This window comes from Primulina tabacum, chromosome 7 (assembly GCF_025594145.1).
Source record: "Primulina tabacum isolate GXHZ01 chromosome 7, ASM2559414v2, whole genome shotgun sequence".
Classification (NCBI taxonomy): Eukaryota; Viridiplantae; Streptophyta; class Magnoliopsida; order Lamiales; family Gesneriaceae; genus Primulina; species Primulina tabacum.
In genome coordinates, this window is record NC_134556.1 from 41,568,481 (window position 1) to 41,828,202 (window position 259,722).

Here is a 259,722-nt window from a genome sequence, read left to right on the forward strand (position 1 = left end):
AAAATTGGGAGGAAGTTGTATAATATTAATTATAAATCCAACTTCTTTTCTTCAATAAAATTTCTTGACAACAGCATTTGAAAATGCCATTTTGGTCATTAATACTCAAAGGGCCTCTCATCATTTAAGGCAGTTGTTGATTTTTCTCCACAATTCTCACCTTTTTGTCAGATCTAAGCATGTTTGCCTGTAAATCCAAACACAGAAAAGAAAGTATAAGTTTATGGAAATACCAAGAGAAGTGATATAACAGCATAATTATGTAAGGGCCAACCCCAAAAGTTAAGACTCGACATACTACATATATCAGAATTTCTTCTTTCGTTTTTTTCATTTTGTAACTAATGCTTTTCTCAGCTTCGCTCCTGATTCTATACACGAACCTGATCATCCGTAATTTCGACGGCGAAGCCATCGACGATGACCAAAGAGAAGGTTTTGTTATAGGTTCCGGGCTGGAAGTTCTTGGCCAAAACCTCGTCATGTTTTCTACTCAAGTACAGATCAAGTTCATTACCTCCTCTCTTTGCTCTGACAATTTTACACAGTTATAACCAAAACCAACAAAGTTGTATCTGACAAATTAATATTGTATGATAGGATGAAAAAAAAGAGACACACACAGAGAATCACACAGTGAAGGTGAGAAAGAATTTACTTGCTAGATCGAAGCCTTTCATACTCTGGATCATAGTTCAAGAAAACAAAATGAAGCTCACATTTTGTGTCATCCATTATCACAATTCTTAGGCAAAAAAAATCCCTTATCTGCCTCAGAATGTAATAAATTTGACTCCCTACAGAGGAATGGTGGCAGTGGTAGTAGGTGCCTATTTATACATGTTAAGTAGGTCTTGGGAACGAATACAATATGAGCTACTGGATTTTATGAATTTGGAGCAAATATAAATTTATTTGTCAAATGAGGAGAAGATTAAATTAAGATAGCTAGCCGAGGACAAACAAATACTTATTGTTTCGTCTTTTTATGAAAAAATTACAGCCACCCTTTTATAATTGGACGTAACTATTAGAAATTAGTTTTTTTTTTCAAAGATGAATTAGAATAGTCACCTAAAACATTGATCTTGAATTTATCTAAAAGTTACATTTCTTTATCTTTGAAACTCTTTTAAAAACTACTTCAAGATTAAGTTGTAATATAGAATTCACACATACAGTTGCCCCATAGCTTGGATGCTTCTTAAAAATGATATTTTACTTGCACGTATGTGATGAGACTCATATATATAAGTAATTATATATGTAGCTATAGGTTCAAAGTATATAATTAACCCTGATTTCCGACGAGTAATTAATAATATTATTGAAGATAAAAAATTGTGTGAGACGGTCTCACAAAATCGTATTTTGTGAGACGGATATCTTATTTGGGTTATTCATGAAAAATATTATTTTTTATACTAAAAGTATTATTTTTATTGTTAATATCGATAGGGTTAACCTGTCTCACAGATAAAGATTCGTGAGACTGTCTCAAAAGATACCTACTAATTATTAAATACTGGATGGATGGATCGCATCATGTATCCAACCATGATTCTGACTCCAGCTTTCACAACGCTTGGGTTTGTAAAGTCAACATTAAATAGAATTAATAGACTTGGTAAACTAATTAACTATGACACTTTAAGTCCACAATATGTGTCATTTCATGCCTAGCTTGTGGCGATTTAGGATGCTCAAATTGACAATCAGCACACCAAATCTTCGCGTTGACAATTGCTCAAATTGAGAGTTTTTGTATGTTAATATTTTTGAGTTTTTTTTTAGTAATTTTATTCATTTTTCCTCGTGACGTATTTGGCGCCACATCAGCATTCTCGCGAAAAAATTATTAAAATTACCAAAATTCGAAATGATCAATAATAAATAAATTTTGTTAATATAGATTACGAAAATTATAAAGAGACAAATATATATAAGATCAAATTGTAATTTTTTCATATTCTTTGCTTGTATAATATAATATACATATACATTATCTTAAAGATGACATTATAATTTGAATGGTATCCAAAAATATAGATATGTTGGGCCGATTTTTATTTTTAAAAAAGAAAAAAACAATTTCGGCCCAATTAATCATTTATTCATAATTATATATTTAGTTTTAACTTAACAAAGTCTAAAAAACCAACACCTTTGAAAATGTCAATATTCAATAGAGCTAGCATCTCTAGATCTTACGGTGTTGTGTGTAAATTTCTTCAAAAGCTCAATGATACATTCTCAAGGACAGCCATTGAATTACTCCATTATATATATATAATAATATATATATGCCATATATATAATCATTTCTTTACAACCCATGTTAATGAAACTATTTATATAATAGTATATTTATAAACTATTCGATGTTTAAAAAAAAAATTCGTCATAATCATAAAATACTTTTAAAAAGCATATTTATGATTAATTAAAAACTTAAAACGATGCAAATCACATTTTATTTTATATTCATGAAAGTAAGATTTAGTTAAACATCAATTATATTATTATCTTGTCAAATAATTTTACGCCTATATTTAACCTAGAGTTAGTCTCTTTCACCCCTAAAGTAGCATTAGATCATGCAGGATTCTCGAATAGTTGGCAACTTGAGAACTCTTTGGTTTCGTCGTACGTACGTCAGATCGTGATTCCACGTATCAAACCAGCAACCCATGAAAATGGGGGACAGATGATCACCTGTCATTCAGTAATTGCTCCAATGTACACAACTACGGGGAATTCTATTTCTTACTAATTTCTTGTCCAACGACGTACAAATTATCTTTAATTCATATTTATTTTCCTTATGTAACAAAAAATTAATGAAAATAAATTAGATAGGTAATTCATAAGTTTAGAATTTATCAAGCATGAGCCCTCGCGAGAAAAAAAAAATGTATATTAATTTAAACCTCCAAAATAAATTTAGCAAAAGCTTGTGTGAGATGATCTCACGGGTCGTATTTTGTGAGACAGATCTCTTAATTGGGTCATCTATGAAAAATTATTATTATTTATGCTAAGAGTATTACTTTTTATTGTGAATATCGGTAGGATTGACATGTCTCACAGATAAAAATTCGTGAGACCGTCTTACAAGAGACCTATTCAATAAATTTTACATTGAAACAACGTACGGTCATATATAATTTGGAGACCTCGTGTAATGTTTGAGATGAGGGTACACATACATATTCTTGATTATTTGTACACAGTATCACTAAAAATTCTACATTTCTAGGCAAGAAAGGATATGTTGTATGATAGGCATTTGCACTCGCCTCACTATTTGTACATCGCAAGGCGGTTTCGTAAACCTTGCTCGCTTGCTTTAGTTCTCTTCCCTCCACGTAGAACTCAAACAAGCTTAATAATTATTTTTCGGCTTCAATGAAGCCTTCAAGTATATCCATCAACACTACCCCGAAGTTATGTATGTCGCGCTCATGCGACCTGTGTATACTTGCTCCGGTTGGGGTGACAGAGGCGCCATCTTCCCCGGGTCGTGATGTCCATGACGTTTAATTTCTCGGTCAGTTGGACGGAACCGTAGTTCGAAAGATACACTCATAATGAAACAGGTTCAGCGGACAAAAAACACTGAATACTTTTACAAATTATTCCACACTGTATTAATTTTTATCCAATAATTGTACATATATGCAGTGACCAGCAGGTTTAGAAAGAAAAACTAAATTAAATGTAATTTAAATTTACTTGGTTATCTTAACCATCTTGATGTGTTGAACGTGTTTTATTTGATTTGAATAAGAAATGTCACCCACCAATAAAATATTTTTTATTTTCAATGTTATCGCAAAAAAGGAAACTCGAGACTTTTCCTTCACACGACTTTTCCATATTATTTAACTCAAATAACTAATTTAGAAAATAAATAAATAATTCAGTGAAAGATACGAACGAGGCATAAACGTGTGATCATTGCCACTAGTCACGGTACGAGGAAATTTCATTAAATACGGTTGTGCTTGACTGAAAACCATGATTTCAAAATTCGTTTATTTGAAATAACCATAATTTCCCTCATGGTTTTAATCAAAAGATTGAACAAATTTCACAAACTCTCAGAAAGAAGACGAGCAAGCACCGAGCTGCTGACTACTGGTCAATTCAGAACATGGCCAAGGGCTCACTTGAACCGCAGCTCCACTCACATCAGAGCACAGCCATGGAAGATTTCTCGAACCCGGGGATCCACCAAGATTGATATTCGAAAGACAGATCCCGGTAAATGGTGCATTCTTCAGCCCGTGAATCAAACCGGGTTGTAGAACCTTCTCGCCCCACACGTTCTTGATCATGATGTCTTTCAAAGTTGGCAGAGCATTCGGATTATAGTTGTCGTCAGGGTGGTCTCCAACATCGCCCGAGATCTTGATCCCCTTTCGTGCATTCTCTATGAAAATGTTAGAGAAAGTGATGTTTCGTATAGTTCCTCCTCGGCCTACATTGGTTTTCAAATGGATTCCAACTCCCATATTAAATAGATTTACATGCTCAGCTAAAACGTCCTGAACTCCACCGGAGGTTTCACTTCCAACAGCAATTCCGGCAAATGGTGATGAACCAGTTACTCGTCTAATTGTTATACCTTGACTAGGGCGATTATAAGCGATTCCATATTCATCCCACCCACTCTTCACTGCTACGAGGTCATCTCCTGTCGATATGTAGGAGTCCTCGATGCATACGTGGGTGCTCGAGTCTATATCAGGAAATAGCCAAAAAAGGTAAAATAGAATATCAGTCATATTTCATGCGTGGTAAATAAACCATGAAAGAAATACTCCCCTAGTAAAAAACGTGAGTTCCATTACATTTCTTGACACAGCTTACCGGGATCGATTCCATCAGTGTTGGGAGAGTCCGAAGGAGCCAGGATGGTAACGTATTGAACGACAACATTGCTGACAACAGCAAAAGAAATAACTTAAAAGAGATGCTCTCTGTTTTACCGTTTCAAGTTTCCACGTTTAAACCCAAATAAAAGGCAAGGGATATCAAAATTAACTTGGCACGACAATACATAAGCTTTAGGACAGCCGTCTCGATATGCTTCTGTGTGATGAAACTAAATCACATACTCACTAGTCAATAGCTTACTAAATTATTTATCTAACATTAATTTATTATGATCCAAGTATGACCCAGAATTTTGGTTTTTAAAAACCAAAAAATGCAAAAGGCCCAGGGACAAATACATTTATGCTGTTACCTGCAGTACACCGGGTGTATGTTCCAAAAGGGTGAGTTCTTGAAAATAACATTGGAAATTATTATACTTCTGGAGTTCATCAATTCGACGAGGTTAGGCCTAGTAAACTGAAGAGTTCTTTGCCTCCACATATTCCACCCCAAACTTCACCTTGACCGTCAATCGTCCCATTTTCACCTAAAAAAGTAAATAAACGAACGACGGTTGAACAAAAACGAAAATTGTCCCTTTACAAAGTACAAAATAGAAAGGGACCGCATTTTGTTTATTTAATCCTTGAGATGAGATGATTCCACTCATACCGACCTGTGATTATCACATCATGTAGCCCATCGCCATGGATGAAGCTCATATACCTTCCTCCGGGCAGTTCTCTTCCTCTTCCATAAGAAGGCAGCGGATTTATCAATGGCCATTGATCAGTATCCTAAAGCATTGGGTATGAAAAAAAATGAAAGCTTCACCCCAAATGTGTTAAGCATAATAAAGGATGAGGACAAGAAATGATAACATTGTTTTAGACATACGAACATAATAAAGTTCACAGGTCTCATTATCGTAAACAAGCAATGTTATACTATTTTATAATAGACTCAAAAACTATAACTAAGAATGAAACAGATGAAGGAATCTAACACAGGCATGCAGTATCACCCTTGTACCTTTACGACCATGCATTCAATATATGCATGAATAGTTTTGCACTCTTTCAGCAGAAGCTATGCTGATACAACATCATTGTTTAGTTTTTCCAAACGTAAGAATAAAGACGTGACCTTTCATAACAAAGGTGACAAACCATGTTGTCTTACCCAAGGACAGAGGGAGAGAAAGTGAGCAGAAACAGTCAAATCTCTCCCTGTCACATTTTACCATATGAAATTATGAACGTATATTTTCCTGTGATATATACAACATAATATGATATTTCACTCTCTATATTCATTTTCTAGCTCCTCCAATAGTCTTGTCTGTACAGTTCAGATATTTACTATTTTTTCCGAAAGATGTTGTCAAGTTGTTCTCTGGGATAGCTGGCAGGCCATGCTGCATTGAAGCTGGTCAATAATTGACAATAATATGCTCAAGTCAGCTCCTCGGCCCACACACCCCTTTGATGTGCACCGTAACATATTATTGCTTGCCATTCAATCCCGAAATAATATAATAGACTCTCACATCAACTCAACATCACTCCATTAAAATCTCAGCAATCACCGTACATAAGGGCCCAGTCAAGTTTTCCATCAGAACTTTTAATCACATAGTCCTCGTATGTTAATTTTCATGAACACTAACTCATCTAACAAATTGATCAAATCATCTAACAAATTGATCAAAAGTATCGACGCGTCTAACTTACTTAGATTAGATAAGTGGCGGAGCCAGAAACCTAATGAATAGGCAAAACCGAAGATTAAAAACATTTAAAAAACACGATGGGAAAAAAAATTTGCTTCTTTCTTACAGAAAAAAATCCAAAAGGAAGGGTGTAAACGGTTCCAGCTTGTTTCCCTCTCCCTTCACCACTATCTTATAACTTACCAACATAACCACTCACACAGCAATGAATTTCACTTAGGGTGGGAGAATGCAAAATACTTATAGTTTGCGACATCGTTTCTACATGGTATGGGATCACAAGTTCCAAATCCTAACGTACATAACTCTAAATATTTCTTAAGCTGGTCTGCCATGCTTAATGTTACGCATTTGTTGCCTGATGTCCGACCAATTAGCGTGTGTCACTTGGGGGAAAATGTTAAGGCACAGTACTATCGTTTGAGCCTCCTCCCAGTAGCAGAGACTTTCGGAGAAAATGGCTCCAACCTCAGACACATTCAAATCGTAAGGGAACTTAATGACAGAGCGGCTTTTTTCCCACAGAACAAAATCCATAACAATCCCAGAAACTCAAATTAAATAGTTATTCGTGCCTCAGAATTTTAAATATTAAGATAAGACGAGATAGAGACTGGGACTATTCCAAAGAGATAATGAAAGGAGAACATTTGTATACCGTTGTAGCTTTGATAACAGCATTTCTAGCCAAGAACAGAGTCATGTGGCTAGTGAGATTAAAGGGTCCTGTTAAAAACTCTCCAGCAGGAACATAAAGTAAAGAGCCACCCGGCCTCCTCAACTGCTGGATTTGGTATATTGCCTCCTGAAACGCCTTCGTGTTCAAAGTCACTCCATCGCCAACAGCACCAAAATTCTCTAGCGATATGATATCGCTTCGGTACCTGATTGGTACAATTCCCGAGCATGTAACCCACTCGGCATTGGCCAATCTAGAGCAATTTATCAACAGAGATATAACCCCAAAGGACAGCAAAATCGAAACAACAACTGGGTGCTGGTGCATTTTGAACGGGTTCTTGATTATGTTTCCCGAGTTCTTTGCGACTCTGGTGGGGGTTGAAACTTGTAAGTGGATTTAGTGAAGAAAGGACAAGAGGGTTCAAAGAAAAAATATTTCTTAATCAAAGTGGAGTAGACTGAGCTCAGGCGAAGCGGCGGAAAGGAATTATTTATGAATAATGCGTCACAAAAGTTCAGAATTTTTTAATTATTTTGTAATCAAGCCAAACGGTAAAGATACAAAAGAAAAATTCAGCAATTTTCCGCTTCAACAATGGCAACACAGCGGAAAAGTCTGAAAAACTGCATGCTCCATCAAATATCAAATACTAAAAAAACGAGAACTGGAAATGATACAAAGAGAAAACTCCAAACAAAGATCTACCAAAATGATTAGACCAAATCTGCGATTAAAAAAATGAAAACAATAAGCACAACTCCAATCATAAAGAATGATGGCTACAAAAAAGTAGAAACTTGGTACTAAACTAGAAGATACGGAAGAAAACACAGGAAAGTGAACAAAAAATGCAGAAAGTCATACAAACACAGACAAACCCATCACTCTGTGTGTGCCTGCGCCTGAAAAGGTTACCCGCGGAGCTCCTCTTTGTCATGCAGTAGCCGAGTTTCAAAGGGATAAAGAAAGTGGTCAACACCGACCGAGAGAGGAGAAAGAGGACCTTTATTATTATTTATTACATTAATAAATATTTTATCATAGATCAGAAGAAAAAGTGGAGATGCTGCATAAACAATCAAGATACTGACTCCGCGGCGCTTTAGCCACGGTCGAGGTTCCCTTCGAGAAAAATTATCTATATATTTTTGGTGTTAAATAAATATTAACAAGATCGGATTTTAATTTTATATATTTGAATTATTAGCATTTTTATTTGCACACGTATGTTATACAAGCTTGAGCTTGTTAAATCATTTGTTTTTTTCTAATCTTATTTACATAAAATTTGCATAAATTGTGTGGAAATAGTTGTTTGAGGTTCACATATCATAATAATAATAGCATGTGGCGAGAGGCCCTTGCTAGCCTGATTTATGGAACATATGCACATGCATGCCAAATGCCAGGTCAGAGAGTTAAAATTAAAATTGTTTCATGGTAAATCACTTTTTTATATACATATATATTTATTTATTTTAAAGAAATGTTAATTATATTGTTGAATTATGTTAGTAGAATGGAATGAAGAAAATGATTGGTATAAAGCTGTTTATGTTATTTATCTAGGATAATGATGTTGATATAAATTGTTTATAATATTTTTTCACTGATATTTATTTTGCTAATTTTTTAATTTAATCTTTTTTCTCAGTATTCTTTTAAAAATTTGGTAAATATGCATAGCTCCATGATTTAAATTTGAAAAATATAAATATATGTATTAATATGATATTTGTGTAGGTATAAATATTTGATCATCTGGACGGATACGAGGATGAAGATAAAAATTGAATATCCGATACAGATGGAGTTTGGGATGGACGTGAATATAATAGATGAGTATGTAAACGGATGGTATAAAATTATACATGAATCCAACTCATTATCATCCATAATTTGAATTGATATTAATAAATTATTACAGAATATTTAAAATAAATGATAATAGAGCTGTAAATGGTCCGACGGTTCATTGACGGGCCAAATCCCATATCGGGCTCATCAAAACCAAACTCAGTTAAAAAGCCCAACCTTATCGACCAAAAGATTACATCGGTTCATATTAACCCGGATCATATCGAGGCCCGGTAGGCTCATTGTTATATACATACATATTTGTCTGGTTTTGATCAATTTTTTTTTATTGTTAATTCATATTTGAAAAAACAAACTACTAATTTTTTTAAAAAAGGTGATAAAACCCATTCCTTTCGCGTCAAAATATTTCTTGCAACATGTAAATTATAAACTATATAATTTTATAGAAGAAAATACTCGAAAATAGAATTATCAAGCTTTACATATTTTTATGTGTATAAAACTAAATATTCAGTTAAGTTGATCAATTAATTAACGTAAAATTTTGGGGCAAAAACTTGTGTGAGATGGTCTCACATGTCATATTTTGTGAGACGGATCTCTTATTTGGATCATGCATAAAAAAGTATTACTTTTTATGTTAAGATTATTACTTTTTATTGTGAATATCGATAGGGTTGACCTGTTTCAAAGATAAAGATTCGTGATACCATCTCACGAGAGACCTACTCAAATTTTGAATCCAATCCTCCTTTTATTAAATTACTTCAATGTCTATATTTCTTGTTTTATCTTTCCGTGTGAATCAAAAGACCTTTTTTAACGGTTTACCTTTTTCAAAGAAGAAACGAACTGGGAAGCACATTTAGGCGGGAAGCTCAAGTCGGTGGCCCGACCCGAATCAATGGAAGCCGATTGCGCATATTGAACTTACACTTGGATCTCGTTATTCACCTTAACCTTGAAAGCGCCAAACAACAGCAGCAGCAGCACATGGCTCCATTTTCATCTTCCCTTCGTAAAGAACATGGAAACCCTGTAATTTATGTTTTGAGTTCAATAATATCATCGACACTTGAAATATACATGACAGCATTTATTAGTATCTGCCCATCTTTCTGTACCATTTCCTCCCTCATCTCTTTATATAATATGTCTTTATCCCTTTCCTTTCTCTCAATCCCCGCCTTTCTTCCTTCTATACTTCTTTTCGAGTGTAGCACTTCGCTCGTTGTTGAGTTTATATCAAGTTTTAGCTGGTGAAACTGGAACAGCAGAGGTTTATATATGTCTGTGCAGCCCATTTGAGTTTAAATTTTTTTTCCACGTTGTTGTTACAAGTTTTGATTGGAAAAATCTTCAGGGCTCTGTTTTTCAATGGCTCCTCTGTTTTTGGTGCTTTGGGCTCTCCTTCCTCGGGCATTGGCTGGCCATGACTACGGCCAAGCTCTTAGCAAGAGTATTCTTTTCTTTGAAGCTCAGAGATCTGGTTACTTGCCCAGTAACCAAAGAGTGAAATGGAGGGGTCATTCTGGGCTCAACGATGGAAAAATCAGTGGCGTGAGTTTCCCTTCATTTTCCATACCAAATCTCGTATGTCCAATTCTGGTTTGTCAATTGTCATTTTCGTTTGGGATCGCTGAACTATTGCAGGTGGATCTGGTGGGAGGATACTACGACGCAGGGGACAACGTTAAATTCGGTTTGCCGATGGCATTCACCATTACGATGATGTCTTGGAGCGTAATAGAATATGGAAGGCAAATGGGTGGTAGTGGGGAACTTGGGCACGCCATTGATGCCATCAAATGGGGCACTGATTACTTCATTAAAGCTCATCCCCATCCATATATTCTCTACGGAGAGGTAAACCACTTTTCCCAAGTCATTTTTAGAGACTGAAAATTTTAAAAAAGAAAAATGACATCTTTTATATATGAAATTCTAGTATAAATGCAATATAATCTATTTTATTCAGCGTGTCACTCTATTTCCAATTAGATGATGATCGTTAACACTTAACATCCAGGTTACAAATATGTTCTTCATGATCATCATTACATTAACTCAAACGAACCCTTGGCCGACAATGCAGTATCTTTGATAACTATTAATCAGGAAAAAAAATGTTTCAATGTCATTTTTGGTTAAGTGAAGGTGGGAGATGGAAACACAGACCACAACTGCTGGCAGAGGCCAGAGGACATGACCACATCAAGAGCTGCTTACAAGATCGACCCCAGCCACCCAGGTTCCGACCTCGCAGGAGAGACAGCTGCCGCCATGGCCGCTGCCTCCATGGTCTTCCGCCGCTACAATCCTTCCTACTCGGTGGAGCTCCTCAAACATGCGTACCAGGTAATTTATTCTAGTCGTCAACAAAATTTGAAGTTGGATCCCCTGTTCCAGGATGACAATAATTAGGTAGTTAATCGAAGGTGGTTGGTCTCGGTGCACTGTAGCAGTGGATGACACATTTATTGCAAAAATCTTCAGGGATCTGATCTCTTGTAAGTATCAGTCGGTGGGCTCATGGACAAGAAGCTTGATATTTTAAGCAAGATTTAGGACCTTCATAAATAAGATATAACGGTACATAAAAAAAATAATGGGTCGTACGAATAAGAGATTCGTACACATAAAATTGATGGTGTGACGATTTAATAAGTTTTTGTGTAGTAAATATGTTACCTGTGGAATAAGTTCCCTCATAAATATTATATGTAATTATATAATATTTATCATCCACGCTGAACCGTACAGATTTGGTGCCCTTTCATGCTGAACCGCCGAGTCATATCATCTATGAAATATCAATTTTTTTTCCTATGTGCCCGATTTGCATTAAACTCGTCCTTTGTTGGTTTCAGCTATTTGACTTTGCTGACAAGTACAGGGGAAAATATGACAGTAGCATCAGAGTAGCACAGAAATATTATCGATCTATTAGTGGATATGCTGTATGTGATCCCAGCCCTTTATTAATGCTACTTTTATTTTTGTATATTTTTGAAAATATAATTGAATTGTTATGGGGGCAGGATGAACTGTTGTGGGCAGCCGCATGGCTGTACAAGGCAACAAATAATGAGTACTACTTGAATTACTTAGGAGACCATGGTGATTCACTTGGTGGAACTTATTGGGCCATGACTGAATTTGGTTGGGATGTTAAGTATGCAGGGTGTTCAAACCCTTGTTGCTAAGGTTACTTTTTCTTGATTTTGAAGTTACGTACTCATGATAAATTATTTTTCAAGATCTGGATATAAACTTAGATTATGATACTCGTATGATCTCATTTCAGTTTTTTAAAAATGTTGTAGTTTGGCATAAAAGATGAGATATACGACTGATCAAGATAAATTTTCAAGATACCGATCGGCATTGTATATGTTTTTGCAGCTTCTGATGGCAGGGAAAGGTGGAAGATATACTTCAGTTTTTGAGGGTTATCTGGAGAAGGCCGAGTTCTTCATGTGTTCCTGCCTGGGAAAGGGGACGCTCAACGTTCAAAGGACACCTGGAGGGCTCATATTTAGACAAAGATGGAACAACATGCAGTTTGTGACCAGTGCTACGTTTATTATGACTGTCTACTCAGACTATCTCACATCAGCTGGCAAATCCCTCAAATGTGCATCTGGCTACGTCTCGTCCTCCGAGCTTTTCTCCTTTGCTAAATCTCAGGTGCTTGCTTATGCTAACATCATTCACCACTTTCATATCCATTTCCACTTAAAATCTATGTTTCGAATGTGAATATTTGTTATAGTAAAAGTAGATAGTTGGGCCTACTTTTCGTTAGCTCAATTTTTGGGAGCACTTGAAGATTTTCGTTGTTGATGTTTAGAGAAAAGTAGTTGATATCAAATATGATTGGCTCTTGTTTTTGAGGTTAGGTGGACTACATTCTTGGATTTAACCCACGAGCTACGAGTTACATGGTTGGATATGGAAACAATTATCCTAGACAAGTGCACCACAGGGCTTCCTCGATTGTATCTTTTAAGGTAGATCCTTCATTTGTTAGCTGCAGGGGAGGCTATTCCACATGGTATAAGAGAAAGCGAAGTGACCCGAATCTTCTTACCGGTGCCGTTGTTGGAGGACCTGATGCTTACGACAATTTTGCTGATCAAAGGGACGATTATGAACAAACTGAGCCTGCAACTTACAACAATGCCCCACTTCTTGGCGTATTGGCAAGGCTACATGGTGGTCATGGTGGCTATAACCAGCTCCTTCCAGGTTTGTTCACTTCATCCAAAGACTTTCTTGATAGTTGATACCAACTTTAAGAACTAGAGGCGAGAATTAATGTTTTGTGGCATTCGTGATCTTAGTCGAGCTGCCTGCACTTAAACCGATTGTCAATATTCCAACTCCAGCTATGAAGCCGGTTATAGATCCATTTCCAGGTACCATTCAACACATTCATTTTTTCCCTATTGCGTTGTTTACCAGAAAGAAACCTTGCTATAGACAGACGAAATCTTCATTCTTGGATTGCATATTAAACCCCACAACCGGATTTGCAGATTCATCAGCCAAGCCAATCGGTATCACTCAAAAGCTTACAACTTCATGGATACAGAACGGAGTAACTTACCACAGATATTTGGCAACAATCACCAACAAATCTCCCAAAAACCTGAAGACTCTGAAACTCGATATTTCCAAGCTCTATGGTCCGATATGGGGTCTTGCAAAGTCTGGTAGTTCGTACTTCTTCCCTGAATGGATACACACTTTGGCTGCTGGGAAAAGCCTTGAATTCGTTTATATCCACTCGGCTTCTTCAGCAGAGGTCCTGGTATCAAGTTATACTCTTGTGTAACCAAAGTTATACTCCAATCGGTTTTTAATCCGGTTCTGTGATCAAGAATTGTGCAGCTATACAAGACAGTGATCAAGAATTTGATATTTCTTTTTCTAAAGTTTCTGTGAATTTGAATTGCGTGTTGATTTGTGATCTCGGTCGGGCAAGGTTGAAATGAGATCGAAAGTAGAGAAGAGACGATCAAAGATTAGACAAGTGCTCATCCTCTTTCTTATTCACTTCTTCTGCCCGTAGAATATGTAACCAGACAGTGGAATAGACATTGAAAATGTGTGTGAGAAATAAAAAAAAAAGTCTTGTTGATTTGTACTATTTGGCGAGTCTGAGAATTCCGTTGTTGCCATTATTTGTGTTGGACGACTGTTGCATATTTCACATGATTCTTGATTGAGCAAAATACCTAGTGCTTTTTTTATCTGACATTTTCTTGTTTTTTTCTTCACCGAATTGAAAATTTTATTTTTGGGACAAACTAACAAAAATCCTTTAATATATTTTTCAAATATATTAAAACTATACAATTTTATTTTACTTTATGTATAAATTAAATTAAACAGTATAGTAAAAGTTAAGAACTAAGCAAAGACATGAGAATATGAAAGTTATATGTTTTTAAATATGTAAGAAACCAAAACTAAATAAATAACTTCCCTGAAAGTGCAAATTAAAAACTCAGTCATAACCCTTACGACTCCTACTTTACAAAACGGAACCACGACTAAGAAAGCAAATCCAAGTCAAAGACTCGGAATACTTTTATAACATTCAACTCTAAAGCCACCAAAAAAAAAAAAATAGTAATAGATGAAATAACACAGATGACAGATTCACAGACACGAGTTTATTCCAGAAAAGAAATAAAATTACAAACAAAAGTTGATACCGATTCAGTTCAACTGCACAACTATCCCCAGAGACGTAGCTAGAAAATATTTTGATCCTGGCCTGAATGAATCGATAAAAAACATTAAATAATATAAATCAAATATTTAAAAATTAACTATTAATATTATAGAGTTATACAAACCAGATATAAACTACTGAAGATGTGCCCCGCGGTTTTTCATTGACTATAACTCATCTTCGCGTGAAATTTCCAACCAGCAGGAGACTAGCAGCTCTCATCCTCTTGTTTTCATTTTGGGGGGAACGGCTATGAAAAAAAACCCTCAGGAAATGGGCTAAAAATTGGGCTAAAAATTAAAAATACAAGGCTAAAATTAAAAAAAAAAAAAAAACTCAATCCATATTCCTAACTGTGGGGACTCGGACGCTAATCATCTTCTTAATCGTTTTTTGGGAATAATTGGATCAATTAATTAAACAAGGTCTAAATTTTTTTTTAATTGGGCCATGTATAAACAAGTGTACAAATCTATACAACAAGTTATATTCCATTTTATTTAAATACACGATCAGTGCAATATATACATCATGATCTAAAGTACAAAATCTGTTCAAAGTACAATCATAAATAAACTAGTGTCATCTCAATCACATAACCAGTGATAAACTACTAGTTCCACGTCTAAGTCCGGAATCACCACTTTAATCACCACCTCTCATTCTCTTCTTGACCCTGATTCTGTCCCACCTGTTGTCATGCACACATACAAACACAACAACAGCCGGATAACTTCGGTGAGAATAGAATTCTCAGTATAAACAATGTATACATGCAATGTATAAAAATCATAAACATTTATTAAAAACTTGAATCATAATCTGAAACATAAATCGATACAAACATGTAACATAATCTATGAAACATAATTGATACAAGTCTGTAAATCAAACTCTGACTCTTATTCTTTGACTCGACTCAATCCGGCCTAGTCTAGGGATCCCGATTGAATAAGAACGCAACAACTCACCTACTCTCCTCAGCTAGATGGGGGTACGTTCTTACTCCCAGACTTTGGTACACTATATCGAATATTTGCAATAGAAGCTGATCTGCATTCTAAGCAACATCGATATAAACCAAACGTCCAGTGACATGGCACCTCTGCCAATAACTCTGTCACGACTTGGCACATCTGCCAAATACTCTATATCTCAAATCAATCGTCTAAATCATGCTTTCTATAAATCAATATAACAAGCATATAAATTCAATGAATTCAAATATATCAAATGAATAACAAATAAGTATGTAATTTAGGAAAACTCAAGTTATATCTCACTCGATCATTCTCCATGTGCAATCATTGATTTATACCTTTCTTTTGTCGATCTGGCGAAGTCCAAGTCTGGAATTCGAAGCTGTCAATGTCAATCGAATCTGAAATGACATATCGAGAAGTATAATATCAATATACAACTCAATTCTAGACCTGTTCTGGTCCATATTCAACATAATCTGATCAATGTCGACGGCATAACGGCACAATCTCGATATACCCAACCAGTCAACAACAAGAGATACTATCTATAACTCATAACCGATAACAATATCATCATAATTATAATCCATAATTCAAATCTGTTCAATCTCAATCAATATAATCTGAAAAATCATAACAATTTCATAAACCGTCTGATCTTCAATCCGGTTTCGATTGTACGATTACCAGTATATCCAGAACGCATAATAACAATCAAATCACAATTTCTTCGACATCATATTTTCGAATCATGCCGGAAATAAATAAGACTTACATACTTTTTTTCGATAGGATCACATAACTAAACTCGGATTGAAATTCTGATGTACGGATCTTGCACAATCAAATTTCTAAGAATTAATAAAGCTTGAGGGTTAATCTATGGAGGTCTCGATCTCTTTCTGGAAATGCTGAATGCAATATGAAGAATTTACACCCTTTAAAGCATGGCAAGACAAGTGTCCCACTCAAATCTCATTAATTGCACTTTAGCCCCTGAAATCTTCACTATTTGCAATTTGGTCCTCACAACTCTTTTTCATTCAATTTCAATTCTATGGAATTGTAAAACCATGGAATATGACTCAACATTCCAAATTCATAAATTAAATAATTTCGGATTAAAATGATAAAATCTCGGGCCTTACACTGATTAAACTCAAAAATGTAGCCTGGACTGGAGCCCAACCCAACCTTTGGGGTGGCTCTGTCCCTGACTACGACGCTAATGTTGTCTCTACTTCCCTTGGCAATGGCTACCTTGGCCAATGCTGCCGCCGCTTCCGGAGCACCGGTTTGCGGCTCTATTGTCCCACCTAGACAGTTCTTTACGACTTGACACGCGACCGTATTGCACAACACATCCCACAGGCCATCTGTGGATATTATGAGGAAGTCGTCCGACTCTGTTCTTTTGGTGACCATGACCTCGGGCTCTGAGACTATGTAATGCCCGGGATTTGCTGTATTGTTAATTTGAAATGAATTGTTTATTAATTGATGTAATTATAGATGGAGCAGATTAGACCGGGATAGGCGGAAAGGAGATTTGAATTATGTGTGAGGATTGAGCCTCGCGCATATGCGCGTTCATGCCGGGCGCATATGTGCGGAGTGGGCAGAGAACCTTGCGCATATGCGCGACATGGATCCGCGCATGTGCGCGAGGGTACCCGAGAGTTGTGAAGAATGGTAAAGGACCTCGCGCATATGCGCCGAACGAGGGAGCGCATATGCGTGAGTTGCCGTGATGAGTACGCGCCGAGACATTATGTCTCGCGCATATGCGCCGAGGATGGTCGCGCATATACGCGAGACGTGCAGTGCAAAGAATCATGCCATGTTTGCTGGCCATGCAATTTATATGAAAAAGGATTCATTTCTTCATTCCAACATCAAAGCAATTGAGAGAAGCTCTGGGGGAAAGAGTGAAAAATATTTACGCCTTTATATTTCGATCCGTCCGTTAGATTTTGAATCCAACTTCAGTACTGTGTTCCTATCGACGCAAGCTACAACTGGACGTAAGTTTTGTTACGTTTTGTTAAGATTTGAAATTATGATATTGCTGGAATCGAATATGATTCATATATGGTGTTTCTGATATGTTAGACATCATATAATCGCAGTCAGATTGAGAAACATATTGATTATGGAATTGTTATGGTTTTTCATATTATATTGATTGATATTGGACAGATTTGAATTATGAATTGATTACAGATTGTGTTGGATATCAATTATGGATTGTAATTATTATCTGTTGATATTGTATTGATGGGGATATTCAGATTGTTCCGTTATGCCATTGATTTTGAGTTAAATCTAGATTGATCAGATTGGTATTGATTTTAGCAGTATATTGATATGGTACTATTGATATTGTCATTGCCAGATTGAGTGTTGAGAGACTTTGAATTCCAGACAGGAACGTCGTCAGAACTACAATAAAAGAAAGGTATAAGTCAATGTGGTACCGGGAGAACGACTCGAGTATGATATACTTGAGTTTCCCTAAATCACATACTTATTGTTATTGTGTGCATTGATTTGAATTGATATGCTTGTTCTATTGATTTATAGAAAGCATGTATTAGACGAGTATTAGACGAGTGATCTGGTGACATAAGTGCCGATAGTGATGGATCGTCACTGGCACATTGCACATTGTCACAAAATAGTGAGTTGGCGATAGTGCCAAAGTCTGTGACGGATAGGTCAAGACACCGGATGTTCGGTTATATCGAAGTGGATAGAATTGGAGTTTCTTCTATTACTGATGTTCGATATGGAATACCAACATCTGAAAACCGGGATCCCTAGACTAGGAAAGAGTCTAGTCTGAGATATGGAGTCATGAGTTGATTGACGATTTTATATTGATTATGTTTCAGATTTTGATACATGTTACTGATATATGTTACATGCTTTTACATTGTTTATATGATTGCATGTTTCGTTGATTTATACTGGGATATATTTCTCACCGGTGTTATCCGGCTGTTGTCGTGTTTGTATGTGTGCATGGCAACAGGTGGGACATGATCAGGGTCGAGGAGATGATGAGAGATCGTGATTAGAGTGGAGACTACGGACTTTGACATTGCTGTAGATAAGATTCAGCACTTGATAATTAGTTGTTGAACCTTAGTTTAAATTTGATGTTTGTTGTACAAGACTTGTACTTTTATATTGATATGTATATTAGATTGAATACCATTACGTTCCGCAATTTAAAAAAAAAAAATTTAGACCCTCTTTATTGTAATTGATTAAATTGTCCCAATGATGATTAAGTATATGATTAGCGTCCGGGTCCTCACAGACTACGTACGGTTTCAGAGAGTGATCACCTATGATATATAATATCATTTAGATCAGTAAAATTTAAACAAGATTCGGTGTAGTAAATGATGATATATTCTGAAGAATATGCGTGGCTACACATTTTTGTTTTTACAAGGATCTGGACTCCATTTTTGGCTATCTTGTACCTAAGGATCTTGAAGTGGCAAGAACTCCTTGTACACGCCAGCCGTTGCAGTTTAAGATGCTTCCTCCTGCAGCTTCTATTCTCTGCTTCTCATCTGGTCGGTCCGGCTAATATAATCCAATTTTTGAAAAAAAAAAAAGATTATGTGAAGCACGAATTATGAATCTCCAAATGAAACATATATAATATCAAATAATATTAAAATATATGTGAATCTTGGGAAACATAATAGACAGGGTCATATATAGCCCCAGACGACATAATAGGAAGTATTCTTCACTAGCATACTAGAGTGAATTAAAACAGAAATATCTATAATACATAATTTTTTTTAAAAAAAAACTTTATCTGACTAGAAAGAACTGAGAAATTTTGAGATAAAATAGAAAAAATTGGAGAAATACACGAAAATTATTAATAAACTTAATCTATCAAAGGTATATAACAAATATTATGTTGGGATAAAATTATATTAACATTTTTTTACACAATGACACACTAAATTAGTTATAGTAGATCTCTGGTAAGACGGTCTCATGAATCATTATTTGTGAGACATGTCAACCCTACCGATAGTCACAACAAAAAATAATACTCTTAGCATAAAAAATAATATTTTTTCATGGATAACTCAAATAAAAGATCCGTAACACAAAATACGACCTGTGAGACCGTCTCACACAAGTTTTTGTCAATTAATTAGTTAATATGAGATTCTTAAATATTATAGTAAAATAATTAATATATACACACACACATTATAATAACTACATGTATTAACTATATAAGTCATGATATAATTTTATATTTTCTGAAAAACGTTTGTAAAAACTAAGAGAAAAAAGGATCAATTAGTTCGATCCATGTTGGATCTAAATAATAAAAATAAAACTAAGTCTAGATATATATTATGCTGTTTTATATCATAACAAACTAAAATCGGAAAAATAAATATAAATAAATAATAATAATTGAGTGAAAAGAAAATTGATAGAAAAATTTATTTATTTGGATTTTTTCCCCAATAAAAAAATTTAAGATGTGATAAAATGGAAATTGAAAAATAAATTTTTTTTAAAAAAAAACTGAGAGTTGTATTAGAGGCAAACTCCTTTCTAACCACAAACTATGTGTCGCTCTACCCGCAGACTCATCAAATATAATGCATTTAAATAAACATAAAATAAATAAACAGATTGCAATTCTTTTCACGTTGTTACTCGAAAATTAAGGAACGAAGAGTATTAGAACGACAACATAACAAAAGGAAAATGATAAAGTTGTATTGAATTATGAACCAGACACAAACAATAGATTTCAGACGAACTAACATCTAGCCCATTTTCATTGTTCTGACTCAACATTTTCTTCACTCAGCTGGGAACAAAAGCTTACCAAACGAAAACGAGAACGAAAAATTTATGGCGGGAGCAAATTCTTTAAGGTGGTTATCTGCGGATGTATCTTGGAGGAGCCTGTTTATTTCCCACTTTTGTACATGTTGTTGATGATGTCCTGCATAAGAAGATCCGATGTTATTGGGAGGGTTACATGAATAATCTCCCAAGAGCCACGACGATTGGAGACATTTTTTTCCCCATAAATCCACTCCTTGTAGCAAATAGCAAACAAAAGGCATTCGTAAATTGAACACGAGCGACACATTGTAAGATAAAGTTGATGTTCGAGGTTGCAAACAAGGGGTGGAGCCATATTGAAGAGGAAAATATCTCAATTGCTCAGGGTACAAAATAACAAATTTCGATGTTTGGTTCTATATCTTAATGGCACTCCGATCCACGTCACTCTATGTTAATTGTTCCAATAAGATACCACTAATGGTAGCAAAAAGTTTAAAAGACAAACTACGGGAACAAAAGCATATTACAATCAAAGATTACTGACCTGGTAGTACTTGAGCATCTGGGGCCTTTTCATCTTAAAAGTTGGAGTGATGAGGTCTCGTTCCATATCAAATGGTACCGGATCAAGGTGCACAGCTTTAATAAATTCAAAACCCTTCAACTGCAAGAAGAAAATAACAGGCAGGGTTTAGGAACAACGAGAAAATTTTCAGCAGTTGGCCGGTGATGGTACACGAGGCAACCAAAACTGATTGAAAATGTTAAGAGCTTAAATGTTTTGGTAAATAAAGAAGTAGCTAGAGAAAAGAAAAACCTTCTTTTCTTTTGCAACCCTTGTGAGTTCCCCAAGAAAGTATTCTTTTACTTCAACATTTTCACAGAGGGAACCAAAATCACCAGATATACCAGCCTTTTCAGCCCATTGCTCCAATGCTTCCTTGTTTGGGTTGATTATTGCAATAAGAAAAGACTCAAAGCTGTTACCATAAATCCATACCTGCAGTTCAAATTATAAGCAATTTGTGACATGTACAACAGCAAAGCACCAATAGAAGAAGTGAAAATTCAGTAGAAGAAAAAAGTAAACAAAAATCAAACAAATTTACATTCAAGAATAACATGACATCGAAGAGTCCAAAATTAATAAGTCGTGATGTCAAAGAGAGAATGTAGAGGAGGTCTGCTGCGGCCATTCCAACTCATAGCTAATGTTTCTCAAACTATTGCAGGCATTTACTCTAAAGTGAATGGAGTGTGAGAATTAACTTCTTTTGGCATGTCATTAAAATCCCAACCTCACAGAGGACAAGATATTAGGATACATCAAACCCAACAAAACTGCTAACACATACCGAGTCAATATCTGGAACCAGACCATAGATATTTTCCAAGTTCTCCACAGCAACATATTCTCCTTGTGAGAGCTTAAAAATGTTCTTCTTGCGATCAATAATTTTCAAGCTTCCATCCGGTCGCCATTCGCCAATATCTCCTGACAAAGCAGAGTTTCATCAAAATTAGATGTCATACATCACATGCTAGACCTGAAATCAATTCCAAAATGGTAAGGAATAACCTGTGTGAAACCAGCCATCAATTAAGACCTCCTTGGTAAGGTCTTCCCGCTTGAAGTAGCCTGAAAATAAAGTATCCCCCTGTATGCATACTTCTCCACGCGGAATTCTTGAGACAGCATCATACCCCATTTCAGGAACAGATTCTAGGCAAACATCCACATTGGGTACGGGAGGACCCACAGTGCCTAGCATATTAATCTCATTTGGAATTGAAACAAAAGTACCAGCACAAGTTTCTGTCAAACCTACATCCCCAAAAAAATTAACACAAAGAAGAGGTCAGGAAGATCAAGAAAAAAAAATTACACATAAATGAATAATTTCTGGGTTAAGAAAGTAATAAAAAAAACACGAAAATGCATCAAAGTTGAATTGACAAAACCTAAAATTCAATCCAAAATATATTAGATTGATAAAAGCAACTCCCCCTCCACAATTATTTTTTATTTTATTTATATCATGGAACATTAAAATGAGGATTCGACATGAACATGAGCGTGTGCAGCCTCCATAAACTAGTGGATATGATTAACAAACATTTTCAAGTTAATTATCGGTAAATTTTCCAGTTGAAGTTTTAAAGCCAAATGATTGGATGAAAATATATCATTCATAATGTCAACAAAAGTAATGGAAAAAACGGGTTACTTTTTAGGGGAGAGAATGAAAAGGTAAGATGAAATCTTCACAGAAAACAACGCATCCAATCACAAATGGCTAGCCCAATCTATGAACAAATAAAGACAGTTCATATGCCAGATGAACCAAATGCTTTAAAATGGTAAACTGAAGTATTGACAGAAAACAATGCATCCAATCACAAATTGCCAGTCTAATCTATAAACAAATAAAGACTGTTCATATGCATATGTCGAATGAACCAAATACTTTAAACCGTGAATCGTTCAAAAACACAAAACTGGGTTGCTAACAAGTTTCACAGCGTGATTGAAAAATACCATATCCCTGAAGAACATGACAACATGACACCACTTGCAGAAACTCTTCCACATGTGATGCAAGAGGTGCAGCTCCAGATAAAATAATTCTTACGTTTCCCCCTAAGCCTTGTTTTACCTAGAAAAGCATGTCAGAACAGCGCAGTCACACTCTTGTGAAAATTCGAATAGTATATACAAAAGGCCAACGTGCATGATGTTGATTACTTTCTTGAAAACAACTTTGTCACAGAGTGGAGATGCCTCTGTGTGTTTACTGCCCTTCTTCATACTACGTAGCTTTCTGCAAAAAATTTGGCATATTGCCAAAATATTGAAAGTCAAGAAGTTAGATGTCATGCCTCACAACAATAATATGCAATTAAAATACCGAAGGAAGATCAATCATGAAGAAGCGTAACATTGTATTAAACTGTAATACGAAACCCATAGTATAATTGATCTGTTCAATCTCACTCTCCCTAGCAGAATGCTAGTAACTCACCCAACAAGAAATATAACTGGATGTCTTCTCAATCCGACCCCTCTCACATTTTATATCCTCCCCTCACGTGTTTTTCCCTTCACCTTCCTAACATACACATTGATAATCTTGGGCTTGGGCCATTCTTTGTCAGTAATGGGGCCCACTGAATTTGGAATGATCGGACCCAATGGGTCTGGGTTCATAACATTAGATCCCATTTTCAGCCATGGTCTACACCGAGAAGATGAATATCTCAGCTTCAAAACAGGCTAAACCAGGGGATCGGGGCTCCGAAAGGTCAAATTGCTAATGATATAGTCAAAGCTATCATGATGGATGTCAAGAACGGTTTGTTCAACTAAAAAATGATGCAACATTTCTCAAGAAGACAGCAAGAAAAGAAACATTTGGACAAAATGCAGCTCAAGCTCATCTATAGCTAACCTCCATAACTTTTTCCCCTACCAAGAGTACAGTGAAATTGCCGATAAACTTACAAAGAGTAAGCAAAATTAAACATGGTTTGCTTAATGAATCCCCCAGACGAAATTTTCTGTTGCAAACCTGAAATAGAAAGATAAGTTACAACATAACCAAGACTGACTTGAGAGCTTAATTATGAATCACGGAGACGATTGAATTATTTCTTCAATATTGACCATTTCTCAGGAATTATATCGACTTTACAGTCTTGAAATTTTGAAGATACAAAAGGGTGCAACATTAAACTCTTAGTAATCAAGATATATCACGAATAATGGAACCAAACCTGAATAAATTCTATCTAAAACCCGAGGAACTGCACAAAAGATAGTGGGTTTCAACTCTCCGATATCTTCTATTAATAACTTAACATCCTGCAGACACGCAATAGCATAAAATGTAACTCGAGTTCTCTATTATCTAACACTTGGATGATAAACAAAATCTTACCCCACGCCAGAATCCAATTGAAGCCCCATGATTGATCATACACTCTTCAATGATACGATCAAAGATGTGTGCCAAGGGAAGGTACGAAAGATATACATCTTTGACAGTCAACTACAGGAAAAAAAATTTGTGATTCAATCAAATTTAATTGATTGTTTGATGCCTACCACATATCATGCCATCAATGAATTTTTTTTATCTTGCGTGAATTATCATCAAAACAAGTAAAAACAAATAGATGGGCACTCACCGCTTCATTAACACTCTTTAGAAGATGCTGCACTCCAGCTATCATAGCAACAATGCTGTTGTTGGAAATCATAACACCCTTAGGGTCACCAGTAGTTCCACTAGTATACATAATCGTACAAATGTCAGTTTTCTTTTTCACGGGAAGATCGAAGTGCTTATTTGCGCCCTGTACAAAGAAAAGTAACAAAATAATATGTTGGGTAACTAACGTAGGATAACATCAGGTGAATGCATGAAATGAGTCAAATGACACAGAGAGAATATTGATGGCTCTGTTCATATCAATAGGAATTGAGTCCAATCATTAAATAAGTGAATGAGCTAAACAATGACACTAAAATACAGACATTCCGGGTAGCTAAATATATAATGACAACACATCATGTAACAGACAACAATCGTAAAACTGGATTTCAATTATCCACCTTTTCACAAACAAATTTACCCTGCTTGCAAGCTTCTCGAAACGGTTTTTTAAACATGCCAAACTTGGATTTATCAATCTCAGGCTGGTTCAAGTAGTTTTTCAGATACATCACAAGCTCCATTCATGAGCTTTGGATTGATTTTTTTATGAATTAATGTATTTATTGTGTTTGGATTAAACAATGTAGAATATTTTTTGTTAGTGGTATCCTTAGACCCTTGATTCTGTTCGTTTTCCATAACTTAGACACGGAATTTATCAGTTCTTAAATTCATAAAGCCAGCGTCCCAACTCCATATCGTGTCATGATCAGCAGATTAGAACGGGAAAGTAACATGTGGTTGCCATTACATTTCTCCTTATTAATATAACCGACAGTTGTGCATTCCCTCAAGTACCAGTGGCCCGAATGAAGTTTATGGCAATAAATATTTGGAATCCCAAGTAGGTATTCAAGAAGCCTCTAGCTTGATGTATGGTATTTGCAGAGACAGATAGATATCAGAGATACATTTGACATTTGTATAAAATCCTATATGAAATTAGAAGATGCGGTTGGTTCTGAGGGTTTAAATTTTTTTAGCAGCATACACTGGGCATAACAAAGAGATAAACTACAAAGATCTCTTTCTAAATATATAGCATAAGATATTTCTTCCTCGAGTAAAACACTGAGATAGATTACTTCACTGATAAAAATGAAGTTGAGCAGAAAATATTAACCAAGCTGTTTTATGTTGACCAGTATCTACACAGTGTAAAGCAAGTCCAAATAAAATATCACAAAGGATGTACCCATAACAAAAAATCAGCAGGCTTACCAGTGACAGAAATTCATCCCAAGAATAAATAGCCACACCAAACTTTTCAGCCTCTTCCTTTTGCTGAGAAGTGACTTTCCCGAAACTCACAATTGCTGAAGTTGAGGATGCAAAATAATAAATTCACCACCTTTATTTGAACCGATAACCATTAGTCCCAAGAAATTTGACTTGACCGCATACTTACTTCTCAAATACTTTGATGAATGTGAACAAGTTTTCAACAGCTGCAAAAAAAATAATAAAGGGTCGCATTCAGTTGCATGATTCCATATCCACAGGTCTCATGATTCAATTATTCACAGTCAAGGGCCAAAGCCACATCTTCTTTAAATGCCTCTAAAAGTGCTCAAGCCTCACAAGAGATATAACACCAAAATTATTTATTAACACAAATGGATAAACAGACATAGGTAAAACTTTCCCACAGAATGTCTAAGAAACTCAATAATTCCATGTCCTAACTTCTAAAAACTGTACCTCAGAAATTTTTTTCTCCTCCACAAAAGTAAGAGTAACTTCAGCATGGCATATGATGAATTCCACAGCCCCAGCACCTAAACCAGGTAAGAGCAAAAAACAAATCTCACAGTAACAACTGGACTTAGTTCTTTCATTTAAAAAACAGAATACTGCAAAAGCCTATGAGCTGGTAGACGCTTCATTTTCAAGGCACAAAATGAACTGCACAAACAAATGAAACAATAGGAATGATACATACCTAATGTGTCATATAAAGGGACACAATAAAGTCCATGAGCATTACAGGCCTGCAGCGATTTTTATCATATGACAGGAAAATAAAAAACTTAAATTGTATAGTATGCTTACAAGCTTGAAGGCATGAATCCAGAAAGGGCATAAAAATAGAATCAAGGAAGTACCTCCATACTCATAATCCACTCGGGACAATTAGCACCAAAAATTCCACATCGCCCACCCTGAGATTGTTAGTCGGTTAATTGGTCAGTGTGAATGACATTGTTCAAAAATGTAACTTCGAATCATGGAATTACACATAAACAGAAGCAGGGGTGAAAAAAGTTTAAACTGCATGAATTCATGAAGTGTGATTAAAAAGGTGGGCACACGGGGAGGCGTGGTATACAATTTGCTATTAATTTCAGTCATGAAAGACTACTCTGTATTTAGGAAGCAAAGGTTGAAGTGTGGACCTAAAGTGATCTGATTAAGACAGTTAATCGGTTGGAAACTAATGCCAATTGAAACAAACTCGGGTATCACATTTTAAGGAGCTTATCGGAGTAGTATCACCAATATTGGAAACCAATTTCATCGAGAAATATGATAAAAAATCGAACAAGACTGGATTTAACATGGAGCTTCATGACAATAATAATAAAGATTCATGAAAATAAAAGATGGCAAGCCTTACTTCCTCCAAGCCACAGCTACGGATGGAATTCCCAACTTGCAGCACTATGTTGTATACTTCTTTGTAAGTAAGCCACACATATTTTCCAGGCTTGTGAAGCAGATATAGTACAATGATTAGCCAAGAGATCATCACAATGTTAAAACTAATAGAACAGAAGAAATATCAGATGAAAGATGAATTTGATGACAGTACACATGATCCCCAAATAATCATCATTACAATGAAATTGTACCTTCCCGCTGACAATTTCACGACGGCCAAGCATTCGATTGTTGGGATATTTCTCAACTGATAGACTGTGACATGGACAAAGAAAATAAAGATGAAAAAGATATCTGGGAAATCAAAATTTCAAGCAGAGCCCAGAATATACGAAGCATGGACTCTCCAAGAGCTCATATACCAGTCACTTTTATGAGCTGACCACTTCCCACATTATATTTTAATTGCATCACCTCGTGAATTGTTTGTATTCAACAAAATCTTAACGATCTCATTTTTCAAACATTCCTTTCGAATTTTAAAATATGAAACTATTACACTTGCGTATAGGAATTTTCCAACATGATAAATAATAGCTCATTAAAATATGAAAGAAAATATATTAGGTAGTCCGGTGTGGTTGAAGTAACACCCTAGCAGGTGTCAGGTAGAGAGTAATAAGAAGAACGTAAATTTTTTGGAGCTGCCTGTTTCCTTCATCCCGTTCTTTTGTTGCACATGAGCACGTACAGACGTCATTCTATAGACGAAACGTACCTAAATGTCTTGATAATATTTGGAAAACAAAATTTACACCACCAAATCCAAAGGAAAGTAAAAAAACACGGACAGGCAAAAACAGGAATATGTTTAAAAAAAGGGTCATATGAGTGGACGTGTCAATTTCATAAAATTTGAACTATTTCTATAACTGTGGGGGCCAGATCACAGCTCTCAAACAAAATAATTACTGCTTTAAATCTTTTTAAAGTAATCAGATCCCATTGCATAGCAGCCACCCTTGTCATCGAATACGTCTTGAATCAAATCAACAAATAACTATTATTGAAAGAACTATAAATTAAATTTTAAAACAAAATCATTTGAGGAGACCATCTATAGCTGCGCCAATCGTCTCCCTGTCATAATTCAGGAGCGATAAAAAAAATCGACTTTTTGACTGCCGTTTCCAAACCATGCATAGACAGGCACAACCAAAAAAATTCACAAATACAACACTAACAGAAACCCTTCCAGCTTAAACCCCGATCTCCAAAGTAATGAATCAAATTAAACAATCTGCATCATGAAATGAACAATCTTCGGTTCATTCAGCTCAATTAAAAATATGCAAACCAAAAAAAAAAAGAATACCTGAAAATATCCCAGCAGCAGTCGAGCCCGGGAATCGGCGGCGGGAACCCATCCTTAGCAAAAATACTTCGACAAACCGGCCCCATCGACGGCTTCCCATCTTTTGCAGGCTTCGAAGGCGCCACCTCTACTATATATCTCTTCTCCGCCATCTCCTCAAACTATAAATACACAGAAAATGTACCCACAATTTCTACGTAAATCCGGGTTTCTATGGATTGAGAGATCGAAATGCGAGGATCGAATGGTAGCGCAGCGGTGTTTGACTTGGAGATTAAAAGGCAGAGGCAGAAATATATATATATTATATATACAATGAGTCACAGTTTTGACTTTGAGAATTAAACTACTCCAACAATCAGATTAAGATACCCTAAAACGTAAAAACAACCGACCAATCACCAAAAATTTTCTATTCATTTTCTTCTTCAACCATCTATGAAGTTAAATTTCAAGTTTTATTTTTTATTTTTATTTTTAACGTAGATCTCATATTTCGAGATCAAACGAAACGGAAACGAATTTCCGAATTACATTGTCTCCTCGATTATAATTTTTATCGGACAAATTAGGAGGGCTTATAAGTAGCCCACTCTATAATGTCACCCGCACTTGTGTATCGCGGTATGGGTATTGGTAGGAAACTAGTTTATATTATCTAACACTTATATATTAAATGCACATACATTAACTATTATAGATTGTTTATTTTTACACGAACATTTTTGTGAAATTATATTATGATAATTCCTCGTGAAAAAAGTATTAATTTTTATTTCAAAATATTAATTTTTATGTCAAATATAAATATAAATATAAATATAATTAACTCGTCTCACGACGTTATTTTTTTCATGGATGCAACGATGTTTTGAAAAAAATAGCTTATGGCCCATTTCGGTGAGGCATATTATATTTTAATATATTTTATAAAGATTTTATTGTAATAAAATAGCTGAAAATTAAAGCAAAATCTAGATATTTTACAGATGGGACGATAAATTACAAAAATCTCATTTGAAATGCTCTGTCATTAACCAAATATATTATCCAAAAATCCTACCAAACATGTTTTAAGTTACTATTCAATGTTGATTCGAAGCTCGAAAAATTTAAATTTTTTTGTTCGAGTTCGATTTGAATCAGGGCTCGGGTTCAACTTCGCCTCGAAAGATCGAACTTTTGCTCGAAAATAAATACTTTAAAGACTTGAAATCTATTTATTTTATATATATTTATATTATTTTATTAAATATCAAGGGAGCAGCTCAAGAACTATCAAACTATATAATTTGGACTCGAGTACGGTGAAAAAAATTTGAATATGTTCGAGTTCTGCTCAAAATCTATAAATTCAGATATGAATCAAATGTTTTTCGAGATGACCTAAAAAATTCGCAAATTAATTCGATTCATTTAAACCTTTAAGATCGCCCATAAATCCAATTAAATCCCATTAAAAATATTTCGAATATATATATATATATATATATATTTATTGTCATCATTTAATCTCTTCCAATATGTATCTACATAAATATAAAAATTGATTATTCATGACCTAATTTTTATTTAGACCATTAGATTGGGCTCTTTATTCAATCCATTAAACAAGACAGTCTATTTTTAATTTTTTATTAGAGTTTTTTTTCAATGCTCATAAATTCAACTAAATCCACAAAGATTAAAACTCGCAAAATTATCGGAAAATCTATAAATAAGTCATCTCAACTCATTTTAAAGTACGTTCTTCATTACCAGTCAAATGCTCTAGTTCTTTGAAATTTTTATTTTGCAAATACTGACTTAAGTATCGTTGTGTCTTAGTCGGACAATCTATCACTCAATTTGCTTAGTCATACATATAATAACCTACAAAGCAAACTCTCTGGACTTGTTCGAATATCAACTGGTCCTTGAATCTCCACATGCTAGCAGTTTTTTTCTCGTAGTGTAATATCAATTTTTGGTTATATCAAATATAATATACATAATAATTCTCGGTCAACCCAGCAATTTACATTTTCTCAAAAATATTCGAAACAATTAAAATTGTTGTTTCTCATTTACACCAAGAACGGGGCTTTAATTTCTGACTTCTTCCAAAGTACGAAAAGGTCAGCCTACTAATCTATAAAACTTAATGCCATTTTCAATGGCAGATGAAACACGTCCTTGAAAGTCTCGCCCGGGTGAATATTATGGACGAGGATGTTTCCGCGTGCAAGGATACGATCGTGTGGCTGAGTCTCGTGGGGAGACTTTTTCGCATGGTTAAGTGCTATTTTTTTTAAAAAAAAAAGATATTTTTTATAGATTAGATTAATCAATCTATTTATAAAATGGAAAAAAAATAATTTTAAATTATACAAGAATAATTGGGATGATCTCCGTGTATAATTTTTTTTCAATTCCGTCTAAGTTTTAAAATTTTAATTATGTAAAATGTTATGGTCGGAATAAGATATATTTAGTCGAACATCGAATTTCCGGTGACCAATTTGTGCCATTTGACTTGGTCTATATCATACAAGTCGTTTCTCGTCTCCCCTTATCACGAAGAGACGACTTAGAAAAATACTTGTTATTTGGATTTGACCCAAAAAAAATTTCCACGTACATGATGTCATTGATAGAAGCTTAGAAATTTTCTATTAGAAATAAAATTAGGAGCATACCATCTGTTTAACTTTCCATCAAATTATTGGTATCGTTACCTGAAAAACTGTATCCAAACGAAACGGGACCAAAAAAATTACCTAGCTCGAATACCCAATACCAATCAAAACCTATTTCACTTTATGTTTATTTTCATGTGAAATAGGAAGGCTAAGATAGATAAAGTCCTCTTAATTATTGAAAACCAATATCAATACCTCCAAAAAAATATACTCGCTTTTATATAAATTTATTGCTTCACAGTGGCATCTCATCTCCGGTTCCATGCATGTAGATTAACTACCCGTATGAGTATAAATTAAGATTATTTTTAAGTACATTCAAACATTCGATATGTCTATCAAGCTTTAGTGAACTTTGATCCAAAAAATCGCCCTTTTTTCATCACATGTTCTCGTCTTTCTTCCGTCCTTTAACTTCTTTCTCTAAGCTCTTAATCCGCTGGCTGAGCACCGATTGAGAAGCGATTTGTGGACTCGCAGGTAATTGTGACGAAACCCTACCGGATGAAGAGGCTGCTGCGTACTTCTTTACTACTTCAGAAAGTGAAAAACCTGGCTTTTGATCAATCAAAGGCTTCATCACGGGTATAATTGGCACGCCCAATAACTTTTTAACATCAGGCTTCTTTATCACTGAAACCAAAAGGATTCGTTTCACCCTGTAAAAAATACAAGAAACTGGAAGAAATATGAAATGATAATAGTGATATAACATGACTAACCTAAACCATAAGCGAGTGAAAACAAGTTGGAGGTAATCCAGTAGCAAAAAATAGCCTGTGTACCCATCAGATATAAACAAAAGATCAAGGTGGAGGGAAATCTTTACATTATGAGTGCCGGAAACAACAGGGGCGAGCTAATTTTAAAAATTCAATGCAAAAATTAATCTTATAAGCTAAAGCAATTACCTTCGGAAAACTTGCGGTTAAAGGAATTGTCAGTACGGCAAAGACCCTCGACACATTCTTGATGGTGTTAGCTGTAGGGTTGCCTTCTAATCCTTCTTGGGCATTGCACTATAAAGGGAGGGTCGATGAAAGATAAAGGAGAGAGACATGAAATCTGAGGATTCATATGCGAACAAATCATGTCCCCAATACCATAATTGCCACAGCAGTAGAGCAAAATCCACACACAAATTAAATTCTACTTTTAATCGCAATCACTAATCAGGGATGGTAATCTCCATTTTTTTTAACATACGGTACGAGATCCTTGGTTTCAGATTGAATGATCATGTGGAAAATTGAATTAATGTATAAAATAGTAAGCAAGAAAATTTCTTGAGCTCGTTACAACTTCAAATCATCAAGCAGAGACTGAAAAACATGGGAGAGAAAGGATGCTAACCTCCACTGTGATCCAAAATGTTAAAGCCGTCAAAACTGGAAGAATAAACAAGCTATCAGGAGTTGTCAAATCGGTAAACCACAATGCTCCTCCCTCTTTAAAAGATGGAACATTTTCTGACAAGTTTCTAATCTGCACATAGATACGGTCAAATGGTAATGAAGTTTTTATATATTTATATAGGGTCATTGAAATGGAAAGGAGACAGCATCATCTGTGCTATGGAGCATAAATAATGTCATCTTACAGCAAAGAAGAAACTGCAAAAGATGGGACCGGAAATAAGAAGTCCCTTTAAAGGGGTGAATGGAGTAACACCATACCTGCAACACAAAAAGATAAATCAATCCTAAGAATTAAGTCTTTATTGTGCATTGCTAATTTATTCATTTGAGAATGTTTGATTTCGCATATGCTGGCAACCGGCTCTCCTAAGGACCTAGATATTTAATCAAGTATAAGAAATATATTAATCCCTAACCACATAGAAGAGCAGAGAGCTCTAACGAGACATTTACGATGGCTCTCTCATTCAATAAAAATATAGAGCTACTTACTCCTTTAATAATTCTTTAATCCTTGCCTGACCATCAGCAACAGCATCAGGACTCATGTCCTGTGAAACAATCAACGAGTGTGACAATGGAAGCGTAATTATACAAGATGCCAGGATAGATAAACTAGTTTTTAAAGAATAAAACTCCATCAAAAAGCTGTTTATTGTTGATCAACGATATACTATAGCAAACAAGAGTCTGAGGAATCATACCTTATTTTGCATTTCTTCCTTAATCTCCTCCAATCGCGGCCGTAAAAGCTGCGCAAGAGTATGCAATACCATAAACGTGTCACCTTTCAAGAGATACAAAGAAATAAGTTGAACAATTGTCATATTTAGAGGACATGGCAGCATCTTAAGAACGCTCTGAAAGCAGGCAGGCGATGGCCCATGGCCAAACAAGTAGGATTTCTAACTTCTGGCCCATTGATCGTGTACTTGTTTTGAAATGTAATAGCATCAGATAGTGCTTTTAAGTAATTGCAGTGTTAGGTCCTGGAACCACCACGTAAGTTTGATCCATTGACCAAGAAACGAACTAGGTCTAAACCACAAACGGAGACAGGATGAAATAATAACAGCGGTTTAGGAATTCCATCACCCATGAGACCGAAACATGGTGTTGTGTCCTGAACTTTGCTATTGTTCCACAGTAATTTTTGCACATCCCGGAGTTTAGCATTCATTAGATAGAGCAAGTATTCTATCAAGAACTCAATTTTTTGTTTCCTCCCTCTCCTCTACTGCACAGAGTAAAAAATTTGGGGGAGATGGCAAGTAAATTCCATTTCACATAGTACCAAACTAAAATCTTATTTATCAGTCCACCCCCTTGTCACTCGTAACTATGGAGTAAATTGGATGGAGATTTCCATGATAAAGTATGCTGACACAAGTAAGAAAGATATAGACACTTCAATATGCCAGGTAGTGTCACGAAAAGCCGAATGAACAACAAAATGCAAATGAAAAGAATGTGCAGCTACGACCCTTACAGTTAATTTTGAAGTAGAAATCAGCTGATTTATCATAATAGGCAGCTGAAGCCCACGGATCAGAATAGTTGTCAATGCAATTGAAGCCCACCTAACACAATTTAAATTTTGAAGAGATCATCATCACTTAGCCAATCAACAACGCAAAGCACAACCAACCCAATTAAAATTCCAACTTACATTTCAAAGCAATCATAAGATTATTAATACGCCTTAAAAGGTCTCCTTTCCATCACATACAAAAGAGCAGCCACATGGGCCACATCGATAAAATGCTTAAAGTATGCGGCATTCACTCGTACTCAAAATCACACTTTCAATAATGAGTTCTTAAAATAAGTGGCAGCCATAAATGTCAAGAAAATTCTCAGAATTTCAATCAATAAAACTTTCCCATGATTACTAAAGTGTCTTCGACTAGTCCAGTCTTTCAATTTGCCACCTGCATTTGCTGGTTTTAAATAAAATTTCCCATGAAAGCCAAACTTCCATTTCTCTGTGCTATAGACCACACATTTACCATTAAAGTTGTAGTTTTGATTGTAATTATTTCCCTTGCGGCAGCTGTATTGCGCTAAATCTATGAGAAGGATAAAACTTTATAGTGTGTGAAATCTAAATGTCCTCACCAATTAAATCCCGTATGCATATGCACATAACCAATCAAGTACTGGAGCGCCGCCACAGGAAAGATCGAATCTGCCGCTACAGCTGCCACCTCATTCACCACCGGCGCCACCTGCGCAGCCAACTCCACAGCTTTATCCCCGAATGCATCAGCCACATCAGACATAATCTCAATATTATCAGCCGCTCCTTCTCCAACACCACCACTCGAGAAATTCCTGGCAACAGCAAACCCACAGCAGGCCGAAATCGTAAATTTATGATCTTGAAACATCTTTGTCGACCCATTAAGCTTTCCGAACCCATTTTCGCGACCGAAAAAACGTTGCTGAAAAAAATTTGGGATTCCATCGTTCCTGGAAGTGGCATTGGTATGCGATTCTTCAAGATCGTTCTCAGCACGATGAATATGTGAAAATGAGGGGGCGATTCGATCCCGCAGTTGATAAAACAGCTGTCCTCTAGCTGTGATGCTCCGCCTGTAGGCCATTTATTTTACCCCGACAAAACAGAGATTTAGTTTTTACGTTAATCGGTTAAAAGGGCTTTCTGATATCTACGAGCAGATTCCACATAGCTCACACAAAAGCGTGAAGCGATAAAATTAAGGGAAAAATGTTCCGAATTGCGGCATAGTGTGACGTTAGGGTTTTGGAATTGGGGGCTTTAGCCACCGCATTGAAGTTACGTCCCGTGAAATTCTCTCCAACTCATCTACACACTCATTTTTTTTTCAATAGTTAATGTTTTTAATTTTTAATAATTATTTATAATTTGATAATATGATGATAAATTATATCAATTTTGTAATATTTATTATTTATCGTATGTAATTTGTAATCTTTTAAACACACTAATTTCTATTTTTTAGCACAGTAATAATTTAATTTTGCTAATTATTAATTTATATTTATATATTTCAATTCAAAATATTAAAATTTTTACAATTTATATTTCAATAATTCAAGTGAATAATTATATTTATTTAATATTACATAATAAAAAAAATTACAAAATATATTATTTAATTAAACAAAATTATTTTAAAAAATAAAATAAATAATAAATAAATGTGACACATCTAGATTGACACCACCACCACGACATCACGCCACATTGGTGTTATGATCGAAGATGGTCTTAGCAAACTACTTCAAAAATTATTTTTCATGGCACGTTGATTTAACCCTCATTATGTATAATAATCAGGTAATTAATCATTCATTATTAACTTTCCATGCAATAAAATTTAGTTTTTTTTTTTTTTTTTGAAATTTTGGATTCCAGTGACTATAAATGCAATTAAATATAATGAAATAAGAAAGAACAAACATCTAATTCCGTTTACCAATTTTTTACAAAAGGTAATAATATATAATTAAGGTACATAGATCAAATTATCACTAATATTTTATGGAGTAGGTCTCTTGTGAGACGGTCTCACGAATCTGTATATGTAAGACAGGTCAAACATACCGATATTCACAATAAAAAATAATATTCTTAGTATAAAAAGTAAAACTTTTTCCAGGATGACCCAAATAAGATATTCGTCTCATACAATATGTCACGTGAGACCGTCTCACACAATATTTTTTGCGTATTTTATGTTCACAATGCAAATTACGTAATGGGAAGTTATAATTATCATTTATACGTAATTATTACGGATATGAATATAAACTCAAGAAATCACAAAGATTTGTTGTGCTTATAGATTGATTTCGACGCAGAATTGAACCGGTTAATATGGGGACTTATGATCAAACTCAACCCCAAAAATTAATTCAAGGAAGAAGGATTGTCGAAATCTATGAAAATTTATCTAACAACTAACATAATAATACAAATTCCAGAACTATTGAAAATGAGTAGCGATTCGATTCCCCGCAACTCCATTTTTCCCCAAGTCCGTCCATTTTCTCTCTCCTAGTTTCGTGTTTCTATGCATTTACACGTATAAAATGTTGGAATTTTGATTCTTAATGAATGAAAATTAAGCAAATAAATCAATGTGTTTGATTGGAAAAATTCGAAACGAAAAACGAAGCTTAATGAACGAATATTAAGTTCGGTGGTTCTGAATAAAACTCGAAAGAGTTTATCAAATGTTGAAAGGAACTTGAAACGAGTATTCGGAACAAGTAAGGGACGGAAACGAAAAAAAAAAATCGGTGAACAGTGATGAACAGTAGCAGTCGCGCACCCGCGCACGGATCTGCGCGCAGGTGCGCGAGCCTGCCAGTGGCAGGCGTGCACCCGCGCACAGACGCGTCCCTTCGAGTTTTTCTGACATTTTTTCATTCCTTTGGCATTGTTTGATGCTTGTGATCAGTTACAAGGGCCAAAGGACACCCCTATGAATGAAAGATCATGTCTTTTAACATGAAAAACATTAAATGATTGCTTATTTGAAAAAAAAAAAAAAAACATTACATCATATCATCTTTTTTCATCTTCTTCTTCTTCCTTCTTCAACAAGAGAGAGTTTCTTCATTTCTTTGTGAAAGAACTTGAATATTTGAGTGCTCATTATTCAAGTGTTGTAGTTGTATCTTGGGAGAAGATTGCCACAACCTCTAGCACATTGTGAGGGGACAAATTCTTCTTGAGGAGAAATTGTTCAACACTTGCATCTACAAAGTCATTCATCTATTATCTTCTTGCTTTCCTCTCATATTTGAATACCACAAACAACATAAAATTCTATATGCTATCCTTGAACAATATATGATCAAATCAAGAGATCAATATGAATCGAACCCTCGATCCTTCGATATAATGAATTTTAAGTATACATATTGTCACTGGATATATATAACCTAACCCACAAAATTATCATGCTTCGAGTTGAGATCAAACTACCAACATATGATGACGTCTTTAATGTCGATATAATAAAATCATCATTTATACCCAAAAAACATATTTATAGTTTTATTGCATAGGCCGAGCCCATTGAAACCAAGTTCAGCCCGATATTTTAATTGGGCTGAAGATCCAAATACAAACTCGATTTATCTCACAGTCAACGTAGACTTATTATACTTTTATCGGGTTGCTTTACATAAGTTGAACTTGGGCCCAGCCACAATCTTAGTCGTCACTTGAAAATGTTTTGATTGGACGTAAGGATTTAGATATGTGACATGATTAAAATAAATAAATTAATTGAAATTTTAGATTTATTATCATTTAAATTTACATATTGATATTGATATGTAATTATAAATTTGAAATCCGAAATGTCAGTCCGTCCAATCACTTTACTAGATTAATAATAATTCGGTGGTGTAAAGTCATCGATATTAGGTAACCGACCAGAAATTTCTGTTTTTTTCCAATCTACGACATACACGTTGGCTGCAAACCGCCACGAATAATATGCCCCAAACAAATTCAAATTCAAATTCAAATTCAAATTGAAATGTTCTATCAAAACTACACGTGTGTTTAATTATTTTTCTCCTCAAGCGGGACCTTGTTTCACTTGTTTAATCACTTGTAAATCACAAATACTGGATTCTATAATTTCTTGAAATTAATTTGTCTAAGCCAAGCTTACATCAAAAAATTCGACATCTCATCTCAACAAGCTATGTTGTTCCAAAAACACATAAATAATCTCGCGTTGTGTTTGAATTGATAGAATATGTGAGTGCAACATCAAAAAATCACGAGTTCAATTTTTTCACCCACACTTTTTCGATAGAATTTATTGTATAAAGCTTACTTCCTAATGTGTTTTAACTGAGAAGTTTGATTTGACTTAGTATATACCAAATATTAATCTATCAGCTATGTTTTTGAACAGGATGTCAAATCATTTTTTTATTCCTATTTCAAAATTGAAACCAAAAGTAAAACTATAAAACTTATTTAAGTTTTAACATTATATTGTATGCACAATTTAATTTATATAGTTAAAAATGATCGATTCTATATTAATTAAATAAAACCATAGTTTTATTTATTTTTAATTAAACAGAAAATAAAAATATCTATAATAATTTAGGAGTATGTTACATGTGACATTGTAGTACTGATTTATATTCGTGAGACGGATCGACTCGATCAATATCTAAAATGATTTTGCGTAAAAAATTGTTTTTTTTGAATGAGTCGCGTCGAATATGATATTTCACAAAATTTATCGGTTAGAATAGATGATATGATAGTTTTTTTATATATAATTTTCTAATAATGAGATAATTAAATACAACTAATTTAATAACCTCTTTCAATTAAGCTTTATTAAAGTGGAGTTCACATAAATCCGACAATGAAACCAAATTTATTCATACAGTCAACCACCTGTAGTTGGATGACCGAAACAGATTCCATGGTCAGGCGGCTCAAACTGTACGAATTGGCAAAATCCTTCGCAGCTCCCACGTGTCTATATAATATTGTCCATGCATACAATTTGTGCACACCAACTCAGTCTCTGGAGTTCACTTTTTGTCTGTTCTCCTGCATTTTGCTTCTTAAAAACCTGATCAATTCTCAATTTTTTTTATCCCGGACTTGGCACTAGCACCCTCGATCTGAACGATGTCGCGGAGTATACTTGTGACCGGGGGTGCGGGATACATTGGAAGCCACACTGTGCTGCAGTTGCTGTTGGGAGGATACAAGGCGGTGGTGGTGGATAAATTGGACAATTCTTCCGAAATTGCCATCAAGAGAGTGCAAGAACTCGCTGGCGAACATGGATCCAACCTCACTTTTCACGAGGTCCCATTTCCTCGATTTTGCTTCTTTTTTTTTCGGTTTACCTTGGATTTTTATGGGGTTTGATTTTTGGTGTTTGGGTTACGGTTAGTGTGGAAAGGGTCGATTTTGATTAGTATTTGCGTACTGAAGTGGGGTTGATTTCGTAAATTTGAATTCCTTGAAGTTTTAATCTTTTGTTTTTCAGTTGATCTGTTTAATTTTGGGTAGTTTCTGGCGTTTGTGGCTTTGAGGATTCGTGTTGAGGTGTAAACCTTTTAGTTATGACAGTGATTTTAGTTTTGATAGTGATGCTAGACTGGTTGGACTAGTGCAAATAATGCGAAGAGTGAGATATTGGGCTAATTTATTGCTTATGATGAGTTTGATCATTGATCTAAAATTTTCATTCAAATTCAGCGTGCCTATTGAATCATGTCATATATTGCCGGAGCTACACGAGTTGTGGTTTTTGCTGCAAATTCGAGTATTCTTCTGTCTTACCATGTTTTATAATGTTGAAAAGATTGTGTTGGATCTGTGGTGTTCTTTTTTGGGGTAAATATTTGAGTTTATTGTTTCCTGAATTGGTGATACATTAGGTGGACCAGAGGGGGTGATTTTAAAGTGAATCTGAGAAATTTTCGTCTCTTGACCGTTGTCTCGGCCTCTAAGACACTCAGCAGTGTCTTGTAATAGATGAATTGTGTTGGTGTTTTCTTGATGATGGTAATTTTTAACTTCAGTTCAAGTCTTCAATGGTATTTTGTATTTGATTGCAGATAGATTTACGAGATAAGCCTGCACTTGAGAAGCTTTTTGCTTCTGAAAAGTGAGTCTTTTGTTGGGTTTGTATTATTTTAATGTTTATCCTCAAATAAATATCTGATATATAACAGATGTACGATTCTTTAGATTGTTTAGAGTAGTTTGGTTTTCTTTGGTGTAGATGGAAAAATGAACACAATCACGGTAAGCTGATTATATGTTCAGGACAGTAAAAAATTCAGAAAATCATGTATTATAGTGAGATTAGTCACTAGTGAATAGCAACCAACTTAAGAAAGAAACAAAATAATCTTTGAATGATGATAAGATGATGTCTTCCAATCGTGGGAAAACTTACAATGTTGGATTGCATTGGGCACATCTGGACAAGAAAACTCTATTCAGTTCATTATTAATTGATCGACACTCGATATTAGCATTGGCACACCTGGACAAGAATACCAACAAAATTCTATTCAGTTAGATATTATTTGATCGACAATCGTTATTAGCATTGGTCAATGATTTTCTGTTATTAATTAGTCGAGACTAGGTACCCAAGTTGGGTTGTCATCTTATTCCTCAAAATGTTGGGACGAAGGTTGTCTCGTTCTTCGATGTACATGTTTAATTATTATTTTTTCATTTAAGAAATTTATGATATATAATTTCTTTTGCAGTCTATATTAAGATGCTCATCTCAATTTAGATCTCCGGGATAGCTAATGGGATTTAACTTGTCACGAGCTAATTTTATGAAAAGAAATCTGATTCATTATCAATTTAGTAAATCGTAGAGGGATTTTTGATATTGGTTCTTCCAAAAACATAAGCATTGACCCCACATTTGCTGCTGATATTGAACTCAATTTAGGTTTGAGGCTGTTATTCATGTTGCTGGATTAAAAGCAGTTGGTGAAAGTGTGAAGAAACCATTACTGTACTATGACAACAACCTTATTGGCATGATTGTTCTACTAGAAGTCATGGCGGCACATGGCTGTAAAAAAGTACCCCTCTAAACTACGTCGTGGCTTCACATATATATGTGCGTGTGTATTATTTTCAGTTGATTTGTTGTTATAACTGGGTTTACTTGTACATAATTTTCAGCTTGTATTTTCATCCTCTGCTACTGTTTATGGTTGGCCAAAAGTGGTACCATGCACAGAAGAATCCCCCATAAGTGCTACGAATCCCTATGGACGTACAAAGGTAATTAATATGTAAATTATCAGCATATGTTTTGAGAACGAATCTCATCTAATGATATTATTATGCGGTCGGGGTTGAATTCAGGAATTTGGGAAGGGGGGTGAGATGGGTTGGCTCAATGAATAGTTAAAAAACTACTTGCTGTAGTTATCCCATGGCTTGTTTGTGTGAATTTCTCGATAAGTATCATATTATGGAATTATTTATACAGCTTTTCATTGAAGAGATGTGTCGTGACATTTACCAGTCCGACTCTACATGGAAAATCATATTGCTGAGATACTTCAACCCAGTCGGCGCACATCCAAGTGGCCATATTGGTGAAGATCCCCGTGGGATTCCAAACAATCTCATCCCCTTCATACAGCAAGTGGCTGTTGGAAGGAGGCCAGCCCTGACAGTTTATGGAACTGATTACAAAACAACGGATGGAACGGGGGTAAGTATGCAGACATGCATGAAATTTAGCAACTATTCCAGTCTTTTATTTGTTTGTTCGGTATTCATTATGAATGGATATGAAAATACACGTACTTGTTCAAGTTGGGGTTTCATCGTATTTTTTACAAATTATATTTTTTCTGCATGGTACAGTTCTTAATGTTGTGGTTTGCAGTGTATAATTTCGTTCAAAATAAGGCTGAAAACTTGTTTCCGAAGTAAATAGAATTTGTTGGGTATTGGTGCATTAGTATATTTATTTCATTTATAATCCGTTTAACTGCTATTGATTTCCCAGGTACGTGATTATATTCATGTTGTTGATTTAGCCGATGGCCATATAGCTGCTTTGAAGAAACTCGCTGACCCTTCTGTAGGTACGACCCCTAATTTGTGTATTTGTTCAACGGTTATTTTCCTATCCAACTTGAGGTCATTCTTATATGAGTCTGTTGTGGTGTGGATTTGGAGAACTTAAGAAACTTAAATAGCTTGTATAGATATCTTGAGTGTCTTAATGATACTCAAATAAAACATTTATAATAGTGGTTGGTGAAAGTTAACTTTACACATTTTTCCGAGTGTACTGATAATGAAAAGGAATTCAAATACTTAGAGATACATGCTTCAATGGATTGACTGATTAATGGCTCCTCTCCAGCTCAAGTACTTTTCTTTACCCCATTTAGGACCTTTGATATTCTTTCCCTCAATTACGCTGTCTCATAACAATGCGTTAACTGCCTGCAGGTTGTGAGGTATACAATCTGGGTTCTGGGAAAGGTACATCTGTGTTGGAGATGGTGGCGGCGTTTGAAAAGGCATCTGGGAAGGTCAGTTCTTGAGATAATATTCATCCCACTTGAGATTTAGACGTTATAAAATAGCCCTTGATACTTGTATTTGTTTCCTTGTTAGCAAGTTCTTCGGTACACTGCATGTTAATTTGTTAAAATCGTGTATCAAGGAAAGCAATGCCCTCTTGCATAAGTTCATATCATTTTTGTGCGCGTGTTCAGAAAATTCCACTGGTGATGGCTGATCGACGTCCTGGTGACGCTGAGATCGTATATGCTGAAACAGAAAAGGCTGAACGGGAATTGAACTGGAAGTAAGTGTTAAATCACGTTGAGGCATTGTGTTAACAAAAGAATTCACCTCATTCTTACCAGCACCACACAATCGACAGCTTTCATCTTTCAAATGCTAAGTACCTGAATTGCTACATTTTGGCTAACTTGAAGGGTTCACATTGTTGCAGGGCGAAATATGGCATCCAGGAGTTCTGCAGAGACCAATGGAACTGGGCGAGCAAGAATCCTTATGGTTACGAGCCTCAGGCTCCTTGATCTGCTAGCCGAAACATATGTCGTCCCGTAACTATGTCTTGGACTGATTGGTCATTTTCTTTCTTGCTGCTTTCACGGATCGAGGTGCGATATATTATTGCCTTGGCTGAAACAAAAATAAAAAATCTCGGGAATTCTTGTCGATTTAGGTTGAGTTGGCCAAATTTAAATTGGGTTGTCTGAGATAAAAGATTTTCCATCTACCGGGTTTCATGAGATGTAATCTTGGGTACATCTCAAGACTTGTTTTACTGAAAATTAATAAATGCGGAGACAATTTGGCCAATCTTCTTTCTTTTGCTTCCATATATTGAATAGAATACCTTGGCACTTGCATGTGGTGATCTCTACTTCACTTTGCGGAACACTTTATTTGCATTTCATTTCGAAGAAAATGAACCAGTATTCGTAACATAAACTAGATAGCAAGCAAGCACGCACCTGTGTGTGTAAACGTCAATGGATAATATTTCACGTCCATTGTGACGCTATATATTATATTATTCAGTCATGATAATTTATCCTCTTTAGTCGTTTCCATTGAAAATGATAAAGACAATCAAATAATTTATAGAAAATATATTGTCTCAAAGTTCAATTTTGAATTTGCTAAAATCGTTGCCTTCACTCTTGGTAATTACACTTTTATAGTGTGTGTATATATATATATATACATGCGTTTATGTTATGCAAGTTAATTATATTGTCATGCGTGTATGTATATTATATTATTGTCATCTTTACATTAATGATGATTCAACGTTATTAGTTACTTCGTTTAAAATCACAAGTACCAACTACCAACTACCAACTACGACTATTAAATACGCATAATCAGCACTTTTTCAAATAATCTTTTACATTTTATTTACAATTTTTTTTAAAAAAATGTAATTCACATACAAAAATATAGCATGATAAGGACCTATAAATTGCAATTCCAAATTTCAATAATGAACGAAAAAGGGAGTTTTAGCAATTTGGATGGCAACAAACTCGCTCTTACAACTATATGAATAATTAAAATATAGTCCCGGATCCGAATATCCCATCCCACGAGGCTCGAATTGAATCCAACAGTTTATATTTATTTTTATGCATGAAATCCATTATTTTTTCAGCGTCTAACTTGAACAAAAAACGGACAGCGACACTTCAACTCCCAAATTCTCGCCTTTCTTTATTTTTACTTTGTGTACAGGATCTAGCTGCAAAGTCGAGAAGTTCTCTTGCAGTAGCATTTTCTCCTTCTTTTCGATTTTTTGCCTGTTATACGATTCATTTCTGCTATGGTTTCTGACATTGTTTGTATTTCTGCCGAACCCAGATGGGATTTGTTCTAGTTTTCTTAAAATAATTGACATCACGAATCTTGTTATTCAAAATTTAAAGTTTCAGACGTTTTTTTCATAAAGATTTCAGTTTGTTTGTGGGCGGCTCCTACGCGTGTTTTCTTTGTGACGTCGGTTCTTTAAAGTGAGTTTGATTGGCTTCTGTGTGTTGTTTTTTGAAGAGGTGATTCGGAGGCAATGGATAATGTGCTTGGATTTGGCTTAGCTTTTTTATCTTTTGATTTTAGATTTCACATATTGTCGTACAATTGCAGATCCGGTTGTGAGCATACCCATTTTTGGTTGCCACATTGGAGTGGGAAGGAAAGATTTACAACATTGACTGTGAAACTATGATTAGTTTTCTTGGATCCAGTTCGTGCATATATATTAGTTGTATAAAACCCATATGTTTTGGGGAAATTTTGGGTTTTTTTTTTTCCATTTGATGTGGATCGATTGTAACACGGAACCGAGAATGAACTCGAATGTTGTTAGAATAGGCTAAACAAAATATAAGAAAAAATTGTGCTTTAAACAAAAAAAACCAACTATAATTTTTAGTTCATGAACATTATTATGTTTACACCCTGCTACTCGTACAAAAAGATTTGGGCTTTCTATGCTGTGGTTTGGATTTTTCTTCATTTTCTATTAGTCAATCTCTGTTGTCTCAATTCTGTGATTTTAATTCGATGCTACAGGCTTTCTAGGTATTCTTTTTTACTAAAATTTACTAGGCATTCTGCAGATGCTGTGTTCTGGTTTCTCGTCCTTCCTTTCCTGAAATTTGATGTTTAGAAATTGTGGGTTACAAACTCTCATTATTGTTCTGAGCATATGCCTGCGATGATGGAGGGGTTGTAGGTTTCTTGTTTCGGTCTATTACTAAGTATAATTAATATGCAGATTTTGGTTGGGATTAAAATAAGAATCTTAGTTTATGGCGTCAGAAGGGCAAATTGTGGACCTTTCAAGATCTACTACTTCAGACAGGGAAAATTTCGACATTTCAGGACCTTTGCACCTGACTAAAGTTGACTGGTATAACTTAAACTATGTGTGATGATATATTTCACAGCTAAGAGCCAAATCATCTTGCGATTCTTGCCATTTCATTATGTATTGTTCTTATGAAGTTGGATTAACATAGCTTGTCGCAGTTGAGAGCCATTTTTCATTCGCTATTTATCTTGTTTTCCAGGGATAATCCATGTCATCGAAGGTTTGTTGCAGCTAGTTTGGTTCAGAGTGTGTACATCTTGGAACGAGACCGCCAGGAAAAACGAGAAGGGAGCCTAGCCCTGGCTCCTCCGTGGTGGAATGCTTTCCATTTTCAGTTATACCGTCCCCTTGTAGATGATGCTGATTCTTGTATATTTGGTGCCATCTATCAACTAACTTCCACCCAAAACAAACCTTTATCACGCGAGGCTCCACGATATGTAATCGCGTTTCGAGGCACCATAACCAAAGGAGACGCATTCTCAAGAGATATTGAACTGGACATCCATATCATAAAAAACGGACTGCATCTGACATCTCGGTTCGAAATAGCAATACAAGCCGTTCGACATGTGGTTGCTACATTTGGAAGTGCAAATGTCTGGTTAGCCGGTCATTCACTCGGTGCTGCCATGGCAATGCTGGCTGGAAAGAACATGGCCAAGACCGGGGTTTTCCTTGATTCGTTCTTGTTCAATCCACCTTTCTTTTCAGCACCAATTGAGAGAATCAAGGATAAGAAAGTGAAACACGGCATTCTAATAGCAGGCAGCGTGATCACAGCAGGACTTGCTCTTGCAATGAAAAATAACCACCAAACGAGCCGTTCTGTAGGGACGTTTCATGCCCTCTCTTCATGGTTCCCACGTCTATATGTTAACCCATCTGATCATATATGTTCTGAGTATATCGGGTACTTTGAACACCGAAAACGGATGGATGATATGGGGGCAGGAAATATTGAGAGGTTGGCGACACAACACTCAATCGGAGGTCTTCTGTTGAATGCAATGGGTGTGCAGTCTGAAGAGCCGCTGCATCTTATTCCATCGGCCAATCTAACGGTAAACCGCTCTCGGGCTAGAGACTTCAAAGATGCTCATGGTATTCATCAATGGTGGAGAAGTGATCTGCACTTGGAATCCAAGATTTACAACTATAGTTGATGTTTATTTTATTTGAAAATCTACCCAACTTTTTACTCTGTGAAAACGTCTCTGCCTGATGCAAAGATATTTATATCCTATCATATAAAACTTGATAATAAATTAGAGAGTGAAAACCATATAAATTTTTTATATCCGATCAAAATGTTCTAAAATAGGATAATTGGTGCGAAAAAAAATTGATCATCCAAGAATATTTATACGCATCTATAAAAAAAATATTTACATCGCTTAAAAATGTCAAAGAAAGTTATTTGACAAAGACTAAATTTCACGAAAGAGTCGCCATAAATTTATACAATTTTCAGATTGACACCCGACCTCCATCTCTAACAGAGTCTACAGATATGAGCGCCTAACAGTGAAAGCCCAGAACAGATCCATCGTTAACTCCAATGGCTACCCTACACTCAGCCCTGGCCTCCACCCGATGTGTAAAGAAATGCAGAAAACGAACCCGACCCGCCATCTCAAGCCTAGTTTCCACCTCCATGCCAGGCCCGAACCCAAAACCAATATGTACATGTTGCTGCACAGGAGCCGACAGCGGGAAGGACCTGACGGAAAATCTGGCTGCCATGTACTGACTCTTGCCTCCGGAGATCTTCCCGGCGGGTATAAACAGCAAACCCACCTGACTTCGGGCGTAAAGCAGCTGCAGCGAGCTGTCGTAGTGAGTGAAGGAGGCGCGGTTGGGGTTGCTGATGGTTACGTACTGAAAGAAAGTGAAGCTGACGGTTGAGTTAGCGGCGGAGAATGCGGGAAGTTGGACGGCGTTGACGGTGAGTTCTGGGTCTCTGGGCTTGAAAACCGAGAAATAGACGATGAATGCGGCGATGATTAAGAGTATCAAGAAAATGGCGGCCAGAAGACACGAGACTAAGTTCGTGTGGGAATGAGAATGATCTTCCTATTCGCACCGAGTAAATCTAGTATTAATGTTAGACTTTCAATATGAGCTTTTTTTTTTTTAATGTTGTGAAATTATTTATTACAAAATCGTGATAAAGACTTTCAATATGAGCTTTTTTTTATAATTTTATTTAAATATTATATATTTTTAAAAGTTCCAACCTATCAATAGTTTACGTATTATATTTAACTACGTTATTCAATGTACTAATATAATTTCATGCAAATCCTTAAAAATTTTGAAAAGAAAGAATCACAATCGTGTTTATTGATCAAATATTCAATTATTTCACCACCTTAAACGCTCCGTTTCACCTTCCGTTTCGTCCGCCCTGCCTAACAATTTCCCTTCTTTCTGATTTTATCAGTCACGCTCTAAACCCTTTATTAAGGTGTGGATGTGGTAAAGACCGACAGTCTCTTGCTTGTATCTTTGGTCCGTTTCATGAATTGGGGAAATTACCGCAAGCCCTTTTGTAATTTTTATTTAATTTCATTTCCTATGAATGGAGTTTGCTATTTATAGAATTTCCTTCGCAAGCTATTGCTCGTCGTCCTTCGTGCCCGCAGCGGTGACCTTCTCCTGCTTCTTTGCCGCGAGGGGAAATTATAATCGACCAAGTCTGAATTGAATAATTGGAGTGATTGCGCACGTGCCACCAAGGAGAGCAAAAGTGGTGGCGGTGCTGAAATGATGGCGCTTTTGAATGGGAGTGAGAATGGGGAGATTGCGGCGGAGAGGCAGACTGGGGTGTCGATGATGGAGCAGTTGGTGCCGGAGATCACGACGCATGTGCTGAGTTACTTGGACTACCCGAGCCTCTGTAGGCTCTCCATGACGAATTCGCGCATGCGTGAAGCTGCCAATGATGATAACGCATGGAAGGCCCTATTTCATAAGGTTTATGTTATTTCAATTTTGTAAAAATAAAAATAAAAATAAAATTGAACCTTTGCTCCACGAAGCAATGTTAGTTCTTTTAGGTATTGAATTTGAAGTGATTCTTTGGATCAGTTTGGCTTACCTAGCGGGTGGTCGAGTTTTCGCGGAAGTTTTGTTACTTTACTTCCAATGGTAGCATTGTAGCATGCCTTGTCTTTGCACATAACTATGGAGTTGAAAATTCTTAATTTGTTTTGAAGTAGCATCAGTTCACACGACTGGTCACTAGGAATGCAGCCGTGAACTTGAGCAGTTGTTTGTAAATAATACATGCAGGAGATTTGGTAAGCAACATTTGGATGATTTTTTTTTTTTCAACTTTAAGTTGGTTACAGATTCTTCTTTAATTTGTTTAGGATGCATGAGAACCGATCTGTAAGATTCTCTTTGTTCACCATTTCTCATAGTTGGGTTGGAATCAGGATTAGGTGGGCCATTTGATACAGTAAATTAGAAAGAAGCAAAGAAGATTTCCGTTTATGTTTGAAATTGTGATCATTGCTGAATCTGTTGCTTGACCCTTCATGGCCTAGGATTTCACTATGGAGCAAGATAACGTGACACCACCCAATGGATGGAAAGCCTATTATGCAGCCACAAGAGCCATTGTAAACATCAATTTGGAGTTTTTTAGAATAGTGAGAGACAGAGCACTTCCAGATATGGCTCTATTTTGGCTCAATGCGGATTATGTGAAGTGTTTTCATGCAAATGGCGAGTCATTTAGTGGGTGTGTGGCTTCCTATCCATCCACGAAATTTTTCAGCTTTTTCTATTTTGGAGTTTATAGATTTATTTATCACACCTGGCCTTTGGACTCATAGTTTGGCATTTGAAATCTAAATTCTCTGTTTAATCTTCTATTGCTCTTTAAGGTCTCTATTTTGAAAATTTTGATGAAATTTTATAGAACTTGAGATTGATTAACAGATACTTCCTTAGGTAAAATATAATTGCTACTCATTATTATCCCCTTGAGACTGATTAACAGATACTTCCTTAGGTAACAGAACTTCCTTCAGGTAAAATATAACTGCTACTCATTATTGTCCCCTTCTTTCCTTGTTTCTTGATTTGATTCTTGGTTAAGTCACATCCTTACCTAAAGTGTACTAATTCACTCTTTTTGCCACCCTGATTATATGGTGAAAATTATGACGGTATTTTTAGTTCTAGAGAATAGAGTTCTAAATCCTCTTCAATGATATTTAGTCTGCTTGCTTCCTTGACTCACTGGCTTTTTAACTTCATGCTATTATGTGCTTAACCCCGTGGATATGGAGTCCTGAAAGATTATGATTGGTTGACATAAACCAAGGGTGATCGTCTTTTCTACATGTTTGAAGGTGGTTAAAATGTGGTGCCAGCAAGAGACTCTGATTTGAGAATCATGGAGCACGGAAGGGTTTTTGTCAACTATTTGCTTCAGCCTGTTAGTCTCTCATTAAGCTTTTTTCAAACTCCTTTTGCAGTTACAACGCGGTCATGGAAAGCTGGCAGCTAGCCTTTAGCTGGGAGAATGTCGCTGATTTCCATATTCGAGATGTCAAAACTCGGGTGGTGACAGATATGGCTTGGGTATCAATGAATGCTTGCATTGACCTGGATGCTGAGGCATTTAATGTAACTAATATTTATGAATTCCACCGTGGAAGGTGGTACATGGTGCACCATCATACTTCAGCATTGTTATTTCATGGAGTTGGTTTGCAGCTTCTTCCGCATGGATAAGAGGCTGGGGGGGCATCACGATGAGAATGCTTAGAGAAGTAGGGGACAAATAGAAGAATTGTCTCTCTCATAATAAAAAGAACTTCAAAATTCATATGTAAATTCCTCCGAAAAATATAAGTTTTACTGAATGGCATGGCATCTCCCCGGCTAAATGGAAGATGTTCGACTTTTTGAAGCTTTTGTTTCCTTTACCATTTTTTTTATATTGTAAGAACCTGTGGAATTGAAGCTCTTTTTCTGTAATTTATACGGCATATGTTGTTATCTTATGTTCATACTTCGTAGTGGGTCGGGCAAAAGTTAAAAATTTTCTTAATAGAAATAAAAGAATGTTTTAGTAAACTTAAATAATGATTGCACAAAAAAATCTATGTGCAGTACCACTGTTTAAAGAAAGAAATATTTTAGAAAATTGGAAAAAGAAACAGATAATGATAATTGATCAAGGGAATTCAAGCCAATACCTATATAATATAACATTTACTAAAAGAGGCAAACTTTAGTTCACAACCCCCACAAAAAACTTGACGCGTGCAGAACATAACGAATCGTATTTTTAGAATAGTACATATTTTTTTAAAAAATAATTTCTTATAGAATCAAGGTGTATTTGTGGATATTTTTATAAACTTATTCAATAACTTTTTATAAAATTGGTTCAAGTAACAACAATAAAAAAGTAAGTGAAATTAACTTAAACAATTGTTTATTTAATTTAAGTTACATTTTATTTTTATATTATGAAAGAAAACTCTCACAAACGAGTAAAAGTTCCTGAAATGAGTAGGGGTGGGACGAAATACCGAAATACCGTAACGAAAAAATACCGAAATTACCGAAAAAATCGAGATACCGAAATCATACCGTACCGAAATTTTCGGTATCGGTATCGGTACGGAATTATATTATTTTCAGTATTTCGGTATATACCGAAATACCGAAAATAATTTTTATTATTATTATTTTTTAAAATTTAAGTTCAATATACCGAAAACATTTTCGGTAAAAATTTCGGTATACCGAAAATGTTTTCGGTCTACCGGAAAAATGTCGGTATACCGACAAATTTTCGGTGTCGGTACGGTATCCGGTATGAACTTTTTCATATCGAAAGTTCAGTACACCGAATATGCGGTATATCGAATTTTCGGTATCGGTATCGGTATGAAAAAATTTCATACCGGTATTTACGGTACGGTATACGGTATCGTAATTTGGTATGGTATACCGTACCGTCCCACCCCTAGAAATGAGTGTATCCGAGAATTTTATCACATCAAAACATCAAAAGATCGGGGCGTAATGCACTTTATCGCATACATAATGACAGAGTACATAGAATTATATGTACATAAGGGCCAAATGCAAATATTTTGTGCAATTCTAAGTTTATCCATAATCCAAATCACCCTTTTTCATACTCATCTGTGAAAGGAACCAAACTATTTACTAACAACGAAAGCAACGACCACGGTAATATCATCTTTCTTTCCACCAAAATATGTCATACCATTTCTCAGAGACGCTTCTGTGAAGGGAGTTAAAAGCAGATTTATCAATGGAATTATAATAAGCATGTTCGGAAATGCTTCTCGCAACTTGATCTGGATCTGCTCCTGCCCCTCCTAAGAAGTTAGCAACGTCCCTGATATCTTTTGTGAACAAGTTATCGAATAGGCCATCAGTGCCTAGTATAATAACGTCCCCTGCTTGTACCGGCATTTCAGAAACCTGTCAATTGATGATAATCATAACGCAAGATAATTAAGAAAACAAACGTGTGAAAAAGATGGTAGTTGTTGAAACCGAGCCTGATTCGATCTATTAGCTGGACTGATCTCAAACATTTAGATTATCTTAACATTGAAAAAGTATTTTACAAAACCGCAAATAATGCAAATACCTGAGCCACACTCGGTGTAGATGCACATTTTCCAAGCTGACACGGACAATTGAAGCGACTAGTCTGGATCGGTGACTTATAGAACTCTTCTCCATCTCTTAATAACAAGAATCCACTATCTCCCACATTAACAGCATGCAAGGACTGTACACTCAATGAGATAATACACAAATGCCATTACATTACCTAAAATAAGAAACCAAGAAAGGAGCTTCAAGTTGCAAAGAGAATAATATAAAACCTGAAATAGTGAACAAAACAAAACCTCACATTGTTTTTGAGTGTTAATATGCAAGCTGTGGAGGATCCTGGAACCTTAGTCTTCAAGTATGCTTCATTCAATATGTGTTTAAGATTAAAATTATGATTACTTTCCTCGGTAGGATAGTTTCCAAGCACTACAAAAAAATTGGACATCAGCTTTCGAGCATATTCTCCAGCATCAACACCTTTCTCACTCCAGCTTCCTACACCATCTGCCACACCAATTGTTTGTTTCTCCTCAAATATGAAGTGAGCATCATCCCCTCGAGGATTGGACCCTCTCTCCTTCGGGATGTAAAAGGCTCCACAAACCATCTTCAGATTTCTTTGTCTACTCAAGAAGTTTGATAATAGTCAGCTTCCAACATGCATTTTATAGATGTTTTCGAGGAGATATAACTGATTAACCAACCTATGCTATATATAAGTTATCCTCAAACATCCATCAGATCACATCATTTGTATCATTTCATGATACATCACAGACATATGATGTGTAAAATTACCCTAGACTAATTTAACAGAATATGCATTCAAACTACATGAGAAAACCCAGATCAAACGATTTCGAACGATTTTGAAGGATAGCATACTGGCATGCATTAGTACCTGGAAGCGACCAGTTCGGCGATGGGCACTGTGCCTGCCCTCAACTAAAAAAGAACTTCGAAGTTTACTTTTATTTGGGTAAGAACATTATACGTGCATATTTAGGTCGAATAAATCGAGGTTACTTGGTCTTCGACTGAGGATTAGGAAAGAAACCCGTTGTCTATTCTCGGGCTCACTCACCTTGCATGCATAGACTACAAAATCACCCACTAAATCTATAATACATGCTTCATCATGACATCAGCAGCAAAATCAGGAGCTCAAAATTTGTAATTCAAATCTTCATGAACAAAATCAAAAGTAATAATATTAACAATTCATGAAAAAAAACCATGCTCAGATCATTCAAATGAAAGGCAAATCAGTGATACTAAAATGCTTACGACCAACAGAAGAACAATACTTTTATATTCTAACCGCGGCGTAGGGTCAGAAAACGGCTCCATTCCTCGTCTTGTTACTGGGCAGCAGCCAAGAGACGAACACATAGGGATTCTTTTGGTTGCACTTTCACTGGACTGGATCGAAAGATGTGGAAATTATTGATTTTCTTTCTCACTCTGTGATCGCATTTCTTCCTTTTTATTCTATCTACCCCTTTATGATAAAATAGGTTTTTGGGTTAGATCTTCAAGTGTGTGAATTGAATTTGGTACAAACCAACAGTCCAACTTTCGATTATCATTATACATGTAAATTAGGTGAATTTGAAATAAATTAAGAAATTATATATATGTTTTGATTATCATCAAATCGAATTTTACGACATTGTTCAAAATAATATGAATTGCTTTCTGATATTCAAAGTTGTGTCTACTCCAAGGAATGAGCTATTTTGTTAGTCGTTCTTGATTAATGTTCTCCTTGTTCCAATCGGACAACAATGCTTAATATTTTAATGCAAAAACTTGTGTGAGACGATCTCACGAGTCGAATTTTGTGAGACAGATATCTTGTTTGGATTATTCAGAAAAAAATATTACTTTTTATACTAAAAATATTACTTTTTATTGTGAATATTGGTAAGGTTGACTCGTCTCACAAACAAAGATTCGTGAGACCGTCTCAAGAAATCTACTCATATTTTTATGTCAGCAACAATTATTTCCTAGTTTATTATTATAGAATTTTGTATTTTTTAAATTAAAAAGGGGATAATATCATAAATATTATTAAATACTAATATACCGACGCACGCGTTGCGTGCTTGTATAATATTTTTTATAATTCATTTTATTTATATTTAAATGAGGATCAAAATATAATTATAAGAAATAGTGAGGGACTACACTGTAATTTTGTTATATAAATTAAAAAATAAATTGAAAAATAAAAAAATAAAAAAACGATTTTAGTAAAAATTGAACATATAACCTAAACTCCAGGAAACAATGACTCTATCCGATGAACTACATATAACTTTCATTAAGATTTTAACATTTTATTAATATATATAATTATTAAAACAGATCTTGACATTAAAATTAGTTACTTTAACCACGTCAAACTTAATAGAAAAATACAGATATTAAGAGCAATTATTTCAAAGAACTATATGAATAAGGAGTTTATTTTGGCAATTCCCCTCCGAATAATTTGATGAGACATTTGGACGTGTGACGATGTTATCCACAATCACAAAATTGGCTTTTTTCCCAAATGGGTCCATTACCCAAAATAAACACCACACATTTATCGGAGCCCAAATATATTCATAACCACGTAAAATCATAATTCATTCTTATTATTCATGCACACCCATAATCTTCCATCTCTCCAATCTTATCACTTTCCCTACCATGGGGTGCACCTCATCCAAAAGCATCGACAGTCGCTGCCGCCGGTGTCTACCGTCCTCCGTTGTCCAGCTTCGCCGTCTTCGACATCAACGCCATCGAAGAACCGTGGCTCAAGTCATGCGAGCCACAGGATGATTGGAAGCAGACCTCACTGTTGCCAGCCCCCATTCTAGAGAAGCTCAACGCCATTGAAGATGCACCTCGCACGTGGGAAGAGGTCAGCAAGGCACTGGAGGATCTCAAGCCCAAGCTCAACTCCGTCCCTGTACTTCAGGCCAGCCTGAAACCAGTCGATCATACGCCACCGGCTCAAGATTGCCCCGCCGCCAAGGGAGAATCAGTACCACCTAAGAGCTTGACTTTTCATACGCTCGAAGAGCTTGAAGCTAAAATCTCTCCAAAAGAATCACAACCCGCTGAATCCAAGCGAGTTGCGGAATTGAAGAAATTCGAAACAACAAAGACCGACCCACGGATCGACTCACGAAACCGGATCAATAATCTAGATGTTCCCAAGTCACTGAAGGACAACATTTTCATAAAAAGAGACAAATTAGAGCGAGAAAAGGAAGGCAAGGCCGCGGGTTTTGTCAAGCGGGATCCCTTAGCCGACTTCGAAGAGAAATGCCCTCCCGACGGAGCCGACTCTGTCGTCCTCTACACGACATCTTTAGGCGGCGTCCGGCGCACGTACGAGGACTGCAACATAGTCAGGACACTAATGGAGACACACATGATCGTGTTCGACGAGCGCGACATATCGTTACACGGTGGATTCCTGAACGAACTGAAGGAATTATTAGGCGACGGAGTTAGTGTTCCGAGGGTGTTCGTGAAGGGGAGATACCTGGGAGGAGTGGAGGAAGTTGTGCACTTGAACGAAACGGGTCGGCTCCCAAGGATACTGAAATGGGCACGTGTGGAGAGGGGTGTGGGTAGGCTGAGTTGCGAAGGCTGCGGCGGCGCCAGGTTTGTGCCATGTCTGGAGTGTGGAGGAAGCTGCAAGATTGTGGTGGAGGGCAAGAAAGAAAGGTGTGGGGTTTGTAATGAGAATGGATTGGTCCAATGCCCCGCATGTATTTGATGTTCACTTGTATTTTGTGTTTTATTTTATATTATGGGGTGTGATTTGTAATTTCGTATTTGTGAATTGTTTTTGGTTTGTTTTGTTTGTAACTTGTTTTAGAAGGGACAAATTATAGTTCCTATAGAAAAAAATTGATTGAAGCATATTTAAATATAAAAATCAAATCGATCTTTAACTTATCTTACTCATTTAAATTAGAAGATTTATATTTTGGGTTAATTATGTGGTTTATGTTTTTCTAAAAAATAAACTTCGTTTTTTTTGTGTCTGACGTAGCACCGACGTAGTGTTGTTGTGATGCTGACACATATAGTTTTATATCAACAATGACCATGAAAATTGATTAAATTAGTAAAAAAATCTAAAGTTTAAGGATTAAGATTAATTTTTGACAACATAAAAATAAAAATTAAGAATAAGTAAAAAAACATAAAAATCAACAACTTCTTCGTAGAAATTGTTATCAAAAGATGTCGTGCTCGACTATGGGAAACCGCGTAGGGATGTCGAGCTTGAATTTTTTGTGCAAGATTCAATAATTGATTCATATCATATATGTCTGTTGTCGGGAGCAACAAGATCCAGTTGGTAAGGATTAACATTTCAATTCATTTATATGGTCAATGATCATATAAGGGCTGCCTCTTTACTATTTTGTATAAATGGGCTATTCTATTTGTATGGCAAATGGGCATATTCAATCCTTATTTGTCTGTAAGTTTTGACTTTTTCTCTTCAGCGCGGGGTAGAGCAGTTTGGTAGCTCGCAAGGCTCATAACCTTGAGGTCACGAATTCAAATCCGGTCTCCGCAACATCTTTATTTTAGTTTATACGCGATGGATAAACTCCCGTAACCATGCCATTTTTGCTTGCTCGAACATAACAAAATTTCTTCCCAAAATAGCGGATATAGTCATAATTCAATGGGCCAGGTCCACATGCTTTTTCCTTTGTTGATTTCGAATCTTTCCAATGAATTTGATTGGATTGAAAATTTGAAATATTCTAAATAAAAATGCTGGAGATAAAAAAAGATACAGGATTGTTTGTCTGTTTGGCTGGTGAAGCATGGGATAATTCATAGATCTTACTTCAACATTTTTTCATTCATTCCCATCCAATCAAAAAATACTTTGTCAGAGTTTGTTGGATTGATTTCTGGAATAATAAGTTAAAAAAGTTCTTTTTATTAATTATTTGAGTTTTATTTATTATCAATCGGAGCAAAGAAGTTTGAGAAAAATTTTGGGAAAACGTCAATGGCTGCTAGCTTATTTGTTTATCCAGCATTGATTAGATCGCTGTCTAAGAATATTTGCTCATCAGTAATGGAAATTACTTGTCTCCACATTGGATCAAGAACATAGTCAGGAGGATAAAAAACTGCTAATTCATACAGAGCCATTGAGCCCGCCAACCAGCAACAAGAGCTGTATGCATTATATGAACGGAAAGAAACCGGCCGGGATCATTCAATACAATGGTATGAACACGATACCAAGCAAACCCATGGAAAATAACCCTTTCGCAAAGAAAAACGGACATGCGTAACTTTATTGCATTGTAAAAGACTATACTATGACTATCCTATGGACCTCCCTTGTTCAAGGAATTATTTCCTAACAAGGGAAGCGTTAGGTTAATATTTATTCAATTTTGTTCATAATAATTGAACAATTCTCTTCGTAGGAACAAAGAGAAGCAGGTATATTCTATACTCGATAAGCACCAATACGCAACGGGGGGTTGATATCATTTTCAATTATTAAACGCGTCCATCCTTAATTTATCTTCAAAAGAACTTATTTGTTATTTATTTTGTTTTTATTTTTGAATTTTGCTAATATATGGATAAAATTAATTATGATAAAGCCAATATTATAAAGACAATAAAACCATATTGTTAAGTTTTCATGTCAAAGTGAAATAGAGTATTTAATTCTTTTTTATTTTAATTCATGCCTATTGGTGTTCTAAAAGTACCTTTCTGAATTCCTGGAGAGAAAGATGCATATTGGGTTGACGTATAGTGCGACTTGTCAGAAATACAGGGTCATATGGGATTTGTCCGTTCTCTTCCCCGGCCGAGATATCCTCTGTTTCGCCCAATAAATAAAAATGGAATTATCAAAAAATTGGAGCGTGAAGTGCATGCAATTAGATCCATTGTTTGGGGGGGTTCATAGTACTATTATCAGTTAGAATAATTTATGGTTGGCTTTGGTTGGACTAAAAAATGAAAAATACAGGCTCTGTTTATAAAAAAAACTCAATTGGTAATATATCTACGATTACTGCGCGTATGAAAAATAATTCCTCTTTGTTATTTGTAAAGATATCCTATTTGGGAAACAATTGAATCTCAAACTAAATACTTGGTGAAAGATTTTAAATTAATTGAAAAAAAGTCATAAAAAATGGTGATCAAAAGATTTGTCTTATATGTGCAAATCAATATCGGGCAGATCTTTACCCAGAGTAGAGCAGAAACCTAAAAAGATGAACGAGACATATTCATGAACAAGAAAATATCATCTTGGTTTGGATTGAATCTTGATGAAATAATACATCATCGAAAAGTTAATTCGATTAATTTAGTACTAGTTGGATTAATGGATCATCCAATTGAAAATGATAATAGAATTACTAAGGTCGACTTTCGTCCCTGCTCGACGGGTGGGTCTTGCAGTCAAGCTCCCTTCTGCTTTTGCACTCGAGGGCCAATCTCCGTCTAGCCCGAGGAAACCTTTGCACGCCTTCGTTACTTTTTGAGATGCCTATGCCCCATAGAAATTGTCTATTGGAGACTGTCAATATATTTCTTATGTACCAATAGATACTATATTGGATTTGAATCAGATTTCAGATCAATCTATATTGATTGACTGTCTCCATTATGTTGTTGCTAGCAAATACCAACATTTTTGGTTTTGGATCTTTCAAATCATTCCCACAGGAATTCCAAATCCATCTTTTTCAGATCCTTCGAAGAAAAAAGATTCATTCTCTTCATAAAAAATGGAAGATAAAACCAATAAAGATTTCTCTTGGATTCATCCGTGAAATCATAAATTGATTGAAAACATGGAAATGTAGCGAATTAATTGGACGCATTAATTGGCGACGAGTATTAGGAAAAAAGTAGTTGGATAGTAGTTAAATGTTAACGACAAGCATGGCATTAATTAGCGTAAGCAGCTCATACATGTTACATAGAGTGGCCAACCAATTTCCTTTATTTGACTTAGGGCCGCGTACCGCAATTTCGGCAACTAAATAAACTGCAATTTAAATATTCATCTGTTTTAATAACCCAACAACTACATTTTACAGTATGTTTTTCGAAATGATTGGTGTTGGGAGTCTTTACTTGTATTGCATGTCGATCCCCATAAAACTGAAGAACGTGTCATAAATGTTGTAGGCATGTGAAAGATAATAAAGATCTTGCTCTACAACGCATTTCCTAGAGAAAAATTGCAGTAATCGTCGCATTTGTTCTTTAACAGAGGCTGCGGATTCTCCAATACAAAATTCAGTATCCAAGAAAACCCAAGAAACCTTCATCGTGAACTCCTTCAAACAACCACTTTATTGGGTTGTTTTCCTTATATTATAACTGCCAATTCGTAACTTTGGTTTGAGGTGGTTCTGTTTTGGGTTTAGATCGGGGAAAATAATGGCCTCAGTCAATGCTTTTGCGTCTTCTTCTGGTTTGGTCTGCAAGAAGAGTCAAGAATCAGGGAGAAATGGTGTTCCTTTTTTTCAGTATAATGGGCTTAAAGCTACTGACACTTTGCAGATGGGGTTAAATAAGTTAGAGGCTAAGGGGTTTACTTCCACTTCTGGTAATTTTGATTATATTATCATTGTATTGATGCGGGTTTTTGCTGGTTTGAACATTTTCATGGAGTTCTTCAAGCTTCCATTAGCCAAGTAACCTGTGATTGGTACTTTTGATGATATATGCTAATGCTTTCTTCATTCGTGTTGTATTATTGTCTCGATCTCATATATTTTGATTTGAAATTTTATGCTTGGAAAAGGAATTATCAGTCGTAGTCTCTTGAGCTTCAGTTCCTTTGAATTTCCCTGTGTTACTCTTGATTAGTGAAGTGTTTGAGCCACCATGAAAATAATAGAATCATGAGCTTCAGTTCCTTTGAATTTCCCTGTGTTACTCTTGATTAGTGAAGTGTTTGAGGCACCATGAAAATAATAGAATCATACCACACAATTCCTAGATTTCAAATGACTGTTTAGATTTTGAAATATGCTTCTTTCTGGCAGAAGATGGACATGTTCATATGTTTCTTCAATCTTGAGATTGATGTTGTATGTATCGGTGCCTATATTGTTCCGTAAAAAACAAATTTATGACATAGAATAACTGGTATCAAATATTTTTGAAAACAACTCAACCATGCTATTATTCGTAGCACTTTTGCATCACAGTTTGAATTGTTGATCGAATTTATGCCCCCTCCGCAGCAAGATGCGGAAGAATTAAGGCTGTGGCTTCTCCAAAAACTTCAGCTCCCAAAAGAGAAACGGATCCAAAGAAAAGGATTGTCATAACTGGAATGGGTCTTGTCTCGGTTTTTGGAAGCGATATTGATACATTCTACAATAAACTTCTTGAAGGAACAAGTGGCATCTCTCCTATAGACCGGTTCGATGCTTCAGAGTACACTGTTAGATTCGGAGGCCAGATCCGTGGTTTCTCTTCAACAGACTACATTGATGGAAAAAATGATCGACGCCTGGATGATTGCTGGAGATATTGTTTGGTTGCTGGCAAGAAAGCCCTTGACGATGCTAACCTCGGGAAACAAGTTCTTGAAACTGTGAGTATTGTCAAGAGTTCTGTTCACTGTACTTAACATATAGCTCGTAGAAATTATGAAATTCAAATAAGCTATATAATGGCCCAATTGCCATGTTCTGCTAGTGACTTGTGTAACATTTATCCTCCATTTGTCACAGATGGACAGGACGAGAATAGGAGTGGTCGTGGGATCAGGGATTGGTGGCATTTCTGCATTTAGTTCTGGAATTGAATCCTTGGTAGTGAAGGGTTATAAGAAAATGTCTCCTTTCTTTATTCCTTATTCGATCTCCAACATGGGGTCGGCATTATTGGCTATAGATACCGGTTTAATGGGGCCAAATTACTCTATTTCAACTGCTTGCGCTACAGCAAATTACTGCTTCTACGCTGCAGCAAATCATATTAGAAGAGGAGAGGCAGATATAATGGTAGCTGGAGGGACTGAAGCTCCGATTATACCTAGTGGAGTTGGAGGTTTCATTGCTTGTAGAGCATTGTCTCAAAGAAATGATGAACCACAGAAGGCTTCAAGACCATGGGACAAAAACCGTGATGGTTTTGTTATCGGTGAAGGTGCCGGTGTACTGGTAAGAACTCAGTTTTTTTTGGCACCTTCATGTATGTTGAATATAGTCAATTTTTCCATTACCTTGTGCGCCACTGCTCGTTTTCACAGAGTATCAGTCAGAAGTTGCAACTTATTCTTAAAAGGATCACTTATTAATTTCATGGATTATAAAATTGTCTTGTTCAGATCATGGAAAGCTTGGATCATGCAATGAAACGAGGAGCGAATATTATTGCTGAATACTTGGGAGGTGCTGTAACCTGTGATGCTCACCACATGACCGATCCTCGTTCAGATGGACTTGGGGTCTCGTCTTGCATAGTCAAGAGTTTGAAAGATGCAGGGGTTGCCCCCGAAGAGGTGATCACTATATGGTATTTTGATGAAGATTGAATTAATCTGATTCTTGACTATAGAGATCTGAAATTTGCAAATTTCAGATTAACTATGTGAATGCTCATGCAACATCAACTCTAGCGGGAGATCTTGCTGAAGTCAATGCCATCAAGGAAGTCTTTAAGGATACCTCCGAGATCAAGATGAATGGTACCAAGGTGAAAATCTTTTGCAATATATATTTTAGTATGAAAGTAAATGACAGATATTCATGCTGCTGCCGGGACTGACACATGAAATGTTTTATTGTAACTATCCATGTACGTACCATGAAATAATCTTTATTTTCAGCCGACTGCATTTTTATATTTTTGTAATTTCTTGATTCAGTCGATGATTGGACATGGCCTGGGAGCCGCGGCAGGAATTGAAGCAATAGTCACCATTCAAGCAATCAACACGGGCTGGTTACATCCTACAATCAATCAATACGTAAAGCTAGAAAACACTACTACTTTGATAAAAGTTTACGCACCTTTTGTCCTGGTCATATTTTGTCCTAAATTACACTCTATCTCCAATTAGGATTTGGAACCTGAAGTCACAATAGACACTGTCCCAAATATAAAGAAACAACATGAAGTAAATATCGGTACGTGATCTTATCCTTAGCTCTGCACCATTGGCAGCATCGGCGGAGGGCTGCCGCCTGTCCCCTCTGCTGCCCTATGCGCCAAACATTTGCTCATTTTCCACCACCTATATCTTTACAAAAATCTTGAAATCCAAATCCCTGCAGCTATATCCAACTCATTCGGCTTTGGCGGGCACAATTCTGTGGTCGTGTTTGCACCATTCAAGCCTTAAAAGAATCTGACAGAAATCGGTCCATTTTCAAGTTTTTCTCCATATATACTGAGGTATACATTTTCACGGGGATGTATTACTTAGAACGAGAAGATATCTGGCATCATGAAGAACGTACGTAGGCTCCTGCTGCTCTTGTATAGATTCATCTGAGAGAGCAAATTCGTTATGTATCAAGGAATAAACCTGTAATCTTGTGCTTATTTTCCGAATCTCGTGCTAATAATAAAGGTTTTTTTTTTTCCTGCTGTTCTTGTCTAAATTATATGTTTATTTTTCCGTTGAATCGACTAGCACACTGATCCTAAGATAACCATATACCGACATCATGTGCGTGTTGGGATTTGAACATTGAGAAGTATTTGAAAAGGTGATTTAATATATGAAGGATAGAAAATGTATTTTAACTTAAAACTTTAATATATTTCTTTGTTTTTTTTTTTTTTATATATGTTTCCTTGGGGATGTAAACGAACCAAACCGTTTGTGAGCTATTCGAAGCTCGGTTCGATAAAAGGTCGTTTGAGCTCGTTTAATGAGGCTCGTTAAGACAAACAAACCAAACTCAAGCTTTACAGTATTTGGCTCGTTAGCTCGTAAACATATTCGTTGGTAAGTTCATGAGTAATCTTTTAGATGAAAAAATAATAGTTTTGATATTTGATTTATTAATTTTGCATATTATTTATGAAATATATAGAAAAATTTATTAAATTTATTTATTATAATAATAAATTTACAAATTTTAATAAGAATAATATATTTTTCTTTAAATATACAATTTACTTTTTAATTAATTTAATGAAAATTTAAATGTATAATTCATATTTATTAAGCTTGTTTAGGCTCGATAAAGGTTTGAATAAGCTCGTGAGCCATGCATATATTCGTTAAATAAAGTTCGAGCTCGGCTCGATTATAAACGAATCAAGCTCAAACATTCAAGAGTTCGGCTCGGATCGACTCGATTACATCCATGTGTTTCCTGGTATGAGTCTCGAACCAACGAACCTGGGTTATGAATAACGGGTCAAATTCGATTCGCCCCGCCCCCCGCACGCCCATTCTTTTCTTGCGCTAGCTTTCTTGTGCAGAAAGAAGAGTATCGTTCCAAATTCTTCAATAGAAAAACATTCACACAAATTTTTTAAGAAATTTGATGGATCCGAAGTTCACAGAGCTGTCACAAGTGTTTGAGAGATTCAAAGCCGCGTTCGTGCGGAAGGATTTCGATACTTGTACGAAACTCCTCTCGCAGCTCAAGGTGAAGCTTCGAATTTCTGAATTCATCCACTTTTTCTTTTTCTTTTTCTTTTTTTGTCAATTGACACTGTGTTGGTGAAACTTTGAAATTATTGTGACAAACTCGGGGTCGTTCGACCGGTATATTGGAACTTTTGGTAAAAAATTATTACGAAAAAAATTAGATCTTGATATTTTTCTGGGTTGATTATTTTACAGTTAATTAATGTAATATTCTGATGTTAATGTGAATCTGGACGTAAATTTGGACTCCTCTGATATTGGTTCGATTTGTCATCATATCATGTCTGGTTTTATGAAGTTTTTCACCATGTGAAAGGAGCAGCCTCCATCGTCCTCCCATCGGCGATTTTCTATTTGAAACATAAGCATAGAGGCTGCGATCGATGAACAAATTTACCATATACTGACTTTTTCCTAGTTGCTTTCAGCTGACAAGTTTTGGCGCACGATCATATGCTCAGTAATTTCAAAGTTGGAATGTGAGGAAGATAACTTCCTTTAGTTTTAACTTGGATGGATGGGCTATGATGTACAATGAGAAGCATTGTTTCTTTGGAATTAATTGACGTTAACATTGGTGGGGTATGTTTTATTTCAGGTTTCATTGACAGGATATAAGAGTCTACCTCCATTATTTGAAGCAACACCTAATGAGATTCGTGAATTGACAATAGCAAGTAAGTGTATCTTGTTTTACCTGCAAGGTTCCTTCTGAATGCCTTCAAGTTTAACCATATTTAGGGGACATATATGAGCATGCTGTTGTTCTGAGCGTAAAGATTGAGGATCAGGATGCTTTTGAGAGGGATTTTTTCCAACTGAAACCTTACTATATGGATGCCCGGTAACCTGTTTTACCCATCCTTTCAGAAAAAAATCTATTACATGTTAAATTGCTTAGTGAATAATGGGTGAGAAATCAGTTTTAAACTTGTTGGGCTATATTTTTTTTACTCTAGTTTCGGTTCACCGATCATGAATAATTTAGCAAGCTCTTTATTAGCATGTTTGTTCTTCGATTTCCACGAATGTGACTTTGTAAATATGCAGATATTAATTATGTAAATAAAGTAATCTGCCTCTTACGAATCGATCCTGTTAATGATGGGTTTAATATGTTTAAAGTTTACATTCTTTGAGGCACAGTTTCATTGCACTTTTTGACAATAAACAATGTTAGTGTGGTTAGTCTGTATCTGGGGAAACTGACCAGTTTTGTGCTTTCGTATTCTATTTTTTGTTGAAATTTATATGTATGAAGGAATTTGGAACAATTTTATCTTTTACAGATTGGTTTTGACTTGTTTTCCGAATTTCTGAACAGTGGTCGTCTTCCCCCATCACCTCAGGAGTATCCTATTTTAGGCCTCAACCTTCTGAGACTCCTTGTACAAAACCGAATAGCAGAATTCCATACTGAGTTGGAGTTGCTTTCTCCTGGTGCTCTAGAGAATTCTTGCATCAAGCACGCAGTTGAATTGGAGCAATCTTTCATGGAAGGAGCATACAACCGTGTTTTGAATGCTAGGCAGACTGTACCTCATGAAACATATGTTTATTTCCTTGACTTACTGGCAAAGACAGTCAGGTATGATTTCCTGATTATGCAGGAGTAGTGTTGTTCATCATAATTAAAGGTATATTACCAGTACTGTCTATGTTTTGCCATCTTATATTGCATTGATAGTACACAGGCATTTCTTTTTGTTACGGACCTATGGTCGTAGACTGCAATTAGATAGAACAAGACAGCTGTTTTATTTAACACACTTGCTGAATCCTATTTTCCATTATTAGTCTCTACGTCTACATCTCTTCTCGTGGCTGTGGGCTTTGTTTTCATTCTCAGTTTCACCAGTCACTCCTTGTTCTCAATGTGCTTTGTCCATCATGTTAAAATGAATCTCTTCTTGGTTTTGGAACTTGAAACTTGGTTTTTACTGGTAGGGATGAGATTGCTGGATGTAGCGAAAAGGCTTATGAGTGCCTCTCAGTATATGATGCGCGGAAAATGCTGCTGTTTTCTTCAGATCAAGAATTATTTGAATATGTAAAGGAGGTAAAGTTCTTGGTTCACTGCTTATTCCCCACCCGAGGTTCTTTTTAATGTAAATATATTTCAACCAAGAGTAGCAATTCTTCATCTGTTATTTAAGTTCTTGAACTTTCAATGTTTATGTGCTCGGGTCCTTTCGTACGTCTATCGGGAAAAGTTCCTCGTTAGGGTATTCCCATGAACATATATCCTGTGGAGAAGTGATTTTCTCGACAAACTGCTCCAGACTAGGTTGAATTGCTCGTGTATCTCAGCCACACTGATGATCATTTTGATATTGAAATTTTTCAGGAGCATCCGGAGTGGGAGACGAAGAATGGGTTTGTGTATTTCCAAAAAACAAAGGAATCCACTCCTTGCAAGGAAATTCCGTCGTTGCAGCTTATAAACCAGACTCTAAGTTATGCTAGGGAATTGGAGCGGATTGTTTGAGCGTCATGTGTTATTGTTGATTCCATATTTCCATCATCTACTTCGGGAATTGGTACTTTCATTATCACATCGGGGTTGAGCAAAAAATATATATATTCTTGCAATTTTGTCATGTGCTTGTTCCTGCCTGCTTGACTTGTTACTTCAACTATCAAAGCCTACAGCCACTAGAAGAGAAGTTGATGTTCTCCATGATTAGTCTCTACATCTAGGGGTGGGAAAAATACCGAAATATCGAAATACCGAAATATCGAAAAACCGTACCGAAAAAATACCGAACTTACCGAAAAAATCGGTATACCGAACATTTACCTGTACCGAAATGTTCGGTATCGGTATCGGTATGAAATATTTTTTTTTCGGTATTTCGGTATCGAAAATAATTTTTTATTATTATTTTTTTTAAAATTTAAGTCCGGTATACCGAAAAAATGTCGGCATACCGAAAATGTTTTCGGTATGCCGACATTTTTTCGGTATACCGGCAAAATTTTCGGTGTCGGTACGGTATCGGTATGAAATTTTTCCATATTCGGCTATACCGAATTTTCGGTATCGGTATCGGTATGAAAAAATTCCATACCGATATTTTCGGTACGGTATACGATACGGTAGTTCGGTACCACCCCTATGACTACATCTACTTCTCTTCTCGAACCTCTTTTCCATGATTAGTCTCTACCACAACTATCAATCTTTTCTTCTTTTAGTTTTTTCTTTGCGCTCCACCTGTCCGGTTGCTTTTTTGTACGGTTCCTTTCTCTCTTTTTTTCCCCTTCAAAATCGTTTTGCATTTTTATATAAAAAAGAATCCGCAGCAGACTTCTCTGGATTGCACTATTTTGTAAACTTTCCACAATGCACTAGCTTTGTAATATTTGAATTTTTTTATATTATTTTTTAAAAAAACCCTGAATTACTCGTCTGATGTCCATCATTCTTACAACTTTGGAAACACCTTCAATGTTGATCGGGTAGGATAGTTGAGTATATTGTTATACATATTCGACAATTAATCCCATAAAAAAATTACTCCATCAGAAATCAAACCATAAAATCATAATTTAAAACCTATCTCATTAAAAGCACTTTCAAAACTCGAGGGAAAAAAATCATAATTTAAAACCCTTTCTTCGTAGCTCATGATATAACCATAGCTAACTAGATTTGGATCACATATAATTAGTTTATATATGATGAAATATAGAATGCCTAAGCGTTTGGCATGTTCAAACCAAGATAGCATTCACGACATTAAGGCAAATACCCCTTCAAATCTTCTGTTTGAATTGGTGTTGTGCTCTTGTTACATATCTATATGCTCAAAAAATACTTCTTAGAATGTGAGAATGAATATTTATCATTCATCTATACATAGGAGCACAGAAATGTCGAATGGAATAGAGGAGATCTGGACTCTAGAGACTCGCCAGCTCTACCTACAGTGGACCATGAAAGATTGGCTGAATCAAGCATCAGAAGTCATCTGATGCAGGTTCCGAGACTAAAATGACCAGCTCTAGTAAATTTATAACTACATACAATCTAAAATTGGGGATTCACTCACTGGTTTTAATAGGTCAAGCAACAGGGATTCAATCTGCAATAAGACAGCAACAAAATTTATCACTGACTCTTCATGAATCATGAGAATGTGTATCATCCTGTCTGCATCTCGGATCATCTTGATCTGGGTGTTCACCAAGTCTCTCCTGTAAGACCAAATTTGGTTACTCACTAGTGGAACATCACGCACAACTGATACTCAAAACTTGAGTAAATTCAAGTGGAAAATTTACTAGAATATGAATACATTACCATCAAACTATCACAAAAACGAATCACATATCCAGAAATATCCTGCGAGGCAGACTAATACAATGAAGCCGAGTACTAACAAGACAGACCAGTCTTAGGAGCTTTCTTATAGCAGTTGCTCACACAGGTAGACAGAATATCGCACGAATAGTATGATAGATAACTGGTATACTAAAAATACCTTCAGAGATGCATTCTGAGCAAAAATTTGCTCGTACTCACTCCTTATACGAGCCAATTCTGCTCTAAGAGATGCATTTTCTTCGTTTAATGCTTCCGCTCGACTCGCCAATTCATCACATTCTGCCTAAAATTCGTGAATGAAAGTAAGAGACATCATTAGATAAATCGGTGCCTGATTAATCAAGAACAGTAGGGGGGAGTAACTAATAACTATGAACCTGCTTGCGTAATCGGGATCGACGAGCAGATTCCCGGTTAGACTGCTTTCTTCTCTGTCTTTTGAGGTCCCTGTCATCCTGACTCACGAAAAACATATAGATGATCAATGTGCAGACGAAATCAAATCAAATGTAAAAGAACAGGAAGAAAAGTGAACTCCAATAAAGGGAAGGAGAACCTGCATCCAGAGCTGTGACAGGGAGTTGTCTCGTGATCCAGTATTGACCACTCCTCCTGCGACTGGAGTAGTAAGAGTGTTTCCCCCAATTGCAGGAATAGGAGATGATGATGCTGCAGCAGCCCAATAATCCATTCCAATATTTAAGTTAGTGGTTGGACCAGGAATACCACTCACAGCCCCTGCCGCTGGCACAATGGCCATAGGGTGAGGTGTAGCCAGTCCCCCATTCTGAGAAATGCGAGCAGCATTGCCATTTTGAGATAGTTCAGCTGTATCACGACATCATGATAAGGCTTGAAGTCAAAAACTCGAAACCAGAAATAGCCAGCAGTAGAAGTAAAAACTCTTAGAACAGCACCTGAATCTTGCTGGCCACCAATCTTCTCTCCGGAATCCTGTAAAAGTAATGAAACAAGGCTCGGAAGAAGCTAATGAGTGGGAGTGATCTCATTATTTGAGCATACTTTGCGCTTACAAACTTTTTAGAGCACAAGGACCGCTTTGCTAAGGAGATTGCACACAGTTAATAGAATCAGAGACAACACATCTTTGCCATGTGAAATTTATTAAATGAAACTCCATTCATAAGCTTTCGAACATATCGGTTTATTAGGCCATGAGAGAGACAGTTGCATGAAACCAAACATATCCCTACTATCTGCTTAATCTTGCTAGATGGGATAAATCCTTCAGTAAGGCTAAACCATAGAACCTGATTGCTAGAAATAATGAGGACCACTAGCAAGCTTTTCCGTACATTCAGAACTAACATAAGCCATGACAATAAATTTAGTCATCTAATTTTCCTTGCCAAATCCAAATCAACAGATAATAATGAGTGATTTTCTCAGAGTTCTAAAAACCAACTCAAATATGAATGGAACAAATTCTAAGCATAATTTGTAGACTTCTGTTATTCCTTTCATGCTTTCTTGCCTTCCATTTTATAACAATAACGAGGTAAAACAAAGAAGATGGATTACTTCCTTTGCTTATAGAATCCAACTACAATATTTCCAGTCATTGTTCATTACCCATGTTATTTAAAAATAAAAAATTACTCTTGCTTGAAAAAATTCATATGATCTCGAATATCTGATCGTGAAGAATCTCAACTATATTTACCTAAGAAAATGTGTGTGTCAATCCGTCAACTACTTAAGTAATGTCTACCAACAGTATCAATTCCATGCATGTGATTCTTAATCATATAACATATATGTTGTGCCGTGCTACTTACAGTTTGAAAATTAGCATCACTCCCTTCACTTGAACCTTCACTAGCATTCTCGGTACTGCGAAGTTTTATCAGCACAACAGTTAGAAAATCAAATGAAAAACAGTGTTCAACAGCAGACAAACATGTTTACTCATGCACACAACTCTGTGCTGATAAGAAAACAAAATGATATAGCATGTATAAGCAAACAAAGAGATTGAATAATGAGTAAAACATGAGAAATTATGCTGATGTGATGATCCTTCAAGCCGAGAAAAACAAGCCAAAAAAAACTCTGTAGTACATCAACCATGTAAAAGTTGAGGAATTCACAAGAGCTCAACAAAGCAAAGCAAAAAAAACTGTTAAATAGGACATTTAAACATTATATCAAAGTCTGTCTCCATGATCTCCCCAATAATGAGAACAGGTACAAATTATTGATATTTGTGCTTTCGTACTCCACAAAATGCATGATGAAATTTACATGGCACCTTACAAAATTCGTTCATTTATTCACCATACCTTTTAGAATGCAAACCATTTACAGATGCACCAGCAGTTTTTCCAGGTTCGTTGTTCTTCCCTGTAATCATATTTAAACTGCCTAAATTTTCTCTAGATCTTTTGATTGGCAGTTTTTCCTTTTCAAACGACTTTCCATCCACCTCCATGTTTCCAGTCGAGTTGCCCTTTAATGAACATTTGAAAATCATTCTTTGATAAGTTCAAAACTTGCTATTTACAAGAGTAACAAAATGTATGGAGGCCATAATAACTTACAGTGCCTTCAGCAACACCATTTGGAGAAGGCATAGCAAAAGGACTGAATGGATATGATCCCTGAGCAGGTTCAAATACAAGGGCAGGATTCGGGCAATTATGGAGAGGAATAGAATCTTAGCAATGCAATTGAAGAAAATTATGAGACTACCTGAGCCATGGTTGGGTGCCCATACGGGTACATCGTAACATATGGATGAGGTTGAGTTCCGTAGGGTGGAATGAATTGCTGCATATTGCAGAAGAGATATGAATGTCAAGCAATTTGGAACAAAACTAAAGAAAACAAGAGTAACTAGAAGATTTATTCAAGTCCAGATTCTAATAGCATCAGAGCTTTTCACTCATTTAGGCTCAGCAAAAAAAGAAAAAAGAAAAAAGCAAAAAGAAAAATACAGACAGTATTAGGAAGATTTAGTTCAGGAAGGGATGTTAGTTCAGTGATGAACGTGTTTGTACACATCATGCACGGGATGAACTTGTTTAGGCTTCATCATTGCAAAATTATGTAATTAAGCTTAAATGTTCTTTCAGCTCCAAATATGGGTCTTCATTCTCTCCTTTTCAACCTTATCCTGGTTCATAAATACTCTGGATCAAGGAATCATTTTCTCTAAATTCAGTGGATCTTCTTCGACAGATCTTTCACAGACTACTTATACCGTCTCTAAATCAAGCACTTATGTTCAACCACCAGTCAATGCCCAAACCAAAAACCGTTTCTCCGAAGTTGATAATTAGCAAGAGAAACTCATTTTATGGCCATGATACGGATTTACCTTACCTGTGACAACAAGGTTTTATTTGTCCTAAATTTCACAAGCTGTCCAGGCAACAAGTGCTATAGTCTACTACAAGAACCATAAAAGTCCTTTGTATGCCTAAACTAGCTGGAATCTCAAGAAATCATGGTAAAATTTCATGATGAGACATCACCATATAGAGAGTCGTGCCTCCGACAACTTAAAATTTTCCTTTAACAAAGATCTTTTACAAAGAGCTATGTTCAAATCCCATTAGAGTAAAGTAGTGTCGAGATATTTTAAACTTCACCTAGTTCAGACTTCAGGTGTTGGAAAAATTGGATTTTGTTATCTTTTTTTGTATTTGTTAAAAGTTACCTCATTTTCATCACTAGAAAAATGCGGTGCATTTCTTGCAAGCTTATTAATCATCACAATGCCATAATATCTACTTCACTAGATTATCAAACCAAACAAAGTGAAAAATCTAATACCTGGACACCCCACATGTACGGGTGAGACTGCGGACTTGATGCCAAGAACCCATGTGGAGGCATAGGGGAATATGCCTGCATAACCAAAATTATTGCGTTATAACTACCAATATTAGTGTTAATGAGGAAAAACATATGTATCTTGAAAAATTTTGTAACCTGGAAGCCAGACCAATCAGCAGCAACCATGCCAGAGCCAGCCGAACTGTGCTCCTAGAAACTCAAAAAAAGAAAAAAGATGAGAACTAATTTCGATGATCAAGAAGAAGTACTTAATTGATGAAACCAAGAGCCCTAAACAAGACTACAGACCTGTAAATGTGTCTTTGGATCCTTTGCTTCCTTCCCCTCCTTGGAGGACTTGTCCACCTCACCATTCCCCATGTTTTAAGCCTCACCAATTCCTCCTATATCATCATATTGATCCGGTTTTCACACAATTAAACCATTATATATCCTTGCTTGAAAATTACAACAAATTATTTTGATACAAAATAAAGTTAACACGCATATAACATGCTACCGTGTATTCCATAAATGAATAATTGTTAAGATTGAGAGTTGTACCTGACTTATTATCGAAAGCCAGCTTAGGGCTAGATATTGAAGTATATATATACAACTCTCAAGTACTTAATACAGATGACGTGGGGAATTTAACAATAATATAGATGGAAATCATGTAAAACTCTAGCAATGGCAAAAGCTTATCTCGTATGTCCTGATGAGTAACACCAAATCCTCAAGTGAAATAAATATCATGCATTGAAATCCTCAGTTTATAAACCCAAATCAGAAAATATACACAACAAACTCACGCATGCAGAGACATATGAAAAATATTCACGACATATAATATTGTCCACAGTTAAAAAATGGGCAACACAAACACACATCAAATGAATCAACAAACTAAGAAAGCTGGAATTATTTTTAATAACAGAGATTACCGCTAAAATGAAACACAGCTCCACAAATCTGAATGACTGTCAACTCAGCTACGCAACAGCTCAAATTCCTGTCTTGCTTCAACTATAAACTGTAATTCGAACAGCTTCGAATTTAAATAAAAAATATTTTAAAAATTGATTTTTGCCGGAAAATGGGGAGATTAAAATTTAATTGCATGAAATTCCAACAAAAAATGATGGGAGGAAATTAGGGCTTCGTTCGTGAGATCGTCTACATGGTTGCGTCGTTTTCTGCAGATTTGCATAGAAAATTTGCCAATGTGGTGTCCACCGTGGATTGAATAATGGAATTCGTCCCTGTTTAACTTAAGGCCGCGAATTGCGATTGGGTTACGTGTTATTGAGTAATTTTACGGGTCGGGGCATCTTGGACCCGTAACAGATTTTATTGTTGGGTAATAATTAATTAATGATATAAAAATATATTTAACTCAAACAAGATATATAATATAAATATATATAAACCAACTTATTCTATTTAAAGGCATGGAAAAATCAGATCAAGCTCAATCTTCCTTGTCAACAAATCAAATTGTTTGCATCCATGGTTTAGATTATTTTTAATAGTAGTTAAATAAAAAGACCTGTCCATATTCAAAGTTTAGATTTAACAAATACAAAAATTATATAACAAATTTCGTTAAAACATATTTACTGTATTTTTTTTTTACTATTTTCGATTTGCTTATATAAGGATGTCCCTAATAGAAATAAAAGTGGACACCAAATTTCTTTCTCAATTTTGCCCTTATATAGTATAGATATTACACTTTTTTTTTTTAATTTAACAAACATTTTTTTTCTTTTGTTTTTTTTTATTTTCAATAATTGAAATATCACTTTAATCCCTCTATAATGCAAGGTCACTGCCAATAAATATGAGACAAAACACTTTTTGGTCCAAGGACAAGAAACCAACACATAGATATCATCTTCATGGTCATTCTTGTTGTGATATTAAATTTTATTAATTTAATATCATTTTAATCCCTCGATAATTTGTCAAATTTCACTTTAGTCCATCAAAAATTATAAAAAATACTGTACACACGCACTGCGTGTGCAGAGTGACTAGTAATATAAATATATATAAACCAACTTATTCTATTTAAAGGCATGGAAAAATCAGATCAAGCTCAATCTTCCTTGTCGACAAATCAAATTGTTTGCATCTATGGTTTAGATTATTTTTAATAGTAGTTAAATAAAAAGACCTGTCCATATTCAAAGTTTAGATTTAATAAATACAAAAATTATATAACAAATTTCGTTAAAACATATTTACTATATTTTTTTTTTACTATTTTCGATTTGCTTATATTTGACAAACTAGAGTTTAGGAGCTTCACTTCGATAATCAACGCTTGAAATATAAAAATTTCATAAAATAGATCAAAACTTCGACGAGTGAAAGTACCAGACTTTGTCACAACAAGAATGACCATGAAGATGATATCCATGTGTTGGTTTATTGTCCTTGGACCAAAAAGTGTTTTGTCTCACATTTATTGGCAGCAACCTTGCATATATGATATCAACAGTATAGCGGTGACTGTGATGGAATCATGTAGTCCAACAAAGAGAGCACAAAGATGTCGAAATATCACCACCAATATCACAACAGATTGGGGAGGAGTCATGGGTAAAACCACCAGAAAATTGGTTGAAATGTAACGTAGATGTTTCTGTCTTCATGTGTTATGGTTGTTTATTAAGAAACTCACATGGAATTGTGTTTGCTGTCATGTATGGTAATTTTCAGCCGACTTTAGCTCAGTGTTGAGAATAAGAAAATCACTTAGTTGGTATTTGAATATCTCACACATCATAGTCGAATCCGATGTGTTCATGGTCATTGAAACTTTCCACAATCCGAAGACAAATTATTCTCATTTGGTTTTGTTGTCAAAGATTGTATAATCAGCGCATGTATTTTTAATTTGCGAGATGATTAGCGAAATAAGTTGTTCGTGTTTTTGTTCGAATAGTTGTTTGTGTACCTTGTTTAATGGAATGAATCATCCCTTCTCCTAATATGATATAATAAAATTGTCATGTTTTATTCAACAATAAAGACACAAGTTTAATAATCTCCATATAATAATATCACTTGTAATGTACTGTGATGATATGTCACGGTATCCGAATAAAACATGACAATCAAGTTAATTAAAAATATTAGTTTATTTTCTCGGTATCCTAATAAAACATGACAATCAAGTTAATTAAAAATATTAGTTTATTTTTTTAATCATATATAAAATAATAAAACATAATAAAAATATATATTAATTAACAAATTCCTTTCTTCTTCCGTTATAACATGTATGATCCCTCGTTGTGGTATAGATCTTTATCTATAGGTGGATGTTTTTTCTGTTTGTATTTATTCTGACTCCAAGGAGACGTTTCTTGTAGTTCTCAACCTAGATTTGGACATTGATCCTTATGGTGCATTGGCTCTTGAAGTTAATTCTATGTTCCTAGTGAATCATTTTGTGTCGATCAAGTATATGCATCGTTCGACCAATACCGCTGCACACTTTCTTGTTCATAGAGTATTTAATAGCTGTTCTAATTTACTTTGGCTAGATGTAATATGATTTTTTTTGTATTATGATTAGAGATTTATCGACATTGATGTTATGAATGTTTAAATTTTAAAAAAAAATATATGTATGATCCCTAAACCTGCTCACATATCTTAGCCATAAGCACAACGCAGGGATTTTATTTCCAAGGCAAAATTATATTATAGACATCACCGAACGCCTGTATATCTGTCTATACAACATTCACGCAGTTCGCCCTTTAGAAGACGGGAGTACTTTTCTAAATCAATCATGGCATATGAAAACGATCCGTAAGTCTCCTTCCCTACTCAGGAATATCTTAAAATTAGGGTTTTTGAACCATCTATCGTTTGCCTTTTTATGCGTAAATTTTTTTTATTAAGATTTGGGTTTTTTATTATTATTTAGAATTGGGGGTTTTAAGGAGTCAATTGCCTCACCTTCCATCTCGTCGCGTATACGTGTGTGTGGAAGTTTACTGTTTTTACGTAGAATTGTGCTTTTTTGTAATGGATCGATTTTGTGTATGTGTTTTGAGTCCAGTTACCGAGATGAAGATGGCGAGCCATTGATGGATTTCGACGAGGATATCCAATCTGATCGTGATGAGCCTCAGCAAGATGACGGGAGATGGGGCTATGATGATAGACGCAAGCGATCTCCAACTCCTGTGTACAGCGACTTGAAAGCGAAGCCCCGGAAGCGATTAATAAAAAAATCTTCACCTGCGAAAGATTTGGGTCCAGTGGATTTTGGATTGAATGATGATGAGGGGGATTATGGTGGGTATGATGATATTCAGGAGGTGGCTGGAATGGTGAGAGATGATTATTTGGATGATGGAAAGAGGAAGAGGGAGAGGGAGAAAGGGGTGAAGAGGAAAATTGTCGAGAAAAAGAGGAAGGAGGAGAAAGGGGATAAGAAGTTTACCGTGACAAGGAGCGGGGGAGGGAGAATGAGGGATAAAGAGGTCGATCCTGAGATGAAGGAGATGTGGGCCACCATAGCTGGTGGTGATTCAGAGGTTTAGCTTATTTACATGATACTCGATTTCTGCTTTTCATTTATGGTGATCGAAAATTTTGTGTTTTGTGAAGTGGAGTATTTTTTTCGTGCTTTATTTTTTGCATTTACCTGTGTTAGGTGGTGACGTGTGTAACCTGGTTTTGGAATTATGTTGAACTCTATGAATTTTTTGGCATGATTTGTATCGATGTGTGGATATGTTGATGGAAATAGGGTGAAACACTAGTAGTAACGAATATCGTTAAACTTCTACCGCGTGTAACTGAGCACTTGTTTGTTTTAATAATTACACTTTCTTTATCAGTGATCTAGTAATCGTTTGCAATTTAATTTTGAATTATTTGGTAAAGTCTTGGCGTCGTATAACTGAATTATTTAACTGCTGGATACGAGTCAAGTACATCGAGAGGGATAATTATGACCTTCTGACCATTGTTGTGAACTCATTTCTGGAGGGAAAAAAGGTCTTATTGCTTTAACTTGTCCTGATTTCACAAAGGGGATAGGAAAAACCATTTTTAGTAGTCAAGTTATTCTAATGTCATCAAATATGTTTGTCATGATATTGCAATGCTAATTTCTTCTTCAGACAGATAACTTTTAAGTGTTATTGGTATTGGAGTCATTTTTCATGCACTTGCTCTCGCCAGGCTTTAAAAATATCATATTTTCTTCTGCTTGCTTTCAACATGCGTTTTTTATTCCTTCAGTTTGTTCTTAGCATCAATAATGCCAATATACACTTCAAGTTTTCTACTGAATTATATGTACATGATCGGCGTATTAGTTTTGGTGGTTTTATTGATTTGTGTGGTTTCAAAATGGTATAGGATGATCAAGAAGGTGCTAGGACTCTGGATGATGATAACTTCATAGATGACAGTGGCTTGGATCCTGCTGACCGGTATGGAAGTGACAATGAACATTCACCAAGTCGTGCTCCCCAGGTTAGAAATGGATCGTACTTGGATTATGTGAGTTTGCTGCGCCATGAATGCCATAGCTGCTTGCAAATCAATTGACATGCCTTATGTGGAAACTAGCCTGATGAAATACATTTACATCTCTGTTTCTTGTTTGCGTTCTCTGCTTTTTTCCTTGATTATACATTGCACTTTTTTTATGGACAAATCTCTTTTGGTCTTCTCTTCATGTGGCAGCCAGAAGGATTCTGTCAGGGAAAAGGCGCGTGTTTTATTTGTGAGAAAGTATAGTGAAATTGGAAAAATATGGCTGTCATAAATAGTAGCAAAATTTTAAAAAATTAAAGTCCTTTTGTCTGAGAAATAGTGAACGGAGAATGAAACTTGGTGATCCAACTGCTGACTTGATTGATTCTTCCAAAACTTATCTATTAATGTTTAATGTCTGGTTCTTGGCATGATGGGTTAATAATTCTTGCCTGTTTATTGTTTAATTCAATGTGCACATGACCGTTTTGTGACCCTCAATTTAGTTTTGGACATAGATCATGAACCATGGTAGCCAAACTTCACCAGCCTGTATAAACAAAAATAGAGAATATGTCCAAACTGTTTGTGTTCTCTTGCATTCATGTTTTTGAATGTTCCTGCTCTCTTTAAACATAATCCACTGCAGGATCATCATCCTTTTTCTGTTCTGTATTGTGGTTTTTGTTGACAAATGTCATTGTAACTGAACTTGAAGCACTTCAATGCAAAAAATAAACTTTGATACGTGTTTCTCTCTCATAGTTTCTGATAATTAATTTCACCTCTTGTTACTCTGTTTAAGAATTATATTCCAATGAGTTTTCATTTGAAGCAGAAGGTTTTATGCAGATACAGCTGCCATAAAACAATATCAATATTAATGACATAGATATTATCGTTTTTGTTGTTTTCATTTTGTTCTTTTACCTGGTTTTATCACCCTGTATCATTTTGTAGGCAGAAGAGGGAGAGGAGGATGATGAAATCAATGAGCTTTTCAAGATGGGAAAGAAAAAGAAGAAAAATGAAAAAAGTCCTGCAGAAACTGCACTACTTGTAGAGAAGATCATGGCTGAGCTTGAAATTGTTGCAGAAGAAGATGCAGAGCTTAATAGACAGGCAAAGCCTGCTGTAAATAAATTAAAGAAGCTCCCTCTTCTCATGGATGTCCTTGCTAAGTTAGTCCTTTGGTCCTCTTGTTTTCTACAGTTCCGTTTGTATATCTGGAATTGTTCTAATATTTTTTCATGAGACTTTTTTTTTTTGGGTAGAAAACAACTTCAGCAAGAGTTTCTGGATCATGGAGTTTTAAATCTTTTAAAGAATTGGCTTGAACCACTACCAGATGGAAGCTTGCCGAATATTAACATCCGTGCTGCAGTCTTAAAGATCCTGCATGATGTATGGACCACGTACATTTTATAAGTGTTCTTATTAAATTTGAAAATTGTTTGGACACTATTAATTCCTTGCCTTGCAGTTGCCAATTGATTTAGAGCAGCATGATAGAAGAGAACAACTAAAGAAGAGTGGCCTTGGGAAGGTTGAGTTTGCATAACTTGAAGATTGTCTTTTGTGATAATATTTTCCTATCTACTGCTATGGGTTAAGTTGAAAACTAGTAGTTATAGCCATTTTATATTTTGACAGGTCATCATGTTTTTTTCCAAATCTGACGAGGAGACTACAGCCAACAGAAAACTCGCGAAAGAGTTGGTTGATAAATGGGTAAAATATAACCTTTCATCCGATTTAATTGAAGAATATGATACTTCTATTCTGCTTTCTCCTGCTCGAGTATTGTAGTTATTGTATAGCGTATCAACGTTGAATTTACTGGTTTTATTATGATCTAAGGAAAATATGGAGGTGTGCTAATTTTATTTCTAGGTCTAGAAACGTGGAATTTTTTATGTATGGTGTGCTAATTTTATTTCTAGGTCTAGAAACGTGGAATTTTTTATGTATCTAATAAATGTGATGGTATAATTCTAGCAATTTGAAATGTTCGTGAGAATCTTTATCATTTTTTAACATTGATTTCTTGAATCCATTCAACTTTCTGAATGTTATTCACGCAGAGCCGACCAATATTCAACAAAAGCACAAGGTTTGAGGATATGAAAAACTGTGAGCATGAACGGGCTTTCAGGAGCCCCTCTGTTAAGAAGTATGGATCATCTTTTCAGCGCCAGAAAGTTTGTACGGTACATACATAAATGTATACATATTAAAAGAATGACTATTTTAAACCACTGCAGGGTGATGAGTAAAGCAGGAGCCATGGCATCCCGAGACGACGACCTTGATTTAGCTGAATTTTCACAGTGAGTTGCAATCTGAACCTGATTGATTCTTTTATCTGGTGGTTCCATTTTTTAGAGTACACACCTAAGCTTCAGTGTTTCACTGTTTTTCATAATTTGAAGGGGGGCAAAATCTGGTCAGTCATCCTCTAGGCAACATGCCTCAAGGCCTGAAGCAATGTCAATGGATTTTTTGGTGCGTCCTCAATCGAAGGTGGATCCAGATGAAGTTCGAGCTCGAGCTAAACAAATGGTTCAGGATCAGCGTCGGGCAAAGGTTAGCTACTCTTTCTCCTTTTGAGACAATCTCATACAGAAAACTCACGTTTAACATCCTGTAGTTGTTAGAGGAAGTATAGACATTTAGATTCCCATTGACTGAGTGGGTTGTTTGTCTAAAGAGAAAAATTGCCAAACCTTTCTTGGGTTTGCTTGGATTTCTGTAATCATATACCAGTTGAAGAGCTATTTCATCCCTCTTTCGTTTTAACATTGTGGTACCTTCTTTGGTGGCTATATGTGGCTTCTCTTTGAAAATATACAAAATTTGATTTTGGCTCAACAGCAAATCTACGTATTTACTTTTTCACGCCCTTGGCTTCTTAGTGCGGTCAAACAATGGGCCAAACTCCAAGGAAGCAATCACTAACCATTGGGTTCTATCACACGAACCGTTTTGTTTTTGCTCACTGGTTGAAATTGAATTACGATGTTCTCTTTTTGCCTAGTTGCTCAAATAATACTTCGTTGAATTTGATTTACCATGTATTTTGGAGAATGAGCAAATTTTCCTTTTGATTGTGATAATAATGATATTTAAATTCCGTCAGATCCGATCAAGTTTATGATATTTGATGGCCGTGGTGCTTACTCCTAACCTATAATACTACGGCTGTGCTCATTCTCGTCTTAGCTTTTCTGTTGTTTGATCACAAGTTACATGCTCAATTTTTTTAATGCCGGCAGATGAACAAGAAGCTGCAACAATTGAAAGCCCCAAAACGGAAGCAGCTACAAGCTACCAAACTCAGCGTGGAGGGTCGTGGCATGGTGAAATACCTGTAGTGCCCGACTGCTCGTTCGGAAATATAATAAAAAACTATTGCAGTACAGTGTTCAGGCCTCGATTGACTTGGGTGATGATAAGACAAATCTATTTATTAGTAGTGTTCGTGTATGATGTATTGTAACTACATACCTTAGCCAGATTATTTGGGATTTCATGGATTCTGTTCTAATAATCATTTCAAAATCTCTGTTTTGGGGTGAATGCCTTTAAAAAAGAGATGAGTACTTGATGTGATCGACAGGCGAGGCCTCCCAAATCCCCATCGATTACACATCTTATCAGAATTAGAGGCTGATCCTTCTAGAGCGACAAGTGTAGTTGCTCAAAAATCATAAAATTTTGAATATCGTTTTGATGTAAATTTACCTCTTTAGCAGGTGTTTTTGATTCTGCATGTGGTCTTAGCTGGTGTTTTTGATAATTTCGTTCTCAACCATAAAGCCCTTTTAAGTTGCACGATGGCACAATTGTTCACCTCCGTAGGAGGGCACTTTTTTAGAACACTAGAAGCTCAATAGTAACTTTTACTCGACAAATCTCTGCTTTTTCAGGAGGTGTGACATGGTAAGATGTAATGAATTCATAAATCTTAGCATGTCCCAATTACATTGTCGGAGATCAGGTTAGTAACATAACATATCAATTTTTAATACTTATAAACATGGATATATGTGTGCATTCAATAACAAAGTAGTAGTACATAAATGCAACACATGTTTCCTTGCCCTGGTACCAACTCAAATTCACATGATAAGACATCACGACTCCGTGAATATTCCCGCTAAACCATGGTTACATCATACATGACATTCCTGAGCAAGACAAAACCTTTGGAGTGGCTGAAGTTTGATGAACTCTGGACCATGAAAATGTCGCAATTATTCTGTAAATAGAGAAATCTTGAGAACTCTCGGACACAAGTCCGTTGAAAAGAACGGGCCATCTTGTAAGCGGAAAATTTACAATGAAAATTTAACACCCTCGTCGTCAGCTGAGGTTCCTTTGAAGATGACAAGTTTCCCCTTATGCTCTAGCTGTTTCAAGGCTCGCTTTAGAATTGTACGGTCGACTCCATGAAGCTCTGGTTTCCACCGACAAACGAGACCAAGAGTTTGTCCCAGTTGCAGAAACCACGTACAAAATAATAAAACAGATGGAGGAAAAAAAAACCAGAAAGTATTCCTCGTACATAAATTGTGTTGCAAGATTCAAGAACTAAGAATGTGTACCTGTCCCTCGAGACTCGACCCCTGACCGTATTTCCTCGACTGTGATGACACTGTCCTCAAATCCATTATCCTTCACCTGTAAAACACAAGAGACGTCCCACATAGAGCAACGATTCGAGGAAATCAGCACTTCAATGGAAAATTAGATCGATACTCACGAAGCGCAATATCAAGTCAGCCCAATCTTGGATCCGATGCCAAAGTATTAAACATTTTCTGTTACCTTTATCCAACCATTCTGCACGTCCTGTCGATTTTATTTACTAATATAAGTAATAAAACTTTTATAAAGATTCTATCGACTTAATAATTCCTTACATGTACATCATACCTTCGGAAACTAAGGCTGACAGAAATGCCTCCCTTGCTTCATGACTTAAAGATCCTGCAGTATCATGATTCAAACATTTAATTGAGCAACATCCCAACTTTTAACGTTTGACAAGATCGAACTATTAATCACACCTTTTTAATTTGCATATTTTTCTTTTGAAGGTCACTCCCGTGTTATAGCGCTATTACATACGCAATGCTATCCTATAAGCATTTGAATGCTCTTCTATTTAAATGATACTTTCACCTACTCTACCACACATATCATATTCACAATGCTCTACTTTATAGGGTAAACTTGTGATTAACCAACAAAAGAAAACCCAAGACAGGCATTAGTTTTTGGGTGGACGCCGACGGTTCAAATTTTGAGCAAAAAACATGAAGTACCCGCTCAAAAATAATCACAGCCAATTTCCAAAACAATAAATAGAAAGCAGAAAGCAAGAACCACTATTTACAGGTTGTGAGTCCAGTCCAATGTTAGCTAGAAAAGGACCTTGTTCTGCGGGTCGAATATGAGTAAATTATCTGTAAGTAGCGATATTCAATGAATTAATTGCACAGAGACACGTGTCAAAAAAATCAAAAAGAGAGGAAAAACTAAAACAAAAACAGCACGGAGATACAGGAAGACTTACTTTCAATACCAGGATTACTGAACAATGGGAAATCTTCTTCCAGTCCAATGGAAAAGATTTTTTGAGTTCTGCAGAAATCGAGTATCAGCTCCTTCCAGAGTTGTATCTGCTTCTCCCTAGTTTCTCTAACCGGCTGCAAACTACAAAATAAAGAAAGTTGGCGTGTCAAAAGGACAAACTACAAAGGTCTCTCTTTGAAAGAGCATGTGGAACAGAATAAATGAAGAAGTAATTATGTTTGCAGCTCTAGAACCATGATTCATAAAATTTGAATAATCTAGCACCACTGCGACCAATTTCCATGGAAAGCAAAAGATTTCACAGAAGTTGTTCATCTATCATATATTTAAGGGAAATACAAAATACTATACTAATGAAGGGCATTTAATGCACAATTTTTTACTATAGGTAAAATAAGCACTGAAATATCTTAAATTTGAAGCCAACACATATAAGATGAAAGATTAAGGTCAATCATCAATTTTGAGATGCAACACACAAAAGGAATAGAATCGATCACAGTGCCATGTAAGCTAACATTCATGGAAATTTTCCTTATGGAAATCAAATCATGTTTGACGGCTTTATCTCTCCACCATAACATGACAACTCCCTGTACTCTAAATGTTACCGAAGAAATAAACATCATAAAAAACAACATCAAATACACACATGTAGTATAGCCAACATATTCATCAATCTAGGAAGTCCACTAAGGTAGGGAGATCCCTCCTTTCATATTATACGAAAATGATAAGAAAAAAAGTATGGCTTGATTCCAGAACTACTTCTTCACCTAGCCTATGTCGGCATGGTTTATCTATTCCAGTGTGAGCGCTCAATCCCTACCTCTTGTAGCCTAAAAAGGAAATCAGCCACAACAGAGAACTTGACTATTTCACTGAGAATTGAGATGCTTGAAATGCTTAACAAAACATCAGCAACTCATTAGAAGATGCTACAAAAGCCAATGAATCTAAACAAGCAACGTCAAGAATCTCCATAACTCGACCACCTATAGGATATTTTTGAATCAACTGAAGAACAAAATGTGACCACTAGAGTATAGGATAAATGAGCTCAATAAAACAACATAAATTTTTCATTGTTTCTAAAATATTCCACTCAAAGAACAGAGCAAATTCCAATTTGAGTTGAAAAAGAAACACGACATTTAAATGTTTCTTCATTATATTCTATCAATTCATAACCTCTTCCTTTTTGTGTATCCTTCAGGAATTAGATACTGCATAAATTTCTCAACATCCGCTCCTCAACTAATTCGATCCAACCACTAATTTTTCGTTTACATCCTAAATTCAAGAAATAAGCCGACAGTTCTTACAGCTTAAAACTAATAATCCATAAATTTGCTTACTTCATAGCAACAAAAAAACCCGATTTAAATACCAATTTTAAGCACAAATAGGAATCTAAAAAATGACAATGGTAAAAATAGGGAAGCGAGGAGTACGTGAAGTAAGGAGGGTAGTTAAAGAAGCTGGGGAGCTTGAATTCACCCAACGTCTGCATATCTTCTTCTTTGCTTCGGATCAGATCTTTAAAGTCAGAAAATTTGCAGGAAAACGGAAAAAAATTATGTAATGCAACAATGTCGTGGATGAACAAATTTTGATTTGAGTTCGCTCGCACAGGTCAACTAAGGCGTGGCAGTAGGGAAATGCATATATCAAAATTTATAATTACTTCCTATAATCAATATATTTAATAAAAAATTAAAAAAAAAACCATGAGAATATTACTAAACCAAATTAAAAAATAATTACATTCCAAACGGACGTAGGAGGAATAACAAATCTTTGATCTTACTATAAGTACATTCTTTAATTTAATTTTTTTATGTTAAGAGTATTATTTTTTATTGTGAATATCGGTAGGATTGACTCGTTTCACCTTATTCTGTTATGGGATAATTGCTCACTGAGACAAAACGTTAGTACCGTACTATAATTTTTCCTTTTTTTAAGCCCATATCTGTCCACTTTAGTACAGTGTTTATAAGCTTTATTATTTGAAGTAGAGAGACTTTAGCCTTGTGAGAAATTGGTCCATGCGATGCTATACTCTTTTCTTGTATACAAATATATTTTATTGTTGTCAATACTTTGCCTTTGACATTTGTGGTAATAATTTTGATTTTATTGTACTTACTCAATGTATTGTGCTCAAGGGAGTACTGACTGCAAGCACTAGTGAGAAATCTGTTATAATCTGTTCTCAAGCTCAAGATTTTGTCATATTTTGATGTCACATGCGTTATTCCATAACAATTAAAACTAACTATTTTAAACAGATTAATTGTGTGAAAACTAAAAATAATTCTTTTTTAATGTGTTGCATTGTTTAACAACATATCTCACATGTCATAGAAAAAGAATATGATTTATATCCATAAAATAAAATCATTTAGCTTTTTCTTGATTTTCCATTTTTGTGTTGCTTGCTAGATGTCTCCCAAAATTAGTGCACTAACTACCCTATATCCACCCAACCCATTTCAAATGATAACAGTTTTAGTAGATAACTAAACCAAAAAAGAAAACTGTTGTCATAAATTCCAAATTGGGTGGGGGAGTGGTGGGGGGGCTAGTGCTAGTAGACCTCACCTCAATAATGCAACTTCACCATCAAGGTTTTATTGATTGTCTGGTTTGGTATCATTCAATCTAAGTCTCAGTTTACATCTTTATCTATTAAACATGTTAATTATACCAATATTCACAATAAAAAATAATACTCTTAGCATAAAATAATATTTTTGCATGGATGACCCAAATAAGATGTCTGTCTCACAAATATGACCCGTGAGACTGTATCACACAAGTTTTTGTCTTATTTTACTTTATTATTCATCACTTTTTGGAAATTAAAATATGTAAGTGTGTTGCACCAGCTAACCTAATAATTCCCACCAAGCATGGTCAAATTGAATTATATTCGAACTGTTACAAGAATAATTTCAATATTTTATTTTTAAAATAACCATTTAATATCCTTCTTGACCCTTATTTATAATAGACAAAAACTTGTGTGAGACGATCTTACGTGTCGTATTTTGTGAGACAGATCTTTTATTTCGGTCATACATGAAAAAATATTACTTTTTATGCTAAAATATTACTTTTTATTATGAATATCGGTAGGGTTGACCCGTCTTACAGATAAATATTCGTGAGACCATCTCGCAAGAAACTTACTCTTTATAATGTTGCAAATATGTAACAATGGAGAGGCGAAATTTTATTTTTAGAAGAAAAATAAATACTTGTGGAACAATATGAGTATCTTAAATAAATATATCATCCATCAAGATTCGGAAATTTAGTAATAAATGGAATTTCATTTTCAATCATGATACTCAAATTCAATATTATTATTCTTAAAAAAAATCAAATACTATTAAATATTTAATGTCTAATTTTGTTTCTTTGAAAGGTCAACATTGGACTTTTCAAATGAAAATGGCAGTAACAAATTTTCACTCCATCGTCATCGAACCCGAACATTTCCAAACCGTGCACTCACATGGACCCCACTATCTATCTCATCTGTATTGAGCAAATCATCTGTCCAGTTCCTAATCTCCAATTTTACATATACTCTTGTTGTCTCTCTCTAAAAAGAATGAAAAATTTATGTAATCCATGCTTTGTGCTATAATCTTTGTTTCATGCTATCTGTTGAAAAGGGTAGATTCTTTCATAGATCAGGATTCAGCCCTTTTGATTTTTCAGAGTTTCAAAGCCCAAGAAGGCAGCCTTTATTACTAGTAATTTACCCTTTTCCTCTCATTGATCCATTCACCTTCTTTACCTGTCTTTTTAATAGGTACATGTATGCTTGAAAGGCTCTTTATTTTTCATTCTCATCGCTCTTTCGTGCATAAAGTTTGTTCTTTTTTTGTAAATTTAAATTTTTTTCACTCTTTCTCTTGAGATTTCTGGATGCTAATTTTTGGATCTGTAATTCGATGAAAGTTGAAATTTTGGATGAAGTGAGATGCAATTAAGCTTATTTGGAAGTTGATTTTGTAATGGTTCGGATTTGGTGCCTTGTCGAAAGTATGACTCCGAATTTTCGACCTCTAGAATCTTGAAGCATTTGTTTTCAAGTTGACAACTTTGATCTGAAAATTCATGAATGCTTGATTTTTATGAGCAGGGTTGTTGAAATTTCTTTTCAGTGGAAAAGTGGTACGCTTGGCCGTTGATTTTTTGGGTTTTTATTTTCGATTTGGAAATTTTCAATTATGAATGCTTTGACAAAATGCCTCTTGATTGTGCAAATTACTTCACAAGTTTTTATTTTTTGATTTGAAAGAACTGTAACTCTCCATTTGTTTTGCTTCTCAGTTTTATAGATCTTGCATTTAACTTGTTTCTAAAGTGTATTTATTCAATTTTTAGGACATTGAAACTTATCGTATTGTGAATAACTTGGGGCGTGCTTGAGGGGGCAGATTGGTGTGAGGAACCATGGATAAAAATGGGTCTAAGGATTGGAGGGATATGGTGAGAAAAATGCTTCCTGCAGGAGCGCCCGTTCCCGACGAGGATAACTTGGATTATTCAATAGCATTAGAGTACGATGGCCCTCCAGTTTTATATGAAATTCCCCGAGCCGAACCCCTTTATATGAATGCAGACACAATTCCAATTGCTGAACCAGTTTCCCAGTCTAGAAGATCAGTGACTCACGATATGGCCCCTGTTGTTGAACCAATCCGTATGCCCATGTCACGTATCGCGAGTGTTGCAAATCATTCTAATCAGAGTCCTAGGATGTCTGGAAGTTCGGAATCCGAGGTGTCTGTTTTGCAAAATGCTGATTTTTCCTCGCCATCCCCTTCAGCTTCCCCCGGTTCAGTGCACAGTCGCCGAAGTTATGTCCCAAAAGACTCTTCCAATGACGTGAGGAGATCCACAGTGGTCACCTTTAATACCGTTGATAGATCTGACAGGAGAGTCACAGACGCGGAGAAACAAGTGTTTCCTGAATATGTTGGTGTCACCAAAGAAAAGAAGAGGAGAAAGAAAACAAGAGTGTGTTATAGGTGTGGAAAAGGAAAGTGGGAGACTAAGGAATCATGCCTGGTTTGTGATGCAAGATATTGCAGCAATTGTGTGCTCAGAGCAATGGGTTCAATGCCAGAAGGGCGCAAATGTGTTACTTGCATCAGTGAGCCGATTGACGAGTCGAAGAGGTCTAAATTGGGAAATCATTCTAGGCTTTTGTCACGTTTACTCAGTCCATTAGAAGTCAAACAAATAATGAAAGCCGAAAAAGAGTGTTTGGCGAACCAACTTCGACCAGAGCAGTTGATTGTTAATGGGTATCCTCTGAAGCAAGAAGAGATGGCCGAACTTTTTGGATGCCCTTTACCTCCTAGGAAGTTGAAGCCAGGCCGCTATTGGTATGATAAGGAATCAGGTCTTTGGGGAAAGGTGATACCTTTTTCATTGTTGCTGGAAATCTTGTGTTGGGAATTGAAAATGCTCATGTCGTTTTTGGATTCCATTTTGACAGGATGGAGAAAAGCCAGATAGAATTATTAGTTCAAACTTGAATTTTACATGGAAAACTTAGTCCTCATGCAAGCAATGGGAATACTGAGGTATTCATCAATGGCCGAGAAATAACAAAACTTGAGCTGAGAATACTAAAGGTTTGTCTTTCTAGTGCGAGATGTTAATATGAGAATCTTTTTATATTTTTGTAGAAAAAAATGATGGGATTTAGGAGAGTTGGTGTTTTCTTTTTATTGGGTTTTGTTTTCATTGTTAGGTTACTTATGCAAATCACATAAATATCAATTATTTAATGGTCACAACTCGTAACAACTTTACATAAATCTGTATTCTATTAATAATATGCAAAAGATTCAGGAAAAACGAAGTTAATGATCTTTTGCCGTGTTCTAGCACTTTTGTAAAGCTTTGATCATAGTTCATACCTTTGTGGATTAATGTAATGTAGGAGTTTATGAGACACAATGATTACGGATAAATCTTACCAAATCGGGGGCTAGAAGAGTAATAATATCGAAAAGACATAATTTTAAGGATTTAGGAATGGAAAAAGTGTGATTTTGGCTTTAAGCCACTTGTTTTTTGCTTGATATTTCAAGTGATGCAATCATGTGGGCCTTCAACTTTATGGTTCATCTTATATTACCTATGCTTTGTGTTGAATCTTGGTTTCGCTTTTGGGGAAGTAGTTTTATTTGTTGTTTTGTATTTGACAGTTGGCAAATGTTCAATGTCCTCGTGATACCCATTTTTGGGTATATGATGATGGCCGTTACGAGGAGGAAGGACAAAATAATATTAGAGGAAATATATGGGAAAAGGTATGTTTTAGGAATATTGAAAATTACATTCCAAATACTGTAGCATGTCCAGTGAATCGTTTCACCTACTCTTAATTCTTCCAGGCATCAACCAGATTTGTCTGCTCCTTGTTCTCTTTACCTGTACCCCAAGGTCAGCCTCATGGACATAAGGATGAGCCTAGCAATTATACTACCGTACCGAATTATCTAGAGCAGAAAAAGAGCCAGAAGCTTCTGCTACTTGGACTCCAAGGCTCTGGGACCAGTACTATTTTCAAGCAGGTAACCATGATGAAGTGGTCAAGCGAGGTTGTTGCTAAGAACTTGCTGCAGCTAATTTGGTTACAATTTCACCTGAAATAATTTACTCGTGCAATTGTTCACTGTTGCATCATTGATAGAATTTGAATGTTGAGGTTAACTTAGTGAAGACATTTTTTTATTCTTTACAGCATTTTTTTTGGTTTACAAGAATTGAAGTATTATTCATTGAAGTTTCCACGTACACCTTTTTCAACTTTTCTCTTTGTTTCTTCAAGACTTAGCTGTGTTGACCCTTAAATTTTTTAACAGGGATATTGAGATTTTTTTTTTGGAGTAAGTGACTTGCTTCTCTCCTATCTTCTGACTACTTTTCCGTTATTTCCATATGTCCGCAAATATATCTCTTAATTTTACTCAATAAAATAATAATAATAAATAAAAAAAATAAAGAGATGAAATCAGATTATTATTGAGCAATTGCATTTATCTCCCCGGTTAAATATAAAAAAAAGTATAAGCCCCAACGTAAAAACAATGGTCTTGTTTTTGAAATCAGGCATTTTCTCCCCATTTGTAAGGGGTTTTACACCTGATTTTTAATCACTGGGTTTAAAAAGATTATTGATTTTGTATAGGGTGTTATCTGCTTTTTTGGGTTTTCATTATGGTGCTAAATGCCATTTTGCCCGGCTATTATCGTACATTTGAAATTAAGTATTAACAGAATGATTGTATTTGTGTTGGATGGGAGGATGAAATTTTTTTGAGTTGACTATTTGGTTCTTCGGCATCAAGCAGTGATTTGGTTGAGGGCTTTTAAGATTCTCAGTTAATATTTAATGAATCATATTAATCATGTTTGTTAAAAATTCATCATTTTCTATGTGACATCAACTTAAGTCAAACAATTTTAAAAAATTCAATCCCTGTGGTTGGCTGAGTTGGTGAGTTTAAATACTAATGAGTTCTGAGATGTACGGTGATTGTCTTGTAATAGCTTTTCGTGTTATATCTAATTGACTCCTCTTGTTTTCTCCCGAAACAGGCCAAATTTTTGTATGGAAGCAAGTTTACATATGAAGAACTGCAGGATATCAAGCTTATGATCCAGAGCAACATGTATAAGTATCTCAGCATTCTGCTTGATGGTCGAGAACGATTCGAGGAGGAAGCTGTTTCAAAATCCAAAAGGCAAGGTTCTGATGGATTAGTCCTTGAATCAGGTGATAAAAGAATAAGTATGCTAAATTACTTTTTTTTTCCTCTTTCTTTGTCATTTCTTGCGTTTATTTTTCTCGTTCTCGTTCTCGTTTTCGTCCACAGTAACAACATAAGTTTAGATTTAAAAAACTCTTTAATCATCAGCTGTTATTTACTGATTCAGTATTTTCTAATGATATTTGCATAACATGTTCCGGTCTTTCCAGGTCGGTCAAATCAGAACCTGGAAAAAGTTGTTCTGGTTGAGCCGAGTTAAGTTTTATTTATGGTTTTTTTCAGAATATGGTTTTTGAAAATGCATGTTACAAAATGAGCTAGATGATGTGATGTGTTTGGTTTTTTTTTTTTTTTTTGAAAGAAATTTTTGCTGCTGTATTTGGTTAAATATTTTTTTAATTATGTGCAGGTTATAAAATTTGAGAAAATACTATAACATTTTGATATAATATTATAACATAATTGTTGTTGGTAGTGATGAAAATTAAATTTAAAATAATAATTATATGGGAGAAATTGTAATAGGGTGAAACTGAATTTTTGGAAAATAAGGTGGAATCTGCTTGTTTTAATGTCCGGTGACTGAAATGGTGACTGAAATGTTTTCAATAATGAAAACAAACATATACTATATTTCTTCTTTCTTTATTGGTTGTCATAAAAGTTGTGTGATGGATGATCCTCTATCGCACTTGTGCTCTCCTCGGTGTTTTCAAGGTTTGAGAAAAATCAACATTATTTTTTGTTCTAGTTTCTCAATTAGTGGGAAAATTTTGAAATGACCTTTTGTTCTAGTTATTGTTAAAATTTGGATGTACGTTTGTCCTATGACTAATGAAAATTCTATAATACCTCAACTTTCTTGTGGTAATTGAGTGCATATTCTACAGGGGAAGGATCGGAATCCATTGAACCCAATCAATGCATATATTCCCTCAATCCGAGATTGAAGCATTTCTCTGATTGGCTCCTGGATATCATAGCCACAGGAGATTTAGATGCATTCTTTCCTGCTGCAACGCGTGAGTATGCTCCACTTGTTGAAGAAGTCTGGCGGGATTCTGCCATACAGGAAACATACAGGAGAAAGAACGAACTTCACTTTTTTCCTGACGTGGCTGAGTACTTCTTAAGCAGGGTATTGTATTTTGCTTTGGGTCACTATTAATTTAGTTGCACAATTTGTATAAAATCAGTTGCATTTCTGTCATTGATGTTGACTCTAACATTTGTTTTCGATGACAGGCTGTTGAGATATCGAGCAATGAGTATGATCCTTCAGACCGTGATATACTGTATGCGGAAGGGGTGACTCAAGGGAACGGTTTGGCCTTTATGGAGTTCACCCTGGATGATCGTAGCCCAATGTCGGAAACCTACACTGAAAATCTTGATGCTGTGCCCCCGCCTCAGATAAAGTAAGTAATATTAGATTCTTAAGTAAAGAATATGTTTACAAGGAGATTTGATATTATGGACATCATGATATATGTTTAATATGATATATTTTGACTTGGTTATCATGTTGTATAAAAACAATGTTTGTCCCAAGATGTTTTCGTTTACAGGGATCGTGTAATAGCTAGTTTTACGAGAGTTGATGCTGTCTCCTGTTGCAACTGTTTACCAGTAAAAGTTTTACGTGTATGAATGACAAAAAATCATCATCGGCGTCACGTTAACCTAATAATTTGATATCAGGTATCAACTTATTAGAGTGAATGCCAGGGGGATGAATGAAGGATGCAAGTGGGTCGAAATGTTTGAAGACGTTAGCGTGGTCGTTTTCTGTGTGTCCCTGAGCGATTACGATCAAGTGTGTGATTCTCCAGACATTGGTGGTAGCAAAAATGTCGTCCTTCAAAACAAGATGATTCAAAGTCGGGACCTCTTCGAGACAACAATCAGACATCCATGTTTCAAGGACACCCCATTTGTCTTGATTTTGAACAAGTACGATCTTTTCGAGGAAAAAATCAACCGGGCTCCCATTGGCTCCTGTGAATGGTTCACCGACTTTAGTCCAGTTCGGCCCCACAACAGCAATCAGTCGCTAGCCCACCAAGCTTACTTCTACATAGCAATGAAATTCAAGGATCTTTACGCAACCCTTACCGGACGAAAGCTCTTTGTTTGGCAATCAAGGGCGAGAGACCGATCCACTGTGGATGAAGCTTTCAAGTATATAAGAGAAGTCATTAGATGGGATGATGAGAAAGAAGATAACTATTACGGGGGTGGAGAAGACTCGTTTTACAGTACCACAGAAGTGAGAGGCACGCCATTTATCCCGCATGAGTAGTATGATGTGTCTCTTGAGAAAAAAAATCTGGGATTCATGTATAGATAGTGATGAAACGGAGATGAGATCAATAAACTTCAATCATAAATATTTATGCATATTTTTTGTACCCAGGTCTCTTGATTGCAATAATATATGTTGTCGTACGTGCACCTTTGGGTATTATATTATGTAATCAATTAGTCGAGGATCAGTCTATGGCCGCCAAGCGTATATTGATTTGAGTTGCTTATAGAAATATTACATGTACTGCTAAACATTGAACATCGGAGACGAGAAAAGAGCAAATCAACATGTCGTGAATCTCTATTAATGCCCGCAGTAATTATTTGAATATCAACGCGAGCAAACTTATCCGAAACATCGAGTCGAAGCAAGTAAGCCTAAATATAGTTGTGCGTGCATTTCACTACTTTACATGTATCAGTGATGAGCAGTGAGAAGTTCTGAAAATTAACAAGTAAATTATATGGAATTATTCCGAGCATGAAATGGGAGCCAACCATGTTATTTAAACCCTTCCAAAATAATCCAGGCGAACATATGAGAAATCACGAAACAGCCTTGAAGGGAATGGAAATATCTTTATTAAGTTGCACTGAATTTCCTTTCAAGATATTTGGTTCTGTAGCTTTCATGGAGGAGGAATTCTTGAAGCAAGTTGAGAACATGGCTGTCGAAAAAACCACTCTAACCCAGCCTGACATGGTCACGGATTAAAACTTCCTTCAAGCACTTCAAATCAGTGCTGTCCTATTCAAAAGCAAAGAGTTACCCTCGTTTTTCTTTATATTCTGCTTAAAACTTACTCATTTCAAACAAGCGCAGCCCATTTCACCAGATGTTTCATCCAAACAATCTGAAATGTATATGATTCGCTGTTCTGTTTGGCTTGATTTATAGCAGAGACAACTATACTGGGCGGGCCAAATAGTGGCGATAAGCTATGCAGCAGCAAGAGAAGCAACATTGTGAGTTTCAATGTTAAATGATCGCACTGGGGACTGTATATGGACTAATGGGATGTTTTCTTTTCTATAATACTCTATATAAAAATAATTTTATTATATATTTGTAAATTTGTTTAAAATATATTATATTTGAGTATATAATTTATATGTTGAGATATATTTGTGTTAATTAATAATTCTAATATTTTAAATAACATGATAATTTTTATCATAATATTTTTTTAAAAAAATAAACACTCTTAAAAAAAGTAATAAAAAAAAATTAAATAAATTTGAAAATGAAGCTGTTTTTGTTGAGTGTGTTTGTTGTCTCTTTTCTAATGTTTATGTCTTCTTTTTGTTTAGTTATCCAAAGCAGTTTTGTCATCTTTCATTGTCACTAGACATGGGTCGTGGCTCATCTTCCTCAACTTCTTCGATCATTCGTGGACCAAGCCCTCAACTGCTCAATTATTTTGACTTAATGAACTTTAATCTCGTGGACTTTCAAATTATTTGAGTTGACACAATTTGTGTCTAACAGTATTATTGTTGAAACTTTTCAAGTTCGCAATCTTGATTTTGATGTTAACAAAACTTGTTATTGTGTTTCTAACATATTTACTCAAGTGTGAAGTTGCAAACACAAGAAGCAAGCTGAAACTGAACTTTGCACAAACTGAATTTCTGGCGAGCTTTGGTATTTTGATGATATCTCTCAACTGGATTATCCAAATGACAATCTGCCAACTTGACTGATTAGAAAACTCAATTTGGAACAAATCGTATTTCACGTCAGTTGAGAAAAATCGGATGTTATCATGGTCTAACTGATCGCTCAATTACCGAACTGATCACACAAAAACAGCAATCAGTTGAGTTTGAGCAGCTGCGGTATTTTGGTCATATCTCTCAGCTCGGTTATCGAAATGAAGCGATTCAGTATGCGTTGGAAAGATAAGACGATGATCTACAAATCATCTTCAGAAGTCAAAGTCTGAATCAAAGCTTAAGATGATGATAAATGACGATGAAGTTACTGGTTTTGCACAAACTGAAATCAGCTAGGCTGATTTCAGCACACCAGCTGAAACTGAACCAACTGAACCAACTGCTGACCAGCTGACCAACCAACTGAACTGAACCAGCTGCTGACCAACTGAAACTGAACCAGATCAGCTGAAGACTAGTTGAACCAGACCAGCTGAACTGAACCAGCTGAAACTGAACCAGACCAGCTGAAGACCAGTTGAACCAGTCCAACTGAATCAGTTGAACTGAACCAGACCAACTGAACCAGTTGAACTGATTGACCAGTTGAGTTGACCAGTTGACCAGTCGAGAAAATGTCCAGCAAGACGAATTTGACCGTTGCAATTCCAGAAACAGTACAGAAACTTTCCAATGGTCATATTCTTGTGTCTAACGTATATATCAGTGTTGGAGCCTATAAATACAACATATTGAAGATCAAACAACAGCTTTTGAAGTGAATTCAAAGCATGGGCAGTTAGCATGAAGATATCAGCTAGTTGAGAGCACAAGCCCTTGTGTGAGGATACATTTGAGATATACACTGTAAATGATAAATTCCTCACACACAATCACTCACACATATACAAGAGAGTTGAACTTCAAAGATTAGTTGAGTGAGTCTTGCACAAAGACAATAAACTTGTGTATGTAGCCTTTGCATATGAGACATTAAACAATATGCTGATTGTGAGGTGCTGCCTACAATCTTGAGTGCTAGGAGTTCTAGTTGGGTGCTGCCCTTCCGGAATAGGTTTGTACAAGTAGTTGTATAAATCAAAATCTTCTAGTGGATCCTTCCTAAGGGGAAAAAGGGGTGACGTAGGAGTGTTTGAAATCTCCGAACATCCATAAACAAATTTGTGTCTATTTGTTTATTGCATTTGCTTATCATTTTCACTGTTTTTAAAGATGCATTGTTGAAGCATTTTATGTGTTCTTCAAATATCAAAATATTGTATACCAAGTGTTTGATAAAATGATTCAACTGAATATTTTTTACTCATTCAACTTGCATATATTTTAAATGGTTTACAAAATATTTATTCGGTTTCTACGAAGGATTATTTCGAGTATTTTCCGCTTGGTTTGAACACCAAACTCGATTTAATTCATCGGTGTTCAATATTTCAAGAATCGAGCTATTTTAGCTCAACGATTACCCCCCTAACCGATCCTAACAATTATATTCAATATGATTAATGAAAAATTACAGTATAAAATTTTTATATTTAGTTTGTAATTAGAAATTCTTTTATATGTATATTCTCTTCGTCTCGTATATTTAAGTTTTTGTGTATTTTCACAAGATTAATAAATTTATTAGAAATGTAAATTTTAGGAACATATCCAATTTTTCTTTTATTTAACAAATGTTCTAATAGAATAAAAAATTTGTTAGAAGTAATTAATGTATTTATTGACCGGATAGCTTGATAAGAATAGAACGGATAAAAAAATGTTACATTTATATTTGGAACGAAGTATTAATTATGATATCATATTATATTATGATACATTATATTAACTTAGTATTTATTTCAAACCATATTTATCATTAAAAAAAATAATTAATATTTAAAAAAAATTCAATATAAATTTATATTTAAAAATTTTAATATATTGCGATGTTGTTATACAATTTTTATTATGGTAAAAAATTATTATAAGTTTAGCTTAATTATATAGTGATAAAAATACAACAAAAGAAAAAAATTTACATAATAAATACTTACATATTTATCATCTTTAAAATCTTATATAATATCTTTAGTTTGCAATATTTTATAAACATTTTTATACCTAAAATTTAATAAGCATCACAAAATTGTTTCTTATTTGGTGGAATAATAATTTAATCGAAAGAAAATAGGAAACCCATGGAGTAAAAATGGACGAATTCCGTAGATGAAGAAGAGAAAACAAAATTTGCAACAAAGATCTACGCATTAAAATGGTGTGACCTTTGTGAAGGCTTAAATCTTTTCTTTTTTTTTATTGTACATTATTATATTTCTTTAAAAATATGTATTTATTTAATTATTTTTTTTTTCAATTTATAATATTTATTTAAAAAACCCGGCTAGCCATTACTCGCTAGAGCCTATGAAATTCCAGCTTATACTATTATATCTGTAAATAATATTGACCAAGACATTTGAAGGATATACATATACATAAAAATATATGATATGGAAGTCGATGATCCGCTGCAAAACTCGTCGATGCAGATCGGCTATCTATCTCTATTTTGCGATTTCCACTTAATTACATAGGTAAGTTTTTTTTTTTTTTTTTAAATTATAATAGTAATGATATATCTGCTCTTTCCTCTCCAAATCCATATCTGTGTCATATTTTTATACTTTGATTTTGATTTCTCTTCTCTTTGAGCAGAAGAAGTCAATGAACAAGTTTATAAGCAGCGCTACACCTGAAAATTAATCCAGGTAAGTCTTCTTACTTGATCATTTGATACAAAACGTCAGTGGGTGGTGGCCTAGACGTTTCTCATTAAATAATAGTCTAATTGATTTTTGCACTTTAATATTGTTTATCTACTACTTTACAGTTAAATCTTTGCATATATTACATGTTTTTTTATAAAAAAAATGAGAATGGAATGTCGTTTTAGGCTGGCTTTGAGTGCTTGAGTCAAGATCAATTAGATTGGGGCTATAATTAGGACTGTGGATTCACATAATTTAAATTTTATGGGGTGGATTTCATTTCGAGAATATTTCCTTACATCCTTTCAACCTTTGCAGGAAACACAAGGATCGGTGCATGGTAAATGTAAGAAGTCGAGAGCAGGCAAAAATGGCAGACAGTGCTGTATCTTTTCTCCTCAATCAATTATCTCTCTTTCTCCAACATGAGAAGGAATTACTAGGAGGGGTTGGAGAGGAAGTGGAGTATATTCAAGGTGAATTGGAACACATGACAGCATTCCTTAGAGTAGCTGATTATAAAGAAGAAAGTGATCCCCAACATAAAGCATGGGTTAGTCAAGTACGTAAAATCACTTACGACATTGAAGATATTCTGCAAGAGTACATGCTCCGATTTGCTTATCCTCGTCATGGTTCAAATGAATTCGGTGGGTGCATCAAAAAAATTTTATGTGCTTCAGTGAGAAATTTAAAAGCCCGTAGGCGAATTGCTTCTGAAATCCAAACAATCAAGTTGAGATTACAAAATGTTTCCAAGAGTCAACAGATGTTCAAAGACACACATGCTTTCATGGATGGATCAAGCTCTTCCTTTATGAGCAATGAATGGTATGACAGTCGGGGAGATGCTCTTCTATTGGAAGATTCAGATATTGTGGGTATTGAAAAGCCGAAGAGGCAACTGCTAGAGTGGCTTTTGCCGACTGAAAACGGGCTTAAAGTCATTTCAGTAGTAGGCATGGGCGGATTGGGTAAAACTACCCTTGTTAAAAGGGTCTATGACGATGCATCGGTGAAGGCGAACTTCGATAGCCATGTGTGGGTTACTATTGCAGAGTCTTTCAAAGCAGATCATCTTTTGCAAAGCATAATTAAGCAGCTTGTTTATGAAGTGAAGCAACAACCACCTCATGACCTGGAAGCAAAGAATGTTGATGAAATGAAAGAATTTATTTATTATTTTCTCCAGCATAAAACATATATAATTGTCCTTGATGATGTTTGGAAAATAGGTGCATGGGAATCCATCAGATATGCATTTCCAAGACTCGGTGCTCTTGGCTTCATTATCATCACCACACGCTTTAACAGCATAGGAAATGCTGCTTGCAGTGAGACCAACGGCCATTTGTATAATTTAGAGCCTTTCGATGCTGAAGAATCAGAAGAATTGTTTTATAAGAAGGCATTTCCAGGAAAATCATGTCCTCCTCATTTAAAAGAAGTTTCTGCATGTATCTTAAAGAGATGCGAGGGGTTGCCACTTGCAATTGTTGTAATTGGTGGCCTCTTAGCTACCAAGAAACAAATTCCTGAAGAATGGAAAATGTTTGAACGTAACATTGGTCTTGAATTAGAAGGAGACAGTATGAAGCGGATGGTGAAATTACTCTATCTCAGTTATTACGACTTGCCACACTATCTGAAAGCTTACATCTTATACATGAGCATTTTTCTAGAATTTGAGTTACTTGAGAAGTGGAGGATGATCAGGCTGTGGATAGCAGAAGGATTTATGGAGTTAAAACAAGGGAAGACGGAGGAAGAAATGGCGGAGGCCTATCTTAATGAACTTGTTAGCAGAAGTCTTATCCAAGTAGCGGACACATATGAGGATGGTAGGCCTAGAAAGTTTCGTATCCATGACATCCTACGGGAATACATCATTTCAAAGTCAAGAGAACGCAATATTTTTTTACCAGCCAGTGGAGAAAAAATAATGTGGCCTAATAAGATTAGACGTATGGCGATTCATTCTGCATTTACCAATGCACAAGAATCCTTCAATGTTAAATATCTTGTCTCTCTTTTCTGGTTTGAGTTTGAAGATTCAGAATCAGTACAGATTTTACACAGGGTTCTGCAAGGTGGGTGTAGGTTACTAAAAGTATTAGATTTAAGAGGAGCTCCATTAGATATAAAATCCCCAGTGAAGTTTTCAAACTCTATTACCTCAAGTATCTTAGCCTTAGGAGGACAAATATCAAAATCATTCCCAAATCAATTGGAAATCTTCAAAATTTAGAGACGTTAGGCCTCAAGCAGTGCAGAGTGACCGAATTGCCAATTCAAATTCTGAAGCTCCGCAAACTTAGGCATCTCTTAGTGTACTCATATATAAGTGCACGTGATACGTTTTCCTCTGGCCATCCACAAAGCTTTAAGGCTCCATACGAGATAGGATGCTGCCTGACTGCCTTACAAAAGCTATGTTACATAGATGCAGATGAAATTGATGGAATTAAAATAGTGCGAGAAATAGGGAGGCTAACTCAACTTCGGAGATTATGCATTAAAAAGTTAAAAAGAGAAGATGGGAAGGATCTTAGCTCTTCTCTAGCAAAGCTTATCAACCTACGATCTTTATGCATTTTTGCAGTTGATGAGGGAGAGGTGATGGATTTGGATCACTATGTGCCTCCTCTCACATTCTCGGTTCTTCGTAAAGTTGTGCTTCATGGACGTTTGGAGAAGTTACCACAGTGGATGCATTTTCTTCATGGGCTCACTGAAGTGCGACTCGGGTGGAGCAGATTGAGAGAGGATCTATTACAACACCTTGGAGTTTTGCCAAATCTAGTATCCCTAAAACTGTATAATTTTGCTTATGAAGGCGAGAGATTAAGTTTCGTTGGCAGAGGATTTCAGAGTCTCAAAAGATTGTGGCTGTTCAAACTAAGAGGATTGAGATGGATAGAAATAGAGAGGGGTTCCATGCCTTACTTGGAAACGCTATCTGTCTGGCATTGCAATCTAATGGGGAAGTTGCCATCGGGCATCGAGCATTTGAGTAATCTTCAGTACATGGAACTAGGCGATCTTTCAGTGGAATTCAAAGATACACTTGTTCGACAAAAACTAGAGGCTGGGGAGGAATGGAAGCTTGCACACGTCCCCAAAGTCAACATTTTCTCTCTAGTTGATGGTCAATGGAGAGATCTGCTATTATAGGTGATCATTTTTTTGTATACATACAAATGTGTGTGTGTAGTGAAATAACATGTGACACGTGATTATCAATTATCAAAGCAAAAGCCTTTTTGTGTATCAGGATACCAGATTCTTTGTGTGCACACGGAAAGGCTCAGCATGAGAAAATACTCAACTACTGTGCACATTGTTGGCTCAGCAGGTAGTTATACAACCATCATCTAATATCATTTTCCTTGGTGTTACCCATTCTGGATTATGCAGTGTTGGAGCAACTGCAGGTGAAAGAATCCAGCAAGTGTTCAGCAGCAGCCTTGTTACCTATAAATTTGTTAATGAAGATTGGCTCCCCCTAGCTCTTGGTCACTTGGCCTCAAATTTCTGGCTTTAGTTAACATTTAATTATTCGTGTTGTTTCGACATCGGACTCATCTGATAAGGATTCGATATATTAGCCTCATATGGCCATATTCTGCTGTTCAAGTGTTGCTTGGTCAAGAACCAAGTTTTACTTTTGCGTTAGAGTATCTAACGTATAATATTTTAACCCAAAAATCATGTGTTATTTTATTTTTCATATATAATGTAGCTGAATGATAGGGCAAGATATTTTAACGGTTTATTAATTCTAAACTTTTAATTATTTTTGTTGAGTTTAAAATTGTTGAATCTAAAAGTGTAGATGTCACGCCCCGAAACTCGGGATTGACACCGGCGTTGTTTAACAATCACACAATCGAAACAACAAGCCTTCCGTAGGACAGTATAAATCGAACCAGTTTATATATCATAATTTCCACGAAATAAACATTGTCTTTAGAATAACGAAATCCAACGAAATAGTAAATAATGTGGAAGCGTCTTACAATTATTAAATCATAAATTCAAACATAACTACTACTGATCTCGTGAATCACCATCCCCAGAACTGTTCGGACTCCTCTTCCTCAACCTGTTCTTCGGACTTATCTGGGAAGGGTTGTAAGAGGGGTATGTATTTTGGGAATACTCAGTAAATGGGGGACTTTGAACACAACATAACCAATTTAATAATATTTTCAAAACATATCATAAACGTACAGCATGCTTTTCATAATCGTAACGTAAATTCCATAACATAATAACACTGCGATTTTATGATATGGTACTAAAAATCATACCAAAAATCATATCAAATCCCCTAACATTGGCTCCAAATTTTCTTGCCATTCTCGAAAAATATGATGGCTAATTTATGGGATTTGTTTCCTATTTTCTTATAGTTTATTCTTGTATGTGATAATTTCGAAAATTGCTAGGTCCATGCCTTGATTCCTCTAGTCTTGGATGGTCTCTACCCAATATAGTATATCCCTTTGCATATTTTCGAAAATATGCTAACCTTATTGTAGGTATTTTTGACTTGGTAATCAAGATTTCCAACAATTAATTTTCCCATAATTATATCCTATTTATTAATAAAGTCTTATGCTAAACAAATTTCCTTACAATTATTTAATTACAAGATGGAAAAATCCGGTTCTTACAGTAGAAGTATTCAATCTAGATTTTTATATATTTTATAAAAATTTATTTTTTAGAATTTTGATGTGATATTCAAACTTTATTTATAAATAGTCCAGAAAAATTGAGAGGTGAATAGATTTTTAATGAAATACAATATTTGGGATGATCAATTATATATCATAATTTCCACGAAATAAACATTGTCTTTACAATAACGAAATCCAACGAAATAGTAAATAATGTGGAAGCGTCTTACAATTATTAAATCATAAATTCAAACATAACTACTACTGGTCTCGTGAATTACCATCCCCAGAACTGTTCGGACTCCTCTTCCTCAACCTGTTCTTCGGACTTATCTGGGAAGGGTTGTAAGGGGGGTGAGTATTTTGGGAATACTCAGTAAATGGGGGACTTTGAACACAACATAACCAATTTAATAACATTTTCAAAACATATCATAAACGTACAGCATGCTTTTCATAATCGTAACGTAAATTCCATAACATAATAACACTGCGATTTTTCACATTTAACGGTTTACTGACGTCAGTCCCTAAGTTTTAATCCTCTAAGGGGGCGAGGCCATAAAACAGTTCTATCCCACTGTTATGGGCCATATGTTGGAATTCCACCCATTTTCAGGGAATTCTCACAGTGTCAAACATAAACCTACCAAAAGTTCGTAAAAACGTATAGACGAAACGACGGTACTCGACCGTATTTTTAAACCACAAAACCGAAATTTTCATGTGCATAAAACAAAATTTAAAACAGCCCACTTACAGTGTTTGGATGTACTTAAAAAAAACGTGGAGTGAACGGCTTGGTTTGGATCACTTCGCGCTCCTCGTCCGGGTAGCGCTCCGGCTCGATTTCTTTGACGATTTTCAGGACGATTTTTGTGCAGTATTTTGGCTAGGGAGAGTTGCTTAATTTTCTCGAAAATTTGCAGCAAGGACTTTCGAAAATTAGGTGTGGGGAATGACTAGGGTTGATGCACTATTTATAGGGGAGGAGGGTGGAGCTAAATTTGGTACTAAAAATCATACCAAAAATCATATCAAATCCCCTAACATTGGCTAAATTTCCTTGCCATTCTCGAAAAATATGATGGCTAATTTATGTGATTTGTTTCCTATTTTCTTATAGTTTATTCTTGTATGTGATAATTTCGAAAATTGCTAGGTCCATGCCTTGATTCCTCTAGTCTTGGATGGTCTCTACCCAATATAGTATATCCCTTTGCATATTTTCGAAAATATGCTAGCCTTATTGTAGGTATTTTTGACTTGGTAATCAAGATTTCCAACAATTAATTTCCCCATAATCATATCCTATTTATTAATAAAGTCTTATGCTAAACAAATTTCCTTACAATTATTTAATTACAAGATGGAAAAATCCGGTTCTTACAGTAGAAGTATTCAATCTAGATTTTTATATATTTTATAAAAATTTAATTTTTAGAATTTTGATGTGATATTCAAACTTTATTTATAAATAGTCCAGAAAAATTGAGAGGTGAATAGATTTTTAATGAAATACAATATTTGGGATGATCCATTCATTATTTTGATAGATGGAGCGTCAAATCTTATGTTGATATCTCAATGTCTGTGCATCAATTATTCAAACAAACATATGTGTATATATATTAAATATTTTTTACATTAAATAGTATTTTAGTTAAATGTCAAGAGGTCATAACAAAATAAAAAAAAATGTAAATATTTTTTATGTTATGATAATTAAATTTTTAAAAAACATATATAAAGATAAAAGAGTATATTATTGAGATACGATAGTTATAGATAACAAAAAAATTACTAAATTAAGTTTTTATGATATTTTTTCTTTATTGTATGAAGATCAAATATTTTTGTAATTTTATAAAGGTATTTTTTGTTTATAAAAAGATACACTACGACTCAAAATTAATTATGCTTTCCAACTGAACTTCTTCATAATAATGGTAATAATTATTATTCTTTCAGTTGTTCCATCTCAAAAACAAGCAGCCATGCACCAACTCTGCATCTGATTATCCAGTTAAGTCTCCAACTCTGCACTTCAACTGAACTTCTTCAAAATAATTTGGGTGCTTTGGCATGTGCCACTAGACATCCCGATTCAGTGCAAGGACAGGAATTAATGACTATTAGACATGGGATGGAATTTTGTCTACGGCGGGGGATAGCTGGTGTATGCATTTTTTCACATTCCACTCAACCTATTAATTCTCTGAATGCAGCCGTGAAGATTTGGGTCCTAGTGGCGTTATAGCAATGGAAATTCATTTCTCATGGCCTCTGGAACATTTATTTTTATTCATCACATGAGACGATCAACGAATAGAGTAACACATCGTTTAGCTCATATTGCATGTTTTTGAATTATCGTAGAATATAGAATGGTATGATGGAAACATGTTTTCTTGACTTTGTAAAATTGTAACTCAAGATTTATTGGTATAAAGTTACAATCTAGCTTCAACAAAGAAGATAGACTTGGGTATTTTAATTTTTTTTAGCTGCGTAGACAACTTTAATTTCTCTAGTTCATCAAATGCCTACCCGGATAGACTGGGGTATTTTAATTTTTTTTAGCTGCGTAGACAACTTTAATTTCTCTATTTCATGAAATGCCTACCCGCAAGTGGATGCAATAAACTCTCCCTTCTATTCATTTTTCTTGAATTAGTTCAATTATGTAACTATTATAGAATATGCAACATGATAATTAGTAAAAGTTCCAAAGGAGGGCATTGTTAAAATCGAGAAATTACTAACATCATATACAAAAAATAAAGTAAGACAGTTTCACTAGTAAATTTTGTGAGACGAATCTTTTATTTGGAGTCATCCATGAAAAAATATTATTTTTATGTCAAAAATATTATTTTTTATTATAAATATTAGTACGATTGACACGTTTCATAAATAAACATATGTGAATGATAACTACTTATAATTGTGAAAAGGGTAATTGTGAAAATTAACAATAGATTAAATGATAATTACCAAAATGAATAGGGGTGACTTTACAATTAACAAAGCGATATCAACCTACTAATTTTATCTTTATTATGCATCAACTTTAATATAGTGATAGTATGATAGATATATATTTATTTTTCATACATTGATGATATGACATTTTTTAATACCCAAGCTATAAAAAATTTATTGTGTATTTAATTTCCACAAAATTATGAGATTATTTCACAGGTCAATTTTGTGAGATAGATCTCAAACACACTCGATCCATAAAAAATATAACTTTTATGTCAAAAATATTATTTTCCACTGAAAATATTGATCGAATCGATTCCTCTCAAGAACACGTACTCTTTTAGCTACGTGCAAGTACACATGCACCAAGTTTTAAAAAAAAATTATAATCCTTCTTTTTATATCATTTTGTATTGGATTAAAGTCGGATAATTAGCGATATACCCTTCATTGCCAACGATTCAAAAGATCAATTATTTTTTGTAAAGATTTTATTTTGTGCTATTACTCCATGAGAATACTTATAACATCTCTGTTAATATATTTAGGCAGATAACTTGAAATGAGGTTGAAATATTAAGCTTGTAACGGTTGAAAGTTCAGACATTACAAATAATTTTAAGAAAAATGACAAGATACATACAAGTTACACTGATGGCACTTGCACGATTGAGAGAATTATTATTAGATTTGTAACTTTCTATACTCCAGATGCATTACACTCTTCAAGCAATTGTATGATGTTGCGTTCCGGGGCGCTGATAGATGGCAGAATAAGCCGGTTAGATGGGGATTTAGTCGTGTGAGTCTTGGATTCAGTAGGAGGTGGTTCCTGCATAACCGGTAGATCAGTCCTCCTCTGGGCACTAGAAGATACTCGCTCCTTCCATATTCTTCCATCCTGATCATCAGAAAAAATTAAAAACCGCAGCTTATTCTATTTAAATTTACTTAACAGAGTAAAAGCTCTGTGTTATGGAAAAATTCAAACCAAAAGTGATGGAACTTCAAACTCCCATCAAAAGCGCTCTCTCGAAGTTCTTTACAGCAAATTGCATCGGGTGGTGATATAGGGACATAATGAAGAAGATAGCATTGTTTTTTTTACAACAAGAACACGAGAAACAGACACATTCATTAAAAAACCAAATTCATACTTTCCTTATGGCCAAAACATTTCAAACCGGCCAAATCATGGATGCAAAGGGCATATCATTTTGGCCCAAAAACTTGTAAGATGTGCCTCACCATATCTTTAGCATAGTTAAAACAAAAATGCAACACTCAACCTCAATGTAAAAAGGAACAAAACAAAAACTTAGTCCATGTTATTTAGCATGGTAACCAAGCTGACTGAAAATATAGCTTTATCCACTATAAATGTCAGCAAGTTTTTTCTGCCTCTCAAGTAAACAGCTTTTCTTTTTTAAAAATGATAGTAACAGGATAGAGAGATAAAATAACGCAAAAGAATTATGCAATTGACTCTGAGTTTAGGATTCTCTCTCTTGATTTTTGAATAGAATTCACCAGCCATATGTATGGAGGACAGAATATCCCGTGGCCGGGAATGAGCACAGGAAAAGGATAAGTTGTGATACACTTATCACAATCTAGATAATTATATCATTATCATGGCAATAATAATAATAACAAATCTTGTTTTATGTATTCTAATTTCTAACATATAACCCGGTGGTAAGAGGTTGAAGGTCGAACTCCCTCAAAAACATCAGCAGCCAAATGACACAAACAAGCACATCAGAGTACAAAACGAGATGTAATTGATTGGTATATCAAATTCTGAGCTCATTAAAAACCATTTTAAGCTTACATTAAGAATCGAGGGCTCAGCTAACGGACATTGGACTGGTTGATCATTATCCAGAGGCTCGATCGGGCGTTCAACTGGCTTAAATTCAACTGCAACTTCAACCCCATGTGGAACACTGAGTGAAGCTCCGGCTATGGTCGTAGCAGTTGTTGCCTCCGAGGGAGGAGTCGTTTCAACCTGCAAAACAAGAGTATTCAACAATCAACATCAGCACAGAAGGCAATTGATCACAAATTTGCTAACTCTGCAAGCAAGCTCATATATGGAAAACCGAAGATCACTAAGGAACACTGAAATGGTTTGGAAAATACAAGTACGGAAATTAAGTCGGTAAATAATTGATTACCACATCGAGTAAGATGCGATCCATATCATTTAACATACAGTCAATTTAAGATCGACCAAACTAAAAGGAAAACTGGAATTTACATAACAATCAAGTGCTAATAGGCAAGAAGCCGTGAGCATTCAGTTCTTCTTTTATACAAAGGACAATAACTTATACTTAATTCGATCTACCAACAGATGTCAGCAATCCCATTTCAATAAAATGATGTTCATTCAACTACATTCAGCCAAAACCAAATCTTGTGAAAAATTAGAAACCGAAAAAAACCACCAATTTTCATTAGAGATCAGAGAACACAAAAATCTACAACCTCCTGAAAAATCACAACTTTCCAGATAACATCAAAAAACCTGAAAAGCACGCAATAACTTCATAGACCCGGGTAATAAAGGAACAATCTTTGCACCCAAAACGCATAGAAACAAATTTAAAAACTTATCAGATATATGAAGAAAGACAGATGCTGCTCACCAGTGCACTTTGAGCCCGTCGATGACCAGTCCTGCTGGCAGAAAATCTTGAGAAAATTCCAACCATATTTGTAGGCACTCAGTTGCGAGAAAGGAATCAGGTCTCTGTGTATAGTCCAATCTTTTCTGGGATTTTTTCTATGTGCGTTAAAACGTCTCAATTTCTCTCTCAAAGACTTTTGAGAGAGAATCCACCACTTGGCTTGGAGTCTGGTTCTCGATTGGGATTCCCACTCTTTTCCAAATAATGCATTACTAATTATTAGTCAGCATTAATAATTAATTGATATAAATAAAGAATAAAATATAGATTAGCCCCAAAAAATAAAAATAAAAATAAAAATAAAAACAATAATTTGGCCAAATATTACATGTTTTAGTCGTGCCTGATTGTTGGAACATGTGTATACAAATTCAGTATTGGAAAAACTCGTATCACAGTTGGACAAAATAAAATTATGGTATTTTTCTATTTTTAAAGAGAGGTTTTTATCTTTTGAAAAATTCCACCGTCAAAATTTAAAAAAATTCATTTTGATTTTCTTAAGTGGTATATATATGTATATATAGACACTCACACGTAGACGTAGTGTATCAGACACTAATACATGCATTGGCTGTATTCTTAAGAAGAATATTAAATGGCTGTATCAATAAAAGTAGACCTTTTCAATTCGATTGGTGTTTGAAACTAATTTATAAATTAATTTATTTAGTATAGTCAAAAGCTTCAAAGGATGAAAACACAATTAAACGGAGTAAATTCTTTTTTTGGTGTATTAATTATATGAAAATTATTAGATTGTTGTATATATTATAGAATTTATTCTCACCATATCCCTCGTACGACAAATAATATCAAATAAAACTGTGAATTTTTGTTCAAGCGATTCACGAAAAAAATGTGTAGGATACTTAAATACATCTTATTTATTTTATATAAACGCATGCTCTCCTCTTTTGTTAGTATATATCTTAGTAACCATAATGGTGATTGGGTGTTAATAATATAACATAGCACGGAGGGATATGACTTCTAAGTGTAAATCATGACCATATCCATGTCTTTCAAATTTCAAAAACAAATATCGTTGTCTAACTTGGACAAAGAAACATGCGACGTTAGGGCATAAAGGGCCAATTTTTGTCTTAATTAAAAAAAATTCATGATTGGAGATTGGTGTGTAATTCTCCAAACACCAAACTTCCGCTCGTCTCTAAAATATGCCCTTGCGAAACAAGGTCAAAGATGAATGTGGAATTCCAATAATGCAAAATGAATGGCATAGCAAACAAATTATATGTATCAAAATAATAAGTAAAATCTTTTCTAGCAAACCTTTCATAAGTAAAAGTTTCATTTCAATATTTAAATATGCTGAAAAAAATGTAGAAATAAAAAAAAGAATAAATGAAAAGAAGCCATCACTTTACATCCCCAATAATTATTTGCAAATTCAGAATTTACACACAGTTCAACTTAAATCTTACCATACACTACAGCCCTCAAAGTTCCGATCAAAATCATCCCCGGGGATTACCATGCCGTTGGGTTCTAAAGTAGCCAAGAAGTTGTTGAGCCTGGAAGAGGAAAAAAAAGACGAATATTCAATGTAATATGGATGGATATATCATGAAAAAGGTAAGTATATGGAGAGTTGGGATATAAAAGCACTTGGCTTCAAAAAGCTTATGGATACGGCAGTTAGAATGAATCTAATTTGTTTTTCAATAGAAAATGTAGGAGAAACAAGAGAGACTAGTTTTTGACTTCTCTAAAAATATGATTTCAACTTTTTAAGCGTTCAAACACACTGCAGCAACCAATCAAACACCTTTTTTAAATCACTTTTTCAAATATTTGAACACTTTTCGGGTAAGTTCTAGTTTTAATATAGCCTCACCTTTTCTCTAGCTCTCGGTGTCCCAGATTGCGACAATGCCACCAATGGAGGAACGGCACCTTCCTGGAGAACCATGTTGCAAAATCTACTGCTATTAGTGCACAACTGCAGGAGAGCAGCAGCTGCATTCTCTTTACCTCGTCCAGAGCCTAACTCGACAACTTCAACTAAGACAGGTATTCCTCTTTCCTGACCAATTGAGGCTCTTCCCTCGTGAATTGTTGCAAGATTAGATAACACGGCCACTGCCTTGTCGACCATTCCAAATGCAGGGTCCATCAAGTCTACTAGGTACCTCACTGCACCAGCCTGTACAATACGGGCCTTGTTCTCATGATTGATCGACAGGTTAAATAATGCGGTGGCTGCATCTTTCTTGCCTCTTGGAGTTCCATGTCCCAGCAAATCCACCAAAGGTACGATTGCTCCTGATCTTCCAATCTTGATTTTGTTTTCTTCAATCACCGATAGGCTGAAGAGGGTTGCAGCAGAGTTCTCCTTCGCTTCTGGAGTTCCAGTCTTAAGGACATGAATCAGTGGTTCGATGGCATCAGCATTTGCAATGGCGGTCTTGTTGTTATCGTTAATTGATAAGTTAAGAAGAGCAGTAACAGCATTTTCTTGTATGGTTGAATCTTCTGAACGTAGCAAATTGACGAGCAGGCTGATAACCCCACAATTTGCAATTACAAGTCGATTGTCCATGTTATGCTTAGCAAGTAACCGGATTTTCTCTGTTGCTTTTATCTGTGAATCAAGGGAACTACTCTTAAGGTCCTCAACCAGCTGCTTAACTTGTGTTTCGACCTCCAACAGTTCAGCCCTCATTTCAACAGCAGGAGAAGAAACTACTCTGGGAACAAACCTCTCGGATGGCCTGCGCCAAATTGGTTGGCCACGAGTTCTTGTCTCTATCCTATGCAGGTAATCTGGCTCTCTTTGCGGGACACTTATGTTAGAAGCAGGTTGGGGCTCTGCTGCAAGCTCTCCAGAAGCATCACTACAATAAGCACGTGATACCACATCATTGCAGTCAACTTCTGTTCCTTGGGACACAACAGAATTGGAAACAGTGCTGGATGCTGAATCATTTCGGATATGGCCCTGTGGCGATCGTTCATCAGTACCAGAGGTACCATTTCTAGATTGGGATGTCAAGAGAAGACCACCTGAGCTACTTCTCTCGCCTGAGTGGTCCAACCGGTCTTCAAAACTTCTAGGGGACACTCTTCCAGAGTCCAACCCGTTTTCACTTGAAGCAGCATCTGCCAGTAAATCCTCTGACAATGAACGGGGATGAGATGGAGACATTCCCTCTCTTTGGATTGCAGTAGATGAGATTGAGCTCTTTGCAAGAGAACCTGAAGAGCGATCAGGTGTGCTAGAACTATAAACCTTCCTCGCCCTACCAGACTCGGCATTTGAAAGTACTGAAGAAGGCTGGTTCAAACTCATATATTTTATCGGATCAGGCAGTTTCACATTGTTTGATTCACACCAATTTGCAATGAGCGCCTTAACAGTGTAATTAGGAATAAGATTTGTGTGCGCCAGGGTGTGCCTTGTTTTTGGGCACACAGTAATCCCGAGATCTATCCAATTACGAATATAGGCACGCTCATATGTTTGTCCAGATGCAACAATAACCGGATCAGTCATGAGTTCAAGTGAGAGAGGACAACAAAAATCAGCAGGTATTGGAACAGGGTTACGGGTTTGGGACTGTTTCATCTTAACAAGGAGGTCGTGCATGTGGGTCACCAATGCAATCATTTGCTCTATATACTCAGCTTCACCATTTTTTTCAGATTGTTCGGCATTTTCTTTCAATTTCTCAAGAGCCACACCCTCGATTAGGAGTTCCTGGTTTGACCTTAAACTCAATAAATTGGTAATCTTCTCCAGGCTTTCGAAACTTGCACCAGAGCTCTCCATGTGATCCTTCATAGCCTTTTCTATTATTGGTGAAGTTTGTTCAAATTCAACACGCTTAAATTTCTGTACAAAGAGATGAAATCAGTAGTAACAACTGCACATTAAATTTGCCCCATCCTTCAATCCTGGGCTCTTAAGTGCATACTTTTCTAGATGTAGAAAACAAGGGGAAAAAAACACCAGCCATTACCTCGAGACATGCAGCACTAAGCTCAGACGACAAGTTCTGATCAGAAGACTTTAGCCACTCAAGAATTTCCAAACAATGAATTTGAGCTTTCGAAATAAGTGATTCAACTTGTAAAACCTGGAGATCAAGCAAAGATCAACCACTATAAATTAATTATACAAGAACGATAGAGGTTTTAAGACAGGTTCAATAATAATGAAAAGCAGCACCCAAAAAAAAATCCCCATCCACCCTCCATCTTTCTTTTATCGGTGCATTTTTTCACCCTTAGCTGCATAAACAAGGTACACACTAAAGTTAAAGAAAAGCTCTTATCACTTACAAGGTAAATTTTACTCATCAACGGTTGCCAGCTTGCAAAAATTTCTCTCAATTCGTCCACAGACTGCTGAAGACCTGAGATTGCTTTTTGCAATATTTCATCAGAAACAATTTCAGTCTCAGTAATGGAATGAAATATTGGCTTTAACAACTTCAGCATCTCTTCAATCCTTGGATGATATCTCTGAGTTAGTTCATCATTTATGCTTTCACAGAATGCCGTTTCAGAAAGACTCTTGATGCTATTGAGAAGCGATTTTAGTAACAATATCTCCATCCTCTGATACATCAAAAGAACTGCAGGTTAAAAAACATAAATGAAAGAGAAAGAATAGGAGAAAATCTCAAAACAAACTCGAGATGCAAAACTACAAGGGAAAGCATGTTGCTGATAAAGCACATTAAAACAAGCAAACTACTCCATTCCAATAAGAAACAGGTATTGTCATCTTGCTATAACTACAAGTTCTTTTGATAAATAAAGCACAAAATGTTAACAAGAACCACTAAGCAAACACAGAGACACTAAAAATTGTTACAAGTTCTCTCGAATGCATGTCTCATATACTCCCCCAGTGTTCTCCCAGACAAGAAGTCACTACTCACTAGTTCTAGAAAGTGCTCACTAGTGGAGATTTCTAAGCTCGTGCTTTAATTGACTTGGAGCAAGATGCCACCAAAACCCATCGCCCTGTAAACTATACAGTGCTAAACAAAAACCTGAAGTAAGATAGAGTATAAAAATAACCACTACGAATTTGGGAACAAATGAAATTTCAATGGTGAAAGTTCCAGTAGTCAGAACTGGATGGGATGATTTGCAGATTATTATAGGCAAAAAGAGGGGAAAATCCTTTCTAAACAATCCTCCAAAACCTGATAACTCAGCACCATCACCACCAATGCCTCATTATACTTCCTTTCTTCATCACTCACTAGAGTTGACCCAGACCAATGATGAAACCAATCAGTTCCAGACATCAAAGGGATCACATAACTAGGACTCAATATTGTGATTCTACAAACTGTATAAAATAAATTCTACGATTATTAATGTAAATTGCTGATGGTTCATTCAGTGAGTTAGTTTTGTAACCATTGAACCATTAGATAGGTTACACATGCAGGGAGGGTTGCCAGCAGTGGTCTGTAAGGAGACCAATCTGGGACATATGGACAAGAGGACGAAGGAAATGGGATTTATTTTAGCTAGGGAGTAAACGGGGTTTACTACACCCTCTTCCCATAAACATAACATGCCCTAAGTTAATAACTAATGTAAATGAATGAATCAAGGATGAGACAATACTGTTGCTAAAAGTAAATTTACATAATTCCACGTGGGTATGCGGATATAGCACATAAATGAATTTCCACAATAAACCAATTGCTCGAGTATAAAAGGTTAGGGTCCAAATTAATACCATACGCAACTGCAAAATCGTATCACATACAAAAAGATTATGAATTAATTATTAAACAACCATATGCAATAGCTAAATACATATAAACCAAGAGAGAGTTAATTGACGTTCAATAAACACATGCACAGAATGTAGTCCAACGAACAGACAACGCCAAAAACAGCATAATTATAGTTTTATTACTTTATATAGCAACAAATTCCGAATGATACTAATAAACAATAACAAAAAAACAACAATATTGTCGCCATTACAGAGAAATGACATATCTTGACTAAAATTGAAAACACGAGAACATCAAGCGATCCAATTCAAAAGACCAGAGCAAATTCATGAGCAGCGAAAAGAGATTACATTTACCCCTGAAATCACTAAGCCCGAGCAGAACACAAATAAATCAGCAACTTATCGACCAAACTTCCCGACAAAAGTACCCAGCATCCTGTCCAATTGACAACTCAATCGATCAAACCAATAGAAGTAAGTCCTAAAGAGCCCTTCCATTCACAATTAAAAAAACTAGCTTAACGGCCATAACAACACAAAAACAACTTAAATAATCAAAGCTCACGGAGGTAAAGCAACAATTTTTTAAATCCGAATTACGACAGAAATGCAGAATATTCAGAAAATCTGGAATTTTTGCTCGGAAGAAAGTAAATTAGGGTTTTGGGGACGGATCAGAAACCATACAAGTAGTCGGTTTCTCTTCTCTCTCGCTTTCCCTGGGCACGATCCAGCTTCTGAGAGTTTGGGATTTCCTGCTCTCCCGTCCACGGCAATTGTTTTCGAAGTAGGTGAGCCCGTAGCATGTGAGTTTGTCCCACGACTAACTAATATTTGATTTCAACCCCAACTAATTGTCAATGGTGATTTAAAGACTTTGAATGAACAATGTGCAGAACGACATAGTCATACAATAAATTTAAAGATGTTCCACAAGTTCATATTTTATATATATTTTTGTAATATTCGTTTTGAATCCAATACTTGTTTTAGTCTCTGGCTGTTATGACATAAATCACTCACCACAATTATACAACTCATGAATTAAAAATTCCATGAGCAACAATGTATGTTTGACAATAAATAAATTAGTCACAGTAAAGACAAAAATTTATGTGTGCTAAGAGTATTACTTATTACTGTGAATATCGGTAGGGTGACTCGTCTCACAGATAAAGATTCGTGAGACCGTATCACAAGAGAGCTACTCAATTATATATTAGCGAGATACATCATTCTTGTCAAAGTTTTCTCTATCATCTATTCATATTTTGAATTCGTCTTTTAAAACCTATAGAATAGGTTTTCTAACACCAAACATTATAAATATTTCATTTCTATTTAAAAAGGAAATAAAAATAGGGTTTGAATATAGTTAGTATAAATCAAGTAATTATATTTTATAAATTAAAATGTATAGATTTACTTCAGGCCTTAATGTTCTTATCCACGTTGTGCCTGCTAGTTCGATGGGCTTTTTATGAGTACTCTTTTTATATACAAAAAAAAAAATATTAGAAATTATGTTTAAAAAAATTGAAGTTGTATTTATTTTATTTTTTATGAGTTTTTTGTGTTATTTATTATGGGCAGTACCAACGGACCAAATATGTCGGTAACAGACAATTTATTATGTTTCACGGTCAATGTACCTGTGTGTGTGGAAAAAAACATGTAACCTAATATACGCATATATCAATATCGAAAAGCAATTTGAACCACCTAAAAACACTAAATGTAAAATACAGAATATATGGTTGAATGAAATATGATCCAATTAAAAATACATGAAGCTCGATAATAAAATATATTTGACGTCCATAAAAAATTAACTTGAGCATTAGAACTTTTTGACATTAAATCAAATCATTGAAACGGATGAATTTCATAGTAGAAAAGAAGTAATAATTCTGATGCGGACTTTGTCGAGACGGGAAAAGAAAATCCTATTGGTAACATTTACGAAACCTAAAAATTTCAAATTTTAAACTGTTTTGGGTAAAAAATGGTGTCCATTTTTGTGTTACACGTTCACAACTTACAACTATCATCCACATGTAGGGATGTCCATTACAATTCGGGAGGAACCACGTCAAATTTGAAAAACCACATTGAGAATCGCAGCATTAAATGTAGAATCGTGATCTTTATCAGGAAAAAAAATCTATAAACAAAAAAATTGTATTGATTTTTCATCGACAAAAGCTGGCAGCAAAAACAAAATTGAGCTTTCTTTAAGAGAAATAAAAGTATAGATTGGGTAAAATCAATCTTCATCATCGGAATCATCAAACTTTATCTTTGTAGCTTTGGGAGCATTAGAATCAATTTCCTTGAAATGGGCACCATATAACTTGGATTCCTGCATCAAGTTAACAATCAGATAGTGCTATAATTCTAGGATGATTGCACATATCCTGCAGACGCGGATAAGTCATGTTGATGCAGTTGGAATAGAGTTACGGGTGCACAAGCACAATTTCGAGGATGCAAGAGAACAATGAATCTCAAGCTCAAATTGAAATTTTCTAAAGAGCATCAACCAACTAAAAAACTTATAATTGCGTTTGTAATAAATCTTACATGTATACTAAAACCGTTATTTCAATTTTATAGACTATCTTGAAAACGACTGACTAGAGAACTCAGCTCGTGTACCAAACTAAGTCACTTAAGCCAAATCATGGGCTGACATCACTAACACAAGCTTGTGTTCAATCTTCATTGGGGGCTCAATCTAGTCAATGTACAATACACGAAGGTGTAACATAACTAGCATTATGTGCGACAAAAGATGCTTCCCAATCACATAAAGAAGTTGGAAAAAAACGATCTGAAATGCCTATTTAGGCCCCTACTAAGAAAAGATATGCTCACCTTTTTCTTCACATGCGTCCCAAATTTTAGCAAGGCATCAGGTACAACCTGCTGAGCTTCCCTGAGAACGTTTACCAACTCCCCAGCAAGTCCCTGACAAGAGTTTAATAATATTCGTGTCATACACTAAAATATAGAAAAATCATGTTCCAAACAAGAAGATTGGTATATTTTCACTACCGAGATTAGAACATACCTTGTTCTCCTTTGTGAAGAAAGTGTGAGCCACTCCCTTCTTACCAGCTCGTCCAGTCCTACCAATTCTGTGCACATAATCCTCTGTTGTGAGAGGAAAACTGTAGTTTATTACAACTTCGACATCGGGAATATCCAAACCTCGAGCAGCAACATCAGTTGCTATCTGAAGAAATTGAAAATCAAACCAGGTTCTGAAAATTAATGGTCATTGTTTGAAAGCTCATCTTAGTGTGAATATGTGCATAGAGGACGCACAAAGGTTTAGCATCATTATTGGTCATTTTATTTAGTCAAACTGAATAATTATTACCTACCATTAGAGGACATGATCCCTCCTTAAACAACGACAATGCCTGTGTCCTTGCATGTTGTGCTTTATCGCCACTTATAGAAACAACTTTCCAACCCCTGAAAAATAAAAATAAACAGAAATTGTAAATAATGCAGATTAATAAAAAGTGAAATTAGAGATAATTAATCTTCATTCCAGAATCTGCAGATCAAGAAACATAGTCACAAAAGTTGTGCTTCATTTAGCAGGAAAAATGAATGTGTAAATCAAAATCACCTTTTGTGAAGCATATTCTCAACCCTTGATGCTTCCTTCTTGTATAAAACAAAAACCAAAACTCTATTCCTGCAACAGGTTAAAACCCCAAACGAGAAGAATTTGGATAACAGCTGTTAATAAGAAATAATGCATGCTCGCTTTCTCTAGTATATAAACCAAAAAAAAGTTATATCATTCATAATTTTAAAAGAAAAAGGTCAAAAGAAATACAATTGAAATATAGAGCCAACTGATAATATACTTAAATGTTATTGAAAGTTTAACACATCATTTCAACAAGTAGAGGAGTCCTTAACTTTGCAAGTCCAGTTCCACAAATTTGGGAGCACGCAGACACAATAGTTAGCACAACACTCAGAAGGGGATTTTGTCCACATAATGAATGTAGCAAAAAAAACTATAAATATACATAGAGGAGTGCTTAACTTTGCAAGCATATTCCACAACTTTGAAATCAAGCAGATACATTAGCATGCACGACACTCTAAGAAGATCTTTCTTCACACAACTAATTAAGCAAACAAATTAATGTCATGTACATGTATATAAATACACGCACAAATGCATGCACATATAAATATACATATTTCAGTAAACTCACTTTCTAGACTTGTGGTATTTTTCTAGCAAATTCTGCAAGCGTTCATCACGTGCTCGATCCTCCAGCACCTATAACATCAAGGAAAATAAAAATTAACTGCAAATAAGCATTCAAAAAAATGGAGGCACTCCTGGTTCATGTTAGTCCTTCTATAGTATCATTTCTCAACCATACCTCCACTATTTGCAGAACATCATGGTTGGCAGCTAAATCTTCTGAACCGACGACCACCTGAAACACGATCGTTTCAAAACTTAAAGGAAAGAAATAAGGTAGATGGCAATGTAACTCCCACAAAAAATATATACCTTAACGGGGGAGGGATCCATGAATTCTTGAGCTAATTGATGCACAGGTGGTGGCCACGTTGCACTGAACATTGCCATTTGGCGAACTGCAAAGAAAACCACATGAAATCACAAGTAAAACCAGGAAAAGAGAAAAAGACAGTCCAAGAAAAATCAAACCGTACAAAGGTATATGCATATGGTCGAGAAATTTACTTATTCGGAGCCAAAATGAAAACATTATCACAAGTGATTAAGTTCGACATCCTACCAGAACACGTTTGACTTAATATTGAGCGAACCTCAGGTTCAAATCCCATGTCAAGCATTCGATCAGCTTCATCCAGTACCTAAATCATAAATCATAGAAAAACACTCTTGGATCATGTTCAAAAGTTACACAAGAATTTAAATACATGTAGGTCTCATATTCCAACTAAAAATGGCCATAGCAAGAACAAACAAAAAATAAAAACAAAAAAAGTAAATCGTTATATATGAAACTTTGGATGTAGAAGCACTTGGTTTAAGAAAGTGTTTTACCATGCAGAGCTTTTCTAAAGTTCTTTTTCTTTATGAAAAAGAATGAAGCAATTTTATGTTTAGATACAGAAGTAAAAAAGAGCTCTTTCCAAATGTTTAAATGGAAGCCCTAAGAAACACTGAGGCATATTCGATGACTTTGGTCTTCTGGTCTTCTGGCTTTTTCATGACTAAATAAAAATCATGCCATGCCATGCTAAACTCATAGGTGGCTGAGTTTGTTTGTTCACGGGACATCAATGTAAATAAATAGTCCACGTGTTATCAAAGGCATTCTAGTTATATGTGACTGGACAAGTAATTCCAACATATAAAGTGATTTGAATACCTTTTTGAATTGGAATCTAGAAATCTTACACCAAATTAATGTGGCTCTTAATCATTATCTCTCATATAACCTCATGCTCCCTAAATGAACACTATAAAGAAGAATATTGAAGTCAATAAAATCAACAAGTAGCATGAGGGGAAAAACAAAGCCCCAGCCAACTGAGAATCCAACTTGCCTTCCTCAATATAAGCAAGAAAATGGAGAATAATTTTTTCACATACCACGTAAGAAACCTCCTTTAGATGGCACACTTCCATTTCAATCAAGTCCTTTAGCCGACCAGGTGTCCCAATCACAATGTCCTGATGTAGATCCATATACAAGAGACAGAGTTAATGATGTGTGTTAATTATATATATACAGGCATAAGCTGCTTAGAGCGATACATGTGACACGATAAACGAGGACTATGATCTCACTTGACAATTATGAAAATAAATCCCATTTAGACATGCCAGATGCAGGAGAACTCTGTATCCCACATATCAATATTACAACAGATTACTGCAGACACTATATATCTGCCACCAGATTTCAAACACAACTGCATACCAGATTCACCGCATTATTCATTTTTACCTTCGAATTTGAGAATATTCTTCAATAGCTAGTTTTAGAACTTTAAAAGGTCTTCCGAAAAACAAATTCCCAATCATTACTTTTTCACATCAAATAGGAAATGAGGTGATACGACCTTGTGTAGCGATAGTAAATGAGCAAGACAATTCTATGTCAAATTTAATTGCCATGCATTGAGACAAACCAAAGATAACAGACCCAAAAAATATGTTTTAGGGATGAAAGATCAAATTTTATACATTATGAGTTTTAAGGTTCGGAGCTTAAATTTCCATCCATGCAAAGAGTTCTTATTATGTTTAGCAATCTTTACACCAAAAATACAAATACATGCTTGATTTCTATGACTTAATATACGCTACTTAATATTTGCTTATAAGCTTGTCTATCCTCAGAGAGTTGTAGGGCATTGTCACTCGCTATTCGCAATATATGAATTTAATGAGGATGTTCTTCGTACATACATCAAGTGCATTTCACATCCATTCTCAATGAAAATTTATTATTCCAACGTTGTTACAAATGAACATCAAAACTACAGAGAGCGGGTTTGAATAATCAGAAAAATATATACTTTCTAAGTTGACACAAAAGGAGTTCAAGATTGCAGGAAACTTACCACACCATATTTTAGAGCAGATATTTGGGGTCCTTTCGAAGTTCCTCCATATATACAAACCGACTGCACTCCACAAGGCCTCCCAGCATCACAAAGAACATCTGAAATCTAACACAAATAGGAACCAGAATTTTTTTTTACATCACTCCCAACAATTTTCTGAGTAGCTCACATTCATAATGTGTGTGGGAATAACACGCAATGGCAACAAGCCATTAGCAATCATCATGTGGGAGGTGTTGTGTGCATAGTAAATCCATCCATTCCCCTGCATAAACAAAATCCATCCAGCATCCACAAATTGCATTTTGTACTGGGACTACAAAATCCATGAACAGCTCTGTCTATTTAAAGTTTGGTTCTCCCAAAAATCACAGAAGTTCAAGTTCGTTCAGAACTAAATTAAACTCTAAACCTGATTTCAGGTACATAATCCAAGAGTTAGAACACGTATCATTTCCACATGCACTTATAACCACGATATAAGGTCAGCACGGAAAAGACTAAATTAAAATCGGAAGTTCTAACTGGCATTGCCAATATCCGTTCTCTCAGATTAATACAGTAGTAGCAAGACCTATTAATGAGTGCAGCTAAATACATATCATTGCTTATTAACCCAAAGAATTGCGTATTCACTGGTACATAGAACAAAATTTTTACAATACCGTTATATATAGGGGAGAACTTACTTGTTGAGCTAGCTCCCTTGTAGGAGAAAGAACAAGGCAAAGTGGATTCCTTTTCACAGCAATCTTACTTTTTCGTTTGCTTAATACATTCATTATAGCAGGAACTCCAAATGCCAGTGTTTTACCTTATCAAACCAACGACAAACTGTCACAACAAAAGCACAATGTAAACTCTGATGCCTCAAACAAATACAGATTAACAATAAAACTTTACCAGACCCGGTGGCCGCTATTCCAATAAAATCGCGACCATCAAGAAGAAAAGGCCAGGAATGGGACTGAATTGGTGACGGTTTATTAAAATTCTTACAGCATTCCAGGACCTCACTTGGAAGTCCTGATTCGGCAAAAGAATTTAATGTTGCGTATTTGGAATCATTCATATTCTTCCCAGATACCACTACTCCATTGCCTTGTCTAATCTCCTCGGTGACATTCTCCGAGCCTACTCCACTACACTTCTCCGGTTTTCTTGGTGTTTCAATTATGCCATTATTCGCACTCTCGTTCTCTCCTCCTTTATCTTTTTTCTTTTTCTTCTTCGGAATTTCAGTTGATCCATCATTGAAGGTCTCCTCTTTTATCTGTTTTTTCTCTTTTGTTACAGAAATCTCAGCTGACCCGTTCAGTGCCTCTGCCACCTCTTCTTGTCTTTCTTTGATTTTCTTCTTCTTCGCAACATTCACGGATTCAGTACCAAGTTCAGCTTCAGTTTCTTCAGGCATTCTCTTTTGCTTGTTCTTTTGCTTCCTCTGGAGCTTGATCTCACCATTTTCAGTTGTGTCGGAGGCTTCAGCATCAAGTTTGTGGCCACCCATTACTAATGAAATAAAGATTGGAACTTGGAATCCAAAACCCTAGACGGAGTGGCGGCGCGATTGTCTGATGCCTCAAGGGTTCTGGGTGTCCAGCCTCGGAGCCCTGTTTGGCAATTCGGCCTACAGAGGGAATCATAACCTAAAATAGAATAATTAATTATCAGGGGATCGTTACATTAATTATATTTTTTCGGATATAAAAAACATATACGCAAATTAATTATAATTTCATTCAAAATAAAACTATACAAAAATGTTAATTTTTAAATGAGATTTTTTAGACCGACAATCATAAATAAAACAATATATATAAATGTTATGCTTTGGCTAAATTTTCTGTTCTCCAGTCATAATTTTTTTTGTTCTCTTAGGGCACCCACACTGTGCATTAATGGGTGATTATTAACACCCATTAATAAACACCCATTAATATTCATGCACCAATGTGGGTGCATGAATTATTAATCTTGGCTGCCATGTCAGCCAAGAAATTCATCAGAATGAACGGCATTATTTCGCAAATAGCGACGGTTTTTCGTAAACCGTCGCAAATTGAAAAACGTCGCTACTTGCGACGGTTTCTCAAAACCCGTCGCTACTTGCGACAGTTTTTCACAAACCGTCGCTATGTGCGACGCTTTCTCACAAACCGTTGCTAATTAAGGCATGTTCTGAAGAAATTCTCCTCAACGACTCTTTTCAAACGGCTATATGTATGTAGAATATAATGTCAAACTAGCCGTTTAAATAAAAGAGTTCGACATTTTTTTCATTTTTCAATAATATTTTAATGAATATTAAAATTAAATTATTTTTAAAATAATAATACTATTTATTTTTAATAATATTTGTTATAAAATTTTAACAAAATTAGAAAGATAATGAATTAATTAAAATTAGAAAAATGAGTAAGTGGACAGTGAGACCCATAAATAATGAAAGTTGATATTAAATAAATGTGAGTGTGTGTTAATAATGGGAAAGTGTTAATATAATGAATTTGTGGCTCGTGGACCCCATAATTTTTGAGGCGATGGAAAGTTAATAACATAGATTAATGTGGACGGATGTGGATGCCCTTAAAGATAAAGAAATCGAACTAAAACGATGATGTAAAATAGTAACTTTTTTCTAGTTAATAGTTGTCGTATAATGAATTAGATTATAATAAAGTATAATTATTATTTCATGCATCCAAAATTATTTATACTCAAAATATATGTGACAAGGTGCTCTTGTCACAAGTTAAATTAATATAAAAATTACGTGAATCGTAAATATAATTGATGACTCGTAAACTATCATAAATTGTAAATAAGATTTAACTTTTAAGTGTTAATGATTCGATTTGAATCCAAATGATTTTTTAGCTTGATTATAAAATATAATGATTGTGTTTTTTAGCGATGACGTATGACCCATCCGTTATCTTTCGATGCGTACTAGATAAACCTTTGGGTTAACACAATTGCTTGCAAATCACATTAATCAGTTAATCGTAGTGGATAAGCTCTTTGCGATAATATCGTCTGAGAAGATGTTAGTTGATAGAATCGAACTTGGTACGATTGATCAATCGTTTATCTATGCTACCAACTCGGACATCTTTGAATGCATATAATGATTGATTTTTTGTACAATAATGATAACTGGTTTTAAATTTTCAATGTATAAAATCTATATCAATTTGAATAAATATTTCAATAGATACTTATCATGTGCATACATGCCCACCTCTCTTTATTTTTTTCTTTTTAACAATTGATGTGTTTATTTGAGAATTTCATGCAATCAAAGCAACTTCACTGTATATTAATCGTTGTGAAGTAACAGTTGTCTCTTCAATGAAGTGATCCGAAAAATATCTTAAAAAATTTGATTTACACCGATTACTGACTTTTTGAAAGAAAAAAGTCAAGTATTCAATCATATACACAATTAGTTTTGAAGTTTCCAGTAAAAACTACTTGAAAACAGATTTAAAAATTTTGAAATTTGTTGAAATGCATTCTGAATTAAAGGACGGAAAAATTATTTTCCACATGTGGGAAGATCCTCCCATGTGATAAAAACAAGTCGCGTGGACACAATGTCGATTTTCGAAGGTTTGAAATCTTGATAATATAGGGGTGATAGTGACCTAATTAATTATTAGATTGCTGTAAACTACTAGCGATTGCGATGAAATTTTAAATTTACCCTTTGGAAAGACATCCACCTTGAGCCATGAAATGTTACATAATACAATGACTTGTTTGGAGTGAACTAGCTAGCTTGTGTCCACCCTTAAACTTTTATTTCCTTCTAATCGAATTAGGGAGCTTGAAAAGACCAAAATTTGTGTGAGACAATCTTATTGGTCGTATTTTGTGAGACGGATCTCTTATTTGAGTCATCCATGAAAAAGTATTACTTTTATGCTAAGAGTATTATTTTTTATTGTAAATATCGGTAGGGATTGACCCGTCTCACAGATAAAGCTTCGTGAGATCGTCTCACAAGATACCTACTCGTTTGAAAATGACACAATATTTTGACATTGTAGCATGCATCAATTTCAATACAAATAAATATATTGCAGTTTGAAAACAAAGGAATTTTCCATATACATTTGACAAATATTATAGGAAAATAATGGAAATTTTATCTGGCCTTGTTTCCATATTCTAACCTCGAAAATCTATTCCTTTTTTATATAAAGAATCAACGCAGTCAATGATATCGTTAATTAATTATAATTTTATCAACATAATCTTGAATTATGTGTATGCACGAGTTCACTTAATTCACGGCGATCTTAGAGCGATTTGCCATAATAAAAACCGCCCATCGGCTCTCCTCGGCGGAGCACAAACACCAAGGAGATCGAAAAACGAGAAAACACCCAAAATTTGCATTTTTCTACCCCACGACAGTACATATTAATCCAAAAACACATTAGAAAACTATCCTCAATCACGAGCACTAAACAAGAACCAATATCCCACCACTTACACTATTCTTTTTGACCTCAAATTCCTCTTTTTCAGTCACCAATCCTCGAAGAAACCAAAAATTATGCTTGACGGTTCCAACTTCACACACATCGCATATTTGCAGACACAAAGAGCTTTTTGAATAAAATACTAACAAACTATTTTCTGAGCGTAAAAGCAAGAAATAGCATACCCACCCAAAAAAAAAATTTATCCTTTGCTTTAAGCTTTTTGAAAACTCGCTTTCAAAAGCTACCTTTTTATTCTTCTTGGTTATCTCTTCCTGTTTCGCATTTTATGCGGCTTTCTGTGAATTCAGGCATAAGGAACAAAGATGGCGACTCTTGAGGATATTGGGGTGTCGGCTCTTTTTAACATAATAGGTGCTATTGGATTCTTGCTGGCTTTTGCACTGCTCAGGATTCAGCCAATCAACGATAGAGTTTACTTTCCCAAATGGTACATTTCTGGGAAGAGGACGACTCCAGGGAGGACGGGCGGCGTGGGGGGGAAATTTGTGAATCTCAATATCTGGACTTATTTCACTTTTCTGAACTGGATGCCTCAGGCTCTGAAGATGAGTGAATCTGATATTATTAACCATGCTGGGCTTGATTCTGCTGTTTTCTTGAGGATCTATAATCTTGGGTACTCTCAAGATCATAACTTTTTAAATTATTTATTACCAGTTTTTCTTCATGGATGATGTGTAGTGGTGCATATTTCTGTTGGAAGAAACTATAAATTTTGGAATTATTAGTTCACTAATCTGTTTTTTTTCAAGTTTTTGTAATCTTGCATGCTTGCCAAAGTTTCAACGTTTCCCCCTTCTGTTCTCATATTCTCTTCCATTTTGTTTTTGTTTTCGTTTTGTTTGTGTTGTGGTCTGTAGTTATGTGAACGCTGGATCAGATTATGTTATTGTCATGATTAATTTTCTTTTCGAAACCAGTATTATATATATGGCACTACAAAGCAATATTTGTTCTCATCCTTAATTCAGTGTTTCTGTATGTGCTGCTTGTTTCCATTAAAATGGTGGTATTTCGCATTATTGCAGGATTTTACATCATCTGTCTCCAACATTATGTTTTATTTCAAGAAGTTGTTAAATCTTATCTAACTGCCTTTTTTTAACTTCAATATGTTCGAAGACAACCGAATATGGCCGCTCACTCTCTCTTTTTTGCCTGGGCGGCCGTTTCTGATGCTTAGTCCGTCTATTATGTATCATGTCCCAGACATTATTTGCGAATCCATTTCAGGGAAAAAAAACATTTATTTTATGTTTTATTTGACCGAAGACCTGGCTGGGGCATATGGTCATTTGAATCGGAAAAAAAATTTATGTAATTTTTCTATAAAAATCAAGATTCGTTCCTCAAATATTTAGGATTACCCTCGTGTCTCGTACTCTCATTCCATCTCACTCAATTACTCAGGCCCACTCCTTGAATTAATTTTTTTATTTGTTATTAATTTGATGGCCTTGGGTGCACTTAAAATGAAAGAAGCTATTCTTTTTGTTCTGTAAATTCCTTGAATTTGTTTGGGGTTCAAGTTTGCTATTATAGTAATTCTATGTGTATCACATTACTGGAACTCTAGGCTTCGATTTTGCCTCAAAAGTCTGAACTTTCCTGGACGCTTTCTTGTATTTATGTCTTAAGATTTTGCGAGCATCGTGCTCTGTCGACATAACATGGTCCTCTTCTCCCCTAGAGTTCATACAATTAGCAGAATTTAGTTGAACGTGATGATTAGTGCAAAGTTTTCTTAGATAATAATGTCATCTCTTTTTTTAACTATATTTTTAAAAATGCAGAGATTATTTTCAGGTCACTTACCCTTGTTATTGTTTTCTTCACATTTGACAGCTTAAAAATATTTGGACCTGTGGCCATTGTGGCACTCCTAGTTCTGCTTCCAGTGAATGCATCCGGTGGTACTTTATTTTTCCTGCGGCGTGACTTGGTTGTCAGCAACATCGACAAGCTTTCGATATCAAATATTCGTCCCAATTCCTTCAAGCAAGTTTCACGTCTCTCTTCCCTGATATACATGACTTACATACGATCTCACCTTGGACACATTGTCATCATTTACATTTATTTTGTGTACCAAAATATTTAAGTTTATTCTAAATATATAAAATGTTAATATAACTTGGTTCAGTATGCAGTATGTTTAAATTGAATTTTCAAATTGGTGAACATGGAATTTTTTAAGGAAAACTGAACATCCATATTTCCAGCTGTGCAGAATCACACAGATAAGGTGATTTATCATCAAATACAAAATATAGGAACACAAATCATCTTAGCATTCTTGATACTCATCTTGTTTAGGTCCTGCTACTTATGCATGCTTTGCTGAGAAAATACATATCGTGATTGAATTTCAGGTTCTTTATCCACATATCACTGGAGTACTTGTTCACGTTTTGGATTTGTTTCATGCTTTATAAGGAATATGGTAAAGTTGCGTCAATGCGACTGAATTTTTTGGCTTCACAAGGCAGGCACGCTGAACAATTCACAGTGAGTTCGACTATTAATGCCTTTTCCAATCAAAGAATCCTGCTCTTAGCGTTATTAGTTTGCGTCAATGCGACTAAATTCTTTCCTCGTTTCACTTCAAAGCTGCAATGTTTTGGTTTTTCTCATTGTATGTTGTTCCATTTGATCTATCCTTAGGTTCTTGTTAGGAATGTGCCGAGCGTTTCTGGACGCTCAATATCAGATAATGTGGAGAGCTTCTTTCAGAAAACCCATCGAGATCACTATCTTTGCCACCAGGTGATAGATTGTAGCGAAAAATTCTTATTTTGAAAAACTTTGTTTTCATAAAATTCAGGTTCTGACCCGAAAATAGAATTTCTACGACTTCATTCAGAAATGCCTGTTCACCCTTTATATTGACTAGTGAAAAGTCTTCTATTGTTCAACCTTTATTTGTTGGCTTGTACCTGTTTCTTGCAGGGTGTATATGATGCTAATAAGTTTGCTAAACTAGTTACAAAAAGAAACCGTCTCCAAAATTGGCTGGACTACAATCAACTTAAATTCGAGAGACATCCAGGAAAGAGACCAACTAGGAAGGTGCTACTTTGTTGTAAATTCCTTCAATTATTTATACCGTTAAGTAGTCTTGTTTTCATTGATAACCCTTTTTGCCTTTCAGAGAGGCTGCCTCGGACTGTGGGGTGAAAGAGTCGACTCGATTGACTTCTACAAAGAGCAAATAAAACAATTCGATAAAAAGGTAAGTTATGCTTGTTCTTTCTCTTTGAGACATGATTCTATATGTATATGTTGATCTTTTTTTTTAATCATTTTGGTCCTTTCTTTTAGATGACACTGGAACGCCAAAAAATTCTCAAGGAGTCTAAATCTGTCACACCAGCTGCGTTTGTATCGTTCAATTCCAGATGGGGGGCTGCCGTTTGTGCCCAGACACAACAGAGCAAAAATCCGACACTGTGGTTGACAAATTGGGCCCCTGAACCACGTGATGTATACTGGAAGAATTTGGCCATAACGTTTTTTTCACTTAGTATTCGGAAACTTATGATTTCAATAGCAGTGTTCGCGTTGGTTTTCTTTTACATGATTCCTATTGCTTTTGTTCAATCATTGGCGAATCTGGAAGGGCTCGAAAGAGTCGCGCCATTTCTCAGGCCAGTTGTTGAATGGTAAGCGGCTATCAAAATGAAAAAATCCGTCTTTCCTTGTGTGGTATTGTTTACATCATTCTACATATCAATACATAGGAGAGGACTATTTAAAAAAAAAACACACACACACACACCGAGTAGGGCCTTTTAAAAAACTAGCCCCTCTGTTTATTTCTTAAATTTAACAAGCAGTTCCATCTGCGTTGCAGGTCATTTGTCAAATCAATTCTACAGGGTTTTGTTCCAGGTTTTGCTCTCAAAGTCTTTTTGTATTTTCTACCAGTAATTTTGATGATCATGTCGAAAATCGAGGGGCATGTGGCAGTCTCAGTATTAGAACGAAGAACGGCTGCAAAATACTACTACTTCATGTTGGTCAATGTGTTTTTAGGCAGTCTAGTGACAGGAACTGCATTCCAGCAACTTGATGCTTTCCTCCACCAATCAGCTACGCAGTAATGTCTCCATCTCTTCTTGGTTCTATTATTTTTTGGAAATATTCAAGATCAAATTTTGCACCGACTAAAATAAATTTTGTGATACAAATAAATTTTTCATGCTTAATTTATTACCAGATAGTTCTCAAATTTAACTTGTTTCGATTATTTTAACCGAAGAATCCCAAGAAATATCGGTGTATCCATACCAATGAAGGCTACTTTCTTTATCACATACATCATGGTGGATGGTTGGGCTGGGATCGCCAGTGAAATCCTTCGTCTGAAACCTCTAGTCATTTTCCAGCTAAAGAACATGTTCATCGTAAAAACCGAAAGGGATTTGGAGAAGGCGATGGACCCTGGGAGCGTTGATTTTCCCGAAGCTTTACCAAGCCTTCAGCTTTACTACCTTCTCGGCATTGTGTACATGGTTGTCACCCCAATACTTCTTCCTTTTATACTTGTATTCTTCGCCTTTGCGTACTTTGTGTATCGTCATCAGGTTATTCCATCTCATGCAGTGAAACCTTTTTTTTTCTCCTTTTGAGTACACACACATATTCATGCATTTTGTCACATCCAGGTTATTAACGTGTATAATCAAAAATATGAGAGCGCCGCTGCATTTTGGCCACATGTTCACGGTCGAATCATAGCAAGCTTAATAATCTCACAGCTGCTACTTATGGGCTTATTGAGCACAAAAAAGGCTGCAAACTCTACTCCTCTGCTTGTAGTGCTACCTATATTGACTCTCGCATTCCACAAGTACTGCAAGAATCGTTTTGAACCGGCCTTCAGAAAGTATCCTCTTGAGGTAAGATCATATGTCCTGCTGAATCTATCATTCTGTACATCTAATTGGACGTTTTAAGGCAAACTCTCTTTGCCTCTACAGGAAGCCATTACCAAGGATAGGCAAGATCCTGCTTCTGAATCAGACTCCAGCTTAAAAACTTACTTGTCTGATGCATACTTGCATCCCATTTTCCACTCTTTTGAAGAAGAGTTGGTTGGAGTTAGAATCGATAAGAACGACTCCCACATTGCCAGTGCCTCACAAAATGATCTCAGTTCTTTTTTCCCTCATCGCGCTTATCATCATGAAAACGAGACACCACAAAACGTCCAACACTACGAAGTTGAATCAGGGGATAATATGTATAGGTTATGATATTGAATCACACCATGATGGCCATCGACATTGAAGGAAGCTTCAGTCCATATTTGATTTAGTGGAAATCTCTAGCTGTGGATTACAGTTCGACTCTATAGAAAGAACATTTCAGTTTTAAGTTTTGTTAGTTTGATGTAACTGAAAAACTGGTCACTGGTTGGTGTTACTAACTTGGTAATGAAGCCAATCAGGATTCTTTTCTACCTCTTTGTTGCTCTCTTTTAAGTCATTGCTAATCAATCATCATTTTTATTTAATGTTTTTTTCCCCGAAAATTAGTAATTTCTGGTTTAAATGAATTTATATTTGGTGTAACAAATTTTATGTTAATTGAAAATATCGATTATTTTTTTAATGAACATATCAATGGTTAAAGGCATTTATCTCTTACAAATATGCTTTATTAGTACATTTGATAATAGAAACGAAAATACTTTTAATTGCTCTGTGTGTTCGTAGGAACAGGTTGATGTGACAAGAAATTTGTCTAGTGCATAAGTTAAGGGCATTTTAGTAATAAATGTCATAAAATTTTGCCCATTTGAGTTTTTTTATATATATAAACAATCACGAAACGAGTTTCAAGACAAACTAAAAATTGCTCGAAATTTTTTATTCTGGATTATCTTTAATGTGTTTTTTTTAGAAATTCTCCCTGAAAATTATTTTGTGAAAATTTCGAATATGAAATATTTTAAATCGATTTTTTTAAGAAAAATCTTTATTGAATTTTAACTTCGAAAACCCACGTGCTTAGGGCTAACCTGTCAAAAGAATTGTATCATCTTGGTAAGTCCATCATTACATATATTTATTCATTTGTAATAAAAATTATTCTGATTATATTATTATAATATGTGAATCCTGCCAACAAATATATCCCACACCTCGTATTACTACCATTTCAAATTCTTAATTTTAATATACTCATCTTTAATTTTTTTTATATAAAACTTACCTAATAACAAAAATTTAAATAGAAAAAAACTAATTTATGTGTAGTATTTAGCAATAATAAAAATATTGTAAAGTTATCATTTTATTCCTATACTTTATTTTTTGTGATTTTTATTATTTAGATTGTTAAATTTCAGTATTACATTTTTTTCAAAAGAACTTTTGATAATTTGAGCGATTGTTAAGATGACATTACATACTTATTTTTTATTTTTTGGAGAGGAACTACATAAGTCCGTTGAAAGAAAAGTAACAAATACGATGAAGTAAAAATTTAAAATTGATTTATACGAGACCTAAAGACATGTAGTAAGACGAATAGGTTTCTTGTGAGATGGTCTTACGAATCTTTATCTATGAGACGGGTCAATCCTACCGATATTCACAATAAAAAGTAATACTCTTAGAATAAAAAGTAATATTTTTCCATGGATGACTCAAATAAGAGATCCGTCTCACACAATACGACCGAGACCGTCTCACACAAATTTTTACCGCAAGAGTTGTATAGCCGTATGGTACGGTTCGCGGTTCCGTTCCAGTGTGGATTTGGAAACAATTCGAGCCCCATTCTTACGATAAGTGACACCTGTTGTTGATCATATCGTGAACGATGGAGGAAACGACCCTATCACGCTACATGCAGGCGTAACGTGTCCGCGACTTTGTTGGAATCGGGGAACTTTGTGGTAATCTATGGCTCTTCAGGTACTGTTTTGTGGCAGAGTTTCGATTATCCGACTGATACATTTGAAACTCCGGTTTGGGGACCACAGGACCGGCAGAAAATGGCCACTCACTCTTGGTTTTGGGACTTGTGGTTTGACGACGAGGGGTGCGATCGAAGGATTATTATGGCGAGTCGAGTGGTTTTAAAAATCAAGTCAAATCCATTGAGAACTTGAGTTTTGACCACCCTGACTTGAACTATAACTTCACAAATGTAACGACTCGGGACGATGAATATTAGAGTGTCTGTTCTCATAAATAATTTACGCGATAGGATTTACCTCGATCTAAAGCGTCATCAAATAAGGTAGTACTACTGCTGCAAATTTGAAAACATTGAATGAAAATGGCTGCTCGGATCGGAGAATCAATTGGCTATGAGATTTCATTATTTCTGCAGTCGTAACCTCAGTTCGTACTAAAGGCATCCGCATCCATCGGAATTAATCCATGTTAATAACTCTCCATCTCATCAAAAATGATGGGGTCCACGAGCCACATATTCATTACATTAACACACCCACATTCATTTAATTTCAACTTTCATTATTTATGGGTCCCACTGTCCACTTACTCATTTTTTTTTATTTTTAATATTTCAATATCTTTCTAATATTTTTAAAATTTTACAACAAATATTACTAAAAATAAATAGTATTATTATTTTAAAAATAAGTTAATTCCAATATTCATTAAAATATTATTAAGAAATGAAAAAAAAGTTGGACTCTTTTATTTAAAATATTATTCAACACAATCTCTTTAAAAAAAAACACAAAATACAAAGAAAACGAATTACGATAATCGAATATAGCCGTTGGTGCATAATTTTGCCGTGCCGTTGGTGATAATTAGCGACGGTTTTTGAAAAACCGTCGCACATAGCGACGGGTGTTAAAAAACCGTCGCAAATAGCGACCTTTTTTTAAAAAAAACAGACGCTTTTCACTTTGCGACGGTTTACAAAAAACCGTTGCAAAGTTGCGATGGTTTACAAAAAACCGTCGCAAATTTAATGAATTTCTTGGCTGCCATATCGGCCAAGATAATTAATTCTTGCGCCCACGTTGGTGGGCGAAAATTAATGGATGTTATTAACACCCATTAACCAACCAATGTGTATGACCTAAAGTAACAGAGTTGACATTATATGCTCTCGATGTGGTTTGATTTTAGTGAATATAATATTCGTTGATATTATTAGCTACAAGACTAAAAACACAGAGAACATAGACAGAAAGGGACAAATGCAATGTTGGACAAAGAACTAATTCAAAATTCAAAAAAGGCGTTTGACAGTTAAACGAGGCATGCATTTCAAGATATTGCAGCCGTTTCATAGAGGCAAAACAAGTGCAGAAAATCATAGGTAACGCTTCAGATATTCACGCATTCGAGTGTAGCGAACTTGAGGATAAAGTTGTGAAGCTTCTTCTCCATTTTCACTAATCTCAAAGTTTGTTAAGCTTCCTTCATAGAAAATATGATAGAAATGTCCCATTCCAACTTGCATAACAAAGTTGTCACTCCCTGCATTATGTCAAGGAGAGCTGAAAATTAGATGAGCAACATATAATATATATAATCTTTAACCCTTCATTTTTACAACTTTTTATTTCTACTACAGTAGATATATATTGCTTTGTTTCTTACCGGATCTGGGAACTTCTATGAACTTGTACTACATGAAAAAATGCGATTTTAGTTCTTGCCAATAATTATTTACCTTTTAATTGAGCTAGGAAGTCTTCTTCTGAAACGTTTATTTTCTCCAGTGTTTCTCCCGTAAGCTTCTCCCATATTTCGACCAACTCTCTTTGAGTTAGAATGTTTTCCGGTGGCCTCAAATACAATGTCTTGTTCAACGTGCGAGGGTCATCGATAGACTTTATCGTATACGTTGCTATATCATCTTCATCCATATAGATAGCTAGAATTGTTAAAAAAATCATCAAAAAATAAGATTAGGCCCTCGCACGTTCAAATGAGAGAAAAATAGAGGAATTGTTATCTGACTTCTGGTACTCACGGTTTAACTTTTTGTGAAAAGGATCTCCGATCCATTCAAACTTATGAAAAATATTATTTTTCGTTGTAGTCGAGTCGACTCATACCTATTCTAAATGACTGCGCCTATTTAGAGGATTGCTGATACGTGTATCTAACATAATATATCATTGTGATATTCAGATACATGTATCATGTATTTTAATTCATGAATTCTTCTTTCATATCCGCACCAACTTATTCTTGAATCTTGTCGTGTATGATATTGCCAAATGTTTGGGTTTATATAATCATAACATTAACTATATTAGTATCATAATAATTGTATTGAATTATTCAGATATATTAAACCAATTGTTTTTTTAAAAAAAGATGGAGAAGTGATTTAATTAATAGAAGAAGCAGTATATTGACGCAAATTAATTAAAATTTAAGTGAATAATAAGCATGCACTAAATTTACACCTTTGACATTTCCATCTCCGTATAGGGAGACTTTGTGCTTTGGAGGAAGAAGGGTTTCCATCTGAGAGAGATTTCCGGCGAAATATCCGGCGAAACAGTTGGCGGAGACATACGTGTGAGGTATTTTAGCTTCTTCAATGGCTTTTCTTACAATCATTTTTTCATCAAAAGTAACTCTTCCTGGCTCAAGGGCATGCTCCATTCGCGCAGGGTCCAAACCAAACTCCGAAGGCAAGAATCGCTGCAAATTAAATTATGTAATATTTGCATTCATTTTCGGAAAATTTTTTATATCTTATTAATTATTATATTTTCTTAAAAATAAAAATAATAAACACATCGGTTTTAATGACATGGTTGCTAAAAGTGAAGTTTTAGATATGAAACCGCTAATAATTAGATGTGATCGACAATTTGTCACCTTGATGTTTCCAGCTTCTTGAATGGCGTTAACGAGTTTCAGCTGCTGCAACAGATTGTGGCTCCTGAAATGCACGCCGGACATGGCGGAAACCACCACGTCCACTCGCTTCACCGCCTCCACCAAGCTACGGTGGTCGGAAAAGGATCCATCCACCAACTCCGCCCCCTGACGCTTGAACTCCAACATGAGCTGCAATTTGTCGATGTCAAGGCCGATCTCCGGACGCCGGAGGATGTAAGTAGGGTGGCCCTCCGCCAGGCTTGCCCTGACCAGCCTCTTTCCCATGTAACCTGTTCCACCCACGACAAGAACCCTACTTTTTGCCATATTTTAGATCTTTATTTATTGTTGTTGTTATATTTTTTTGAGCTTGATCGAAGACTCGGGAAACTGAGCAGTCGTTATATAGGGGAGTTTCGTAACAAATCTGAAGTGAAAGTTACTCAAATATATATATAACGTCGATAAGAATTCATGTCTGAAAACGACACAAATCATGTATGTATTATCATATAATATCTGTATCAATTCCCCAAAAAAAAAAAATTTGGCATTTTACTCGATATTTTTTTCATGGATCGAATCGACTAAAGTTCTCCCACAATAAAATCTCATAAAAAAAAATTCATATACCATTATACACAGTTAAATTAAAGTTACTTTCAGCGTCGATCATCATGGACTCTATGGATTTATATATATTGTAGTGCTTTCTTTAGATAAGAGATTTTACTGATTTGCCGACAATTATTAAATGTTTCATGAAGAATTTTGCATGTTAAAAAAACCAAATTTTGTAAACATATTTATCTTGTTAAAGAAAATGCCCTTCATTAAATTTTCTTAAAAATCTTATTTTAATTTATATCTCTGTATCCTTGAAAATGATTTATTATACATTAATTTAACGGTAATATTAAAAAATAAAATAATAAGTCCGAACGTCTTATATTAGTATTACAGTAAAATTAAGTGAAGACTTTAATCAATCAACTTATTTTCTTGGCACTACCAATTTAATAATCTATTAAAGAAAATCTATAAAACTTTAGCTTTAAAAAATTAGTCAGTCTTGCACTAAAAAAAGAAGTTTTTATGGTTTAACTCGTATTGTCTATTTTTAAAAGTATTCGTAAGCAAAATAACTTAATTATAAATGCTTTTCGAGTTAATAAAATGGTAAAGCTTAAACGTAAACTCGATAATATACATAGAAAATATTAATTTAATTTATATTTACAAAAATTTTGTACGTAATTAAAAGGTAAAATATGGTAAAAATCTATGAGTACATTAAGATCAGATGCATTTTGGGAGCACAAACTTAATTTTCTAAATCTCGAGTTTTTTTGTTGGCGTAAATAAATAATCTGCCTAAACAAACAAAGTAGTGTATGTGTGAGACCTATAATGATAGCACAAGCGAACAGAATTTGCGGTAGTGGTGAACAACTGGCACTTTTAATTATTTGAAACCTTTCATTCAACCCAAGGTATTCGTTTGAACATGCAAAGTTTAAGGATTGTCTTTCTTATTGTACGGTATTTGTTTTAAGTTGCAAACGATTGAATCAAACTCTAGTGAATTTTTAGAGTTATATATGTTATTCATACGAATTTTCATCATCTTTATTTCATATACACGTCATTCACCGTCTCATCCCACGATTCAAACAATCCCTTTAAAACAACAAATAGAAGAATATCTGAACTATTAATATATATTTTTCTGAATAATTATAATGACTATTAATATTGGTTCTTCGGAGTCTGTAGTCTCTCTCAGATGTATGCATATAATCAAAAAGATCAAACGAGCAAGTAAATGACAAGATAAAGTCTCATCGTAAATTCATAATAAATTTTACTTCCTCTTTTTGTGAACATGAAATGGAATTTCCAGCATGTTTCAACGTGTTTCTAACTTTGTATTATTCGTTCCGTGATTTCGCAACGAGTAGCTGTCGATAAACTACAGGCTGAAATTTGCACCTCTGTATATGATAGCTGTAAATTGTAATGCCTTGTTTTTTGGACATGTTGACGCGAGACAAGCACATAATATGAGAACACAAGCAACTGGATTCTTACAGGAACATGAAAAGTAAATAGCTGCGAAACATCAGTAATGCTAAAATCGTTACTGGGGTTGCAACCAAACACTTAATTCATAAATAAAAGTCAGTTCGAATCATCTAAACACGTCTTTAATATGGGACGATGGATTCTATGAGTTCTTCAAGAGGAGCGAGTTCCTTCTTGTCTATCAGCATGAATTCCTGCACAATTAAAGCAAATCTTCATCAAATTGAAACTGTGAAACAAAGGAAGGGATATGTGAGATGCCACTGAAAAACCCAAGAATCTCAAGAACGATTGAGCAAAGCCCAGTAGAAATAACAGGTATTTTCATATTCGAGCTCGGTATCTAGCTAGCTGGCTCTTATAAGCCAAAAAATGATCTGAAGTGAGAATAAAATAAACAATTATTTGGATAAGTGTTTGCACAAAAAACCAAACAAGTGAAATAAAATAAATTGGATAAAAAATAGATTTTGTTAAATAATAAGCTAAAAAGAGAGCTAGGAAAGTTTTGATGATTTCGAGCTGAGTGGTGATGAAAAATAAGTAATATACTGAGATCCCAAGGATAAAAAACTTACACAGGTAAATAGTATGAAATGCTTGAAACATGTATTTAGATGTGCCTCCTCTTTGAGACTCACAATCTTCTGAAAATGAGAGTGATATATATGTGCATATACACGAAACAGACGTTTGAATATGGTCTTCACAACATCCCTGAAATTTGAAGGGAATGGAGTTCCTGCAGTATTTTCTTTTGTCAGTTTGATGTGTCATCAAAAACAAGATGATAGAAATTTCAAACGAATAAAGAGAATCACGGCCAACGTGTATTCAAGGAGGTGATAGCATAAGATATTATTATTACCGAGTTTTTGAGGAAATATTGACTCGTCATCCAATTGGGTTTCGATCCAATCCATTAAGTACTCAACATATTTAGGAGCCGAAACTTCAATAGGTTTCTTGATTTGTACGCCGTCTGCCCATCTGTATTCGTATCTGCAAAACATATATGGCGCAGCTTGGTAACACATGATTTCTAAGTTTCTTTATAAAGATGGTGATTGCGGGTATCATTGACATTATTAACTGGAAATACATCACTGTGAAACATTTGTTATCCGAAAATAATTGAGGCGTACTTAGGGCCGGCTGACATTGTAGGGCAGTTCTCTGGTGTGCAGAACTCTGTGAGTGTTCCATAAAGAAGGTTCACTTGATTGAAGAAATCCACAGCTGAAAAGTAAAATTAATAATCAAACCGACTTTTTAATTATGATCCTCAAAGTGATCAGAGTGGATGCACAAAGAAAGGGAAAAAAGTACTGCACTCTATGCATCTGTACAGTTTCCAGCATATAACTAGGGTTCGTGGAATTATATACGTTATAATCCATAAGCTATAATCTTCTAAATAAGGCATGAAATATATAAAAGGCTCAAGTTAAGAGAAGCAGATTAACATAGGGGTATAAAAGAGTCAAACTTCAGTTGAGTTCATAAAAGTTCACAGGATCATAAACAACCAAAATTGAGCTCAAGCACAAACAATATTCAGCTCGAGTGAGCTCGAGATTAATTTACTCAACCAACTCATAAGCATGCTCTACTCATCCAAATCTTACACATCTAGATTGAAGGGGAGCATGCATTGTCTCACTTTTAAATAAAGACTGCAAGATGTTTATTCGTATTGTTATGTATTGTTTTTTTTTCATTCATTCAATAAATCAACACACTTGTACTGATTTGTATGTTCATCTAATATCCAAACCAAACCTGAGAATGTAAATTCGAAAAATGAACAACTTAATAAGCATACTTCCACTTAATTTCAAACACACGTAAATTGTACACACGCAGAGGGGGAAAAAGAGAGTACTGTTGACAGCAAGCCATTCATTTATATCCTCGCCGGGAGGTAGCCTTACAGCTTCTCTCAAGTTTCCACTACCCAAAGTGGCATCAATATGCTTTCTCAGCTGTGCCCCCTAACAATTGATTATACTGATTAAATAATGTAACGTGGTACCTGTTAAAATTAAAAAAAAAGGTATGCAGAATGCAAAACGTGGATACAGAGCATCAAGAAAGCAAGTACAACATGAAAATCACAATAAATCGAACAGTGAGTGATGAAATGTGAAGAATGTGGATATGGGGGAGAAAAAGAAAAAAGAAAGGAAAAGAAAAGTGTAACTACCCCTTTACAGTGTACCTCGATGAAATGAGAATGGAATTTACATTAACACAAACTAAAAGTCAAGTTTCCCTCTTGGTGTGGTGGGCATCGTTATGTATGGCAAATAAAGTAGAAATTTCCTTGGAGAATAGAGAAGGGGCAGATAAGTGCCACATAATCAAAAGAAGCATAACATTTGAAAATCTTTAAAATCAATTGTCAAACCAAATCAAAGTTCTCAATTCGTAGGAGGTTCAAATTTATTTTGTTTCTGCCAGCAGAAAACATAGAGGTTTAAAAAATGAGCATTCGTCAAACTGAAGTTCTTCACCACATGGCAATAACTGAGAAACGGAAATGGAAATAAAGCTTATATCGCAAAAATGCCACTTACCTTAGTCCCTGACGGTGCACATTTTTTTGGACGGAATGTTTTTTGGTTCCTGTTTGAGAAATTAAAAGCCGAGCTCATAAATAACGAGAAGCACTCAAAACAAAGTATCAATAACAAATAACATATAAAAGAGAAAATTATTGGATGAATTGATAAAAGTAATTGAGATTAAGATAATGGAAATAGCTACAGACCAGTTTAGCACCACAAGTAACTCAATAAAAGGATATCTGAAGCACCTGTTTCACTATCTTCATGTATAACATGCAGATAATCACAAATTTCCAAGGTTCAAACATCATTCGGTTGTGCCTTTAGGGAAACAATTTCCTATAGACATTTTATTGGTAAAAAAATCACAGGGATTCAAATAGCAGAGAAGTTCGATTCGACTCACTGGCCTAAGATCACAAATTCATATATCGTGCCGCTCAACTTTAAAAAGTAAACCATGTTTCAATCCATTTATTCACGATTCCAATCTTTTAGCACATGTTGTAACAATTATCCAGGTAAAAATGTGATTTTTTACATACCATACTTAAAGATTCAACTGTCCTCCAGACAACATATAGATTCACTGGCAAAATCTCACAAACAAGCTATGTTTCAATCCCTTCTACCCAATCATAAAGCTATTAATGCATTATGTACCCTCAAAACTGAAAGCTTAAACCTTTTACCCTTCATTAGACTCCTCCGACATGAACTTTCCCTCTTCAAAAATTTTAATCTTTGAAGATAAAATTTCATCTTCTTTCTTGGTAAATCCATCAAAAGAGCAGCAAAAGAAAAGAAAGAAAAGAAAAGGATAGCACAGATCACAGAAAAAAACCAGATGACAATAATCAAGAAAAGCCAAACGCAAAAAAATAACATCAACAATACAAAGAATCAATCCAAGAAAGGGACAGATCTGATTATAAATCAATCACAAAAAGAGATATCGATCAATACACCCAAATGAAATGTTATTTAGGAACAGAAATCACCTGCCCAGGCCAAAGAGACTCATGGCTCCGGATAGAAAGATGGATGGAATGGGATGAAAAAAGAGATTATTCACACACACACACACAGAGGAATATGTTGGCGTATTTATGGGATTGGAGCAGTTGTAGAGGAAACGTCGAAAAAAGCTGTCGAGCACTGACTTCCCCTCCAATAATAAACAGAACAAAACAGAACTACCAGCGCAGGGGTGGGGTCCGGGAGTGATGTAATAAAATGTCTTTTATATATATATATTATACATATGTGTGTGTGTGTGTAAATGTAATTTCCCCAAAAATATTTTTTTTGTTCTGACCCAATATTTATAATCTTTTTTCATAATCATAAATTTCAGTTATATATTTTTTTGGCAATTTATTTTGATATTCCATCGAAATATCCAAATTTATCCATCTTTGATTATATTTATATTTAAATTTCTGATGATGAAAATATTCTCATTAAATAATAAGAGCTTACATAATTCAAATTTACTATTATATTCAAGTTAAAATTTAATGCTGTTATCACTTTTAGCACACAAGTTTATATTGAACTTTAGTTTCTCGTTCAAATATCTTAAATTTAAAAGTTTTGTGATTTTTTAAAACATTTCAACTAAGCGTAGGTCTCTTGTGAGACAGTCTCACGAATCTTTATCTGTGAGACGGGTCAACTCTACCGATATTCACAATAAAAAGTTATACTTTTAGTATAAAAAGTAATAATTTTTCATGGATGATCCAAATAAGAGATCCATCTCATAAAATACGACCCGTGAGACTGTTTCACATGAATTTTTGAATTCAACTAAAATGATGAAAACTAGTTGTCGTAATAAGTATATGGCTAAAATTGAAAACCAATATAGACTACATGTTTAATAATAATGTAAAAAACAATTACAAGTTATTTTAAAATTAAGTTGTTTTTTTCTTATTTTTTAATAGTTTAATAATTTATTATTTTTAAACATTAATATTTTTTATAAAAAAAACAAATAAATATTGATTAAGTTGGTACTAAACGGTATTCCATTTGACCCACCCACCAATTGATCCACATTAAGGGATCGTGATATTGAAATATGGTGGATTTGGGCACAACAAAAAAGGCCCGTTTAAGTAGTTGTACGCTACATTTGATGGGCCTGGTTGATCCCAATGATGGGTAAATGCCTGATATTAATATGATTTATACTATTTTGTCCGGAAAAAACACATTAGAGAGAATGATTTTCTCAAACTCAATACATGTTATACATACTTACATTTATTAACATACTTACATTTATTATCACGATCTATTAGATATATTAAAATTTAATAACTCAAAACATTAATTAATCTCTTTATCTTGAGTTTAACTCAACCAACAACTCACAATACATAATTATTCATATATAAGTCTATATAAATAGAATTGATCCAGCGTACTTATTTGCCCTCGATGATGTCTGGAGCAGTTTTTCGTGGAAGCATGTAAGCGTTTCTCTTCCAGAAAAAAAAAAAAACGGGAGTCGACTTATAATAGGACCCAAAAGGAAGACATAGCATCTTACTCCTACGGGGTTGGAAGCCATGTCCTCCGTTCTCTGCCCCTATCAAGGGACGATGCTTGGACACTGTTTAGAAATAAGGCTTTTGGCAATGAAACTTGTTGCAGTTGTCCTCCTAAACTCGAGTATATCTCGGGTTTTAGTTGATAAGCGTGAGGGTCTACATCTGGCAATTCTTGCCCTGGGTGGCTTGATTGCTTCTAAAGACCGGTCGGAACTAAAATGGAAGGAAATTTACGAGAGTTTTAGCTGGCATGTCAGCAACAATTCTATGCTAGATGAAGTAAAAACAGTTATGTTGCTTAGCTTCAAAGATTTACCATATTTTCTCAAGGAACTGCTTTCTGATTGTTGCTGTTTCCCTGTTGAGCATTGGGTTGGAGCATGAAGATTGTTTAGGATGTGGATGGGGGAAGGACGTGGGAAAGATCTATTTGAGAGAACTCATCTCTAGATGCCTTCTTCAAGTCGAGAAGCGTAGCAGTTTCTTGAGACCCAAAGTATGTAAAATGCATGACTTGATGCGGGAGCTAGCTCTTTTCACCGCTGAAAAGACCATTTCATATCTCTATGTAATCCACAAGATCTCAAAGATGGAATACCAGCACGCCGGATATCCATTCATGCTGATTCAGCTATTTCAGTTTGGGCACGATATTATTTTCCGCCTTCAATGTTAAAGATCATAATAGCCTTCCCTTGGATACACTTTTATCTAACTTTATATTATTGAGGGTACTAGAATTGAGGGATTCCCCAATCGATAACACACCTAAAGCCGAGAGACTTGGGTCACAGAGGAACTAGGATCAGCAATCTTCCCAATTCTGTTGGCAAGCTAAAACATCTGCTGACACTTGATATCCGAGGAACAGAAGTGAAGGAACTTCCTTATGGGATGGAAGGGTTGAAAATTTTACGGCATTTACTCATCTATGGAGCCAGAGGTCCGCCCTGTCAAGAATTCTCGTACACAAGGGGAGTGAGAGTCCCGATATCTTTACTCATGTTAAAGAACTTGCAAGTTCTGAATTGCCTTGAAGCAAATTGTGAAATAGCGAAGGGATTCGGTGAACTTTCAATATTAGAAGTATTCATAGAGAAGAAAGATTATTCAAAAGTGATGCACATCCCAGAAAGTGATTATGGAAAGTCCCTTTGAGTACGTGCAATTGAGCAAAAAGTCCCTGCTCTCGTCTCTCCGGTATTCCATATTATTTTTGTTTTATTGCAGGCCATTCAGTATTAACATGTATACGTACCTCAAACAATACTTAATCAATATCTCAAACTCATTTTAATTCATCAATGGTTCCTTACAGATTTATAATGAACTCAACCAGACACCTGAAAATTGAATCAATCCATACGAAACAGTTACTATCTCAATTAAAAAAGAAAAAATAATTTAAAATATATAGAAAGCCGAAGAATCCTAGAATTGACTCGTGATTGATCTAGTTAGTCATCACGTCACGCGCCGCAATCTTGGTTTTCACTACTTGTAGAGCCTTTTCAATGTCTTGGAGTTGGCCGAACTCCAGGTTCTCCAGAATCATATCCCAGGCGAGTGGTCCCTTCCCCAACGCCTCATTGATCCTGTTCTCCATATCCGTCAGCGCGGGCTTCTCGGGGATCTCTGATCCACAAAGAAGCAGGGTTTCTGCACCAGCAGCAGTACCCTTCTTGGCCACAGAAGAAGAAGGATCGGCAAGGTAGCGCTTCAAAAGCGGGTTGAATTCAGGATCTCCTCCCACGTAGAGGTTTCCGGACATGGAGAAGGCAATGAACCCCGCCTGGGCGTCGAATTTCTGGCAGAAGTCAGTGACCTTGTTGAAGAGGCCTTGGCGCCGTTTTGTGAAGGTTGTGTTCAGTTCACCTCTGTCCTCGATCAGCTTGATCCCCACCCTCCTGTCTTTTCGTTTCTTCTTGTTTAAGACGTCCATAACTTCTAGTATCTGGTTTTCTGGGACGTCCATTGTTACGGCCGCAGATGCATGAAATTGTGAGAGAGAGAGAGAGAGAGAGAGAGAGAGAGGAGACGCTAGCGAGATTGTGAGCAAGTCGACCACGATCTAGAAAATCTGAATTTCTGTATTCTCTGGTGAAGTCCTAATCTAATAAAATTTATTTATGTAGACATGTGTCAGCTGTTTTAAATTTTATGGAGTGCAATTTGAAAAAGAAAATCATGACTTGTAAATCGCGATCCCATTTTTACCATATCTGAACGGATTTGAGTCTCAATATAAATCTATTAGTTTCCCTAAAAAGTCATAGAAACTGCTCAAGGCCGTGTTTCCTTTCTTTGTCGTTCTATTTTTTTTGCTATTGAATTTTTTTAAAATAGCATCTATTATAATAAGAGAAAATAGTTTTTTTTTTTCCTACTATTTAGTTCAATTTCTTGAAAAAATAATAAACCAGAACTTAAAATTATACAAGGTAATTGACAAAAAAAACATTCTCTTAATAATAGTAATAACAATAACAATAATAATCATCGTCAACAAGTCCTTTAAGGTAACTATCTTGGTTATTTGACTATTTTAGTAAACCATAAAGGAAACAAGTTTCCACCAAATCTTTGTAAACAATCAGTGACGGGTTTTGTATTGGAAATCAACATGGTTCTCAAGTCGGATAAATTCATTCCGTTCTCCAGTGGATTTTTAAACTCGAGTAGATTTCGTTGGACATCGAAAATGCATGATCTGCTTGCGTCCCAGCTAACTTCTTCACTGGATTCTGTTTGCAAGCAAACCTCTAGCCCGAGCAGCTTCCAATGCTCCTCTTCTTGTCACCGTAAAAGCTAACACAACAATTAAACGATTAATCTATCGTCTCCTTGATTTTACACCAATCAAGCAGCCAGCAAGCTGGTTTAAACAAAAAAAAATAAGCAGCAGCCATTATCTTCTGATTTTACATGCGTATGTTGCATCTAAGCAATTGATACAAAAGAATTTGCAACGACAAAAGGATGGGTTTCAAAAGTGAGAAAGGTACCATTACGAGGGACCGTAAAGATGTAATTGGTTGGAAGGCCAATGCCAAAACCGAGCAAAGTGAAGCCAACGCTAAACCCGACGCCACAGCCAGATCCAACATAACCAATTACTTCAGGGCCAAAGCCAGGACCCCATCCCACGCCGCAACCGATGCCTATTCCAGCTCCCCAAAAGGCTCCGTACGTTGGATGCACTGGGTTCCATCTTTCATATCTTCTGAAAATGCTCTTTATAATCATTTTAACCTGAAATTGAGAAACAAAAAGTAGAGAATCAGGAAACAATTAATTATTGCAATATTCAAAAGTTAGCAATGTACACAAGGTATTTCATGACTAATATGCCATGGTGTCTTCAGTAATACTACATATAACACACTCGTGACAAGAAAGCTTCTCACTTCAAACATAAATTCCAATTTCAGAAAATTTATTATAACTAAATATTGTAAAAGTATCATTCGAGGCTAGGCTTATTAAGAAGTTACAACGTTCCTCTCACCGTGTTTAATTACCCTCCGTCCATTTTCTATGTAGAAGGTGAACTGAAATATACAAAGCCAAAACAAGAGAAAAAAATTATTTACGTCCTTGCCAAAACTCTAAACTTAAAGTATACAAACTCTATAAAATGATCTCTGACTTGCCGTATAAAACTGTAATTCAGATATATATACACACACAAACACTCACATATGTATGTGAGTGTTTGTGTGTGTATACGCTAGCTCGTGTGCATACATGTATATTCACGCAGTAAATTAAACGTCCATGCAGACGGCCGGCGGCGAAAACCCACTAGTTAAATGGACTATTAGACCCAGTTCTGACGAATTTAAATTGAAACTCTTCCCAAAAACAAAACTGCGCGCAAGGAAAAACTAGGAAAAAAATTATAGCATTCTGTTCCTGTGCGTGCATGGAAGAACCCACAGAAAAATGGAAAATTCGTTTTGATAATTACAGTTACGTTTCGTTAAAATAAGTCACGAAGAATTCAAAGTACCTGGAACCGAATGAGTTTATCGTGTGTCAGAGGTAAGCCAGTGTGAATACGTCGCCGCGTTCACCGTTCAAGCGCAACCGCAAGCTTTTGCGGATAATATAAAGCACCTTTTTTCAGGATATCCAAGCGAAGCACATATGACTAGTCTTGAATAATAATTACAAGAGTGATTATTTTTATCGACATTTTTTTGCAAATTTGTTTTATTGTGTGTATTATGATTTACTTTACTAATATAATTTACACGTTATCGAAATTTACTAATATGTATTAAAGATTAGCAATTCAAGTTTAATCGTCACAAAAGTACACTTCTATATGTAAAATTAATTTTTGTTTTTATATTATAAAATTGATAGTATCGTTATATTTGACAATTTATTTATTATATATAAGTACACTTCTATATATAAAATAAAATTAATTTTTGTTTTTATATTATAAAATTGATGGTATCGATATATTTGACAATTTAATTATTATTTTTAACTAGCATAATATAATGTTTAGAAAATCGATATTATATATGGTGCAAGTGTCCACGGAAATCGGCAAATACGGGGTTACGTGATGACAATAGTTCTTTATTCATATAAGGAGTTAATTATATTTATATTTATTTATAATAATAAATAATATTTTTTTTTATAAATAGCTCAAATAAAAAATTTATCTTATAAAATTGTTTTGTAAAACGTCTCATCGATTTTTTGGGATGAACAATGAGACAAAATCTTAGCAAATTGTCCTTCCCACTGCCCACGTACATCCAAAGGACATGCAAGTCATGAATAATAGACCCTTGATAAAAAGCATCTGTTTGTTTGTTTTATTTATTTTATATAAAAAATATAATACTATAATTTTTTAGATTATCAGTAAGATTTAAATAATAAATTATGTTTGACAAAAACTTGTGTGATATGGTCTCACGAGTCGTATTTTGTAAGATATATCTCTTATTTGGGTCATCCATAAAAAAATATTAATTTTTATACTAAAAATATTACTTTTTATTGTGAATATCGGTAGGGTTGACCCGTCTCACATATAGAGATCCGTAAGACCGTCTCACAAGAAACCTACTTATTATATTTTGTACAATTTTTTAGATTAATCCTAGATATTAACATAAAATAGGATCAATATTTTTTTGTACAATTTATTAGATTAATCCCATATATTAATATAAAATAGGATCAAGATTTTTTTTTAAATGGTCACCAATTTTGGTGACGTGGTTCATTTGTATTTACATTCCTTTTCCTATCCTAAATAAAAAAGCATTTCCATTATTTAATGCGTCAAAAGCAACACCATAAAATTTAGAGTCATGATTTAAATATATTATAGATTTACATAAAATAATAGATATTATGCACATGCAATACATGTGACCCGATTCTTAAAACTTATTATGTGAAATTGATTTTTATAATCCCAAGTTCCCAATCATCTAACATATTAATTATTTATTTTATTATATTTTAAAAAATATATTTTATTGTGATTTATATTTATTATGATTTTTATAAATATCAATCAAAACAATAAATATAGGAATTGTGAAGGATGACTTTTACAAAATATAAAAAGATTAAATATATCGCGTCATTTGTAATTTTGTACCGTCAACTATATAATTCATAATATCGGAAAATTGGCCTTCAGTTTCCAGCCGTCGATTTTTTTTGTGTTTAGTCTCGGGTACTTTTTTAGTACCACATTTCCACGTGAAGTGTACCACATTTTGTATGACATAGTACCACAATTTTGTGGGTAGAAAATGAACCCAAAAAAATGTTTTGATTGGAGATTTTTCACCACTTTCCCATAATTTATTTAGTTTTACATAAATTCTTTTTGATATTAAACGCTTGAAAGCTTAAACTTTCCACATTCCCGCCCTTATAAATTCGTCCCGCTCACTCTCTCATGAGAGTATTTAATCGGGTAATAAATATTTGAAGTGAAAAATGAGGAAGAGAACGACGAAAAGAGCTGCGGCGGGGAAGACTCAGGCTACGCCGCTCACTCCGGTGTCTGACACTGCAGCAGAAAGAAGCCCCACGTTGTCACCGGCGAAGTCTCCGGAGACACTGTTTAACTTCAATCTCAATGGACTGACAAATATCGCCTCGTCATCGAAGAAGAAGAGTGATGAAAAGGTGATGAAGCCTTCCGGACTTTCTCCTCAGAAGTTGCAATCGCTCAAAAACGTGAGCACGATCAGTGATCTGAAAAACATCGCTATCTCGAACCTGGATTGCATCAAGCGGAAGCTGGAGATGTCGCATTCTGAGATTTTAAAGGACATCGAGGCATTTCAGTGTCGCCTCAGGAAACGACACAAGGTCTGGCTGCTCTCGTTCGGATACCTTCCTCGTTTATATTTAGCTTCATGTGTGTTCATCATTGATATTCGCTTATTGTTTCTAATTTCCGCTATCCTTGTTAGAAATTGAGTTGTTGTTGATATTTTTTTTAAGCAGAACTTTATTTAGAACGTCGTTGATTTTTTTAACAATGTCGTTGTAATTGGTTACAGTAGCATTCTCTCAGCTAGAAATGTTTATTTGTTCCGAATTCTATAGAAGTTCTATAGTACTGATTGTTACTGCTTGTTTTTTCCCAACTAGCGAAGCATAATTGGTGGCATCTGCTCTCTGTTAAAATTGATCAGAAAAAGTCAAGCATAAATCACTGTAACCTTTTTATTGAAATGTATTTCTTACTTCACAAATTTGGAGAGAGAACGGATCATCAAATTCTGTTAGGATGCTGAGCTTGTACGAGTCAACATTTTCCAAAATATTGCACCTCATTATTGCATTATACTCTGTCTGATTAAGCGGTGCTAATTGTAAGGATTATTTTGTCCGAGAGATGTTAAAAATAATAAGAATATCAGAATAGAATTAACAAATAATAAATTTATGTTTTATCAGAATTAAATGTTGTGGTAGATGTTACAACATCTCGGACAACGTCTATATGCAGCGGAAAATTAACTTTTATAACACAAATTGATTTGAAATAAATAAATGGACAAGATTAAATATGCACAAATATGAATACTTGTGCGGTGTCTTATGGCAAAAATTAATCACTAGAAAAAAACAATCGTTTACAAAAAACCAATCACTAGTGATTCTCACTAAAATCAATTTACTCAACAAGTTGAGAACACAAATGCTTTCTAAAACAAACAACCAGAATAAAACTAAAACAAGAAAGCAAAAAACGTGATCCAAAAAGGTAAATCCACGAGAAGCAATCTTCGGCCAATTTCTTCCCAGATGTTATCCGCAGATGTTCTCAACATTCAAAGCAACACTCTATCACGCTCTTCACACCACGTCTCTTGAATAGGTTTTCTCTGAATTCCTGAACGTGCACACGTGAGTGAATATTAACCGAGAGAGGTGAAGCAGCACGAAAATCTCCCACGAAAATCTCCCACGAAAATCACCTTCACGAAAAACTATCTCCACGAAAAACTCTTCCACGAAAAACTTTTCCACGAAAAATCTCTTCCACTAAAAATCTCTCTCTCTACACTCTTCTCTCTATTCGCCCTCTATCACCTCACGTTGATCACCTCTTATGTATAGCTTTCATCTCTCCTAGAGTTTATCTTCCATAAAGAAATCTATAAGATATGGTAAACAAGAATTCTATTAGAAACAAATCAATAATACCATATCATGTAAATCATTATCATAAATATTATATCTAGAAGATATTTATCACAAAGATAATATCTAGAAAGGTAAAACTCAATATTCCACATAATCTTATCAATAGGAAATTAAATTCAAGGAAGGAATCATATCACAATAAAAGCTTAACATAATTATCTAGAAAGACAAAACCATAATTAAATATTAAATATCATATCAACAAAATAAAAATAATATTAGAGAAATAAATCAATAAGATATATCAATTAAAATTAGGAATAAATATCACTGATAATTTCCTTTTTCACAACTGTTTGGACTATGCACCAGTAATAGTAGAGAACAGAAGTTCAATAAGCAGTTATATAATTTTTCTGTAACATAGCGCTGCATTGCAAGAAATTACATGTTTCCAAAATTTGCGAACTATGGCCTTCCGAAAATTGTATCCAACTATGAATTACGGGGATTTCTACTCATATGCACGAGCAATTGTTGCCCTTTAAAGGAGAATGATCTTGATCAATGTGTTTCAGCAATTATACCCTTCCGAAGTAAGATATCCATCGGATGGCGGTCCAAATCTATGTAGTTCATTTTATTTGACGATTCAAATATTCAAATAAGCTAGATCCACTTTTCTATATTCTCTGTATACTTGATTTTATTTGATGATTCAATGATTCAACTAAGCTAGTTCCACTTTTCTCTATTCATCATAAGGGAAATTTCAGTAAGTAGTGATGTTAGATGGTTATATATTATTCTTGACATGTATTTTTACCTTACTCTTTTCACCGCATTAGCAGATACAGACCCAAGCATTTCAGCAAGTGGTGGATGAAGCAGATAAGGATTATAAGAAGATTTCTGAGCGAATCAAAGATGGTCGAGAAGCAACGATGGTGAGCATGCATTTATTTTTAAGATATCTGATTCGACATCAAGTCCTTCGCTGCAGTTTTAGTGTCACACTTCTCTTATGTTGTATTATTTCAGGCTTCATATGCAGAGTTTATAGCAGAAGCCCAAGCCACATCATCTCGTTGTAAGCTTGTTCTATTTGTTAATCTTTCATGTCTAGTTACCATTGTCTACCATTTCACTACAAGTGCAACAAGACGTTTTCTCCTCTATTTTGTGTTTTTCTCCTATTCGTTCTCTATCAAAGCATTTAGTTGTGTGATTCCTTAAATTTTGTTAGTAAGACATAGATTAAGGTTTCATTTGGATAAATACTTTAATTTTTTTTTTTTACTATTTACAAGTGAAAAAAACTTTAAGCATGTATTTAGATAAAAAATTTGTTAAAACATTTTTAATTTTTTTTAAAAAAAGTGTTCTTCAATTATAATTTTGAAAAACAATTGAAATATGTTTTTTGATATTTTTAAAAATGAAGGTAATGATGAAAATTAAAACATATGATTTTTTAATCATGAAAACATGTTTATAAAATAGTTTTCCAAACACATATTTGTTCTTAAAACAACTTTTAAAACATTTTATATATATATTTTTTTTGTAAAAAATAATTTACTATTTGTCTAAACAGAACCTAATAGTCTTTTTAACAAATAATACATTCTAGATCATCCATCCCTTTACACTTCACAACTTGCATAAACATTCTGACCTGCCTAATTTGTACACAAATTTGTTACATCAATTCATGATCAAAGTGTCTAGCTACAATAATTAATGGTGACGTGCAATACTATCCAGATATATTTCTGCAGCCTGAAGTGCTACTAGTTCCTTTTACCTATAATTTGTTTTAAATTTCAGTTTGTGAAACATCTATCCCTGTTCTTGAACAAACTTATGAGAAAGGCATAGCTGCACTTAGGAGCCGATATGGAATCTCGTCGATCACAGTTTGATAAATGGATTTCTTAGGTAAAGATAAAGCTTTGTCATCTATCTCTTTTTATTGCTGGAGACTGGAGTTATTGTGCTTCTATTCAAATTTATTTTCAGATTGGAACTGTGTTTTGTTTCATATTCAAGTGAGATGCTTGAATGAATCTATGAACCTAAAACAGGATCCTGAATCCATGAAATTAGAAGACCTAAAATTCCAATATACTTTTATGTTGATCATGTAAAGTAAAAGTTAATGGGTGGAATTAAAAATCCGAAATCTACGTATGTGGTGATCACATAAAATAAAATTTAGTGGGTGGAATTTAAAATCCGAACTATATTTGGCTTGTAAGTTGTTTCAATACGAAATTTCCATCTGATGTCTTCAACAGATGACCACAATCATTTAAAATCCGAAATATATTTGGCTTGTAAGTTGTTTCAGAGGGAAGTAAGAACAATTATCTCTTAAATGAAACAAAGATAAAATTTTATGATAGATTTTTCTTGTTGCAGAAAAGAATGGAAAAGTTCGTCATCACCAAAGTTCCCAGTGTGTGGATTTATATTAAGTTCCTTTGCTAAGCATTTCTTTTGACAGGATTTAAATGGATGCAAAATCATAACACGAAGGCGTATGAAATGGCAATCTGGAGTCTTGGGTTAGCATCAATCTTACCAGCTTTTGTCTATTAAACTTTTTTTACTTTCAATGTTGAGTCCGTAAAACTATACTCGTTGTGATTGTTAATAACCTGATACTAATAGGAGCAGTGATTTTTTAGGCTGGATAACCAAATAATGGCAGAAGTGATAAATAGATTAACTTCCTGCTTGATTTACACGTATCTACGGATTAAATTCGGCTATTACTTGACCTAGAATATTTTTAGATTTAAAATCAAATAATTCTTACTAAGACCGGAAGCTTAGAGCGTCTACCTATGATTCAGAATAAAGCTTGGCACTTAAATCTTAAAAGGCAATCAGTGTATGTATAACCTGTGTAGGGATTTTTTTGTTTGTTGTTTCTTTTTTTAAAAATTAAAAAATAAAAAAATTCGTGGAACTCAAGAACAGTGTTATATCGTGTAAAGTTTTCTCATGAGGTCGGAGTTAACTAAGACCTAAAATTTTAAGACGCATTCCTTATTTTAGGCTTTTAGTGGATACTGTTGAGAGACTGAGTATTTTCCGATGAGTTACTGTCATTTAAACGGAATGTTAATCGTTAGCGCAATTGAACCCCCAAGTTTTATAGAGCGCTGGCCTACAGCTGCACAGGAAAGTTATAGAGAATAAGTGAGGGGCATAATGGTAAATACGCACACCTTCGTTGAACCAGATAAGCTCCAGTTTACAGTATTTGTGGACACCATATTCACCAACGATTCCTGTAATGGGAACCTATTCATATTCCAGAGCACCAACCTTATCATTCCCACCTCCATTAACCACAACCAAACAAGGAATCTCATTCCCAATTCTTTGTCCATCCCCATCCAAAAACCAGTCCCAATTCACACACCTTAATCCTGTTTTAGCCACTCTAAATTCTCCAAGAGGCTTTGGCCCCAAAAAAACAACTAAGAAATCCGAGAAATCTAAGAAAAATTATGACAGTGATGATGATAATGAGGAAGAAGTGGATGACGGAGAAGAAGGCGTTATCCCAGAGATAGTGACCAACAGAATGATAAGCAGGATGGGATTATCAGTGGGAATCCCTCTTTTCGTTGGATTACTGTTCTTCCCATTCTTTTACTATCTCAGGGTGGGATTCAAAATTGATGTTCCCACCTGGATACCCTTCATTGTGTCGTTTATCTTCTTTGGGACTGCTCTTTTGGGGGTTAGTTATGGAATCGTGTCTTCTAGCTGGGATCCAATGAGGGAAGGCTCACTTTTGGGTTGGAATGAGGCTAAGAAGAATTGGCCTGTCTTCTGGCAGTCGTTCTGGGGTGGATCGAAAGAGAAGTAGGATGCGTTTTCTATCCCCTTGAATTATAGTGGTTTAAGATTCTAATGTTTATAATTTGTTTATCAAATTTCTGGGTTTTGTGTTCATTGTGATATTTTCATGCGTTCCCTATGTTTTTACTCAATTTTATGAGATTCATGTGAAATTCGAATTTGGATTCAAAATGGAAGCTAGATTTAAACGTAAATATTTAATGGATCACAAAAATCGTCATCCCGAATTTGGATTCATACTAGACTGAATCTGACTCGAGTGTGCCATCAAGCGGATGCAGCGGGTAGGACTGCGAGCAACGTGGTCTAAAACAAATATCAAGTTTTATGTACGATTGTCAAACTATAATACTTGTGCCAGTTTTGGCAAATACTTTGCTTAAGCCTCGTTCACTAAACCTTGGAATCTTAAGTACAAGGGCCACCCTTTTTTCAGTGGCATTTAAATATATATAGTTCAGATGTGGAACTACCTGATAACATGATGCCTCCTAATCAAGATATATTCGAAGCCCACTTAGTTTTGGGCTCCATTAGATTGGCTGATTATTAATTCTTGCTTATTAAAGGGCTCCAGATTTCAGGATACGGAAGAAAATTAAATGAAAATAAATAATTTGATTAGAGCCATAGCTCCTGATGTTTCTTTAAAACAAAGTGCAAAGCAATAAAGTCTAATTTGAGAAATGCCGCTCCGGCAATTTATAAATTCAAACACAAATACCAATCAATCTAATTGGTTGTTTAATTTATCTAAATGGGTGTGTTTATATTAGTGAATTTTCTAAAATCATCTTTTGCTAATCTTGGTTTACAATACACACGATCCAAGGTTCCTATTAGAGTCATCTAATCTATTTATAGAACTGGGGTGTTCATTCGGACTGAACCGAATTCCACCAAAAATCCGAACCAAATTTCATATCTTTCCGGCTTTTTAATTTAACTGAATTTCTATTTCTTTAAATTTTTCATTAATAAAAATAAATTAAAATTATTTTAAAACTAAAAATGATTTTTAAGAATAAAAAAATTCGATTTTTGGTTCAGTTTGGTTAACTGAGCTAATAAAACCGACCTGAAAATCGAAAATCTAAAAACTGAATCAAATTAATGGTTCAGTTTCGGCTTAAACCGAGTTTTCATTTCGGTTTAGTTCGGGCAGTTAAAGAAACTATGAACACCCTAAGAAGAATGCTCCAATAATTTTTTCTTTAGCAAAAGTAGTGCATGAGAGGCATTTGCATAATTTTTTAGTGCTGATTTTTTAAGATTTAGTTTAAAAAATTGAGGTGTTTAATCAATGAGGGATAGAAAACGCTCATATTCTTGGTAAATAAAACAATGTTAAAATTTTAAATAAAATTTTAGTAGTTAAATTATAGGCAAAAACTTGTGTGAGACGGTCTCACGAGTCGTATTTTGTGATACAGATATCTTATTTAGGTCATCCATTAAAAAATATTACTTTTTATGCTAAAGTATTATTTTTTATTGGGAATATTGATAGGGTTGACTCGTCTTACAGATAAAGATTCGTGAGATCGTCTCACAAGATACATACTCATATATATATATATATATATATATATATATATATATTCCAACATGGTGAAGTTGATACATGAAATAGACAGCGGGTAGAAAACAATAAACTAAGTTGCTCTAGTACGTACTACAATTATTCACGTCGAACAGGATCAAATTGCATGCTATATATTTTTTCCACAATAAATAAAATGCAATTAATAAAGTTCCGATCCCCTTTTCATTTTCATCAACCCGTCTGTTCTTTTAACAATCCTTAGAAGAGAAGTTTGGAACTCAAACTGAAAAGGAGATCACATGCAATTCAGGTAATATAATAATCAAAGTATAAAAAAACTGAGAATTTGGGAGTGAGATCATGTACCACGAAATCCCCTACTTTACGGATTGATTAAATGGTTTCATTATTATTCGCATGATTTCTCGCAACAAAAGAACATTCCAAACGTTAAAAGTACTTCAGTCTAATCTCGACGATACGCTTTTAATGGTCGATGACACGTGGCAGTTAACTTATCGGTTGACCGAGCAAACACAACAACAATTAACCTGGAATTGTGTGTTGTTTAAATTAATTAATTGATCTGTTTACTTAATAGAGGGGTTAGTACCCCCCTCAAAGTAGAGAGAAAAAGTGCCAACCAAAGTATAACATGCATTGTTCTTGTTTGTTGCCCACATCCCTTTAAAATCATTAATAATGGATTTTTGGAGATACATTAAAGGGGGTGTTTGGAAGAATTTTTAGGAAGAACTCCTAGATTCTGTGTGGGTGGAAGTGTTTTGAGATGTTTGTGAATGTCAGGTTTTTTTTTAACTTTTGCTCTTAATTTTTATAAATAATTTTAGTGATTTTATAAAATGATAAATTTTATATATCACTTTTTAAAGTTTCAAATGGAACTCATAAAATTCAAATCATATTTTATTACAAGCATTTATTTTTTAAAAAATATTTTGCTTTTTTTTTATATAATTTTCATTTCCCGAATTTTTTTTGCATATTTTTGTGCATTTATACAAATTTTTTCGTGTGTTTTTTTATTAATCTTATATAAATTTTCAAGCTTTCATATTATAAAAAGATAAACTAAGTTTGATACAAAATATTCAAAATATAATAATTATTATATAAATACATTGTCAATGGTGTGTATCAAATTTTAAATAATTAAAAAGATAAATGATGTATAGATTTATAATATTACTGTCATTTACTAAAAATTAAGCTTAGAAATAATTTTTCTCCAAACATTCAAATTTTAATTTATATTAACTTTAAACTTTTATTTTCAAATACTACTTACTTTTGCTTTTCACTAACTTCAAAATAATATTTAAAATAAGCACAATTTTTCTCATTCTTCATACTACATCAACAGAAGCAGCGGAGTCAAAAATATTGGGCCACCTAAATTGAAATTTTAAACTTTGTAATTTTTAATTATTTTAAATTGAGTTAACCGGAGAAACCTGAAATGAATCCAAAATTTTCTAAAATTAATAGATTAAATTTTTTTAAAAAAATTGGGTGACCTGAGCTTGCATCATACCATAGATAGCTCCATAAAAATATTAAACATTATTTGCTATATTGTTTACAACATACATAGATAGTTCCCTCCTTTAAATATAAATATATTACATTAGATTTTAATATTTATAAATACCAATATATTATACAATAACCAGTTGAATAAGGAGTCGGTGCCCTTGATCTCTCTCCATCAAATAATTTTTCTCATGAAATATCCTTAATTAAATCAAAATATATATAACATATATTTGTGATTAATTAAAGCAGTGCCGACAACAGACAAGATGGATCAAGTAAAATATATCTCTGCACAAGGAAGAATTTGATAGGTCATGCATGCATGCATGCGACCCTCTAAATTGTTTGTACCCGTACGAACAACATCGACACAATTCTGTCTACCATCAGATCAGACAAAACACACGTAACAGTTGATGCCCTAATTCAGAATCTTTCCACTATTTTTGCAGAGATTCAATTCCAATTTGGATTTTCTTTTGTGCCAATACCACTTCTCTACACTGTTATATATATATATATATATATATATATATATGAGAGTGTTATCTCAATGGTGGACATAGAAATAAACACAGTCGATGGACAACATATCAAAACTATACATATAATATAAGACATATAGTTGTTCCTTCTGTGTGTTCTTTTCCTATCTTACACGGGAGATCGCGTAAGAGTTGCTGGATTCTTAAAACATGGTGGGGTCGTCTCGTAAAATATGAAACTTTCGCATTATCTAATTTGTTTACATTTAATCATGTATAGAATTACAATTTACTTTTTTGACACAAAAAATATCTAGAGTTTGATTTACGATCTTTATAGAATTTCAATTTTCATTTTGCATGCGGCAGAAGAGGGTACAATTTATGGAAAGAGAGAAAAGATATAAAATTGGGGACTTACCAAGGTATCTTTAATGTGGTGGTAAAGACACTGGTTAACTTAGATGTAAAGCTGATTCGCAATATGCCAAAAAGATTAAAAAGAAGAAGAAGAAGATATTGGTTGGATATATGCAAGATTCGAATTTCTATCATTCATTATTGTTCCAACTTTGAGCTAGTAACGTTGCATTCAAATATTTATGGGATTGGAATTTATTTAATTATCTCGAATTAGTGAAAACTGATTTTTCTTGAGTTTGTCGAAGGATGAATTTTGTTTGGTTGACAAATGGATGGTAGATGATATTTCTAGGCAGAATCATTTGCTTAGAAAGGTTATGGATTTTGGAGTGCATTTCTGGATTTTCACTTGCCAACAAATTTAATTCAGATTCAACTATTCAACATCAAATCATACAACTTACCATGTTCAATTCTAAAAATCCCACAAGACATTATTTGCTGTACCCACATTTTGTACATCAAATTGAATTAAGATTTATTAATTTAAACTGTTAATTGAATATTAATCAACATACAACTATACATAATTTCACCAATATGTGCACGACACGTGTCACTCGCCACCATATTAATTTTGCAATTAAAAATTGATCCCTTGTAAGCTATTAGGGTACAATCCCAACAAAACAATGCACAAATTATGTGTTATGGTTTCCTTTTTATTTTTTTATTTATTTTTCCTAATTTCCGTTAGTGTGGGGATGTCCACCCACTATAAATACCACCCACAACACAACCAGGAACCTCATTTGCCTGTCTCCATAGCCCATTTTTGTTCTCATTCATGCACCCAGATTTTAACATGTACGTATATATATGTAGGGGAAATCTTGCCGCAAAGAATCAGAATTAAGCGTCGCCGCTGCCGGGTTGTGTCGCCGGAGAATATATTTCTTACTAAAGATTTTATTGAGCTGCATGCAGTTGGAGAATTATTCATCTTCACTGCTCATTTAAAGATTTCTTTAAACTCGATCCAATCATTTATGGGCTATCTACCAGCTGTTTTTTAATTTCTTAGTTTGAATCTTCTTTCTTGTTTTTCTCTATTACTTCTTTTTGTTGCGTTGCATTCCGAGAAAGTTCCCCAGAATCGTTGAAGGGTTGATTTTTTTCCACGCAGGTTATAGCCAAAGATTCAATTTTTCGAGGTAAAGTTTTTGGTTTAATCAGTTTTATACAAGGATACATAGTATGTTTGCCTTTAATGTGTTTGGTAAAAAAAAAATTTCCCTCTCTCTCACATAAATTATGTAACTTTTTTTTTCAAGATTCCGCAACTTCTGTAATTTATTTTTCTTTATTTTCGTTTTTTTCGTGTTCAGGTTGTGAGAAAATCAGAGAGAAATTTAAAGATTTTTTTTTTTTGAAGGATTGAGTTATGGCACGCTCTCTATGTATTTTAAAATTCAGTTATTAACATCTAAATTAATAAATCATATATAACACAACCAGATGTCCAAATAGCCCACAAATGTGGACTGGACAAGGATAATTATTTTGTCTGAATTCATTCCAAAACTTGCTGATATTTCAAATAAAATTAGCAGGAAATCGTCGACCTGAATATTAATTGGCAAAAAATTAATGTTTGGTACCATTCTGAAAGGGAAAAACTTGAACATAAGCAAAAATTCCCAAAGATTGGAGGGTACGTATATATAAATATCAACCAAATCTTGAATTGATTAAGCACGGATCTACTGACAAATTAATATATATGATGAAATATTCTTTGATGAATTATAATTCCATTTGCTAATTTTAAAATTGCAGGGAGTAGAAAGAAAAAGATGTTGACGTGTATTACTTGCTCGAAGCAAAGAATGGAAGATGGGGGTGAGGGTACCCCGCGTGGGACTCCAAATCCTAAAGACACCCTCAAAAGCCTCACTGCCCAGGTTCCACTCCTTTCATTTTGTTTATTTATTCAAGAGATTACTCGTATTTGTGTCGTTTAATGCATGTTTGGCCAGCGGTGTACTTTTTTTGTAAAAAAAGAACAGCTCTCTCTTATATATACATTGAAATACATTTTTTGGCCTTTAATGTACACCTAATCTCTATATGTGGAACATTGATACGTAATATGAATGATAAAAAATTGTTAGATATAAGAAATTTAAGGAGTGTAATTAATTTTTTATATTGTATTTGGTGAGTGGGTTGAAGGTATCAACCGTATCAAACAATAGAATAACAATTCTTTAAAAAAAAAATTTGCACAGAAGTCCGAAACATGGACAATGCAGCTGCGTACATGTTTTATAATTTCGTAACTATTTTTTCTTATTCATTAATCGGTTTTAATTGGGAGCAAAAAGATGTCTAAAGATCTTTTGGTCTTGTGACAAAGTGAGACCCCAAGATCTGTCAGATGGGTTAGAGTTTTACTTATGTATTTTTTTTTTTAAAAAGAACCAAATAAAAGAGCGAAATGATAAAATTTTCTGCAAAAAATAGTTACATCTATGTAGGGACTTCAAATATTATACTTGCTAGGGCAGCTTTGCCGATTTTATCAAAATACTACACGGCCTTCTTCTTTTTCTTCATTTCATATTATTAAAAAAAAGGTAAATATTCTTAATCCAGTAGTACTCTTGTTGCTTTTCCCACATCCAATGATGGGTCCAATCCTGCAACCTTTTTTGGTGCTCACATATCCGTATTTTACATGTAAATTGGATTTGGAAGTGTGGTCAAGTTCTGTGGTTCTTGGTTTTGGATCCTCAATAGAGACAAGCCATAAAAGAATCCACTAAATAGTGATTTCGGGTTTATATCACCAAATTATGAAATATAGAACCTAATCATAACTCCGACAATGTAACGAGTACAATGCGATGAGCAACATTTAGGCAGCTTCTTCCACCGTACATAAAAATTTTTATGAAACGAATCTTTTATTTAGGTCACGCATAAAAAATAGAATAGGTCTTTTGTGAGACGGTCTCATGAATCTTTATCTATGAGACGTGTCAACCTTATCGATATTCACAATAAAAAGTAATACTTTTAGCATAAAAAGTAATATTTTTTCATGGATGACCCAAATAAGAGATCTGTCTCACAAAATACTACCCATGAGACCGTCTCATACAAATTTTTACCAAAAAAATAAAATTTTTTATACCAAAAATATTACTTACGGTTGTAAATATATTCAAAGTTGAAAAAAATACGTGTGTGTATGCCTACACTGTTTCAACAAAGCTTATTCATATAATTGAGGCAGCAACGATCATGACTTCGAAACAAGGGAACATCGTCACAATCACACCTTGGATCATGTGTCCAAATCTTGGCCCCGATATGCCTGGTCCCAACCCTCGTTCTTTTCTCTTTTAAGTTTCGTTTTTTTTGGGGAGCAATCTGTTTCCAGAAACTGGAAAATCTTGAAGTCTAATCAAGTATCGGTAATTGAATTATTTTATTTTACGGATATTCAAATTATAGATCATGTATTGAGGTATAATATATGAATTCTTTATTTCTAATATTTTAATATATTGGACTCCATTTTTTTTTTCCCTAGAACAGAGAATACTCTTAAATCACAACAATATTTTCACTACTTTCTCACCCTCCTAATTTCAATTTGAAGTAGTAATAAAAAAAAAACATAAAATTTCAGCTTGAAGTAGAAACATATATTTTCACTAATTTCTATGCCATGTTTAACTGTTTTTTTATGCTTTCGTATGTTAAGCTGGTGGAATTTTCGCGTGGAGTATCCATAATTTTGGCATGGATTTTGAAAATTATGGTTTTGTGTGTAGTTTCCCATTCATATATTGGCCTAAGATTCTAGCACAATTTCTTATCACCAGATCAAGGATATGGCATTGAAGGTTTCGGGAGCATACAAATGTATGCCCGGGCAGACAGATGACAACTGCAATAAGCGAAGACCTTACCCCGATTTCGATACAATTTCCGAGGGGGTTCCATGCCCTTTTGTGCAACCAGGAAGCTCAAGTAATGCTCCATCTTGGGATTTTTCAAGAGTCGGAAATCGTCCAGCTCGGCCTGACCCAAGATTTTCTGGTGGACTAGATCAATCTTTCTCATCTCAATCCAGAGAAATGGTGCTAGAGAAGGAAGATGAATCAAAAGAATGGATGGCACAAGTGGAGCCTGGTGTTCAGATTACTTTTGTGTCTCTTCCTCGAGGCGGGAACGATCTTAAAAGGATCCGTTTCAGGTATACACCTTCTTACAACATTTATGTCTAGATATATCAAGAAATCGTATCCAGATTTCAAAAATAAAATTAAATGGGATGTCCGGATTAGTTTTATTTTATGACCTTCGTCTTGATTGGAATCTGAAGCCGGGAGATGTTTAACAAATGGGAAGCACAGAGATGGTGGGCCGAAAATTACGACCGAATAATGGAGCTGTACAATGTCCAGAAATTCAATCAGCCAACTCCCGATACTCCAGGGAGATCAGAAGATGGAGTAAGTCACTCACTTTCTCTCTTCTTCTATAAGACTAGGATCGTCTTTCTATGTGAATTGCTATTTTGTCCGCAAACTTTTAAGCCTTTACTCCCTATTACTGCAGAGAGACTCAACGTATCCAAGGCTTGGATCAGCCATGGAAAGCCCTCGAATGACTCCATCAGTAAACAAGGAATGGACTCCAAGGTACAATCTCCAAGGTGGAAACCAACATTATAACCACGGATCCAGTGCATACCACAACGCTGGCACAAAGAGTGAGACTATGGAAGCATCAAGAATGACGAACTCATCTCGAGATGAGGCCTCAATATCGGTTAGCAGCGCAAATGACATTGAGTCCGAGTGGATTGAAGAAGATGAGCCAGGCATTTACATTACCATCAGACAATTTCCTGGCGGAACCAGAGAACTTCGACGAGTCAGATTCAGGTAACGAAACTCGGACCTTGTGAAAATTTCCCAAAAATATTGATTCTTAGTTTTATAGGTGCCTAAACAATACGTTTGAATATAAATTATCTTTTGTAGTCGCGAGAAATTCGGAGAGGCAAATGCGAAGCTTTGGTGGGAATCGAACCGGGATAGAATACAATCTCAATATCTTTGCTAGTACATCAGTGGCATCAACGATGGAACACTGGTAACCGACGGGACCGAATTAACCACCATCGTTGTGATTAGAAAAATTACTACAATGTTAGTTTGACTTAGAAATGTTGTCTCGTAAAGAGAGAGAAAATTCAACCAGATTTTTCATTGAGTTGATGCTTTGTTTTCGATGTTTTATCACAGTCTAGGCCTTGTTTTTTCCAAGATTTGGTTCAGATTACATGACTGATTGTTTAACTGTTAAATTTCACCTGTCTCATTAGCATGGTTTTTCTTAAATGCTACTGATGCAAGATTTGATATTTTTTTATTCAGAACAACTGTTCTTTGGATCATTTATCTGTAATTTACGCAGATCTGCTATTCTGTTATATCATGGATTTTAATTAGTCTGAAGATATGATTCTTGTGTTTCTAATAAATTATTTCACGCAAAACGATATGCAAGCCTAAGAATTCAGACAAAAAAAAATGTTGTTTCACTCAAGAAATGAAAACAAGCAGGGGAACACTTCATAACACAATAGTCAATACTACTCCTTTTTCTTGCCCAATTGTGCTTTCATTTGATTTTGCAACTTAAAGTCCTATAAAAGGTAAACATTGCACGATTTACTCATTAATATTATTTATTTGCCGATAAACATAAATAAATAATCACTATAAATATAAATGTAACGTACAACTCGATAAGACATGCTAAGAGCCTTCTAGAGAATACATTGTCAAAAAGAAAAACCAGCAAAAAAGTGACCATGTTATGTGGAAGATTTGAACTTGACACTGTTTTGTAACAAATAAATTCCGATATATGGCTTCTTGTGGTGTAAAGAATATATAAATAGGAATGGATCTCTGTGTAAGCAAACTTAAACCCAGAATTTGTATCATATTTCTAATCTGTATTATCTTGAACTTTCTTTGAGGAATACCAGAGTTTCTTCTGGCAAATCAGAATCCTTTCTGATTCAACACCGTACTCAGTGTCTTCTTTCCGACAGCCCCATCTCATCCCTTTAGCTAATGTAGCCACTGCATCCATGAAGTAGCTCGATTCTCGAATTAAGGCGTACCCGTTTGGCCGGAGGATACGATCCATTTCGAGCAAAACATACTTCATTTCGCACCTGTCAAATAAAATAGTTCCTGTAAAGCCATTTTTACAGCTGAATAAGAAGAAATTTTATCAAGAATATTGTTCACCTGTGACTTTCAGCGGTGAAAAGGCCGTCTAGATGAAGAAGATCGTATGTTCGAGGATATGTTGAGAAAGCCTCACACCTAACAAGACAGACAAATATGAGACATTGTTGAAAAATGAGAAGAGGGTGGGTGGGTGGTGCGCTGATACACGATGATCTATTTTCGAGTCAGAGGGCATAAGTTACCAGTCATGATATGTCCCGATGAGGCCTCTATCGTACACTACGCCAAGTGTATTAGGAGCATAAGAGGAAACAACATTCATGACCCATGAAGGGTACTCAACTAAACCAGCAGCAAAACCTCCGTACATAGTGTTCATGTCGACGATGTTTCTTATCTTGTCTGTTCCAATAGCAGGGAGCAACTTCCTGTAGTGTTTTAGTCGTGTCTTCCATTTACTATCGTCGTTCTTGAAACCACCGTCACTTCCACCACGAATATCTGAAACACGTTCGGGGGCAGTATGCAGCCTTTCCGGCCATTTTGGGAGCGATTCTAATGCTAGTTTTTTGTACTTCGGATTAGGAGTAACAACACAACCTCGGATTGGAGTGTACCATGCAGAATCGGGTTCAAGACTGTCATCACATTTTGGAGGATATGTGTCAGGAGCATCAAGTTTATTATAACAGCTGCTATCAGATAATTTCTGCCAGACGGCAATGTCATCTTTTTTCTTGTACAATTTGAAACACATTGAAGTAAGCAACTCTTGCAACTTTTCATAATCCGATTTCTGCTCTTCAATGGTCGTATTCCACCCCCTCCAACGATTCTCATAGTTCACGGGAGGGCCGGAGAGAACCCAGAAACCACCAGGCCGAAGAACACGGTTTATCTCTAATAGGTAAATTCCCCCTGAAAATTTACAATAATCTAGTAAAGAACCATGCTCGGAGCAAGGATTGTAACTTTGAATTTTTCTAGTTTTCTAGGGAATTACCGAATTCAGTCCATGGTATAAGGCATCTTGAGCAATGTGCCATGTCAAAAGAACTTGATGGAAAAGGAAGTCGTTGTGTTGATATGACACCAAGAATTGCAGGAATTCCGCGTTCTAGAGCAAATTGAACTTGAGCCTCGTGATTATCTCTCGGGGCAAGCGAGACAGTCAGGATCCCACGGTCGAGTAAATCTCCTCCCCAGCTAGCCACCTTTACAAATTAAGCACACAAGAACTTAAATACTTGACGGTAAAATATAGATGTACGCAGCTCATGGGAGAAACATACAAATCGGACTCACCCCACATCCGGTATCAATGGCAGTTCGGATCGTTCCATCTTTCATTCCCGGGATCAAATCTTGCATCAAATCAACATACAGACTGACACCATTGGGAAACATCGTGCCACCACCGGGGAAGAGGAACTTCTCCCCTTCTTTCTTAAGCCAATGTTGATTAGACTTTTGTTTGTTAATCCAATCATATGGGACATTCCTGTGCGGATCATTGAAAATATATGCTTTAAGCATAACTTATAAAATGCAGCCTTCCTCGTTTTATTAAAAAACTATAGTCGATAGTAATTCAAATATATTAAAACTATACACCAATCACAATGCCGTGTTATAGTCCTTTACCACAGAGGCAGCCACAGATTGCTCCCAACATAATTGCAATGAATTAAAACCAGTATTTTTAGCAGGATAATGAAATTACCTGTACCAACATTCGTCCCTGCTCTTTGGCCATCTGATCGGTAATTTATAACCATCTGGTGGGGGGATTATGCATTCTTTCTTTTCAAACGCCGGAGGGCAATGTCTTTCAAGAAAAGAAAGGCGATGAAGACTGTACTTTTTCCATCTCTGCAAGAAAAAACAAAGCATAATCTTTCCCGCACAACATTCAAACAAGAAATTAATTGAATAAAATCTCAGAATCAAATAGTAGACGGCCACCTTCGGATCTGTGCAGGGCGTATAATCTTGAAATTCGGAGCCACATTCGGGAAAAGTTACAGCTTTCATTTGAGGAGATCCTCCGGCCGTTTCCTTCGATGTTTCCACAGATTTACTGATATCTTTAGCCACGTATCTATCTTTTTCTGAACAAAAAATTCCGCCAAGATAGAACGAAAATCCACACAACACGATGAACATTAACGATATGGGAACTGCCCTAGAATTTTTACTAGGGTGAGAACTTGGTTTTCCATCTTTATCCTTCATGGTTTCTTGATTCTTAACAATCTGCAAGTATACAAGACTAGATGAATATCACTTCAACTTGAGCTTCAAAAATAAGTCCAAATTGTTTAATACAATTCCGATCCTTAGAAATCATGAATGGCATAGACAAAAATTCAATAACTTCGTGAAAGTGTAAAGGAAAAAGGCAAACAACGACATCCATTTCTACCAAGAATAGTGTCTTAAAAGATTATAAACATATAAATAGCTTAATCTAACACAAATATAGCAACAAAGCAAACAGAACAAATGTGAGTTAGAAGCATTACCCACTGTAACAAAAAGGAAACTTAAGCAGATCTAGGGATCAAAACAAGAAAATATGAACTAAAAATTGGAAAAATTGAAGAAAGAGAACACAAAACTTTTAATGCCACTATTCGTGTGTGTTTTCACGCAATGTTGAAGCCAAATCTGTATGAATTTCAGCCTACTTCTTGGGGGCCTTCTTCATCGTTAAGCTGACAAAAAATGAAAATTAAAAAGAAAGAACCCAATAAAGGAATCCCACCTAACTAGCGAGCCATGCAAAAAGAACCAAAATTACTCGATGCAAAAAAATTTAAATATGAAGAAAAGTTCACTCAAGAAACAGAGTAACCATTCAATCCATCTAAATTTCCCAAAGTTCTAACAACAAGAAGAAAACCAACACAAGATACCAGAATGGAATTTGCAATAAAGATCCAATCATTTATCCAAAATATCGATACAAAGCTCAAGAGCATCGTCCAAACTCCAAATCAGATCCGATTGCCAAAACACATTAAAAAAAAATACTCAGATAACGTAAACGAAGGCTGCCCATTTTGGCAGATTTGAACAAAACAACACAAGAATCAGAGAACACTATCAATTCAACCAGGAAAAAGAATGCAAAGAGCGGAATCCAGATCTGTCCCACAGAACAAAAATATCTGATATATTAATCCGATGATGAGAAACATCAAATGATCGAAAAATTACCTGTGAACGAAGATACACACACACTTCTGACACAAAATCGAGGACCAATCAAACTCGAAGAACTTTCTGGAAACAAGACTGTCAACCTTAAGAACCAATGCCAACCCAAGAATGAAGAGAAACCCCTCTTACTACGTATTTATTGTTGAATGAGGGACAAAAGAATGTGACAGAAAATTGAAAGAGTGGTACTCAACCTTGTGAAGAAGATGAGAAGTGATTGTGTACTTTACCCGATGCTCATCCTCTCATGCATATAGATAGATGTGTTGTATGCAGCTGTCTTTTATAATAAATAAATAATATATATTCCTTTTTGGTCGCAAACGGTGGCTTCCTGCTTGTTTCTTCATTGTGTTGTAGTTTTTCTTTGTGGGGTTAGTTCCAAGTACACAATTTCTTCTGGTTAAATTAAAGTTGGAAAATGGGTGAAATCAACTTTACAGATGAAGTTAATGTGTGGAATTATTGTTATATTATTCTTATTATTTGATTTATGGAAATGACTCTTCCCATTCTTACCAGAAATAACCGCTACTGAAAAATATGGTCCGCTGCAAATAAATATGCATTTAAAAATGGGTCATGGGTCGGGTTATCTTGTATTCATTTAAATAATTGTCCAAGAACTACTGACTTATTCAAAGTTTATTCCAATTATATAGTTTTTTGTCATCTCAAATATATAATTTAATACAGCTTAGTAAAAAAAATTCTTTTTCTTAATATCGGAAAATGTGCATCTATTATTTTTATAATGGGATAAAATATAACACTTGTTTACAAATTTTATTTTTCCAAAGATTTTTTAATATATATGAAAAAAAACATATATTATATATTTTAAACGAAGAAAGTAACATTAATTTTATGCAAACATATGTATATATATGCCTATATATAGACATCTTGTTTATGTATGCAGTGCCTTACGCGTTTTCCATCATTCAAAGACGGTGCCCCATACAAGATTTAATTATTAATAATTCCTACGACTATAATTGTATTTATAATAATAATAATAATATATATTATATAAGAATAAAGAGGAAATTGACTTTTACGTGAATAAAATAATTGCCGTCGTTAGTATATATTATTATATTATGAAACGAAAAATTTAATTGGATGGGTATGGGAAATCGGGATGAATGGAGGAGTGACTCAACAAACTTCACATGGATTTTCACAAACTCATTAATGACCTACACTGTTCAACGCCCATTCTGATTTTTTTTTCTTCGTTCTCCCCGCTCTCTCGGCTATCCTCCTTTTGCTTTTTGGAGAGAGTAGCTTTTTGTGAGACGATCTCACGAATTCTTATCTGTGAGATGGATCAATCTTACCGATATTCACAATAAAAAGTAATACTCTTAGCATAAAAAGTAATATTTTTCATGGATAACTCAAATAAGAGATCTGTCTCACAAAATACCACATGTGAGACAGTCTCATACAAGTTTTTGTTTTTTGGAAAATCATAAATAAAATTGAACAAAAATTTAAGGCAAAATGTGAATTTTAATCTGTATCATTTTTAATCATATGTGTTTCGTCGAATAAATTATAATCTTGTAACTACATACAAATTTTAATAATTTTAATCATTATCGTCAAAATCATGTAACTAGATGACTAATATCATTGTTAAAATTCATCGATAATTTTTTTAACTACATATTAATAACATTTTGACAATAATATTGGTCATTTAACTACATGATTTTGGAGAAAAATGACTAAAATGTATGAAAAGAACATACTTACGATACTATAATTGATTTAAATAAACATACACGACAAAAAATATCACATGTCAATACATACATGACTAAAATTGACATTTTGTCTTAATTTTTTGTTTTATTTTATTAATGATTTTCCCGAAAATAAATAGAAGGGCAACAGTACCAAATATAAATGTCATATTTCATTTTCATTACTCCCAAATATTCAATCAAGTTTTCATATTTAAATTATATTATCCATTTTTTTCTATCAATCTAAACTTATTATTAAATATATTAACAATTTTGAACGATTTTTTTTATCATATTAAAATATGAATCAAATAAAAGTAAAATTAAATATTTTTTTTTCTAACATTTACTTTTTCAATAATTTTTTGAATATGTTTGAAAACATACACATTTTGACATTTGAAACAAATGGAGTATTAAAAAATGGCAAATAAAATACACATACAATTTCCAAAACCTTTTATTTTATATAAATTTGTATGTTTTGGATATTAGTCTTATAACTTTTAAAAGTTGGGTTTTTGTCTAATAATTTATTTTTTTGTTTTGGTCATTTTTCACCGGAAGTCATTGAACTACCTAATATTGTTTCTTGGTAATGCTCATATCTGGCTCACATGACGAAAATAAAAATATTATAGTACATAAATTAATTTTACCTGCATAAAACTAAAGGAAAACAATAAGATGTTTTCATCTCATTTTGAAATATTGGATGTAGTTTTTTTAATTATACGGATTTTAATTTGTATAATACAAACTTTAATTTTGTCATGTAGGAAAATATTTATTCTCAGTGTTTTCGATGATATCCAACTCGATCTCCGAGTATTTTGCTCATAAAAAAAATACGAATAAGAAGGTTAATTGCTATTTACATGTAGAATATCAAACCAAAACTTTCCAATAACTATGGAATTCAAGAATGGGGGATGAGCAGGATCGAATAATCGATGATTTCTTTTTCTCAACATGCGTGCATATATATATATATATATATATATAGTGGTCCATGGATATTTACGTGATAAAAATTTTAAATATGTACTTGGGGAGTTTTGATTGATTGCATTCATAATTAATGAAAAACTTCATGTTATGTGTCGTGCAAAAAATTTCAAGCATGTCTCCATCATATATATGTATATATATTATTTTTAATTCGAAGATCGTTATATAATATATATGAATTTGGATAATTTTTTTTTTTAGCTAATTTTTTAGATAGAGATACTCAATTCTATAATCTTAGGGTTCGCTTGGTTTGTAGGATGTGATAATTGAATAATTAATAATTTGATTGATAAATGTTTGATATGATAGGATATTTAATTTGAAAGATATGTAATATCATGTGTGGTGTGAAATTAACAAGATAGATAAATTAATGATAAATATACTAATGACCAAAATACCCTTAATCTTAATATTTATATTATTTCCAAATATCGTTTATCGTCCCCAAATCTACGGCATGTTCTCCGAAAAATCACACGCCAATTGGAAACCCTCTCCCTTTTGTTTGTCCACGAAGATTGAAAGATGAGTTGGGATCCGTGAAATATCTGACCGAATAGGCAACAGAAAGCCGGAGCATGTTGTTGTGATCTTAAATTTTTTTCTTTTACAGGTGAGATTTGATATTATTTCTACAAACGTCGTTCGATCCATTGATAGAAAGCAAGATTTACGTGCTTGACGACGTCGTTCGGCGAGTAATCTCGTGCGATGCCGTGTTAAAAGACATACCATGAAAATTGTACGGATCATCAATTGGTGTAGCAGCAGGAAAATTCTAATGTTATGACGTCTACGGTCCATTTTCCACTCTTACTTACCAAATATAAAAAAAGTTAGATCAAGCCAATACATGAATTAAAAAGTCTCCGAAAAAATAGTTAATAAAATCATAACTCTTCTATATCATCTCCATCAGTACCATTACAAAAAAAATGCTAAAATCCCCCAAAAAAAATATTTCTTGCACAACAGCCGAAGAAAAAATGCCAATGAATGTCTACTACAATGTAAGACGAGCTCCCTGGTTTTGGTTTTTTTTCAAAAAAAAATCATCAGCACAATACAAGAACACACCCAACAAACAACAACATGAAAATATTCAGTTTCTACAATGCATTTGAAGAAGAAAGCGATAACAGAAAACAATAAATTGTTCATAAATCTATGTCCATATGAGTTAGGCAACAGCTACAACATCAATAATCACACATACCTTCGAAGCTAGAATTTATTTTTACCTTCAAATAAGCTTGAAATTACTTCAGATCTATGTTAGAAATGGGGATTTGGTTGTCCCCTTTCGATCTTCAGCAGCGGTCAAGGGCACCACTCTTCGTAAGAAATATGGACAATGACGTAACAAGTTGGGTAGGTAGAATCAGGGGTATTTTGGTAATTAAACTTTTTTGGTGTAGCCGGATTGTTTTTATCAGACTAAGATGGATGAATATATTCTCAACACAAACAGTATAATTGTCAAACAAATAGTCAATGACAAATCTAAAAATGAAAGCAAATAAAATATTAATAATCAATCCAAAATTAATACTACCTACCAAACTGACCCTTAACGTTATAAATATGTATGTAAGCATTTGAAGTGAACTATTATTAATTCTTATTTTTACTTAGAAAACGATTCCCGTAAAATATATTATATAATATATGGGCGTGTAGTGACGAGCACTCTTTATATTTTAACTTATTCAATGCTCCAACGAGTCCAAAGAAAAATGTCACCTCTTGGTAAAAAAAAAAATGTTTCAAATATATGTATGAGTTGATAGATTATACGTGCGTTTGACTAATAATCATGAACTTCGTTCTGTCTATCAGCACTTTCACGAGAAATTAACTCAACTAATATGATTTACAATCTACCGTGTTAGTCAAAAAATTACCCCGTGGTCAATGGACACTGACAATTAACGGTTGCAAATTTCTATGTTATAAAAAATATTTTCTGCGATTAATGGATATTAAAAATTTTAATAGAAAATGAACCCATCTACCATCGCCGACGCCAAATATCATATATATTTTACGTACACACTATTTCATAATTAGGAAATATAGAGTATTTAATAGGTTGATGCTGGTTGAGAATTAAATAAATTCAAAACTGGTGTTACCAGATAATTAATCCCCTAATTTTGGATCACATGCGTAGGCGAGAGGCTACTCCCGCCATTTGCTGCATTCTGAACCTTTATATATAATTAATATTGATTTGGAGAAAGCGACAATTGATTATTAATTATTTGCTCTTCTTTACGCGTTTGTACAAAGTCAATTTTCTCTCATGGAATTTTTTATTTTTTTTTAAAAAAAGAAAACCATTTTTTTATTTTGTAGAAAATATTATTTGATGTGAAAAAATTATTATATAATATTCGAAATTAAAAAAATTAAAACTATTTATAATTAAAGTAACTTATTGCATAACAGTGATTAAGAAGAAAAACTGAAAAATTGTCGAACTCACTCGTTCACGTTTTTTTTTTCTTGAGTAGTTCTCTTATTAGATGATCTCACGAATCTTTATTTGTGATTTGTGAGACGGGTCAATCGTGCTGATATTCACAATAAAAAGTAATACTCTTACCATAAAAAGTAATATTTTTTCATGGATGACCCAAATAAGAGATATGTCTCACAAAATACGATCCGTAGGACCGTCTCACACAAATTTTTGTCTTTTTTCTTTATACGCTAATATAAATATCATTGTGGCCATAGTGCGATATTTCATATCGTTTAAATTATTTATTAAACATTTTAATGGATCATACATATATAAAATTACAATGATATTAATATAAAATATTAATTTATTATGTATTATTTATTATTATACAAGATTGTTATATATATACGATCGAGAATGTTAGGCATAGTCATTGATAAAGTAAAATATTCAATGTGATGTAAGAACTTAAAAAATTTAAGTTGTTGCATTTCAAATTAAGTTTAACCATACATGAGAGTGAAAAAATTAGGGATATGAATTGTGCTAGATCACGAATTTTTCAAGCTGGCTCGATAAATATTGAATTCATATTTGAACTAAGTGAACCCGAACATTTTCAAAAAAATTTAGCAGCGTTCGAGCGAAAATTATTTTATTTGATAGTTCGCGAGACTTAATATTTTCTAGACATAAGAGAAAAGTATCAATTCATCCATTCTTTTGATAACAATCACTAGAAAACTAAATAAATCTTCGGATCAAGATGGACCTGGCTTTAATAAGAAATTCAAGATTGTTTTGAGCAATATATGAAACTATTGGGCCGTCCAATGGATCATGGTCTACCCTAGCACTTGACAAAAGACACAACATTAATGGTTTTTTACTTTTTTCTGTAAAATGGGAGGGTCGGGACTTGGTTGTGTTGTCTTTATGAATACAATTTTCAAATAGTCTTCAAGATTAATAGATCATTATAACGGGGGCAGGCTCAATTGTGAAGCCCAAACTCAAAGCCAGACTCGTTTTTAGTCGACTGTAATTTTGATCTTTCTTTTCACCTCACACCGATGTGATTCTAACTATACGTCAATATTGCATTAATATTGCATTGTCACAACAACATTGTCGACAAGTGAAGAATACAATTGTCAAAATTTTATATATACCCGGACCGAGGATGAGTTCAGCCCACTCTCGTTAGCCCAGATAGTTAGTGACCATCGTTCAGAACTCCTGGGAGGTCATCTACTCGATATGTCCCAGACAAGAAGCCTTCTCACTCGCGTGAAGTAGGCGGGAGGTCATCCCAGTCGACCTCCCAACGCCTGTAATAGTGATAGGAAAGAGTGGGGCCGAGCTCCCGTGCCGAGCTCCCGACAAGACCCGAGCCGACCTTCTAGAGGATGTTTTTGCACCGATTGGAAATCTTGTGGACGACATCCCAAGACGAGCTCCCAAGAGGCCGAGATGATAGGCGGGCTCATACCTATGAGAGCTCTTACTCAGACGTTAACGGGTAGCCCACCGAAATCACGCCCAGAAAGGTAAAACCCATCAAGATCTAACCAAATCTGGCCCAAAATCTAACCAAATCTATGCAAATCTTGCACACGATTATGAGAATCTAAATCTACCAAATCAGGACTCTATCTTTCTCCTATAAATACCAGGTTTCATTCATTATTTATTCATTCATATATTCACATTCTCTCAGCACATACATTACTCTCTTAGTTTTCTATTATCTGACTTGAGCGTCAGAGGGGCAACGCTGGAACAACCTTTCGGCCCCCTTCTAACGTTCTTGTTTGTGCTTCTAGATTTCGAAGGTTCGATCTGAGTTCCCTAAGTGAAGATCCAACCTTCCAGCTACCGTCCCGGATTTCAGCAACATCATAGATTAAAACTCAATTTCAACAACATACATGACAAAAATTGTAAATAAAGAGACAAATATACACGATGATAATCGAAATTTTGTCCAAAATTTAAAAATCGATTTTATTTTTTTAAAAAAATAACGAATAAAGATGAAAATGCACAAGTAAAAAACCCAGGCTCTGTGAGACCGTCTCACAAGAAATCATGATATCCTCGTGCAATTTTCCTTTGCATGCATTTGTTTTTAGTTCAAACTTAATGTTATCGATTGATCCAGCAGACTCATTCCGTTTTCTTGCTTGTTTGATTCACTGTTTCTTTCTTGGCTCGGCTATTAGAAATTTATGCTTCCGATGATGAGAAAGCATCACTAGAGTTTTTCAAGATCCAACAATATAATGAAATATTTTAAATTCAGCTTATTATATTCATATTTCTGGTAATGTTTATATCCAATAATATCGTTTTAGATTTTACATATATAAATTTATAGATATAATTAAACAGACAAGTTGAAGGTGTGTGCCCTTGCAACAGAATGAACATTGGCCCAACTGGACACACAGAAAATGACACTGGAACAGATTCGAGACTACTTTTTTCCCCTAAAAAGTTCCATATACGAAGTTATTACCTGTTCGAAGAACAAATACCAAACAAGCAGACGTACGGGTTAAAATTCACAACAAAATTGATGCACTAAAAGTAGCTGATACATCATACAAATACACGTACAGAACAGAGTTCCGGGGACTTAATTGAATAAAAACTTACAACACGAGAAGGGGAAAATGTTTTCAAATCATATTAAAAGAAACATCGGAAAAACATTATAAAAATATCAACTTCCCCAGAAAATCAACATGTTTATTCTAGAATGTTAATTCGGTTTTTTTTTTTTTTGGAATAGCAACAGGAATCATCATTGCATACAGGTCTGGGTCTGTTATAAGTTCAGAGAAAGATGCTTGCATAACCGACCTAACAAAAACTCCAATTTCTTTTAAATTTTATATATATATATAATTAATTAATAGTTACTAATTAAAAAATGTTAACAAGTATATTTGTCAAATTGAAAAAGACAAGACAACGTAAGAAAACCTATAATCTTTTCTGGTTGCCACTAATAATTAAAAAAACTTATGTCTTCTTCACCCTTGATCGACCTTCTCATCGTGTTGTCAAAAATTAAAAGTAATCATATTTTTGAAAAACTCTTGACATATGCTTACATTTTGTATTTCTCAAAATTTTATGACGAAACTATCGTTACTCTATCGATGATATCTCCATCTACGCTGCCAAAATTTCAAATCGAACCCTGATTTGAAAATCTCACTACGAGACCTATCATTTTATATTTATTTTGTGAAATTTTGGCATTACCAAAAAATCGAAGCTCACTAGTTTTGTTTGGCGTCCGGTTATCGCAGCTTCCACGGCGGTCTTCCGAATTTGGAGTAATTTAGGTTCCATTTCAGCTTTCTTTCGGCTCATTTTTCGAGAATCGCCTCATATCACGAGTAAGACAGGTCATCAAAATAAGAGAAGACCAAAAACAAAATCAAGCATGTCAAATAACAAGAACGAGATAATATTCCTAAACAAGTAGATCGAATAAAAAGTTTAAACCTGATGTGAATCAACGACAGCTTATTGGTAAGCGTAGCATGGGAAACACTTCTGTGTTTCGTATTCACCGCTGCCTCCGATTCAGTTGATGCAACGCGGGAACCTTATTTATCCGGCGGCAATATACACCCCGGCGCTCATACATATATACGAATATGGAAACTCAGCCAATTCAACAGCCCTCGGCGGATATAGTTCCCGACCTGCACCAAGCGAATCAGAGACCGCCGCAAGAAATGAATTCCGAGCAGAAATGGATATGGGGGAGCTCTCGGAATATAAACCATAGGCAGGCAGAAGGTACTCGGAGCATAGTGTGAACTGAAATCACATGGAGAATTTGCCAGGAAGACGCACGGTATTTTATAGCTGAAACGAACGCATGTGATTTCGCCACGTGGCTTTATTTATTTATTTATTTGGGGGTGAATAATGGGTAGCATGTGCGCCCGTACGAGGCCCATACCAGCGTAGGTACATATATTATATAAGATAGCGATACGAAAAATCTACTGATTCTCAATTAATTGTGTTAAATGTCCAAACAATATTAATATTTTGTTTGGAATGTTTTATGGATCATTCGATTTTGTATAAGTTCTAAATGTTTATTTTTGATTTCGATGATGTTATGTTAAATGTCTTGTATCGATTATATTAAATAATTGGAGTTATACATATGAACTTGAAGATATATATTCTTATTTGAACAAATTTTTCGATTTAAACTAGTTCTGAATCTCAATATATTGTTTTATAACTTCTTTTTTTTTAATGGAATTCTCTTATAAATTCATCGACCACGCACTTTATATGACTGAAATTAATTGATGCATGTACTTAATTATCTTGTTTTCTAATTTGTGTTTTTAGCTCGAAAGGGAAGTTAATAGAATTTTAATCATACGAAAGAAAACAATGCAAAAACTTGTGTGAGACGGTCTCACAGGTCGTATTTTGTGAGACATATCTCTTATTTGAGTCATCCATGAAAAAATATTACTTTTTAGGCTAAGAGTACTACTTTTGATTGTGAATATTCATATGGTTGATCCGTCTCATAGATAAATATTTCTAAGACCGTCTCACAATAAACCTACTGACGTAACAAATACCAGTACGCCTACTTGCTAAAATGAGAATATGTGCTTTCAGCGGCTATTTTTGTTTTTTACACTTTTGGGGTAAATGGGTGGCTCATTGGGAATGGAATCTGATTTTGTATTTGTTCTGCCAATTTTATTTTATACTTCTTGTGTTGCTTAGATTAATCGTTAATTTAGGGCAGTGTCATAGTGATATAAGGTTTTTTTGCCAAATCTGTTATACGAATAATAATTACATATATCGGTAATAATATTATACATAATAATTCAAATTGTTAATTGTAACATATAATTGAAATACTGGTAATAATAAATTATCTTTTATGAATAAAGTTTCTTTATGATAGTAATTGAGAGTAATTGTGGAATATGATAAATTTTCTAAAGATTCAAATATCAAATTGTAACTTTAAACAGTTAACAAAAAAATTAGAAGTAGAAAAAATCTTAATCTTACTTTTAATTTTGGTTAAAAATTATAGAAGTTGAAACAAAAACTGGTTCTCACTAACACCTTAGAACATTTCTATCCAACTAAAATCTAAGAAATACTTCTTAAAAATTCTCTTGGTTTGCCCATATAGTTGGAAAATTGATACCCAAGTCAAAATATATGATACCTTTTCAATAACTTAATCAAATTTAGAGGCCAAAGGTAGACAGACGGCTTTAATTTGTCGCAATAATTAGGATTAACTAGGAAAATGTCATACATGCACGGTTGAGATTTGAGTGGGCAAATTATATACCCTCTCAGACACTTATTAGGTTGTTGTGTACTAATTATTCTTAAATTTCCCAAAATATACACAATTTTTTTCCATATATTTTTATTAATAACACTGTCATTAGGCTATTGTTAAAGTGTTTATCCAATATTCTACATTTATTTTTATTAATAACACTGGCACACATTATGCGTGTGTATACGAAGATTTTACGTATAAATTGAACATAAAAAAAAATTCGGAATGATCTAATTGAATTTTCTGCGCATAGTCTAATATTTTCAGAATCAGCACAAAGGAATAAGACTAAAAATATAAAAACAAAAATGAAAAATAGAAGTTGAGGGAGTTTAGTGGGAGAAAAAATTGCGTTTACGTTTATGAATAGGAAAACTAGTTCAACCAGTATTCGATTCTTAATTTTTTTTTAAAATATTAAATTTAATATTTGGTTATATATATGAATGATTATCTGGATTTTGGATTTTATTAAAAAAAACTATTTAATTAATAGTATTAGAGTTTATTTAACTATTATTTTTGTTTTAAAAATAGATATACTATAATCGATAATTTGAATATATGTATATAATTATTTAATTTTTAAACTTTGATAAATATATATTTTTATCTATTTATATACATCTTTTAGGTTTTAAGACTTAAAAAATATTGTTTATTATATTATATTAATATTTATATAAAATAACAGTATTTCAGTTCGAACATCTGGTTAAACCGGTAGACCAGTTGGATCGTTTTTTTAAGATAGAAATATTAGATGACTGATTCGGTTACAAAAACATTTGTAAAAATTTGAGAATACAAGAAGAGACGCAGCCGTCGAGCCTTGAGGAGTATCAAACAATAGCACATGGCTCTTCACCAATCTCCGGTCCTATATTGGTTTCTTCAATCACTTTTCTCAAAATCCGTGCCCCATTTTAAATGTTAGTTATTGCAACCTGCGTGAAAGTCCAAACATTGTCTCTTCCAAGCAATCATCGAGTCAGAAGAATCTAGATATGATATGGTGCTAGAGCTAGAAACTCGTCGAATAAACTTTCAAGCAAAAATAGTCCGTGGGTTCATCTACCGAATACCGAAAAATCGGAGGCCCATTATATATTTTAAGCCTAAAATTTCTCTCATAAATGGGCCAATTTTGGCGGTTAATGCATGAAGCAGTAGAAAAATACTTTCCCCCTGTCTGTCTGTCTGTCTGTCTACCTTCCAAGAGACGCCTCGCATATGTTGTTAGTTTATTTTGTACGAATACAGACAAATCGTTCATGAAATTTAGGTTGATCCTTTGGAAGTTACAGACTTTGAAGGTTTTAATTTTAATCGTGACTAAAATCAAAAAGGGGAAAAAAAGGGTGTAAGCCTCTCTGTTCTGATTAATTGTGTATTCTTGGCGTTTGCAGTCCATACCATTTCGGTCGCACCATATTTGTTTTACTTTGCATTTATTTGGTCTTCTGCGTTTGAAGTTTAAGCTTTCGGAATTTACTAGCTAGTATTTTTTCCAAAGCAACGATGACATATATATTTTAGATTCTTCTGATTTTCTTGCCTTTTTAAGTAACTTTTATTCTATTAGGAAGTTGTTTGTGAAAAATAAACGGTGCCCACTTGAAGGAAATTAACAGAATAGGAAATAAAATGGAAAGAAAGGAATAATATCACATCACAAATAATTACTGTATCAAGAAAATTTTGAAAGGAAAGTTTATGCGCACTTTGGAAATATGATTTGAGTTTGCGATAGGCAAGTCTATTCTAATTGCTTCACGAATTCAATTCCGATATTTAATCAGGTATTTCATGTTTTTCTATGAGATTCGGTTTCAATTTAAACATAAACCTTTTGGTTGCTTGTCAAGATCATGTTAATATCTACTGTCTAATAGTGGCTTGTGGGAAACCACGGGTCTTGTTTCTGAGATCTTGTGTGTTTTTTTTAAAAAAATTTTAAATCCATTAATCCCCGTCTGAAGTGGGAAATTTGCTTGACGTTCGTGTATTTTTATTTTTATTTTTTAATTTAATTATTATTATATCAAACATGAATTTTAGTATTAGAAATATATGCAATTTATGTTTAAATGTTTGATTGTCGAATTGGTTGCGTTGATTAGAAGAAAGTCATTCTAATTTTTTTTGTAGGTTCTATCTAATAAACTTATGGATCGTCGACCTCATAAATCTTACTCGTATTTCATCTTTACCTTGGTGCTGCTTTCACAAACATGCTTGTCATGGAGTTGGTTCTTTTCGTCCAGCGAAAAGAGCTATGATAATAGCAAGACATTTTCTGGGAATAAGATGATGGATAGAAATGGCTTTTCTGAATTTTCTATTGAATCATTCAACGACCCGAAAGGCGTCTCATTGGTCGAGAACGCTAGGAACAAAATGCTCGCACCAAATTCTTGCTGGCAAGTTGCGTAACAGAAGGTGTTCGAAGGATGTTCAAAGACTCTTGCTGATGAAGAGTCGAGGACTAGATTAGCTTGGCATTTGAGCGATTGCTTTCAACGCCTTACAGGTCGTCCCCCTCTTCCTCGTTGTGACGAAAATTCGATAATGACGAAATGTCTGAAAAATCTTGATGTGGATTCTCACAAGATTTTTCTTGAATACTTTCTGGAAACCAACTCAATTTGCCATCAGTTACAGGTAAGTATTCTAATTTTTTCGATTTTGTTGTGTTTATGTGATGGGATGCTCTTAATTTGCGCTATAATCTTGTAGGACCAACGCGTTTAAGTATCAAACAGAACGATTGGTTAATGAGCTAAAGAGTTCTGCGGAATATGCAGAAATAAAGTTGGACGAGATAGAGCGACATGGGGTGGAATTATTGCAGAATTCGAGACATGTGCATGACTCACTGGGCTTGATTGATCAGCAAACTAAGCAAATTGCAGAAACGTCGAGGAATGTTGAGGATCGTGTTAACTCAGTTTTGAAGTATTCTGAAGTAGTTTATGAGCAGTCTAAGATAGTAGCAGCTTCTCAAGCAGAGTTAAGCAAAAGTCAAGACAAAATGAAGGACAATTTGGAAGAAGGAATGGTGGTAATTCAAGATTCTTATAATAATTTGGGTCTAGAAATTACGAATTTGAAAAACGAAGCACTTGAAATCGAGAAGGAGATTGGAAGAGTTGGGGATGAAATGTTTTCAAAGATGAGAAGTTTGCAGAGTAGGGCTGACGATATCGGGAACATGGCAGGGACGTCTTTGGATAAACAAAAACAACTTCTTGATGGCCAGTCAGTGGCTATTGAAGGTCTCCATTTTCTCACAAAGTTTCAGTCACAGGCCCTTGAAGAAAGCAGGTGAATGCTCTTTCTAAACCGTCCTTCTTCAATACATATTCTTAAGATATTGCTACACGGAAAGCTATAGTTGAAAAGGGCAAGTCAAATTTCGACCATATAAATATACAAGTGCCATCTTTCACCATTGTCTCGCTTTGCCACACAACCATAGGTGTCATGATGTATTATTTTCGATTAAATTTGCATGACTTTACAGGGTGACCTCTTGAAAAGTTAGCAGAATTTGGGCATAAACAGCAAGAGGAACTACTGGTAAAGCAAAACGAACTATATGAATCTCATGACCATCTAGTTGAGAATTCAAAACTTATATTAGCAGCTCAGGTTAGCTATTCTTCCTTCAAATGTTCAACAAAGTAGTTAAAATTTGAATCTGAGTTGAAAAAATGACCGAGATCGTCACCTTATTGTAGAAAGCTTTCGAGTCCAAGCAGGCAAGCATGTTTGTTGCCATAGACAAGCTGTTTGCATTGCAGAGCGCAATGCTGTTCGAATCTCGAGTGATCATAGCCTTCCTGGTTTACTCAGTTGCAATCTTCATCATCTACATGTTAACTAGTGTCAAGCAAGCTTACAATGTCCGACACATGCTGTACTTGGGTAAATAAAGACATGAAAGTTTTAATGATTTAGATATTCTTGTCACTAAATCTTAGTGCCAAGCTTTATTTTCAGGGCTGTGTTTGACGTTCTCGGTAGAAGTAAGTATGCTTTGGTACATGACAGCCACCGTCAAACATCAAGGAAAAATAATATATACAGTTAGGTCACTTTTCGGTATTCTTGCATCAGTTCAATATCTCTACGCCATATTTACATATAGGTAAAAAAGCTCTACTCTGCTATAGCATGATAAAATTTTGCGAGTTGCACAGAAACTTACAGAATTTATGCAAACATGCAGAGATTATGAAGTGCTGAACCATAAAATGCTGTTGATGCTAATGGATAAGGTAAACAACATGCAAGGGAAAAAAGAGATGCTATCATTTGATATGGATATTGACAGTGAGGTAAATTGGTCATCATGGGTCGATACAGATTTATCCGAAGATGTATGCATGTTAGATGACCCTGATTATGTATACCCCGAGGAGATCGGGGATAGCTCTTCTTTGATTTCTTCAAGTACAAGGGGATATAACCTCAGGCAGCGTCACTAAGGTTTGTAACCTTGAAGCTAGATACTGTTAAGAGGTAGAATTGACTGAATTGACTATTATATTTGATTGATTCCTACAAGGTTGTACATAAGTAACTCTTGAATGTTAATTTACATAATACAGAGCCATATTTGTAGAAAATTTCAACAGAACTTTACACATTAGACTTTTGTCACCGATATTCATTGCAAGAGCATTTGCCACCATTAAAATGATAGAACCGATTCGTGTCTCTTAATATAATTCTCCTCCAACTTACTTCTGACACACACTTCATCCAAGTACGGCAATATGTGAAAACACGAAGATTCTTCGTGATTCTGATAGGTAATCCAGAGCCACCATGAATTATAGAATATATCATGGCAAGCCTTTCTGTGACCGCACACCCACTCTACCTCCATTTCCTCATTAACGTCATGAAGAACGACTCCTGTATCAGGTACATACCCTCTTATCTCCATTTCTTTTGTCAATACATAAATGACGATTCTGTACTCATCTGTATCTCGAAACTCAAAACCTCCACCAGCCACTAAACTGTGTACTTTGTCTCTAATATGTACCCAACTGCAGCCAGCCTCTTTCTTGATTTCACTCTTCTCCTTTAGTTCCCTCACCATTTCAACTTTGTCCCACATCCCAGCATTCGCATATATGTTTGATAACATAACATAGTTTCCAGCATTGTTCGGTTCAGTAATAGAAGTTTTCTTATGACTTCTGCAAGTGAAACATTACCGTACAGCCTACAAGAATTGAGCAACGATCCCCAGATGCTGCCGCTCGGTGTCATTGGCATTTTCTTAACCACATCTAGTGCCTCTTCTATTTTCCCGGCTCTGCCTAACATATCCCGCAAATGGGCGTAGTTCTCCAAATTAGGAACTATTCCGAACTTGGAACTCATTCTATCAAAGAGGATTCGACCTTCTCCTACCATCCCGAATGACTGCAACCTGATAACAATGAGATGAATGTCACCTCATACATGACATATCTAGCTTCTGCCATTTCCTCGAAAGCTGACATGGCTTCTTGAATCCAACCATTGATTGCACAACTGTTGATCAGAGTATTCCAGGACGTCAAATCTTTGGATACCATTCTATCAAAAACATTCCTACAATTCTCCACGGCTCCACATTTGGCGTATAAATCCAAAAGCGCGTTTAAAACAAGAACGTACGGGCATTCTTCTGATTTCAAAATTTGAGCATGAACTTCTTTACCAATAAAAAGTGAGGTCAGCCGAGCACAAGCCGCTAGAATTGTATTTAAACTAACCCAACTAAATCCAACGCCTTCCTTCTGCATTCTTCGAAAAGTTTCAAAACCTTCAAACACCTGATGTTTCCTAACGAACCCGACAATCAACGCGTTCCAAGCTGTGAAACCTCCTCAGAAGTCTCGCATTCTGAATAAAACCTCAAAAGTGCATTATTGTCTTTAGAACCTGAGCGTGCACTGATTTACCAAAACCTGAGTCTAACAAACACCAACAAGCCTTCAACGCAACAGAAAATGCAAAATTCCCTGGTTTGATTCCCTTGGACAACATTTCACAATAAACGAGTAAAGCCTCATTAAAATTCCCATTTTTCGAGAACCCGATAGCAAAAGCCACGTAAAGCGACTCTCCAACACAACTCATCTCCTCAATTCCCTGTCTAAACGCCCGAAACGGCTCATCCAACTGGCCGAAAGCTGAGAAAAGAGTGACGAACTTAGAATTTAAGGTGGGATTCTTGAGAAGATCCTTGTGATCTTGGGATTCCAGAAGATGAAGGTAGAGTCTCTGGCCATGGAGTAAAGATTTTCTGGAAATACAGTCGTGTAAGAGAGAAGTGTAATACTTTTTTTTTAATGATGGGCCGGGCTTTACTTCATTTAGTAAAATAGTAAGAGAATCCACCAGGCTTGGACATATGTTTTTTGTGTCTTTCAGGAGTCCAGGTCCAGGAGTAGGCCCATCATGGCTTGAGTACTGGTGGACCACGGCCCATTTGTACTAGTCTGGTCCTTTCTTATCTCACAGAAGCTTGCCCATCATGCTTTTGATTGTGAAGCACAGGACGAAATCAAGAACTAGAAGATGACACTAAAATCTAATTATGGCTCAACATGCGTCAAACCTAAAATTTTAATAAGATATATATACATTAATCTATTTTTTTTGTTAGAATATGATAAATCAGGAGATATTGGAGAATTAAGCTAGAAAAATTCCAAATAATAAAAAATATTATCATCCTAAAATTTTTTTGAGGCCAAAAAGTAATCAAAGACAGAATATTCATTGAGACCTAGAGCTACAACGTGGGAATATCCGAGTCCCGTTCACAGGCAACTCCAGCATGCAATTCAAGTGCAACCAGAATTTCACCGAACCAATCAACCCCACTCTCCATCTCGTTTTCGTGTTCCCTTTCAGCTCAAAATTAATAATATTTCGCTTCAACGACCAGTTCAAAGCCTCCGCTTCATCTGGATTCAACGGAATCGGAGTCGACTGTGAAACATAATTGAACTCCGTTGTCTTATTCGGGCCCAAACCATACGTATCAGCCACCAAATACGCTATATTCTGGCCCCGGAAACTCAACCCGAATCTCGTCCCGTAAAAACTGACACTGGCTTTCGCGTTATGGTTTTCGGATTTTATCATTGTGGTTACCTGCACCGTCAGCAAGCTGGCTTGGTCGAAGTATATGGCGTCAAGCTGGTGACGCTTATTTGTGGGACCTTCGGTCTGACGGCAATTTAGCCGATGAATAGAACTACTCCGGCTATGATCACGGCGACTGCGAGTATGGCGCAGATTACGGCAATGCCCCAGATTAAGGGGTTGGTGGTGTGTGGGGTGGTTCGGCGGAAGTGGACCGATTTTGGCATTGGTGAGGTGGGAGGGTAGTAGGAAAGGACATTAGGACGGGAAAGTGGGGATTTGGCTGATTTTATGTGGGAATTATGCGAGGGAAGAAAAAACAAGGTGTTGTCGAGAGTTCTTAGGTGCAATGGGTGGGGAAGGTTTTGGCATATCTTCCTTTCCTATGTATAAAGCTATCCTTCATTCTAACCAGTCTTCTGGTTTATGCTCCCTTCCCTTTAATTTTACAAGAAGATACAAATTTATGTATAGATTTTCACGAATACATTTTTTGTATATTTCACCGATCATCATCTAAATTATTTGTATAATTATGAAAATCACACTTTCTTTTATAGCATGAAAACCCTAGTCGTTACTTTTTGGTGAACTTAAAGCAACTCTATTAGCTAACACAATAGTCTGCAAATCATGTTAACAAGGTAAATTGCGTTTTCACAAATACATTTTTTGTATATTTCAGCAATTATCATCTAAATTATTTGTATAATTAGGAAAATCTCATTTTCTTTAATAGCATGAAAACCCTAGTCGTTACTTTTTGATGAACTAAGTAACTCTATTAATTAATACAATAGTTTGCAAATCATATTAACAATGTAAATTGCGTTAGGCAAGTCAAATGCGATATACTCGAATGAGAAAGTGTTGGCGAGGGCGATCAAACTCCTGACCATTGGCCAAACGTTACGTACTCCACCAACTTGGACGTTCCATGAGGGGAAAGTCACATTTTTTATCTTGCAACTTATATATTTTTTATTTTTGGTCATGTTATCGGTCAATTTACTGTTTTAATATACAATATTGCATTTTTAATGTCTCTTTCATCTGAATACTAACGTGTCACCGGATATGATAACGTGTCACTAAAAATGCTGAAATGTCTTAGACGATAACCGTGAATCGGTCTACAAAATGAGAAAAAGTAATTTTCTAATATAATCACATGAGCACACATAACAATTGTTTTGTTTGTTTTTTTTTTCTTTTTTTTTGTTTTTTAAAAAGAGTTTCTATATTTTGGTTATGTGAGAAGTAATTAACGGTATGACGAGCAAACCAATTTTGGCAATGAATTTATATGGTTTGCATGGAGCCAACTGTTTGGACTTGTAGAAACTACTGGATCCTATTAAACCCGTTGTTTCAAATCAGAACGGGCTTTATTCTTCGGCAGGTCCATGTTTAACAGGCAGTTGTTGTAGCTTGTCATAAAAAAAAAACAGACATTTTATTGCTAAATTTTTTGCTTTGGCAAGTGGGCATTCAGAGTCATATTCCTGTAATTAGAAAGGTAATTACATGGAATATCGACCATTAAGAGTACACAAATAGATACCAACAACAAATTAGAAATTGGCAGCATCAGTTCCTGATATTAAAAAAAACACAGTGAAAAGGTACAATTATATATTTTGGACTGATATAGATTAAATAGTATGTCTCTTGTTATACAGAAATTCGGCAAATATTTACAATAATAAGTAATATTTTGGCATAAAGAGTAATACATTTTTATGAGTGACCCAAATAAGAAATATGTCTCATAAAATTGACTTGTGAGACCGTCTCACATATTCTTTTTGTATAGATTAAATGGTGTGGTCGGAGTATTTTAAAATTTATTTTCTCAAAAAATTATTAATTAAATAAAGTGGCAAAACAAGAATCTTTTCCTTCTATTGTTTTCTTTGTCTCCTTCAGATTGACATGTCATAAACTCAAACTCGCAGGTAATTAAAAGTGCAATGTTGTTGACAAAATGGAAAAAAAATATAGTTAAATATATTTGTTATTAAACTAAAAATTATTTACATGTTGGTACAAATCTTATAAATTAGCAAGGGCAAACTGATATATAGTACGATACTCATGTGGATATTTAAAAAGTTAAAAAAATAAAAAAGTATAGAATAATAAATTCAATAAAAATCTTACTGGGGTTTGGTTATGTTCTCCAACAGTTGAGATTGAAATATAATATTTGGGCAAGATATTTAACCATAGTCCACAAATCCTAGTGGGGTTTCTTTTCATTCAAAACGCTTGGAAAATGAAATAAAATTATTTAAAAAAGCTTGTATATATACATTGGGTTACAATTCAATGCTTTAACTCCATGTTTGCCTCTCGATTCTTTTTATTTCTAGCGAGCACATGATTATTAATATATATTATACTGTACTACTGCTAATTAAATCGTCGACTTTCTCCCCGGGTTTACAACAATATTTTACATGGATTTTGACTGAAAATTTACTCTGTGACGGGTATAAGACCAATTATTTGTTGGATTAATAGAATCGATTGGGCTTAGTGCTATTGAGCTCCAAATCATTGATTATGCTTGCAGAAGCCCAAGCCCATTAAGCCCATCAGACGCTCTTAAAAATCTATAAATAGATGAAGCTCTTGGCAATTTGAGGGGGGCTCTCATTTTGATAAAAGTTTTTTAGTTCTCTGAATTTTCTTTGGTCTGCTTACTGACTTGAGCATCGGAGTGTCTACGTCGAGAACCCTCCCGACGCCCACTTAACGAGTGTTCGTGACGCTGGTGACGCCCCGCAAATTAACTGTATATCGTCTACGTGGATCCGTTTACCAGCCAGGTGAGCTCGTTTACGGGCCACGTGGACCAATTACTAATCAGTCGGATCTCGCGTGTGCAGTCTACTCGACTCATTTATTTTAGCCGCATCAACTTGGCGCCGTCTGTGGGAAAAGTGTCACTTCGTCACTCGAGGATGCACACTCGTTCTCACACCTCTCGCAGCGTAAGGGGTGAGGGAAACCCGCCTATTATTCCTTCGCAATCAGAAATGCTCATCACCCAAGAGGCGCTGAAAGCCATGATGGAAGAGACAGCCACTCGCGTAGCAGCTGAAGCAGTGGCCCAGATGCTTGCACATCATCCACGTACTAATACTGGTGAAACAACTCCCAACGACCGTTCGACTTCCCATGACCCCAGCAAGACGACCAGGCGCAATGATGAAGCGTGCAATGAAGATGAATCAGACGGCCGTACACATCGCCCTCCTCCACGAAGAGAAAGTATCTCGCTCCACACTTACGCACGAGGATCTCGCGCTTTGAATGAGCAAGACAGCCGATTGGCCGTTTTACCTGCTCGGCGCAGCCCTTTTACCACTGCCATCTTAGCCGAGTCGGTACCAGTGGGAGTGAAAATACCCAACTTGCCAGAGTACGAGGGAATGGGTGACCCACAAGATCATCTCGACAAATTCTATGCGAAGGCAGATTTATACGATATTAGTGAAGCCGCTTACTGCAAAATCTTCCGAACTACGCTATCTGGTCGTGCGCTTACCTGGTTCAACAAGCTCCCTCCAGGAACCATAGATAGCTTGAAGCAACTAACTCAGCGTTTTCTCCATCAGTTCTCTATCAACAAAAAATAATAATAATAATAATAATAAAAAAGAAAGGGAGGAAATCAAGATTCAGTATTCACGGACATACCAATTACGTGGGTATCTTCAACTAATAATCTATACAAATATGGTAAATAACACTAATATTTGCAAAGGAGATAAAAGTAAAATGTTAGACAAAAATCCTGAAGTAAATTTCACAAAATCTCCAAATCAACGACACTTTTGTACCAAAATCTGGACATTTGATTGCGTTATTTCTATATGAATTTTGTACTCTCCATCACCTCCATTTACCTGCAGCTGCTCGAGAGTGGGGGGCCTATGATGGGTATAAGACCAATTATTTGTTGGATTAATAGAATCGATTGGGCTTAGTGCTATTGAGGTCCAAATCATTGATTATGCTTGCAGAAGCCCAAGCCCATTAAGCCCATCAGACGCTCTTAAAAATCTATAAATAGATGAAGCTCTTGGCAATTTGAGGGGGGCTCTCATTTTGATAAAAGTTCTTTAGTTCTCTGAATTTTCTTTGGTCTGCTTACTGACTTGAGCATCGGAGTGTCTACGTCGGGAACCCTCCCGACGCCCACTTAACGAGTGTTCGTGACGCTGGTGACGCCCCGCAAATTAACTGTATATCGTCTACGTGGATCCGTTTACCAGCCAGGTGAGCTCGTTTACGGGCCACGTGGACCAATTACTAATCAGTCGGATCTCGCGTGTGCAGTCTACTCGACTCATTTATTTTAGCCGCCTCACTCTGAATAATGAACACACATTTAATTATATTATCACGGTTATTCGAGTTCAAGAATACTAAAAATTCATAAAGTAACTTTTTTGCTTCCTTTTCACACGTGGGCTTGTTCTCTTAATACGTTATCAGCCAATTACTTAATTTAATGGTGAATCTTTTTAAAGATTTGAGTCCTGCAGACGAACCTGTCTGAATAGAACATGGCCGGGTTAATTGGAGTCAAATATTTGGGAATTTAACATAATTTCAATTGTAATCATGCTACACACACGCACACACACATCTTGATACGTATAATTTCAATATAACAATTGAAAAATAGATAACAAAGGGGAATAAAGTCCTCAAACATATAATATAGAAGTACTGGCTAAATTGCAAATAAGAATCAAACATCTTGTTGTTTTAATTTCACTAGACTTCTCTGAAATTTCTATCTAGCTAAATTCAATTTTTACAGGGGTGTTACACAACACAATGAAGTTTTAGCTCATTAATTTCAACTTCAAAAATTTTAAATTAAAACACGAGTCTCAGTCTCTTAGTTTGGAGAACTAGTGAGAATGTGTTATGATGACGATGAAAAAACGAGTCTCATCAAATATTTTTTCACAGAGAGTTTCAAGAGATCTAAATAACAGTACTTATACTGAGATGTGTGTTTTTTCACAGTTTCTCTAACACTTGCTCGAATGATCTATACGTAGTGAACAGAAATTGCATTGCAAATCGTGAAGGATAAGCTTAGTGGTGGAAGACATATTTTTCCTTACACGACCGATACTTCTACGAATCAGCTGGCTTCCGCACTACTCGTGCGCGCTATTGAACAAAATATATATGATTCGCTTTTTAGTTCATGAATATCATATTCTATATATGATTGACGAAAAAAAAATATATCAAGAAGATTTCATATTTTTTAATTCATTTTTAAAATAATATGTTTTTTAAAATAAAAGGCTCGGGAGGATCTATTTTATAAATATATATATATATATATATATATATATATATAAAGCAACAAGTACGTTCAATTCGTTTGTGGTGTCAAATCGATATTATAATGTTCTCGCGAATTTATAAATTCGAATGAGTGGTCGTGGAAGACAGACCCATACTAAATGTGGAAAATACTTGACATACTCAATATTTCTTTTACTACAATTATTCATGTCTAGCTTGCCAACTTGCATGCGGACCGTAATTGAATGAGTATTCTCTCTAAATAAAGATCATAATTTAGTTTTTTATGCATAATTTTATTCTTTGTTTTTTGTGTTCTTAAAAAAATGTGAGTTACAACTTCTCAGAATCACTCTATAAAATTCTCATTCTGTCGGACTAAATTTTGTCTTAAATAGGAGTGTTTACCAATTCCACGTACAGCCTCAAATCAACGTCCACCAAGCTAAATTGAAGTGCATTTTCTTTACAAAGTCATAAGAAATAGTTAGCCAGCCCAAAACCTGTGGAAGTATATATCTCATACCCCACCCCTCTTAGGAAAGGCAGCAGCAGCAATAACTCTCCGGTCTAGCTCTCTCGGGTGCGAAATAACACAAAACCCTACTCCATAAATTTCATGGCCACACTCAAAAGGAACAATTATTTGATGACTCTTCATATCCTCATACTGATGCTTCAACTGCCGCACTTGTCGGAGACAATCAGCGCCACCTCTCATCTAAAAACTCCAACTTTCGCATCCCCAACGATTCACAGACCAAATCCTCCAGTCTTGTCAAGTTTTCGGTTCAACCGGTTTAAGAGGATACAGACGGATGCTTATAGGCCAACGTCTCCGGGAAATAGCCCTGGTATGGGTCATGACAATCCCCCCAGCGGAGCCCATACATAAGAACCGATCAACGTTAATTTTATGGATATGATGAAAAAAATAATATTGATTTGGTCATATTGCTGCTTGGTGAGTTTTTACGAAAATTTGTGCTTTTATGGAGAAATAAGATGCCTCTGTATTGTGTGTGTGTATGTGTAAGTTTTTTGCCTGAGTTCAGTGGAAAATTAGAACCAAGCGGTGCGCCGGTAGTGCACTGCATGCATGCAACAAAGATGATGTTCGTTTGTTTGAATTTCGCTTTTGTCAAAATTGGATTTGTTTCAGTTGAAGATTTAAATTTCAAATGTCATGTATTTTCTTCTAGGATATTACATTCACCCTTGTCTCTATATAAGGAGGAGAAAACTTTGGATATACCTAGGGGCGGAGCCACCTTTGGGCTAGGGTGTATCTACCCACACTTATATTTTTCTTTAAAAAAAAAAATTTATCAGTTTTACTTTTTTATTTTTTCAGCCTAATTTTAAAAATTAAAAATAGACCAACTCTCACAAATCACATTTTATTGCCCTCTGGTGGTTGATTTATTGCCGTAGATCATAAAATTATACGACTTTGAGATAAAATTCGACAATTTTATTGCCCAAAATATTTTTATTAGAGATTTGTAATATTTATATCTTTATAAATTTGTTTGCATAAATTTTCTGATGGCGCAGGTGTGTCAGGTACTGAAAACAACAACTTAAGTTGAAAAAATAAAAATCTAAGTTCTAAGGAATCAAACAACTATATATAATAAATTTGACCGCTTGTTATAATATTGTAAACAAATACAACACCAATGCTAAAGAGAAAACAATGGAACTCGATGAAATAAAATCCCAAGATTATTGTGTATTTACAAATCGATCGGTATGAAATTACAAAACACAAAAATATAGTAAAGTTGTGCTGAAATATGAACGACAATGATTTCTAATGCCAAATTCTGGAATGAAAATGTGAAAAATTCTTGAGCTATCACTATGACTTCTGCAAGGCGCGCCTTGCAAAAGTTTGTGTGTGAGATGTGTATTCTTTCCTTCTTGTCGATCTTCTTTTTCTTCAAAATTTGGGCGGTTTCCCAACTCCCATGATATTGTACGTCCATGCATGATTAATCCACGGACTCTCCCTCTCTGTATGCTATTTGAATTGATTAGCATATCTGATTTTATTTTCTAGTTATCTTCATTCTTCTTGGATTTGAGCTCAACTAGTCTTGGCCTAATTAAAATGTAGCTCTTACAAACTTAAAATCTATAAAATAAATAAAAAAAAATCCTTAATTGTTGTTCACGATTTGCTTATATTTGTGTGGAGTGGACTCAGCAGCAAACCCCACCCCTCACCACTACCCCAACCCCCGGAGACACTACCCACAAGCCCACTTTTATAAGGAGAAGTACTTTTGACGATCCTTCATCTCCATCAACAACACAAAATACTTGCGTCTCCCCTTCCGCCATCCACATTTTCGAGCAAAACCGCTACCATGGAGAAGACAATTGGAAGCCAATATCTCATTAATCAGGCTAAGTACACAAAAGAGCTGATGAAAAAGTTTGGTATAGTTTAGAAACGTATTCCTCAATAGCAACCTCAATTAGTTCGTCAAATTTTTGACAAAGATGAAGAGGAGTTTCAATAGAGATAACTAAGCAACCCCAATGTTAAAACACTCCACCTTACTTAAATAATATATTATTCGACATGATTACCCTTATAATATATTTTATTTTATATAATAAAATATTGATTTATCATTCAAAAGATTAATATATTTGATTATATAATAAAATATTGATTTATCTTAAAAAGTTAAATATAATATTTTGTATATCAAAAACTAAAATTTTAATAATTTTTTTAAAATCAAATATTTCATCATATATAAATAAAATATGTAATAATGAAAATATTTCATCTTGATCTTAAAATATTTATAATTTGTCCCAAGTTTTAGTATGGATATACAAAATTTTGGACAATTTTTTTTGCCAAATATTTAAATAAAATATTTTGATGTCTATGTTATTATATATTTTTATGTTGTAATATTCCTTTAGTGATTAAAAATATGATTTTTACAGTATAAAGATATTATTTGAACTTTATTTTGTATAATACACAAATATATTAACTCTGCATTCATAAATAAATTTGTATTTTAAACTAAAAAATAGTACTTTTTTGAAGATATCATGATTAGATTAAATTTTTTATTTTTTAAGACACGATAAAAAATGACAAAGATATGTGATAAAAAAAATGAAACATCAATTTTTTCGGAAATTTGAAAATAAAATATAAGTTGAGATGAAAATAAAAATAACGATTAGTTTTTAATATTTTTATTTTTTTTCACATTTAATGATATTAAAAAAGTAGCCATAATTTTTGGACTAATTAACATTCTAGATAGTTATTTTAGGAATTTCCCATTGAAATCATTAATGAATTTACTAAAAATAAACCTTTTTGCTCTTGACGACACAATGCTACAACCAATCAATTAAAAGATGTAGGTGTCAATTTTTAGTGTGTATATATATATATATATATATATGAAGATGCGTTTTAAGTGACTTATGTTGATTCACTTCGATATTAAATGATGTTGATCTATGTCAACTTTTAATGGTGAATGGGATAAAAAAAAAACTGGTTCGAGTTTTTCTAATTAATTTGACCTATAAAACAAAAATAAATAGATGGTTTTTTTGTAAAAAAAAATTATTCGATTGTTAAAGAGCCGCCATGTTATTTCGTAAAGTTCTGAACCAATAAGAGTGACAATAATCATTATCACTTCAAACAATTATATATGTAGAGTATGCAACAAAAACAATAAACAAAGCATTTCACCAGTATTCAATTTTATCGAAAACTATATTGATGTGATCCGGGCGAATGGAGTGAACGGAGTCGGAAAAATCTATTGGATCGAAACAAGTATGGCGGATGATTTGAGATCCCACATCGCTTATGGCACACGTACTGAAAGCACGTCACCTTCATGTGAGTGGCTGTTGTGTTTTCAGAGGTTCGACGGATGCCTCTACTAGTCATTGTCCACTCTTTTGCCCAAAAGTTCGTGATGCTTGGAAACGTATTGATATCTGGTTATGCTTGAAGCAGTGCAGTAAGATGTCATTTCTATATTGTGGGCTCTATTTGAGGGACCTCCTTTCAAAGTCTGAATTTGAGTTCTCTGTAATGCATGCTTGGGCCATTTGGAAAGAGCTCTGTAGGTTGAAACACCATTCTCATCAGCAACCCCATTCGATTAAGGTTGACTGGATGCTCTCATATCTAGATGAATTTCGAAAATCCTGGAGTGCTAGTCTGCCTCAGTCTTTGACTAATCAGCATATTAAAGTGAAGAAGTGGACGAAACCTTTTCTGGGGCATTTCATGCTTGATGTTGCTGTGGGGTTCAATGAGATGAATGGTCGTTTTTTGTCTTGGTGCAGTGATTCGGTATCACCGTGGTAATATTTGCGCCGCTGCAGCTCGGGGTATTCACTACCTGTGGTTGCTGCAAAACTCATCGCCATACAACATGGTTTGCTGCTTGTGATTCAAGGTGATTTTGTTAATGTATGGGTGCTTTTTCTGATTCTTCAATTGTCGTCCAAGCAGTGCTTCAAGAACGGACAATCTCAGCCCCTGAAGGCCTTATTTTGTCGAACATTTTAGCTCATTTTGATTCTGGTAGTTTTAATATAATTTGTTATAATATTAGTAGACCTGCGAACAAGGTGACTCGTTGTTTTGCCAAAATTGTATTTTTACGCTCTTCACTTTTGACTTAGGTTCAAAGTTCTTACTCATTTTGGTTGTGGATATAACTCTATCGAATTTTTTTTTAATAATATATCAGGTCATTGAAAGGAAAAAATATGGAGAACTAATCCAAAAAAGTGGAAATAAAATATAAATTGAGGCATATCGCAGTACTGGAAAATTTGATGGGGCTGACTTGTGAGGCAATTCAACAGTGAAAATTAACTCGTTTCATTTCTATTTTATGTGTGAGGTTTGCAAATTAACCAACATGCGATGGTCGGTTGGCAAATTTCACACCAAATTTACAATATTAGTTCGCACCGAATCACTTGCCACCATTTTCTTCAAAAAAATTCATCCTTTACCCAGTTACAAAAAATTTATCCTATATTCTTCCAATTTATCCGTTTTTCACTGTATTCTTCGTGTGCCTTTCCTCAAGAAATTTGCGACCATGCCATTTCACCAATCGAAACGTACCCTGTTTCTTCAGGGAGAGGTACGACGCTATATGACGTGTCCCAATTAGTCGACAAAATGACTCACAGAATACAGAAAAGGTCTGACTATCCACTCTTGCGGGATGTTTTCAAGATTGTTCAAATTGTTACCATGAATCCGAGTGCTGTCAATGCCGCATTGGTGCATGCATTGGCTTTGAAACAAGGAGCTCTTGCTGATTTACCTTTCGCTACTTCTGTTCTGACTGCTTATTCAAGAGCTAAAGATTTTCGCTCTTCCTTGGGTTTATTTGGTGAAATTCTTGATAAAGATGTTGTGTTTTGGAATGCGATGATAACTGCATGCACAGAGAACAAGTGCTTTGAGACTGCAGTAGATTTTTTCAAGAAAATGGTCGGTGAGGGGTATGGATATGATCTAACGACTCTTGTTGTGGTGATGACCGTTCTTTCGAATTTGAGGAGTTCTATAAAAGGCCAAATTGTTCATGGGTTTAGTATCAAAACAGGAATGCTTAAAGATTTAGTTTTTAGTAATGCTTTGATTGATATGTATGCAAAATGTGGCGACTTGGAGTCATCGGAGTGTATCTTTGCAGGGATAGAATATAAAGACATAGTGTCTTGGAATACAATTATCAGTGGTTGTCTTCATAATAACTGTCCCAATGAGGCCCTCCGGTACTTAAGACACATGATTACCAGTAAAAATGCAGTTGATCCTGTGACTATATCTTGTTCCATGGCAGCATGTACTTGTTTGCGAGAGTTTAATGTTGGTCTCGCAATTCATGGGTGGGGATTCAAATTGGGTTATGCGGAAAGCAACCACGTATCTGTTGCTAACTCACTTATTTCGTTCTATTTTCAATTTCATGATATCTGTGCTGCAATATATGTTTTTAAAGGAATGGTGATCAAGAATGTAGTTTCATGGAATGCCATGATCAAGGGATTTCTTCTTGTTGGAGAAGTTGGAGAAGCCTTTAATTTTCTACATGTTATGCAGTTTGTAGGATCAACACAACCTGATATTGCAACAATGGTTACCATAATCCCATTCTGTGCTGAACTCTTGCTACTGCGAGAAGGAAAAGCTGTTCATGGCTTCACGATTAGGAGAGAGATGGTATCAGAATTTTCAGTGATCAACAGTCTCATTAACATGTATTCCAAGAACAATTATGTCATAGAAGCCGAGTATCTATTCATGAACATGCCACAAAAAGACTTGGTTGCATGGAATACAATGATATTTGGGTATGCTCTAAACGGGCAACCTTATGAAGCTCAAACCTTATTCAAGAAAATGTTGGTTTGTTGTTCAAAATGTACGTTGTCAACTCTATTGGCAGCTATTGCATCTTGTGATTTTCCAGAGTCACTTCAATTCGGAAGATCAATTCACGTTTGGCATGTCAAATTAGGTTTTTCGGACCATAGTTTTGCTGTGAATTCCCTCATGCATATGTACACCATCTGTGGAGATTTGGCGGCTACTTTTGCATTATTAGGTGGAATCTCAGTTAAATGTGATGTTACCAGTTGGAACACTGTAATTGTTGGCTGCACACAAAATGGCTATTTTCAGGAAGCTTTAGAATCGTTCAACTTAATGAGGAAAACATCTGTTGCACTATATAACTCGACGACCCTTCTAAATGTTATATCAGCTTGTGGGAATCTTGGATCGAGTTTCCAGGGTAAGTTAATTCATGGTCTTGCTCTTAAAACTCCGGCTGGTTATGATGTACGAGTGCAAAATTCACTAGTAACAATGTATGGCAGAGTAGGAGATACTGAGAGTGCAAGATTAGCATTCAACCTTACCCATGACCACAATATATGTTCATGGAACTGTGTAATATCTGCTCTGTCTCAAAACGAGGATGCTAAGAGAGCACTGGAATTGTTCCGTTCCCTTGATTTTGAGCCAAATGAAATTACCATTTCGACTGTTCTTTCAGCTTGTACCCAGCTTGGAGTCATGGCATATGGAAAACAGATCCACGGGCATGTTTTCAGGTTCGGTTTTCACAAAAATCCTTTCATATCTTCCGCTCTTTTGGACATGTACAGCAGTTGTGGCAGGTTGGACATTGCTGAAAAAGTGTTCCTAAGGTCATCAAAGAGGTCTATTTCCACCTGGAATTCCTTGATATCTGCCTATGGATTCCATAGTTTTGGGAAAAAAGCAATTGAAACGTTCCACGAAATGATCAGACTCGGGATTCATCCCTCAAATAGCACATTTACAAGCCTTCTTTCAGCTTGCAGCCATTCAAGGCTGGTTGATGAAGGGTGCATGTATTATGACCATATGTTCAGCAAATACCGAATCCAACCGGAAACCGAACATTATGTATGTATGGTTGATATGTTGGGTCGTTCTGGAAAACTCAGAGAAGCTTATGATTTTATCAAGAATCTACCATTGAAAAGTCCCCAACCAGGCATATGGGGTGCCCTGCTAAGTAGCTGCAGCTATCATGGAGATGTTGACATGGGAAGAGAAGTTGCACGTATTCTATTCGCTTTAGAACCTGAAAACGTTAGTTATTATGTAGCGTTGTGTAATATGTATGTTGCTGCTGGAAGATGGGAGGAAGCTGTGGAGTTGAGGACCTTAATTCATGATAAACAACTGAAGAAACCAGCTGGTTATAGTGTGATTGATGTTGGTTTAAGGTGAGATATGTCTTTGGCACTTTTCAACTTTCTGCACTGATTTGCTAAAATCGGCCATCGCTATAAATATCCTTCAAAAAGTTGAAATTAAAATATATTGTACGGTTCAATTCGGCTTGTTCTTGAATGAATAGTCTGCTCACCACAATCAGCCGATGACATCAAATAGAACCCCAAAGATATGTTCGAGTGTATTTTGGGATGCAGTTTTATTTTTGGAAAGAAAAACAAAACACTTCTACCTCACTTTCAAACTCGTTCATCAAAGCACTTGTCTATCTTCTTCACTTATCATTCGCCTATTATTTTCTAAGAACACAAAATAGAAACACAGGTTGGCCAAAACATCTATTTTCTATTTTGACTATAGATTTCATTCCATGAAATTCAAGATCCCAACTAAAGGGTCGGATGGGGATGAAGAACTTCATAATTGGGATTAAGTGACTTGATACATTTTAATAGTTTTTCAAGAAATTTGAAAGTAAAATTCATGTGGAGTAAATCAATGCATATCTCGAACTGTTAAAAAACAGAGAGCTTACATCGTTTTTGTTTGCAATTGCATCTAATAATGGAAATAGTAACCATTTGATCTTTTAGTAGCCATTACAAATTTAATTCCTAAAACACACACGCAAGCACACGTGGTGTAAACCAAAGCTAATTTTTTTCACAATAAACGCAGCGAAGTTTTGGTCAATATTCCACGGCAAAACTGTGTCCAGGCTTGGGCTCATAAGGTGCTGCAGAAAATAGTTGTCCTTCAAATCCTTGTTCAAGATTCCATCTGCATTAAATAAATGTACCGATATATCCACAGGTACAAAAACAAATGCTCTATCAAAAAAAGCGAGACAAGCCCAGTGTTAAAGCAAGACGGGTTCAAAAATTATATTATAACTACACAAAGAAAATGCAATAACCACATGGCACAAACAACAGACTGTGAATCTTACAATTTTAACGACTTGAACTACAAAATATCAAAACATAGTGTTCACAAATCAATTGGATGGAGAAAGGATCTAAGAGATCCAGATTACTTCGAGAGTATAACAAATCAGTTGTATGAAGCAAGTATAAAAAGTTTAACAGAAAACCATAGAATTACCTTGTAAACGAGAAATCTCCAGGCAGGAAGGCCAGCAAAATAAGAATTGAGCTGTTCCAAGAGTTGAGCAAAGTTCTTGCGACTCCTGTGATAAACAAGTAAGTTTCTTCCATTGTCAGCAGGGAAAAATGAACAAAAACAATGCACCAAAATGAACGGATATTACAAATTTCATGCCAATAAGAATAGAAAATTGAACTGATATTATCAAGTGTAAAATCTGAGTTTGAATAATAGCTTGACCATTTATTGGATCACACTACATATATAATCCACAACAGGAAAAACAGCAATCTTCTTTGTCTCAACCAAATTACTAAATTATAGACGACTCCATCAACAAAGACGTACCATACTTTCACCAATAGTCTCCACAAGAACAGGATCCATTTCTAAAATGATGAAACCTATTAGCATCCCTCACGATGATTAATCTCTTAGTAATCATGGATACAAATTTTGTAAAATTATGGCAGTCTAAACAAATCCTTAGGTTCTTGATAATCCTTATTTCCTCCCCTTCATCAGACATTATAAGCCCAAAAGCAATGGCCAATTTCTCACTATGAACTTTCACCATTAATTCCTTTTCTTCTTCCTCCACATCGTGGAGAGCTGTAACAGTCTCCATTTTATATCCTGCATTTTTCATTTTTTCCATTAAATTTTCAAGCATCGAGTATATAACTTTTGCTTCTGGGTGGGACTGGTCACTGGATGTAAAGACATGTGGCTGCCCCCTGACCTCAATTAAAGTGCAGCCAGGCATCTTCGCAAGATTTCTTTTCTTCACTATTTGACGAAGTGAAGCAGCCTGGGAGTAATTGTGATTCGTCGAATATATATTTGAGAGTAGGACATGATATCCTACATTGTTGGGATCCAACTCAAATAATTTATCAGATGCCAAGCGAGCTAAGTTGGCATCCTTGTGAATCATACAAGCACCAAGCAATGCACCCCATTCCGCAGGACCAGGCTCAATTGGCATCCTATTTATTAATTCCAAGGCATCTTCCAATTTCCCAGCTCGGCCAAGAATATCAACCATGCATGCATAGTGTTCAGAATTAGGTTCAAATCCATGGTCATAAATCATTGAACGGAATATTTCTTCACCTTCCTCCACCAAGCCAGCATGACTACAAGCATACAAGATAGAGAGGAAAGTAACTCTTGTGGGTAAAATCCCAGAAAGTAGCATTTTTTCAAATAGTTTTAGTGCCTCGTGCCCATGTCCATGAAGGCCATAACCAGTAATCATGGAATTATAAGTCACTGCATTTTTATCCCCCATGTTATCAAATAATCTTCTAGCCTCCTCAATGCTCCCACATTTCATGTACATGTCAATCAAAGCGGTTGAAACATAGATGTTGGAATCAAGGTACTCTCTTTTAATCAAATCATGAACCCATTTTCCAAGACTTAAAGCTCCAAGCTGAGCACATGCAGACAGAATACTTGTAATTGTAACATGATTTGGATGAATATCAAGCTTCTGCATTTCATGGAATAGAGATATTGCCATTTCTGTCTCCCCGTTTTGGGCATATCCAGAGATCATGGCGTTCCAAGATGCCAAAGTTTTTTCTGGTGACTCATCAAATAACTGTCTCGCAAATTCTATCTCATTGAGCCGACTATAAGTGGTCGTCAATGCAGTCGAGACAGAAGAGCTAAATAAAAAGCCAGACTTTTCACAAAAGCCATGAATTGAGCAAGTAAGTTCCAAATGACCAAATGGATAGAATACAGGGATTAAACCAACCACTGAACTTGAGCTTACTTTGCGCCTTGAAGAAACCAGTTCCTTGAACAGGTGAACTGACAACTCAATTTCATTATTACAATTAAATCCAGAGATCATGGTATTATATACAATTAAATCGGGATTCACTATTAACCCAAACAACAACTTAGCAGTCAAAATATCCCCACATTTTGCGTACAAAGAAATAAAACCATTCACCACATGATCATGAAAATGGCAGCCGACCTTCATAGCCAACGCCTGAACCATCATTCCAGTTCGGATCTCCTGCAACTCAGCTACACCAGAAATCACCACAGCCAATGTAGTCGAGTCAAAATGCGTAGTCTTTCCAGTCATAGCTTGAAAAACATGGAGCGACTCGTAAAAACAACAATTTTTAACCAACCCAGAAATCATCGTATTCCAAAGAACCGTATCTGGCTCCGGAATCCCATCAAACACCTTATACGCCATCTCCATCCTCGAAAAACTAGCATACATATCCACCAAAGCCGAGCCCACAAACAAATCAGAACCATAACCAGAGACAACTGCAAGCCCATGAAGTAAAACTCCAACTTTTTCACACGCAATGGAAGGAAAACCTGAGAAAGCTGCTATAATGAACGAATACGTAAAATTATCAGGTTTCAACTGGAACTTCCAGCATAGACTTCTGTAAACACACAGCGATTCATAAGGGCTCTCTCTAAGGCCTTTAATGAGAACATTGTAGAGGAAAAGGTCAGGTGAATTGATGCTTGCAAAGAGAAGCTTCGCTTGCGCTGTTGCATTGAGGTCAAGGAGCTTCTGGATGAGTTTTGTGATGATGGTTTGATCATTGGAAAGATTGCTGCGAATGATTAGGGCGTGGGCCTCATTGAGCTGTGAGAGCTTCGTTGTCTGTTTAAGTAAACTGAAGAAAAAGTTTTTGTCCTTTGTAGCAGCTATGGCTCGGGCACAATGCATTTATATTCCAACCCTTCAATAGCGTAGGGCTTCTAAAAGATATGATCTTTGTCGGAGGCCGATGTAGCTTCGAATCGGCTGCCATTGATGGATAGAGATCGGCTTCTTCATACAAAGGTAAAATCTCGATAAATTCGCAGCCATCTTCTCTGGGATATCAAAACAAGTCTCCGTGCTAAATAAAAGATACAGTTTTAATTTATATATAACTAACATTTTATTATCTTATTCGATTTCATGTTTAATTTATTATATCATTTATTCATCAATTAATTATTTATTTTATATTAATTAAATCATTAAATTTAAATATTATTTCTAATGAATAATATTATTAATATTTTCAAAATATAAAACGATAGTAGTCAAATTTATATTAATTAAATCATTAAATTTAAATATTATTTCTAATAAATAATATTATTAATATTTTCAAAATATAAAACGATAGTAGTCAAATTTGATCACTTAAATCAATCATATTAAACATTATATTAAATATTATTTATTTATTTTATTATTAAAAATTTTATTTATCTCTATATTATTATTTTATTTCTCATTTCAAATAGACCCTGAAATTACAACGGACCGAATTAGCCATCTCAGCCCCTAAAAATTATTATTTAATATTTATTATATAAAAAGAACAAAAATTATATTACAAGTAATTAATATATGTAATATAATTTTCCTTCTTGGTGTCTAATATGATAGCCTCATCAATCAACTCCCTGAATTGCACAAATCATATAATTTTTATGTTTCACTTGTTTGCTCTTTGACAGTATATATACTGGTGGAATCTAGATGAGTTCGCTTAATATGAGAATCTATTCGAATCTAAAATTATGCAAGATATTTTGATTTGGGTGTCCATATATTCTTTATTCATAAATTGTTTGATATCTTCTATATTTTAAAAGTTTAGAGGGGTTTTGTGAGGGCCCGTGCTCTTAATTGATATTTAATTACCACACAACAAGGATTAAATGGTGTAAACAGCGAAAACGAGTTTAAAACGTTCATTAGGGCCTACAGAAATTTCGGCATGACCTCCCCGTAAGTAGGACATCCCAAAAATTTCGAAACACAACAATAACAATATACGCTCGAAAAAAATACCAAGTTCACAATCAACCACACCAACATCCTACAGCCGCACTGGCCAGGACTAGACACAACATACCACAAATAAAATCCAAACAACATTAAAACATAACCATACAGCTACACAGGGCATCTCCCTGGCAAATGTATCAAACCAGCATAATATATATATAAATATCTGGGAACTCTGATACCAACCGACTGACTACTGGGTACCACTCGCTGACGCTCCACCAGACACGTCAAAACCCCTGGAATGACCTGCTATGTCATCAAAAACAACCACGACATCAAAAGAAAACAGGGGTCGGACCCCAGTACGACAAACCAATAAAATCATGACGTAAATAAAGAACATGTAATAATATCAAGTAAATGCAATGCTATGCGATGCATGAATGATAACAATGGAATAACGGATACCAAATGGAGTCCAAACGAATAGCATCATCAACAGTAACAGTGGCCACCCATGCCAGGAATGCAGCATCAAATCGCCGCTCGTCCATGCACGTAGCATCGAGAATGCGAGTAGCTAAGTCGCTCGTCCCTAGCTGTCATCTGGGAATGTGGCTAATCCTAACCCACTCGTCCCTCTGATGACTCAATAAATCTCAACAGAATCAACATAAATAGCCGAAAAAGGAGTCAAGGCTCAATATGTTATGCCAATTCAATTTATGCATGAATGCAACAAAATAAACATTCAATGCACATAATAGCAAACAACATTCACCGAATATTCTTACACGCCAATATAAGCGTCATAATGATATAGGTTTGAACGTACCTCAATTGCAACTTACAATACCACGGCAAATTCTTAAGGATTATCGACTGAACTCGCCCAACAATAAAACCTACAATATAAATTCCCTATACACTTCAATACAATGCATACCAAACGACTAAACCAAAATAAATCGTCTCGGTTAAAATTCGAAATCCGGGCAGCCTATATAACCTTTCAAAATCTGGAATTCAAGCTTAATACCAATACTCGAGGCTAGAATGCACAACGGTAATTTCGCAAAGGTGGCTCGCCGGAACAAGTTGCCGGAAATACTGTTCACGCCGGAAACCTAGCTGGAAATTAGGGGAAAAGCTCAATTCTTCACTTTTATAAACTAATACAACAAGAACAACCAAAATTCGAAGCCAAAAGATTACCTAAATCTGAATCGAAGCTCATGCACAGTTGCTGGAAACAGGGTCGATCGAACTCGATATCTTTCGATTCATTGTAGGAAATACTCTAATAGAAAGGAGGAAGAAGAGTGCTAACCGCTGCACTATTCTCCGACCATCGGTGGCGCTACGCGACTGAAACAGAACCAAGAGAGGAGCGACGAGTTGCAAAGCTGGGGGAAAAGCTTTCTGGAATTGAGCGATTCTGATTTCTCAAATGGGTTGGGGTTATTATAATAAAAATGGGAAATGGGCTGGGCTTATTTTAAGTATTGGGCCTCACAGGTTTTATTTATCCAAATTTCTTTCTGATTCTACCACTTCCAATAAAATATAAGAGCTAGCATTGAGTTGGAATATTCTCAAGTCAAATGAATACGCCAAGCTTTCAAATAATTGAAAGTTCAGAGAAGAGCAAATATTTTCAGCCATGGTGACAAACCAAGACAGTGAGTGACTCAACGCCCAACAAATTCCAAGTACTTTTCTTTGACATTTTGCATAATTATTGTAAGATTCAAGTTGTGTGTTTACAAATTAGAAAGAAATAGAAGATTTTCAAGTCCAAATTTTCTTAAATTTTTTTTTTTTCTCTCTTTTGTGATAGACAATGTAAGAACCTCAAGTTGCTACTGATCAGCGTTTATTTTCAGCCATGGTGACAATCTCAGAGAGTGACTCAACTACCCATCAATTTCCACGTACTTTTCTTTGACATTTTACACAAGAGAAATAGCTCAGATAGGATTCATATTACATATAGGCATCGAAGTAAGATAGATACAAAACTAGATTAGGTAGAACTCCACGGCTTTTATATTTTTATTGAAACTCACATATAAGATGAAGTAACATTTTTTGAGAAATAAAATTCAAAATCCCAGATTAATGGAAATAAATGAAGTAAGAGGGACGAAGAAAACAAAAAAAGCTTCATCAATATAACATTAAAGATATTAAAGTAAAATAGTAAAAAGATCTACGTTGCATTCTTGGCGATGTTTATTGCAGAAGCAAAGATGTCTATTAAAGGAAAACACAACCGGAAAGAATCCAAAAGCCAATCCTTTTCCAGCTCTATAAAAAATATGAAACAGTGGCAGATTAAACCAATGACTGCTTCTCCCAAGCAATCCCTCCTTCAAGATTTTACTCCAATAGCCAATTTAATAAAATTTCAAAAATATTTTTATATTATTTTGAACAACTGTATTCAATCTGTTTCGTCTGGCCAGAATCCTAGAGATTCCTTATGTATTGAAATAGTTGCTTTGTTTGACTTGTCTTATTAGGCACTAGATACATGGTATATTCCGTCCCCAGAAAAGTGCTCTGTTTCCCACTCAAACTATCTTCGTTTTATAAATATCAAGTCCAATTCTTCGACAGACGCCTGACCAAATTTCCATGGCTTCTTCTCTAACTGCCTGCCCGCCATTCCCATACTCAGCCAAGTATTATCATGAAGATGGTGGCAGTTGTGTTAGGCAAACCAGTTTCTTCGAGGGAAAAGCTGTGCTCAATCAAGGTGTTGGGTACTCTGTGATTCTTGGATTTGGAGCCTTTTTTGCTGTCTTCACCTCTTTCTTGGTGAAAATTTTCCCCAACCCATCTCAGATTTCTTGGTTCTGAATCTATCTATACTTTGCATGACTTTTATCGAGAAATTTAAAATTTTTTATGTGGGATTTATTTTTTCGGATTAGGTGTGGCTGGAAAAGAGATATGTTGGGTCCCGGCATACATCCGAATGGTTCAATACAGCAGGAAGAAATGTTAAAACAGGACTCATTGCTAGTGTGATTGTGTCTCAGGTAATGAGATATGCATTCGGATTGAATCTATTGCTGTTAATCTTTACTCAATCGTTTAATCAATCCTGAAGTGGACTTGGGCTGCTACCATTTTGCAAAGTTCTAATGTTGCTTGGGAATATGGAGTCAGTGGTCCTTTCTGGTATGCAAGTGGAGCTACTATACAGGCACGTCGTAAAGATTCTCTTTTTTTCTTCTATATTTTTTTTTACCCCAAAAAAAGGGACGGGCCTAAAAATTTAGAAGAGGGATTGGGTCAGATGGGAAGGGGGACGATGAAACTTGCATTTGTATGAAAAGAAATTCTGCTGCCGGCCCCTTGTGCCACCCAGGGTCTGCTACTGTGCATGAGTTTGATCTTCCGTTCTTGGTATAAAGATTGTCTCTGCTCGTTTGATAAACAGGTGCTTTTGTTTGGCGTGATGGCTATTGAGATAAAAAGAAAAGCTCCTCATGCTCATACAGTTTGTGAAATCGTCAAAGCAAGGTTTGTTCTATCTTATCCTGTCATATTGTTTATGAAACATTTGGTTCCTAGAAGGCCAAACAGCGAAATCAACTAGGGGATGAATAATTGCTCAGGCTGCATCCCTGTTGTGTGATTACACCTGTAAATGAAGTTGAATTTTCTAGCTTTTCAACAGATGGGGAACTGCGGCTCATATGGTCTTTCTAACATTCTGCTTCATGACAAACATTATCGTAACGGCCATGCTTTTACTCGGTGGATCCGCAGTGGTGAATGCTCTCACAGGGGTCAACATATATGCTGCAAGTTTTCTTATCCCTCTCGGTGTAATTGTGTACACACTTGCAGGAGGGCTAAAAGCCACTTTTTTGGCGAGTTACATTCATTCTGTAATAGGTACATGAAACCACCCATTCTCAATAGAAATTTGACAGATATAACTTTTCTCACTAAGCCATATTCGTCGTTTTTCACTGCAGTACATCTGGTCTTAGTTATCTTTGTATACCTGGTATATGTCTCGAGCAGCGAACTTGGCAGCCCAACCGTTGTGTACAATCGTTTGCTTCAGGCTACAAGTAAAACACGTAGTTGTCAAGATCCGATTTCTCATATCGGGCAAGCCTGTGGTCCAGTCAGTGGGAACTACAAAGGATCTTTTGTCACAATGCTGAGTTCTGGAGGTCTTGTCTTCGGCATTATCAATATCGTCGGAAATTTCGGCACTGTGTTCGTAGATAATGTACGTGCGGGAAGCCGTTGATCCTGAATTTCACATATTTGGTATATCTTCATCAATTTTTAGGGATGTAAATACGTATTGTAAAGTAACTTAACTTTAATTTCAGGGATACTGGGTCAGTGCCATTGCCGCAAGACCATCATCGACACACAAGGGATACTTACTGGGAGGATTGGTTTGGTTTGCAGTTCCGTTTTCTTTGGCAACTTCACTTGGTCTCGGAGCATTAGCCCTCGATCTGCCAATCACTGCAAGTGAGGCAAGCCATGGACTTGTCCCTCCTGCCACGGCTATTGCTTTGATGGGAAAAGGAGGATCTGTTCTTCTGCTGACAATGCTTTTTATGTAAGCTACGGGCAGAAAGAAATTTAAAAACTTTCCCTCCCTTCTCTTGCCTATGACGGTTTCTTGAATAACCAAGTTTTTGTTTTTGAAAATTTTGCGTTGATGATTAGGGCTGTGACGTCTGCTGGTTCCTCGGAGCTGATTGCAGTCTCTTCACTATGTACATACGACATCTACCGTACATACATAAATCCAAATGCAAGTGGAAAACAGATTCTAAAAGTGTCGAGGAGTATTGTTCTATCCTTCGGTTGTTTCATGGGAATTTTAGCTGTGATATTGAACAAGGCCGGAGTTTCACTTGGATAGATGTATCTAGCGATGGGAGTCTTCATCGGTTCGGCGGTGATCCCCATAGCCTTTATGCTTCTATGGAAGAAAGCTAATGCATTTGGCGCCATTCTTGGAACAATTACTGGTTGTTTACTTGGAATCACAACTTGGTTAACAGTCACTAAAGTCGAGTATGGGAGAGTGAATCTCGAGACAACCGGAAGAAACGCGCCAATGTTGGCTGGAAATTTGGTTTCTATTCTTGTTGGTGGAGTTGTTCATGCTGTATGTAGTTTTATTCAGCCTCAAGATTATGATTGGGAGAGTACTAAACAGATTACTGTCGTGGAAAAGGAGAATAGCGAATTGTCGATTGAAGAGTTCAAGGAGGAAAAGTTGATCAGAGCAAAAAGATGGATTATAAAATGGGGTGTTTGCTTCACTTTAGTGATTGTTGTATTGTGGCCTATGCTTACTCTTCCAGCAGGTAATCCACTCGGCTGAAAACACGATATTCTACAGTGGATTAGATCTAAAACTCTGGTTCCACTTGATATAACTGAAAGAAACTGTCTTGCTATTTACTTCTATCTACTGGTGCAGATGAACAAAATCGAGCCGAATACTGTTCATATTCGAGCTCAGCAAGAATTTTTTTAGCTTTCGGAAAGTTTGGTTTTAAACTTAAAAAATGAAGTATTTTTTACTCAAGTTCCACTTAATTTTAACTTCAAGCTCGAACTTGATTCATGTTAGCTTGCTAGTTGTGAATTAGTCAGTGAACAAAATAAATAGGATTCGAATAAAACAAGATTTGAGCCGGCTAAAAAAGCTCGAAGCAACACCATTCATCTGCACCTACCCCCATACTTCTACTATCAATATGTGAACAATTTGTGAATATGTTACCATGATAATGCAGGGCAATTCAACAAGGGATACTTCAGATTCTGGGCAGTCTCATAGCTATTGCATGGGGTACTATTGCTTCGGTAGTCATCATCGCTCTACCTCTCATGGAAAGCTGGGAAACGATTCAAAGCGTGATGCTCGGGATGTTCACGAATGACAGGATGATGGAAAAGATCGAAGAGTTGAATCTCAAGCTTCAGACCATCGTGTCTTTGCTGCCCGATGCAGAGAAAATGTATTTGCTAGAGAAGGAGAAGGCGAAGAAGAAAGAGGCATCGGAACTAGAAATACAAATTGTTCCGGAATAACAGCAGCACTCGGCACAGGGCATAAACAAAATATTCATATACTATGAAAATGTGTCTGGAAAGGAGATAGTTGCGAGCTTTGTGATGACATATTTGCAAAATTTGCATGGTATAGGAGTGGTGGTTATGCTTTCCTATGTTTCTTTTTTCTATTCAAGAACTTGTGTGGTCTGGAAGTAAAAACATGAAAACAAATACTACTAAAGTGTAAAACGTCATATATATATTTTCTTGGAAATAGGAGAAGCGTGTCTTATAGTCGACTTGAAGCACATTGTCGGAGATGGACTGTAATTAATTTGAGCTACAACCCTATCAACCTGACATGTTATGCTCCATATAACGTTGGATTCAATACCTATTACTATTATGTTATGTTAAGAGAGCCATACAGAAATTGTATGGTTTCCTGTAAATTACAAAACAAATTCATAATGTAAAAAAACATATCATATTTTTTAAAATAAATATTATATCATATGCTTACAACATAATATTTGTATATTGTGTCCGTGTGTTGCCGCTAATATGCATAATCAGTACTCTTTACTTCTTCGGTCCGAGAAGCTTCGATTTGAGATTTTTCTAGCATAGGAAAAACTTCATCAATGTAGCTAAACTAGTTACAATAGCAATAGAAGGGATTTCAAACATGTCTCGGGTATTTTATTATAACTAGTGATTCTTTACATGTTTTATGTACTTATACAGTTTAATTTTATTATAATTAATTTAATTTATATTCAAATAAACCAAGTATCATAATTATAAAAACTGATGACGGAACATATTACAATTTAAAACTACATATCATATTACAATTTGAAATTATCACATATTGCAATTAGATACTAAAATATAAATTTGAAATAACGAAAAAAAATACCAAGCGGCTCTTTTATGGAAAAAATTTGGAAAAAATTGTTAGATATCAAATATATTATACACTTTAATAATTTGAAAAATCATGTACAATCATCCATGTGTCACGTACAACCAAAATTCTCCCATTTCAAATGCACACTTGTAACAAGAAGAAAAAACAAATGAAACCTGAACATTCAAATTTAGCAAGGAAACTGGAACGCCACCGCCTGCATTCAATCTCCGGGGGACACTTTCGAATCAGCTCTCTCTTCGAATTTTCCTGAACTCCGGTTTCTCCGTTCAAACTCGCCGCGGCTTTCCTCCCGCTGGTTCGCTTCAATCTTTCAATGATGTATTGCACGTTTTTCTTTTATTCACTTAACATTATGCGGCAATATTAGGTTCGTTATTTTTTGGTCTAGAATACTGGGTCTATAATCTATGTTTACACGGATTGGAAGCTTTTACTTTGTTCGTTCTGAGATTAGTGCTGCAAGGATATGAGGGAATGCAAATTAAGCTGTTGGTGCGTGATTTCAATTATGTTAGCATTTTTGCAGGTGTGGATCTTGTTGTATGTGCACTTCTATGTGATTTACGCTGATAATATGTCGTTGCTGAGTAGATTCTTTTACAAAAGACCTCCAGATGGTTTGCTCGAACTTTCTGATAGAGTGTACGGTAATGTTAAATACCAGATTTTGATTTTTTTTCTTCTTTTCGTTTTGGGTATGCTGAGTGAGTTGAAACACTCTGTTGAACTGGATTTCACTGTTTTATATGTCCTTTTTCCCTTTTATCTATCTGGATTGATGAAAGCGAATAATGTGCTGTGCAGTTTTTGATTCGTGTTTCTCCACCGAAGTACTGCCTGACGAAGTATACCAGCTATATCTACATGAAATCATTAATGAATTGCACGAAGAGTTTCCACAATCCTCTTTTCTTGCTTTCAATTTTCGGGAAGGGCAGAAGAAAAGCCGGTTTGCAGAGATGTTGTGTGAATATGATGTCACGGTTATGGATTACCCAAGACAGTATGAGGGCTGTCCTTTACTGCCATTATCCCTGATTCACCATTTCCTTCGTGTGAGCGAGAGCTGGCTTTCTCTTGGAAGTTGCCAAAACGTAGTTTTGATTCATTGTGAGAGAGGGGGCTGGCCACTTCTAGCGTTTGTGTTAGCTAGTTTCTTAGTCTTCAGGAAGTTGCATAGCAGTGAGAGGAAGACTCTTGAAATGGTTTATCGAGAAGGTCCAAGAGGTTTGTTGCAGTTGTTGTCCCCATTGAATCCTTTTCCATCCCAACTTCGATACTTGCAATACATATCACGGAGAAATCTGTCCATTGAATGGCCTCCGCCTGAGCGACCTCTTTCATTAGACTGCCTAATTCTTCGTGCAATTCCAAGGTTCGATAATCAAAAAGGTTGCAGACCTATTATCCGCATTTTTGGTAGAAATCTCCTTAGCAAGGATGGATTGTCGACCCAAATGCTTTATTCTATGCATAAAAAGGGCAGACATGTTCGACATTATCGCCAAGTAAGAATATGGACCTTCACTATTTTTCACTTCTTTTTTATTGTTCTTATTTTTTAATTCATTGATGGAAACACTCAGTATCATTCCTGCAGAAGGACAGTGATGTAATTAAGATTGACATACAATGTTTGGTGCAAGGAGATGTGGTATTGGAGTGTGTTCATTTAGACATGGATCCAGAAAGGGAAGTTATGATGTTTCGTATAATGTTCAATACAGCTTTTATTCGGTCCAATATTTTGATGTTAAACTGTGAGAACTTGGATATTCTTTGGGACTCAAAGGCAAGGTTTCCCAAAGCCTTTAGGGCAGAGGTACATTTTAAGATGTTCTTGCTGGCGAAGATTCAGTTGGTTTAACTGTGGATTTCAATAATTATGCTTAAAACACATTTCTTAAAATTTGATTCGTCGTGCATGCAGATCCTATTTGGAGATGTCGAGAACAGTTCTCCAGCCAAATCTCACACTACTATGTTAAATGGTGAGGAGAAAGGTGGACTGCCTATTGAAGCATTCTCCAGGGTGCAAGAACTGTTTCATGGTGTAGATTGGATTGATACTAATGACGATACTGCTTTATGGTTTCTAAAGCAATTATCTGTTTTTAATGATGTCAAAGATTTGTCAATGTTGCGCAGAATGGGTGGTTATCCTGAATCAGTTGATTCCGAAGAGGAAAACAATGCATCTAGTGTTGCTGACAGTCTTGATTATCTCGATCCAGAGAAACCTAGTGCACCTGAAGTAAATATGCTCAATGACCATTCATTCTTGGAGTTCACTTCAGATAGAGTCTCTGATTTCAGACTCTCCGAGGATCATATGCAGCCATCATTGCTAATGGATCCGATTGAACCTGTTACCTCCAGTGATATTCAGTTTGATTATGTTTTTTTGCCTGAGCCGTCAAATGAAATGGAAGTTCCATGCAATGCTTCCCCAACATTGCAGTCTACATTTCAGACTTCCTCAATTTCTGATACAAACATATCTGAATCTGCATCACCACCGCATCCTCTTTCTAGTACAAGACCTTCACCACATCTTCCCCACTCACCTTCTTCTCCAAAGGTCGATTCTGGCACAGAATCTTCTCAACCACCTCTTACTAATTATGGTGAAGGACTTTCTCCATCTTCCCCTATTGGATCGAGAAAAATACAGTCATTCGCTCCTTCATCTCTGCCACCTCCTCCTACAATACATGGTTATATACCACCACCACCACCACCTCCACCTCCACCTACTTCTAGCAAAGTACCTCTGCCACCTCCTCCACCCCCTATAAGTTCTACAAAAGGACAACAGTTATCCTTACCACCACCACCACCACCACCACCACCACCACCACCACCTACTCTCATCAGTTTTAGTGAAGGAGCTTCTCTCCTCTTGCCTACTGTGGGTTCTAATATAGAACCTCCTCTCCGTCGCCCTATGCGCAGTTCAAGTGAAGAATTCCCTATTGTTCATTCACGTGATAAATATTCTAAAAGAACTTCACCTCCGCCTTCATTACGTAACAGTAGTGAAATCACTCATCCGGCATCTCCTTTACCTTCTTCAAAAGTCCCTCCCCCTGCCCCACCACCTCTACCTGCTTCTAAATCCAGTCATTTAACTCTCTTAGTGCCTCCCCCTCCCCCACCCCCAACCCCACCCCCACCCCCACCCCCACCATCTGTTGACAATGCTAAAATGTCGATTTCAGCTCCTCTACCCACCTCCAGATCTCCACTACAAAGTTCACTTCCAGTTGTGTCCGAAGCATTGGCAGAAACTGCTCTTTCGAAAACTACAAGTTATTGTTCTCTTCCAGCTCCAGCTCCTCCTCCTGACCACACTTTAGCACCCACCCCACCTCCATTACTTCTGATTTGTGGATCAACATCCACTCCACCTTCGGTTCGTGGATCAGCACCCACCCCACCTCCACCACCTCCCATTCGTGGTTTAGCTCCCACCCTACCTCCACCTCCAGTTCGTGGTTCGGTAGCCTTCGCACCTCCGCCACCTCCACTTCGTGGTTCAGCACCCCTCGCACCTCCGCCACCTCCAATTCGTGGTTCGGCACCCTCTCCACCTCCGCCACCCCCACTTCGTGGTTTGGCACCCTCTCCACCTCCGCCACCCCCACTTCGTGGTTTGGCACCCACTCCACCGCCACCCCCACTTCGTGGTTCGGCACCCACTCCACCTCCACCACCTCTAATTCGTGGTTCGGCACCTGCTGCACCTCCACCGCCTCTAATTCGTGGTTCGGCACCTGCTCCACCTCCACCGCCTCTAGTCCGTGCTTCTACACCCACGCCAGCTCCCGGGCGCATCCCGGCGCCTGCCCCTCCGCTACCTCCGATTATTGGTTCAGCGCCAACTCCACCTCCACTACATCGTGGTCAAGGTGCAGGACCAGCTCCACCTCTTCCTGGTGAAAAAATCTCCAATGCACCACCAGCTCCACCTCCATCTCATGGAAGAGGAAGAGCCTTGTCATCTCCCAAAGGTCGAGCCTCCACTGGTACTTCAATTCCCCCTAAGAAAACTTCACTGAAGCCATTGCATTGGGTTAAAGTTACTCGGGCAATACAAGGTAGTTTATGGGCTGATTCTCAGAAGCAGGAAAGTCAGTCAAGGTTGGTAGATTTTAAATTTTTTTAAGAGTATTCTAAAATATCTGAACTTCTCATTTGATGTTTGGTCACAGATTTCTTTCTTTATGCAATTACTGTATCTAAACCAATTATCTCAGTTCACTTTCATATGCTACGTGTTCATGTAATTTATTAACTCTTCATGTTACTGATGTTCATCATTAACATCAGTAGGGCACCTGAAATTGATATTACAGAACTTGAGAGTCTTTTCTCGGTGGCTTCTACTTCAGAAGGTCCTAATAAGGGTGGGGGCTCACGTGGTTCTAAAATCAGCAAGCCAGAAAAAGTGCAATTGGTTAGTGAAACATATCCGTGCATCGATTATAATGTTTAAAGTGAATTTAAAGGTCTATAAAATCTAAGAGATTTTAATACTTGATTACTTGAGTGAGGCTAATGGTCTCTACACAACACTCATCTCATGTCATATTTGTGATCATGATGTTAGTATTGACTACAGTTCCTGTCGAGTCTTGTTTTTCAAGTATAAAAGTAAACATATTATTTAAGTTAGTGGAAATTTCTAGTGTAGGCTTGACTTAGAGCTTTTTTTTAAAAAAGAAAAAAACAACTATGCTAGGCATGCTTTATTGAATGAACTTTGTGTTCCTGAGACACAATCATAAAATTCACATAAATAAGATTTTGTATTTGAGCAGCAAGAATTTTACAATCACGGAGAGGGTTGAAATTCTTTACCTGCCCAAAAAAGGCAGGAAATATTAAATGACGCCCTTAAAAAGCTTCATATTCCGAGAAACCTAAGGTTCTTTCTCACTTGAAAGGCTGGCTTCATTGGTTTAGGTTCTTTCCTTGGGCATATAAACTAATACTTGTGCTCTCATTGAGTGTTGCCTCCATGGAGAAATGGCTGCTATAGACTCAATGTTGATAATGTGGCACATTTTCACTTTATAGACTAGATAAAGATACATGTGCCAAATACTAATAGGTTAGTAGAATCCATCTAGACTGACTTCTTCGGGGAGTTGGTTTCTCGAAGGGTAGTCGATGTATGATCAGACATCCATCTTTTTGTAGAGTAATTACTAAGTTCAAGAGGCTCTCCAATCTGAAAGATTGTTATTTTGGGTTTGTACTTTCCTTTTAGGCATATGGCTCAACAATTTATACATAGGAAATTTGTAGAAAGGGGATTCCGGTAATTTTTTCAAAGAGATATTAGTGTTGTCTAGTTCAAATCAAAAGCTTATACAAACAACCTTTCGATTTTGAACTTTCGGTACTTCATATGGCCATTGAATGATTTCTTTGTGCTTGCTTTCTTTTACAGTCAGTTTAAAGGTTTGCTTCCTGGCTGGTGTCATGAAATGTTTTCACATCATAGTATCACATGTTATTACTATATTGCAAAATGTTTTAGCTACATCCAAATGAAGATAATCAAATAAAAAATAAAGTGCATAAATGATGTGCAAGTTGTGAAAATTGACTTATTGTTGAATTTGATATGCCAATTAACTGATGTGTTAATATTTGGAATCTTTCTATTTCATACATATCTGTTCCTTAAAAATTGTTTGTTTATCAATATAAATATGATAGCTGTTTATTATAAGTTTTTACCTGTCAGAGAATGAATGAAAAGAATACTTAAACTGAAATAGTTCCTTATTACTGCTATTTGTTGTTTCATCTTGTCAGGTTGATTTGCGTAGAGCTTATAATTGTGAGATTATGCTCACAAAAGTTAAGATTCCCCTGCCAGAAATGATTGTAAGTGTTCAACTTCATTCGGAACTCGAACTCAAATCTAGAGTGGTAATAGTGTTGCGATTATTTTATCTGGGTTATCCATCCACTAGTTGGGAAAATAATTTCTTCCGTGACACTGTTTAATTTTGCAAAAAGAAAAAGAAAAAAATCTAGTGATTAATGATTAAGTTATTGAATTGCTGGTTGTATGAAGGTCTTTTCGATAACCCTCCAGACAAGGAAGAAAAATGCACGCATGAAGGCTGAATTATTTGAATGGATCAGCACTTTTGCATTTCAGGACCAAAGAATTTTCAATCGCCTGACTGGATTTTCTTATTTAAAACTGAAATGCATCCCTCTCATTGCTTTTAGCTAAAATTCACACATAGCTAAGACTTTCTTATCATTCTATATAACTGCATCAGCAAAGCAACTTGTCTTCACACTGCTTTTCATTGCATATTAGAATGCCATTCTGGCTTTGGATTCTTCTGCTCTGGACATTGATCAAGTTGAGAATCTTATAAAATTCTGTCCTACCAAAGAAGAAATGGAGACACTGAAGGTATTTTTCACTGCCTCTCTATTTGTGAAAGTGTATACAGTGTCATCGTTCTCCAGTCCAATCATGCTTACTTAATTTTGGATATGAGATTCTCCTGTCTATTCCTTGATAGATATCAACCCTGCAATCCAAGGTTCACATGTCACAAAGGTCTTTTTAGCAAGTCATATTCATTGTAGTTGTAAGTGTATGAACTAAGACTAAAGGAAAGGAAGTCCCATCGTGCCCGTGCAGGGTAATTCATGGCCTGAGATCAGGCCAAAACATGTTGGATTGGGCCTTTTTCCAGTTCTCGATTCAATGTCTGATTAAGTTTGATATTCTTTTTCGCAGTTACAAGAAAAAACAAATTCGATATTATTAGAGTTCAACTTAATTCCTACGTTGCTTTTTGCCATGGACAAAAGAATTAAAAGATGAGCCTTTCCAAGAGCTAACATAATATTCTTCTAAGTAATTATCTTAGACAAGTTTAACTAGTCCATGAAATGTTAGTAGCTAGGAAAAACAGGGAATTGGTTGCTTCTAGCTTTTACATTTTGCATGCTTATTTTTAGGAGAAGCTAGCAGAAGCAGTCACATATAATGTTTAAAACCTTTTGCAATTTATATTGAAGCTCAAAAGTGTTTTTTGAACTTTACCACAGTATTCGGAAGTGCACTTGAGTTCTCATGTCTTAAGCTTTTCACGTTTATCATGCCGGCATGTCCTTTTTTTTTTCTTATTTTCATTCTCTTGTATTTTTCCATGTGTAAGAACTGTACTGTTGTTCGTCTCCATGGTTATGTTTCCTCATTAACTTTGCATATGTTTCAGAATTACAATGGGGACAAAAATATGCTTGGGAAGTGTGAACAGGTCTTTCAAAATTTTTGCCGATAATCATGTAACTGCATATTATTATTATTCCAAGTACTCACTGTCGTGGCACTAAATTTTCAGTTTTTCATGGAACTAATGAAAGTCCCACGAGTGGAATCCAAATTAAGAGTATTTGCCTTTACAATTACTTTTTCTAGCCAGGTATTTGGATACTTTTGAATTAATAATGTTGTGGCATAGATTGCTTATTATAGTGTTTGCGTAACTAGCTTTGTTCTTCAGGTGGAGGACTTAAAACTTAACCTTAACATTATCAATGATGCTTCTAAAGAGGTATTTTTATTATATTTAGTTGAACATTTTCATCTGAGATGCCACAGGTCAACAAGGTCTCTCATGTTTGTTGAATGATGGCAGGTGAAGGAATCCTTGAAATTGCGTCAGATTATGCAGACAATTCTTACTTTGGGAAATGCATTGAATCAGGGTACTGCACGAGGTATTAACTCCTAGAAATCAACCTTCTCAATCAACTATATTGTTTCATTGATGGTAAGATTATTCTATCGTCACACTTTCTTTACTTGCATTACAGGATCTGCTGTGGGATTCAAGTTGGACAGTCTTCTTAAACTTTCTGATACACGTGCAAGAAACAATAAAATGACCTTAATGCATTACCTCTGTAAGGTAGAGTGATATTTGATATCCTCACTGATATTTAGTTATGTACTTCTACAGTTGTCTTTAGGGAATATATCTAATAAATAATGCTCAACTTGGAACAAAATAATGAAAATAAGCTAGTTGCCATGTTGTCTGTGAAGATATCTACAATTTGTTTCAACAAAGGTGTAAAACGAGTATTTATTCTCATTCATTACCAAATCACTAAGAAATTGACCATCCTATTTTAAATGTTTCACATTACTATCTTCTTAGATGCTCCCTTACCGGATCAGCCATAACTTTATGCTATTCTTTTGTTAGACGAGGAAACAAGGTATCTTTTAAAAAAATAGATACCAAGTGAGAAATGAGAATAATTCTTTCCAGAAAATGCTTTGATGTGCGTGTCTGCTTCCAACCCATTTGCTATTTAGTTAAATTGTCTTGCATCCAATGTTTAAATATTGTGATCTTGTTTAAAAGGTGTGATTTACTTTTGTTTGTGTGTTCTCACGTGTTGTGTTTATACATAACCATGTTATTCACTTGTAGCAGCACAAGACTCCTCCGAGCCCGGAAAATTGATCATAAGATGCATAAGAAGCAAGGATATTAATCTTTTTTTTTTCTTTTACAGAGATTCATCATGCAACTCTTCTCACGCTAGTAAATAAATTGATGTCTTAAACTCTTGTTTCCCTTAGATTATTTCTGAGAAACTTCCGGAGTTGCTAGATTTCACCAAGGATCTTGTACATTTGGAACCTGCCTCCAAGGTTTGTGTTACATATTGTGATTAGGATTTTCCATTGCAATGTTGAAGAGGGGCATATCATTGGAGAACACTAAGAGTTTCTCACTTGTTCGTCCTCGTGTGTTGCATTAGATACAACTGAAGTCTTTGGCTGAAGAAATGCAAGCAGTTAGCAAAGGACTGGAGAAGGTTGAGCAGGAACTCACTGCGTCTGAGAATGATGGTTCTGTTTCCTTGGGCTTTCGACAGGTATTGAAATATTAAGCATTAATATCCTCCTTTAATCATTAAAATGTGAAATTTATAGGTTGTTTGAGATTGTAGAAATTTGTTTTACTCGTAAAACCCTTCCATTTTTATCAATCTATTTTGTAGATGTCAAGTCATAAAGGTATTCTGCTTCATTTATGTTAATGTTGCTTGCATGATTGCTAAAATATGGCTTTAAGACTTCTAACTTCTTCTGTTTAGTTGCTCCTTATTTATCTGAAATACCCTGGTTGGACATGCTAAATGGGCATATTATTTGTTCATCTCTTATCTTTAAATCAGTATAATTGTACGTGAAACATTGAATGGTTTTCTGGATTTGACTAAATTTTGCATGGAGATAAAATGAGGAAGGTATGATAAGAGAAACTCAATATTACGAAATCAATAACCTGATATTTCTCATCATTTGATGGCATCCTGGGTTTTTTGTGAAGTGATAGGTGCTAGAGAAAATGTCAATTTCAAACATTTAACATGAAGGTGTGATTAGTTACTGAACTGGAATTTCCAGGTCTTGAAAAGCTTCCTTGATATTGCTGAGGCTGAAGTGAGGTCACTTATCACCCTGTACTCCGAAGTGGTAAGCTGGATTATTCTTTCTTCAGGCTTCTTGGAAAATGGTTTGTATTCTAGAGTCAGAAGGCAGTATAACTTTTTGGTCTGTTTTTACTATGTAGGGAAGAAATGCAGATTCACTGTCACAGTATTTCGGGGAAGATCCAGCAAGATGCCCATTTGAGCAAGGTTTTGTGGAATTTGTTTTTATCTGTACTTTGGTTGTCTTAGTTCTGAGGCAGATATGCATGGATCCCATTCCTTATTTGGTACCCATGTACTATCAGATCTCATACACTTTATCCCTTCCAAAGATTGATAGGGGGGGAGAAACATTACCTTCTTACTTTTAACATTCACTACATTAAGTTCATTTTACTTGGGTTAACTGGTAGATTATGGTTGATATAGTTTTTTTGATTGCAAGTTGTCTTTTCTTTAAAATTCTTTCGGCTTCATATTTGCAGTGACTCAAATTTTGGTTGTTTTCACTAAGATGTTCTCTAAGGCCCATGAGGAAAATGAGCAGCAAGCTGATGCTGAAAAAAGAAAATTGGAAAAGGAAGCTCTGAAGGAGCAAGCTGTAGCCAATTCACCAGCAAGGAAGGATGGTGTAGATGCTCTTCGCGCAAAACTCAACTCTCGTAATTAGAAACAAGCTTCATAAACGACTTTACCAATGAAAAACATTGCTTCTAGGGGCTATTGCAGCGGGCTCTAAAATCCCTGCTATGTTTGTTCAATTATGTTGACAGTCGATCAGTCTTAACAGGAAGCTCTACAGTCGAATTCAGCCAGCCACATCTTCTATATGTCTTCTTCACCTTCTCGTATGCCTTTTGAGTATTTCAAAATTTACGACCTGTACAGAGTCTACAGACTCATTTCTATGACCTGCCGAGGAAAAAGGAGAATTTTTTGCCTTTATTTCATCGTAAAAAGAAATATTCCCAGAATTCAACTTGGTGGTACATATTATCTCTTCGTAACAACTTTTAGGTTTAAAGAATTTATTGGAAACTCCAATCCGATTATCCAAGCACTTCTCTCAGGAGACACAGAAACCTGATATGCACTCTTGTAAACTTGGTATGTCATTTAGCTGTTTGATTCCTGTTCTTTTATTTTCAATTGTAAATATGTATCCTTCCTTTAGAAGGATCGAGTCCTGCACTGTATTTTATTTTTCTTGACCTTTTCTGAGCAACCATCTTAGCACTGATAGTGGGTTACTCAAATCTCTTTTGAAGGGTAATTTTTTGTTTTTGAGAAATTATGTATAAAATTTGATATATTTTTTATGTTTGAAGGATAGGCAAGGTACTATGGTGGCAATGAATGGATCCTGGGACTTGGCTCACAAGAATTGAAGGAGCTTTGAGACTAGGGAGTGTTTCATCTCGTTTCATGATGTAGATAGTTTAGTAAATTCTGTGAAGTTTCGAAGCGAACTAAAACATGATTTTTCATCTTTACGCGTAGAAAGGGGAAAGTGGGAGGATAAACGGAATGGTTTTGAAATAGTTGTTAAGCCATTAATGGATTTTTAAAAAATGCAATGAAGGTCATAAGTTTAAATTGGAATGGCGAGCTAGCGATGGACTGAAGGAGCCACGCCTAGAACTCGACATAACTGTGAATTTCATGGCATAAATTTTTGAAATGCATAGTCCGCATTTCTTGAATTTTACGTATCTCAATTGGAGTTGCATGTTGAATTATATGTCTTTTCCTTTATGCATTTGAATAGTTGCTAGACGCTAATTTTTGCTACATCTCGGATTACATTGCAGTTCTAAAAAATGGGTAATGCATTTGATTTACAATATTATATTTCACAACTGTAAAATTCAAGAGACTCGTCATAATAAATGGACAAAGTAATATTTTTTGTATTTTCGTATGGTAAAATCATTTATTTTTAAAAATATACATGTGTAGTGTCTGTCCGATTGATAAGTCCTAACGAGCAGTTTCAAGCCGAGGGTTAGGCATGTGATCCACCAACCACCCCAAGAAGAAGGGCATCTATCCGAGACCAATGTATGCCAATTAAATAGGTTCAAAAGATCCAAATAATACGGGACATGATAAAATTGACTTGATTTTGAGCAGATTAGTTACAAACTAATCAAATGAATTGAATCGATCCCGGTCTCTGTCTCGAAAATCATGAACTTAAGTATAATTTTGAAAAAAAAAATCACTTTAATTCGGATATATATATATAGTTAAATAGTAAGAATTGATTAGAAGTGTAGAAAAACCCAAGTTTTATATTGAGAACGTGAGATGGGGCGACGATAATCAAATAAAATTTAAAACATAATAATATTTATATTTTAATATTTTTTGATAAATCCCATGTCCAGTTGAATCAAGTGCAAGCAAACGAGAAAAATGTTTTTGGAACGTGAACAGTCACCTCTCGTAGGAAATGGAGGGTTTTTTTAAAAAATAATATATTTTTAAAACTTATTTATTAAAATATAACATATTCTAAAACATTATGAAAATACGATAATCCGGAGTTTGAAGTTCCGGATTCACTGTCCCGATCAGAATCCAGGACATACTGACACAGATTCTAAGAATCCGATTTTAATTTTTTTTTTAAAAGGAAAATCGGCGACGGTTTAACCAAAAAAACCGTCGCTATTTGCAACGGTTTAACCAAAAACCGTTGCTACGGAATGGATTTTCTGGACACAATTTCATGCCTATAAATTGCACCGAGTATTTGGCGAATTCATCCCATCCTTCAGCTCAACTTTTTGGTTTCGGCATTCTTCTTGAGCAGTTTTTTTTTCTTCGGTCCGTGTCTTTTTTTTGTTATAAAAATTCGGTGATTCTCTTTCCCTTATAAATTGCGTCGATCGTGTGCTTAACGGAATTCTTAATTTGATTTGATAGTTTTCTGTCGCATAACAGAATTTGGGAGAATTGCGCCGAGTCTCAGTAATTCGAAATTTGATTTTTGAGAATTGTGTTGAGTATCAGAATTTGGGAGAATTGCGCCGAGTCTAATTCGAATATCTGTTTTTTTTTTCTATATTGAATTGTTTTTTGTATATTATTTCTGATAATGTTTGTAATATGAATAATTACAAATATTTTGATTATACTAATACTCCAAATATTAATCTCAATATAAACGATTAGTTAAATAATTAATATCATAATATATTTATATTCTATTTTGAATTAAAAATTTGTTTAAAAATGGATGCAAAAATTAGTACACAATTAATACTATTATTATCTAAATTTAATTACTATAAATAAATATATTTAAATTACTGTCATTAGTATAAATAATGTAATTGTTTAAATTTACCGTAACTTAACAATGAAATGTTTAAAAAATGTTAAAAAAATTGTAAATTCTTTTCTAGCTATAAATAATTGTTTTCACATTTTTAAGAGGAACATGAAAATCTTAATTTGTTTAATTCCAACAATGTTAAAAAATGTTACCGCAACTTCTAAATCCCAAAACAATTAAGATTCCCAAACAATAATAAATTATTTGATTCAATAGTATGAAATATTGTTTGGGAAATAACGTTATTTTATTATTGTTTAGGAAATAACATTTCTTAAATTTTTTTTAAATTTTGAGAATTAACGACGGTTTTGGTAAAACCGTCGAAAACGGCGACGGTTTTGTTTAAACCGTCGTCAATTTTCTTTTTTTTTTAAAAAAATTTAAAATCGGATTCTTAGAATCCGTGTCAATTTGTCCCGGATTCTGACCGGGACAGTGAATCGGAACTCCAAACTCTAGATTGTCATACTTTCATAATGTTTTAGAATCTGTTATATTTTAATAAATAAATTTTAAAAATATATTAATTTTTTAAAAAACCCGGAAATGGAGGAAGAAAACAAAAAGGGCATCACACCTTAAAGTCCACAACACAAAAGACACCTAAAAGACCAAAACCCCAAAAATAACACAAAAAGTTGCCCCCAAAAATCCTGAGCGAAGCCAGCGAATAATGGCTGCCCAATACCACGACCAAGAAAACCATGAACACCAAAATCACAACCAAGAACAGCCAGTCAGTGATCATCAGCGTTATGAGAAGTTGTTGTCCTCATATTTAGGCCTCACTTTCGCAATTTTTCTCGGGTCCTTGCCTAAAAACTCCATCTCTTTGCTCTCTACACTCCAAGAAAATAATAAAGCTCTCACCTTTGAGCTCAGGCGAGCTGAAGAGCAGCTGAGGCAACTTCTCTCGAGAAGGAAAGAGGACTCAAAGGCTAATGCAAGAGTTGTCGAAATCTTTGCCAGCCACAGACACGCATGGCAGCAGGAAGAGAAGAGACTGTTGCAGCAGATCGATGAGGGCAGTGAAGAAATAGCGTTCTTGAAGGGTAAAATTGAAGAGTTTGAAAGTGTGAGGGCTGAATTGGAGGGTAACGTTCAAGATTTGAAAAGGGAAGTTGGTGAGAGAGATGAAATGCTGGATTTTGTGAGCAGAAGTAACTTTGAGGTAGAGGGTAGTAGTGGAGATTGCTATAGTGACATGGAGGTGAGGTATGGGAAAGATGGGGTGTCAGAAGGGGTTGAGTTGGGAGTAGAAGAGTGTTTTCTGGGAGCTGGGTTGGATGAAACGGGAACTGTTTATGGGCAGAGTACGAGAGGGTTTACTTCAGATTTCTTGAATTCTGCAACTTCAAAAATCTGGTCTGAAAAAGCAAGTCCCTGGCAGGTAAGATGAATGTAGTTTCTTCCTGTGGTTTCTTTTGTGTCGTGGTGGAGTTGTGTCTATGAAGTATTAGTTTGTTCCTTACGAGATTATGATATGGAAATTAACTTTGAAGTAGAAACATTGATTATTTGGTCATAGGGAACCGAAATTTCTGTCTACAAGACTTGAAATTTCGAGGAGTTTGTCTTCCTTGTTAATAGAACAATTTTCCCTTTGGGTTCACCTTTTGAGGTCTCGGGGGAACTTGATTAGGCTGATGCACAAAGTTAGAAGCCTTTTCTACTTCTTTTTATCCACTTCTCATTCTTTTGTGGTTCTCTGGCTGCTTTAAAAATTATGAATAGTTCATTTATCTTAAAAGATTTTAAGTCTTTACAGTTTTAATAGGAGTCGACTTAAAAATTGCGTTTGAACTCCTCATCATTATCTTGTATGCAAAATTAAAGGCATCTGAACCTGAACTGGTTCTTGATGGGAAAGCTTGATTCTTGAAAAAAACAAGATTGGATTTTGGACCAGTTGGCGTAATTGTCTGGCAAGTTCAAAGTGCAATTGTTTGTGGATCTTATACTCTAGTATTTACTCATGTTTGTTTAGATTGCGCAAAGTTTTACCCTCTTTGTCCGGCCTCTTGTCCTCAAGTTGTGAAATCTTTGTCTTGACTCACTTTATCTAAGTATGATGATCAAGAGTTTGCTTTTCTATTTCTTTTTTCTTTCAGTGGTCCAATATTTTTCATATACAGAGTCATTAATGGAATTCTTCTTGCATTCTCACTCCAACCATACTTCTGCTTTTGTGGAGCCCGACACCTTATCTTCTCTCCACTAACTTCTCATGCATTGTTGCCTCTCACTACTGGAAACCAATTCCGTTGCAATGAGAGCAATTGATTATTTCCTTGAAACTTTGCTGTCATATGGTGATATGGAAGATTTCCGTGATCAGGCTTTTATAATTCAAATTTTCTCAGATTTTCCATTGATAGATGCCTTTTTCTTATTATATTTTAAATGGGGTTTTTCGGACATGCGCATTTGCAGTTTTTCCAACATTCCTTCTCATGAAAATGTGTGAGTACTCTTTAAAAAATTTTTTTTAAAAAAATAACGTGATTACATCTTGCCTCTGAAATTTTTCGATGCATTTCGTGCCTGGACAAGATGATTTTTGGCATGTCTAATTGGTCTTCGTTTGAACTGTTAAACATGTATCCAGATTACCTCTTGACTGATAGTAAATGGCTTCATCAATCTAAAATGATTGAATATTCTTGTATATTGCTTGCCTTTGTGATTATCCCCACTCACGGCTCCATCTTTTATCAAGAAACTGGTTTGTGGAAATTCAAAGTGAGTTCTTGTTGATATTTATGTTTTCTGACAAAAAATTTTGGTTAAGTACGTTGATTCCTGGATGTTACGTATGCAGAATATGCAATATGAATCCCTTGAATCACAATACAATATGAAGCATTTTGTGGCTAGGTAAAATTCACTATTTATGACATTTTTTGGAAAATATGATGCTGTAAGCATGTAAAAAATGTGAAAGCCACGTCATCTTTTGGTTCAGAAGAGACTCGCCTTGGAAGGTTGATGCGGACTCTACTGGAGTTTCCTCTAAACTAAAATTACTCGAGCAAGAACTGCTAAATTTGGAAAGAATCGGCAAGACAGATCTATCAAAGGTGCCATCTCAAATGAGAAAACAGGCCAAGAGGTATCAAACATTGGCAGGAAAAATTGATGATCTGTGCACAAAAATGGTAATTTCTAACACGCATATTTACGTGGCATTTATCAAATAGTGAACCATATAAACTGGGATTTCGTAGTTCTAAGTTTGTGCCTTATTTAACTTATGGGTTTTTATATAAATTGGCACCTCGACCAAGGTTATTTTTTTATGTGAGGCCTTGATTTTACAGCAAGCTAGTGATCCCTGCGAGCCCACCATCAGTTCAGACTTCCGTACACAGAGACAAACAGAGTTTTTACTTGAAGCATTTCGACTACAGCAACGTGCTTCTGAAACTAATCAGAAACTGATGGCTTTACAAACTGAAGCTGGAAAATCTTACCATGGAGAGGATTTCGAAGGCCAGGCTAAACTAACCACGATGCGAGCCATGGGCTCTATCAGAAACAACTTCAAAGAAATCCAGAGAAATTTAGAGATATGGCTGGCCAGAATAATAGGAGATCTTGAAGGCATTTTGTCCAGAGACGGTACTTCTCGTGTAAGAGAGTACTACATCTCTAGGTACCCTTTTGTTCGATGATAATGATTTTTCAAGAAAAGTATGGTCACTTTCGATGATCAATTATCCTTAAGTGGTTGAAACGGTCCTGACCAAATCAATGCACGTGGTCCTGAAAAAACAGTTGCCAAAGGATAGGATTGAATCGAACTGGTTTTTAACTCAAGGGCCTGGCAGGAATTTCAGTACATCAAAAATTTTGTGGAGTTTTCAAGATAAAAGGAGTAGATTGCCAATGTATATCAATGGAGTTTGTGTAATAATTGATGATTGCAGCGTTTATGGTTTTCGATAGAATGAAAAGCGATGCAAAGATTGGTGGTCCTGTGAGGATAGCAGTTTTGCTTACTAATCTATGCTGCTGCTAGATCAAACTAGGGACCAGGAGATGATAACTTGTTCCTTGGGATTATGTCCAACTGTTTATTTAAATGAATTTCAAGAAAATTCTGTGTGTCAGATCAAAAAATCTAGATTAGTTCCCTCGGTTTTATTGAACGTCTTGTAATATGATGACAGATCCTGATTCTTTGCATAAAATTCCTGTTCTTGTAGTAGGCAGCACCAGATGGGGCAGATAAATTTGTATGTTTTTTCCCCCCTTAACATTCAGGCCATGTTTGGTTGGATTTAGGGAACATGTTTTCATTTTCCCAAACTCATTTCACAATTTAGTTCCAATTCAATTTTCTATTTCTGAAAAAAAAAAAAACAGATACTATAAATTGTGTTTTGACAAAGAAAATGTATTTCTAAATGTGAAAAATATCCCACAAACTGTTGTCAAATATGTTTGAACCAGGCATTTACTTCAGAAAATAAAACAAGGTAATTATCATGTGATTCGTTTATAAAAATACATTTTGATTTTTATTCAACTCACGCGTGCTATGTCATAATTTTCGTTCTTCAACTTTAGAAATTGGTTCTATTTATGTAATTAGTAAAGTGTAATCAGAATTCCACTAACACTATAAATCAAGTGTTGCAAAAAGTTCAAGACTCGGTATATTCCAAAATGACACAAAAATGACAATCAAAGCACGCTGTGTGTGTTGAATCATTAATGTCTGCTAGTGGTGGCTGTGAGTGGTTCCGTCTAATATACACACATATTATTTGATTCTTCTCATTGATTTAACTTCATATTTTAGCATTTAATAATAAAATAAAGTGACACATAAACATTAATTTATATTATTCTCAACTTAATACAAAGTATTAGACAAAGTATATTATTTCTATATATTTTTATTTAATCATTTGTGTAGTGAATATAAATAAATTTGGCTCGCTAACAAATGTCGGTCACCAAATTATTATTATTTTCGAAGGTCACAATCTCCTCACATACGTTTCACGTTTGATGTTAATTTACTCAAACCACTTTTCTAAACTCATGTTTATACTATAGACAAACAAAATTCTTACGTTTATTATTAGTTGAGTAAGTGGACACACCGACTTGACATATTTATGCAGCGAAAAATAATTTTTTTAGTATAAAAAATGATATATTTTCATGGATCGAGTTAGGTTAAAGATTTGTCTCATAAAATTGATACGTGAGACAATATAATGTGAGTAAATATTTGTGTTATTAATTTTGTTTAGTTTATTTGATGTTAAGGTGATAGAAGGACGTAAATATTTTAATGATCTCATACAGATCGCATGAATGTACAAACTTAAAAGAAACGTGAAAGGCCATTTGACCACAAATTATGGCTCCAAATTAATATCCAAAGGTGATAAATATATTACATTCCAAAATTATATAACTAGACTAGCCGGAAAGCCACAAAAAATTCTAATAGACAGTTATCTATACATTAAAATTTAAAATATTATAATAAATAACTTTCTACTTCGTATATTTTTATTCACAAATATAAACTAATAAACAGACACGTAATATGGATACGTATGTATCTAGCAGTATGAGTCATCGTATTCACATGAGTGAGTTGCAAACAATGTTGCATGGTTTTTTATGTTTTTATGGGATGAGTTTGTTATCGAGTCTCGAAATCGAAACTTCGTCTCATATTTATTTTATATAGTCAGATAAGTTATAAATCATTAACGAAATATTAAATGGTTCCGTTATGCCAAAAATTAAATTTTTTTTTAGAGAAGTCCAAAAGAGAAGCCCAAGAGATAAAGCCTATCGGAGTTGCAGTTAGCCCAGTGAAAGAAAGTTGCCGCAGGTTACATCCATTACCCAATATGGAAGACGTGGAGTAATCGTGGAATGCGGTTGAAACTTCCCGTGGAGTGTGACAAAGGCAGAAAGAGTAATCAGAAAAATGCCCTCAACAACAAATTCGCACAAAAATCTACAGCAACTTCTCGGCAACTTTGCTTTCATATCAGCGATCGTCTTCCATAGATTTCAGATGTTTATTCCAGTTTTCTTGTAAAAACTTTGTTCGAATTTATAACGGCATAACATATGTTGATGTTGTTTATGAGTTCCCCCTTTAATTTCATTACATTCGTCATTTCAAGTTCTTATTTTTGGAGCCATTTTGAGGGAATTAGAACGAACGATCGAATCAAGATTCGCAACGTTTGATTAGAAGTCGGATTATTTCACAAATTTGGTACGAGCACGTGCCTGGCACGCCCGCAAATTTTCGAGACAAACAGGTTCTAAACCCAAATAAATGAATTTAAATATTTGTAACCATGATCAGTTTGGAAACCTTTTATTAATTTTTAAAAATTATTTTATCTTTTATTCAGTATTTTGACAAAAACTTGTGTGAGACGGTCTCACGGGTCGAATTTTGTGAGACGAATCTCTTATTTGGGTAATCCATATGCATGAAAAAATATTACTTTTATGCTAAGAGTATTACTTTTTATTGTGAATATCTGTACGGTTGATCCGTCTCACAGATTAAGATTCGTGAGACCGTCTCACAAGATACTTACTCCAATATTTTTTTAAAATTTAAAAATTTAATCTTTTGTATTTAAGTAATTGAAACACGTGTTTTGTCATATTCGTAAAAAAATCATAATATTTCAATCCCATCTTTCATAAATTTAACACACGGGTTTTACCAAAGATTGTTTTGACTCGTGTGACATACCGAGGATTCTTTTTACATCTTTTATCGTATTTATTTATACATAATAAATAGAAAAAATTCCTTAACAAAACCAACATTAACAATTATTTTTTTAATAAAACATAAATAATTAATTTGATACGATGTGTACATAACGCCAAGATTGACACATAAATTTTAATATATTAACATTAAATATAATATTTTTTCATTAATTAGATGAGATTAAATATATATATCACAAAATTATTGTCTCGAGGCCTAACCTGATATGAGAAGTGGGGACAACTGTCACTCTTACAAAATTAGATTTTTCTATTCTAGGTCATTAAGTCAACATCGATAATTATACAAATTATGTCAATAGCTTTATTTATTCATTTACAAGTAAAAAAAAAAAGAATTATAATATAATATATATATTAAATATAATTTTCTCATAAACAACCAAAGTACTTAATTACAACATGAAGTCAATTATTCTAACCATGCTCACCAGTGGCCCTACGCCCCCTTCACTTATCTTGTACCTTTCTTTCGCTCTCAAAATCTTGTTCCTATATATACAATGTAATATCATCAGATATACTATGCTATATATGTAATGAAACCAACCCATTATTTTTTCTCCTCTCCTTAAAATCAGTATTTTCTTTGGTTTCTCGATGGTTCCCTTATCAGAAGAGAGAAGAAGCAGTAATTCAGGCGATTCTGAAATACATGCAGATACATCGGTAAGCAATCAAGCGACTGGTGCATCCCTACAAAACCACGACCCAAAAACTCAGAGCTCGCAGATTAATGGCGAGGACCCGGACCAGGTAAATATATATATTTTAACTTAATTGTATCGTTTATCCAGTAATCTTTGACTGTTTTCTTTACATCATGTCCCAAGATTTACTGTGTTCTTTTCAAGTTTTTGATTGCCTAATTTATTTATTTATTTTTTGTTTTATTATATTATATTATATTATATTATACGGTGTAAATATTTCTAAGTTTCGATGCAAGGGATATGGTAGCAGCCCATAGGAACATTACACCGAAGATTCAAATCTGTCAGTGGGGCAGCATGTTACCAACTGATATTTGATTTGGGTTTATTACTGCAATTAATAATAATAGTAGTAAGATTAACATATTTATTTGGGTTTGAATTTTATGACGTTTTTATTTATTGGTTGGATTAACTGAAAATAGGATATTGAGCTGGTTAGGGTACTGAATCTGGTGCCTTTACTTATCGATTAAATTTGAAGGAATGATTTCAAAAGATTCGGAATTTGAAATTTTTGTTAGCGAACAAGTTAAATAGACAAAAAACTTGTGTAAGACGATCTCACGAGTCGTATTTTGTGAGACGGATCTCTTATTTTGATCATCCATGAAAAAATATTATCTTTTATGTTAACAATATTATTTTTTATTGTGAATATCGGTAGTGTTAACTCGTCTCACAGATAAATATTCTTGAGACCGTCTCTCAAGAACGTCCAAACAAATATTATTTATGGAACACAGAAATAACGCAAAATAGCTTTTTACTATTTTACAGGTTTTCAAGTACTCTATAAACTTTTTCAAACTATAGATTTTCGATTTTTTTTAAAAAAAAATTTGTTGATGAAATCGATGTCTGCAAATGTAGATCCTCAATGGCATGATATATGAATCGCTTAGCTTTATTTACGAAGGGTTGAAAATAGTGTTCCCAATTTTTGTCCCTTTCTTCATCATTATTAGAAGCTTTCACTATAGCAACTTGTGGATGTTCATCTTTTTTTTTTAAAAAAAAAATTAGTATCTTTATGATTATGCCTCCTACATGTAATACATACATGCACAGACCAAATCTTTAGTTATCGCGAGTAGGCCCAATCTGTTTAGTCAATAGGCCAAGGGTAATCATCATTTTAATCAAATATAAGGTTTGTTTCATTTTTCTTGAAATAATGAGAAGAATAAAAAATATAATTTTTTTATGACGACAAAACTTGTGACAATTATATTTTATTCTACTCTCGAACTGACGCAATAACATGCTAGAATCACAAGTCCAGTGTAGTATATGCTTAGGCGGAGTTTAACAGGCCTGGATCAAATGTTTCAATGAAGTGGGCTTAGCCCATAATGTCGGTTTTCTTTGTCTTTGGCTAAAGTTTCCTTTGGTCTTAGAATTGGAATTAGGGCGTGGGGGTGCTCACTCACACGTCCTGCCACTGTGACAAGTTAACATGCAGCTAATTTCTTGATGTTAAATCCAGTGGGTTGCTATTGCCGTATCAGAAATTCTAAGTTCTTCGATTCTACAATGGCGCAGCACAGCGCATGGGTTTCTCCGAATAAGCTTTCTTGTGTTTCATGGTCTCTCATGGTTCCTTTACCTTATTTTCTGGTTTAGATCTGAATTAATCGGTAATTCTTGTCGATTAATGGATTGATTTATGTATTCGAGTGGGGTTGTTGACTGACCCATCTCAGTTTCTGCGTTTTTGGTTATGTGCCCGCACCACCACGTGTTGCGATGGAGGGACGACTCCGTTGACGATAAAAATCTGCACTTTTCAAAAAATTTCGCCGGAATTCAAATATTTTAGTTGTTTGGTTCGACTGTGTCCGGTTTCCGTGTGAGTTCTCATCAAATGGTTTTAGTTTTTAAATGTTGTGAATCCGTCAACGCGCTAAAGGTGGCTTTACATTTTGCTTGACCGGGAAAAATAAACTTGACTCAATTTTCAAGAAAATTGCTGTTTGGTTGTTGATTTTGAATTTGATTTACTGTTGTGATGTTTGGTTGGTTGTTGATTTTGAATTTGATTTACTGTTGTGATGTTTGGTTGGTATTTTGTTTCGATCGCATTAATGTTGATCAAGATTGTATTTTTCTAGATAAGGTTACCACCACAAATTTTCAGTCAGATTATTTGTTATGTTATCATAGTTCTCTATATTGAAATGTTCATTTGATTTCATGACATGCTATATACCGTATTATTAATCCACAAGACATACACTTGATTTCAAGGCTTAACAAGGCACAAATTCTGCGTTTTTACACAATTGATTTCAAGGCTTATTAAGACACAAATTCTGCGTTTTACACACTGAAGCCAAGGCAAAGTCACACGCCTTGATCATGAAACACCAACCTTGGTGTGCTTTAAAGGCTCAAGGCATATTTGAAGTGTTTCTTGACTCCAAGAATAGGAAATACAAGATGAAACACCAACTTTGGTGTGTATATGTCAAGGGCTTTTTTACAGATGTGTGGATTCTACTATAGCATCAATTATGATGCCTCACAATGATTAAGTGCTTGCTTAAACTTTTGCTTTGCATCTAGACTCAACTGTAACCACGAGCCTTAGTGCTTGATGCCCTTCCAATGGTTATGCTATCTACTGCCCTTTTGATCTCTTTCTTGCAAGATTAGGCCTACTGTTTTTTCTTTTAATTATTTCCATAGATTTTTTTCGTTTTATGTTTCCATGATATTTATGCTCAAACGAGATGCAACTTCATTTCCCTTTTTTATGATCGGAAAATGAATGCAGAAGTTGAGGGAAGCAGGCAGTAGGCAAACGTCTATTGCAATGGGGGATTATAATGGTGCAGAATACGTAGTAATTAACACAATTCATTCTCCTAGAGCAAATCATGGTAGGAAGGTCTCAGTCTTACCACTTGTTTTCCTCATATTCTACGAGGTATCGGGTGGACCATTCGGTATTGAGGATAGTGTTAATGCAGCTGGTCCTCTTCTTGCTCTTGCTGGTTTCTTGATATTCCCTCTCATATGGAGTGTTCCTGAAGCCTTGATAACTGCCGAAATGGGCACTATGTTTCCGGAAAATGGTGGCTACGTAGTTTGGGTTTCGTCAGCTTTGGGAACATTCTGGGGTTTTCAACAAGGGTGGATGAAATGGCTAAGTGGGGTAATTGATAATGCCCTTTACCCAGTATTGTTTCTTGATTATTTAAAATCTGGGATTCCTGCATTAGGTGGTGGTCTGCCAAGGGTTTTAGCCGTGCTGGCCTTAACAGTTGTCCTAACGTACATGAATTATCGAGGCTTAGTTATTGTTGGATGGGTTGCTGTGCTTCTTGGAATCTTTTCGATTCTTCCTTTTGTGGTCATGGGATTCATTTCAATCCCGAAATTGCAGCCTAAAAGATGGCTAGTTGCAGACATACATAATGTGGACTGGAATTTGTATCTCAACACGCTCTTCTGGAATCTGAATTATTGGGACTCCATAAGCACACTGGCAGGAGAAGTAGAAAATCCCCGAAAAACTCTTCCAACCGCCCTCTTCTATGCATTAATTCTTGTTGTTCTTGGATATTTCTTTCCTCTACTAACCGGGACAGGAGCTATCCCTCTGCAGCGTGAATTATGGACAGATGGGTACTTCTCTGATGTGGCAAAAGTTATAGGTGGAGTGTGGCTGAGATGGTGGATTCAGGGAGCCGCCGCTATGTCGAATATGGGGATGTTTGTGGCGGAAATGAGCAGTGATTCATTTCAGCTTCTTGGCATGGCGGAAAGAGGGATGCTTCCTGAATTCTTTGCTAAGAGATCTCGATATGGAACTCCTCTAGTTGGGATCTTGTTTTCTGCTTCAGGTGTGCTTCTGCTTTCTTGGCTGAGCTTTCAAGAAATTGTAGCGGCGGAAAATTTCATGTATTGCTTTGGAATGATGCTGGAATTTATAGCGTTCATACGACTTAGAATGATCGCCCCTACTGCACCTCGGCCTTACAAGATACCAGTAGGGACAGTTGGTGCTATCTTGTTGTGCATTCCTCCAACCATATTAATCGGTGTGGTATTGGCCTTTTCTTCTCTTAAAGTCATGATTGTTAGCCTCGTTGCTGTCATGCTCGGGCTAATACTGTACCCCTGTCTTAAGCAGTGTGAAAAGAAGAGGTGGCTTAGATTTTCCACGAGTCCCGATCTTCCGGACTTTCATACAGGTTCTCGGGAGAACGAGACTTTAGTAGACTAGCTGGGTTATTAGATATGTTGCATACAGGTTGAGTTTTTCCGTGTGTTCAATTTTGTGAAAGATGCTAGTTGAATATGTTGCATTATGGTCGAAGGTTCGCCTCAGAATTCCACTCGGGTTTAGGAGATAGAGGTGTTTGGTATGTTCAGCTCAAAAGCCCTTTATATATTGTAATAAAGGCGACGTGATGTATTTATTCGAGGATGTTACAATGGAGATATGCCAATTGTATAAATTCCATTTTCTTGAAATGATCTGTTGGATGTGTGGACGGTGGATCTACTGAAGAGTGTCACATTCTCACTACCATTATCTAGTGAAGTTGATTTAAGAAAATGTTTTGGAAAACCAAAAATTGATTTAAGAAAATAATGAATTTTTAAAACAAAAGTGTCGAATAAAATATGATAGAATTGAGATAAAATGCAATTGTTATTTTATATCATATAAAGCTATTGTCAATGAAAATTAAGTTTTATCCATTTAAAACTAAAATCAGGGACGACAATGAGATAATTTAGGGGTGGGTTTGTCATAAGAAATGACACTGTAGATGATATATTGCGAGAAGAAAATCATATTCAGTTGGTTGCAGATATTTGAAATTAAAAGTTGGACACTTTATTAATAATTAATGAAACAACCTCTTTTTTTTTTAACTAGGAAACTGATGTATAGCAAGAGAAATGGTTGGTGGCTGTCTCAGTAACCTGGAGCATCTAGTAGTAAGCTTTCTAATACATATTCTGTAAATTCCTCCGATCTGAAAAAACAAATACAGAAGCCATTATTTGGAGAAATGGGCAAGAAGCCAACTGCGGCTGGTGCAAGTTTCAAAGACGAAAAATTGCACCAGGCGGCTCGATCGGGAGACATGAAGGCTGTGCAAGAAGTATGCAGCGCCGATCCTTCTCGCCGCTAACTCACGTGACAGACACTCCCGCACCCCGTATGCTTCTTTATTTTGATTTACCTTTTTCTTGTTTTATCTTCTTCATCTCTATGTTTTGCAAACACGATTGCAATTCGTTTCTGTTTTATTAGTTAGAAAAGCTTGAAGACTATCTCACTTGGATAATTTTATTCATCGTGAATGATTGTTTACACTGTTGATCCTTGATTTATAATAAGTATAACAAATGAAAACATGATACATGGATTTCTGTTGTAACTACTGTGACGACAGACCAAATCTAATATGTTATATTGGAGATGCATATTTATCCGCTTATTTCTTGATGGGCCCAGACTTGATTGCTTGATCATGGACTGAACTTTGATTGGTTGATTTGGGCCTTAAATCTTTGTTCTCTGTAATTTCCTCCCTCAAGCTCAGCAGTGGTAAAGGAAGAACTCTGAGCTTGGACCGTAATTTGAGAAAAGATGCAGCGGTCAATGGTTTAGTGAGAATATCTGCTATTTGATCATAAGTTGGAACGTGACGAACGGAGATAGCCTTGGATAGCACTTTCTCTCGGACAAAATGGAGATCAAGCTCAAGATGCTTTGTGCGAGCATGAAGGACTGGATTTGCACTTAATGCAATGGTGCTGAGATTATCACACCATATGATGGGAGGTGCTACTGGCAGAACATGAAGTTTAGATAAAAGAGATTGTATCCAAAGAAGTTCCGATATAGCATTGGCAAGACTTCGTTATTCGGCTTCAGTACTAGAACGTGAAACCACGGCTTGCTTTTTAGAGCTCCAAGAGATAGGGGTGTTTCCAAAAAACCAACAAAACCCAGAAGTGGATTGTCGATGATCAATATCGCTTCCCCAATCAGCATCACAGTAGCCAACAAGACTGAGATTAGAGGACGAGGTGAGATGGAGACCAACGTCAAGAGTTCCTGTGAGATATCGAAGAATACGCTTGACCGCTTTCCAATGTGTGTGAATAGGTCGTTGCATAAACTGACACACTTTATTCACACTGAAAGAAATATCGGGCCGTGTAATAGCAAGGTATTGAAGAGCGCCGACTGTACTTCGATATAAGGTAGCATCTTCAAAGATTTCACCATCATGTGCAGATAACTTGCTGTTGGTAATCATCGGTGTAGGCAGAGATTTAGCCTTATCCATCTTAGTTCTGGCAAGAAGATCTCGAGTATACTTGGCTTGAGTGAGAACTAACGATTGGTTAGTAGATTTAATCACTTCTATACCCAAGAAAACAGACAAATTTCCAAGATCTTTAAGAGAGAACCGAGTGTGTAACTGTAAGATCAAGTCTTGAACATGAGAGCTATTATTTCCTGTAATTAAGATGTCATCCACACATATAAGAACATAGAGAATAGAGCTGGAATCAAACTTGACAAAGAGAGATATGTCGGCCTTGGACGCTGAGAAACCCATTGATGTTAGAGCAAGTTTGAGTTTGTCAAACCAAGCACGAGGGGCTTGTTTTAAGCCATAAATGGCTTTGTGCAATCTACAGACGAGTTGGGAGTTGCGTGACTGGATCTCAAAGCCAGGCGGTTGACGCATGTAGACTATCTCATCAATATGTCCATGTAAAAAGGCATTATTAACGTCAACTTGACGAATGTTCCAGCCCTTGGAGATAGCAATGTTGAGCACAAGCCGGATAGTGGTTGGCTTGACAACTGGACTAAAAGTCTCTGTGTAATCTAAACCAGGGGTTTGGGAGTACCCTTTTGCCACGAGACGAGCCTTATACCGAGCAACCGATCCATTAGGATTAGTTTTGAGTTTAAAGACCCACTTGCAGCCTATGATCGGGGTATGAGTTGGAGCTTCAACAAGAGACCAAGTCTGATTTTGAACTAGGGCTTGATACTCACTGTTCATGGCCTGACACCATTCCGGAGAACCTTTTGCCTCAAGATAAGTCACAGGCTCTCGAGGACTAGAACAACTTGTTACGAAAATTTTTGGCTTGAAGATTCCAGCCTTGGATCGAGTGATCATTGGGTGATGAATTTTGGGAGAAGAGACAGAGGTTGAGCATGCTGAAGTAGGGGATGGAGATGGGGAAATGATGGGAGATGGACCAACTGGAGATGAATGAGAATTAGAGTGATGATTTAGGGGAGAGTTATGAGGTGTGTTGGAGGGGATGAGTTGATGTAAATAAAGTAATGTAGTGTCTGAGTGATCTTTAGGAGCAGAGTGGAACATGCTGTCATAAGGAAACACCAATGCGTTGAATTTAACATCCCTAGAGATGTAAATCCGACCATCCTTGCTGTAACAAATAAAGCCTTTATGAACAGCACTATATCCTAAGAAGATACAAGGTTTGGAGCGGAATTGAAGCTTATGGTTGTTATATGGTCTGAGACACGGGAAACAGAGACACCCAAAAACACGGAAAGAAGAAAAATCTGGAGTTTGACGATAGAGAAGCGTGAGTGGTATATGACCACGATTACCAGAAGTTGGAAGTCTGTTGATAAGGTGAACAGCAGTGAGGAAAGCGTCTTCCCAGAAACTTAATGGCATAGAAGCATGAGCAAGTAAGGAAAGACCAATCTCAACAATATGGCGGTGTTTTCTTTCAACGACACCATTTTGCTGAGATGTGTATGGGCAAGAGAACCTATGAATTATGCCTTGATCATGAAAGAAATTGAGATAGAGATCGAAACTCTCCTTTAGAATCGGTTTGTAATATCTTATTTTTTTTCTGAAATTGTGTTTCAACATGCTTCTTAAATTGAAGGAACATGGAATACACTTCAGACTTAAGTTTGAGAAGGTAAATCCAAGTGAACCTACTGTAGGCATCAACAAAATTCACATAATATTTGAATCCATTTCTAGACAAAGTATGTGCTGGCCCCCAAACATCTGCGTATATGAGTTCAAAAGGTGCCGAGTATTGAGTTAAAGAATGAGTGAAAGGTAACTTGTGACTTTTTCCAAGTTCACAGGCAGTGCAAAAACTCATGGATTCTTTTTTGGAAACAGAGACATTACAAGAAGATAAAATTTTCTTAACAACAGATAAACTTGGATGCCCTAGTCTAAGGTGCCACCTATCTAAGAGACTGGGAGACACTTTGATTGATGGCTGGATGAGATCCTTGTTATCAGAAGAGAGGGAAGTTGAGAGACATGTTGCTGGAAAAGTTGACGGAATGAGAGGTTGTCCAAGACTAAACTTGTACAGGCCATTATGTAAATTCCCTTTGAAAAGAACTTCCTGAGTTGCTAGATCCTTCACAAGACAAAAGTGAGGGTGAAATTCAAAAAAGACGTGATTATCTTGTGCAAACTTGCTAACACTCAATAGGTTTTTGTTAATTTGAGGAACACGAAGAAGATTAGTAAGCACAAAAGTGCGTGATGAAGAAGGGCAGTGAAATTTGGAGTGACCAAGGTGAGAGATAGCCAAACCTGCTCCATTTCCCATTTGTACCACTCCCTGAATATTCAGAACCAAATGTGAGGTTTCCTAGTTCCTGAGTAACATGGTGGGTTGCCCCTGAATCTGGGAACCACCATTCTTCAACAGGAGCTTCTGAAGCAGTGGTGTTGAGAGCGGATGGTGAATGTTGTGGAGAGGACCGATGATGATGTTGATATTGTGGTGTCTTTGCAGCACCGACATTCCTTGGCATTGGGACATAATCTTTCTCAAAACGATAGTAGCATATCTGTGCAAACTTGCTAACACTCAATAGGTTTTTGTTAATTTGAGGAACACGAAGAAGATTAGTAAGCACAAAAGTGCGTGATGAAGAAGGGCAGTGAAATTTGGAGTGACCAAGGTGAGAGATAGCCAAACCTGCTCCATTTCCCATTTGTACCACTCCCTGAATATTCAGAACCAAATGTGAGGTTTCCTAGTTCCTGAGTAACATGGTGGGTTGCCCCTGAATCTGGGAACCACCATTCTTCAACAGGAGCTTCTGAAGCAGTGGTGTTGAGAGCGGATGGTGAATGTTGTGGAGAGGACCGATGATGATGTTGATATTGTGGTGTCTTTGCAGCACCGACATTCCTTGGCATTGGGACATAATCTTTCTCAAAACGATAGTAGCATATCTGTGCAAACTTGCTAACACTCAATAGGTTTTTGTTAATTTGAGGAACACGAAGAAGATTAGTAAGCACAAAAGTGCGTGATGAAGAAGGGCAGTGAAATTTGGAGTGACCAAGGTGAGAGATAGCCAAACCTGCTCCATTTCCCATTTGTACCACTCCCTGAATATTCAGAACCAAATGTGAGGTTTCCTAGTTCCTGAGTAACATGGTGGGTTGCCCCTGAATCTGGGAACCACCATTCTTCAACAGGAGCTTCTGAAGCAGTGGTGTTGAGAGCGGATGGTGAATGTTGTGGAGAGGACCGATGATGATGTTGATATTGTGGTGTCTTTGCAGCACCGACATTCCTTGGCATTGGGACATAATCTTTCTCAAAACGATAGTAGCATATTTGTGCTATATGTCCAGTAATACCACAAATTTGACAGACCGGATGACCATTGTTGGGTTGCCAATTTCGCCCCCCCCCCCTCATGTTTCTGCCACGGCCTCTTCCTCGCTGATAAGAGCCTCTGAATGGCTGAAAATGCTCGTGCTTCTTTGGGGATGTGAAGGTTGAAGTATGAATAGCTGGAGAAGGACTGTTGCCATTGAGATTATAGGTCTCAATGCGTCTTTCATGTGACAGCAGTAATGCACTTACATCAGAGAAATTAAGAGAGTCGGTGCGTGAGGTGATATGAACTACTAATGAGTCATATTCAATTCCTACACCTCCAAGAACATATAAAATCTGGTCTTCCTCTGTTATTAGATGACCACTGGCGGCAAGTGTGTCCATATAATTTTTCATCTTGCCAAGGTAGTCTTTCATGGGCATGTTGCCTTTCTTGAGAGTTTGTAATTGAAGTTTGTAGTGCATTATACGTGCTTTTGTTCTTGAAGCAAACAGACGGGTGACCCTGCTCCAAAGTTGAGATGAAGTTTCACATCCTACCATTTGGCTTTGCACGGTCTCTGCCATAGAAGCAAGAAGAAATGAGAATAGCAGCTGGTCTTGTCGACACCAGGAGATGTACTGAGGATTGATTGTTTCTTCACTGCTATCTATGGAAATAAGATGAGAAGGGATTGGTGGGTTGTCAAGGATAAAGATTTCCAGCCCTAAACCTCGAATGCTGGCTAGAACCTGTAAGTTCCACAGCAAGTAGTTATCATCGTTCAACTTGACTGAGGTAATCTAATTTGCTGGGTTGATAATAAGAAGATTGGGGTTAGAAGGAACACTGGAAGCAGAAGAATTGGCCTCCGCCATTAAAGGCTCTGACACCAAGTTAGAAAAGCTTGAAGACTATCTCACTTGGATAATTTTATTCATCGTGAATGATTGTTTACACTGTTGATCCTTGATTTATAACAAGTATAACAAATGAAAACATGACACATGAATTTCTGTTGTAACTACTGTGACAGACCAAATCTAATCTGTTATATTGGAGATGCATATTCATCCGCTTATTTCTTGATGGGCCCAGACTTGATTGCTTGATCATGGACTGGACTTTGATTGGTTGATTTGGGCAGTTGAATCTTTGTTCTCTGTAATTTTCTTTTGGGTTTGCTCAGTTCGTAATTGGAGATATTGTTTTGTTTTCTTTTTTTTTTAGAAATCGATGTCATCGGATGTAATAATGTGGGTGATGCGAAGTCGATTTTCGTGAGGTTTGGAGGTTTTGAATTAGAGCAATTGAACTATCGCTATGTGAGGGATTTTTGTCAACAATATTAACATCACAAAATATATATATTGTGAGTTTTCTGGTGCTTTTTGATTAGGTCTCGGGCAATGAATTAGTCTTCAGATCTTTATTGATTAGAAAACTTTAACTCTACCAAAATAATGTTCAATTATCCAACCACTAAGTGTTCCAATTCGAAATTGCAATTGCTTGCAAGCGACATGTATTATCTTTGAGGCCTTTCTATCAAATGGTGTATTAGTGGAATCATTTTAAAGATATTTGAATTATGACGGACACATATCGTCAGGAGGTGATTTTGGATTGCATAAATAAGCATTTATTGTCTATTTCGGATTATTGTTTTCACTGTTTCAGTCTTCCAACTTCAAATTGAATATAAACTTTTCAGACCTTTATCGTGAGTCTGGTGCATCTTGTTCATGTAGAATTTGGCAGGTGAAGTTAAAAAGTAAAAAAGTTTCATACAGCTATTGTAGAATCATTAACATATATTCTTTCAACCGAAACTTTGGGTGAAAGATCATTGAATGTACTTTTTGTCCCGTTATTCTTTTACCATGACAAATCGAATACTTCCCACAAAGATTTAGCTATGAGCATTTTATGATGTTGGTGGATTGAATCTTCATGACATGAAAATAAGAGTAAAGGAACGAAAGCGTTTCACAATTGAGCTTCTTAGAGTACTGCGTATACCACCATTGAAATTACTGTTAGTATGAACATTTTCTTATATTTCCATGTCCCGTTTTTTCATCCTGTAATAAGTGTATGTAATACTTAAGTGATACTGAACCATAGATTACATCTAGCAGCATGGTCTGGCCATGCCGAGGTTGTAAATTATCTCTGCAAGAACAAGGCTGATATCGGTGCTGCTGCCATGGATGACATGGGTGCCATTCATTTTGCTGCTCAAAAGGGTCATCTTGAGGTTATCAAGATTCTTCATGCATCCAGCATCTCAATCAAATCTTATAATCGTAAGGGCATGACTGCTCTTCATTATGCTGCTCAAGGCTCTCACCTCGAACTCGTCAAGTATTTATTGAAGAAATGTGAGAATCTGGATGCAAAGAACAAGTCTGGAAAAACTGCTGAGGATCTTGCAAGTAGTGAAGATGTTAAATATATGTACACATCATTAGATGGACCATTAGTTTGACTCAGTAAATGATATAAATAGCTTGACTCTGTAATCTTCTCGAATTAATTGGAAGCCATTTTTCCTCCTTCATTCTTTTGTCTTTGTCTCTGGTGATGAGCTTAACCGCTTCCATGGAAGAGTATCTTCTTCCTTTAACATGGTATCAGAGCTGAATTTCTTCCGCATCTGATCGAATTGACTCATGGCGGCACATACATCCAATTTTAGCTTCAGCGATCCTCTATATCTGCATCCATCCGATGCTCCTGGAGCTTCGCTTGTCTCAGAACCCTTAATTGGTACAGAAAATTATGGAGTTTGGAGTAGGGCAATGCTACTGGCACTACGAGCGAAGAACAAGCTCGGTTTCATCAATGGAACATGTCGAAAACCAGCTGATAATCATCCTACTCTGCATCAATGGGAGTGATGCAATGCAATTGTTCTGTTGTGGTTGATGAGCTCAGTCTCGAAGGAAATTTTTAGTGGAATCATATATTGCACTGAGGCTTCTGCTGTCTGGACAGATCTCAAGGAGCGATTTGACAAAATATGTGGATCGAGAATTTTTTCTCTTCATCGTGAGATCTCACATTTGTCACAGGGCTCTTCCTCCATTTCGATGTATTTTTCAAACTTGAAGAAGCTATGGGATGAGTATTCCTCTTTGGTTACGCTCCCATCTTGTGGATGTGCTACTGCTAAGGCATATCTCGATCATGATCAACATCAACGTCTTCTTCAATTTCTCATGGGCTTAAATGAGATGTATGGGCATGTTCGCAGCCAGATTTTGATGTTGGACCCTCTGCCATCTGTTAATCAAGCATATTCAATTATAAGTCAAGAGGAATCTCATAGAGTAGCCCTTTCATCTCATCCGAGTGCAGACTTGCCTTCTGTTGCCTTCTATTCTTCATCAAATAAGAAGGTTGAATCAGTAAAATGCGAGAACTGCAATGTTATAGGTCATACAAAGGATCAATGTTTTCGGATAATTGGCTACCCCCCTGGACACAAGTTACATAAGAAGTTTCCTCAATCTAAGAACTATAAGTTCACTCAAAAGCCTTCAAGATTCTCGGCTCACAATAGTGTTAATACAACTTCTGACTCTTTCATCATTTCTGAGGAATCCAAAATAGCAGCTCCATCTGTGGCTCATGCTCTTACTGATGCTCAGTACCAGCAGCTCTTGAAGTTACTTGATCAACCTTTGCTTTCTCCAGAAGCTACAATTAACTTAGCAGGTACATTCACTAGCTTAATGACTGTTTCCAAAGACACCGATTGGATATTAGACACTGGGGCCAATGCCGACATTACAGGTACTTCAAGTGTTTTGCAATCGACTCAGCCTTGTGCTTCATCTCCTGGTTCGGTCAGGCTGCCTAATGGTAACTATACTCCTATTCTTTCCTGTGGTTCAGTTCAATTATCTCCTTCGTATACCTTGCCCAAAGTCCTATTTGTTCCTGACTTTAGCTTTAACCTCCTGTCCATTTCCCAATTCACCAAAGATCATCATTGCTGTGTTGTATTCTATCCATGTTTTTGTTTATTTCAGGACCTTTTGACTGGGAGGATCATGGGGATTGGTAGACAAAAGCATGGACTATACTATCTTGATCGTTTTCATACCAATGTTACAACACCTATTCAACCAAATGTGCAGCCTAGTTGTAATTCAAGCTCTTGTTCTTCTGTTTTCTCTGCTCATGTAAACGAAAACATTGATCTATGGCATAAACGATTTGGACATTTATCTGTTTCTCGTTTACAATGTTTGCCTTTTGTTAAGAGTAAGTCTCTCATATCTCATTGTTCCATTTGTCCAATGGCCAAACAAATTCGATGCCCATTTCCTATTCGTGAAAGATCAAATTCCACTCATGCTTTTCAACTCCTCCACATTGATATATGGGGTCCTTTTAAAATTCCTACTCACAGTGGTGCTCGGTATTTTCTAACCTTGGTTGATGACTTTTCGAGATGCACTTGGGTTTTCCTATTGCAGTTCAAATCTGATACACTTCAATGCTTAAAACAATTCTTCACCTTTGTCTCTACTCAATTCAATCAAAAAGTTAAGATTATTAGAACTGATAATGCCTTAGATTTCTTCAATCATGATTGCAAAACATACTTCACATCCTTGGGAATTCTTCACCAAAGCTCATGTCCATATACTCCACAGCAAAACGGCCTAGTTGAGCGCAAGCATCACCACATACTTAACATAGCTCGTGCCAAAAGTTCCAAGCCTCCATTCCTGATTCTTATTGGGGCGATTGTGTTTTGCATGCAGCTTATCTAATTAATAGAATTCCCACTCCACTTTTATCCCATAAAACACCTTTTGAGGTCTTGTTTGACAGGACTCCTTCTTTTACTCACATTAGAGTTTTTGGATGTCTTTGCTATGCGTCGAATCTTAAGCCACGAGATAAATTTGATGTTCGTGCCAAACCATATGTATTTTTGGGTTATCCACTCCATCAAAAAGGCTACAAACTTTTAGATATTTCTACAAACCAGTTTTTTGTGTCTCGAGATATCGTCTTCCATGAGGATATATTCCCCTTTTTCTACCCTGACACCATCCTCCTCTATTTTTCCTACACCAGCATCCTTGATTCACGATGATGTCTCTTCCCCTCCAATACCCGATCCTCCTCAACCTTCATCTCTTGGCCATACTACTTCTGTTCGCCAATCTACCAGAATATCACGCCCCCCGATTTGGACCCGTGATTATGTTTGCTCAAATCTTTCACCCAGTTCTACTGCCCATAGCATTTCTGATTTTCTATCATATGATAAGTTGTCACCCCGTTATCAATCCTTTCTAGCACCTATCTCTACTCTCACAGAGCCTAAATCTTATCAAGAGGCAGCCTCTGACCCACTTTGGCGTGATGCCATGGCTAAGGAGATTGCTGCCTTGGAAACCAATCGTACGTGGGACATTGTACCTTTACCTTCTGGAAAGAAACCAATTGGTTGCCGGTGGGTTTACAAAATCAAATATAAAGCGGATGGAAGCATTGAACGCTTTAAAGCCCGTCTCGTTGCTAAGGGTTATACCCAACAATATGGTATCGATTATGATGATACTTTTTCTCCAGTGGCTAAGATCGTTACCGTTCGTTGTCTCTTGACTATAGCCGCTGCCAAACATTGGCATTTGTATCAGATGGACGTGACAAATGCTTTCTTGCAAGGTGATTTACAAGAAAAAATCTACATGACAATTCCTCAAGGTTTTGAAAGGAAACAAAGGAATTTTGCTTGCAAACTTCTCAAATCCTTATACGGGTTGAAGCAAGCTTCAAGGCAATGGAATTCTAAGTTTTCTCTTGCACTGATTGCAGCTGGTTTTACACAATCCATGCATGATCATTCTCTGTTTTTCCAGAAAAATGGGAAAGTAATCACCTTGTTGTTAGTCTACGTCGATGACATCGTTATTGCTGGTAATGACATTGATGCTATTGACAAACTCAAAGGTTATCTTCATGCTACTTTTGACATTAAAGATTTAGGACCTTTGAGATATTTTTTGGGTATTGAAGTAGCTCGTTCCAAGGCTGGAATTTGCTTGAATCAACGCAAATATGCGTTGGAATTATTGTCGGAGTTTGGTATGTCTGGTTGCAAACCATTTGCCACACCTATGGAACAACATTTGAAGCTTACAACTCCTGAGTTTGATCGATCCAAATCCTTGGCAGGTCCTTCAGATATTGATCCACTTCTCAGTGATTCCTCCAACTATCAACGCCTTGTTGGCCGTCTCATATATCTAACTATCACTAGGCCTGACATATCTTATGCAGTCCAAGTCCTGAGCCAGTTTATGCACTCTCCAAAAAAGTCCCATTTGCAGGCTGCTCTTCGTGTTCTTGGATATATTAAACAATCTCCTGGCTTGGGCGTCTTTCTCTCGGCCAATACTGATCTTCATTTGTCTGCTTATTGTGATTCTGACTGGGCTTCTTGCCCGATGAGCCGCAAATCTACAACTGGATATGTCATTCAACTTGGTTCTTCTACTATCTCGTGGAAAACTAAGAAACAAAATACCGTTTCTCGTTCTTCCACTGAAGCTGAGTATCGTTCAATGGCAACCACTGTATGTGAAATTATTTGGCTTCGAGGTCTTCTCATTGACATGGGACTACCTATTGATCGGGCTCCTCCACTCTTTTGTGATAATATTTCTGCTCTTCATCTTGCTGCAAATCCAATGTTTCACGAACGAACGAAGCATATAGAAATTGATTGTCACTTCATTCGAGAAAAACTGCGTAACAATGTTGTTCGCACTGCTCATATTCCCACAAAGTTGCAACCAGCAGATATCTTCACCAAGGCTTTGGCTTCTGATCAGCATCATTTTCTGATTTCCAAGCTTGCATTACTCAACATACTACAACCTTGAGGGGGGATGTTAAATATATGTACACGTCATTAGATGGACCATTAGTTTGACTCAGTAAATGATATAAATAGCTTGACTCTGTAATCTTTTCGAATTAATTGGAAGCCATTTTTCCTCCTTCATTCTTTTGTCTTTGTCTCTGGTGATGAGCTTAACTGCTTCCATGGAAGAGTATCTTCTTCCTTTAACAGAAGAGGTGAGTAATTTTTTGGTCGAATGGAAAAATGGATCTGGTAAATCCGTTGGAGTTAGTGATGAGAAGAGGGAAAAGGGTAAACAAGAATCCACACACGAGGAGACCACAAGGAGTGTTGATGATGCTCTAGACAGAGATAGAATTGCCGAAGATGAAAATGGCGAAACATCCAAGAGAAAAGGTGCAGGGGAATTAAGAGAGAACCAGCCGGAAACAAAGAAATCAAAAGTTTCTCTGAATCATCTTCTAGCTGCAGATGACACTCAAGAAGACGAATAAGATATATGAACTTTCTGCAAGGAAGAAAAATAGTCTTTAGTGTGTGTAAAAACCCTTAGGAGTGTCGCAGACAAAAAAATCATGTTACTTGTACTCTTTGAACTGATGAAGCTTTTTGTTCGGGCAGTAATTTCCTTGTATTATTATGGAAAACGGTAGCTGACAAGATTTATTCAGAACAACACTTGAATTGAAAAAATGATTTTTCGTTTCATCATTCTTTTTGCGAACAGCCAAACTGGACAACTCGTAAAAATATGTAATTCCATCTTCTTCTTTTTCGGGGTCTAAAACCTCTTGCTTCTGAAATTAATATGGGTTCAGGATAAATCGGAATAGTGGGACATTTAAAACCATGGGCTCGATTATTTTTTTTTATGACCTGAAAATTTGTTGTTGTTGAATATGTATTTGGTGAACTTTTAATTTTCGAATCACGTTAATCATGTAAAAAACACTGGACGAGAATTATGTTCATTCGGGAAGCTGTCAACAGAAAATCGAAAATACATTTTATTATGTGACTATTGTTGACATATCATTCATTTACAAAAATCTTGGAAATTACTCAAAAGAATGTATTTACTCGAAATTGAATCATTGGTAGATAAATAATTGACTCTCACCATATTAATTGTTGACTTGATGAATGGAATGAAACTGTGTTTTGTAAACTTTTGTACAAATTCGTTTTGATTATATTTATATCGCATCGCTATTATATCTAAAGTCGTTAGTAAGGCCCTACACGAAGCAAACGACTTCGAACGAACTAAATAAAAATCATCATTCATCATACCTCGATTAGGTTCAAGATTTTGTAGAAAAATTCTCGTACTCCTCTTTCAGGTATCTATCCTTCAATTGCTCAAACAATATTGACTGCGTTTTCTTTATCCATCGCGTGCCCATTTATTATTGACTTTGGTGGTTTAAATATGTTCTCTCTTTATGCCATTTTATGTTAGGCTAATGCCGCTCTTGAATTTGGTAATATGCAAAATTAAGACTAAATTTGTAATATTCTTACTCCTAAAGATATGGGTTTACCAGTATTTACGTGTCCCAGGATATGAGATTCTGAATCATGCCTCCGTATTAAATCCGATCTCGTTGTTTTGCTTTCTCTCTTACACAGTTTTGTTTTGTTAAATGTGCTTTTGATTGTGATAAATTGGCAGAATTAAGTAAAAGGCTTGAATTTTCTTGCATTACAGTTATGGGTTTACCAAGATTTACATGTCCCAAGGGAAGTGACGATGAATCAAGCCATCATCTTTATGTGGCAAATTGTGGTCCTGCTGTTGGACTTTCACATGAAATTATTGCATCTGTTTTCGGTACATATGGAGAAGTTAAAGGAGTCTATGCTGCTGATGAAAGTGGGACTCGGGTTATTGTTTCTTTTCAAGAGAAAAGGAGTGCTCAATGCGCTTTAAAAGAATTGAATGGAAAACCATGTTCTAGTCTTGGTGGTCGATCATTGCATATTCAGTATTCTGTACAATCACTTAAGAAGGTATCTTTCCCTCTTGGCGCTCTCGATGTTGAGCTGGTGGTTGCCCATCAAGTGAAAGAATTCAAATTCAATGTGTTTTTGTTAAAGAAACACATGTGATATCTGAAATTTAATCTTTTATAGAGTTTTCCGATGGCCTATCTGAAAGTAACTAGTGCTTGTGCTGCTATTAATATTTCCTGTGATTTCTGTTGCTTGTTGCACTTTTGCACGAAATATTTTGTTGATAAAGTTGAGTTAGGGTGTGAATTTTTGTGCTTGTGTTTCTATTATGATTTTTGGTCAATGTAACGGTGATAATTAACCTTGTTTTGGAGTATGCAGTTTTTAGTTGACCTTACCTTTCCTCCTATTTCTCTTCATCCTTTTTGTTCTTGGATTAACTTTTCTAATTTGTAGAGATTAAAGACCACCGTTTACGTTGTTTATATTTCATCTTTTTAGATTAACTCTATTGGATCAGTTCCAGCATCGACATCAGCTTCAGATTTGAACATTCCCGGACTTTTCTTAATCCACGACTTCATTACTGCTAAGGAAGAGGAAGTTAAGGATCACATCTTGGAGTAATATATCGGCTCCTGATCAGTATTTCTGATTTGCAATTCACAAATAATCATGTTGCACCTTGTTGTATTATTTCTCATTTTCTCTTGCAGGAGTTGCTTTCGGCAGTTGATTGTCGGCCGTGGAGACATCTTGCCAAAAGAAGGGTTCAACATTATGGATACGAGTTTTGCTATGATGTAAGCTTTTTTACTCATTGTCTGGCTATTAATTGTTATTCCTTTTCCTTTTCTCTTTCTTCCATGTTCTGTACTGTTTTAACCGCATATAGAAATTTCCGTTTTACAAATGGCGTAAATTATTTCTTCACAAGGTTTCTTTTGTGTTTAAGACTTCTAAATATAAAATATTCTCTATATTTAGGTGTTGATTCAATCAAATATTTTGGGCTGTGATTATTAGGGAGTTCTATGCAAGAAGATGAGTGCATTAACCTTTTAGCATTTTCCTTTCTTCTTTCTCTTATATCTCCCTTCTTGCAGATAAGGAATGTTAACACGAATCAATATTTGGGTGAGCTTCCAGATTTTGTGTCACGAACACTTGAAAGACTCAGATCATTTCAAACTCTTGATGGTGCTATAGATGTCTCTCTCGATCAACTGACGGCAAGGAATTATGTTTAAGAACTTCAAAAAATTCTTAATAACTATATTCTATTTTTAGCATGTTCGAAGACTGTTACACATATTCTTGTTTAATCAGCATAGTTATTCATCCTTCTCTAGAAAATATTAACAGGTCAATGAGTATCCGCCTGGGGTCGGTTTGTCTCCACATATAGACACTCATTCGGCATTTGAAGGATCGATTTTCAGTCTTTCACTCGCAGGCCCTTGTATCATGGAATTTAGAAAGTACACAACCGGCACTTGGCAGGGGAAGCCGTCCTCAAGTAGTGATAACGAGGACCAAATACCTCAAGAAAACTTAGATTTTGTGAGGAAATCAATTTATCTTCCACCTCGATCTATTCTGTTACTCTCTGGGGAGTCGAGATATGCTTGGCATCATTACATTCCACATCACAAGGTACGATTTTTATCAATATTATTTGAATTGATGACTGTGCTAGTTTTTCAATATATTTTAATCCCCGAGGATTGTTTGTGCAAAGTCCGTGGCCTGATGAAAATAAAGAACTTCTTTTGTTATTTTACTTATCTATGCCAAAAAAACCAGTTTCATGATATAATCATGAAATAAGAAATATTTGCTATACACAGGTGGATAAAGTGAAGGACAGTTTGATCCGCAGAGGTTCAAGAAGGGTGTCCTTTACATTACGCAAGGTATATGAATTTGGATCTCTTTCTTCTAATTATGACTGGTTATATGTACGTTCATTTGAACGGTCGGCACTCCCTTGAATCATTTTTTCCTGGCTTAAGTGCAGAGAAGGGCAGCATTAGTTTTAATCTCTGTGTTTCTTCAGCATGACAAGTCTAACTAGACCTAGGGGTTTGAAGACCATACCATGCATTGAAATGTTAGCCTTCATCTGACCAAATGTTTCCGTATTCAATTCTCATTCATTACTTTCTCCCATGTGGATGCAGGTCAGGAAAGGACCTTGTCAATGTGAATTTTCTCAGTATTGTGATTCTCAAAAGTAGGGCACATAGACGCTGCAATTGAGTTAGAGTTGATGTAATTCTTGCCGGAATCAATCGTGTCAAAACAGTTGTACAACATTTTTTACGACGATTTGTAAACTTAAAATTATAAATCAAAATTTGATTATTGTCTTGTGCAATAAAATGTCAAATTTATCGCAAGAGGGGTTGTCAACAAAGTAGGAAATGTATAAAGAAAAAAAATTGGTCACGAGCAACGAGCTTGTGAACTCGAACAATAGGATTAAAAAATTCATAGAAACACACCCTCATTAACTAACGAGATCCAGTAGCAAATCAAGTGAAAAAAAAAGGCACCAAATATGGATCGAATACATGTCATGAGCTATGGAATACCGGCGCTACTTCCCAGCAGCAAGGTATTCACCATGATTACGTTTAGCCAAACCAGTATTGATAAAAACTTAAAAGCATTACACAACCTAATGCTGGAAGAAAAAATGAACTCAGAAGCCACAGTATTGACTTGACTATAATAAAGACGGTGAACTTCACAAAAAAAGCGCTGAAGTTCTTCGACCATGGAGGGCAGCAATATTATATGATACACCCACCTCATGTGGTCGAGGAGTCGAGTCTGCAAATGTCCCCTCGACAAAGAGGGCAAACCCTGAAATTATTGAACAGGTAGGTCAGGTAATACGTGATTTTTTGCAAAAAGTTTTTGGCCTTTTAACAGTGAACACGAAAGGTAAATAAACAGAATAAAACTAAGAAAAAACACCTGTGAATTTCTTTGAGCCATTTATCCACACATGCTCTATGGAATTCGTGATGGCAAGGCAATATCCTCATCCTATCTCCATCCTCGTATTCAACAAGGCATATGTAACATCTGTTAAGATTTAAGGAGCAAGGGAAATTAAGATCGATAGGGTAATGTTATTATGTCCCGCAAAGAAATGCATGATTTCCATATTTTCAAGAAACTTTGTATTGAATTGATTGCTCACTGTGCAACTTCATCACTTGGCTTCCTTTTCAATTTGCTAAATATCTTCAAAGGTAGTGACTGCACCACTTCGTCAGGTGCTGGAATGGATGCCATTGAAGATGCGGTATGCCGAGTGGATAAGGCAACAGATTGTTGGTGAATTTCATCGAGAACCTGATTAAAATTTGTAAAGATTCATCTTTGTAGCAGTCAGGGTAAAAGATAATTAGGCCGTGCGAAAATAGACTGGTGACATTACCTCGAATAAAGCCTCTGCTAACACCCCGATTCTAGATATGCTAGCCCTTGCAGTAGCTTCATCATTTGAACTAAACTCTCGAGCAGCAATGCGACAAGTGCAACGACCACCTAGATGCTGACCAGATAAGATGCAAGACCTGTCATGGCCAGATAGATTCTCTAAACGGCTTCCTAGTCGTTGAAGTGCCCGCACCTAAGACAAGAGATATGTTACAGCGACTTGTATCATTAACAATTTGCTTTTGCGGTTCAGTAATAAGAAGGAAGGTTAACTACCTGAGATCTTATTCTTCTACGTTCAATGAAATTTGATCGATGCTCCCTGACATCATGGTATCCAGTGTCCCTAGCTCGTGGGATTTCAAATTCTTGATTTTGAGTACCATAAAAGGATATTGACATGTTTGATAAGGCATTACCAGAAGAAACCGGCAGACTAATATCATTTCCATAGGACACCACTTCCCCTGGTGTGTCACCTGAATCTTGTCTCTCAGTAACTTGACTACTATGTCTCACTTCTTCATCTTGTTGAAAACGATATAGATCTAAATCAGGAACAAGTGATCTGCGAAGGACTCTATCACGAAGCCTTCCAACACTTAACGTCCTGCTGAATCGAATGTTACGTTCTATTCGTTCCCGAGCAGCAATTCGTCTGTTGGAACTTCTTAGTCCAGCAGCATCTGTGTTGCTATTGTTTATAGGAGAAAATAAATTCAGAGTGCAGTCTATTCTTGCATCACCTCTACTGATCACCATATCACGTCTAGAATTCATCCTTTGATTATCTTGCAAATTATCGAAATAATCTGATTCATATGGGCTGAAACGCAAATCATTAGATTGACAATGCCCACGTCTAATTCTGAAAGGTCTATTATTAAAACACGTAGGAAAGATTTTGCAACCTCGTGACCTGATTCGTCTTTGAACAGCACTAACTGACGGATCTTCTCGCTCCTCTTCGTCATTCAAAATTGTGACAGTCGTAGAAGTAGTGGGATAAGGATTTGACAGGCCCAAACTTTTTGCCCGGCTCAGCCGGAAGCTTAAGTTTCCAGGATAGAAACTGAAGCGAGAAAGGAAACGACTGGTAGGATTAAGTGACCGAGAGGACAGCACTCGAGATGCATTATGTTCCCTAGACACAGAATCAGTGAAACGTGATTCACCCCACTCATCGAGCTCGACGTCAGAGGTAATGCAGTTCGTGTGATCATTTTGGTCAGCTATATCTTTCCTGTAAATTTCAGCGGAAACTGGAGAAGAAACTGTTTTCGACTCAGTTGGACAACAGACAGTATTTCCATTCTCTTCACCGGGGCAATCAGATACCTGAGGCATGAATTAGCATAAGCATGAAAGATTCTTACAGAAAAAGGCGGCATTTCAGCGAAAGTGGTTGAATCTAGGCCCTAAGAAGTTGATCCCATCACTCTGTTTCACAAAAATAACCACATACAAGTAGACGTACCCAGGAGATTCGATAAAAGATTGAATCTTGATCTGAAATGTAATATTGTAAACTAATTGATAAGGTGAAACATTTTAATGCACCATTCCTTCAGAGTATATGCAGCTATAAAATAACCATTTTCCCAAAATAGTCCCTCAAAACCCCCAAGAAGACAACCCATATACACGCGCATTACTGATGAATCCGAACACAAATCGGAATTGCTGAAACAAAACAAACAAAAAAACCAATAAAAAGTAAAATCTTTTGATTTGATCTAGCAACCTGGGTTTCATCATCATCGAAGCGATTTCGGAGGCAAGAAGATTTCAACAGTCTGCTTCTGGTGGACCGGTTCCTACGTACAACAGCTCCAGATGACGATGAAGATGACGGCGACGAAGCGGCAGGTGCATTACACTTACTGCCGCTTAACCCCATCTCAGCTCAACCTTTAAACTATACTCTCCATTCAAATAAGTTGCTTTGCCATCTAGATCAGTTCCCGCACAAAGATTCAGATCCAAACCATCACTTTTTTAAAACAAAAGAACTGCAATTTAAAGAAAGAAAACGGTGGTGTACGCTTTGGTTAATGATTGTGCAAGCAAGGAGTCAGTGGCAATAATGGCGAGAAATATGGCTGTATTTTGGGGATTCAAAATTGAAAATGGTCGGACGCCATGTGTGTGCAGAGGCAGAGATGGGGAGAAGATGCATGGCGACAAAGGATATGGGGGCCACAAGGAATTCAGCCCATTTTCAAATTCAAACCCATTGAAATCGAAAACAGCACTATTGAGCTGGCATAGCCCAAAACTGGGATTGGGGCTCTCTTTGTTTTCTCCTAGCGTGTCTTTTTTCTTTTCTTAGATATATATGAATTCACTAGTTTCCAATATTCGGTATGCATAAGATATTTTAATTCTAGATTTTGGAATTATACGATTGTTTCGTATGCTGTATGTCTACGAATATATACATGTAATAATACATATGTATATATAATTAAGGCATAACTCATATGCATGTCATCTTTATCTCATCAATCGGCATTTCCTTCGGGGAGCTGGAAGCTTTAACACAAGCATGCATTAATATACAGTTATTTCCAGTCAATTCCTTCGTGACTGTGAGTCTATTATTTGAAAATTAATATATTTTAAAAATACGATCACAGAAATAAGTGATGCACTCCATTATTATCCATAATATAAAACAGTTTCTCTAAAAAGTCGCGCTTACTTTTACACGGGACGTTTACGTTGATTATCTTAGGTTGATATTATTTTATAATGCTGCAATTATGAACAATCCCAAGCACAGAGTTTCTCTGCACCTGTATTCCATCTTTCCCTTATTTGAATGCCTTGAAAGAATCGTATAGAACTGACTTCTTTTTCTTCAATATATATGCAATCCATCTTTTTCTTCAAACTCCAAGAATACCTTATCGGGCTCTATATATTTATACCAGCGGATGCTCTTGAGAATCGAAAACACGGTTATGACAAGTTTTGTCGCATGGGTAAGGACAGTCAATCTTCTGAAATGGGCTTCTGTCATAAAACCAATCTCCCAGTCAACGAATCTGAGCTCACTCAAGTTAAAAACAAGGGGTAAACAAATAACGAAACTCGTGATGAATCTATGTAACCTTGTCGTTTCATGCCGGAGAACCAGCACTCAGCCATGTTTCTTGCATTTCAGTTTGGCAGTGAGCATAGCACGAGTTGATGAAGTATCCTCTTGAATTGGAGGAGCCTATTTCGGACAACTAATAAAGAAACTCTGCTCGGAAACCTGAAAAGTGTTCTTGGTGAGACACAAAAGTCATCTGATGAGAGATGGCAGCCAATTTTTCCCGAAATTTCTCTTTCCGTCCTAGGTTTAAAGTTAGGGAAATAATGCTTATCTGTATAGAACCGTTTAAAAGAAACCATAAACGTTTTCAGTTTCACGATACATAGAGAGCTTGTGGTCATGGCAATAACCTTGCATTATTTCGAGTGGATAACCGGAACATTTGAGTATGTCGAGTTTGTAGTTGTTCCAGATTGTTCCAGATATCATGAGGATCACTACACCAGGAGCCAAAATGTTCTTTATCCGGTACGTATAAGAGTAATCGGAAATAAGAAAAATCAGGATTCAACATAGGAGGTTATCTTCTTTCCTCTTAGGATATCATGCTCAAGGTAACACACACGTGTATGTCAAGTTCTTAGTCAAATGCTGTAGCTGTACAATAATATCCTATTTGCTCTTTTTTTTTGAGGAAATATTTAATTGGGCTAATTACTTAATTAGTGCACGAAATGTTTTGAATGTTATCATCACAGAGTGATATATAAGTACACACTAACTTTTCAGTAGATACAGGTATATGATATTAGAAGGAAGAATTACTTTTTTTGTCAAAAAATTTGTATTTTTATTCATTTTGATCTGGTTAACAAATCAAAAATTTTTTTGGGTCCTGTTATGATAAACTTTCATTTTTAGTCATGTAATTGTATTTTTTTTTTCATTTTAATCTTTTTTGACCAAGTTAATCATGTTTTCTGATAAAAAAAAGACCGAATATACAAATATATATATATATATATTTATATATTTATATATATTCATTTTCCCGATATTAAAATATTAGAGGACTAAAAATAAAAATTCACGAGATCAAAAATAGGGAAAAATATTTAAATGATATAAATAAAAAAACAAATTCTTCGTTAACATAATTAAGAATAAAAATTATAAATCATAAGACCAAAAATATAATTTTTATAATATTAAAATATTCACAATTCTTATATTTTCGATTTCCATTTTACTAACAATTCAGTAACTTTCTAAAATTTATAAATAACATTTATTTTTAAAGTCAATATTATCATTTATCATCTCAGTTGCATTATTTGGATATGAAATCTTTTTTCATAGATTTATTCAAATATAAAATCTTTTTCGGTTGGCCTTTTCCATTAATTGAACTTAACAGCGTATTAATTTCTATATTTTTATATATCATCTGATTCAATACACCACTCAATTACGCCCTATTCTTCAATTATTTTCTGTTTAAAAAGCTTACGGTCTCGTTACATTAAAAATATCTGATACTAATTAAGAAATTATATAGGAACCAAGCTGACTGACTTTACATATTTTTATCAATATCCAACACAGAATATCAAACTTTGAGATTTACTGAAATATGTAAATACTAATACACTCATTGATCATACAAACCTTTAAACATAAACAAGCCCAAGAAAATCATCAAAAGAAAAAGAGCAACACACTAAATGTAAAATATAGATCTTCCTCCCATGTCATAACTTCATTTCAAGCCCGTGTGATGGTGGTGATGGCGATGGTGGCCGCCAAGAGGGTTATGGGTCGGAGCTGCAACATTCGCCGGTGGAACAGTCGCGCCTGTTGGATGATTTTGGCCGTGCTTCACCGGAGCCGTACCTGGGCCGTGGTGGTGATGACCAAAAAGCCCGTGTTGCTTTCCTTGCAATTTCTCGGCCGCATGCCGAGCCTTGGCTTCGTGCAGCCTCATATTGGCCTCAGCCTCCTTCGCTTTCCTCCGTTCTTTAGCAATCTCTTTCCCTTCCTTCGTCCTTGCCGTAGATATCTCCGCCTACAATATATAGCACAAAAATTTCATCTCGAGTAATGGAAAAAAAATATAAATTATGTCGTTAAAATCCCTCCCAAAACTCACAAGTTCTACAACATATTATCCAAAACATGCATTAGAATTTCATTCAATCCTTACTTAAAAAAATCTTACTTAATTAGTAAAATACTTCTCTGTCCAAAATGATCCAATTCTTAAGCTAAGATGTACCTTCTCTCCAGCTTTGGCTTTAAGGACGTCAACATGCTCCTTGGCAGCTGCGGCAGCGTCACTTACCTTTTGTTTCACAGAATGCATCTTTCCTTTGCTACGTACAAAATTTTATCACTGATTTGTTTACAAGTAGATGTAAGTTAGTATACATATAGTTTTCAAGAGATTGACGAGATAACATAAAAAAATTCCCATATATATCTTTTTTGAATTTATTATTGGACAGGTAAGAGGATAGAGATAAGAACATATATGTCACGCTCTGCCTCGTGTCCTTCAGGCAGAGTCACCTTTAGTGTTGGTATATTTATGTATTTGAAATTGTAACAAATAGTGGAGGCTGGAGCCACGTGTAATTAATTTTTACAAAGAAAATAAGGTCGTCTTGTCTGCGCATTGCTTCCACTAAAAGAACTCGTCTACTTTATAAATCTTTTGTTGTGTTAACATACAATTATTGATTGATTTGGCATATATATATATATATATATATATATATATATATATGTGTGTGTGTGTGTGTGTGTGATCCGATCTCTTATACATTCGTCGTGGACTTAAAATATATATGTTAAGATGAGTTCTACCTATTATTATGCATTCATACAAACGTTCGATGTCCACGTATAAATTAAGTTTTTGCATTAATTATTAATTGGAGTATAGGCTTAAAATTAACATTCAATATGTAACGTTATTGTTGAGATAGAGAGTTTTCGAAAAGTTCTAATTTCAAATACTTCATATCATTATTGGACAAATTTATGGTTTAAAAAATGAAAAGGACCCACAAAATACATATCATTATTGGACAAATTTATGGTTTACAATTGAAAAGGACGTACAATAAGATTTAAAAATTGTATTAAAAATGATAGATTATCTACACTTTTAAAATATAAATAAAGAAAGAATTGAATTTTTTTAGGCGAAAAAGTAATATTAATAAAGTTATATAATTAAGGGATAATTTTAATTTTAAATAAAGGTTCACCGAATCAATTAGAAGTTAATCAATATAAGGATCTCGACTATAATTATCTCTCATTGATATAATTAGCAATATTACTCAAGTACTCCGTATGTCCGGGGTAGCTGTGCATAAAAATATTAGTATTTGAAAATATCAAAATTGGAACGTGTTATATTGTAACTAAAATGATAGGTAGTTTAGGAAAAAAAACTCATAAGATTAGATGATGAAGAATGCGATTATAAATAGAAAGATCGATAAGGATAACTTAACTATTTTTAACTCCAATCGTTGTAAAATTTGAGTAAAACATGCATGAAATGATACAATAATATTTAATCTTGCTTTCGGTAATTAATCGTAAATGTTTGATATCTCACAAAAACTCATGTGAAAGATCTCACATGTCGATTTTGTGAGACAAATATTCTATTTGGATCGCCCATGACAAAATATTATTTTTAATTGTAAATATAAGCAAAATTGATATGTCTCGAACGTTCGGATATCAGGATCATAAGCTTCTGCATATGTTACAAATATTATTTATTTAATTGTCTCTTCAAGTGCTAACTCAAATTCTAAATGATTTATAAAAAAAACATGTATAGTGGGAAAATTCAAAATCAATGCATGATTTTTTTGGGTCAAACACACCTAAGTGTTGCGAACGGCGATTTATTTTAGAGTGAAAATTCTTATAAACTGATCGTTGTTCGTGACATTTTATCACTAACGAAGAAATCTCATGAACAAAATCGGATTGTAGTATCTCGTATCTGCCTCTATCTATCGGCATGTCTGAAACAGAGGGCCAATGATGTATGGCGGAGTCCGATCGGAGCATTGTGAGAAGAGGTAGTCTTTACCAACCATATTTTAAAAACAAATTATATCAAGAAATCAAAATTAATGCATCCAACTTAATTATTTGGATCAAACACTTCAGTGTTACAGATCGATTGAT

The 259,722-nt window shown here is 35.4% G+C and overlaps 36 protein-coding genes and 7 pseudogenes across 63 annotated transcripts in view; 23 read left to right on the forward strand and 20 right to left on the reverse strand.

Annotated features, from left to right (window-relative positions):
* Positions 1-887, reverse strand: part of LOC142551045 (subtilisin-like protease SBT2.5) — a 963-nt gene extending 76 nt beyond the window's left edge. The window contains exons 1-3 of the mRNA XM_075660089.1: positions 659-887; positions 384-531; positions 1-187 (exon numbers count right to left, since the gene is read on the reverse strand). The exon at positions 1-187 is cut by the window's left edge and continues 76 nt beyond it. Coding sequence (XP_075516204.1) covers positions 125-187; positions 384-531; positions 659-735 — 288 coding nt within the window. The 5' untranslated portion in view covers positions 736-887 and the 3' untranslated portion in view covers positions 1-124. The remainder of the gene's footprint in view (positions 188-383; positions 532-658) is intronic.
* Positions 888-3,940: 3,053 nt separating this feature from the next.
* On the reverse strand, positions 3,941-8,396 carry LOC142552238 (putative polygalacturonase; annotated as a pseudogene).
* A 1,718-nt stretch (positions 8,397-10,114) lies between these two features.
* LOC142552239 (endoglucanase 6-like) lies at positions 10,115-14,353 on the forward strand (annotated as a pseudogene).
* Positions 14,354-20,525: 6,172 nt separating this feature from the next.
* LOC142552240 (long chain acyl-CoA synthetase 4-like) lies at positions 20,526-29,183 on the reverse strand. The gene is made up of 19 exons (XM_075661940.1): positions 28,896-29,183; positions 27,772-27,835; positions 27,537-27,626; positions 27,025-27,081; positions 26,862-26,910; positions 26,621-26,697; positions 26,328-26,367; positions 26,141-26,235; positions 24,891-25,058; positions 24,641-24,751; positions 24,477-24,564; positions 24,205-24,271; positions 23,449-23,524; positions 23,242-23,359; positions 22,282-22,527; positions 22,058-22,197; positions 21,520-21,702; positions 21,247-21,366; positions 20,526-20,856 (listed from the first exon to the last, which is right to left on the reverse strand). The coding sequence occupies exons 1-19, from the start codon at positions 29,045-29,047 to the stop codon at positions 20,821-20,823; spliced, it is 1,977 nt and encodes a 658-aa protein (XP_075518055.1). The 5' UTR covers positions 29,048-29,183; the 3' UTR covers positions 20,526-20,820.
* A 2,561-nt stretch (positions 29,184-31,744) lies between these two features.
* LOC142552241 (mitochondrial inner membrane protein OXA1-like) lies at positions 31,745-35,818 on the reverse strand. 2 transcript variants are annotated; one of them, XM_075661941.1, is made up of 9 exons: positions 35,113-35,816; positions 34,484-34,574; positions 33,699-33,746; positions 33,487-33,545; positions 33,177-33,252; positions 32,930-33,061; positions 32,488-32,595; positions 32,299-32,353; positions 31,745-32,209 (listed from the first exon to the last, which is right to left on the reverse strand). In XM_075661941.1, the coding sequence occupies exons 1-9, from the start codon at positions 35,598-35,600 to the stop codon at positions 31,959-31,961; spliced, it is 1,308 nt and encodes a 435-aa protein (XP_075518056.1). In that variant the 5' UTR covers positions 35,601-35,816; the 3' UTR covers positions 31,745-31,958. The 2 variants fall into 2 exon arrangements, with proteins under 2 accessions (XP_075518056.1, XP_075518057.1); XM_075661942.1 differs by lacking the exon at positions 32,299-32,353 and having other exon boundaries at positions 31,745-32,235; positions 35,113-35,818.
* Positions 35,819-39,430: 3,612 nt separating this feature from the next.
* LOC142552244 (UDP-glucose 4-epimerase GEPI48-like) lies at positions 39,431-43,882 on the forward strand. Of its 2 annotated transcripts, none has more exons than XM_075661947.1 (9): positions 39,431-39,847; positions 40,606-40,655; positions 41,466-41,601; positions 41,705-41,806; positions 42,054-42,245; positions 42,546-42,624; positions 42,998-43,080; positions 43,267-43,358; positions 43,509-43,882. In XM_075661947.1, exons 1-9 carry the CDS (start codon positions 39,665-39,667, stop codon positions 43,594-43,596), a joined length of 1,005 nt encoding a protein of 334 aa, XP_075518062.1. In that variant the 5' UTR covers positions 39,431-39,664; the 3' UTR covers positions 43,597-43,882. The 2 variants fall into 2 exon arrangements, with proteins under 2 accessions (XP_075518062.1, XP_075518061.1); XM_075661946.1 differs by having other exon boundaries at positions 39,434-39,847; positions 42,018-42,245.
* Positions 43,883-44,475: 593 nt separating this feature from the next.
* LOC142552242 (GDSL esterase/lipase At4g10955-like) lies at positions 44,476-47,136 on the forward strand. 3 transcript variants are annotated; one of them, XM_075661943.1, is made up of 3 exons: positions 44,476-45,210; positions 45,837-45,971; positions 46,132-47,136. In XM_075661943.1, exons 2-3 carry the CDS (start codon positions 45,871-45,873, stop codon positions 47,096-47,098), a joined length of 1,068 nt encoding a protein of 355 aa, XP_075518058.1. In that variant the 5' UTR covers positions 44,476-45,210; positions 45,837-45,870; the 3' UTR covers positions 47,099-47,136. The 3 variants fall into 3 exon arrangements, with proteins under 3 accessions (XP_075518058.1, XP_075518060.1, XP_075518059.1); XM_075661945.1 differs by having other exon boundaries at positions 44,476-44,830; XM_075661944.1 differs by having other exon boundaries at positions 44,477-45,072.
* Positions 47,137-48,255: 1,119 nt separating this feature from the next.
* LOC142552245 (F-box protein SKIP8-like) lies at positions 48,256-50,920 on the forward strand. Its single transcript, XM_075661949.1, has 3 exons — positions 48,256-48,911; positions 49,487-49,683; positions 50,426-50,920. The coding sequence occupies exons 1-3, from the start codon at positions 48,702-48,704 to the stop codon at positions 50,682-50,684; spliced, it is 666 nt and encodes a 221-aa protein (XP_075518064.1). The 5' UTR covers positions 48,256-48,701; the 3' UTR covers positions 50,685-50,920.
* A 1,024-nt stretch (positions 50,921-51,944) lies between these two features.
* On the reverse strand, positions 51,945-54,178 carry LOC142552246 (putative protein phosphatase 2C 80). 7 transcript variants are annotated; one of them, XM_075661955.1, is made up of 5 exons: positions 53,884-54,157; positions 53,464-53,660; positions 52,861-53,188; positions 52,591-52,734; positions 51,945-52,418 (listed from the first exon to the last, which is right to left on the reverse strand). In XM_075661955.1, the coding sequence occupies exons 3-5, from the start codon at positions 53,167-53,169 to the stop codon at positions 52,167-52,169; spliced, it is 705 nt and encodes a 234-aa protein (XP_075518070.1). In that variant the 5' UTR covers positions 53,170-53,188; positions 53,464-53,660; positions 53,884-54,157; the 3' UTR covers positions 51,945-52,166. The 7 variants fall into 7 exon arrangements, 6 of the variants coding, with proteins under 6 accessions (XP_075518070.1, XP_075518069.1, XP_075518067.1 ...); XM_075661954.1 differs by having other exon boundaries at positions 52,861-53,185; positions 53,464-53,746; XM_075661952.1 differs by having other exon boundaries at positions 53,464-53,746.
* A 1,072-nt stretch (positions 54,179-55,250) lies between these two features.
* Positions 55,251-56,531, forward strand: LOC142552247 (uncharacterized; annotated as a pseudogene).
* Positions 56,532-59,719: 3,188 nt separating this feature from the next.
* On the forward strand, positions 59,720-63,196 carry LOC142552248 (3-oxoacyl-[acyl-carrier-protein] synthase I, chloroplastic-like). The gene is made up of 8 exons (XM_075661957.1): positions 59,720-60,201; positions 60,845-61,200; positions 61,340-61,771; positions 61,939-62,112; positions 62,193-62,306; positions 62,479-62,580; positions 62,674-62,740; positions 62,888-63,196. The coding sequence occupies exons 1-8, from the start codon at positions 60,033-60,035 to the stop codon at positions 62,953-62,955; spliced, it is 1,482 nt and encodes a 493-aa protein (XP_075518072.1). The 5' UTR covers positions 59,720-60,032; the 3' UTR covers positions 62,956-63,196.
* An 807-nt stretch (positions 63,197-64,003) lies between these two features.
* LOC142552249 (26S proteasome non-ATPase regulatory subunit 8 homolog A-like) lies at positions 64,004-66,821 on the forward strand. Its single transcript, XM_075661958.1, has 6 exons — positions 64,004-64,219; positions 64,820-64,898; positions 64,963-65,065; positions 65,546-65,809; positions 66,169-66,280; positions 66,569-66,821. The coding sequence occupies exons 1-6, from the start codon at positions 64,115-64,117 to the stop codon at positions 66,707-66,709; spliced, it is 804 nt and encodes a 267-aa protein (XP_075518073.1). The 5' UTR covers positions 64,004-64,114; the 3' UTR covers positions 66,710-66,821.
* A 1,114-nt stretch (positions 66,822-67,935) lies between these two features.
* On the reverse strand, positions 67,936-73,618 carry LOC142552250 (bZIP transcription factor 16-like). Its single transcript, XM_075661959.1, has 13 exons — positions 73,300-73,618; positions 72,662-72,756; positions 72,509-72,562; positions 72,350-72,424; positions 71,264-71,341; positions 71,113-71,172; positions 70,855-71,021; positions 70,351-70,405; positions 69,469-69,505; positions 69,108-69,379; positions 68,929-69,006; positions 68,709-68,834; positions 67,936-68,421 (listed from the first exon to the last, which is right to left on the reverse strand). Exons 2-13 carry the CDS (start codon positions 72,731-72,733, stop codon positions 68,347-68,349), a joined length of 1,149 nt encoding a protein of 382 aa, XP_075518074.1. The 5' UTR covers positions 72,734-72,756; positions 73,300-73,618; the 3' UTR covers positions 67,936-68,346.
* Positions 73,619-76,022: 2,404 nt separating this feature from the next.
* On the forward strand, positions 76,023-81,443 carry LOC142552251 (protein IWS1 homolog 1-like). The gene is made up of 11 exons (XM_075661960.1): positions 76,023-76,183; positions 76,437-76,917; positions 77,750-77,866; positions 78,830-79,050; positions 79,144-79,273; positions 79,353-79,415; positions 79,523-79,600; positions 79,954-80,042; positions 80,134-80,199; positions 80,302-80,455; positions 81,145-81,443. Exons 1-11 carry the CDS (start codon positions 76,164-76,166, stop codon positions 81,241-81,243), a joined length of 1,518 nt encoding a protein of 505 aa, XP_075518075.1. The 5' UTR covers positions 76,023-76,163; the 3' UTR covers positions 81,244-81,443.
* Positions 81,444-81,956: 513 nt separating this feature from the next.
* On the reverse strand, positions 81,957-85,128 carry LOC142552252 (vacuolar protein sorting-associated protein 25-like). Its single transcript, XM_075661961.1, has 6 exons — positions 84,925-85,128; positions 83,451-83,590; positions 82,808-82,861; positions 82,635-82,723; positions 82,477-82,552; positions 81,957-82,328 (listed from the first exon to the last, which is right to left on the reverse strand). The coding sequence occupies exons 1-6, from the start codon at positions 84,981-84,983 to the stop codon at positions 82,207-82,209; spliced, it is 540 nt and encodes a 179-aa protein (XP_075518076.1). The 5' UTR covers positions 84,984-85,128; the 3' UTR covers positions 81,957-82,206.
* A 1,860-nt stretch (positions 85,129-86,988) lies between these two features.
* Positions 86,989-93,738, forward strand: LOC142552253 (extra-large guanine nucleotide-binding protein 3-like). The gene is given in 10 exon segments (XM_075661962.1): positions 86,989-87,299; positions 87,878-88,915; positions 88,998-89,045; positions 89,047-89,136; positions 89,716-89,820; positions 89,905-90,084; positions 91,112-91,289; positions 92,175-92,422; positions 92,530-92,702; positions 92,986-93,738. Coding segments are annotated over 9 exon segments (2,592 nt in total). The 5' UTR covers positions 86,989-87,299; positions 87,878-87,946; the 3' UTR covers positions 93,587-93,738.
* A 3,968-nt stretch (positions 93,739-97,706) lies between these two features.
* LOC142552254 (disease resistance protein RPM1-like) lies at positions 97,707-101,639 on the forward strand. The gene is given in 5 exon segments (XM_075661963.1): positions 97,707-97,844; positions 97,966-98,018; positions 98,337-100,266; positions 100,269-101,192; positions 101,293-101,639. Coding segments are annotated over 2 exon segments (2,802 nt in total). The 5' UTR covers positions 97,707-97,844; positions 97,966-98,018; positions 98,337-98,388; the 3' UTR covers positions 101,293-101,639.
* A 4,605-nt stretch (positions 101,640-106,244) lies between these two features.
* On the reverse strand, positions 106,245-108,590 carry LOC142552256 (uncharacterized). The gene is made up of 3 exons (XM_075661964.1): positions 108,346-108,590; positions 107,526-107,702; positions 106,245-106,592 (listed from the first exon to the last, which is right to left on the reverse strand). Exons 1-3 carry the CDS (start codon positions 108,409-108,411, stop codon positions 106,392-106,394), a joined length of 444 nt encoding a protein of 147 aa, XP_075518079.1. The 5' UTR covers positions 108,412-108,590; the 3' UTR covers positions 106,245-106,391.
* Positions 108,591-109,648: 1,058 nt separating this feature from the next.
* On the reverse strand, positions 109,649-114,946 carry LOC142552257 (U-box domain-containing protein 4-like). 6 transcript variants are annotated; one of them, XM_075661970.1, is made up of 6 exons: positions 114,812-114,946; positions 114,479-114,560; positions 112,696-112,972; positions 112,374-112,490; positions 110,249-112,246; positions 109,649-109,925 (listed from the first exon to the last, which is right to left on the reverse strand). In XM_075661970.1, the coding sequence occupies exons 3-6, from the start codon at positions 112,969-112,971 to the stop codon at positions 109,869-109,871; spliced, it is 2,448 nt and encodes an 815-aa protein (XP_075518085.1). In that variant the 5' UTR covers position 112,972; positions 114,479-114,560; positions 114,812-114,946; the 3' UTR covers positions 109,649-109,868. The 6 variants fall into 6 exon arrangements, with proteins under 6 accessions (XP_075518085.1, XP_075518080.1, XP_075518083.1 ...); XM_075661965.1 differs by having other exon boundaries at positions 112,696-112,991; XM_075661968.1 differs by having other exon boundaries at positions 114,473-114,560.
* A 1,289-nt stretch (positions 114,947-116,235) lies between these two features.
* Positions 116,236-122,359, reverse strand: LOC142552258 (DEAD-box ATP-dependent RNA helicase 5-like). The gene is made up of 13 exons (XM_075661972.1): positions 121,637-122,359; positions 121,423-121,547; positions 120,731-120,838; positions 119,754-119,834; positions 118,930-119,008; positions 118,680-118,765; positions 118,546-118,602; positions 118,372-118,439; positions 117,768-117,836; positions 117,514-117,607; positions 117,198-117,362; positions 117,002-117,094; positions 116,236-116,486 (listed from the first exon to the last, which is right to left on the reverse strand). The coding sequence occupies exons 1-13, from the start codon at positions 122,238-122,240 to the stop codon at positions 116,391-116,393; spliced, it is 1,725 nt and encodes a 574-aa protein (XP_075518087.1). The 5' UTR covers positions 122,241-122,359; the 3' UTR covers positions 116,236-116,390.
* A 2,741-nt stretch (positions 122,360-125,100) lies between these two features.
* Positions 125,101-130,711, forward strand: LOC142552259 (hyperosmolality-gated Ca2+ permeable channel 1.8-like). The gene is made up of 11 exons (XM_075661973.1): positions 125,101-125,863; positions 127,093-127,245; positions 127,620-127,755; positions 127,912-128,013; positions 128,197-128,316; positions 128,399-128,479; positions 128,569-128,909; positions 129,101-129,346; positions 129,509-129,833; positions 129,915-130,148; positions 130,230-130,711. Exons 1-11 carry the CDS (start codon positions 125,550-125,552, stop codon positions 130,503-130,505), a joined length of 2,328 nt encoding a protein of 775 aa, XP_075518088.1. The 5' UTR covers positions 125,101-125,549; the 3' UTR covers positions 130,506-130,711.
* A 2,713-nt stretch (positions 130,712-133,424) lies between these two features.
* Positions 133,425-135,498, reverse strand: LOC142551046 (isoflavone reductase homolog). The gene is made up of 4 exons (XM_075660090.1): positions 135,087-135,498; positions 134,666-134,906; positions 133,921-134,124; positions 133,425-133,724 (listed from the first exon to the last, which is right to left on the reverse strand). The coding sequence occupies exons 1-4, from the start codon at positions 135,414-135,416 to the stop codon at positions 133,558-133,560; spliced, it is 942 nt and encodes a 313-aa protein (XP_075516205.1). The 5' UTR covers positions 135,417-135,498; the 3' UTR covers positions 133,425-133,557.
* Positions 135,499-137,134: 1,636 nt separating this feature from the next.
* LOC142552260 (MOB kinase activator-like 1A) lies at positions 137,135-140,971 on the reverse strand. Its single transcript, XM_075661974.1, has 7 exons — positions 140,746-140,971; positions 139,754-139,802; positions 139,060-139,168; positions 138,320-138,413; positions 138,043-138,176; positions 137,753-137,916; positions 137,135-137,368 (listed from the first exon to the last, which is right to left on the reverse strand). The coding sequence occupies exons 1-7, from the start codon at positions 140,766-140,768 to the stop codon at positions 137,297-137,299; spliced, it is 645 nt and encodes a 214-aa protein (XP_075518089.1). The 5' UTR covers positions 140,769-140,971; the 3' UTR covers positions 137,135-137,296.
* A 2,790-nt stretch (positions 140,972-143,761) lies between these two features.
* Positions 143,762-144,283, reverse strand: LOC142550811 (agamous-like MADS-box protein AGL61). The gene has a single exon (XM_075659861.1). The coding sequence runs from the start codon at positions 144,281-144,283 to the stop codon at positions 143,762-143,764; it is 522 nt and encodes a 173-aa protein (XP_075515976.1).
* Positions 144,284-144,732: 449 nt separating this feature from the next.
* LOC142551047 (cadmium-induced protein AS8-like) lies at positions 144,733-145,560 on the reverse strand (annotated as a pseudogene).
* Positions 145,561-148,263: 2,703 nt separating this feature from the next.
* On the forward strand, positions 148,264-153,211 carry LOC142552263 (uncharacterized). Of its 2 annotated transcripts, XR_012821721.1 has the most exons (6): positions 148,264-148,674; positions 150,813-150,908; positions 151,003-151,051; positions 151,792-151,902; positions 152,471-152,531; positions 153,028-153,211. XR_012821721.1 is itself a non-coding variant. In XM_075661977.1 (5 exons), the coding sequence occupies exons 1-4, from the start codon at positions 148,297-148,299 to the stop codon at positions 151,884-151,886; spliced, it is 618 nt and encodes a 205-aa protein (XP_075518092.1). In that variant the 5' UTR covers positions 148,264-148,296; the 3' UTR covers positions 151,887-151,902; positions 152,471-152,968. The 2 variants fall into 2 exon arrangements, 1 of the variants encoding a protein (XP_075518092.1); XM_075661977.1 differs by lacking the exon at positions 153,028-153,211 and having other exon boundaries at positions 152,471-152,968.
* Positions 153,212-153,224: 13 nt separating this feature from the next.
* LOC142552264 (protein PAM68, chloroplastic-like) lies at positions 153,225-154,014 on the forward strand. The gene has a single exon (XM_075661978.1). The coding sequence runs from the start codon at positions 153,269-153,271 to the stop codon at positions 153,848-153,850; it is 582 nt and encodes a 193-aa protein (XP_075518093.1). The 5' UTR covers positions 153,225-153,268; the 3' UTR covers positions 153,851-154,014.
* Positions 154,015-158,599: 4,585 nt separating this feature from the next.
* Positions 158,600-163,243, forward strand: LOC142552261 (protein Brevis radix-like 1). 2 transcript variants are annotated; one of them, XM_075661976.1, is made up of 7 exons: positions 158,606-158,729; positions 158,761-159,008; positions 159,634-159,758; positions 161,691-162,064; positions 162,194-162,323; positions 162,430-162,758; positions 162,858-163,243. In XM_075661976.1, the coding sequence occupies exons 3-7, from the start codon at positions 159,651-159,653 to the stop codon at positions 162,937-162,939; spliced, it is 1,023 nt and encodes a 340-aa protein (XP_075518091.1). In that variant the 5' UTR covers positions 158,606-158,729; positions 158,761-159,008; positions 159,634-159,650; the 3' UTR covers positions 162,940-163,243. The 2 variants fall into 2 exon arrangements, with proteins under 2 accessions (XP_075518090.1, XP_075518091.1); XM_075661975.1 differs by having other exon boundaries at positions 158,600-159,008.
* A 335-nt stretch (positions 163,244-163,578) lies between these two features.
* LOC142552265 (putative methyltransferase PMT20) lies at positions 163,579-167,533 on the reverse strand. 2 transcript variants are annotated; one of them, XM_075661981.1, is made up of 8 exons: positions 167,307-167,533; positions 166,050-166,340; positions 165,808-165,956; positions 165,390-165,585; positions 165,088-165,298; positions 164,327-165,002; positions 164,142-164,219; positions 163,579-164,065 (listed from the first exon to the last, which is right to left on the reverse strand). In XM_075661981.1, the coding sequence occupies exons 2-8, from the start codon at positions 166,317-166,319 to the stop codon at positions 163,834-163,836; spliced, it is 1,812 nt and encodes a 603-aa protein (XP_075518096.1). In that variant the 5' UTR covers positions 166,320-166,340; positions 167,307-167,533; the 3' UTR covers positions 163,579-163,833. The 2 variants fall into 2 exon arrangements, with proteins under 2 accessions (XP_075518096.1, XP_075518095.1); XM_075661980.1 differs by lacking the exon at positions 167,307-167,533 and adding an exon at positions 167,003-167,083.
* Positions 167,534-179,170: 11,637 nt separating this feature from the next.
* Positions 179,171-182,427, forward strand: LOC142552267 (protein GAMETE EXPRESSED 1-like; annotated as a pseudogene).
* Positions 182,428-182,457: 30 nt separating this feature from the next.
* Positions 182,458-184,583, reverse strand: LOC142550812 (pentatricopeptide repeat-containing protein At3g14330-like; annotated as a pseudogene).
* On the reverse strand, positions 184,370-185,347 carry LOC142552266 (NDR1/HIN1-like protein 12; annotated as a pseudogene).
* A 9,893-nt stretch (positions 185,348-195,240) lies between these two features.
* On the forward strand, positions 195,241-198,469 carry LOC142552268 (pentatricopeptide repeat-containing protein At4g19220, mitochondrial). Its single transcript, XM_075661982.1, has one exon. It carries the CDS (start codon positions 195,380-195,382, stop codon positions 198,257-198,259), a length of 2,880 nt encoding a protein of 959 aa, XP_075518097.1. The 5' UTR covers positions 195,241-195,379; the 3' UTR covers positions 198,260-198,469.
* A 292-nt stretch (positions 198,470-198,761) lies between these two features.
* On the reverse strand, positions 198,762-202,268 carry LOC142552269 (pentatricopeptide repeat-containing protein At4g30700). Of its 4 annotated transcripts, none has more exons than XR_012821722.1 (3): positions 199,721-202,268; positions 199,370-199,454; positions 198,762-199,045 (listed from the first exon to the last, which is right to left on the reverse strand). XR_012821722.1 is itself a non-coding variant. In XM_075661983.1 (2 exons), the coding sequence occupies exon 1, from the start codon at positions 202,092-202,094 to the stop codon at positions 199,728-199,730; it is 2,367 nt and encodes a 788-aa protein (XP_075518098.1). In that variant the 5' UTR covers positions 202,095-202,268; the 3' UTR covers positions 198,762-199,095; positions 199,721-199,727. The 4 variants fall into 4 exon arrangements, 1 of the variants encoding a protein (XP_075518098.1); XR_012821723.1 differs by having other exon boundaries at positions 198,762-199,095; XR_012821724.1 differs by having other exon boundaries at positions 198,762-199,019; positions 199,359-199,454.
* A 3,177-nt stretch (positions 202,269-205,445) lies between these two features.
* Positions 205,446-209,481, forward strand: LOC142552270 (urea-proton symporter DUR3). The gene is given in 10 exon segments (XM_075661985.1): positions 205,446-205,982; positions 206,099-206,206; positions 206,278-206,373; positions 206,611-206,693; positions 206,851-207,071; positions 207,155-207,417; positions 207,524-207,762; positions 207,873-208,522; positions 208,958-208,995; positions 208,998-209,481. Coding segments are annotated over 10 exon segments (2,139 nt in total). The 5' UTR covers positions 205,446-205,799; the 3' UTR covers positions 209,256-209,481.
* Positions 209,482-210,280: 799 nt separating this feature from the next.
* On the forward strand, positions 210,281-221,378 carry LOC142552271 (formin-like protein 14). The gene is made up of 19 exons (XM_075661986.1): positions 210,281-210,451; positions 210,683-210,803; positions 210,961-211,664; positions 211,757-211,978; positions 212,087-214,299; positions 214,492-214,615; positions 215,986-216,057; positions 216,506-216,604; positions 217,422-217,463; positions 217,548-217,628; positions 217,710-217,760; positions 217,845-217,926; positions 218,023-218,117; positions 218,801-218,872; positions 218,983-219,099; positions 219,635-219,703; positions 219,801-219,867; positions 220,146-220,767; positions 220,989-221,378. The coding sequence occupies exons 2-18, from the start codon at positions 210,731-210,733 to the stop codon at positions 220,328-220,330; spliced, it is 4,368 nt and encodes a 1,455-aa protein (XP_075518101.1). The 5' UTR covers positions 210,281-210,451; positions 210,683-210,730; the 3' UTR covers positions 220,331-220,767; positions 220,989-221,378.
* Positions 221,379-223,569: 2,191 nt separating this feature from the next.
* On the forward strand, positions 223,570-227,106 carry LOC142552272 (uncharacterized). Of its 2 annotated transcripts, none has more exons than XM_075661988.1 (4): positions 223,570-224,396; positions 225,828-225,883; positions 225,975-226,164; positions 226,327-227,106. In XM_075661988.1, exons 1-4 carry the CDS (start codon positions 223,680-223,682, stop codon positions 226,678-226,680), a joined length of 1,317 nt encoding a protein of 438 aa, XP_075518103.1. In that variant the 5' UTR covers positions 223,570-223,679; the 3' UTR covers positions 226,681-227,106. The 2 variants fall into 2 exon arrangements, with proteins under 2 accessions (XP_075518103.1, XP_075518102.1); XM_075661987.1 differs by having other exon boundaries at positions 223,573-224,396; positions 225,972-226,164.
* Positions 227,107-230,289: 3,183 nt separating this feature from the next.
* Positions 230,290-235,029, forward strand: LOC142552273 (putative polyamine transporter At1g31830). Of its 6 annotated transcripts, none has more exons than XM_075661990.1 (2): positions 230,290-230,560; positions 233,300-235,029. In XM_075661990.1, exons 1-2 carry the CDS (start codon positions 230,405-230,407, stop codon positions 234,749-234,751), a joined length of 1,608 nt encoding a protein of 535 aa, XP_075518105.1. In that variant the 5' UTR covers positions 230,290-230,404; the 3' UTR covers positions 234,752-235,029. The 6 variants fall into 6 exon arrangements, with proteins under 6 accessions (XP_075518105.1, XP_075518104.1, XP_075518107.1 ...); XM_075661989.1 differs by having other exon boundaries at positions 230,292-230,560; positions 233,297-235,029; XM_075661992.1 differs by lacking the exon at positions 230,290-230,560 and adding an exon at positions 231,873-232,106.
* A 6,293-nt stretch (positions 235,030-241,322) lies between these two features.
* On the forward strand, positions 241,323-247,776 carry LOC142552275 (uncharacterized). Its single transcript, XM_075661997.1, has 3 exons — positions 241,323-242,189; positions 242,279-242,600; positions 247,265-247,776. The coding sequence occupies exons 1-3, from the start codon at positions 242,110-242,112 to the stop codon at positions 247,541-247,543; spliced, it is 681 nt and encodes a 226-aa protein (XP_075518112.1). The 5' UTR covers positions 241,323-242,109; the 3' UTR covers positions 247,544-247,776.
* On the forward strand, positions 242,734-244,862 carry LOC142552274 (uncharacterized). The gene is made up of 2 exons (XM_075661996.1): positions 242,734-244,021; positions 244,192-244,862. Exons 1-2 carry the CDS (start codon positions 243,082-243,084, stop codon positions 244,224-244,226), a joined length of 975 nt encoding a protein of 324 aa, XP_075518111.1. The 5' UTR covers positions 242,734-243,081; the 3' UTR covers positions 244,227-244,862.
* Positions 247,777-248,240: 464 nt separating the features above from the next.
* LOC142552277 (alkylated DNA repair protein ALKBH8 homolog) lies at positions 248,241-251,390 on the forward strand. The gene is made up of 8 exons (XM_075661999.1): positions 248,241-248,392; positions 248,761-249,062; positions 249,507-249,608; positions 249,722-249,808; positions 250,112-250,237; positions 250,371-250,661; positions 250,856-250,921; positions 251,189-251,390. The coding sequence occupies exons 2-8, from the start codon at positions 248,763-248,765 to the stop codon at positions 251,243-251,245; spliced, it is 1,029 nt and encodes a 342-aa protein (XP_075518114.1). The 5' UTR covers positions 248,241-248,392; positions 248,761-248,762; the 3' UTR covers positions 251,246-251,390.
* A 63-nt stretch (positions 251,391-251,453) lies between these two features.
* Positions 251,454-254,781, reverse strand: LOC142552276 (uncharacterized). Its single transcript, XM_075661998.1, has 6 exons — positions 254,206-254,781; positions 252,738-253,799; positions 252,460-252,654; positions 252,220-252,374; positions 251,991-252,101; positions 251,454-251,876 (listed from the first exon to the last, which is right to left on the reverse strand). Exons 1-6 carry the CDS (start codon positions 254,359-254,361, stop codon positions 251,822-251,824), a joined length of 1,734 nt encoding a protein of 577 aa, XP_075518113.1. The 5' UTR covers positions 254,362-254,781; the 3' UTR covers positions 251,454-251,821.
* A 2,352-nt stretch (positions 254,782-257,133) lies between these two features.
* LOC142551048 (uncharacterized) lies at positions 257,134-257,962 on the reverse strand. Its single transcript, XM_075660092.1, has 2 exons — positions 257,780-257,962; positions 257,134-257,569 (listed from the first exon to the last, which is right to left on the reverse strand). Exons 1-2 carry the CDS (start codon positions 257,864-257,866, stop codon positions 257,264-257,266), a joined length of 393 nt encoding a protein of 130 aa, XP_075516207.1. The 5' UTR covers positions 257,867-257,962; the 3' UTR covers positions 257,134-257,263.
* Between the last annotated feature and the right edge of the window lie 1,760 nt (positions 257,963-259,722).

What these genes read in the sequence shown, in the direction of transcription:
- LOC142551046 (XM_075660090.1), bottom strand. Translation starts at nt 135,416, where the DNA reads ATGGCAAAAAGTAGGGTTCTTGTCGTGGGTGGAACAGGTTACATGGGA. An exon ending in AAGAAGCTGGAAACATCAAG is followed by an intron (nt 134,907 to 135,086) that starts GTGACAAATTGT and finishes TTTAATTTGCAG; the next exon opens with CGATTCTTGCCTTCGGAGTT. An exon ending in CTTCCTAGCTCAATTAAAAG is followed by an intron (nt 133,725 to 133,920) that starts GTAAATAATTAT and finishes GACATAATGCAG; the next exon opens with GGAGTGACAACTTTGTTATG.
- LOC142552271 (XM_075661986.1), top strand. Translation starts at nt 210,731, where the DNA reads ATGTCGTTGCTGAGTAGATTCTTTTACAAAAGACCTCCAGATGGTTTG. An exon ending in CCAAAGCCTTTAGGGCAGAG is followed by an intron (nt 211,979 to 212,086) that starts GTACATTTTAAG and finishes TCGTGCATGCAG; the next exon opens with ATCCTATTTGGAGATGTCGA. An exon ending in AAGCAGGAAAGTCAGTCAAG is followed by an intron (nt 214,300 to 214,491) that starts GTTGGTAGATTT and finishes TAACATCAGTAG; the next exon opens with GGCACCTGAAATTGATATTA.
- LOC142552259 (XM_075661973.1), top strand. Translation starts at nt 125,550, where the DNA reads ATGGCGACTCTTGAGGATATTGGGGTGTCGGCTCTTTTTAACATAATA. An exon ending in TAAAACAATTCGATAAAAAG is followed by an intron (nt 128,480 to 128,568) that starts GTAAGTTATGCT and finishes CCTTTCTTTTAG; the next exon opens with ATGACACTGGAACGCCAAAA. An exon ending in CTCAGGCCAGTTGTTGAATG is followed by an intron (nt 128,910 to 129,100) that starts GTAAGCGGCTAT and finishes TCTGCGTTGCAG; the next exon opens with GTCATTTGTCAAATCAATTC.
- LOC142552274 (XM_075661996.1), top strand. Translation starts at nt 243,082, where the DNA reads ATGAGCTCAGTCTCGAAGGAAATTTTTAGTGGAATCATATATTGCACT. An exon ending in TTCGGTCAGGCTGCCTAATG is followed by an intron (nt 244,022 to 244,191) that starts GTAACTATACTC and finishes TGTTTATTTCAG; the next exon opens with GACCTTTTGACTGGGAGGAT.
- LOC142551048 (XM_075660092.1), bottom strand. Translation starts at nt 257,866, where the DNA reads ATGCATTCTGTGAAACAAAAGGTAAGTGACGCTGCCGCAGCTGCCAAG. An exon ending in AAGCCAAAGCTGGAGAGAAG is followed by an intron (nt 257,570 to 257,779) that starts GTACATCTTAGC and finishes TATATATTGTAG; the next exon opens with GCGGAGATATCTACGGCAAG.
- LOC142552245 (XM_075661949.1), top strand. Translation starts at nt 48,702, where the DNA reads ATGATGGCGCTTTTGAATGGGAGTGAGAATGGGGAGATTGCGGCGGAG. An exon ending in GGAAGGCCCTATTTCATAAG is followed by an intron (nt 48,912 to 49,486) that starts GTTTATGTTATT and finishes TTCATGGCCTAG; the next exon opens with GATTTCACTATGGAGCAAGA. An exon ending in AATGGCGAGTCATTTAGTGG is followed by an intron (nt 49,684 to 50,425) that starts GTGTGTGGCTTC and finishes CTCCTTTTGCAG; the next exon opens with TTACAACGCGGTCATGGAAA.
- LOC142552248 (XM_075661957.1), top strand. Translation starts at nt 60,033, where the DNA reads ATGGCCTCAGTCAATGCTTTTGCGTCTTCTTCTGGTTTGGTCTGCAAG. An exon ending in GGAAACAAGTTCTTGAAACT is followed by an intron (nt 61,201 to 61,339) that starts GTGAGTATTGTC and finishes CATTTGTCACAG; the next exon opens with ATGGACAGGACGAGAATAGG. An exon ending in TCAAGATGAATGGTACCAAG is followed by an intron (nt 62,307 to 62,478) that starts GTGAAAATCTTT and finishes TTCTTGATTCAG; the next exon opens with TCGATGATTGGACATGGCCT.
- LOC142552251 (XM_075661960.1), top strand. Translation starts at nt 76,164, where the DNA reads ATGGCATATGAAAACGATCC. An exon ending in AAGAGTTGGTTGATAAATGG is followed by an intron (nt 79,601 to 79,953) that starts GTAAAATATAAC and finishes TTATTCACGCAG; the next exon opens with AGCCGACCAATATTCAACAA. An exon ending in GATTTAGCTGAATTTTCACA is followed by an intron (nt 80,200 to 80,301) that starts GTGAGTTGCAAT and finishes CATAATTTGAAG; the next exon opens with GGGGGCAAAATCTGGTCAGT.
- LOC142552260 (XM_075661974.1), bottom strand. Translation starts at nt 140,768, where the DNA reads ATGAGTCTCTTTGGCCTGGGCAG. An exon ending in GTGCACCGTCAGGGACTAAG is followed by an intron (nt 139,169 to 139,753) that starts GTAAGTGGCATT and finishes ATCAATTGTTAG; the next exon opens with GGGGCACAGCTGAGAAAGCA. An exon ending in TGAATGGCTTGCTGTCAACA is followed by an intron (nt 138,414 to 139,059) that starts GTACTCTCTTTT and finishes TTTACTTTTCAG; the next exon opens with CTGTGGATTTCTTCAATCAA.
- LOC142552256 (XM_075661964.1), bottom strand. Translation starts at nt 108,411, where the DNA reads ATGGTTGGAATTTTCTCAAGATTTTCTGCCAGCAGGACTGGTCATCGA. An exon ending in GACGGGCTCAAAGTGCACTG is followed by an intron (nt 107,703 to 108,345) that starts GTGAGCAGCATC and finishes CTTGTTTTGCAG; the next exon opens with GTTGAAACGACTCCTCCCTC. An exon ending in CTGAGCCCTCGATTCTTAAT is followed by an intron (nt 106,593 to 107,525) that starts GTAAGCTTAAAA and finishes TCTGATGATCAG; the next exon opens with GATGGAAGAATATGGAAGGA.
- LOC142552277 (XM_075661999.1), top strand. Translation starts at nt 248,763, where the DNA reads ATGGGTTTACCAAGATTTACATGTCCCAAGGGAAGTGACGATGAATCA. An exon ending in TCTCTCTCGATCAACTGACG is followed by an intron (nt 250,238 to 250,370) that starts GCAAGGAATTAT and finishes AAATATTAACAG; the next exon opens with GTCAATGAGTATCCGCCTGG. An exon ending in TGTCCTTTACATTACGCAAG is followed by an intron (nt 250,922 to 251,188) that starts GTATATGAATTT and finishes ATGTGGATGCAG; the next exon opens with GTCAGGAAAGGACCTTGTCA.
- LOC142552276 (XM_075661998.1), bottom strand. Translation starts at nt 254,361, where the DNA reads ATGGGGTTAAGCGGCAGTAAGTGTAATGCACCTGCCGCTTCGTCGCCG. An exon ending in GTAGAAGAATAAGATCTCAG is followed by an intron (nt 252,655 to 252,737) that starts GTAGTTAACCTT and finishes CTCTTGTCTTAG; the next exon opens with GTGCGGGCACTTCAACGACT. An exon ending in TAGCAGAGGCTTTATTCGAG is followed by an intron (nt 252,375 to 252,459) that starts GTAATGTCACCA and finishes AATTTTAATCAG; the next exon opens with GTTCTCGATGAAATTCACCA.
- LOC142552250 (XM_075661959.1), bottom strand. Translation starts at nt 72,733, where the DNA reads ATGGGGAATGGTGAGGTGGACAAGTCCTCCAAGGAGGGGAAGGAAGCA. An exon ending in GGCACCCAACCATGGCTCAG is followed by an intron (nt 71,173 to 71,263) that starts GTAGTCTCATAA and finishes GAACCTGCTCAG; the next exon opens with GGATCATATCCATTCAGTCC. An exon ending in TGGTGGCCAGCAAGATTCAG is followed by an intron (nt 69,380 to 69,468) that starts GTGCTGTTCTAA and finishes GTCGTGATACAG; the next exon opens with CTGAACTATCTCAAAATGGC.
- LOC142552242 (XM_075661943.1), top strand. Translation starts at nt 45,871, where the DNA reads ATGGCGTCAGAAGGGCAAATTGTGGACCTTTCAAGATCTACTACTTCA. An exon ending in CACCTGACTAAAGTTGACTG is followed by an intron (nt 45,972 to 46,131) that starts GTATAACTTAAA and finishes CTTGTTTTCCAG; the next exon opens with GGATAATCCATGTCATCGAA.
- LOC142552265 (XM_075661980.1), bottom strand. Translation starts at nt 167,068, where the DNA reads ATGCTCTTGAGCTTTGTATCGATATTTTGGATAAATGATTGGATCTTT. An exon ending in AGGGACGAATGTTGGTACAG is followed by an intron (nt 165,586 to 165,807) that starts GTAATTTCATTA and finishes TGATCCGCACAG; the next exon opens with GAATGTCCCATATGATTGGA. An exon ending in TTCACCGCTGAAAGTCACAG is followed by an intron (nt 164,066 to 164,141) that starts GTGAACAATATT and finishes TTTATTTGACAG; the next exon opens with GTGCGAAATGAAGTATGTTT.
- LOC142552257 (XM_075661965.1), bottom strand. Translation starts at nt 112,983, where the DNA reads ATGTATCAGAGGATGGAGATATTGTTACTAAAATCGCTTCTCAATAGC. An exon ending in TGATGAGTAAAATTTACCTT is followed by an intron (nt 112,491 to 112,695) that starts GTAAGTGATAAG and finishes CTTGATCTCCAG; the next exon opens with GTTTTACAAGTTGAATCACT. An exon ending in CACCGAGAGCTAGAGAAAAG is followed by an intron (nt 109,926 to 110,248) that starts GTGAGGCTATAT and finishes TTCCTCTTCCAG; the next exon opens with GCTCAACAACTTCTTGGCTA.
- LOC142552268 (XM_075661982.1), top strand. Translation starts at nt 195,380, where the DNA reads ATGGTCGGTTGGCAAATTTCACACCAAATTTACAATATTAGTTCGCAC.
- LOC142552263 (XM_075661977.1), top strand. Translation starts at nt 148,297, where the DNA reads ATGAGGAAGAGAACGACGAAAAGAGCTGCGGCGGGGAAGACTCAGGCT. An exon ending in ATGGTCGAGAAGCAACGATG is followed by an intron (nt 150,909 to 151,002) that starts GTGAGCATGCAT and finishes GTATTATTTCAG; the next exon opens with GCTTCATATGCAGAGTTTAT. An exon ending in CCAAGCCACATCATCTCGTT is followed by an intron (nt 151,052 to 151,791) that starts GTAAGCTTGTTC and finishes TTTAAATTTCAG; the next exon opens with TTTGTGAAACATCTATCCCT.
- LOC142552275 (XM_075661997.1), top strand. Translation starts at nt 242,110, where the DNA reads ATGAAAATAAGAGTAAAGGAACGAAAGCGTTTCACAATTGAGCTTCTT. An exon ending in ATACCACCATTGAAATTACT is followed by an intron (nt 242,190 to 242,278) that starts GTTAGTATGAAC and finishes ACTGAACCATAG; the next exon opens with ATTACATCTAGCAGCATGGT. An exon ending in ATCTTGCAAGTAGTGAAGAT is followed by an intron (nt 242,601 to 247,264) that starts GTTAAATATATG and finishes TTAACAGAAGAG; the next exon opens with GTGAGTAATTTTTTGGTCGA.
- LOC142552252 (XM_075661961.1), bottom strand. Translation starts at nt 84,983, where the DNA reads ATGCAGACGTTGGGTGAATTCAAGCTCCCCAGCTTCTTTAACTACCCT. An exon ending in GTCAGCCTTAGTTTCCGAAG is followed by an intron (nt 82,724 to 82,807) that starts GTATGATGTACA and finishes TAAAATCGACAG; the next exon opens with GACGTGCAGAATGGTTGGAT. An exon ending in CTGACTTGATATTGCGCTTC is followed by an intron (nt 82,553 to 82,634) that starts GTGAGTATCGAT and finishes TGTGTTTTACAG; the next exon opens with GTGAAGGATAATGGATTTGA.
- LOC142552258 (XM_075661972.1), bottom strand. Translation starts at nt 122,240, where the DNA reads ATGGGTGGCCACAAACTTGATGCTGAAGCCTCCGACACAACTGAAAAT. An exon ending in AATAGCGGCCACCGGGTCTG is followed by an intron (nt 121,548 to 121,636) that starts GTAAAGTTTTAT and finishes TGGTTTGATAAG; the next exon opens with GTAAAACACTGGCATTTGGA. An exon ending in TCTTCACAAAGGAGAACAAG is followed by an intron (nt 117,095 to 117,197) that starts GTATGTTCTAAT and finishes AACTCTTGTCAG; the next exon opens with GGACTTGCTGGGGAGTTGGT.
- LOC142552273 (XM_075661989.1), top strand. Translation starts at nt 230,405, where the DNA reads ATGGTTCCCTTATCAGAAGAGAGAAGAAGCAGTAATTCAGGCGATTCT. An exon ending in ATGGCGAGGACCCGGACCAG is followed by an intron (nt 230,561 to 233,296) that starts GTAAATATATAT and finishes AAATGAATGCAG; the next exon opens with AAGTTGAGGGAAGCAGGCAG.
- LOC142552241 (XM_075661941.1), bottom strand. Translation starts at nt 35,600, where the DNA reads ATGGCCTACAGGCGGAGCATCACAGCTAGAGGACAGCTGTTTTATCAA. An exon ending in CATTTTGGATCACAGTGGAG is followed by an intron (nt 32,596 to 32,929) that starts GTTAGCATCCTT and finishes CTCCCTTTATAG; the next exon opens with TGCAATGCCCAAGAAGGATT. An exon ending in TTCACTCGCTTATGGTTTAG is followed by an intron (nt 32,210 to 32,298) that starts GTTAGTCATGTT and finishes TTTTGGTTTCAG; the next exon opens with TGATAAAGAAGCCTGATGTT.
- LOC142552261 (XM_075661975.1), top strand. Translation starts at nt 159,651, where the DNA reads ATGTTGACGTGTATTACTTGCTCGAAGCAAAGAATGGAAGATGGGGGT. An exon ending in TCAAAAGCCTCACTGCCCAG is followed by an intron (nt 159,759 to 161,690) that starts GTTCCACTCCTT and finishes TCTTATCACCAG; the next exon opens with ATCAAGGATATGGCATTGAA. An exon ending in CTTCGACGAGTCAGATTCAG is followed by an intron (nt 162,759 to 162,857) that starts GTAACGAAACTC and finishes TATCTTTTGTAG; the next exon opens with TCGCGAGAAATTCGGAGAGG.
- LOC142552246 (XM_075661950.1), bottom strand. Translation starts at nt 53,954, where the DNA reads ATGTGTTCGTCTCTTGGCTGCTGCCCAGTAACAAGACGAGGAATGGAG. An exon ending in TTTTCTGACCCTACGCCGCG is followed by an intron (nt 53,189 to 53,883) that starts GTTAGAATATAA and finishes AAACTTCTTGAG; the next exon opens with TAGACAAAGAAATCTGAAGA. An exon ending in TATTAACACTCAAAAACAAT is followed by an intron (nt 52,735 to 52,860) that starts GTGAGGTTTTGT and finishes TTGAGTGTACAG; the next exon opens with TCCTTGCATGCTGTTAATGT.
- LOC142552269 (XM_075661983.1), bottom strand. Translation starts at nt 202,094, where the DNA reads ATGCATTGTGCCCGAGCCATAGCTGCTACAAAGGACAAAAACTTTTTC.
- LOC142552272 (XM_075661987.1), top strand. Translation starts at nt 223,680, where the DNA reads ATGGCTGCCCAATACCACGACCAAGAAAACCATGAACACCAAAATCAC. An exon ending in AAAAAGCAAGTCCCTGGCAG is followed by an intron (nt 224,397 to 225,827) that starts GTAAGATGAATG and finishes TTACGTATGCAG; the next exon opens with AATATGCAATATGAATCCCT. An exon ending in ATGATCTGTGCACAAAAATG is followed by an intron (nt 226,165 to 226,326) that starts GTAATTTCTAAC and finishes TTGATTTTACAG; the next exon opens with CAAGCTAGTGATCCCTGCGA.
- LOC142552240 (XM_075661940.1), bottom strand. Translation starts at nt 29,047, where the DNA reads ATGGCGGAGAAGAGATATATAGTAGAGGTGGCGCCTTCGAAGCCTGCA. An exon ending in TGCTGCTGGGATATTTTCAG is followed by an intron (nt 27,836 to 28,895) that starts GTATTCTTTTTT and finishes TCCATGTCACAG; the next exon opens with TCTATCAGTTGAGAAATATC. An exon ending in ACAAAGTTGTTTTCAAGAAA is followed by an intron (nt 23,360 to 23,448) that starts GTAATCAACATC and finishes ATGCTTTTCTAG; the next exon opens with GTAAAACAAGGCTTAGGGGG.
- LOC142552249 (XM_075661958.1), top strand. Translation starts at nt 64,115, where the DNA reads ATGGATCCGAAGTTCACAGAGCTGTCACAAGTGTTTGAGAGATTCAAA. An exon ending in AACTCCTCTCGCAGCTCAAG is followed by an intron (nt 64,220 to 64,819) that starts GTGAAGCTTCGA and finishes GTTTTATTTCAG; the next exon opens with GTTTCATTGACAGGATATAA. An exon ending in TATTTGAATATGTAAAGGAG is followed by an intron (nt 66,281 to 66,568) that starts GTAAAGTTCTTG and finishes GAAATTTTTCAG; the next exon opens with GAGCATCCGGAGTGGGAGAC.
- LOC142552264 (XM_075661978.1), top strand. Translation starts at nt 153,269, where the DNA reads ATGGGAACCTATTCATATTCCAGAGCACCAACCTTATCATTCCCACCT.
- LOC142552244 (XM_075661946.1), top strand. Translation starts at nt 39,665, where the DNA reads ATGTCGCGGAGTATACTTGTGACCGGGGGTGCGGGATACATTGGAAGC. An exon ending in ATCCCTATGGACGTACAAAG is followed by an intron (nt 41,807 to 42,017) that starts GTAATTAATATG and finishes TTATTTATACAG; the next exon opens with CTTTTCATTGAAGAGATGTG. An exon ending in AAACAACGGATGGAACGGGG is followed by an intron (nt 42,246 to 42,545) that starts GTAAGTATGCAG and finishes TTGATTTCCCAG; the next exon opens with GTACGTGATTATATTCATGT.
- LOC142550811 (XM_075659861.1), bottom strand. Translation starts at nt 144,283, where the DNA reads ATGGACGTCCCAGAAAACCAGATACTAGAAGTTATGGACGTCTTAAAC.